The sequence below is a fragment of the Brachypodium distachyon genome, chromosome 2 (genome assembly GCF_000005505.3).
Source record: "Brachypodium distachyon strain Bd21 chromosome 2, Brachypodium_distachyon_v3.0, whole genome shotgun sequence".
Lineage (NCBI taxonomy): Eukaryota > Viridiplantae > Streptophyta > Magnoliopsida > Poales > Poaceae > Brachypodium > Brachypodium distachyon.
The window spans coordinates 36,350,041-36,626,162 of NC_016132.3; the positions used below are offsets into that span (position 1 = coordinate 36,350,041).

Here is a 276,122-nt window from a genome sequence, read left to right on the forward strand (position 1 = left end):
GTCATGCCGAAATTTTCTTGTTTTACAGCATAGGTCATGCTGAATTTTTCCATTTTTTTATATTACTTTTATAAGTGTTGGATATGAACCTCAGGCTCGCGTTGAAGCGGGGGCATCTTCCTCGGGCTCGGAAATTGCCATGAGCGAGGAGCAGCTGTTCCTTGAAGGAGCTGAGGAGCAGCTGCTCCTTGAAGGAGCAGCTAACGAGGAAGAAGCTCAGGCTACGGAGGCGACTACTCAGTCGAAGTCCAAGCGGGGGGCGAACAAGGTGCCGACGGAGTCGTGGGTCGTCACCAAGCTGAACAAAGAAAACTACCCGGAGGAACCGGTGGAGGCCGTAGAAAGATTCTCCAACACATGCAACGCCATCGTACGGGTACGCACTCGGATCTATCAAAGATGGAGCGACGTCCCGGAAGCTGTGAAGCAGGACTGTTACGAGGCGGCATGGAAGCGGTTCGTGCCTGCCAATGATGAGATCAGGAGACGGTTGGAGTGGCGGATGCACCAAGTCATGAGGAAGGGCCAGAGCACGTGGCAATATAACTACCGGAAGCTCATCGGCAAAGACTGGAAGATAGAGGTGAACAAGCACTGGAAGGGGATCTCGGAGGAGGACTGGGAGAGGTTTAAGGAGTGGGTCAGCTCAGATGAATTCAAGGCCAGCCAAAAATGGTACAAGGAGCTTCGTGAGAAAAGGCCCTTCGACCACCGCCTCGGCAGTCGTGGACGCCTCGGAAAGGAGACGGTGTGGGCGAAGGAGGACGCCGCATTGGACCGAGCCGGTATACAGCCGAGGGTCCCAACTTTGCTTCGCGGTGAGCGCTCCACCAAATGGATGCGGTCGTCCATGACCGCAAATCAGTGGGCGGGCCTAGAGCCTATGTCAGAGAAGCAAGAGGCTGCACTCGTAAGGCCTCGTCCTGACATCTTCTTTTATCGGTTGGGCTTCTTCTACTCACATATAACATTAACACCGAGCATGTTGTTTTTTGTATAGAGGGTGCAATGGCAGAGTGGGAGTCGGATGGCTCCCACTCGTCTATCAACCAACAGTGGGATGATGCCATCAGCTACGCTCTGCAACGAAATGAGCACGGGGGCCATATGCGAGGTGTCGGTTCCGGGCCTTTCGCAGGCAGATGGCGAAAGAGCAAGGTTCCCGCAAACGCAGAAGGACGTCCAGTAAAGAACAGAGCTCAGAGGACCTAGATGAGAAGATCCGGGTGTTGGCGAGGGAGGAGCTCAGGAAGTTGATGCGGCTTGCAAGGGACCAGCGTGACGTCAACAACTTCATCGATCATGGTGTTTTCCCGGAGGCGCCCATCCAACCAACCCCACCCGCATCGGATCCGTCCCCACGAGGGAATGAGAGCACCTCATGCTCCGGCACCGAGTGCCAGCTTGACCTGCTTGGGCCACCCGACAAGAACCTCACGGTAAACGTCTTCGCCCGCTACGAAAAATTGAGAAATACCACTATCATGCTCCAATCCATTAATGATGTTGCCATGTTTGTCATGCGCAGAAGGGCGTCAAATGCCGGCTACACATGCCGACGGTGGGGAACCCTCTGGGGGCGCGCGGATTGCTGATGCCGCGTACGGCCGTGGTGCACCACGTGACCCTGCGAGACGACATGGTCAGGGTGCAGGTGGACTCCGTGCTCAGGGGCTTCGAGGACGAACGGGTCCCTTATCCTCCGCATGAAGAGGCGACGACCCTAAGGGATTGCGTCAGCTCCTACCTCATCTGGCCTAGGAGGTTGCTGGTCCTCGCTACGGAGCCGCTCTAGCTCCGTCCCCCCGACTCGGTCCGTCTCCACCCGCCCGGCGCATCACGTCTCCATCGCCGCTTGGCGCCTCACCCGGTCCTTTCGACTACGAGCCCGCGGAACGAGACTTCTCACCTGCGGTGGAGTGCAGCGATGACAATGCAAGCCAAAATCCTCCGTCGCCGCCCAAACCCGAAGCCCCGAAGCCATCCGCACCAAGACCCGTCCCTCGGAGAGCCGTAGCACAATCGGGCCCGTTGGAGAGCCGTCCAAGTGCCCCTGCTGGGATGCAGGTCCCCCAGAAACCGGACAGTTCCGATTTCCTGAGACGCAGGAAAAACAAAAGGGAGACAGGCGGCAAGGCAAGCAAGGGCTCCTCCAAGGAGGCGAAAGAGTCGTCTTCTACAGGAAGACAACCAAAGACCGTGCCGCAGATAGAAGCGATTTGGGAAGAGCGGCCAGACATTTTGAAGATGCCCACCCACCCCCGTGTTGGAGATAGATTGCTTGATGGGTCTTATTTCGTGGACAGGCGATTCTCCCAATTTTTGTTGTTCCACCCCGGACAACCGATGGTGACCCAGGATGACCTGTATTGCCTGCCACGGGAGATGCAAGAGCTCCATGATAAATACATGAATGTGACATCATCAAGCGCAGACCTCCAGAATCTGGAAATCAGGGTTCGAGTGCCAAAGCATTATGGCTTCTTCGACTCCAATACGGGGGAAATCCAGAAGGAAAACGACGTTACCTTCGGCATTGACTTCCTCGACTTGTTTCACCTCTTCAACCGCAAGTGCCTCGACAGCGCCATATTAAGACTGTGGTGTGTACACTACACGAGAGAGGCCTATAGGGTGAAGCAATATGGGATGGCCGTCACCGACCCCCTACTCTTCAACACCACTTTGCTTGGTCCAGACCCATGGTTGGCCGAAAGTAGAAGGTTGGCGATTGAATACCTCACTCAATTCATCTTGAAGCACAGAGACCTCCATTTCGTATTGATATTGTACCATCTACAGTAATTTGTTTTCAATTCGCGTGAATACATAAATCTTTTTCCGTCGAAAGACTTGCTTGTTATATTATTTGGCTAATACAATGTGCTCTTTTTGTGAAACAGCGGCCATTGGGTGACAATCGCCATCTGCCTCGATATGGGAGAGGTCACATATTTTGATCCACTAAGATGCAAGGGGAATGAACCACAACGCGACTTTGGGCCCATCAAATATGTCCTCGACTCAGCCTATCGCTACGCGGTGAAATGGTACGGGATGACTGGCTTCAGCCGCAATCTTGACGCTCCCCTCAGGTACAATTTCAACTTCCCCTGCGAGCAATAGCCTGAAGGATCCGTCTACTGCGGTTACTACTGCGCGCACACTATTCAGCAGATGATCAACGACTTCAAGTCGAAGGGGAAGAAGACCTTCGAAGAAGTGAGGAATTGGTTTCTGGCCAACGCCGAGTTACGGCACAACTCTGAAATTCTCGTGTACGAGATCCAGAAGGACATCGGCGAAATCCTCAACAAGGAGGTCCTCAAATCGAGCGGGGATTACTACGGCGGCGGGATTGTCGCCAAAAGTGGCTGAATTGCGTGGAATACTTTTATTTGTGGCTCATTTTTTAAAACACTTTGTATACACATGCATGTGACTTGAATGTTTAACTCGTGTGGAACTTTGTAATATATTTGCTGCTATTTCTGTTCCTTTGGTGTTGTATATTGTGCTGCTGTTATTATCTGTGCTGTGATGTATTCCTGCTATTTCTGTGCTATAGGAATATTTATTTTTACAAATAACTCATTTATTTTTTTTCGGGAAAAAATAGTACCAGTGGCGGTTAAGAACCACATCCACTGAACACATAGCAGTGGCGGTTAGGCAGGACCGCCACTGGACAAAGTTCTAGTGGCGGTGGCCATAGACCGCCACTGGAAAATGTCCAGTGACAGGTACTTCGCCCGCCACTGATGTACTCCACGCACTTTTCAGGTGGTGCCGGAGGGATTTACAGTGGCGGTTTGTGGGTATTCGGTGACGCATAATTGGTGGCGGGCGTGATCACCGCCACCAACCTCATTTTTTGACTGCCACTGGAGGGGTTTTCTGGAGTAGTGTTTAAATCGTCTCTCGCAAAAACAATGTGCATACCCATGTTTGAATTCATGGCTCCGCCCATGATGGCAAGCATACCTTTATGACTCTTGCAGCATAATGCTCCCAGAATATGTGTCTACTTCAGCAACGAGACAAGGCACTTCTGCACCTTCCGATCCACTCAAAGGCAGTTCTGAATGTGTTCCTTTTATTTTTCTTCTTGACACAGAAGTCTTGGGGAATGACGTTTGATATCATGTTCAGAGTTGTGCCGGTGGGCATTTAACACCTTCACCTTCTCCTTGTTTACTTGATGTTGGGGGAAGCCGTCCTTCAGTCCACATTCTTCATCTTCTCCAACTCAAGCAGAGCATTGTAGTACTATTGTGCAATACAGGCAGCCTCTGCAGGCGGCGGTCACATCAAAACTTATATCATTCTTTAGTTCATGTACTAGTAAAAATACATATATAAAGAAAAATTATAACGGTGGAATATGTCACGAAAAAACCACCTTATAGTGAAAACTTCATGAAAACCATTGTCAAAATTTTAATAAATACCCAAAAAAGTGATTATAAGCTATCGAAGTTTTATATATATGGAAAATTTCAAGTTCAAACTTATTGTACTTCCAAATTTGCCCAAATATGGATGTATCTATGTCTAAAAAGCGTTTCGATACATGTACTATTTCGACAAGTAATATGAGTCGGAGGGAGTAGTAAATTAAAATCCCTGATATGCGCTAGGGCACGAATCCTGTGTGGCGAAAATCAAGTAAACATTTGTCGACTTCGCTCAACATGCCAGCAAAGTTTGCACACGTGTACACATGACATCGGTCAAAGGAAGTCAACAAATGAAACCTTCATGCCATAGTCAAATTGGTGGAAGGACGTAAATAAGATAAACATAATGAGAGGGGGCTAGGAGAAAGAACCCAAGGCATGTGAGAATAAGTCATATGGTCCACCGTGGACCATGTACCATCCCCTCATGACCTAGTCCAACATAATCATAGACTAATAGTTTATCATTTTGCCCTCACTTTCTTTTTTTCTTAAGGGTCGCCATGGTCTTTTGTCATGTACCGCAAGTCTATATAAATCCTGCAAAGAGGTCATGTGTAATTCACTCTCAATATGAAGAAACTTAAGAGGAGAGAGCTAGAAGCCTCGACAGGGCTCTTGTCTAAGACGCCACATGAAGGTGTTCCTTTGCTAACGGTTGCTCCTCCAGTGATGGTAGAGCGACCTCCGGTGCCTGAAGCTCTTCCTGTGGTGGAAGTGCAGCAACCACAAGCTCCTCCGCCCATGACCTTGGATGGCGAGCCCCGCTATGGAAGTTTCCTCTTTGAAGTGGTTGACGCGATGGACGTTGCCGGCGACGGTAGCGGTCTTCCTACTCCAGCAGAACTTTGTGAAGTTTTCATCAAGGCTGGGATACTTGTCCCGCAGCTGCAGCCACCCTCCGATCCCTAGTAGATCAGTCATTCTAGACGCTGCTGCATATGCACGGCGGTCGATCGAGTTATTACATGCTTTAGTTTACTTTGTTTTTCTATTGGAGTCTTAGGTTGATTCGGTGTTCCTCGTGTCGAGCTGGTGTACACCTGTTACTTTCTATACATGAGCTAGCAAATAATTTCAGCAATAAATTGTTATTTGGTCTGTTTCTTTTCTTATAAACGTGTCCATTGTATGCCAGAATGGTTCTATGAATCTTGCAATGTCATTAATGGAGAACAATACAATGTCCAGCTAGTAAATTCATTTCTGTCATTCATTTTAATTAACTCCCTACTTTTGACTCAAACATGTGTTCCATGTGTAGCGACAGCTCGACAACCGGGCTGTGGCTGCACATGTCGTTATAGGTGGGAGAAGTGTATGACAACCGTTTGATCACAACCGGGCTCACTCCGGTGGAGCCTCGAAGGGGTTACCTCCATGCCAGCTCTACAACAGGCAGAGTTTAATTACCTGTGTGGTCCCACAGGCCTCCTGTCATTGGGGCCCTCGTTAGGGAGCACTTCCTTGCATGGTTAGAATGCCCGAAAAAATATGAGGCCAAGGTATCCCACTCCTGGGAACACTACAAAGCCGTGCCGGACTTTGCTGACAGCAACGACGTGGTGTTTGCCATCGGTGTGGAGCAAGTGAAGGGCGAATGATTGGCATTGCAAGTCTCTTTCACCCCGCTCATTGGAGAAGACGGCAATTGGGAAGCCGATGTGGCGGAGCGGAGGGATTGTTGGTCCAGAAGCGAAAATCGGTGAAGATGTAGACATGGAGGAGGATCGATGCTTTCGGCAATCGATTTATCTGATGTTTGATATTAAAGAACACGCTCCTCGATGGCGCTTCTTGGCGTGCTATGTACTATGCTCAATGGAGGCTGAATGTGGCCCTCATGTTCAAGAAATTTGGCGAGGTCTGGCAGCTGCGAACCGGATTGAGCTGTACTCCTCTTAAGAACTTTTTTTACATTCACCTGAAGGAGATTTTAATTTCTTGTCAAGAATCCCCATATCATTATTATGACACAAAATGCATGTATCAGGTGCCGCATGCTTGGACCTTTGGTTGTCCCCGAGCAAAAACTGAGTTTGACACACATGACCTTAAATTTAATTATGAAGTGAAGATCGATAACGAAGAAATACAGGCATTCGAGTATCATATCATAAATTCATTCATTCGGATATTAGCAGTGGGTACGTACTCTCTAGGCCACTAAGCTCAGTCACAAATGAAGCCACTCGATCGCACCATAGCATAAGTTAAACACGTCTCGTGTTATTCTAATCAAAGGATCACTATTGTAAAAAAAAGAGCAATGTAAAGAAAACAAACCGGGTTTTGAACAATCTTAGGGGGAGGCACATCTTAAGTAGATCGATAGGGAAAGCCTCAGGACATACTCAGAAGTCAGGGTAACGCTCACATTGACACGAAAGTGAGTGATCACTCGGCCCACTCGGGAGCATCAACCGACATATGAGGAGGAGGTGGAGGGACAGAGAGCATATATACCTTTTGGCTCTTGCAACACAATACTCCGTGAGTATGTAATTCTTGAGACGCCTGTCCATAGAGAGAAGGCCTTTATGAACCTTTCACCCCAAAGTCCACTCAAAGGCATGCACTTCCGAATGTGCTCCCTGAATGTGTGTTCATGGCATAGAAGTCATGGGGATTGAGGTTGATCTCACTTTCATTCTTGCGGCGGTGGGCATTGAACACCTTCACCTTCTCTATTTGTCCACCGGCTATTGGGGAAGCACTCGATGAACTGCTTCATCTTATCAGACTACTGCGCGTAGAGCATTGTAATATTGTGCATATAAGAAGCCTTTTCCGGCGACAGTGGCACCGTTGGCTTCTCGTCGCCAGGGCGGTATAGAAGATCAACTGGGAAATCCTCATGACTAACTCAGAAAGTTAAGCTATAACACAAAGCAGTTAAAACTCCATGAAAGCCTTTGTAAAAGGTTTAAAAAAGTCTCAAAGAAAATTCATGTGTCAAGGAAGTGATGTTTTATATATGTGGAAAATTTCGTGTTTAAACTAAATTTCGTTTAGCAGCTATCTAAACAAATTCAGCCTGAACATTGGTAGCTTCTTCACTGCTTGGTACTTTTCAATTGCAATATTTTATTTTGATACTAATTTGTGTATACATATATACTCCATCCGTACACAAATAAGTGTACTTCTAGGTTTGTCTTAAGTGGAAGATATCAAAGTTTGACCAATTCAATTGGTATTTTTTTATTTTCATATTAATTTGTGTATATATATGTTTGAAGAAACACATTAACACACACAATTAGGTGCAATAAAGACTATCCCAGAGATAAGAATTCTTGTCTATGAGTCCCTAGCTACCTTTTCCTCAGACCAAAGAATGTATCTAGCCAACCTTCTTCCTACTTCCATCTCCACACATCCTCCAGATGTCTTTCCATCGACTCCAGTGCCTTCTCGTGGGAGGGATAAGCTCCAATTAATGGATCGATCGTGAACTATATTCAGAGGAAGAGAAACCCTAAGAAACGCCACACGGGTCTTGTTAACAAGGTGGCAATCTCATTGTCCGCTGCGACATGGTGGCATGCATCATTATGTACCACCTCAACAGGCAGGGAGAAGCCACTGGTGTGGAGGGAGAAGCCGCTGGTGTGGCCGAGAATGTAGTAGGGAAGCTTGCTGTAGTTGGACAGGTACAAGAGGTGTATAGCGACCTCAAACGTCAGCTGAAGGTGTTGTATGACCATCACGATAGCTGTGGTAGTGAGAAGAACATAAATAATCTCGCGTTCATAGTTCTTCTGCAAAGAAAATACATAAAGTTTCTTATGTCTTAAACACACATAATAACGTTGTCAATAAGTTACGTGCACTTATTAAGCCAATAAATGGATTAAACATGCAACAGAAGGGTTTGAACATCTTCGTTTTTGTTTCTTCGAGTTGAGAATATTGAGCATCCTCAGGTTTTTTTAGGAGATTTTTTTTTAGGGAAATTGTTTGAGGAGATCAGGAGATTGAACAACCTCAGGTTTTTTTTATTTGAACATCCTCAGGTGGAATTACACGGAGGCAGAGCCAGGCCAGAGCCCCAGGCAGCCCAGGCTACGGCCTGGGTCGTATGGAGTTTTTTTAGCCCATGCAAACCGTATCATATTTGGGCTTTGGCCTTGACCGCAGCCCACTTAAAACCTCCCTTTCGCTCAAAGAAAACCTTAAACTCGCCCGGGGCGTCGCCAATTCCTGGCTCTGTCAAGCACATATCAAGAGGATCAACAAGGGAAGCCTCAGTACATGCTCAGAAGGTAACGCTACATTGACACGAAAGTAGTGAAAACTTAATGAAAACCATTGTAAAAAGTTTAAAGAAATTCTCAAAAAAAAATTGATGAGTTAAGGCCCAGCAGGTGTGAGTTATGCTCATAATCCTGTCGCACTTATCCCTTCAGTTTCTTTTGCTTAGCACAATAATAAGAGGCCACGCAGCGTGAGTGTGTTCACGATTTGGCAGTATTATTTGAGGCTTCCCCTCAACTCTAGTTTCCTTTCGGTTGGATGTAAGCGGCCCGCTCCATGAAGGCAGTGTAATAAAAAGTTTGAACTTGAAAGGTCATTTGTTCAATGCGACGCCAAACTACCGTGTGTTCTTGGTGGCTCTACAGCGCACCGGGTGCGTTTGTGAAAACCATAACATTGAGTTTATAGCCTTCATGACTACAAGTTGTATCAGAGCGGTAAGCGACAAAATCTTGCTTCAATTTCTGGCAGCTCTAAAGCTCCATATAGATGCAAGGCTTCATCTACAATACCTTGGCCGTGAGCTGGTGGTGCAGCATTAACTCCTATACCGTATTTTTCATACAAAACTATAATAAAAGACCACACAGACTGCATTCTGTCTCAAAATCATAATACCGTATATCTAAATATAAATATTTGATCCCAGTGTCCTTATAAAAATATCTTGTTCGGTCCTTAATTTTATGTATTTTAATATGAATACTTCTCCGTGTCCATGTATATTTTTATAGAAAATATAGTTCCTCACAATTATATAAGCTAGCCATGTGGCCAGTACACTTATGAGGGCAACATCTTACTAATACAAGTGGCATGCACACTTATGCGGGCAACAACTTAGTAACAAGTGTCTCGCACACTTATATATGTATATGAAACTAACTTATGCACAAAACACACGAGCTTTTGAGCAACCAGAACATCATATGAAGTTGTAATATTCTTATTTTGATACTAATTTTTATTTACATGTACCCAAAGAAACACATTAGCTAACACCAATTCTGGTGCACTTAACAGTATCCCAAAGAATAAGAATTCTTGGCTATAGCGGCACACCAGCTGCGGCAGATGCTGCACATGTTGAGGAAGCTGGCGATGTCGTCAGCATCGACGATGAGACGGCCGCCGATGAGCTTGATGAGGTAGGCAGACCAGTCGTGCGCCCTTGTATGACGTGGGTCATCGGTGCCCGGCATTGCAGATAGGATCGATGAGAATGGTGCTTTGGACTAGATCTGCTAGTACTTACGGAACTAGGGATGAGGATGAGGATGGTGCTTCTACGGTTGGGGATGGAAAATTAGGGTGCTTATATGGCGGGTGTTTTGCGGGACAGGGACGAAGGGCGCTCGGGCACTTATGGCAACTCCAGCGGCCCGACGCAACTTGTGTCTGTTTTTAATCCTTTTTGTTTCGTTTGGGTAGCGGAGTGCGCGCAACGGGACGACCAATTTTCGTTAGATAGATTCATAATTTACATAAACTTAAACTAGAAACTTAATCTAAACATAGATTTAGAACTAGTACTAATATGCTAGAGCTGGCCTTGGGGGGGAGTTTGGGAAGCTTTGCTGTTGTGCTCGCGCTCAGGCCGTCGAAGGCTGGAAACAAATAGTATGTGTCACGAAGAGATAAGAGAGTATAGATGGAAAGGACGAAGAACATGCAGACAGGGTAGGGTCTACCACTTTTTGCTAATCAAATGGCAGGGTTTAGGGAAAGCTGTAAACACAAAAAAGAGACAGATGGCAAGTATGTTCAGTTCAACCACACAACTAGCCATTGATTGTTACACCAGACGGTTTCAGTCATGTCTGACGGTTTTAGGGTGCCATTGATTGTTACACCAGACGGTTTCAGTCATGTCTGACGGTTTTAGGGTGCCTGTCAGTCTCGCCGGGCCAGCAAAGAGCTGACAGAGCGAGAGAAAAGTACAGAGGGAGGGGCAGATCAACTCAACGCAAGGCTTTCACTACTACAAAACGGTCTATATCTCACGGCACATCAGTAACGGGTCCGGCGCGACCGTTACTGATGAACAAAACGGGATCTGCCCGTCCCCGCCCAGCCATACCATCATTTCTCGCGAGAGACATCAGTGGAGGTCGAATAAGAGATGACCGTTACCGATGAACCATGCATCGGTAACGGTCGACCTAACATGACCGCCACCGATGTGTGGTACATATCAGTAACGGTCGCTCTCGGTCGACCGTTACTGATGTGTGGTACATCAGTAACGGGTCGAGTTAAAGCGACCGTTACTGATGTACCCCCTATTATCAGTAACGGTCTCCCAAGTCCCGACCACCACTGATGAGGGTTGCGGTTTAAATACGCAGAACAGAGCCGCAACTGGTCGCGCTGCGCGTTGTAACAAACCAGCTGCGGCCCTTCTTCCCCGGCGATGGCGAAGCCCTGCCCAAAGCGGTCGCCATGGCCGCCGGCGAGCCCGGGTAGCCACTCCTCCTCCTCTCTCCCCCGGCCGGCGGCGCCCATCTCCATGGCCGGCAGCAGCCCATCTCCGATGAGATCCAATCTTCAAGCCCGAAGCTTCCCTCTCCCTCCTGATCTATCTCACCGGCCTCCATTTTCTCTCTGAAGTTTCTCAATTTCAAATTTTTGAGCTCCGGCCGCCGGACAAAATGCGGCCTCGTCGTCGTCGCCCGGAGCTTCCCTCTCCCTTGCGAGCTCTCTCTCCCTCCCGATCTTTCTTGCCGGCCTCCAATTTCTCTCCGATTGTCTCTAATTTCAAATTTTTAGTTAGCCCCGGTTAACTAACACCTTAATCCCCTTGTTAATGATTAGGCTAACTATTTTACTTTGTGTTTTCTTGTGTATTGTGTTGTAGATCGAAGGACCGTTCTTGGTGTACGCCACGGAAAGAACCAATGCTCGATAGATAATCGAATGGACAGTCTTTTTTGGAGTCGCGAAAGGTGATATGGAACGAAAAGGACTTGTGATGATGTGTTGTCCATGTCGCAAATGTGGAAACACATGCATGATGAAGCCTGAAGATGTTCAGATGCACGTGCTGGCATCGGGTTTTGTGGAAGGTTATTCTCGCTTGACTTGTCACGGGGAGGATGCGGTTGATGTCGGTAGCGGTAGCGAAGATGATGATGTCCTGCGGTATGATCTGGCGAATGATTCCGAGGAAGAAACAAGGGTCGATGAGGAGGCTAATGTGGAAGGTGAAGGAGCTCCACGCGGCATGATTGCCGAAACGCTAGATGATTCATACCTACGGGACCAGCTAGAGGACCCCGAAGATGAGGCAGAGTCTGCTCAGTTCAAAAAATTGTTGGAGGACGCAAACACACCCTTGTATGATGGAGCTGGCGAAGAAAACAATGTGCTCGAAGTAACGTTCGAACTTTGAGGCTGAAGGCAGCATCATATTGGTCAGACAAGGGCTTCACGGACTTGTTGAGTTACCTTGCTTTGGTTTTTCCACAGCCAAACAAGTTGCCCAAGAGCACATACGAGGCGGAGAAGATTACATGCCCGCTTGGATTAGATTGTGTGAAACATCATTCATGTCCAAACGACTGCATGGTATACATTGGAGAGTACGAGAACCATGAGAGCTGCCACATATGCGGTGCATCGGAATACAAGAAGAAAAAACGCCAGAGCTGGCGAAGACGATGGGGAAGAAGTGATGAACGGCAGGCCGGCAAAGACTGTCTGGTATCTTACGACAGGTGGCCAAGTTGAGCGTTGGATGCAGAACGTTAAGGACGCAAGGTATCTCGTCCATCATGATCCGGCGCAGGCTGCATTCGATCCTGACGGGCACTACCATGTGGAGGAAGCTGGGGTCCTACAAAAGGTGATGGGAGCGAGAGCGAGAAAATACCACAAAAAACCTACCTCAGAAGCACTACTGCGAGGAGTCAAGTTATGACTTACCGAAGGAAAAAAACGCCTAGTAGTAACATTGTAATGTACTTGTACTGAATTTGAATGCAAACTTTGTACTAAGTGAAATTATGTGTGATCGATGTACTTTTGTGTATGCATGTGATGAATTTTTTGAATTTAATTTAGCACAATACTAGACAAATGCATGAATTTATTCATCAAACTTTAAATACATGAATTCCATGATGTGGTGTACAAATACTAGACAAGACATGATGTGGTGTACAAATACTAGACAAATGCATGAATTTATTCATCAAACTTGAAATACTAGTAAGTATAATCATCAGTAACGGTCGGCCTGTTATTCGCCCGTTACTGATGAGTGCATATACTCATCAGTAATGGTCCCGCTGCTGTGCGACCGTTACTGATGAGTGGTCGGGCATTGCTCATAAGAGCTTATCAGTGGCGGTCGCATTCTAGCGTGCCCGTTACTGATGATTGAAGGCACATCAGTAATGGTCGGCTCCCTTACCCGCCTGTTACTGATGTATGTAGGGTATATAAGAGAACACGCCGAAACGGTCGGGTCTCATTCTCGCCTGCACGTGCTCCCCTAACCCGAGAGACCAGCAGTGGGCGCCTCCCTAACCCTAGCGGATTTTCGCGCCGCCGTCACCGTTGACCCCGCGTGCTGCCCCGAGCCCGTCGCCGACCACCTCATCCTCGCCTCCGCGCCGTCTTCCTCCTCAACCCCGAGCCCGTGCCTCCCCGTCCTCGCCCAGAGCCTGCCGCCGACGGCCTCGTCGTCCTCGCCCGATGCCGCCGTCTCCCTCGCCCACATCCTCCCCGTCCTCGCCTCCGCGCCGTCTTCCTCCTCCCCCCCGAGCCGGTGCCATCGTCTCCCTCCTCTGGCCGCCGTCCCCGAGCCCGCGCCTTCATCCCTGAGCCCGCCGCGCCATCGTCTCCCTCCTCCCGTGGCCGCCGCATCGTCTTCCTCTTCCCCGCCGTCGACCCTGCGCCACCGAGCCGTCTTCCTCAACCCACAGGAGCGCGCTCCCTCTGCCTCCCTCTCACTGTTGTTAGGTTTAGGGTTAGTGTTAGAGTACTTTAGGGTTAGGGTTCATGCTACATACTGTTAGGGTTAGGGTTAGTGTTAGAGTAATTTAGGGTTAGGTTAACTGAATAAGATGAATACCGCTGCTGCTTAACTACTGCTGCTGCTTAACTGCTGTTGTTGCTGAATACTGCTGCTGCTTAACTGTTGCTGCTTAACTGCTCCTGCTGCTTAATTGCTGTTGTTGCTGCTTAACATATTTGCTTACAGTTGATGTTAGTTACTGTTATTTGCTTAAGATCATGCCTAATACTGTCATATTTTGAACATACTGTCAAATATTGTTATTTGCTTAATGTCATATATACATGTTGCTGGTCAGACAATGTCATAAAAGAACATGCTGGTGCTGATTAACTGAATTTTTTAGCAATGTGAAGTGTTCATTATTAGATTATTAGATGATGTCATATATACATGTTGTTTTATACGCTATTTTGGAGAATTGAGTAATGAATTGTGGGGCTGACCTTCGTGTCGAGTCATTGGAGAAGGGGCCGGCCATCGTGCCGAGGGGGTACATATGTGGGTGGGTTTTTTATGCAGGTTTCGAGCTCCTAGTAGACAAAATTTGCTAGTTTTTTTAGCATAGGTCATGCCGAAATCTTCGGCCGATATATATTTGATGGTGATGGCATAGGTACGAAATGGGCAAGAGTAGCCATAAATCAGTTCTTGAGGACGTAGCTTTTGAGGAGGTAGATCGTGTCGATGAAGAGTCTTCATCGGGAGAGAAAATTGCCAGCACTAGCGGCGATCCTAGCTCTGGCAAAGGTAGCTCTCGTTCAGAAAAGCAAGACAACGAGTGACGGGTGGAAGAGAGTAACCCGCAGCCAACTGCTTCTACGGCTAAGAAGCCAAGGAAGAAGATGCCGATGGGGAGTCACAACTTGAAGGAGTTTTGCTACGTGGTCACCCGGCACTCTGACAGAGGCCGCCCGGAGTCGCCTGAGAGGGCACAGAAGGCCTTCACAACCACCTGTGGAGCCGTCGCACGCAAATATTGCAAGATCACCGACGAGTGAAGTGACATCTCCGAAGTCATTAGAAACACGTGCATCGCGGACGTTGCAAGGAGGTTCCAAGTTACTGACGAGTGGCATGAGCGATTCCTAGTGTCCATCAACATAGCAGTGCGGAATGGTCTTGCTACTTGGAAATATACGGCTAGAAAGTGGATGGACAAACCCTATGAGATCATCAAGATGAAATGGCCGTCGATAACTGATGAGGCCGAATGGGAAAAATTCAAGAAGGAATCGTCTAACCCTGCCTTCATTGCGAAGAGTGAACGTATGAGGGTGTTGCACGCAAGGAAGCCCTTGAACCACAGGCTAGGGAGTGCAGGGAAAGAGGGGAAGAGGAGGTATGGCGCAAGCAGGACCGAATGCTCGAGGCGACAAGCAGGGTGCCTCCAGTGCATAACATGCTGGAGGATAAACGTGCTAGAGAATATGTACGTCAGCACATGACACTAGAGGAGTGGGCGGGCATTGAGCCAATGCAGCCGCCTGTTAAAAATTTTACGGTAAGGGCTCACGTGCATTAATTTGTTTTCGGCGTTAATTATGACACTCATGATCCATATAGACTCACGTCATGTCTTATATGATAACAGGAAAATGCCGAAAAATGGGAGGAGAGCAAGAGGTCAGAAACATCCGCCGACTCCTTGCAGAGCAAGAGGTGGGAGTCGGCTGTGACCGCCGACTTGCAAAAGGCGGAGCACACGGGCCGTGTTCTAGGGGAAGGCGAAAGGGCCTGGTGAGATGATTATTTCCCGCCTGCTCCGAAGCGAAGCAGGGTCCAAAAAAAGCTCCCCGCTTCTGCTGAAATAATAGAACAAGCTAAGGCGGAGGCGTGAGAGAAGGCATCTATGGTGTGTCAAGAGGTGTCAAGAGAATATGCAGTGCAAGCCGTCCATCATTTGGTGTCGGCATTGGCCAAAGACCACCCCGCCCTTGACGCCCTACTCAGGGGAGGAGTGAACGGTTTGAGGAACCTCCTTCCTCCTCTTCCTCCACTTCCCCCGTGAAAGAGCACCTCGCTGAAGAGCAGCGCCGCCTCCGACACACGTATGGAAGGCGATGACACATACACCCTAGGTTACAGCCTGGCTCCTAGCATTAACAACCCCCCGCTAGCCAACCGGACCCAAGCGAGGGCATCCGGGATAACGATCCGGGTCCGAGCGACAACATCCTTGTAAGCATACTTTTCAAACTGTTTTTCACTCCTTACCTTCATGAATAAAGATCTTACACATATATGCCTTCTTCTTGTTACGCGTAGGCACCAGTGAAGTATCGTATTCACGTAGACAAAGCCTGGGAAGCCTGTAGGTGCCATTGGCCGCCTGATGCCCAGACAATCACCGCCACTGGTGCACGGCATTCTTATGAACGACACACAAGTGAGTGTGATGGTGGACTCCGTCGTCGAGGAGCATCGTGATTATGCTATCCCGCTACCTCCGGAGGAAGGCGTGGATATCCTAGGCGGTTGTCCAAACTACCGCATTATGTGGCCTAGGAGCTTGGTATCTCTCTACAACCAGCGTCGGCCCTCTATGACTCCATCTCCCTCCACCCACAAAGGTACTTCTCAATTGCTACTCGGCCTTTTCCCTAGGATATTGCCTCCTGTCGATGTCGACGGAGATGAAGAGCGGGCAATGTCGATGCCTCCACAGCTTAAAGATAGCCAGACCACAGGGTCGGCACAGGCTGGAAGCGGCCCTCCTACCTTCTCTCTCTTGGGTGCCGCTGAGTCCATGGATGGCCACAAAATCGATGACAAGTACAAGGCAGTGGAGCAAAAGGCATGGGACAATAAGAGGAGGCATAAAAAGAGGGTACGTGGCAGCAAGACCATCAAGGACTCCTCGAATGTCAATCAAGATGAGATGCACTATGTGCCTGACATAACTGGAGTCTGGGAAGACAATAGGCCTGACATTCTCATGAAGAACCCCCGTCAAGGCCAGAGATTCGAAGACGGATTCTATTTCGTGGCTAGGGAGTTTGTCCGGGTGCTTATTTAATATCCTGGAAGACCGATACTCACCGAAGATTCCCTGCGTGCCGTGTCCAGAGAGATGCAAGAGCTTCATCAGTTCTACATGCAGGCATCAGCTGGTTCTCAACAGCATGCCCAACAAATTAATGTTCGAATCCCACGAGACTATGGCTTCTTTGACCAAGAAACCGGGAGCATTCAGAAACGTCCTATCACCTTTGGTGTGGAGTTTAACGAACTGTTCCACATCTTCAACCGTCAAAAGCTTGATATCAACCTCTTAAGGCTGTGGTCTGCCTACCAAATAAGGGAAATGCGGCGAATGAAGATAAAAAAAGTAGCCATTCTAGACCCCACGGTGTTCAACTACGGTGACATCGGTCTTGAGCCAGAAAAGGATCCCTCAAGAACCCTGGCGTCTAAATACTTGGTGGCATGTCTGGAGAAATACGCGGACCACGATTACCTCCTCTTCGTCCTTAATTTGGAGTAAGTTGAATTTTATATATGGAACCGTTTGTTTTTTCTAATTCAGTCTTTCTTATACACCCTTAGATACTAAAGTTTGTTTCTTTTGAAAACAGAAACCATTGGGTGACAATTCTCATTTGTTTGCCTTGGTCCGTGGTGTACTATTTCGATTCACTACTTCCGAAGAAGGGTGTTCGAGGTCGTTACTGGAAACCCATCAAATCACTCATTAACACTGCCTGAAAAGTTGTGACCAAGAGAAAACTAGCTGGTAAAGGTTATAAAGACGAGCCTCACCACAACCACAGGTTCCCTTGCCAGCAACAGCTGGCCGGCAGTGTGCACTGTGGTTACTACTGCTGTCACATCCTTATGGAGAATGCCAGCATGTTCAAGCCTAAGTGGAAGGGGTCAGTCGCGGCGATGGAAGAGTACTGGCGGCGCCGAATGACAATGAGACACCGACCTAAATGGGTTGTGTATAACATTCAAAGGGAGTTCGCCCATCTCATCAACAATGAGGTCATCAAGCCTAGTGGGGACTTCTACGAACGCGTGGAACAAGTGGTGACTAGGGTTCACCCACAACAATAGGTTCAAACTTGATTTTGCTATGAGATTTTGACACTTTGTAATCAATGTCGTGAAGTGAGATACATTTGTATTATTTATATGCTTTAAATGATGCGGCTTTATATACATTTGTATGCTTTAAATGATGTGGTTGTGTATTTTTCTGTGCTGTGATGTGCTGTGTATTCAAATATATATTTTTCTGTGTATTTTCTGTGGTTTTAATTGTTATTTTAATTACTGAAAATGTATCGGTGTCGGTCGCTCGCCCGACACTGATGTGGCAAAGCGACCGTTACTGATGTACCAATCATCAGTGACGGGCGCGGAAACGTGACCGTCACTGGTGATGGTCTTCATCAGTCACGGTCGGATCGTGCCGCCCACCACTGATGATGATACATCATTAACGGTCGCTCCAACCGTTACTGATGTATGCGACCGTTACTGATGATACCCATCATTACTGACAGGAAGTTAGTAACGACCGCCCCGACCGTTACTTATGTTGTTTTTCGACCGTTATGATAAGCCTTTCTGTAGCAGTGCTCACAAACTGAATTACACCAGGGCAGAACAGGCACAGAGGCGAGACGCGGCGGGAAGCGGTGAGCCGGGGGCGGAGGAACAGGCACAGAGGAGAGCGCGAGTCCGGGTGTCGCCGTATCGAGCGATCCATAAGAAAATCTGGACTTTCCTAGGCGCGAAGCAATCCCAATTGACGTCTGCCGCGGCCCGCGGGGACGGGCCCGTGTGACCAAGCAACCTAGTCCCTATCCCGTTTCCCGTGTGCCTCCCTTGCTGTCAACACAAAATCCAACAATGTATCGATACGATGATAGCTAGGCGCGCGGCCGGAGAAACCTATGCAAACACTTGACTATACAAAGTTACAAACCACCGCATTATTTCGATATCAGGAGCCATGGCGCATGTCGGGGGCATGCTCGCCGCTGCCATCCTCAAGGTGTTGGTCCAGCAGATCGGGTCCGCGATCGGAAGCCAGATCGCGCTGCATATGAACTTGAGAAAGGACCTGGCGAAGATGAAGATGACGCTCGAGTCCGTCGAGGCCGTGCTCGAGGACGCCGACAGGAGATCCATCACGGATAAGCCGACGCGTCTGTGGCTGAAGCGGCTCAAGGACGCCATGTATGCCATCTCCGACATGATTGATGAGTTCGAAGCCATCGCCCAGCCGTCTAAGCAGAAGGTACGTGTCCGTGAGAAAAAGATTTTGAAACCCTCTTGAGAAAAGGATTTCAAACTTACCTTCCCGGACCACGATCCATTTGGTTAGGCCCACTATCACTCTTATCAGTTCACAAAACAACAGGTTGAAAATCCAGGCCCAAGAGTCTTCTTCCCAAGTAGAGTCTTTTTCTTCCTATCAAATAAAATTGAGCGCAGACACTGCTTTGGGTCCATTTGGTAGACTTTTAGAATAGTTTTTCATGAAAAACTGAAACAGAATCAGAAAAGGTAAAAGTAAAACCACATGATGACACATCTCAGCCTGGACACACGGGCCGACATTTTGGGCTCGGGCTCGGCCGGCCACATGAAAAGCCCGAGCCTTGCCAGCCTTTTGGGATCGTTCGACCTCTGAGCCGACCCAGGATCTGCCCGAGCTGCTCGGTGAGCCCAAAGCTCGAACCAGGCCCAGCAAATGGCAGCCCATTCCATCACCAAAAAGGCCCACTGAACACGGACCGGAAGGCAGCCATTTCTCTTCAGTATGGGCCGCCGCCGCCACCCGCTGCCTCCTCCCCAGCCGCAGACCACCATGCTCATGCTCGCCGCAGCTCTGCTTCCGCGGCTACGCTGCCTACTACCTCCGGCCGCTGGCCGGCGCGCTGCCGCTCCCCTGCTTCCACGCCGCAGCCGCCGCTCTCCCCCCCCCCCCCCCCGCCGGCCGCTGGCCACGTGATAGCGCTTCGATGGAGGCCGACCTCCTCTCCTCGATGGTACGGCCGGCGCATCTTCTTCCTCGGCTCTGGCCACCGGCGGCGACCTCTGGCTGTTGGGGAAAAATAGGTAGCCACATGGCAGTGGTTAGGCTCGTCGGGGCCTTGCCGAAAGCTCGGGCCGAGCTTGGTTTTCGGACTCGACAGCTTCCCGAGCTCGGCTCGAGAACGACGAGCTTTTGGCGGCCGGCTCGGCTCGCGTCCATCCTGAATGACAATTGACACACCACGGTCAGTCTGAAGCTTTTTTAGTTTTTTTTCCAGGGGAAAAGCACCTCTAGGAGATAGTCCGAAAGCTTCCGAAAACACCACGCACTGTCTATTATCCTCTGATGCTTTGCATTACGTAGAATTATTATAATGTTGTATGAGAAGTCTACTTATATCCTACAAAAAGAAATTAAGTTTTATCTACTCCCTCCGTCCAACAAAAGATGTCTCAAATTTGTCAAAATTTGAATGTATGTAGACATGACTTGACTTAGTGTATAGATGCATTCAAATTTAGTCAAAATTGAGACATCCTTTGTTGGATGGAGGAAGTATATAAATCCACGTCAGTTAATTCGGGACGGAGGAAGTAATAAAAATAGGAGGACATGGCTCGCGATGCTTTGGTATGACCAAATTTTCGCATTGGCTGAATGCATTTGTAATGTGGTACAGAGTATTCCCTCCGTTCCATAATTCTTGCCGAATATTACATGTATCCAGACGCTTTTTAGGAATAGATACATCTATTTTTGGGCAAATTTGAGACAAGAATTATGAAAAGGAGGGAGTAATAGATATTGCCGGTCATTTGGCACTGTACTAACAAACCTATTGAACTATCATGCAGTTCTCCCTCAGAAAGTATCTCCCAATTGGTCCTAGGACAACAATGGCTAAAAAGATGGAGAAGATGAGAGTCGACCTGGAGGTGATCACAGATCAACACAAGAAATTCAAACTAATGGCGGACACTAATGCCAATGAGCTGAAAGTGGTTGATATACGGGAAACATCATCAATGATGGAAGCCCAGATCATCATTGGGAGGACTGCAGAGAGAGAGAAACTATTGGCTTCTTTATCTGAGAGCGTGACTGGAGAGATGACAATTCTTCCAATATATGGCATAGGAGGTCTTGGCAAGACAACCTTAGCAAAAATGATTTACAATAGTAACCAATTCAAAGAATACTCTCAGGTGTGGGTTTACGTGTCCCAGACATTTGATTTGAAGAAAATTGGCAATTCCGTAATATCACAACTATCAGAGAAGGAGAGTCAGTACACCGGAGCGCAGATGATACAGAGTTCCCTATCAAAGCTACTAGCTGATAAGAAAATTCTCATTGTTTTGGATGACCTGTGGGAGGATATGGAATCTCATTTGGATAATCTCAAGGCTATGCTAAGGGTGGGGAAGGGCAGTAAGGTGGTTGTTATAGTAACCACACGTGACGAGCACATTGCAAAGAAAATGTCTACCATTGAACCACACAAATTAGCACCATTGACAGATGACATGTGTTGGTCTATAATAAAGCAAAAGAGTGACTTTGAATCTAGAGATGACAACAAAGAGTTGGAACAAATTGGAATGGAGATTGCAATGAAATGTAAAGGTGTGGCTTTAGCAGCTCAATCACTTGGACATATGTTGCATTCTGTGACGTTTGGTGAATGGGAGTCAGTCAGAAATAGTCATATCTGGGATGTATCTACTTCGGAAGAGGCACCTTCAACACATGTGCTTGCATCGCTGAGCTTAAGCTACAGTGTTATGCCTCCGTATTTGAAGCTATGCTTTTCCTATTGTGCAATTTTCCCGAAAGGTTGCAAGATAGTAAAAGATGACCTAATTCACCAATGGGTTTCTCTTGGTTTCGTTGAGCCACCAGATGTGTTCTCCTCCTGGCTGCTCGGTGAGAGATATATTAGGCAGCTTTTGGGGTTGTCCTTCCTTCAAAATTCAAAGTCGCCATCGGTGAGCTTGTTCATACCATATAAAATTGAACAGTTCTACTACATATACTATCACTACCTCAAAAACCCCTTTTACCGACAAGCACAAAAACCGCTCCACTGATCATTTGAGTGCCCATCGGTATCTATTTGTGCATGCCCCACCCGTCAGTGGAGGTGTGACTGCACCGACGGGCTTTGTGGCACGCCTGTTAGTGGAAAGTCGTCCGGCGGGCTGTGAAGGTGTTGTGGCACCATTTCCACTAAAGGACACCGACCATCGCCCGTCAGTGGTAGCTGTATCCATTTACATGCAGTTTCTTCATTTTGACAAAAAAAAATACATTGACAGACCCATACATATTGTACATGTGAATTTCTAAAGAGCCGAAGCAACCTTCTGAACTTTCCAAGTATCTTAACTCCATGCCCTTTTCAATATATCCAAATATTACAAAGTAGTAGTAGTAGTAGTAGTTGGATGGGTTCAAAGGGAGCATGAGAAATGGAACGTTTCCATCAATTTCTTCTTGCCCGGTGTTACAACATCGCCACCGTTCTGACATTTCGGTAACACTGGATAAAACACGTTTTCTTTTACTCAAAAGAGTTTCTTTTATAGTGCTACAAAATGTCACAATAGTGACCAGTGGACGGGTGGCATGTGCACATCTGATTACGGCTCGCACTATAGAACTCCTGTGCTAGAATTCAAATTCTGACGTCTTTTTCTTGTCTGGTGTCACCAAAATCAGATGGCCGCTCTGAACATCACATTTTGCAAGAAGAAAAAAACGGGGGGGGGGGGGGGGGGGGGTGGCGCTTTGGGTTAGGTTTTGGGATTTATAGAATTTTGGCACATACACCGCTGGTGGGCACAGAGAAGACCCTTGACGGGCAAGCAGCTCATACCCTTCAATGATGTCCAAAAACCAAAGACTTGGGTCACACCACCACTGACAACGCTCCTCAGTTGAAGTGATCATGGTCGCCCTCCGATAAACTTTTGTTGTTCCATGCCACTGACGGGCGCAAACTCACCCATCTGTGGTTACCATGCAGAGAAGAAGGTTAAGTTTTAGATAGTGAATCATACAAGGCACTCGCACAACTTGTGTGGGTTAGTCTGGAATATTGTATAATGTATACCACATATCACTGGATTTTATATGGTGTTATATACGAAATGATTGGAGTACAAAAATCTGACACTGCTTTTGTTGCAGACTACTGAAGTGTATCTTGAAGATAATAAATTGTTAACTATGCACGACTTGGTGCATGATCTAGCAAGATCGGTCCTGGCTGACGAATTTTTTGTCTCTAGCAAACAAGCTAACGCTAAGGGAAGCTTATGCCACTTTGCATTGATCAGTGACTGTAGCAAGGCCTTGGAGTCATCCAAGATAAGGGCACTCCGTTTTGTTGACTGTGGTGAAACTGTCCTTCAGAATGCTGCATTTTCATCAGCTAAGTCCCTGCGTGTCTTGGACTTAAGAGAGTGTGTCATACATAGAATTCCAGACTCTATTGGTCAACTGAAGCAACTGAGGTATCTTAATGCTCCAAGAGTCCAGCATGCAACAATTCCCGATAGTATCACCAAGCTCTTGAAATTAACTTACCTCAAGCTCAATAAATCTCCTACAGTCTTGGCACTACCAGAGTCAATTGGAGATATTGAAGGTCTGATGTACCTTGATTTGTCCGGCTGTTCAGGAATTGAAAAACTTCCAGCTTCATTAGGGAGGCTAAAAAAATTGGTGCATCTGGATTTGTCAAATTGCACTCGTGTTGGAGGTGTATCTGTGTTCTTAGAGAACTTAACAGAACTGCAATATTTGAACTTATCACACTGCCCAAATATTGGACCGCTGTCAGAAGCTCTAGGTGGCCTATCTGAACTGCAATATTTAAATTTATCATTCAGCTCATATCTTGTAGGTTGCCAAGAAGCAGAAGTTTTGGGCACCTTCAGCAAACTCGAGTATTTGAACTTATCTTCAAGGTACTGCAAGCTCCAAAAGCTCCCTGAAGCTTTGGGCAGATGTGTTAAACTCAAGTATTTAAACTTAAGAGGTTTGATTTGTATGGAAGAATTGCCAGTGTCATTCAGGAATCTCAATAATTTAGTGCATCTTGATTTAAAAGACTGTCGAAGGGTTATTGTTTTACCAGAAACTTTGGGTGGCCTTACCAAACTCCAATATTTGAATTTATCATGGGCAAGTAATAATTATGAAAGGTCTCTCATTGGGCTTCCAAATGTCATGGGTAATCTCACCGAACTCAGGTATTTAAATTTATCGGGGTTCTTGAACTCTGTGTTTGAAACTGACTGGAACGGTGAAATTGACAGTTTCATGGACCGTATCAGCACCCTTTCCAATCTAGAGCATTTGGACTTGTCTGGAAACTCCAGTATTCGCAGTATACCGGCAAGTTTTTGTAACCTCAGGAAGGTGCATACAATGGATTTCTCATACTGCTTTGGTCTTTATAAGTTACCAGAATGTATAGGTACAATGGATAGCTTGACTCTATATTTAAAGGGCTGTCCTTTGAGCGACCAACCTCATCTCAGTGGCAGTTTAGTAACATTACCATGCTTTGTAGTGCATGCTGGTGAAGGTGAATCTAGCAGCAATCTTGTCCTGCTACAACACATAAATCCTGAAGAGCTTGAGATAACTGAACTTGAAAATGTGAAGTCCCCAGAAGAGGCACATTGTATAAATTTGACAGGAAAGCAAAGTATGGAGGAGCTGGAATTGCGGTGGACAGAAGATGCTCAGAGATTTGTGGATGACAAAATGTTGCTGGAAAAACTAGTGCCACCAAGCACTGTAAAGAAGTTTATGATACAAGGTTATAATAACGTCAGCCTTCCAGCCTGGTTAATGGATATTACACATTACCTCCCTTATCTTTTCAGATTGGAGATGTGTGACATGCCCAATTGCAATGTCCTACCTCCAGTCAGCCAGCTACGAAACCTGGTATGGCTGGTTCTCAGTGGTATGGAAAGTCTGGAAGACTGGAATACGTCATACTCTAGTGGCGAGGAGCACGTGATTGATAAATTGGAAATACATAATTGCCCCAAGTTGCGGATGGATTTGGCACAACCTAGAGCTATTTGTTTGAAGATATCAAAAAGTGATAATGTGCTGTCATCATGGGGAGAATATATGACACACACTGGTGCTTCCTCCTCTTATTCTTCAGTGACTACTGAACTTGTAGTTTCATGTTGCAAGGTACCTCTGTATAATTGGAGTTTGCTTCATCACCTCACTGGCCTTACGGATTTATCGATCAGCTGTTGCAGTGATCTGACAAGCTCACCAGAGATCATCCAACATCTCTGCTCTGTTGAATCACTATTACTAGAAGATAATGATCAGGATGAACTGCCGGAATGGTTGGGTGAGCTCACCTCTCTTCAGAAACTGGAAATTAAAAAATACACAGGGCTAATTGAATTGCACGAGAACATGAGGCAACTCAAAAAGCTACAGACGCTAAAAGTGTGCAATTGCAACAGCATGGTATCACTGCCGCTTTGGTTAGGAGAATTAATCTCTTTGAAGGAACTTACGTTCTGGAGTTGTTATTGCATCAGGTCTTTGCCTGAAAGCTTACAACAACTCACCAACCTCCAGGAACTATATATCTTTTGTTGCTTTGAACTAGAGCACCTGGTTGAATCGGAGGAGAACCAGAAGGAGTTTACAGACATGAAAGAAAGGGTATGTATCCTTCCCACTTCTCTCACGAAACTTCAGATCATGGGATGTGAAGGCATCAGCTCTTTGCCGGAGGGCATACAACAACTCACCAACCTCCAGGAGCTACACATTATTAACTGCTGTGAATTAGTGAAGTGGTGTAGATCAGAGGAAAATGAGATGAAGCTTGCTCACATAGAAAAAAAGGTACGTAACTATGTTTCCGTCCATGCTATCTACTGTAGTAATGGATAAAAATATGTATCAACTATTTTTTTAATGGATGAAATATGTATCAAGTACTGGAAAGAGGATAAGAGAGCTTCTTTGGCACAGTCCTGCCACGAATTGAAGCTGGAAACCCTAGAAAGCATTACTCCCCTCCTCAGCTTCCTCAATATGTATCCACTCTAGATGCCTTTTTTTTACTATAGACCATCATATTGTACTTGTAGCTGATAAAAAGTACTACCTCCGTCCAGGTTTAAGAGGCCTGCGCGTGAAATATGTGTTATACTATTGCATACCATTAGATTCATAATCGATCGAATTTTTTAATGAAATACTTTTTGTCATATAACTTATATTTCAATAGTTAAATTGGTAATCTAGGAACATGCACATATTTTGATATGGGACGGTGGGAGAAAAGGTCGCGACCCGACCCCCGTCCGTCTCCCTTGAGGCGACCGGGGGAACCCAACCCTAGCCGCCACCAAATCCCTTCCCTCCCGATCCCCTTTGCCGCCGCGGCCTCCGGCCTGGCCGCGGTGGCAGCGCCTCCCTGCTGCTGCCGAAGGTGGTGGTCGGGGCGGGAGTTTCTCCTCCGCGGCGTGCGGCGTTCGGCGTGCGGCCTCCATGGCGGGCGGGGAAGCTTCGTGGCGCGGGGGCGCTGTCCGGCGTGCCGTCGGCTCCTATGCTTGGCGGGAGTACCAGGTGGTCGGGGCGGCGGTGTTCGTCCGGATCTGGGGCCTGGCGCCCGGATCCGGCAGTTGGCTGCGTCCCGAGTGGCGGCGAGCGTCTTGCTAGCCGGCTTGGGGTCTGGGGTGGCGCCCCCCAGTGGTGGTTTGTTGCTCTTCTCTCGCCTGTGTTCGTCGTGTGGCTTCGGCTGCCGTCTCTCTTGGCGTCTCTGTTTGCTTCCGCCTGCCATGGTTTGATGGGGACGGGTGAAAGCTCAGGCCGGCGGTCGCCGGCTCCGACAATGATGACGCCTGTGGGCGCCGTAGCCCTCCTTGGAGGCATTGTTGTGGCCCCTCGCTCAGATCCGGGTGAAAACCCTAGGTCCTTTGGACCGGACAGCGGTGGCACATCTGTGTCGCATGCTCCTTGGAGACGTTGTCTTGGATCTGTGTTTCCCTTGCGGGTCGGTTGGCTTCCAGTGGATGGCGGGCAGCGGCTTCTTTCGGCTCCCTCCTCGGTCATCGTCGATCTTATGTTTCGTGCTTTGTGATGAGCTTCGTGTTCCTAGTGTTGCCTCGGCTGCTCGGTGCCTTTCGACGGTGTGAATGGCCAGCTTCTGACCGCGATCCTCGGGGTTGTCCTGCGGTTGTCAAGGTTCGTGTGCGGGGAAGTCTCGACTTTGCAATGCCCTTCGACAATGGTCTCGGCGGAGTGAGGTCCTTCGACATTGCCGCTACACTCATTGGCCTGTTGCTCTCTTGGCCGCAGGATGACAGCTAAGTTGGCGTGGATGTTTGTGTGTGTTGCAATGTCTCGGTATTGTGTGGCCTTTCGATGGCATTAGGAGTGTTCCTCTTGCGATGCATGTGTTCCTTGTTGTGGCGATGATCGTCGTGTAAGCCTTTTCAGTTGCTTTCTTTTCTCTTTATTTGCGCGGTTCGCGTATTGTATTTCCCAACTCTTAATTAATTGAATCGGCGCTGCCGTTTTCGTCAAAAAAAACATGCACATGCCTTTTAAACCCGGATGGAGATAGTACCTTCTACTTTTGCAATAGATAAATAATATGCCTGCGTATTAAGAGCTCCAGAAGAATTTTGGAGTTAAACTTTAGTTTTAAAAAACTATTAAATGGTTGGCCCAACAGAAGTTCAAAGCTTTTAGTTGCACTATTAGAACTACTGCACTTTCTAGTTCCCTATATATAGTTCAGTGGTTTATAGTTGCACCAGTTTCTGCCAATCTAGTACTCCCTCCAATCCATAGCAAGTGTCAAGAATTTAGTACAACTTTTTATGGATCGGAGGGAGTAATTAATTCTTCTTAATGATTTAGGTCATCTACGTCGCTACTTTCCATCCCAAAAATCCTTCCGTCTTCTGTCGGCTACATTAAGGAGAGCCAAAACAGTTGCCAGTTGGCACCACATTTTTCTTGTGTATAATGCTTGCCATTCATATGAACATGAATCCAAGCTAATGAAAGTGTTTACATTATTCATTTTCAGGTGATTATTTAGTAGTGGGCCAGATGATATACTGCTACACCAGTCACCAGGTTGCGAAACCAAGGCCTGAAGCAACTTGCAACATTTTTGCTCATAAACATTGTATTCTGAATGTTTGTTTTGTTCATGCGTTAAATACAAGTTATACACGTACCTGCAAAAAAAAATACAAGTTATACACGGTCCTATTGCTTGGTTTCGGTTAGGTTCACATTTTCTGAATGAAATACTGTGATTGTAATTTGTCAGGGACTAACATTTATGACAAACCAGCATGTTCTCATGTTTCTATGTGGACAATTGTGTCGTTCAGTTAACCAGGTTGGATTCTTCGTTGTGTTAATTGTGATGCTGATGCATCATCTGGCGGGACAAAGGTATTAGTATCGATGGATTAATACCGGAGAACTTGGCGTCTTGAACGATATGCGAGCATATGTCGAATTCAAGCCGCAGGATCGATCTAACAAGAAGTAACTGCAGGCTGTTGTGCCGTGTCCAGCGTCAGATATATACTCCCTCCCTCCGTTCCGAAATACTTATCGCTGTTTTATCCGGAATACCTCGGTAGTCGGTAGAGTGAAGGCGCCCTCGGTAGTCGGTAGAGTGAAGGCGCGGTTTTGGGTGCCGCTCGCCGCCAGAGGATGCGGAACGGCAGTGCTCAGACCGTGCCGCTGCTGCAGTTTATTCTTTATTGTAGCTTCATCTGTGGGTTAGTTTGTCATCTGCTGGCTTAATTTTGCATGCCTAGATCAGCCGAGCTCCACAGACTCTTGTTGGAAGTTGATTTGATCTTTGCAGCAGGCGCTCCAGGTTCAGACATCGGAGGAGTTCGTCTTGATCCTCTGCAGGAAGGAGCCCCACGACATTCTGTGCTCCAGATCCAGGAGTTCCCCTTTATCCTCTGCGAACGGGTGGTTGCGACGTTTTGTTTTCTCGAATTATTTTTCGGATGGAATTAATCGATCGCTCTGTATTAACAGGTCGCCGTCCAGTATACACATATGAACTGCCTGGAACTATACTCTACTCTGCCCTATAGACGTGTTGAACTGAACTCAAACGGAAATTGCTGGGAAGGGCCTAGTGTCAAACCTAACACACAATGTTTACGAAATAGTGTATTTGGATGACGAAATTGTGGACTTTTCAACTGCTCCATCCGACAAGAATTTACGATCGGAGTGAACTAAAACCACGACAAGAATTTAGGATAGGAGGAAATACAGTTATGCAAACCCAAGTTGAACTTAGAAAATTAAAGAAAAACTGACGCGTTCCTATAACCACCAACCTTTTTCTTTTGACAGCACCGATAACCACCAACTTGTCTGTTATGGAAAAAAGAATAATTACTCCATCCGTAAATAAGTGACTTAGATTTGTATAGATTTCGAAGGGAGTACATAAAGCCAAGTCACAAAGAGGCCGTGTATGTACACACGAGAACAAGTGGCGCATTTTTTTATGTATAATCAAAATTAAGTGATGTATTTATTTTTGAAAAGAAAGACAAAACCTCCCGGTCTCGGCATTTCTGGATGCACACAACCATATTTTCATCGGTATGGCATTATGCATATGCAGGATTAATCTTTGAACCGAGCGCGGTGTTGAGGTGTTCTATGCTCAGCCATTTGTCACACCAGTGCACAAACGGCAAGGCGTTTTCGGACGCAATTTTTTGTGGAGAAAAGGTGGGGCAAGCCTTAGCCTTTACATCAATGGACGCAAACAGTTGTCACATTATTAAAAATACTAGTTAAATGTCCGTGCTCTGCTACGAAATTAAGAATTTGTATTATGCATGAGTTGTTTAAATATGTGTCACATATTTTAAAAAAATTCTAATAAATATGAATTTTGTCAAATACTATTTTTTAAAACAACAATTATCTTGATAGTCATAAAAACCAATCAAGTATAGTCAAAAGATCATGATATGTATAGAACGAGTGGCAATTAGATAATTTCATAGCGATTAAGGAGTAATCTTGTTAGAGTGAACTCGCGACCACCAATTCAAATCTTTATAAGTATAAAGATATAGTCTTGTATAAAAATGTATTTTTTTCAGAATCCATTGTACAAGTCAAAACTACCAATCGACCACTTGCTCATACACCACAAAACATGTTACTAGCACACCATCTAAACTGGTTGAACGAATTCGGTTCGACCATCTCTAGTCGATGTACACTACTCATAATCCTTAAAATCCTACCCATCAGAGTGCTGTAGGGACTACGTTTGAATCCAATGTTTCTTACTCTCTCAAATTCATACTAATTGTCACTGATTTAGTACAAATTGTTTATTCGTCACACGGTGTCCCAGCAATTATTCGATGAGGGGCCAACAAGTTGCATGCACCCGTTAAAATTAATCAGCTACTCCCTCCGACCCATATTATTTGTCTCAAATTTGCCGAAATATGAATGTATCTATGTTTTGAAAAACGTTGAGATACGTGTCATATTTCGACAAATAACATAGGTTGGAGGAGTACTATTTTATCCGTCTATTTAATCCCACGAGCCATACGACAAGGCCCCGCGCAATATTCTTTTTTTCAGTAAAAGCGACATCTGGTACTCGCAAATGCCGCGCCCTTGCCTCAAAAGAAAAATTGCCGCGTCCTTGACTTCTCCGTGGACTGGCAGGACCGGCCGGCAGGTGGGGTGGGGGCGCAATTGCCAGGGGAAAGCACTTTCGGCTGCTGCTGCTGGAGTGGTTTAATTTAAAGTCGCCCCGGAAATCCAGCGCCATCTTTACAGGGGGGGGGAGCAAGAGTTGCGAGAGCCATGGCGGGGCTGGCGATCGGGAGCTTGCTTGCCGCTCCCATCCTCAAGGTGTTGGTGGGCCAGATCGGGTCTGCAATCGGGGGCCACATCACGCAGCAGAAGAACTTCGATAAAGACCTGAGGAGAATGAAGGCGGCGCTGGAGTCCGTGGAGAGCGTGCTGGAGGACGCCGAGAGGCGGTCTATCACGGATAAATTGACGCGTCTGTGGCTCAAGGAGCTGAAGGTCGCCATGTATGCGATCTCTGACATGATCGAGGAGTTCGAAATCGACACCAACGCCGCGGAGCCGTCTGTTCCCTACTTCTGTAGGAACTTTTAGGGAACGACGAGCAGGGATTCTTCCTCCTCCTGCCCGAACAGCAGCCGCGCGCCGCCCTCCTCCAGTCGCCTCGCGCGCGGCGCCGCCCTTCCTCCAGCACCGCCCACCCCATTGCTGCTCTGCCTCCTCGCGGGCCAGCCGGGCCGACGGGCTTTTTGATAAAGCCCGGCCCGTTGGCCAGCTATACTCGACGGCGAGAAGATGCCGCGGTGGCTAGGCGAGATCTGGGCTGGAGGGGGGCTGCGCCGTGGCCCGGAGGAGGCGACGGCAGCAAAAGCTAGACGGGATCTTTGCTGGAGGGGGCAGGTAGGTGGGGGGGGGGGGGGGTGGCTGGCGGACCTTGCGGACGGAGGCGTGCCCGTGGCCGCCGCGGAAGGCCGGCGGCGGCTTGGGAGAAGTACCTAGACAAAATGAGCGAACAAGTGTCGCCGTGTGGCTTGTTGTCCTCCGTCCCAAAAACAAGTGTTGCTTTAATTTTTCAAAATGAATGAATCTACACAATGAAACGTGTCCACGTACATATATGTACCGAGACAAAATTGTGACACTTATTTTGGGACGGAGGTATACTCCCTCCATTCCTAAATCTTGTCGTTGTCTTACTTCAAATTTGTACTAAAACAATGACAATAATTTAAAAACGGAGGGAATAGTAGTTTATTATACAATAATTATACATGTTAGATTTGAAAATGCCCTAATTGTTAGATTTAGGAAGTTTCGATTAGATTTTAAGGGACCTGGCCATTACCACCAACCGTGGATTAAGAGAGATGTAGCACGGAGTAGTAAAGATTACTATCCATTTCATCATAGTAACATGTATAATTGTATACTAACTAATCTATCATGCAGTTCTCGCTGAAAAAGTATCTGCCAGGTCTGAAAGTTGTTCCCAAGACTATATTGGCTAATAAGATGAAGACGATGAGAAAGGATCTCGAGAATATCACAGGCCAACACAAAAATTTCAATTTATTGGTAGGCACTAATGCCAATGAGCTGAAAGTTCCTGATGAACGGGAAACATCATCAAACATGGACGACAATCAAATATTTGGTAGGACTGAAGAGAGAGACACGATTTTGGCTTCCTTATTGGAGAGCATGAATGAAGACAATCAATAATTTGCTTCTTTATTGGAGGCCTTGGCAAGACAACCTTGGCACAAATGATTTACAGTAGTTCCCAGTTCAAAGACTACTCTCATGTGTGGGTTTATGTGTCTCAGATATTTGATTTGAAGAAAATTGGGAATTCTGTAATTACACAACTATTAGACAAGGATGAGAGAAAATCTTTCATTCCGTACACTGAAAGGCAGATGATAGAAAATTCCCTTGCAGAGATATTTGCTGCTCGTAAGAAGATTCTTATTGTTTTAGATGACCTATGGGAGGACAAGCAAATTGAACTGGGCAAACTGAAGGATATGCTAAAGCTTGGGAACGGCAGCAAGGTGGTTGTTATAGTAACCACACGAAATGAGAGCATTGCATTGGAAGTTTGTACCATTCAACCACAGAAATTAGCAGTACTGAGTCCTGGTATCTGCTGGTCTATAATAAAACACAAGAGTGACTTTGGATGTAGAGATGATAAAGAAGAGTTGGAGCAGATAGGGATGGACATTGCAACTAAGTGTGGTGGTGTGGCTTTAGCAGCTCAATCACTTGGATATGTGCTGAAATCTATGATGCCTCGTCAATGGGAGTCAATTAGAGACAGCGATATCTGGTCTGTATATGCTTTGGGAGACCCATCTTTAACACAATCAGAAGATCAATCTTTGAAATATGTGCTTGCATCCTTGAGGTTAAGCTACAGTGTGATGCCTTCTCATTTGAAGCTATGCTTTGCCTATTGTGCAATCTTTCCAAAAGGTCACAAGATAATTAAAGATGACCTAATCCGATAGTGGATTTCTCTTGCTTTCATCGAGCCAACGAATATGTTCTACTCTTGGGAGCTTGGCGAGAGATACATAAGGCAGCTGTTGGGGTTGTCTTTCTTTCAAGATTCAGAGTCACCATTGGTAAGTTTGTGCATATCGATCTTATACAATCGAACTGTTTTGTTGCTTTGTTCGGAATATTCTAAGGGAACTCACCTGACGCACGCTAGGCTGTATTTGTAATAGCATTGTAGAGTGCAGTTTAATTACATATACTCGTTCCAAACTAATATTTTATAAAATTAGTTTCATGGCTGAGCATAAAACGTATTCTCTCTGATCCATAAAAAATGTCGTTCATTATGTACTAAGTTACTACAATTTTGTATTAAGTGAGAGACATTTTTTATGAATCGGAGGGAGTACCTAAACACACACATTTGATCCACAACCTGGCCGGTATACCCTAACTCTACAATATTGTACCGGTGCTTTTTTTATGGTACGCTACTAAATGTAAAAGTATGCATGCTATAATATTATAGAAGCGATGGCTATTATCCAGTTTGTACCCACCAAGTGTATCCTTAATTAACGTGAAGGATCCTCTTTAAGTTTTTACTATTTTGTACCCACCAAGTGTATCCTTAATTAACGTGAAGGATTGCCTAGGTCTTTTGGTTGCGTTGCGTTGCTAGTGCATGATCCTTAACGGTTTTGAGATACTTGAGGAAATGATCTTATGATATGGTTAGAGACACTATTTGATACACGCTTTATGTTGTGTACAGACATTCTTAACAAGTTTGAAACATTTAATAAACTACTTATAATAAATTTATTATGAATATTAGCAAGAACTATATCATGTTTAGATGGTTAGATGAAGGTGTAATTTTCCTTAAAGTTTTGAGTTATAGGATTGGTTTTAACAATATTTTTTCAATGCATATTTTCTAGTACATGAATATAGAGACACAATGCAATGTCTTTATAGTACTGAATGCAGAGAAAGTACATGTCTAAAACATTAAATACATTTTATAAATCTCATCACACATAGCGACACTTCATGTAGTGGCAGTTTTGTGACACTTTTGAAAGTTTGCCTACAGTGTGCTATTCCTTTTGTAGTGCAGTGTATGACCATTTGAAAGCTTATGACAACAAACCATCTCATTTACATGCGTATGATCTATTTTTATGGTTCACAAAAAGGTCATACTTTTGCATGCATACACAAGAGCCCTAAAATCCATCTAAATATATATGCTTAACTGAAAATTTAAAAAAATTAGGATGGTGTGCCGCTCAATGTCGAGGACAACGTGGTTCAGAGGCCACAAACCATTGAGACAATTAGTGGCAAATGAAAGGAGTCGAGCCACACAATTTTGTGACTTGGTCGATACTCTAATATACTATGCGTCTTCCAATTTTAATATGCAATAAAAGTTTAACACAAAATATGATTCTGATATTAAAAAAAAGCCTGACAGTGCTAAATGATTTTGTGTTCAGGCTGCTGGATTGCCCCTTGAAAATGCTACGTTGGGGGAAGCTGCTGCCGCTATGCATTGCTCCATGATTGTAGCAAGCCATTGGAGCCATCCAAGATAAGGGCACTCCGTTTTATGGATTGTGGTGAAACTGAACTTAATAGTGCTGCATTTTCATCTGCCAAGTCCCTGCGTGTCTTGGACTTGAGCGAGTGCTCCATACATAAGTTGCCAGATTCTATTGGTCAACTGAAGCAGCTGAGATATCTTAATGCTCCGAGAGTCCAGCATGCAACAATTCCTGATAGTATCACCAAGCTCTTGAAATTAATTTACCTCAAGCTTAATGAATCTCCTACAATCTTGGCACTGCCAGAGTCAATTGGAGATATTGAAGGTCTGATGTACCTTGATTTGTCAGGTTGTTCAGGAATTGAAACACTGCCAGAATCATTCGGGAGGCTAAAAAAATTGGTGCGTCTGGATTTGTCAAATTGCTCTCGTATTGGAGGTGTATCTGTGTTCTTAGAGAACTTCACAGAACTGCAATATTTGAACTTATCACACTGCCCAAATATTGGGCCGCTGTCAGAAGCTCTAGGTGGCCTATCTGAACTGCAATACCTGAACATATCATTCAGCTCGTATCTTGTAGGTCGCCAAGAAGCAGAAGTTTTGGGAACCTTCAGCAAACTCGAGTATTTGAACTTATCTTCAGAAGACTGTGATCTTCAAAAGCTCCCTGAATCTTTGGGCGGATGTGTTAAACTCAAGTATTTAAACTTAACAGGCTGTCGTCATATGAAAGAATTGCCAGCATCATTTGGGAATCTCAATAACTTAGTGCATCTTGATTTAACAAACTGTGGAGAGGTCAATGGTGTACCGGAAGCTTTGGGTGGCCTGACCAAACTCCAATATTTGAATTTATCATGGGTAGGTCCTGGTGAAAAACAGTCTCTCGTTGGGCTTCCAAATGTCATCGGCAATCTCACTGAAATCCGATATTTAAATTTATCGGGGTGCATGCATTGTATCATTGAAGCTGACGGGAACAGTGATACAAGAGACCAAATTGACAGTTTCATGGACCGTATCAGCACGCTTTCCAATCTAGAGCATTTGTACTTGTCTAGAAACATTTGTATTGGCAGTATACCTGCAAGTTTTTGTAACCTCAGGAAGGTGCATACAATGGATTTCTCGTCCTGCTATGATCTTCGCGAGATACCAGAATATATAGGTACAATGGATAGCTTGAAGACTCTATATTTAAATGGCTGTTATTCTCTCAATCACTCTAATCTCTGCGGCAGATCAGTACCAGGATTTGTGGTGCATACTGGTGATGGTGAATCTGACACCAACCTAGTCTTGCTACAATACAGGGATCCTCAAGAGCTGAGCTAACTGGACTTGAAAATGTGAAGTCCCCAGAAGAGGCACATCGTATAAATTTGAAGGGAAAGCAAAGCATGAAGGAGTTGGAATTGAATTGGAGATTTGTTGATGATAAAATGTTGCTGGAAAAACTAGTGCCACCAAGCACTGTAGATAAGTTTAAGATACAAGGTTATAATAACGTCAGGCTTCCATCCTGGTTAATGAATATTACACATCACCTCCCTAATCTTGTCAGATTGGAGATGTGTGACATGCCCAATTGCAATGTCCTACCACCAGTAAGCCAGCTACCAAACCTGAATCGGCTGGTCCTCAGAGGTATGGAAAGTCTGGAAGAGTGGAATACATCATACTCTAGTGGTCAGGAGTACGTGCTTGGGTATTTGCAAATAGAAGATTGCCCTGAGTTGAGGATAAAATCCTTTCCGCCTAGAGCTGAACGGTGGAGGATAATAAGGAGCGGCAATGTGCTGTCGTGCTGGGAAAAGTGTGCCGTGTCACCCACTGGTACTTCCTCGGTAACTACTCATCTGACAGTTGAAAAGAGCAAGGTACCTCTGTATAATTGAAGTTTGCTTCACCACCTCGCTGGCCTCACTGGTTTATGGCTCAGCTATTGCAGTGATCTGACCGGCTCACCAGAGATCATCCAACACCTCTCCTCTGTCGAAACACTATCACTAGAAGCCAATGATCAGGATGACCTGCCGGAATGGTTGGGTGAGCTCACCTCTCTTCAGAAACTGGAAATGCACGAGAACATGAGGCAACTCAAAAAGCTACAGACACTCCAAGTGTCCGATTGCAACAGCATGGCATCACTGCCCCGCTGGTTAGGAGGATTAACCTCTCTGAAGAAACTCGATATCTCGGATTGTCAAGGCCTCAGGTCTTTGCCTGACAGCATACAAAAACTCAACAACCTCCAGGAACTAAATCTCTATGATTGCTCTCAAATAGAGCACCTGGTTGAATCAGAGGAGAACAAGATGGAGCATACTGACATGAAAGAAAGGGTATGTGTCCTGCCCACTTCTCTCAAGAAAATTGAGATACACGAATGTCATGGCATAAGGTCGCTGCCGGATGGCATACAACAACTAACCAACCTCCAGAAGCTATCCATTGTTAACTGCCGTGAATTAGTGAAGTGGTGTGAATCGGAGGAAAATAAGATGAAGGTCGGTCACCTCCGGCTCCAGGAGCTATACGTAGGTTTGCATCCTTCCAATCTTATTTTCGAATGGTTACTTTTATGTTTTCGTGATATTATTACTTTATTCTCCTTTTGAATGGTCGCACGCTCATCCTCCGGACTGAAGCGTTATGCTTTTGAGAGAACCGCACAAAAGTGCACATATTTTTCAAACGGGCACGTCGGGTCGGGTTTACGCCGACGTGACACGTGACAACTGGGGCCACCTGTAAGGAATCCTGTCAAACAGGACTTTGGGCTATTTGAGAAGACTGCCTGAAAGTGTGTGGGTCTGTGGACAAATTAGAAAAAACTGGGGCTTGGAGTTGGTGAAACGCCTGCCCCAAAAAATTGTGGTTTGTGAAATTTACTCTATAATTTTACTATAAACCATCATATTGTAGTTGTAGGATTGTAGATAAAAGTTAAATTCTACTGCTTGGAAATCTCTTGTGTAATGCAATAGTTAAATAATATTCCTCGGCAGAGAAACTTAGGTATTAGGAGCTCCAGAAGAATTTTCGGGTGGAATTTTACTTTCAAAAATATATATTAAATGGTTGGTGCAACAGAAGTCCAGAACTTTGCCAACACGGTTCATTTTGCATGTATATTGGTCGGACTGCTAGCCAGATAGTACATCCTGCATACCAGGTTGCAGTATCAGGGGCCTGAATCAGTTTGCAGGGTGTTGTCATGTATGATTGAGATCCATGGGATCGAAGGAGGATCATCAGGAGAAAAAGAGATTGTAATTTATGGTAACTAGTTTGCAAAGTCCAATTGTAATTTTGCTTCTCAGTCATTCCAACATGAATCTAGCAACGTACTCCTGCTTGATGCACCTCGCCTGCTCTTTTCTGCAGCAGGAATGCTCATCAGGGAGTTACAAGTACATTCCTGCAGGTTTGGTTGTGAACATTGGATTCACCATCTTCTGTTACTGGTTTAGCAAAGCTCGGTATACTGTAATCAATGAGAGAACTCTAGTCCGAACTCTACGGCTTGGTTGTGAACATTGGATTTCGGTTTTTTTTATTTATTAACACGCTATCCTGACTCCTTCTGCGTGTTCTAAAAAAAAGCAGTGAGCTCGGAGAAACATTTGGGGAATCCTTATGTCATCATGCTTGTATGTGTATTGTTTTTCACATTGAATTAAGTCGACGAAGGCAATTTTCAGCAGTGATCTGATTCTTGTTTGTGTTGATCATAATACAGAAATCTCTTGAGTTTGTGAGATAAAAGTAGCATGAGTTGATTCTAATAAAACTTGCAGAGATGAAATGGTAAACTCCTCCGAGCAACACAGTATATGCCTGACATCACATTCCTATGTGCATGTACTCTTCTTGCCTGCATTATTAGCAGGGAGGGCACAAAGGAGATGATCATGTCCGAATCAAACTGAAAGGAGATACTGGCACCAGCTCCAGGCTGTTAGTGTCTTGGGCATCAGATTCTACCTCATCCCAAATGGATTCTTCCACTAACATCCCAAGCACTCCACCTTGCAAAACAACAAACTGACCATCTCCCTGCACTGCAGGTACAATACAAGTAATGATACATCTGCAACCTACAAGTACAATCCCTTATGTATGTATGTACTATTATTATTCCACCGTGCACAAAAGCCTTAGGTTGATTTGATCTTCGCAGACAGACATGGGAGGCGCAGCTTCGAGGCTCGCCACGCCGATCAAGCAACGACGAGTGGAGAAGGACCTGGACAACAAGGTGGTGGAGGCCCTGAGGGAGAGGGCCAGGGCGAGGAAGAAGACATTCAAGTCGGTGAACAGCATCACCATGCGCCTGCCCCGTTTCAAGGACGGCCTCAGGGACATCAGGGACGTCTTCGATCACTACGGTAATGTAAAACTAATTCGAATTCCCTGTTTCGCGTGTTTTTACGGCTGAATAGACTGGTGCAAAAATTGATTTTGGACTGCAGATGTGGACTCGAACGGGACGATCGACAACGAGGAGCTGAGGAGCTGCATGAGCAAGCTCCAGGTGCAGATGTCGGAGAAGGAGGTTGACGATGTTCATAGATACTGCGATGTCAACAGCAGGAAAGGGATCCAGTTCCAGGAGTTTGTCGTCCTCCTCTGCCTCATGTACCTGCTCTTCGGCCCAGGTGTCACACGCCAGGTTACAGAAAGGATTGTCTTCTTCTTCCTCTTCCTCTGTATACCTGCATTAAATTTTCTTGATCATTTACTGAAGCTGTTTGGTGCCAGGTTTCGGAGTTTGAGTCGGCGAAGCTCAACTACGTCTTCGACGAGCTCATCGACGCCTTCTTGTTCTTCAACAAGGATGGGGATGGCAAGATGAGGAGGAAAGATGTCACACAGAGGATGAACGAGGCTTCTCACCAGGAGAGGACCCCTAGCCACATAACTACGCAGCTATTCAGTCAGTACTCTTGTCAACCTACCAAGTAAACTTTCTTTGTTCCAGACAAACTTCAGCAAGTGTCTAACAAGTGTTCATGTGCCTTGTTGCAGAGGAGATGGACCTGAACAAGAATGGCAGCGTGAACCTGAAGGAGTTCCTCTTCTCCATGATCAGATGGGCAGGGATAGAAACCGAGGATGAGGGCAGCAATGAGACTTCTCCTTAAATGCTTTTGTTTTCATTCATATCAACAGTTTGTCGAAATGTAACAAACCGCCAGTTGCAAGTTAACACAGGTTTTGTGATAAGGTCCATTTGTAATTTTATTCAGCGGCAAGCTCACAAAGGTTCAGTAAACAGGTTTACTTGTAATTATGCTCAAATGATCAGGGCTGGATGCAACAGAGAATAAACTACTGTCTAAGAAATTGCACCTCAAAGTATGTATATTCACCATCAACTTTCTGAAACATTCTGAGAAATTAGATCATAAACTCTAAGAAATCATTCTGAGAAAGAATGATTTTTCTTCATGTTTTTTCTCAGAGGAACAAAATTGAGACCCAAAAAGACATAAAAAGGGCAGCAAGTTGCCACCTTAAAATGGTAAACAAATTACATCAAAACTCCAGCAGCATTATCAAGCGCTTTCTTTGCGATCTTGAATCTGCCAGGCAATTCCTTCCCAGTGTCCTTGGCGATCACATGCTGTTTGATGAAGAGCACAATCCCATCTCTCAAGATTTCAAGCTCTGGAATCCCAGCGATACGGGTAAAGACGTTCCACACAAGCGCATCATCTGTCTGCATCAAGGTCTCGAACAGCATCTGGAAATGCATGATCCGTTTTGGAGTCATCTCTACTGGGTTTGCCAGGTTGACGACCTTCAGCGTCGCGAGTGACAGTGAGAAATTCACCAGCATCTCTGCGGCTAATTTTGCAAGGTTCATGGATCGATTCAACATTTCAACTCCATTGTATCTAACTCCTTGTATCGATCCCGGTGCCAGTACTGCAATGGCACCATCATAAAATAGGAAAAGCACAGATGTTAGATTCAAACTCTAAGGTATCAATTCACCTTCATGTATACATGTTTCATCTATTAAGTTCCTATGTTAAGAAAAAGAAATCTACTTGCCCTGAAGGAGTAAATCAATCACTTGTAAGGCAAAACAATTTTACTCTTAGATGTCGAAAATTATAAAATACACAATGTTTAGATCTGCAAACTTAACTTGTGATTTTTATCATGGTTGCATATCTTGGAAGCGAGAACCATGTAATACATATTGAAAGTCTTCTCTTGCAGACAACAGTCAACGATGATCCTCATAATTTGCTGATCCTGCACGCAATCGAAAAAAAAGAAGGAAATTAATATATTGACAGATATACACACAGAAAACCGAACTATACAGAAAAATAATGCATACCTGCTTCCCGGAAAAGTCCAGCCACAGGATCTTGTCAAAACCATCCACGTAGTCTTCAGCACTCATTATGACCCAAAGAATTGCTCTGTATATGTGTTCATCGGCTGGGCAGCTGCAAGCTGAACCAGTTTTTGTGACTCTACAACCTCCTTGCTGATAACTGCTGCAACATCTTCAACATTGCCTGCTGTGGATGAAACATCCCCGGACAACCACCACTGCCCTTTCTGCTCAGGGTCCAAAAGCTTACTACACTTTAGCCCGCTCAAGAGGATATCTTCTGACTTTAGCTGCAGGCAAGTGAAAAGGAACAAACTATTAACTGAACAGGAAAAGTTTTCTGAACTCATCACATTTCTATAATTTCAGATGTGGGGAAATGAAGTTCTGGTACAGACCTTTTGAAGCCACTTTTTCATACGTGTATGGTACTATGGTGTGAAGGATCCTCTTTTGGCCTCCTTTTGTTGTTCTTAATGTCAGATATTGTGTCAAGCATAAATTCCACCTGTATGGCATGTTAATATCAGATAGTGAACTCAAAAGTCAGAACTATGCACGTATTACTTCTTAAACAGGTGCATTAAAGATTAGACAAGGGAACTCACTCTTTTACTATTGTATATCTGCTTTTCCATCTTCTTGGCCAGCTGAGCACAATTTTAACTGACTTACAGAGTTCTGAATACTGGTAGAAATCTTTCATTGTACCTGGGTCATCACCCCGCAGCTTCATTCCACAGCCTTCCATAGAGATAAAACATATATCAAGGCTCACCTAGGAACAAAATAACATTGGACGGTGCTCTAACAGAGTAACATCTATAATGCTTCAGTAAGTGCGTTGTCTATAATATGGAGTGCCCGGTAATTTTTGTTATGGAGAAAGACATTATAAATGTGACATACACTGTACGATGGTTAACACATTTGAGACATCCAACTCTGTCAAGTGCTTGCTCAGCACTGAGAGCACATCATACATAAGATCACTGCAACAGTAAACAAGACTATCAGAGCTTATCTTGACATGTTTCGATGAAAAACATACTCCCTCCATTCCTAAATGTAAGAAGTCCTAGCTTTGTCCCAAGTCTAAGTCAAAGTTCTTAAAGTTTGACCAAGTTTATACAAAAATCTACCAACATTTATGACTCCACATTAGTTTTATTAGATCCATCATGATATATATTTTCATAGTATACCTATTTCATATTCTCGAGGTTGGTAGATTTTTCTATCAATTTGGTCAAACTTTAGGAACTTTGACTTAGGACAAAGCTAAGACTTGTTACATTTACGAACGGAGGGAGTAATGAATTGTTCCCTTCAAACTGCAGACCTTGCAATGACATCAAATATGCACAAATAAGAGAACAGTAAAGTAAGATTTCTCACAGACGGCCCATTGTCTTTGGAGTACTCATCATGTCATGAAGGGGGGAAATATATCAACTAATACAAAAACTGCAATTGATAAATATAAATAACAAAAAACAACTGCAATCGATAGACATGATTTGAGTATCCTTAAACAAAGCAGATACAGAGCAAAGCAAAAGAGATATAAATATAATAATGTACACAGAGACAAGTAACAGTTATTTTTTTATCTTAATAAGAAGAGTCATACCTCAAAAGACCTGGCAAGAGAAGAAAGGATTCTAGCACTGAAGTCCATAACAACCAAGCATGTCATACCAGCAATAAAGGCTGCAAAAACAGCAGCATACCTACACAAATAAAAGAAAAGATTTCATTACTTTGATAGTAAGGCATCCATCAGCCACCAACCTCCAACTTCAAACAGAGCACCATAACAAGAAAAAACATTGGCTTGATCTATAAAGGAATCTGTCTTTATGATATGCCTAACAAAGTTAGGGAAATATTGACAGGTTTCATGTTTAAAGGATGTCAAATAAGTACCATTACCAAACTAAAGTAATACAGAATGGGCAAAAAGCATGAAACAAAATATTATTCCTGGGCAAGCAGAACCTTGAAATGCACTAAAGTGGAAACAAAAAAAATTCATTCTCCTGGAATTTGGACTTGGACTTGCAGTTAACCTCAGGTTCCCTCCTCTTCTTAGGTTCTGAAACAAAAAATTCAATAACAACCCTGAAGCTACAAAGACAACACTTTTATTTTTGTCCCAACTCTTCTTTTCTTGTTTGGTTAGCTAATCTGGTGCTGAACCCAAGAGAGAAACCGCAGCATCTGTTTCTCCGATCTCGCTTCTTTTCGCTTCTCCTTGCGAGACTTTTGCTCCTCTTTTCGGGAGGGGAAAAAAACAACCCACAGAACAGATAGCACTGTAAATTCAGCACAGAACATGGCGGGCTTCGGTACAGGTTAGAGTTTTGTGATGCCAGGAAGAACTTTACCGGGCATTATCTACTCCAATCTGATTCCCTGATAAATATAGAGCCACGAAAGGTCACTACTTCGCTCTGTTTCTAGCCCTCCTCGATCCTCGCTGGTAAATAGAACCACGAAAGGTCACTACTTAACTAGGTTCTCTACCAGATTAGTAGATTACTCTTCTGGGTTGTGTCTTACCACGCCGGCGTCCTGTTACCGGAGGCGGTAGAGACGAGCTGCTTAAACGAAGTGAGGTCCCCTAGGCGTCGTTTGCATTGTAGCAGGGAAAGATCGAGGACTCGGGGTCAGGCTCAAAACAGATAGAGAAGAAGGCAGCGGCGGCGGAGGTCGAAGTCGCCTCGGTGGAGGCGCCGGTGAGGTAGGTCGCGACGACGGAGCTCGAGAGGGAGATCACGGCGGCGGCGGAAACCCTGCTCCGCAAAGGGTTCCACTTTGCAGATAAGACCCTGAATAAACACTCCCTCTCAATTCCCACCCACGCCCTGCTCAAGACAACAATTACGATCCGACCGTTGGTCCTCCTCCGGACGGTCAGAATTCCACCCATCCTCGCAGCGGGCGCGCGTTTCGGCTCTTTTCCCGGCTCTCGGCCTCTTTCTGCTTCCTTCCCCGAAATCGGCGCCTAAACCCCCACTCTCCCGTTCCGCCCCCGAATTCCCCCTCCCGGCGAGGGAAAAAGCTCGTATTTTTGTCGCCGGATTCCCCGTCCTCCTCTCCCCCAACCACCGGAGAAGCGCCGCCACTCGTGGATTTGGCGCCCCCCGCAGATCTCCGGCGCACCCTGGGTATGGAGGCAGTTGGTTCTTTCTTTGTTGGTTCTCTGATTCTTTTCCCCATTATGTGTTTCTTGTTTTTTTCCTTTTCTTTTTATTTTCATTTGGGTGCTGATTGAATTCGTTGAGGGTTGGTGTGTTGATTGGTGTGGGATGTGTGTGTGCAGGTCGGTCGGTTGTGTGGTGATGGTCGGCGGGGAAGGGGAGGAGACCCAGGTCGTGGACGACGAAGGAACGCCGCCGTTGGGTGAGTGCCCCTGGCTATTTTTTTTGTTTGCTCTTCTTTTTCTTTTTGTTGTAAATGTGCTGAGTTTGGTGCGCGTGGGATGGTTATGTGTTTACGATTAGGGTCTCCTGTTAGCGACAGTGATGCGACGCGGAGCGGGGGCGAGGAGGATGCCAACGGTGATACGGCGCGGAGCGGGGGCGGGGAGGACGACAATGGTGATACGACATGGAGCGAGGGCGAGGAGGATGACAACGGCGTGCTGTATGGTGAGACGCAGGCGCTGGATGATGATGAGACCCAGGCAGTTGATGATGAATTAGAGGAGGAGGAGGAGGAGGAGGTGGCTGGTGATTGGGCGGAGACGCAGGTGGTGGAAGATTCTGAGGATGACATCGATGCTGCTGAGCAGATGGTGACTCAGGCGGTGGAGGAATGTGGGGAGGATGGCGATATTGTCGGTGAGAAGGTGAAAACACAGGTGGTGGCAAAATGTGAGGAAGAGGAAGATGGTGACGGCATGAGGGGTGATGCTGGTGACTGGGCAAGGACCCAGTTGGTTGAAGAATGTGAGGTGGAGGATGGTGGGAACGGCGACTGGGTGGATACCCAGTTGGTTGATGAATGTCAGGAAGAGGAGAGAGTGAGTGACAGCGGTGATGAGGATGTCGTTGACTGGGGGAGGACCCAGTTGGTTGAAGACTCTGATGAAGAGATAGGCGATGATGGTGATGATGAGTTGAGCGAGGGCACTCAAGAGGCAAGTGACGATGATGGCCTGCTGAATGATGAGACAGATGTGAAGGCGCATGGTGATACCAAGAATTCGGGAGATTCTGACGCTTCCACAAATGACGAGGGTGACACAGGTTAGTTATCGCTGGCTAAGTATGCCTTTTCTAGTTGTATACTCCATGTTGTTTCATTCTAATGTAAATATTCATTTAGATCATTCTAGAAAGTGTTTGTTGTATCTTGCAGCAAGTGTTATGCAGTTTTCACTGGTTATTCATGAGATGTGTAAAGTCGGCAGTCATAGGGACTGTTTATGCTCTTTGATCGTAAATGATTTCAATACTTTGTATTTCATAACCATGTAGCACACAATACAGAAAATTTGGAGAAATGATGAATCCAGATTGTTCCTTATATTGTGGTGTGCTAGTCAGTTTGACACTTAATAATCCTTTAACTTTAAGGCTTGTAAACCATTATTTATATTTTTGAAATTTTCAGTTCATTATAGATATCTTTATATACAGAGTCAGTATTCTATCTTATCATATTTTCCACATAATATTAGATACTCAAGATATCCCTTGGCTATCAGATATGTTTTCCCGGATTGTAACACGAATCTTTTTCATGCTTTGATGTAAGTGTAACCTTAGTTGAATCAGGATTTTTTTGTGGCATATGCTGAAGCCTAAATTTTGTTTTCTAATGCATGAACACGTCGTCTTGCCACAGCTCAGGATACACGACAACATTCAACCAGTGGAACAAATCTTCTGACAAAAATAGTAGACAACTCTACCTCGTGTAGTGCTTCCCTTGGTGATCACCCAGGTCTTGGGATTGATGACGAATCTTATGGTTATGTACAGAGCCATGATAAAGATGGAAGTAAAAGGAAAGGCAGGTGTTCAACAGCGAAGAAGCTTTTTGCTGACGCAACGCCCAAAAATAATGAAAGCAAGACCAGTTGTTTTGCTGGATTAAGCTATCTTGGATCACAGGAGCCTGGTGATCTATCTCAAGCAAATGCTTTGGAAGTTGTGGAGGGGTTGATATCAATTAATGGTGGTGTATCATCTCAAGAACCAACACCAAAGAAATTAGAAAAAGCAAAGCCTCCTGTTTCACTTAAGATGGGAACTCTAAAATTGGCTGAGAAGGTTGACCGCTGTAGAAGTTCCAATGGAAAGCCAGAAATTTTTGCATGGGTTGATAGTCTTGAGGATGATGGGGGAGGCGATTTTTTCTGTAAAAATAAGGATATTTTGTTGCACAAACCAGCTGCTAGAGGGAAATCAAAATATCCCAGGGCAAGGAAGTGCTCCACAAAAATTGCACCTGCTGAAAATAAAATAACAAATTCCAAACTTTGTGGTAGGATTGAAACTTTACCTTCGTCAGATTCAAGATTACTCAAAAGTGATGTGAAGAAGAGTAAGCGGGCTTCTGGAAACAGGGGTAAGAAAAACCTTTTGAAGGACTTGGAGGATCAATCAAATGCCAAACCTATGGAAGGACAGCAGCAAAAGGTCAGTGTAGCTGATTCAAGATTACTCAGGAGTGATGTGAAGAAGAGTAAGCGGGCTTCTGGAAACAGGAGTAAGAAAAACCTTTTGAAGGACTTGGATGATCAATCAAATGCCAAACCTATGGAAGGACATCAGCAAAAGGTCAGTGTAGCTTTGAATGATGTAGGTCAAGATACTCAAATGGCTGTTGAAGCTATAGAGGCACTGGCACAAAGTTCACCTGCTAAACTGTCAGTTGAAGGTGAACCTCCTGTGAACAGAGATACAGGAGTTGGATCTAAAATGGCAAAAATTCACTCAAAGAATGGTCCTCAAAAGAGAAGCAGCAGCATCCAGGAAGGTGTCATGACACGTTCTAAAAGAATGAAAGTAACTACTGACCTGAACCCCAGGCCTCAGAAGGGAAGAAGTAGAGGAACGAAAATGCAAGAAAATGCCGAAGATCATGGAACAAAGACAAAACATAAGCCAGAAAAGTCAGTACCACAGAAGAATAAAGTCCCAAATATAGTTGATGGAAGTAAGTATGGTGGCACGCCTATTGCCCATCGCACAAGGCACACTAGAAATAACATCTCTGAATATTCAGAGTTATGTTCTAATAAGCACTTGAAGAGGAGCATGAATTTGACAGCTGACAACTCCAGAGTTGGAGAAGTACGAAACAGTCATATTGCATATGAACCTGAGCAACCGACAGTTAGTGAAAGAACTACGGAATATGGTTTGAATTCTGTTGAAAAAGAAAGCACCGAGCATACATGTGCAAATAATGCTCAGAATCTTCAGAAGTGCAGAGCGCCCTCTTCTCACCCCAAACAGAGAAGAACACCTACAGCAATGGTACAGGCAATAGCTCCTGCAGTTACCCAAACTACCACAGATCATGAAATACAACCAGAGGTGGCAAGGCCATCCAAGAAAAGACGGGTTTTCGTTACGAGTTCTGAATTACTGAAGTATGCAAGGAGGGAACCTTCCAATGGCAGATCAACTTCTGTGCTGTCTAGTATTATCGCAAAATCGTCAGCTTCTTCTCCTATACTAAGTTCTTCTGTAAGAGTTACTAGCAAAACTTCTGGTTTTAGTAGCTCTGATCAGCCGCAGAAGGAACCATCTGATGTTGAGGATGCAAGCAGATCACCAAAAAATAACTTCCCAGTTCAGAGTAGTGCCCTAAAAACACCTTCGAAAGTGCTTAATAAACTGTCACCTACTTTCAGTCCTCTGAATCCATCAAAAGCTTCAAGCAGGAGCTTGTCAAAACCTTCTGTTGCCAGAGAGCTGCTGGAGTTAGATCCTAAAAATGCGCTACCAAATCGACAGCGAAAAGATTCTAGGAGGAAAGATATGTCCAGTTGCAGTATTTTATTCAGTCATCATTTGAATGAGGATGTGATCAAGCGTCAGAAGAAGGTAAATAAATTTCTTTGTTGGTACATTCTAGTCATTAATTATTTGAAATGAGTTATATTTGTAGTGGTCTATGTTGTAGATCTTGGCACGCTTGGGAGTCTGTGAAGCATTTGCCATTTCAGATGCAACACATTTTGTGGCGGATAGTTTTTTCCGCACAATGAATATGCTAGAGGCAATAACTCTAGGCAAACTGGTAGTTACATCAATGTGGCTAGAAAGTTGTGGACAAGCAGGCAGTTTTGTTGATGATAAGAAGTATATTCTGAGGGATGCCAAAAAGGAAAGAGAGATTGGTTTCAGCATGCCCATATCACTGGCGTCAGCTTGCAAGCATCCATTGCTGTTGGTAAAGTGGATTGTATATTATTTATTTTTGGCTCAGTCTGTGCTAGGTCATCTTCTAATTATATTTATTAGTAACACTTGCAGGGGAAAAGAGTGTTTGTGACACCAAATGTGAAGCCAAGTCGACAGGTGATAACTAGCTTGGTTTCAGCATCTTCTGGGCAGGTTATTGTTATATATTCTTTTCGAAATATAGTTTCTGTTATTGTTTGTTTAAATTGCATGTGCACATTGACCGGATGATACATAAGATCAGGTGTATAGGATGCATAACCATTTCCTAGCAGTTTCTGTGGCAATGTAATTTGAAGCTAATAAACCAAGGGAACATGTATTTGTTCGTGGATAAAGCCCTCAAAATCTATTAGCTGGCTATCAGGCTAAATGGTTAACCCTTTTTCATGTAATGAAACTATTGGTTATAGGTTTTCCATGTGTGTCATGACCTACTTATGTTCGTGCCACTCACGGGTTCAGGACATTGTGCAACACAGTAGGTTACTTATTTAGGCACTCTGATGTTCTTTACTCCGTACTTGTTTTTGTATTTCTAGTATGCTTCCATAATTTCCTTGGGACCTACCTTCGCATGACCACACATACTGCTGCTTAAAATAGAGTTATTGTGCCACAAAGTCAGCTTTTTGTAGAAAGATGCAGTTTCATCCCTTATTTCTGGATTACTGTGGTGGACTGGTGGGACACTTATTTGTGCATTTACTGTTCTCCTTGCAAGTACTACCTCCATTCCTAAATATTAAGCATTTGTGTTGTTTGTTCTTTCTTTACATTTTGTGCAGCCATTAGAGAGGATCGGAAGATCCATAAGGAAGGAAAAGGAAGCACCAGATGACCTACTGGTCATCTCATGCGAAGAGGATTATGAATCATGCGTGCCGCTCCTAGAGAAAGGTTGGTATTAGTTACATCTTACATTGTCATTAAAGTATATGTACAGCCAGCTAACATAGTACACAATAAACCAATAGGCGGCAAAGTGTTCGACTCGGAGCTTCTTCTGAACGGTATAGTCATCCAGAAGCTGGAATACGAGAGGTTTGACGTCAAAAAACCTGATCCTAAGCTTGCTTCAAACATTTCTTTGATTCCCTCCATAGACTAATGCAGTTCCTTGTTGATGCACGTCAGGCACCGCCTTTTCTCTGACTGTGTCAAGCAGACCCGTTCAACAAGGTGGTTGAAACACGCCGTCCAAGGCCGGTTTGTGCCTGTATCGAAGAGTTGATACCAGTGTAAGTTATGGTGCTGCACAAGATGCCTGTTTTATCTCCATCCTTGAGTCTAGCAGACCATGTAACTCTAGCTCAGTTGTAGTTAAAAATCTGTATAATCTGTAGGTGTTTATATGTGTTCAGCTTTCTTCCATTTCTGAACCTGTGTTTACCTGTCTCTTTTTGGCCGGCTTGCTGCCCATCTTGAGTTATGGCCAGTTCTTAATGGTGCCCTTGTGCTGCTATTCGTTGTGTTGTGATGCTAATAGTTACTTTCAAATATGAATGTATTTGTACGAGGTCATGGTCATGTGAAAATACTTATATGAATGAGCATAAAAGGTAAACGTAACAGGGTTCCTATAAAAAAATCGTGGGTACAATACACTATTAACAAAATAAAGTATTGGAGTGTTTCATGGTCGTCTGAATGTCTCGATACATATTTGGAAGAAATAAAATGCACCATAAAAGGAATAAAGTATTGACAGGCAGTTTATTGCCTTCACAGCGACTGTTAAACCCATAAATTTTTGGAGGCAGCAACGTTCTCTTAAACCCTGTTTTTTTAGAATACGTTCTCTTTAACTGTGTTGGATATGGTTTGGGACGTGCTTTCGGCCCATGGGCTTCGGTCCACTCGATATCGTCCATCTCAATACTAACTGTTAAACCCTCTTCCCTTTCGCCTCGTTCGTTTTCCTCCCTCACTGGACGCAGCGCCACCACCTCTCCCCCACAGCCATCGCCATGGGCCTCCTCAAGAACTCCCTCCTGCTCCAAGGTTTCTTCCTCCTCTCCCAAGTTCCCGTCTCACTCGGACGCCAATTCCGGGGAATCTAACCTCTGGATCTGGCCGTGCAGGGCAGCTGCGCCATGCTACGGCGGCGGCGGCGGGGGTGGGGCGGCGCGGCGTGGCGACGTCGACGGAGGAGTACATGCGCCGCAACTACGCCAACAATGTCTCCGAGTACAACACCGTCATCGGGTCCCTCGTCCAGCAGCGCAGGCACGTTTCGGGGTCCTAGAATACCGATGTTTCGGTTTATTGCACACCACCTGTTCGACGCAGTGCCGAACAACATCATTTCTTATTAGGAATTGTTTCGTTAAGTTGTTATTGTTGCCTGCATGACGTGGTGTTCTCACATCATTCACATGGCAACCTAAATCGTTGTTTTTCGAGTCTGAACCAATGTGCTCACGTTGTTTTAGGCCCTACCTGCTTCGTGATGCTTACGATGACATGATACTAGACGGGGTGCAGCCCGTGCGGGACACATTCCACAACCTCATAGTTGGTACCATGAAAGGCAGCCGGATGCAAGACGCTTTCTACTTCCGTGATCAGATGAGAGAAATGGGCTTGCAGCCAGATGTTAGACCACTCTCTTCTGGAAATCTGGGGCAATGCCCTTTTTCTTTTGAGGGACGAATTAAGCTGATAGCTTGATTTTTTTGTAGGTCAACCTTTACAATTTCTTGATATCTACTTGTGGGAAGTGCCAGAACTCAGATGCAGCGATATTGGTTGGTTATTTTCCTATGTACAATTGAGTTTTTGTCGTTATGGTGCCACTCCAATCTTTTGGGTCTTTTCCTCTGTCGTCTGTGCCCACTAATGCTTCAATTCTTGCTACCTGTAATGAAGCTTTTAGAAGAAATGAAAGCACATGGCGTGAAGTTGAAAGGGGAAACCTACATTTGTCTGTTGAATGCGCTTGCAGCCACAGGGCGTACTGATCAAGTGTAAGGAATCCTTCTCATCAAATTTATATTCGCAAATTATAGAAGAATGCAACATTTAATACTGAAAGGAAATTACACATTCCATGACACATATTGGGGTATGACTGTTCTTACCATGACGTTGTGACTCATCAACTGGGCACTATGAGCAAATACACCAAGGTCTTAACAGATTGTACATAATTTGCTCCCCTGTTTTCGTAGTTTCTTTACTAAAGCTCCATCCAAACTACTAGATACAGAAATAGTAACTACTAGTCTTACGAATTTGAAGACTGGAATACGTACTACGTGCTGGTACAAGGTATATCCATGGTGATACAACCAGGTTTATAAGAGCCTCAGGAGTGCATGGTCATAGAGTAGGATTGTGAGTTTTCTTAGCTCATCATTTGGATACATTATCAAAAGGCATTGATTTCCTATGCTGCTTACTCACCCTGTGGCACGTTTCTCTGTAGGATTATATTATGGTTAGTAAGAATGTTTTTCTTATTTAGTTTTATTCCCCAAAGTCAACTCTTTCCAGCATATCCATGCAGGAGTATTTTTCTGTGTTTAGCGAAACTCTAATGTGTTTTTTTACCAGTTATGCAATAGTTCGTGATATGACTGCCGCTGGTCTTGGATTAAATAAGTTTTGTTATGCTGGACTGATAACTGCATTCAAGAACAAGACACCAACCAGTGAGGATACTACAGCAAAAGTATGTTTGCATTTTAAGAATTTAAAGGGTTGCACTTAATATCGCTCTACTAATTTTTTTTTCCTTTACTTTGCAATTTTGAGCAGATTCTCGAGTTTGTCCAGCAGTCAAAAGGTTGGCAATATGTTGAAAGAGTAGCAAATGACAGCGCTGAGAATATAATGATGAATGTGTCAGAGGAAGAGCTATACAACCTGCCAACAGCAGAATATGCACACAGACGGGGATTTATCTTTAAGCAGTTGACAATTTATCATGTTGCTGTCCATGCTTGTGCAGACTTGCGGAGCAAAGAGGTGTGCTATCTTGCATAACCAATATCTGGTTACTGCTCAGCAGCGTTGACAGTTTGTATGAGCATAACTGTGTTATCTTTCATATCCTAGGGTAGCTCATGTCACAAAATTTGTGCTCTACCTAATAATTAGTTTCACAACTTTGCAGACGTTGGAAGCACTTCTTGACATGCTCACTAAAGATGGATTTACTAATGATGCCTTCATTGTGATGCATGCTGTTAGGTAATCTGCAACTGTGCATGCTAAACAGTATTGGTCTAATGATGCATTGCATGGTTATGAGGAACTTTTATGATTAATTGCTTCCAAGGTGCTCAGTTTTGAAGTACGCCCCATTCAGAACTCATATGGGTAGACTATGAAAGAACCTTCATCTTGGGCATAATTCGCTGATATATCTCTGTTGTTTGAACTTTTATGCCTGCGTGTTATACTTGCTGAAAGAAAGCCTCTTGATTTTATCTTATCGAGTGAACAAACTTATGAAGTGGACATCAGAAATCACATTACTTACACATGTTAATGGGAACTATAGGTAGTATTTTGAGATGTCATACTATCCATTTTGGCATGCCTGCGGTTCTATTTTTGCAACCCCCCTTGTTGTCTCTTAACATGTTGCCAACCTATCAACTTCTGTATCTAGTTGTTAATTTATCGTTCTTTAATTGAAAAGGTGTTATCTTCGATGCGGAGATATTGATTCCGCTGTTAAGATGTTTGAAGAGTTCTCAAGCTCAAAACCCACACCTGCAGAGTTGTATGTGGTGAGTGTCCTGTTGAAGTGACAACTTAAGATTTACTATTGTGGTTGATAGCAACATAGATTTACCCGCAAAAAAAAAGATAGCAACATAGATTTGAATTCTATCACAAAAAAAATTATCTTACTAATGGACATGTTTAACTGTACACATAGGCCTTGTGCTTCTTTTTTCTGGAGTATTTGTAGTGAAACTTTAATTTTGGATTTGCGATACCTATGTCAATTGTTCCTTTTTTAGCTAGTGCAGGATTTGCTAACTCTTATTATTCAAAGGCTCCACAACAACAGTAGGTCTACAGCCAGAAGTGAAATACATGTCACAGAAAATGAGTTCAACTATTTTAATAGTGGATCCAGATTGCAGTGGTGATCGTTGGATTTCGCGGATCAACAGTTATACTTCACGAAAAGATAGAAATTAAGCTTGAAGTTTGAACTTGGTACAATATGATCATGCCTCTATGCCGAACAAAAATTAGGAACACCCAAAACTGAGCATGCAAGGGAAATAATGGTTCGTACTAAATAATATAGATAATTTTACCATAGTGGAGAGCTTACTAAGAACATACATAAAATTCAGGTAACAATAATATATTCTTTTTCAGTTAGGAATCTATGTACCTCTCATTCCACACCTTGTGTTCTCAATTTCTCATATATATTTTCTATATTCTATGCATCAATGACATGTAGAAGCTTGCGGAGGGAGCTATGATTGGGTATACTCCAAGAGGAATGCAACTTGCTCAAGAAACCTTGGTAATTTAGTTCTTCTGGTTGTATTTCATAGTTTGATTAACTCAGGAGTTCCAGAGTTTTACATTTTATAATAATTTTCAGGAGAAAATGACTAAAAGAAATCTCTTCTTGAATCCCAAGATGGGAACTGATCTTCTACTTGCAGCCTCTGGTGAAAAGGTAAGCATCACAGCTACTGCTTTCCAGTACCGAACTCATAGAAGTACTAACATAGACATATGAAGTATGCACATAGTTTGACTACTAATGTCACCTTTTCTAAGTAAATCCAAACTGCACCTATAAATGACTGTTGAAATTCTTTGGGTTTGTTTAGACTGGTGGATATACAACTGCAAACTATATCTGGGATCTTCTGCAAGCCCGCAAGATCATTCCAGCACTTCCTGCGGTCGAAGCATACCACAAGGGATTGAAGGTAAGCTTCAAATTTTTAATCCTGTCACTGGGTATATTTTCGTCACATCGCATTGAAGATTTTTTTTATTTTTAGTTTACAATTCTGAAACTGTTTGATGCAATTGGACTGATCAGTTTATGTGGTGGCGACAGAATATAATTTTGCTGTTCTGAATAAGACTTACTTCCATACGGAGCTTGCTTGCCTGAACTAAAATAAATACTTTGAACAATGTTGGGAATCTAATGCAATGGTTTTTTCTTATTCTAATTATGTTTCATGCTCCATCTATTTCCAATGCAGGAACGAGAAATTCCTTCCGATGATCCACGGCTTCTGAACGTTGCACACACTTTGGACAACCTGCAACTCCGGTTTGGGCCAAGGAGAAATACTCAGTAACACACAGCAAAGTGCTCTAATCGCCAAACCGATGCAGGTTGGGAACTTGTTTTGGTGAGGTTGCTGGCTGCATCAATTTGTCCAGAACTCCATAAACCCAAAATAACTCTTTTAGGATGTCACAACTCAAGGACCCATGGAGCATGCCTATCTGATGTTCAAGGCTAGAGAGGAATGGCAGGGATCAATGTATACTACCTGGAACAGAAATGGATTTTTTTTCAGAACACATGGAAGCAACATTTTCACCTGCCATGCCAAAAATCTCATTCTTGACTTCTATCTTATTTCAGTCTGTCCTTGTTACCCCCCACCCCCCCCCCCCCCCCCCCACATTGTTGTAAGGCTTTTTTAATCAAACTTTGTGATTGAGAGTTTGTAACATGTTGCCATTCAAATGTGACATTGTTTAGCTATCAGCAGTACATTTGTGAGTCCTTGGTGTTTGTATGCGAAGCAGCCAGTTCTGCAGTTTCGCTGCCAAGTGCCTGCTGTTGATGCATGGTGTGTGTTTAATCGTGGTTCATGATGTGGCTATCACACAGTTGTTATCCCTGCTGTACAACCATGTACTGACTCAAACCTCCTAAGTTGTTGAGACGATTATGATTAAAGCAAATCTAGCTCAATCAAAATATAAGGGAGTTTAATTATCCTTAACGGCGGACTACCAGATAAAACTGCTGATACACCAGAAAAGTACATTACAGTTCACAACCCTAATTTTAAATTACAAATATTGCTACAGTACAGAGATCAAACACTGTTGCCAGATACAAATAAATACGACGTCTAGCTAGGAACAACATCAAATCAGGATCTGTTCGTAATGGCATTATGCTACAGATTAAAATCGACCTGAACCTAGTGCCAACAGGGGCTTCAAGTCTTCAAAACGCTAAAGAAAAGGTCATATGCAAGGCCTCAGGCACACACACCTACTACTAGATCGGGCCTACGCCCAGGTTCCGAGAGAGCCAGGCTCATTGCCGTGCACCCTGAAGCGATAGATACATGTCAGCTCTGAATTCCCATGGTTTGAGGAGAAGTCAAGCCGAACCGTGTTGATGACCCGTGCATCAGCGGTGGTTCTGTCTAGTTGGAAAGTCTGGGCATTGCTCTTCTGAAGGTCATAAGAGAACTCTCCTAGATTTACCGTCGTGCGTGGTTGCTTATCTGAATCATCTTCTGGTCCTTGGTACCAGCCACTGACCTGGAAATCCTTAGGAGCGCTAGATCGGTCGTAGGCCACACTCTGCACAGAAAAGTCATGATCAGTATAAGATAGTACTCCGTACAAAAGACTGAAGCAGAAGGCTGATTCAATTGAGTAACGGTGTAGGTTCAAAAAAGATCACAAATCAAACAAACAAAATGGTCTAAAGCTGATTATCTCCTAATAGTTATCTTCATGTAACACAAATCATAACCTTGTCTAACCCTCCTTAAAAAATACTCTCAAGTCCATAAACGCATTCTCGTTCATCCTAAATTGTGACATTCAGATCATCCGATGACTCATTGGACAGTCTTTGGTGCGCAAACTTCTACAGGAGTGGCAGGAGTCAATGCTACAGATGGAGTGAACACATACAAAGCATCAGGGGAAAAGCCAGCATGTGTCGAGCAAAATGTTTCTGCCATTTGTTTACCATATGGATTAACAGGCTGGCTTAGCAACCGGCCATTTCTGTAGTACATGATTATTTGGTGTGTCATGACTCATTAGAGGGGGTGAACAATTGAAAACGTGGATTGTAAAGGAATGTAATACACTAAATGAGTGACCAATCTTATCCATTGAGTAGACACAAGGCAGCAGTTGCTACAGCCATTTGCACCCTCTTTTGGGAGTATACTTAAAAAAAAGTGTATCATGAAACAGACCAACCACAACAAAGCCTAATAGTGGGGACGAAAAGATAAGTAAAATAGAATAATCCAATACTATTAATAAATAAAGCTATATGTAAACATATTGTGTTATTGAAGTTGAAAGTTTCTAATAGACAAGTAGTGGCATGGCATAGAAAGTGGAGCTGATTGTTGTGAGCACATAACACAGAAAACCATATGGACAACAGTATGGGTTGGACAGACAGATGTCAAAATGTAAAAACAAACTAGCAGACAATTGTGGTGATATGATAAATAAACCTACCTGGTCGACATGCTCTAGAGTGACTGCCTCAGGAATAATTCCTGTCCGGAGTTTGATTTCCACAAATCCACTACTACCTTCCAGTGCAAAACATTCTCCTGGCTGCCCAAAACTCGGCTCCAGCATTTTGTGAGCTTCACTACGACGTGGAAGAATGCTCTTAGCCTTCTTAAAAGGTTCCGAGTGCTTAACCACTTTACCCCCACCGGATCCTAATGCATAATCCACCATACCAAGGCCATCTGCTGCATGCCTGGTAATCTCCATCTCCACTATCTCCTTGGCAATTATTCTTACGTCATCCAAGCTTATGTCACTGTTAGCACCCTTCTTTTTCTTCACCTGACTCACAATCTCATTGAATTCTTTCCTAGAGACAAAACCCATGTCTCTCAATTCAGCAAGTGACTTATCCAATATGTCAGTCTTGCCCTCCAATGTCTTCATCTTGGCCTCTAACTTATTACCCTTGTCTTCAAATTGCTTTCCGGCATCCGTTTTTGCTTTGCCAATCTCATTTCCTAGCTTCTTATCTAAAATGTCCAGCTGTACCTGAAGCATCTTGGTTGTCTTCTTGAACCCCTCCACCTTGGATAGCCTGCTCTCCAAATCAAGAGCTGTGAATGATAAATCTCCATTTTGCCATCTCCAGAACACCTGCCCCATCCAAGCAATAGCCGAAATAAGAAGGCAAAGCTTCATGAGCACACTTAAGGCAATTTCCCACTTGGCTTTTTCTTGCTTAGTAGCACTTTTCTTTCGATGTTCAGCAGTGGTTGCAGAAGCAAATGCATCTTTTCTTCCCTCGCTCGAATATTTTGGCTTTTCAATAACTGACTCTCCACGGATCGTATGACCAATATCCTTCTTGCCAGTGATCTTATCATCTGAGACCCCATTAACTCCACGTTCAGTAAGAAGCTCAGCTGTGGCTATCTTCTTTGCAACAACAGCTGTTCGCCGCCTAACATCTTGGCTGGAATGTGAATCCACACTCAGTGCATGGTTTCCATTTGTATTTGTGGTCGGTATTGCAGCAGTTGAAGCAGACATCGTTGTCCCTTAAACTACATAGAACATAGCTACATGATAAACTGGAAACAATAGTGCAAATGGAATTGAAGGTAAAAGAAAATCAGTGCTATTACACGAAAAAACTTGGCAATTCAGCTGTGAAGAGTCACATGAAGAATACAGTCAAAGAGTTTATCTTACAACAAGTCACTCAATATATTTTCTTTCTTGGTAACTAATTGTGCAGAACAATCAATGGATAACCTAACTGCAGCTTAAGTGTGCATATGGTTAACCTAAAACAGAAGGTTCTATTCACATCCATACGATAAACTGTAAAAGTTAACAACTTTGCCTTATTTTATTTTATTTGCAAATCCAGCAATTAACGATGTGCAAGAGCCAATCAGACGTAGGAAAAGAATACCTGTCAGCTAATCGCAAAGTACAGGCAGCATATATAATTAGAGCAACAGAATGAAAGAATTCATACTTTTACTTAACCAGTAGTGTCATTTATCATCACAGATCACAAAAGATGAAGCCAAGCGCAGGCAGGGGCGGAGCTAGAGCGGCCAGTAGTTTGGCAAAAAAAAAAGAATAATAATTGTCTAACTCCCTCCAAAGCCCATTCATCCAGCGAAGCATGCAAAAAGAAAAGGCACAACCGGCCGGTTGCCACTCCACATTTCCCCAATCGGAAAATCAGTCAGAGGGCAGCACCGAACTAGTCTCGGGGTTCTGTATACTCCGGTGACCGCCGCTGCGGCGCAAACAACCGCGCGCGTGGGTGGCGGTGCAGGTGCGGATCCAGAAATTGCGGAGGTTAGTGGTGATTCAACTAATCGCTGGATGCAAACAGCCTCGCACGTACCTGCCGACGGAGTTGAGACAGCAGGAACGCGACGTCGCCGACGAGGAACGGAGGAAGAAAGGAACGTCGACGGCGGCGACGCGCCTGAGATGCGGGGGCGGGGGGGATCGACCCGCGTCGGCGGTGACCCTAGGGCACGGCACGGCGACGGCTGTATACAGAGAGAGAGATGTGTGCTTTTGGTAATGACTGAAGTCGGTTAAGCGTCGTTTCTCAAGTAATCATACGCAACTGATGCATTCGCCCCCAAACTGGCTCGTGATGAACGAACTATTTTTATATACTGGATCAAACATATGGAACTTTGGATATTTTTTCAACTCGTGTTGTGATTTTCCGGTGCCACCGATAATTATACGTAGCTGATGTATTTTAAACTGCCTTGATGTAAAAAAAAAAACCCGAGAAACTGGCTCAGGAAGAACCATTCATAAATCAATATTGTTGACCAACAATTGTGGCACAAAAGCAATATGAACCGTTCGTTTATAGGTCCCACATGAAGTTTTATACTCTCTACATCCTTTGTTGGACGGAGAGAGTACTAAAATTGACAACAATTTGGCACAAAAGCAATATCGTTGGATTGCTAGAAAATCATTAATTAATGGTATGACTTTTATTTACATATATAAAATATTATTTGTATAATTGTTGGTCAAAGTTTAGCATAAAATTTCGCATGATTGTAAAACCCGACGGAGGAAGTTATATCTTGCCGGGTGATAAAAAAATACGAAGCCTAACTTAATAAGGCTAGCGAGGGTTTTTTTCTAGATTCCAAACTAAACAGGGGAAAGCTAACCATTTCTTTATTTAGTGATTAGATTTGTCCTAAGTGTTAAACTTCTACTCTCTCCGTCCCATATTAAGTGACTTCTATTACATGTATCTAGACGTTTTTTAGGCATAGGCACATCCATGTTTGGAAAACTTTGAGTCACTTAATATGGGACGGAGGGACAACGTGTGTAGTTATTGTAGGTATAAATACGCAATCATAATATTAGGTCAAAATTCATTTATCTTTTTTTTTGCACTTTTTCGTCAACTTGATCCCTAGCAGCGAGAAATTAAGAGGTAAGTCGAGGATTCTTGGTCTCCTCCTGGAAGATGGCCTCAGAGGCAAGATTCTCGGCTTAGGGATCACGGGGACTTCGTCGGAGTTGGGCGATGTTGGCAGCGTTCTCCACTGTGGTCGGTAGAGAGGCTCCTTGGTGGACGCGTGGGATTTTTCACCCGTTGAGCTGGCAACTCCATAGGACGCCCAGGACACGTGGTGTTTGGTCCCGCCGGTCAAGTTACATGTGTCCCATAAGGACTTCTTTGTACTTTATTTATCTTTTAAGATCCTACAAGTAATTCGAGTTGTAGTGTTCTTCAATGTCTAGCTCACGCACAACTATCAATAATTGTCTACCTAGTATAATGGATATGTTGTATTTCATCCCACAAAAAAGTTTTGCGCCATCCCTGATTCGACTTAGGCATTTCGTTTCTTTGAATTGTGGCCACCTCACCTCACGAACCAGGTGTTCACTAAAAAAAAACTTTGCCTCGAGGATGATTTATTCGTTACTCCCTCCGTTCCTAAATACTTGTCGTGGTTTTAGTGCAAATTTGCACTTGTCGTGGTTTTAGGAACGGAGGGAGTACTTCTTTGACACGTGGTCTGATGTCCAACTCAGACAACAATATATTCTTCTTATAGTCCTAAAAGAAGCCTCCAACACACCAGCTCTAAGAAAAGTTGCCCTCTTCGTAGCAAAAATTTTGGTGTGCCAACAAAAGCGTGCGATTGTGGCCATGGCATCGGATCACGCGGAGTTGCAAGGCTGTACAATGAAAAAGATTAGAAAAAATGAGATGCAAAAGGCTTACACTGAGAGGCTGCTTAGACCCTTTTTTTCTCTACGAATTGATTTTTCAACCATGCGAGCTTCCACCTTGATATGTTTTAGCAGTACATATCCAAGAGAGTTTCCCAGAGTAAATATATATAGAGTATAATTTTTTTACTCTATTTGTAGCGCACAAAGATCTTAGTTGTGCATTTGTGAGCTACCTCGGGTTTCCACGGAGCTATTGAACGAAACCGACTTCTAGCCCTCGACAACAATTTTGTTCTAACATCCATGACAATTCAAAGAAAAAGTGACATTTTCATCTTCTTCGAGCATTTGTTTCTTGAACATGCACCGATCGGATGATGCTAACATTTTACATTCCGCAAAGATGCAAGAAGGGGAGCCATGTTTCATTGCGGTAATTTGTGACTTGTGAGAGCTTTGTGGCGTCACAAATTTGTCGCACACAATCCACTCACTTATTTTCACCTCTTGTTTTTTTTTCAATCATGTATACCTAGGATTTTCGGCGCATGTCGTTTTCATAGCTACGAAAAGAGCAAAAGGCACTCACAATGCATGAACATCATATAGAAACCCAACAATTATAGAAAACCAATCAACTACAATTCAATCCCATTAATTTCCCGTGACGGATAATTCAGAAATCTTCCAATTAAATTCCAAAAACCATCTCCCCACAAAAAATAAATCCAAAAACCCTCAATTAATGATAAACCAATCGTGCTAATTCAAAATTTCCCATATATAAAACGATAGGTTTTCATAACGAGGCAAAAAAAGTAAACCCATTCCTATTCTCTCACCTTTCCATGTCTAATCGGCATCAGCGATGATCCTTGTCACTTATGGACGGTACTAACTCACTCACTCACTCTTATCTACTCTACCTCGGCAACCAACATCATCCGATAAAAAAATAACGAAGAGTACTAGTCGGCTACGTCGTGGCCGTCCGATGATGAGCCGCGGACGGTCGATCCCGGCCCCTTCAGCTTCCACGCTACACGCTCTTTTTTCCTTTTCCGTTCCGTTCCGTTACAGTTTACGCAACAACAGCCTTCTTTCGTTTCCTTGCGAGGCTCGGACTTGGACTTGTCTCCAATTTCCCACCCGAGAGGCCGAGACGAGACCCGGCTCCTCCTTCCTCCTCTGTCTCTGGTCGCCGCAGCCAGGGGAGACCAGGCCGCGCGAGCTTCCCCCGCCGTGGAGGGAGAGACGAGCCCGAGCCCGTGCCCGAGCCACCCGCCCCCGTCTCCTTCCCCGCGTCGCGCATTGGGATCTCGCCGTCCCAGCTCTGCGCGGCCGCTCAAACCCTAGCCGGCCCCGGGGGGAAAGAGGGGAGTCCCGGACGACGACGGCGGCGGCGGGGATCGGCACGGTACGGAACTCTCTTCCTGCTCCGCTTCCCCTATGAGAGCCGGTCGGCCGATTCTCGTCGCGGATTGTTTTGGTTATGTATAGCTAGAACGGGCCGCAGGATTAATTGATTGATTGATTGATTTGTTGCTTGTTGGTGTTGCGAATTTGGTGCACGGATACGTGTCGGGTCTGAGAGGGATTCCGGGCGATGATTAATGAGTGTGGGGGCTTCCATGGCCTGCCCCGCAGCAGAAACAGAAACGCACTCTGCCGTTGCTGTTTCTGCTGGGGGCTGGGTGTCTGTTACGGAATAACTTGTTTCCTTTGTGTGCGTTTTAGTTGTATAGATATGGATCGTAGACAGACAGTCCTTCCCTTTTTGTTTGCTTGGTCTCACTCGCAGAAACTGAACGAGGATAGCCACAGGGACATTCCTTTCCTGATGTCTCGTGCTGTGGTTGCACCAGTGACTATCCTGGGTGAGGTGAACAGTATATGTATGGTAGGTGAAGTAAATAGATCTGGCTGTTGCGGGGAACCGCTGAAATCGAGCCATTGGGTTTGAGATCATTAGCATGGCCCAGGAATGTTTTGGTTGGTTTAATTATACTTTCCATTCATGATGTTACATGCTGAATGTATGAGGCTATATCCAGTGCAATAACGCTTATATAGATGCCTAAAGAAAGAGAAAAGAGCAAGCGTCCACACAAGCACCATGCTCTCCAATGGGAACTACGATTTTAGGGTTGCTTTGATAACCAAAGACACTAATTACTCACTTATGCGCCGGATTCTAAGTTAAGTATTGATGCCATCATTTGGGTTGGAAATGAATCCCAAACAAGCTAAATGGCTTGGATTTTGGCCTTAGCGCCCATTTTTAAGCACCCTATCGGAGATGGCCTTATCTCCCCGACAAATGTTGCCACTTTCACACAATTATCGTCCATTAACAATCCTTTTCTTTGGCATTCGTTCCCAAAATTGAGTAGGTGATTACGTGCGAATAATCAACATTCATGCTGATTGGGAGCAAGTTCAGTTAATGTACATTGATGGCCTAGAAATATATGTCGCTGTATTTAAAAAATCTTGCTTCTGTCTGAGACAGAGGGGTTCGTGAATCCCCTCATTTGTTTCTTCTTTTAAATGTGTATACTTGGGTATATAGCCAACATAATTTTTTCTAACTAAAGCCCTTTCAGGCCCAGTCCAAATCGGTACTTAGCATAGGTATGTAGTTAGAAATCCCTCTTCCTCAAACCTTAGCCAAAAGGTTGAGTTACAGAAGTTCAATTTGGGAAGGCACCACCCCGTTGCCTGCCCGGCCCCACCCCAGCCATCACCTCCTCTTGATGCTGCATCTTCTGGACGCCTTAGATGCCGCCTCTCCTGGTGCTATTCGCTAGTTAATCTCTGTGATCCTGTAGTATAATTCAAGTGTTAAGTTGTTTAGTTCTTGGTCATTAAGCTCTGTTATTATGGAACTTGATTTGCCAACTTGATATGTCTCATTCTAGTGAAGTACTCCCTCCGATCCTAAATTGTTGTCGAAATATTACATGTATCTAGACGTCTTTTAAGAGTAGATACATCCATATTTGGGCATTTGAGACAAGAATTTAGGATCGGAGGGAGTAGTTAAGCTAGCTGACATAGTTAATCTTTTATATTCATTGATCCCTGGAATGCTACTTTCGTGCAGTAAGGCTAAGGAATGAACTAAGGATATTAAACGTCTTTTTTAGGTAATGGCACCTAGAGGCACACATTATGATGCACATGCCAGCCATTTTCTAATCCTATAATATTTTATCTGTATCCACATGTAGTTTATCAAAGTGGTTCGTCTTTCCACTCTTGTAGTTTATCAAAGTGCTACGAAGTAGTAAAACTTATTGCCCGCTTGAGATGTCGGTAACAATATTTTTTTTCACATCGTTGGTACAGTTATGGTTCTAATCGTGTGTAAAAATGTTCACTTTGCAATGGCACATGGGCATGGACCATACATTTGCTCCTTTTCAAGCCTTACAATCTTACCGATTACTGCGTTTGTTGTCCCCTTCACTCTGTCCACCACTGATAAATCAGATTGGCACTTGCTTGTCTTTTTGTGCTTGCGTTTAGCATTCTATTCTGCAGTGAAGTTAGTGAGAGGTTACATAAAAAAATGTGCACCCTTTTGTATACAATGTTTATTTATGTAGACTAATAATGAAATTTTATCTTCATAGTCGCCGAACAACCCCAGGGAATTCGAGGGGGTTACCTGTTGAACTTTGCGTTTGTTGTTCCCTTCACTCTGTCCACCATTGATAATTCTTCTTTTAATTGATTCACCTGAAAGCCCCTTAACCATGGTTCTATTTGTATGAACATTTTAGTCCTATGTAGAATTATTGAGATCACTTCTTGAATGCAAGAAAGGGAAGTCCGATAGTAGCACTAAAGGCCGTCTATATTGTGAACCCTTTTTTATGATGGGGACAGTTATCCTATTGGTTTTGTTTTAAGGATTCCTCCCGACTTGATATTTTTGTCCAGATTTCTTTTGATCATGTATTTCACATGGATCCCCACCTTTGTTGGTTATATGCCATTTACTGTTGAATGCTGAATTTATCCTTCTGGCTAGTTTATTTTTGCTGAAAAAAGTTGTCATATTTCATTTCAGCTTCATTGTGCTTGGTGGATGAGGACATTGCAATACAGTGGGCGGAGGCCCAATTAGGACCCACAAGTTGTCCAGTGAAGATTAGAAATTGCTGCCCTAGAAGAAACCCATGCTAGTGAGGGAAACCAAAAAAGAAAGCTGGCTTGTTTAACTGAAGTGAAGACATGTCCAAATCTACTACTGCTAAGGCTAGCAGGCACGTTGAATTGAAGAAACAATCTGCAGCCATATTAACAATAGCAAATGGCCACGCTTGTAAGAAGGAAGCAATTAACGGTGACGACCTTGGTCATGATGCGAAATTCACTAGTACTTGGGTCTGCAGAAATTTGTCTTGTAAAGCTATTGTAACATCTGAAGATTCTTTCTGCAAGAGGTGCTCATGTTGTATCTGCCATCAGTTTGATGACAATAAAGATCCTAGTCTATGGTTGGTTTGTGCATCCGAAAATGATGACAGGAACTGCTGCGGTTCTTCTTGCCATATTGAGTGTGCATTCCAACACAAGAAGGTCGGATGCTTTGACCTTGGGAAAATTATTCATCTTGATGGGAGTTATTCTTGTGCTTCATGTGGAAAGGTTTCCGGAATACTTAGGTAAGTTCAGTGCTCAATTAGTTCTGCAAATGTTGTTTTGTCTGGTTCTGTTCATTCATTTCCTATTTTTGCTAATCATTGCATCCTTGGCATCAAGGACTAAAATTAAGTTGCTTTCTAATACATAGCCATATAGTTTTTGTTGAACTATCTGATTATGCGCAGTTCAAATAGCCAGTAACTAATATAGAAACATTATGCAGTTTCTTTCTTTGATAGGTTTCGGGTTTTCTTAATGGAAACTGATAATGATTTTTCTCAGTTAGAATGTATCTGCACCCAAAAAAAAAGATAGTCTAGATTTTACCATTATTTATTGTGAACGGGTACCATTCAACTCAACTAGGATTTGGAGAAGTCCATTTATCTGTATCGTTATTGGTCCTGGGCTGGTTATCCAGCATATATGACATCTTTGCTCTAGAAGCAATCATATAATGTTGGTCCCAATGATAGAATGCTCATGCTTGACAAATATCCTGAAGGTGTCTTTTCTTCTCCTGTAAATCAACTTACAGCATGAATTTCGGACAAGCTGTAGCATGCACAATACTCTATCCCCAATATCTTTGTTAAGTTACATATTTATGTGTTACTTTCTTCAAATTGACCAAATATTCTACTTTGGGCCAGACACAGGCTCTTTAAACTGAATATATTAGTTTTGTTTGTTGGTGTCACCATCCCTTGCAGACAGTATTCACTTATCACATCATTGTGAATTTGAAGCTTGTTATGTTTCTTATGATTTTTGATGGACTTCTATAGTTGACATGAATGTTACTATCTGGCAGTTATTGGAGAAGGCAACTGGTGATTGCAGAAGTGGCTCGACGAGTAGATATTCTCTGCCATCGTATCTATGTGAGTTATCGGCTATTAGAGGGAACAAGCCATTTTAAAGAATTGCATGACATTATTGAAGAGGCAAAAGGGAAACTGGAACGTGAGGTTGGTCCACTTGATGGAATGTCAGCAAAGATGGCTCGTGGTATTGTAAGCAGGTTATGTGGTGGTAGTGATGTGCAGAAACTTTGCACTTTAGCGATTCAGAAAGCTGATGAGTGGTTAAGTTCTCCAGATTTGCATCTTCAAGGTAATGATCTTCTTGCATAAATATGTGGTTCTATACTGCCATGATACCTATTATGGTAAATCTGCAATACACTGACACACTTCTTTATTTGTCAGATTCCTTGCCTTCTGCGTGCAGATTCAGATTCATAGACATTACATCTTCTTCCCTTGTTATCATCTTAAAAGAAACTACATTAGCATCGTCTGACACCATCAAAGGTTATAAGCTATGGTACTGGAAGAGCAGAGAGCAACCAAGCATAGAAGAGCCTGTAATTTTGTCCAAAGATCAAAGAAAAATACTTGTTTTCAACCTTGCCACATGCACAGAATATTCCTTCAGAATTATATCATTCACAGATGATGGGATTCTTGGGCATTCTGAATCTAAATGTTATACTGGGAGCAATGAGTTATTGACCAAACGTGTGTCACAAAATGCAACGGCAACATGCTCTCAGGCAGAGAGAAGAGGTAGGAGCCTGGCTTCTAAGTCAACTGGATTCAAGATCCGAGATGTTGGGAAGATCTTGCGGAAAGCTTGGGCTGAAGAAGGCTATTTTGAGGATATGTACGGAGATTCATGCGACAGAAGTGCCACAGAAGCAGAGCAGCCAGAGAACAGTGAAAGGGACCAGTTGTTAGCTGGTGCTTGTCGCAGACTTCAGTTCAATGCATTTTCTGTCCCTGATTTAAATGTTGAGGCACCCATGCCCATGGACACGGACTCTTCCCCTGAGAAGTGCTATGATTTGAATAACAGACTCTTAAAATCAGATGAGAGTGGTGGCTCTGAGGCTTGCGCAGCAGTCAGGAGTGCAGAACCACCTGCTGTTGAATCCCGGCGTGGGGGCAAGGCAAAGCAACTCCATGGTGCGCATGATGAGAGTTGTGAGCAGGATGGGGTTTCAGCTATCTGCCGTGAGAAACAACTTCTTAAAAGTCCCATGGAGTTGGATGAGGACTACGAGTACTGTGTGAATGTGATACGGTGGCTGGAGACCCAGGGACACATAGAGACTGATTTCAGGATGAAGTTCTTAACTTGGCTGAGTCTAAGATCTACAGAGAATGAGCATAGGGTGGTGGCCACATTCATCAAAACACTAATCAAAGAACCAAGTAGCCTGGCCGAGCAGCTTATTGATTCTTTTGGAGAAACGGTAAACTGCAAGAGACAAAAAGTAGGTCCTTGCAAGCAGCTATGGCATTAGGACGGAGGATAGCAATTGAAGATTTCTCTAACTCGTTTATAATCTATAGTTTCTGAGATCAAGTGCAGTGAAATCTGGCTGGTTTGATTGCCCAGAATGAGAATGGGTTTTAGGTTTATGAACTTATAATCATATGGAATCGACTCAGTCCGCCAGATTATAACTCCATTCCATACTAGACCAGAGTGTGCACAGTTGTTTTATTATTCATCATTTGAGCCTATGGAAATAGGATATTGGGTTTACTTAGAGATTCTCATGTGGTTATTCTACCTAGGAGGAGAATTATTTTAGGCAGAAAATTGGGGGTGTTGCATTTAAAGAATTCTTTTTCCACAAGGATGTAGTGGAAAATTTTATTCTATTTCCTTTTTGGTTTAGTACTTTCCGTCAAGAGTCCTGGGACAATCTTATATGGTGTCATGTTATGTACTGTAATATGGTTTACCTCCGCTCGGTCCTGCAGCATGGATATAACCTTTTTGGTGCTACATGTTGGTTCAAGCTGGCTTTACATCTTGAAACATGCATAGGGGTTCTCTTCTGAAGCCCCTGGATCTGACTTGCGCGACGATGCTTTCTTGGGCACGGCTGGAGTTCTTTCTTTCCTAGGTAAAGGTGCTCGGCAGGGTTTTGCAGGTCTTAGGTCCTGTTTGTTTGGGCTGCAGATTACTGAGAGGCAGCTGGAGCGAGCGTAAATATTGCAGGTCTTAAATTGTGTTTACCTTTCACAATTTGTTTACGTGTTTCCCAGTTATTGAGAGGCGCCTGAATTGCTTGGCGCTTGTAAATGAAACGAGGACAATGTAAATCAAGTACTCCCTCCGTCTCATATTAAGTGACTTTCTATTACATGTATCTAGACGCTTTTTAGGTACAGATACATCCATATTTGGACAAATTCGAGTCACTTAATATGGGACGGAGGGAGTATGTATTAATGAAGTTTGATGGAACAATTGATCTGTATCCATATATCCTCGAAAAGATAGATCATCGAACGCCCATTAACCAGAAATTATTAAATGTTGAGTGCCATCACCAAGATGCAATTTAAAGATTTCCATTAAGAAAATGTGGCTGTGCTATATGTATATATATTGTCTTCTCCGAGCAACATGCCAGCAAGGGATCACACAATTCTGAGCTTAGTTGAAGGAACACACATCCTTATACCAATGGGTTGTAGTTATGTTGTCATGTCAATTTTACTGGTCTTCTCATTTGCACATTGCTGCCTCACTTTGGTTGAATCAACAGATGTAGGTGATATTCTGGAGATGAATATGTGCCGGTTGATGACTAGCTATGCTAACCAGCCCATTTTTTTTTTCTGCAGAACACTACTATTTCAATACTCAAACCTTTCTTGTTCGCCCGGAGAGCAAAAATTCAGGGTGGAGTCCAAAGCAGCACTATTTCTGATGTACTCTCTCTTTCTCTCTCCCTCGCTCCCTCTGCATTTTCACGGGCTAGATTTGGACCGTGTTTGTTGATTCCTTCAGACCGTTAGTGGTATACACTCAAGAAATCACTAAGTTTCCTTGAGACCCTTCTGACTATTCACTAATTTGAGCAATAACTTTCTCTACACCAGTATGCAATGTGGCACACAGAGCCAGGAAAATTCTACGGTCTTCCAGCTGAAATGAGTATATGGGGTTCTCAAAATCGACAATACTCTCAAGACTCCGGAGCAGCCATACAGATGTATTGTCAAGAAGGAGGACACTACCGCTTAATCGAAACCGGATTTCACGTACAAACATATCACCCATTCCGGTAAACTCAAATTCTATTCAAGAAACCGATAATTTTAAACTTTGGTTGGCTTGCAGGTTTCTCCCTCTTTGTACCATAACAGAGATGTTCGCTTCTTTAACGGTAAGCATAAACCATGCCATTTTAATAAAATACACAATGTTCCTACAATATTTGGCAAAATGTTGTTTTAACATTTGGAGGCACTATCAGACTTAGCACAGGTCTTTGTATATCCATAATAATACATTTTTCCTTTTTTATCATTGCTCAGAAGGACACCAAATCAAAGGGCTGTTACAACTTGGAGTGCAAGGGATTTGTTCCTGCAACTAGAGCTGCACTCGTGCCTGGCCAAGCCATTGCCCCTCCATCAAGTTATGGCCAAGCCGACCGCTACGTAAGGCTTAGCCTAAATGAGGTGTGACTCCTTTGTCCCTGAGACTATTGCACCTCTACAAGATTGCATTTGAACATATATATACATGGCTAATGAACATGCTGCTATTTTTTTTATAGGAAAAACAGTAGAAAAATCACATATTACTGTATTCATTTCTTCATTACATTTCTGAAGTGCAGCAAATTCTAAGATAAAAGGCTGTACCGGAATATCACTCATTCCTGGTGTATGTCAGAACCTTGGTTGACAATCACATCGCAACCCCTTGTTCAAAATTCTCAACGACAGTTGTAGAGATTTCGTTCGATGTAAATATTTCTTGCTTACTATATCTAGTTTCTTAACTAGTACTCTCTTGCATGAAAATTTTATGGTGTATATATGGCCATCATACCTCTGTGATTGTATATAGGATCCGAAGTCCGGAGATTTGATTGTGTACCGGCATGATTTAGATGCTCCCTCATTCTTGGGACATTTTCCAAGGGAACTTTGCCCCGGAACTTCACGAATGCTAGCACTCTTCCCATCGCCGTCTTAGCGCTTGATTTTTCTAGATCTCCACCATAGCCTCCAAGCGCCCTGGCCGCCGAAATTGATGGCGCGCAAGAGGCGTCAGCGAGCAGGGGCTCGTCGGCCCTAGCCGGGGAATCAGCGGCGAGCAGGGGGCTCGGACCTGGACGCCGGAAATAGACGGCGCACACGGCCCTAGCCGCCGGAATCGACGGCGAGCAGGTCCCTGGCCAGGGGAATACGCTTTTGACGCGGAGGGGCGACGCGCGCTGGTCCGGCTCGAGCAGCTTCGTGGAGGGGCGGCCGGGCAACGCGAGCAGGCAGAGAGCGGGCGCCAGGCGGGCTGCGGGACGCGGCGGTGTCGTCTGCAGGCACGGCAAGGGAAAAAAAGGGAAAAAGAAAAGGAAAGCTGATAGGCGCGGGGCGTGATGTTTTACGGCGCGGGGCGCCCATACCGTCACCCCAGTTCTTAAGAAACTATATTGTACTCCGTACTTGCTCAGTTCCGGTTTATGGGTCTGATCTCCCTGATTTTTCAATTTCAATTTAAGGCATCCGCAATAATAGAGTTGACTCTACAAGTCATCTAGAGTCAATGATAAAATAGCACATGCAATGGTTTGTGTCTTTAATCAGACTCTATATGATTTGTTAGCATTAAACGTGATGTTGTACAATACTTTCTCCGATCCTAAATTGTTGTCGAAATATTACATGTATCTAGACACTTTTTAATAATAGATACATCCATATTTAGGACAAATTTGAGTCAAGAATTTAGGATCAGAGTGAGTAGTTAAAAAAGTTGACTCTTAATTAACTCTTAGCTGACTCTTGGTTGAAGAGTCAGCTCTCTTCTCTCTCCTAGTTCACTTTCCTTACACAAACCAATTTTACATAAGAATCGGCTAACAGTCAGCCTTTGCGGATGCCCTTATCTGGCCGATCTCTGGATTCATCTCGTACGAAACAAGGTTTACTTCAAAAAACAGCCATGACCATTGATTACGGGAAGAGAAAATGTCACACGGCCATAACTTTCCGTTTGAATCTCTCCTCATTCTTCACCCTATGTAGCGCCTTCCCAATTAAATCGGGTGCCGTGCAAACCGAGAAATACACACAAGCAGTAATTGCTTCGGCTTGTGAGTGGATGATCCCAATTTAATGCGAGTTTCCTTTTAGCCTGCCGTAGATGATGCTACTAAATGAAAATTGCCTTGGTTACGATGATTTGAGGGATCAACCTGATATAGCGAAACGAAGGGAGTAATAGATTACAACAATGGAGAATCAAGATCAACAACGGCGACAATCCAACTACAACGATATGGTTCCTTGACACCCAGCTCAAACTTCCCTCCATGAATATGAACTTTTGTCCAGCGATCACCACCATGGCTGCTCGCTGTTACAGTAAATGTCACCTTCTATCCAGCCTTAGAAAACATTAACTTCTTCGGCGAGACACGTATAGCAAGGAACTTGGGATAATACAACTTCAGTGTGTACGTTGAATCTACTGGCCCCACATTTGTCATTGTTCAATTCAATGTGAATGGCATTGACCTAAGCGACACCGTCATGCTTGGGTAGTTGAGTTGTGTTTCAAATATCTTGGGAAGCTTCGTGCAATAAAACATTAGGTTACTCACAATGAGTGAGTAGCCTTGATCACCAAGGAGTAGTCAGCTCCCCTAGATTTTTAGGTATAGGGGCCATTGCCCCCCCCCCCCTCCCTCACAATTTTCTTTACTTGTTCAAATTAAGCAATCTACAAGAGTTTCATAAGCACGAGAATGGAGTGATTAGTATATTCATGGAACAGAATATTGAGTTACTCACTATGAGTACTCACCAATGAGAAAACAAATGTAGCTGGCATATTCAGTAATGCTAAGGTCATACGCAAGTCATTGAGATGGCCGACGCCTATGGCATGCATGGTTGCCCTTTCATGCTTCTCGTCCAAGATTAAGCCATCAGTATTGTCTATGGTGTCGGATGTAGTAAAAATAGCTGACTTGATGTCAGCAACGGACCAGTTGGGATGAGAGCTCTTCACAAGTGTGGCGATGGCACTGACATGTGGAGTCGACATAGACGTCCCACACTTAATATTCAATGTTCCAGCACAAATTATGTTGAGTGGTGGCCATGCAGCAAATATGTTGACCCCCGGTGCTAAAATATCTGGTTTTAGCATGCCAGGCATAAACCCTCTATGACCGCGGGATGAGAATGCCACTACAGTGGGAGATGGACGGACACCAAATAAAGTGTTTTTGTAGATGAAACTGGCACTCGCTTTGCTCGTTTTGTGATATTGCTGCCATTTTTCACGTCACACACAATATTAGGACCATAATCCTCGAGAAGGGTCGTGAGGCCAAAACGATTTCTATTAATTAGCACTACGCTGGCCGCTCCGACACTCATGATGCCGTTGATGTAGACTTACTGATCGACCCTTTATTCATTGATATAGTGTTATGGCAGATCACAATTTTGCCAGCCACATTTCTTCCGGGCGATAATTAATTTGCAGTGTTTGTCTGAATAAAGAGGAAATGACTTGGAAACGACTTGGAACTTCCTCGTTAATGTGATTGTCTTTTCCAAGCTGTAGAACAACCTCAAAGCTTCGGTCAGCCGAGCCGGCTGCGACCGTAAGAGGATGTGAATGGCATTGACATGAGCAGCACCGTTATGGTTGGGTAGTTGAGTTGTGCTTCAAATATCTTGGGAACCTTCGTGTAATAGAACATTAGGTTTACTCACAATGAGTGACAAACCTTGATCACCAAGTAGCAGCCAGCATATCCAGCCAAATTCAGTAATGCTAAGGTCATACACAAGCCGATTGACATGGTTGTCACCTATGACTTAATATGGAATAGTCTAGCACCAATGACACCATAGTCCCTCACACATCCAATGTACAAGGAACGGGGGCATTGCCCCCATAGATTTTGAGGTATGGGGGCCATTGCCCCCCCCTCCCTCCCTCGCAATTTTTTTTAGTTGTTCAAACTAAGGAATCTACCAGAGTTCCATAAGCACGAGAATGGAGTCATTAGTATATTTGTGGAATGGAATATTGGGTTACTCACAACGAGTGCCAAGCCTTGATCACCAAGGAGAGAACAAATAAGCCAGCATATTCAGTAATGCTAAGGTCATACACAAGTTGATTGACATGGGCGCCGCATATGGCATACATGGTTGCGCTTTGATGCTTCTCGTCCAAGATAGGACCACCAATATAGTGTATGATGTCGGATATACTCGTGTTTATGGTGTCGGATGTAGTAAAAATAGATGACTTGATGACAGCAACGGACCTGTTGGGATGAGAGCTCTTCACAAGTGCGGTGATGCCACTGACATGTGAAGTCGACGTAGACATCCCAGACTTAATATTGAATGTTCCAGCATCAAGCATGGTGAGTAGTGGCCATGCAACAACTATGTTGATCTCCGGTTGTAATATATTTGGCTTTAGCATGCCAGGTCTGAACTTGCTGTGACCGCGGGATGAGAATGCCGCTACATTGGGAGATGGAAGGACACCAAATAAAATGTTTTTTAGATGAAACTGGCACTCGCTTTGCTCGTTTTGTGATATTGCTGCCATATTTCACATCACCTGCACAACATTAGGACCATAATTCTTGAGAAGGGTCGTGAAGCCAAAAAGATTTCTATTAATTAATACTACGCCGGCCGCTCCGTCACTGATGTCAGACTTACTGATCGACCCTTTATTCATTGTTATAGTGTTATGGCTGATCACAATTTTGCCAGCCACATTTCTTCCGGACAATGATTAATTTGCAGTGTTTGTCTGAATAAAGAGGAAACGACTTGGAACTTAAGCTCGGAATCTGGTTGAAAAATTCCCCGTTAATGTGATTGCCATTTCCAAGCTGTAGAACAGCCTCAAAGTTTCGGTATACCGAGCCGGCTGCGACCTTAAATAGCCATTGTGCATAATTGGTAAGAAATTTTCTAGGTCTGTTATAAGTGTGGTTCAAACCATAAATGGAAACATACCCATGACGACATTGCCCCTCACACATCCAATGTACCAGGAACGGGTTCGCATTGTCCCCCTAGATTTTAAGATATGGGGGGCATTGCCCCCCTTCCCTCATAATTTTCTTTACTTTCTCAAATTAAGCAATCTGCAAGAGAGTTCATAAGTTCATAGCACTTGATGATTGATATCTAAATGAAAGCTCATTGAATGCATGCATGCATACAACAGCGCGGCTACAAAAACACGTTCTTGCCGCGTGCATTGCACAGAAAGAGCTGAACATGGAGAAAGAACTTGACATCCCCACGTCATCGACCGCCGCGACGGAGCAGCGGTAATATCGAATATGATCACCGACACCGAGATACACGGTTAAACTCCCGCAACTCCGCATGTTGGTGAGAGTCATGCCGTCTATAACCTCACTTTGGTCTCCCGCCTCCTAGTGCAAGACTTAAGTAAAATGGTTGTATAATACCTTACAAGTAAAATTATTTTCCTTAATATTTACACTAAGTCATGTCTATATACATTCAAATTTTGACAAACTTGAGACATATTTTGTTGGACGGATGGAGTATATGGTTTTCTTTGTTTGAGTCACAAGACGTAGCGTTGGAGTATAAGGCTATTCCCCAAAATAAATTTAATAAAATATTGTATCACACACACTAGAACCTAAAAAGAAAGGCTAATCGTAACAATTTCAATACACGTGGCGCCGCACCAGCCTACTAGTACCAGACCGCCAGGGAAAGACTTGTGAAATTCAGTGCGAGCAAAATAGACTCGTTTTTGAAATGCCGGCATTTCGGTAATTCACGGAGGGAGTATATTTAGTCCCGAAATGGTAGTTTGTTGGGTTGGTTAATTCACGAGATTAGGCAAAGTGGGGTTGATTGTCCTCTCGTGAATTAATTCACCAGGTGTTAATGCTAGTTTGTTGGGTTGGTTGATTCACCAGGTGAACACCCTTCCTTGTTTCCTCCTCGTGTCTCGTTTGATTGTCCTCTCCTCGTCCCCGATCTTCCTCCGATTCCCTTCTGCCATCCGAGAGAATCGTTTCCCGTTCCTGCGCTGCCGCCTGCGGATTGACTCCATAGCGCGCTGCTCGTCCACGAATCGCTGCAGCCCCGGAGCTGCGCACACCACCTGTTCGACCAAACGCCCCGGAGCCCCAATGGCGGGGCCGCCGTCCAGCAAACGTCAGCGCACGGCGGACCCTGCTCTCGCCACCTCAAGGATTGAAGGCCTCACCACCGACCTCCTCCTCCGCGTCATGTCCAACCTGGACGCGCGCCTCGCCGTGCAAATCTGCGTCCTGTTCCCGTGCTTTCGCGACCTCTGGAGGTCCCTCCCCTGCATCAACGCGACCTGCGAGGAGTTCGAGGATGATGAGGGCATCGTCAACGAGGTGTCCTTCAAGGCCTTCATCAACCGTTTCCTGGCGCGCCGCGAGTCCGTCGGCATCGACAGGTTCCGGCTCTGCTACAGCATCGTGGGGGGGCCCGGCACAGACCTCGAAGCCTGCTACGTCGACGCCAACGATTGGATCCGCCATGCGTTGGAGCACGACGCCCGGATCGTCGAACTCGAGAATCACTCCGAACCGTTGGAGCTCGATCCCGACGTGTTCACTTCCAAGTGCCTGGAAACACTGCACATCGGCAATGCTACTCTGGTCGAGGGCTTCTTTGAGCAACTCGAACATGGGTGCCCTGGATTGAAGGATCTCGTCCTAACCAACTGCATGATTACGGACCATGAGATTTCCTCTCCGACTCTCGAGCTCTTGACCGTCCAAGAGGAACTTGGCTTTGTACATGATGATCGCCTGGTTAGTATTTCTGCTCCAAGCCTCAAGTTCTTCACCTTCGCTAAAAATGATGGCGTCAGGCTACCTTCCTTGATCAACATGGCATCACTAGAGAAGGCATGGATATTAATTCCCGACGACATCGAGGATGTTAATGCTTCTGATATCAAACAGTTTCTCAAGGGCCTTTCTGGTGTCACAAGATTGACATTCTATTATGGTCATAGAAAGGTAAGCTTCTTGATTTTGACTTGAGTATTCCTCATGCATGTATTGTATCCTATTTTAGTGCATCCTATTCGTCTTAGATACCAAATGGTGATACCTAAGCATGTTTATTCTGTGTGTTGAATGTTGAACTGAAGATCGTTCATGTCTGCATGATTTACGCTGTCAGGTGTCCACCCAATGAAATCTAATTCATACACTCAGTTATAAACTCATCTAGTTGGAACTAAGGTATTTCTTTGTCATTATGTTAGCACAATAGCCTGGTAATTGCCATTTCTTCAAATATACGTAGTATATGTGAAAATTAAAAAGCACCTTGGCAAGTTTGACCGAGTCAGAAAAAAAAAAGCATTCTACATCTTAGAATCAGTGTTATGCTGCATCCTTATCTTTTAAGTTTTTGTGCAGCTTACAATGGAAAAGGATTACCAATGGTGTCCAAAGTTCAGCAATCTTACAGACCTGATTCTTGAAGGATGGTGTGTGCATGAGGACTTCTATGCATTGATAGTCTTCCTACAGAACTCACCTAACCTGAAGAAGCTAACTCTGGAACTAGACAAAGTACGTGACTCCTTTTCCGCTTCTATGTTTATCCCTGGACGAATGTTTATACATGTGCCGTGTAGATCAAACTGTTGTGTTTGTCTTGCTAGCCGCGACTGCACCAGGGGAAATTATGTGCAATAGTTGGCGAACTAGAAGAAAGATCGTTTACTTGTGACCAGCTTGAGATTGTGAATATCATATGCTCGGAGAAGGCCCTGCTCGCCAAGGTGAAGCAGTTCTTGCTTGATGGAGGCGTAGAACTTGAGAAGATCCATGATTGCCGCAATTAGATCTGTTGAAAGTCAAAGCATATGCCTTCTCTCCGATTCAAGTGCATGCAGTTGAAATGTCAGAGGATCGCTCGTTCACTTGTTATGGCAGGCAAATGTTCCTGTTGGATCTACTTTCATTGGTTCCAGTTCGGTTGGGAGCAACAGGATAGCTTTGCTTCTTGTTTTTTGTCTTTTTGTCATGCCTAGGATTACCGGTGCATTGATAAATCTGACAGAATATGTTTTTGTTGCTGAACGCAAGCCGAAAGACAGATCATGTCATTGAAACGCGGCACTAATTGTTGTTAAGAATCCTAAACGTGGTAGAGTAATATGTGGTGTTCTGTAATGTTTGATTGATATAACTCGGTTATCATTTGCTTATCAACGGATTTGTGTTGCTACCGATTTCTGTGTGTGAAATTCTAGTAGTACTAGTTTTGTTTTATTCAAATATCGCAGTATTTTCATGTTAACCAATTAAAGCACCTGCACAGAGTCTTTTCTTAATTTCTGGAATTTGAATTTGGTTTGGAAACAAACATGTGTACCTCTCCAGAGAGGCTGCGTATCTTTATATATTTGATCAGGATTTAGTACAAAGTTGTCCAGATTTAGTATTACTCCCTCCGATCCATATTACCTGTCGCGGATTTAGTCCAAAGTTGCACTAAATCAACGACAAGTAATATGGATCAGAGGGAGTATAAAAGATTGTGATGTAGTTTCTTCCAAATTCACAACAGCCAATTACTTCGTAGCAAATAAGTACACCAAATTCGTTTTCCAGATACACAAGGGGAAAACGAAAACTTGAGAACCGGACTAAATCGGAGACAGGTAATATGGATTGGAGTGAGTATAAAAGATTGTGACGTAGATTCTTCCAAATTCACAACAGCGAATTACTTGGTAGCAAATAAGCAGTCCAAATTCGTTTTCCAGATATACAATGATAAAAACGAAAACTTGAGAAGCAAGCCAGAGTCGGACTGGAATCCCAAGCATATATGCGTCGTAGTACTAAATTAAAGGCATCGTAGCGGTGATCAGGAAAAACAAGGGCGGCAGAATCAGATATACACTCCAGCGCAGCGCACACGGCGATGGATCGTTGCCTGCAGTCTACGGCCGTGTTGTTGGAGATCCTGCAGCGCTTGCCGACGAGCTCCCTCCGGCGAGCCCGCCTGGTGTGCCGCTTGTGGCGCGACGTGGTCACGGAACGGACGGCGGAGATGCAGAGCCGCCCGAAGCCCCTTATCTGGGACGCTTCCTGGGGAGCCGCCTACGTCATCCACGACCTATCTTCTCCATCCTGCGCAAGGGAGTTCTGGAGGATGAAGGGGAATAATAATCATAAGGATCGCCGCTCCTCCTCCTCGTGGTACTGCAAAGACGTGCGGCTCGTGGGCACCTGCAACGGCCTGCTCTGCCTGTGCGACAACCTTGGGGTCAGCCCCGGAGGCGACGTCACGCTGGTCAACCCGGTCAGCGGCGAGACGACGCTTGCCGTCCCGCCGCTGCCGTGCGCCGGGCCGTCGGTCGGAACTAGCCGCCGCGCCGTCGAGAGGTGGGACCGGGCGTACAGCTTCGCCCTGGCCACCGCCGTCGGCCGCCGCCAAATGCAACCTGGCCACCGGCATCGTCAGCGTCGATGGCATGACGTATTGGGTAACCGCGGGCGGAGCGGCGATGGTCGTGTCGTTTGACCTCGACACCGAGCGCTTTGCCTCCACAGTCACGCCGCTGCCCTCGTTTCCGGCTAGATGCTATCACTACCACCTGACGGCTTGGCCTCCTTCCTTGCGGGCGCTCGAATGACGTGTGGGTTCTAGAGGAGGGACGTCAGTGGAGTCGTCGGTACATTGTTGAGGGACAATATGTCCCTCAGCCGATCTTCGTGTACGGCGGGTATATCCTAACAAAGCGCGGGGCGTCGTTTTTAGCGCATCACTCCGTCCTTGGGCTGGAGGCTGCCGTTGAACATGAAAGTAAAAAACTGAAGTCACAGCAGCGCAATTTGTAAATCTGAGAGTAGCTATTTTTAATTTGATGAACATGAATGATGAACGGCAAAGTGGTGCCGGCCATGTAGGTCCTGAATCGCCATCGCCGACGTGAATGCTTGTCGAAATTAATCTTGTCCTCGCAAGAATGCCTTACTCACAGGTTCCATGGCTTCTCTCCCCCACACACCCGTCATATATTAGTCTAAAAAAACATCGGTCATAAGTTTTTTTATTTCCTTGCAAAAGTTATTTTTAGAATAATAAAAACATCGGTCATATATGCGTGAATCTAGGGGTGGGCATGTTAGAACGGAAACTGGAAAACCAAACCAAACCGAATCCTTATAGACCGAACTGTTAGTCTATTTGGGTCTTGGGTATCGGGTTCGTTTCTTATTTTCTTATTCAGGTTTTGGGTTCGGCGTTGGACCGTATAGACTGAAATTTTTGTAAAATCCATACGTACGTGAGAAATTGAGCCTAGTTCATTATTATGTATTGTTGTATACATTTTCAAATCGTTGTTATTGACCAATTGTGTATTTTATTATGTGTTGTTGCTATGTTTTGTCGTGATTGGTTCATTAATTTGTTACATTTCATCTGCTGCTCATGTAATAAAAATGATGGGCAATAAAGGTCTTTATATATATATATATCCAATAGACTGAACCGAATTAAATGATCAATTCGGATTTGGTTCTTGTATTCTCTCCCAAAATACCCAAACACCGAAAATACCGAATCGAAAAGACGGATTGCCCAGGAACAGGTTTTTTTTTAGCGCAACTGCCCAGGAACAGGTGGATCTATCATTGCAGCTGCATCCCCATCAGACTGGGTGCCATGCCCTTGAGCCCAAATCATCTCGTCCCGTGACGGCCCAAGCCCGTCATCCTTCTCTTGCGCTCCAGCCAGATGGGCTCGCTGGGTTCGAATCAGGACAGCAAAACAGATTACGGGTCCAAAACCAGTTCAATAAACATTCTCCATAAAAGAACTTGCAGCTCTAAAAAAAAAACTTGCAAGAAGTTGCAGTCAGACGGCGATGGCGTCCTCGCCGCTGGAAGTGGACAACCTCCTGTCGGACATCCTCTCCCGCCTCCCCTCGGAGCCATCCTCCCTCCTCCGCGCGTCCCTCGTCTGCGACCGCTGGCGCCGCCTCGTCACCGACCCTCAATTCCTCCGCCGCCGGTGGGGCCGCCTCACATCGGCGTCTTCTTCCTCCCCAACGACAACAACCACACCTACAACTCGCCGCCTTCCTTGAAGCCCATCCTCGACTCCATCCCGCCCGGCGGCGACCCCCGCTTCGCCCTGCAATACGAGGCCGGCGACTACGGCTACGACGACGACGCCTGGCACTTCCGCGGCTGCCGCCACAGCCTCCTGCTCCTCCTCGTCTGCAGCCGCCGGAAACCTAGCTACCGCCAGGCCCTCGTCTGGGACCCCGTATCGGAAGACGAACCCTGCTTCCTCTACCTGCCGCCGGGGTTCGACGGAATTGCGTCAATCGCCCTGCAAGGGGCCGTGCTCTGCGCCGAGGCCGGCGAGCGACACGTGCACGGGGGATGCCACTCGAGCCCCTTGAAGGTCGTCCTCGCGTCGTCCGCCGGCGCCGGCAACGACCACCCGACACCGACGGCCTTGGCCTGCGTCTACTCGTCCGAGACCGACTCCTGGGCGATCTAATCACCACGCCGGTGCCGTCCGAGACCGCGGTCACCGTCGGCTCCCGGACCGTCCTGGTAGGGAATTCCGTCTACTGGTTCCTCTTCAGCGCGCGGGTCGGCATCCTCGAGTTTGATTTGGATACGGAGAGCCTTTCGGTGATCGAGGTGCCGTCGCGTGCCTACGCCGACCACCGCGGCCTCTACCTGAGCACGCTGGCGGAGGATGGTGGCCTGGGCTTCATCGCCATGTCAATGTCGGGCTTCACGGCTCAGTTGTGGGTCAGGACGACTGATGATTCTGGTGGTGCTGATGGGTGGGTTCAGGGACAAAAGATTGAACTGGATAGGCTTCTTTCGCCGGTGTTAGGACATGTCCGGGGGGGGAGTGGCGTTTGATGGCGACGATAATGTGATGTTTGTGTCTGCTGGTTGCAGTGTCTACATGGTCCATCTCTCCTCTATGCAGATTAAGAAGATCTTTGAAAACGACTCTTCTGCTGACTGTTCTGTTCACAGTATCCATCCATTCACGAGTAACTATCCTGCAGGTAATAGCATGCATGCCTAAACATTGAAAGCATAACAATTTGATACAGTATTTAAATTTCCATGATATCTAATTGTTTTAAATCCGTTTAAATTTGCATGCCTGATGAACTCCAACGCATATGGTTGTTGTTTTTGACAGTATATATATTGTTCTGAATACTGAACATACTAATTGTTGTCAATTGCCTTATGTGTTACTTGCAGTTGCAGACGAAGAAACTGTAACAGCAGAAGAGTCGCAAGGGTCAAACATATCAAAGGAGGCGCAGCAGTAGTATCTTCTTTCTTTCTGACAAAACAGAGTCGGATGCCAGTGTTTCCTGCCAGTTGGTACCAATAGAGGAAAAGTCAGTCAGCACTCAGCAGAGTCCAGCTGGTTAGGTGTCTTCAAATTAAATTAAAGAGCAAAAATTAATAGTTTGTCTCTGTAGCCTAAATTTGAACGTGCCATGTTGGCATTTTTTAATTAGACAAAGTGGTGACATGTCAGTTTAATTAATATTGATTGCATATTTGGTTGGCAATTTGGGATCATAATGTAATGAGCGGCATAACCATCATGTCTTTACATAAGTGCAACTTTTGCGCTTTAGCAAAGTGAGTAGGCGAAATTGTGTGAAATCACACCGTTTTGCAATTTATCTAGTGAACATTTATGTGGCTAATATATCTGCTACTCCCTCTGCTTCATAGTAATTGGCACGGATTAATGGAGGGGGTATATACTTGGTCCACTCCACTGCCTGAAACTGTTTGTTTGCGCCTTAATGGGTCTACAAATTGGATTGCAAAAGGCCGTAGAGATGATACATTTATTTGGTGTATGCATGGATGAGAGTTTGAGATCATCAGATGAGAGCCTCAAGTGTTGGAGACAGTGCAGAGCGGGTGTGGAGGCTGGTCTTGACCCTGTAGTGCTGCTGCTTGCCTGCCGGAGCAGCTCCTCCCACCATGGCCGGGGACGATTGGCTGGAGCACCGATATTCATTATGCAGCTAATAGAAGAAGTTGAGGTGAACGGTAAAAGCTACAAAGAAAAGAAAAAAGAGAACCGATATTCAACGTAGTTGGGTGACAGGAACCGGTAAAAGCTAAAAAAGAAAGAAAAAAGAGAACCGCCGCCGCTGCATTGCACGGCGAGCCCGCCATTGCCGAGCTCGCCGATGGGCTCCACCGCAACGCCAGCAGCCGTCAGGCTCCGCCACGGTTCTCGTTCTCCTCGGCCACGACTACGGCTGCAGCTGCCGGTAGGGCTCGTCCTCCTTCGTTCAGCCCGACCCCCTCAACGCCGTCCACATCCTCCTCCGGCTCGCCGCCGCAATCCTCCGGCAAACAAACAGAAGTAGCAGCAACAGCTGCCGACGCTATTCCTCTCTGATCGTTTCATGAATCAGCCAGTGTTGCTGCCAGTGTGTTTCCTGTGAACTCTTAAATCTGTTGTTTATGGCTATCAGAGGATGTTAGTCAATAGTGGTATTTTGTAGTGGAAAACTGAGTTGCAGCGGTACATTTTTGAATAGCCTTGTTATTGTTATTTATAGTGAAAGATGACATCTAGTTTTTTTATGACAATCCAGCGACGTTATCGGCGAAAATGACTGTTAAATGGCTCGAGAGAATTCCACCATGCATCTCAGCTCTCCGTCTGGCACCCAACGGTTGTTGTTGGAATTTTTCAGATCTGCACAGAACACCCGTTTTCACCTGATGCTTCCCCATCAGTTATCGATTCTCCTTTTTTTTTTTAAATTTATCGATCCAACATCTAAAAAAAGAAAAAGAAAAAAAAGTATAGATCCAAAGCGCCGCCGCCGATCCAGGCTCCAGGACTCCCTCGCCGGCGCCCCCGATGGGAGACGACGACGTGCTCTGGGAAATCTTCGCCCGCCTCCCTCCGCAGCCTTCCTTCCTCCTCCGCGCATCCCTCGTCTGCCAGCGCTGGCGCCGCCTCGCCACCGACCACGACTTCCTCCGCCGCCGATGGCCCCCCATCATCGGCGTCTTCATCCCCAACCACTACACCAAGCCCCCCTCCTTCAAGTGCATCCTTGACCCGCCGGACTCCATCCCGCCCGAGCGCTTCGCCCTGCGGTACGAGAGCGAAGCCGGCTACGAAGACGACGACATCTGGTACTTCCTTGGCTGCCGCCACGGCTGCCTGCTCCTCCTCCTCTGCAGCAGGGCCGACCCCAGCTACCGCCTGGTCCTTGTCTGGGACCCCGTGATAGAAGAACAGCGTTTCCTATATCTGCCGCCGCACTTCGACAACCATGTGTCTCCGTCCGTGCAAGGAGCGGTGCTCTGTGCTTCAGCCGACGAGCGCCACGTGCACGGAGACTGCCACTCGAGCCCCTTCAAGGTTGTCCTCGCGTGCGCCGACATCCATAACGCGCGAGCCTTGGCCTGTGTCTACTCGTCGGAGACGGACTCATGGGGCGATCTCATCACCAGTTCCGTTCGAGACCCCGTTCACCATCGGCTCTCGGACCATCCAGGTCGGGAATTCCGTCTACTGGTTCCTTTTCGGCACCCAGATTGGCATCGTTGAGTTTGATGTGGATACAGAGAGACTTTCTGTGATCGCATGACTATGCCAACCATGGCGGCCTTTACCTTAGCACTCTGGCGGAGGGCGGTGCCGGTGGCCTTGGCTTCATCGACTTTTCAAACCTCACCTTCACAGCTCAATTATGGGTCAGGAAGACTGATGCTGTTGGTGCTGCCGAGTGGATTCTGGGAAAACAATTGATCTGGACAAGCTTCTTTCACCGATACAGGGCTCTCTACACATCCCTGAGTGGAAATGGGGTTTAATGGCAATGATAATGTGATGTTTGTATCAGCTGGTAGCAGTGTCTTCATGGTTCATCTCAGCTCTATGCAGTTTAAGAAAATCTATGAAAGCAACTCTTCCACTGACCGTATGGTTAGCTGTATCTATCCATTCACAAGTTCCTATCCTGCAGGTACTAGCATGCCTAAGCATTTCAAGGATAACAATTGATGATATTTAAAATTCCCTGATATCAGTAGTTTTAAATTTGGATGCTTGATGAACTCCAGTGCATATGGTTGTTGATATTATTGTTCAGAATATTGCGCATACTAATTGTTGTCAATTGCCATATTTGTTACTTGCAGTTGCAAACAAAGAAACAGTACCAGCAGCACAGTAGCAAGGATCAAAAGGACTAAGGAGGCACAGCAGTTTCTTTCTTGATGAACCAGGCACAACAGTATCCTGGCCAGAGAGGCGAGCGCATGAAGCAGTATCAGAGCTAGCTTCTGCATGTGAAAACAGAGTTGGGTTCCAGTCTGCCTGGGAGTTGGTAATCAATAGATGTAGAAGTCAGTCAGCAGAGTCCAGCCGGTTAGATGTCTTTAAATTTAGAGTATCTATCTGGACACTCAGTTAAGTAGTTTGTATCAGGAAAGGTCCAGGTTAGTATAGTCTATTGGAGTGGCATGCAAAATTTGAGATTAAGCAATGCATGAATATGGCATAGTTCTCAAGACTGAATTCCAGCTCTGGTTTCTAGATTTAATTTTCATCCCAACTGTATCCCTTCACCAAATCCTGTTCTTATTCTAGTTGTCCCTGTCCAACCTCTACCAGAATGATATTTATCCCATATTATGAGTATTCATATAAAACTTCATAGGTCAAATCTTTGCAGTATGAGATTTGCAACAATCGGAAATTGTCAATTGTTAACAACAATATGATTATTATCGTTTTTAGCATTTGTTTAAGAACCAAGAGTTGCTGCTAGTGACGAGTTTGATTGTACCACAAATGGATGCATTCATTGTATTCTGCTGAGTTTGTACCACAAATGGATACATTCATTTTATTCTGACGAGTTTGTTGCCTCAAATGGATAAACTCATTGTATTCTGGAAGTCGAGACCACATTTTTGTTAGTTTGTTATATTGAGCATATTTTAATTTCTCGGCTGTATGTGCCCTAGAAAACTGAAGCTAATTCTCCGTGACATGTTTTAACTTATAAGCTAAAATAAATAGTCTGGGTGTTCATGCTCTTCATTATTATGAGGTAGTGAGTTGTGAGCGTACTGTTCTGAGAAATATCCATTCTCTCTGACAGTAGATGTTGTTTGTTTATCTCTTCTAAATATTACTTATAGCTCTTTGTCTTACGCTTGCACTTTCTTGTCTAAATTTATCATTCCTTCTCCCGTTCCCTCTTCAATTGAATTCCCATGGGTTGATTGGACTTCTTTTACTTGTGGACAGGTAAAATGTTGAACCAAACATAAGTAATTGCATAGTTAGTTGACCGTGTTTGGAATTTAGGGTTATGGGCATATAGTGAGCAGCATAATGATTGTTCCTTTATTTGAGTGCAACGTTTGCGCTTTAGCAAAGTGAGAGGGCGAAATGACTAACTCTGACAAGTTTTTTGCAATTTTAGGAACTCAAGTTCCAATTGTGAGAACCTAGCTGGTACTACTTCACTGCAAGTTCAAGCAACCATGTTGCAATTTATCTCCTTAATATTATGTGGTTAATATACCTGCTACTTCGTCTACTCCATTGTCTGAAACTGTCTGTTTGCACCTTCATGATCCACAAATTCTGTAGCACATGGTCTAAATAGACAACTCTTAGCTCTTAACTGTGATATTTCAACATAAATGCAGGAGTCTACTCAAAGCAGAACAACCGATACTGGTTAATTCTGAATGACAAAAGATGTAACATCATCGAAGGATCGTTTCATGAATCATCCAATTTTCTTGGGCTGGGGTTTGGAAACATGATTCTGACCTAGTTCTAGTTGTGAAGTTACTGCTGTTTGCACCATGAGCTTGCTGTGACTCTATGCGGAAGTAGCTTATTTCTTTGGTGCATTCTGGCCACACCCGAATCGACCGCTTGTTGTCGTTGTCGAGGTCGACGAGCACCTGGAGGCCACCAATGGCATCCTGGAGGAGCACGGCGAGGAAGCAGGGGTCGGAGTGTGCAGTGGTGCCCAGGGTGAGCTTCGGCTCTGGGCTCAGCGGGTAGTAGCGGCCGGCCAAGCTGAGTGCCTCCAGGCACATGACGTCCTGCTCCCGGTATACACCTTCTTCTTCTTGCAGCATTTCATTTACGCTTTTTTCTCACTTTAATGATCTTTCATTGAACCATTGTATTTTACTTATTAAGATTTGGTGACTGAATATATGTATTGGTGGTTTCCCTGGCACCCTTGTACACCTTGAAAGAGCAAACTGTATGTATATGCTGTGAATAAATCGGTGTGACATGCTAACAAATTCTGCATTGCCTTTTAATTTCTTCTGAATCCAAACACACTGGATGTGGCAAAAGGCAAGAAAAGCATCACCATCAGTTAAGACTAAAGCACTTCAATGTTTAATTTAGTAATTTATTACTCCCTCCGATCCATATTAATTGTCTCAGATTTGCCCAAATATGGATGTATCTATGTCTAAAAAGTGTCTAGATGCATGTAATATTTCGACAACTAATATGGATCGGAGGGAGTATAAATTTCTCCTGAGATGAGATTGATCAGCCTTCTAACAATAACACATAAAATTTGTTTATTAGTGGTTAGCTGATTTACATCTTGGAACTGGTAGGATGTTGAACCTGCTCCAAACATGCAGTTTTTTGTTGAAGTTGCTCCAAACATGCAGTTTTTTGTTTTCCTATTTTTATTTGAATATAAAGTGCAGATTTTGTTGTTGCTGAGCACTTGTTCTGCAGTTAAACATCACATTAACAGTGCTAAATGGTACTTCAGGAACAGATCGAGGGTTTGTCGGAAGATATTCAACCTTTGCTATCTGAGGTCCGTGATAGTAATCTACTAAAGGATGTGGAAAGTATAGCTAAGGGTCTTGCCGATGCATCTGATAAGGTACTGATAGAACAATTTCCATTTGTCATCTAAAGACATTCATGAGTCTCTTGCATGTAGTTATTCGGGACTCTGTAATCAAGAATTAGGCAAAACTGTGCAAATGAACTCAATCCTTGTTTATAATTTTGAAAAATCATCATAATGCATTTACCAGTTAATATGAAAATTTCTAAAGGTTCCTGAACATACATCCAGTTTAGCTGGGAATGAACTTGTTTTTACATGATACAACTGATGGCCCCGATAATGGTCAATTTTATTTTCTGTTTTCTTTTCACATAGCACCTGGTGTATAATCTACCACACACTATCTGTGGCATGGGTCGAGCTACTACCGTGATGCGATTTTGTGCTAAATGTTCTCATTTCACTTTCAGACGGATGAAGTCATCCATGCTTACTGCTGAGAACACTGATCTCATCAAGCAGTCTATTTTTACCCTTATATATACGCTGAAGAATATTGAGGTTTGACCTTTGATAAATATTCAACATAGCTTACATATATCAAACTTGTCCAACTGTCTCATAAGATCTTTGTCTGTTTGTGTGCATCGTTCATAGTACCAGCTCGGGTGTCTCCGGGTTCACCGGTGACGAGGTGACGACGAGGAGCTTCAAGCTTCTATAAAATCTCTTAGCAGATTATTGTGAGTTTGTCATGTCCTTGTCCTGCATATAATAGTGGAGGCTTTTGCTGACTGTCAACGGGATTTTGCACGAGAACCCAGTGGGGGCTCCACCTCACCACAGGACGCAACAGGGTAGTAGGATGATTAATCCCTTCTGATTCTAACACACAGCTCATGAATTGATCATATTATATGCAGAAAATCTACAAGGATAAGTTTCTACCCATGATTTATTTTTGTTCATGAATTTTGACAGGTTACAAACATCGACAGGCCTAATTATTCTCCTGTATGTTTCTTTGCACACAGAGAGCAGCGATCATCTCCTCCAGGGCATTCCATGACGACCCTCCCTCTGCCATGGCATCCTTAGCAAGCGCCGACAGCTCCGCAGCCTTCTTTGCCGCTTCGATCCCCGCCTCACCCAGCATGAGCTCCCTGACCAATTCCGAGATCTCCTCGCCAGTGACCGGACCACGCAGCGTCCCATCGCTCGTCCTCACCGACCGGACCGCGATCCTGAGGTCATCAACCACAAGCTTGGCATGGAAAGGCTGGTCAGAGTTCATGGGCCAAGCCGCCATCGGCACCCCGGCTGTGACGCCCTCCAGAATGGAGTTCCAGCCGCAGTGAGTCAGGAAGCCCTGCACGCTCGGATGCCGCAGGATCTCCGGCTGGTCCACCCACTCTCTCACCACCAGCCCCCTCCCTTTGGTACGCTCCTTGAACCCTGCTCCTAGATCAATGTCCTCAGGCCTCACGGGCCAGATGAAACCCACACCGGCCCGCTCCAGCCCATCTGCGAGTGCCCTCAGCTGCGGCTCTGGTTTCGCCGACATCGTCCCCAGCGCGATGTACAGAATGGCATGGCCAGACGCCTGTTTGCTGTCCAGCCACTCCATCCACGGCGGACGTGGGCCGCCGCCGTTGGTGGTCTTTGGCGACAAGCAGCAGAGCGGGCCGACGGGCCAGGCCTTGGGCCCAAGGTGCTGGTTGTTCCAGAAGTCGATGTAGGAGCCTTCGAGGACATGGGAGGAGTTGACGATCAGGCCATGGCTTCCGTTTATGGTCTCGAGGACCTTGCTGCCCAGCTCCACCATGGCCGGGTCATCGCCCAGCGGCGCAATGAGGTCTTCGAACGTGAACCTGATATGAGGGAACTCCGGCACCGCCCACGACGTCGGGTTGCCATGGTTATCCATTTCCCCTGGCCGTAGCGAGGCGAAGGGGTTGTGGCGGGGGACGAGCTCCTCCTGCATCACGTGCATGAACATGGAGGTGGCGAAGAAGGAGACCCTGGGCACGCCGATCCTGGCTGCCGACGCGTTGGCCCAGTGCAGGAACGGGTCGGCGATGAGGAGGCTGACCGGAGACGTGTCCTGGGCGGCCTGCAGGGCAGCGTCTAGCTGTGGCTGGAGCAACGACACGGCATGGACGAAGGGGACAATGGAGGTCACCGAGGTGAGCCCCCCGGCGCTCTCGACGCCTCGCGGGACGCCATGGGCGCCATCGGCTGGGAACTCGAGCTCCACGACCACGACGGCCGAGTCGTCGTCGTCGTCGTCCGGCCCGACCAAGGCAGACAACCCTGCCCGGACGAAGGCGGCGTTGCTGCCGCGGGTTGTGAAGAAAGTGACGGTGGCCAGGCGGCGGCAGCGGCAGCGGTGCGCAAGCTGGATGTAGGGGATGGTGTGGCCTTTGGCCAGGAAAGGGAAGAGTGCTACGTGCGGAAGGACGCTTGAGCCCATGCTAACTTGCTGACGGGTAGATGGGCAGTATGACTGACGGGTGAGCAGCCAAGCAGAATTTATAAGCGCTTTCGCCAATACCTCGAAGTAGGCATGCGTTTGAAGAACGCAACGATACAGAAGGGGGAGTCTCTGGATTGTAGGTAATGGTTGTCAACTTCATGAAGATTCCATCCCTGTTCATCCCCTGCACTGCCTACTGTCCTCCTCCATAGGCAGCTCATGTACTCTCACTCTCGGTGGTTGGTATGGTGATCTGGTGTTGTCACATGTCGATGTTGTCTATCTCAACTGCAACCAAGCCGGAAAATATTTTAATTAAACATGCTAGCTTCGTACACCTATAGTAGCCCATGGCATGTGCTCTGTACAATTAGCATCGTTTACTCTAAACTGTAACCAAAGTGAAACCTCAGCCGAAGAGTACAGGAGGTATGGGTTTTAGAAATATTCATCTATTCAATATTGGTATGTTGGGGAAGCAGGGTGGAGATTACTGACTAAACCAAATTCCCTTTATGCTCGTATTCTGGCTGGTAAATATTATCATAATTCAAATTTTATGAATGCAAGGAAGAAGAAAATAGTTCTCAAGTGTGGCAGGCAATTTTAAAAGGGAGGAAAGTTTTGGAGCTGGGACTAATTAGAAGAATTGGGGATGGAAAATCTACCAATGTATAGCAGGACCGGTGGATACCAAGTATTTCAGGATGCAAACCAATTAGCAAGAAGACCAGTGCAACCGCAAGGTATGCCTCTGATCTCCTAAATTCAGAAGGAACTGCTTACAAAAATTAAATGAAAATTTCAATTCGTTAGAAGCACTAGAATTTCTTAAGGTTCCCATTGGTAAGCTTCGAGAAGATTTGTGGGTATGGAGTGGAGAAAAGCATGGACTCTATTCAGTAAAATCAGCTTATAAAATGCTACTGTATCAGCTAGTGGAAGATATGAGGATCACTACAGAAGAGGCATTGCTGAAAATTCAGAAACTGAAGGAAATAAAATTTGGGTCAAACTATGGAAACTCGCGGTTCCCCCAAAAGTTAGAACTTTTTGGTGGCGAGTCATTCATGGTTTTATCCCAGTTCGCGAAGAACTGCATCGAAGGCATATTGAAAAGCAAGGTAATTGTTTAGAGTGTGGTGCAAAAGAAGATACAATATACCATGCTCTAATAGAATGCCCCTGTGGGAAAGCTTTTTGGTCTGCTCGTAATGATCGTCTACATGGCAAATCTCAGGTTAAAATTCCACAAGCATGTAGATGGGTTCATGATTCTGTAGCAGACCTTATTGCCAGCTCCCGTTGTGCTAGGGTGTTAAGATGCAGATCAAGACCCGCTGGCAACGCCCACAAGAAGGCTTCCACAAGGTGAATGGATGCGGCCTATGATATCAATACCATGGAAGCAAAATCAGGAGTTGTAATTAGAGATCATAACGGAAGGATATTGGCGGCAAGCAACACATGTCATAGTCTTATTCCTGATGCTTTAACTGCTGAAGCCTATGCTTAGCTTGTAGAGATGGAGCAAAATTAATCAGACACGTAAGTATCAATCAAGCAATAATGGAATCTGATTCGCTGGAGCTTGTTTCACCTTGGAAATCAAGAAACATCAATAGAGCTTGTATTTTACCTGTTTTGAAACAGATCCAAGGGCTTAGTTGAAGGGTGTAGCTATTTTGATATCATGCATGTGAAAGAGAGAAGCAAATTCAGCTGCTCGCAACATAGCTAGTTTGCATCTGCTTCTGTTCCGGACTGTGCCTGGTTATCTCAGATGCCGGATTTCATCCTTCAATGTACTGAACAAGATTGTAATGCTTGTGTTAATTAATGAAGCTTTTGGATGACTCTCAAAAAAAAAGAAGTGAAAGCTCCTCTCCGTGAATTAGACGTGACTCCAGCTTTTGTTTCATGTTATTAAGGTGATAACGATTTGATAATTAAAGTTCTGTCTCTGTGATGAACATATGGCCACTATGGACACACACATCACACCTATCGTTAACACGGCAACAATGGGAGCGATACACCGAACAGTGAATCTATGACTAATAACAAAAAAGTAAGCAACCTGCTTCTGAAGCAGTTAACAACATAGAATAATCTGTGACACCGAAATGTCGAAATTTCCAGCGACTACAGTTCATTAGAACACCCTACAGAGTACAATGATGAGTAGAATAAAACAAATAGCCTTGAACTTTCTGCTTTGAGGCTCCTCTTCTGCAAGTCTGTTCTTCACGGTGGAGCGTTCGTCCTCACATTTCTTATCATCTCAAAGCACAAGAGTCGATCTTCTTTGATCTTGAGCAGATTTGTGACAGCATCCGAATCCCCTTGAACACTAAAAGCTTACGGGTCAGGTTCGTAGTGTGGTACAGTCTACAGAACCATCTCCTCCACGTACTGGTTTAGGAGATCCTCCCAAATCCACAAATAGCATCCTTCCTGTGATGTTTGAAAATGTTCTTAACTACTTCCTCCGTTTCATAATTTTTGTCGAAATATTACACGTATCTAGACTTATTTCAAAAATAGATACATCCATTTTTGGGTAAATTTAAGACAAGAATTATGAAACGGAGGAAGAGGTCCTTATTTTTTTTTAAAGATGCCAAGTTAGTCATAAAACTTTCAAAATGCACATCTGGGTTCTAATAGTTTCATCAGTTGTTCATCTGAGGCCCTAATGTTGTTTGTGCGTGTTTGATGTGTTTACGTCGCCAACCACGTGGATTGGGCCCACCTGTCGGATACCCTTCGATGAGAAATATTTCAGACAACCCCCACCCTCGTTCTCCTTTCCTTCCCATGGGCCCTCCCTCAACCATGTTGGCTGGCGGAGGTAACAGTGGCTCGGCCGGTGGTAGTGCTGATGACTCGACCGGTGGGGGAGATGGTGCCGGTGAGTTTGTCAATATGATGTGGTCACTCATCGGTGGTGTTCATTAATTGCACATTTTTTTGATCATGCTTGATTGCTACTTATTTCATTGCACATATTTTGGGTGTTGTTATGTAAAACTAGACAACGTTGTTGGTGAAATTCATTTGCAAATGCTAAATTTGGTACCGTGCGTTGGGCAGCACAGATCCAATAAAGCCGTCCTGAATTTACGAGATATGATCTTTCCAACGCGGTAGTTTTTAGTTATACCTTATACTCCCTCCGTCTCAAAATAAGTGATTTATTTTGGGACGGAGGTAGCATGATTTCCAAGGACAGGATTTTTACGGGGACGTGCTAGGGACCATCTAAAAAAGCTACTATCACCGTCGCCCTACATTTTGGAAGAAAAATAATCACCTGGATGGCTAGCATAGTAGATTATTTTCGATGTGGGAAATGGGCGGAGTATCTATCGGTCGTTCATCGATTTGTTTGTACGGTGCGTGTTGTGTAGGCTTCCGGATTCGCGCAGCGCCATTTCCCTTCCCTGCTTGTTTGTGCTTGCCCACTGTTCGTCCAATTGCCTCCAAGGACCCACACGCTCTCCGCTACCCCACCAAGGGACCAGAGGACACGCGGGGGGCAGCCATGGCCACCAAGCCCTTCCGTGCTCCCCCTCGGCATCTTCCCTGGCCTCGGCGGTCGCGGTTCAGGAGGTACCACTACCAGGCCGTGTTCGAGTTCGGCCAGGCTTGCGGGATCTGCGTCGGCACCCCGGTGAGGATCCGCGGGCGCGGGGTGACGGTGGGCAATGTTGTCAGCCTGTCAGGGTCGACTCTTCTCTGAACCGCATCGACGCCGTCGTCGAGGTATGCTTATCCTCTTCAGCAACAGTTCCTCCATTTCTAGAGGCAAACCAAATCTGTCATGTAAGTTTGCTTTTGTGACGTGTAAAAACGGTATGTAAGAATAGACACAAACTACTAGCGATAATGCTGCTTTAGTCTGCACTCTGAAGCTATGATTAGTAGTTCTTGACAGCTTAACACACGAATGACATCATGATAATTCCATCCAATTGGATCTACAGACCATAGTCTTCAACATGCTGGCACCTGGAAACTTAGTTATATATATATATATATATATATATATATATATATATATATATATATATGATCCGCTTCCCACACCCTCAGTTGGTCCACTCGATCCAGATTGCAGCAAAGAAGGACTAATTCTCGTCGACAGAGAGAGGGTGAAAGGGCATGAAGGGTAAGCTTGGATGCCCTGGTTGGAATATGTACCCGTCTGGCGAGAGGTATGCAGGAAATAGGTGTTGATAAAGGCTATAAATTGGTTGAAAAGGTTGTACATGTAATGGAGAAAGCACGACCTCTTATTTCAAAGGTATATACCATTTCTTGTATGCTCTTTTTAACATTCATGATCTGTCACTGAACCATTGTTTTTTACTCCCTCCAATCCATAATAAGTGTCATTGATTACTAAACCAGCGACACTTATAATGGATCGGAGGGAGTACTTATTAAGATTTTTTAATATATGTATTAGTTTTTTTTTTCCTGGCAACTTTCTAGATCTCGACAGAGCAAACTGTATTTATATGTTGAGTATAAGTTTGTGTGGTATGCAAACAGATTCTGCAATCTTTTAATTGCTTCTGAATCACACACCGGGAGTGGCAAAAGGCAAGAAAATCACGGCCTACTTTTAAGACTTTTATGATAGTTTCTGCCGAGATGAGATTGATCAGCCTTCTAAAGTTAACACATAAAATATGTTCACATTAGTGGATTAGCTGATTTACATCTTGGAACCGCAAGAATTTTAAATGCTCCAAACATGCACCTTTTACCTTACCTCTGTTTATTGAACATAAAGTGGAGATTCTGTTGTTGTTCAACACTTGTTCTGCAGTTAACCATCACATTTCAGAATGTTAAATAATACCTATGGAACATATTGAAGGTTTATCTGAAGAAATTCAACCTTCGCTATCTTAGGTCCATGATAGTAATCTACTGAAGGATGTGGAAATTATAGCTAAGGGTCTTGCTGATGCATCTGATGATTTAAGGTACCGATAAAACAATTTGGCCAAATGCCATCTGAAGACTATAATTCATGCCTCTCTTGCACATAGTAGTTATCCACTTATCCTGGATCTGTAATCAAGAACTAGGCAGAACTGTACAAATTTGTTGCAAGTGAACTCATCCTTGATCAGTATCGAAAAATTCGTCTAATATACTGAACATTTACTGTGAATTAGAGCTCTCGGGTTCCTGAACATAAGTCCAGTTTAGCTAGAGATAAACTCTTTTTACACAATGCAACTGGTTTCCTCAATTATGGTCCATTTTATTTACCAGTTACTGTGAAAATTTAGAGACCTCAGGTTCCTGAACATAGGTCCAGTTTAGCTGAAGATAAACTTGTTTTTACATAATACAACTGGTGTCCCCGCTGATGGTCAATTTTTTTTTCTGTTTTCTTTTCACATAGCACCTGGTGTATAATCAACAACACTTTATATGTGACAAGGGTCGAGCTAATATCGTGATTCGATTTTGTACTAAATATTCTCATGTATCACTTGCAGATGGCTGAAGTCATCCGTGCTTACTGTTGAGAATACTGATCTCATCAAGAAGTCCATTTTTACCATTATATATACGCTGAAGAATATAGAGGTTTGACCTTTTTTGATAAATAAACGTAGCTTGCATTTCTCAAACTTGTCCAGCTTTCTCACAAGATGTTTGTTTGTGTGCGTTGTTCAGAGTATCAGCTCGGATGTCTCTGGTTTCACCGGTGACGAGGCAACGACGAGGAACATCAAGCTTCTGATAAAGTCTCTGAGAAGACTATTGTGAGTCTGTGATGTTCTTGTCCTGCTTATATAGTGGAGGCTAATGCTGACGGTCAACGGGAATGCACGAGAACCTGGTGGGGGCTCCACCTCACCACAGGACGCAACAGAGTGGTAGGATGATTAATCTTCCAATGTTTTTCTTAAATGTTGTACATTCTTTCTGATTTTAACACACAGCTCATGGATTGATCATATTATTTGCGAAAAATTTACAAGGATAAGTTCCTACCCATGATTTATTTTTGTTCATGAATTTTGGCAGGTTACAAACATCCACTACAGGCCTAACTATTCTCCTGGTTTTTGGCACACAGCACAGCGATCATCTCCTCCATGGCTTTCCAAGACGACCCTCCCTCCGCCATGGCTTCCTTAGCAAGCGCCGACAGCTCCGCAGCCTTCTTCGCCGCTTCGATCCCCGCTTCACCTAGCATGAGCTCCCTGACCAGTTCCGAGATCTCCTGGCCGGTGACCGGACCACGCAGCGTCCCATTGCTCGTCCTCACCGACCGGACCGCGATCCTGAGGTCATCGACCAGAAGCTTGGCGTGGAAAGGCTGGTCAGAGTTCATGGGCCAAGCTGCCAGCGGCACCCCGGCCGTGGCGCCCTCCAAAATGGAGTTCCAGCCGCAGTGAGTCAGGAAGCCTCTCACGCTGGGATGCCGCAGGATCTCCGGCTGGTCCACCCACTCTCTCACCACCAGCCCCCTCCCTTTGGTACGCTCCTCGAACCCTGCTCCTAGATCAATGTCCTTGAGCCTCACGGGCCAGATGAAGCCCATGCCGGCCCACTCCAGCCCGTCTGCGAGTGCCCTCAGCTGCGCTTCGGGGATCGCCGACATCGTCCCCAGCGCAATGTACAGAAGGGCATGGCCGGACTCCTGCTTGCTGTCCAGCCACTCGATCCATGGCGGACGCGGGCTGGCGCCGTTGGTGGGCTGATCCGGCGAGAGGCAGCAGAGCGGGCCGACGGCCCAGGCCCTGGGCCCGAGGTGCTGGTTCCAGAAGTCGATGTAGGCGCCTTCGAGGCCATGGAAGCTGTTGATGATGAGGCCATGGCTTCCGTTTACGGTCTCCTGGACCTTGCCGCCCAGCTCCACCATGGCCGCGGCAGAAGATGGGCCGTCGCCACAGGGAGCTATGAGGTCCTCAAACGTGAACCTGATGTGAGGGAACTCCGGCACCGCCCATCGTCGCCGGGTTGCCATCTTTATCCATTCCCCCTCGCTGTAGCGAGGCAAAGGGGTTGTGACGGGGGACAAGCTCCTGCATGACGTGCATGAACGTGGAGGTGCCGAAGAAGGAGACCTTGGGGATGCCGATCCTGGCCGCCGACGCGTTGGCCCAGTGCAGGAACGGGTCGGCGACGAGGAGGCTGACTGGAGCCGCCGTGGCCTGGGCGGCCTGCAAGGTGGCGTCTAGCTGCGGCTGGAGCAGCGACGCGGCGTGGACGAAGGCGGCGAGGGTGCCCGCAGAGGTGAGCCGCTCGGCGCTCTCGGCGCCCCGCGGGATGCCTTGGGCGTCGGCTGGGAATTCGAGCTCCACGACCACAACAGGCGCCGGGCCGTCATCGTTCTCGGTCGAGGCGGAGAGCGCTGCCCGTACGAAGGCGGCGTTGCTGCCGCGGGTCGTGAAGAAAGTGACGGTGGCCAGGCGGCGGCGGCGGAGGTGGCGCGCGAGCTGGATGTAGGGTATGGTGTGGCCTTTGGCCAGGAAAGGGAACAAAGCTATGTGCGGAAGGGCACTCCTCCCAGAAATGGAGTCGGAACTCATGCTGTTGCTAATAGCAGAGAGCTTTTTCGTGTGTGTGTGTGCGCATGACAGATGACGGGTGAGCAGCCAAGAAGAATTTATAGTTGAAGATAGAAAGAGCTCTCGCCAATAATGGAACAAACAGAGTACTCCGATTCTAAATAGTTGCCGAAATATTACATGTAAATAGACGTTTTTTAAAAATAGATGCATTCATATTTGGGCAAATTTGAGTCAAGAATTTAGTACCAGAGCGAGGAAGTACGGTATAATACTACTGTTTTCGTAAGTACCATGTAAAAACCTTTTTTCCTGTTGATCGCATTGAATCGTACAATAATTGGGCGTCGATCGCATTGAATCGGGTCATGACTGAATTGTGACCCGGAGTGGTATGTGTCGGTTGATGGGTATGCATAACAACTTGAACCAAGGACAAGAATGTCGTGATGTACAATCAATTGATTGATTGAGATTGCTAAACACGTGCTCTACACGCGGTAGCTAAAACAATGGTATCAAAATGAAAAGGCAATCCTTTTTCTATTTTCTCAGTGTAAAATGGTGGGATCAAAATCCTAATTGACATTACATGGTATTTTCAATGTATTTGGTCGACTCTCGTGTAGATATATATATAGAGAGAGAGTACAAGCAGAATAGATAGACTAATACCAAACAAGTTGGTGTAGGTTAAAACATTCCTATATCTATCTTCTTATCTCTAACTTCAGCACGATTGTATCTCTAACAGAATAAAGGAGAGACAGGGGAGGGCACCGGAAGAGGACGACAAGCACCGTCCTAGATGACGGAGGATCATACTTATCAGAGACGAAGTTGATAATGACAAAGTAGAGAAAACGATAGAACAGACGATTACAAATCCAGTTGCAAGAGTCCATCATGCTCACGGTGTTCACCCAATGCCTCCGTGGAAACTCGCTTACTCGCACTCTTTACCTCCTACGAACTTCACCATGTCGCTAGTGCCGTCCGCGGTGCGGCGGCAGCCAGACGGACGAGACACTTAAAAGCCTGGTGCCGCTTTACTCAAAGCGGGACGAAAAAGAAGAGGCAAATTCGCCTAGCTAGGGGCCCCAGAGTGGTTCTGCGCTGCCAAATTTGGGTGCAGCTACATATGGAAATGATCTAAACGAAGGAATAGGAGAGCACGAATGCTCGATCGTGTCGAAGAAAAGTCCCAATAGATGTATTACATGATTACATCATGTACAGTAGCAGATACCAAAATGCCAGACAAGTATTCTCGACCCTGAATCAATGTCAATGCCATGAGTTCAACAGAATTATTATTTTCCGAGCAATATGGTTGTAAAATACATTCTGAAACATGGATCGGACTCGCAGATATTGTCAACAACACAAGATGACAAAATCAAGTCCTAAGATGAATGGTCCCAGCGTTATGAGTAAGCATCTCACAATGAATGAAATGAATTTGTGCCTCAAGGGGATACAACAAGCAGCCTTTCAGCTATATCTATGTGCAAGCTTTTGTTTACAGCAAATGTGCTCTTCTTATAAATGATGATCCCAGAAAAAGAAATTAAAATGTCCAGAACTTCCAGGTCCCTTTGACCGATGAAATTACCAAACACACACACTCTCTCTCTGGCATGGAACATCAAATACCTTGTCATCCTATTATGGTCACATGGCTGTTGTGCAGCAAGTAGAATGCTTCGAGGATGTGTGCCTGCAATACTACTGTCAAAGACGCATTTCGAGATGCAAACAACTTATGAGCTCGGCATGATTTCAAACGGACTCAGAGAAGCACTGCCTGAACAGCTGAAATGGATGCTCTCGCAAAAACCAAGCCTGTTACCCTTGTTCCAGCAGTCCCTCGATGGATGGGTATAACCGATAGAAGCCATGATCAATATTTGAGAGTTTTTTTGTTTCTCAGTCACTGTCCCAGTCCTCATCAGTATTTTTCTTGATTTGGCCAGGCTTGCCACCATGCTTCCAGTTGTCGTCAGTATCCTCCTCACTGCCACTATGGTAATTAGGAAAAATCACCTTTGGGTCTCTCGAGTTTGTCCCTTCCTTGTAATCTGATCCCCATACCTCATCGTCTTCGGTGTCTGAATGATCATCCCCACTGTCATCAGAAACACTAACTGAATTCTTTAAAGTCCGACTGGAATTTCTGGAGGCCCCAGGCATATAATTCTGCCGATGAGTGGATCTGCTCCTCTCATGTCTCATGCTTTCAAATCGTCGAGGATGTTCATCAGGTGTATCTCTCGCGTTATCAAAGCCAACCACACCATCCCTGCCATCATCAGAGTCCCAGTCCTCGCCTGACGCCTCACTTTCATCATCCGACCTCCTGGAATCTGTTGTCCTTTTAATGTTTTTGCTACCTCTCCTGTATCTTCCCTGACTTCTATCCTCACGATCTGAGTTGTCATATCTTCTACTGAAACCGCTGTGGTTGTCAACATCCTCACCTGACGCCTCTATCTCACTATCATCATCCCATCTCCTGGAATCTGAGGTCCATTTATTGTGGTTGTTGTTATCTCTCCTGTATCTCCCCTGGTTTCTATCATCAGCATCTGAGTTGTCATAGCTTCTATTGAAACCCCTCCGATCACCCATCTCTTCTCTGTACCGATATTGCAGCCTTGAAGTTTCTTCTTTCTCTGCTGCCTCCTCTTCCTCCCATTGCTTCTCTGCTGCACTTTCTATTTCTGCAATGAAGTGGTCAAGCTCCTCCTGCTCGCTATCCTCAGATTGCTGATCATGTGGTTCTTTTATTTCAGTAGTACCAGCAGTAGGTTGTGCATCCCCACGGAAGACATAGGGAGTACCTTGCTGCTCATCTATGGCTCGGAAGAATGTTGAGGCAACTCGCTGGATGCTGGCCATGGCAACTGGGTCCTCTGGGTTGATACCTTTGCGACGAAGTTGTGTCTCTATTTTCTTGATATTTAGTTTCTGCGATTCAAGAGCCTGCTCATATCTAGCCTTGAATAAAGCCTGCAATAAGGATCATGGTAAGCTCCATTACCCGTATTACAAAGCCAACAATATAAACAAAACTATTCAGTTATAAATCCACAAAAAATGGCCATAACCTCAGAGAATAATATTTTATTTGGGTTGAACCATCAGCTTAACGAATCGGGGTTAATCCAAAGGAATTTTCAAATTATATATGTATGATATGCAAAACCCAGAGAATAACAAAAGATGCAGAAGGAGCAAGAAAATGCTAAATGAGAACTACAAATAAGTTGACTGCAAGGCACTGACCTTCCTTTTGGTAAGTGTGTTAAAAGGTATGAGGTTCTTTGGTTGACGGTAGTTTCTTCCTCGAAACATGATAATTGTTTTGGTATTGTGAATGTTAACCACTATGCCACCACTTAATCTTGTCAGCATAGCTGCCATTTCCTTAATTTTTTCCTTCGGGAAGTTGTCACAGCAAACTTGTACTGTCTCATGGAATTTCCAATGCATATGCATGTTTTGAACAACACCTCCAAAAACTCCACGAACTCCAACAGGGACATAATTTCTATTTCTGAATCCAATCTTCTTGTAAGCCTGTAGTTGTTCAGCTGTTAACAGCTCTGGATCATGGCGAGGAGCTGGTAGGTCTGGTAGCTCATACTTCTTGAGCTTTTGTAGAAGTAAAGCAACTTTTTTCTTGGCCTGGATAAAAGTAACCAGATATAATGTGGTAAGCCAGCAAATCACTATATCAAAAATGATTCTCTGGTTCAAATAAAATCAAGATTAGAAGACAAGTTTAGTAAAGAGAAACACTCCAAAGATTATAGATGATGTACTTGACTAGATCTCCACAGGGAGTAATAGAATGATTTCTTCGCAAAAAAAGAGTAATAGAATGATGAGGTGAAAAATACTTTATCCCTCATCATGTGGGACTGTGCAGAACAAGCACAGAAAAAGAATGACAAAGATGTGTAAAAATCAAATTTCCAATGATAGATCTGGAAAATGTAACTACTTTGAGCAAGTGTCTGATTTCAGAAACTAGATAATCATTTGTTGTAATTCTAAGAACAATAAGTCTATGTCCGAAATTTCAAAAGCAATGTAAGGACTTTTTAGGTTCTAATGTGACTTTTTCATTGCGAGCAGCAATGGTCTAATGTACTCCCTCTGTTCCTAAATACTTGTCGTGGTTTTAGTGCAAGTATTTAGGAACGGAGGGAGTACATACATATTCAGGACAAATTTAACAATGTGGGAATTTATCATGGGAAGCGGCGTGCTTCAGTTTTCAAGGCGAGTTAGCTCGTGCGTTTCGATTATAGCTAAGCTAGACTATAGTATCTATTTCAAAATCCCAGCTACTAGGGAAGGAAATGGATTTGAGAATCAGCGGAGACAACCAAATCCCTTCAGTTCAGCAAAGTAAAAACCCCGCAATCTAATTGTACCATCTTCTTTCTTTGATTCATCATTATGTTAGCAAGTGCCACAATGCAAATGATTTTGTCACCTTACCATTAGCAGTGAAAACACAACCCCCAATCTCTCTCCAAAAATACACTAAGCCAGTCCCACCATATAAAACTACAACAACTGATACCACATATTTTGTTTAGACATCTTCCTGTCAAAAACAGATGGAATGCAATGCAATGCTACGTGACCATAATCAAAAGCGGGTTACAGCGAGATGCCGCAAGCACCGGCAATATCATTTCGCCAGCGCCGCAGAGTGGGGGGAAGGAAGGGACGGGGAAATGGAGCTTGGCTTACCCTCCGCATGCTGTGGATGAGCCTCTCGTCGTCGGTCATGAGCTTCTTCCTGAGCTTGACGGCGCGGCGCAGCTCCCGCTGCGTGCGGCCGGTCTCCCTGGCCATCCGCTTCTCCACCTTGCTCCGCATGCTCCTCCCCTTGGTCGTCGACATCAGCCGCCGGCATACCCCTCCTCCGCCGCCCTCTACCGCCGGCACCAACGCGCCTGATACCGACGCCGCCTCACCCGCTCCTCCCCTCGCTGCGAACCCCTCGGGGGGGCTAATCGACGGGACACCGCACCACCGGTGGAGCGACGACGAGGAGGCTGCCGCCCGCGGGAGGCTTCGGCGGAGGCTCTGCAGAGCCCACATAATCCGGCTGGCAGCGCCGCGACGCGACGCGCCTCCCCCGCCGCCGGTGGTTTTGGGGAGCTTCGGAAAGGCGGCGGCGGCGAGGTGGGCGGAAGAGGAGGAGGAAGGTTTAGGAAAGCGGCGGCGAGGGCGATAAACCCTGGGTTGGGTTGGGCCGGGCTGGGTTCCGGCTGGAGTTGCAGGCAGCTTCTGCCGTCCGTTGGATGTACTGTGTACCGACGTGGAGGAAGATCCACCGTCGGCTGGCCATAGTTGGGAGCATTATACAGTTTAGCCCTTAAGAGCGTCCCGATTGACTACTTGACCCCTCAAACTAATACAGTACTCCCTAACATCTAGACCTGCTTGGCTTGGATGAGTGATTTTTTTTTGTTTTTTGAGAATCAGCTTGGACGAGTGATAATACCTACCGCTACCATGGCTACGGTGAGGCACGCCTACGAGTAAGAATCTGGACAAGGTACGGGTACGCTCAGTTTTTGTTACCTCAACTCTATAACAGATTACTTTCAGACTGCTCAACGTTTTTACAACATGAACTGTAGAATGTTGGTTTACAAATTAACACCAAACAGGAGCTGCTCCGGCAGCACCACAGGGTCAAGAGTCAAGACCGGCCTCCACGGCCGCTCTGCACTCCAACACTTCAGGCTCTCAATGGCAAAATTAGTGGTATCTCTGCCATACAGTAACTGATGGGATGCAAAATTAGCGCTATGCCAGCCTTCCCTTCTCTTTCCTAGTAGATGAGATGAGCAGAGCTGGAGCAATACAAGTATCAACATATCTCTCCAGTCTCCACCAGAGTGAACCTTTTTCCGTGCACCGTCTTAAGGACATAATCGTAGCACTACACTACTTGTCGCCGACCAAAATCACCCACTCCTCAAATTGGATGGGCTGCACACTGCCATCTGTTAATTAGAGCCAATAGAACAGACAATAATCTAACACAGTTGTGAGAAAGCACACAGGCAAAGCACCATATTGTTCGCAAACTGCAGGCTAGTGCTCTAATCTGTAATTCAGATGCCAAACATCATTCCATTAATGCGATTTTTTGTAATGTGAAAAGCACCCTGCCTTGTACAAGTAATAGTAAGAAAAATTCACGTCTAGATTCCGAGTTTCCGAATTCCATACTACACAGTTTCTGCAAGTGCACTTGACTGATGCATATCTGTTTCGTACTCCAGGAGAACTGCTGCCCGAGGTCACAACGCACCAATGAAATAAGCTACTTCCGCATCGAGCCGTTCTTGGTAACTGAGCAGCAAAGTATCTCATGAGTTACCAGCGCAAAGTCACAACAAGCAAATTTCAGCAAGTTCATGGCGCAAATAGCAGTAACTTCACAATTAAACTCTAGCTCAGAATTATGTCCTCAAAGCCCACCAAAGATGATCGGACGATTCATGAAACAATCCTGGCATGATGTTACGTTTTTTCTCGTTCAGAATTAACCAGCATTGGTTGTTCTGCATGAGCAGATTCCTCCATCTACGATGCAATGTCGCAGTTAAGAGCTAAGAGTTGTCTATTTGGACCATGTGCAGTACAATTTGTAGACCATGAAGGTGCAAACACAGTCTCAGACAATGGAGTAGACGGAATAGCAGGTATATAAACCACATAATATTCAGGAGATAAATTGCAACATGGTGGCTTGAACTTGTAGCGAAGTAGTACCACCTAGGTTCTCACAATTGGAACTGGAGTTCCTAAAATTGCAAAAACTTGTCAGTGTCAGTCATTTCAGCTTCTGACTTTGCCAAAGCGCTAACGTTGCACTCAAATAAAGGAATGGTGATTATGCTGCTCACGTATGACCATGACCCAAAATTTCCAACATGGTCAACCAAGTGTGCAACCAATACTGATTAAACTGACATGTCAATGTCACCACTTTATCTAATTAAAGTAATGGCATATTCAAATTGGCAGTGACCTAAGTGACACAATTTGCAATAAAACAGCCAAGCATGTGGCTTGGTTTCAAGATTAGGGACAAAAACAATTACCAGGTCTAGGGACCACGAGAAAACACTTCAATGAGTTTTAGGGGCCTATGATATAATTTAATCCAAATTCAGGCTACAGAGACAAAAGCACTACCCTTCTTTAGCGAGAGAGTATACTTTGGAACTAAGACTGAGGCACAGAAGTATCCAAAGTAATATTGATCTCCCATTTCCCGTCACAAGCTTTGAGAGATGCGATGGAGCGATGCAACTTCAATCAAGATGCCCCTCAACTAGAGTGAACATTTTCCGTGCACTGTATTCAGGACAGAATTGTGACATTACACTGCTCGTCGCCCAACCCAGTCATTCCCGTCTACATTTCACAAAATATGGAATCAATCATAGAGAGCAGCCCTTGGGACGGGAGGGGTTGCTGGCACAGGGGCACACCGCCATCTGTTAATTAGGTCCAATAGAACAGACCATAAGCTAAACACATATGAGAAAGCACACAGGCAAGCACCATATTGTTCGGAAACTGCACACTAGTGCTCTTAACTACACCCAGTGTTGCCTAACTGTGAAATAGATGCATCTCACTGAGCAATCGATCAGGTCAGCAATTCTACAAGAATCTACAGCGAGTCAGTAAGGAAAGTTAATGCTAGAACGAAGAAAAAATGGTAGGGAGTGACAAAGGAGGCAGCTGACAGGAGGGAAATTAGGAACAAGGCATAATGCAACTTGATATATATGATGTATATTTCCAATTATATAGACTAGAAAGAGTTAACAGCGAATAAGATGAAAAAAAAAACAGTAGATGTATCTCAGCAGACCTAATAGAACAATTACCTTATGTTTGGTTCAACATTTTATCTAGCAATGCCCCTGTCCACAAGTAAAAGAAGTCCAGTAAACCAATGGGAATTCAATCAAAGAGGGAAAGGGAGAAGGAAGGAGAAACTTAGACAAGAAAGTGCAAACCGTGAGACGAAACAACAGCAATAGGCAATATTTAGAAGAGATAACAAAACAACATCTACTGCCAGAGAGAATGGATATTTCTCAGAATTGTATGCTCACAAGTCACTACCTCATAATAATGAAGAGCATGAACACTCGGACTATTTATTTTAGCTTAGGTTAAAACATTTCATGGAGAATTAGTATCGGTTTTCTAGGGCACATATAGCCGAGATATTAAAATATGCTCAATACAACAAAATCACAAAAATGTGGTCACGACTTCCAGAATACAATGAATTTATCCATTTGAGGTACAAACGAATTCATCAGCATACAATGAATGCATCCATTTGTGGTACAGACGAACTCGTCAGAACACGACTAATGCATCCATTTGTGGTACAAACGAACTCGTCACTAGCAGCAACTCTTTGTTCTTAAACACATGGTACAAACGATAATAATCATATTGTCGTTAAACGACTGACAATTTCCAATCATTGCAAATCTCATAATGGAAAGATTTGTACCATGGCAAGCTATATACGAATACTCAGAATATGGGATAATATCAGTCTGGTAAAGATTGGACAGGGACAAGTTGAATAAGAACAGGATTAGGTGAAGAAAGGATCCAGTCGGGATGAAAATTAAATCTAGAAACCAGAGCTGGAATTCAGTCTTGAGAAGTATGCATATTCATGCATTGATTAATCTCAAAATTTGCATGCCACTCCTATAGACTATACTAACCCGAACCTTTCCTAATACAAACTAACTGAGTGTCCAAATAGATACCCTCTAAATTTAAAGACACCTAACTGGCTGCACTCTGCTGACCGACTTCTACCTCTATGGCTCTATTGATTACCAACTCCCAGGCAGACTAGAATCCAACTCTGTTTTCACATGCAGAAGCCAGCTCTGATACTGCTTCATGGGCTCGTCTATGGCCAGGATACTGCTCTGCTGTGCCTCCTTATTCCATTGATATGTCTGACCCTTGCGACTGTGCTGCTGGTACTGTTTCTTTGTTTGCAACTGCAAGAAGGCAATTGACAACAATTAGTATGTGCAATATCCTTTACAATAAATCAACAATCATATGCACTGGAGTTCATCAAGCATCCAAATTAAAAACGATTAATATCAGGGGATTTTAGATATCATCAAATTGTTAAGCTTGCAATGCTTAGGCATGCTAGTACCTGCAGGATAGGAACTCTTGAATGGATACATATAGCGAACCATACAGTCAGTGGAAGAGTTGCTTTCAAAGATTTTCTTAAACTGCATAGAGCTGAGATGGACCATGAAGACACTGCTACCAGCTGACACAAACATCACATTATCATCGCCATTGAACCCAATTTCCATGTGGGGATGTGTAGACAGCCCTGGTATCGGTGAAAAAAGCTTGTCCAGATCAATTGTTTTTCCCAGAATCCACTCAGCAGCACCAACAGCATCAGTCTTCCTGACCCATAATTGAGCTGTGAAGGTGAGGTTTGAAAAGACGATGAAGCCAAGGCCACCGGCACCGCCCTCTGCCAGCGTGCTAAGGTAGAGGCCACGATGGTTGGCATAGGCACGCGATGGCACCTCTATCACAGAAAGTTTCTCTGTATCCACATCAAACTCAAGGATGCGAACCTGGGTGCCGAAAAGGAACCAGTAGACGGAATTCCCGACCATGATGGTCCGAGAGCCAATTGAAAACATGCGCTTGAACGGAACTGGCGTGGTGATGAGATCGCCCCATGCGTCCGTCTCTGACGAGTAGACGCAGGCCAAGGCTCGCGCGCCATCATCGTCGGCGACCACCAGGACAACCTTGAAGGGGCTGGAGTGGCAGTCTCCGTGCACGTGGCCCTTGTCGGCTGCAGCACAGAGCACCGCTCCTTGCACGGACGGAGACAATCGGTTGTCGAAATGGCCGTAGTTATCGAACTCGAAGTGCGGCGGCAGATATAGGAACCGCTCTTCTTCTATCACGGGGTCCCAGACAAGGACCTGGCGGTAGCTGGGGTCGGCCCTGCTGCAGACGAGGAGGAGCAGGCGGCCGTGGCGGCAGCCACGGAAGTACCAGATGTCGTCGTCTTCGTAGCCGGGTTCGTCGTTCTCGTACCGCAGGGCGAAGTGCTCGGGCGGGATGGATTCCGGCGGGTCAAGGCACTTGAAGGAGGGGGGCTTGGAGTGGTGGTTGGGGATGAAGACGCCGATGATGGGGGGGCATCGGCGGCGGAGGAAGTCGTGGTCGGTGGCGAGGCGGCGCCAGCGCTGGCAGACGAGGGATGCGCGGAGGAGGAAGGAAGGCTGCGGGGGGAGGCGGGCGAAGATTTCCCAGTGGACGTCGTCGTCTCCCATCGGGGACGCCGGCTACGGAGTCGTGGAGACTTGATCGGAGGGGAAACCCTAGAATCCTCTGCTGGTCTGCTCCGAGCACCTCTGGCGGTTTCCCCACCCTCAGGCCTCAGGGCGTGTCCACCCATCTCCATCTCCAGATTTGTTAAAATGTGGGCCCAGAGCCCAGACCATAAAAACGATTCAGCTAACTTTCACCAATATTGTCAAGAAAAAACTTTCGCCAATCTACGGTGAATTGTGCCAGTATGATGGGGGACACGCCCCTAGGATGGAGTTTCTTTTTTTAAGAAAGAACTGCCTAATGAGTAGAACGAAAAGGTTCGGCTAGTTGAAATTTCTAGTGGCGGTTAGCAGTCAACTTGCCACTTGGTCGTGGATTGGGTTCGATTAGGACCACATGCGAACAATTTATAAAGATTTAGAGTCCAAAAATGCACTTTGATAAAATTATTGATGAATTATGACTCATTGACACACCCTGAATAGTTTTAGAACCTGCGGTGCATTTTACTTTTTTTTTTAGAAATGTTGGATCGACACTTGGATATACACATCTTTTTTAGACCCGTTGGTGATCTTTTTATGTTTTTTAACTCGTTTTAAATGGGTTTGTTCCAACCTCTCGTCCTCACAGTGTATTCCACATGCAATAGTTCAGGATAAAAGTGCGATTTCGCACTTAATAATACTCCCTCCGTTTCATAATTCTTATCTCAAATTTGACCAAAAATATATGTATCTATTTTCTAAAAGTGTCTAAATACATGTAATATTTCGACAATAAATATGGAACGGAGGGAGTAGTTTATACTTGATATATCAGCTACTCCCTCCGATCCTAAATTGTTGTCGAAATATTACTCGTATCTAGACACTTTTTAATAATAGATATATCCATATTTGAGCAAATTTGAGACACTAATTTAGAATCGGAGGGAGTAATATATATGTTACGATATCGAAATCATCATCTTTCTTACCCGATTTGCAAAAACCTGCGTGCTCCTTTCCAATCCCATGCATGCGTTTCTCACCCGATTACTAACAACATTCAAATGATCCTTCAAACAAAATTTGCGTCAAAAACCAGCATTCAAATGGACATTTCAGTCCCATATGGAATATGTAAGAAACAAAGAAAAATGAAGGAACACTTTACACGAAGGAAAAAAATTCATATTCTACTGGTACTACCATTTGGAACACAAAATCACCGGATTTTGCAGGATAGGGATCCGGTTCCTTTGCTTTTGGAGGAATTTCATAGGATTCCAAACATTCACCGGGACCTCTTTTTACTGCTCCCTCGCGCATGTCAAGGCACTAGCGTGATTAGAAATACTCACTCCATCTCATATTAAGTGACTCAATTTGTCCAGATATAAATGTATTATGTCTAAAAAGCGTCTAGATATATGTAATAGAGAATCACTTAATATGGGACGGATGAAGTAGTAATTAGAAGCTCGGATACTCAATCAACAACATGTACGAGGCACTAGGTGGAGAAAAGGCGTCTCCCTTATTCATGTACCATGTACCATCACTCGGTCAATATTTGGTTCGAAGGAAGAAAAAGCGCAGTAGACAAACAATCAACACGGTAGATTTTACTAACAACTTGTTTGGCATCCATCGTTCCATTTCATTTGAGAGAAATGAAATGAAATCTAATTTTTGATAGGATTTCATTTGGTTGAATTTGAATTCTAAATTCAAAAATCATGTTTGTCTACCACATGTATTTGTAGAGTGAGAGGCAATTCTAGAGAAATGATGGTTTTTAGAAAGGAACTAGGGTGGCTATAGTGTGATTCCATTGAGTATTCCGTGCCAACCAAAGAAGTTTCTTTCTAGAATTCAAAATGAATTCCATAATTCTAGAATCAAATGATGGGTGCCAAAGGAATTGTAATATAATACTTATTCTTGTTGATGCATTGACTTTTCAAAAATAAGTTAGCTCATTTCTCAGATTCCAACAGTTTTTTTTCCTGTGTTCCAAACGGTCTTTCTTGTAATTTTTTTGTGTTTCATGTTCCTTTGTTTTCTATATACTCCCTCCGTCCAACAGAAGATGTCTCAAGTTTGTCAAAATTTGGACGTATGTAGACATGACTTAGTGTATAGATTCATTCAAGTTTAGTCAAATTTGTGACATCCTTTGTTGGACGGAGGAAGTATATTCATTTCATATTCTTGTGTTCTTTTCTATTTCTGTGTTTCTGATTCCTAACGGGGCCTCAGCGGTTTTTACAGAGGTAATTGCTGTAGACCTGTAACTGGCAACAAAACTGACAAGGGAACAAAAGTCACCATGAACCCAAAAGTTCACGATGACACCTATAACAATTGGAAAGGCAGAAACAGGTTAATATCTTTACCTGCAGCAGCTCAGAGCATCAGGTCCATCGAGAACTGAAGTTTATTTACAATGTTCTAGTGCAGTGAGATCAGTCACGTACTTTATGGGTCTCATTAAGTTCATGACACCAAATCATTGAACATTTCTTCTTTGTGCATGGAATCAACATGAGCATCAATCCATATCTCTGGGAGAATCACCGCAGTTACAACAGTACGAAACAACCGAGAGATCACTTTACACGCCGTACATTATTTATTCTATCTTGACTCTTCAGAGGATCTATAAGATGAAGGTTTGCTCATTTGTTGCTGAGTAGCCCTCAAGCCAGGTCGTGTGGATGTGTGTCAATTCCAAGCCCTCTGGAGCCTCAGGCTGCGAGTTCAAGCAGATAAGGAATTCAGCATGTGCTGTGTGCAAAAGATTCTGTACAACTGCAGGATGCCCAAGGATTTTGGCAGGAATATGAGAACCTACCTTCATATTCAGCAGAAGAGTTGTGCGGCAGCAATATCGCACATCACCTGTATGATAAAAGAATTAATATCGAGACGCAATTTAATGGGAGAACACAAACTGGTTAAATGCAGGGTACCCAAGGATTATGGGAAGGGGAAAAACAACATGAAAATGTGGAATTTGGCACATAGTAGAATTAAATGAACAAAATGATAACTGCTGGCATGTTATAACTGTATAACTAAATTATCATGTGAAGAGTTCTTATGATGTACCTTCCGTTTCCCACTTGACAAACCTCACCAACCAGTTACTTGTGCCAATTGGTGATGTAACAAGTCGGTCCACCCATGCTCGGAACTTCTTTCGTTGTTTGTCACCATAGCATGAACTCAGTACATCAATGGATGCATGAATTGACCGTTCCCTTCCACAAGGATGAATCAGTGTACCATTTTGGTGCTAAGAAAAATAAGAAAGGTAATTACAGTGTACCATTCTAAAGTTTGCTCAAGAAATAATATGATGCAGCAACAGGTAACTTGACCAAAGAATTGTTTTCGAAATAAATGACATAATAGAAGAGAAAAGGATATGAAGAAACGTGAAACGGGTTAATCTAATAATTTAACAACGGAAATGTACTTACAGTAATGTTTTTTAAGTACTGCATAACTGATGGAGACTTTTGGACCTCACCCCTCCGCCACTTCTCGTAGAGAACATAGAACTTCACCACTACATCTGCAGGCTTGATGGTGTCTACCTTTGGATACGGGAATTCAAGATCTCTTGCAGAAATATTAGGTCCTAGTTTGAAGTGCCCAATAGCTTGAATGATACCGGAAGCACATCTTTCTGTTGCATGAATCATCTTAGAATTATCCTTGCCTTTCTCTTCATACCACTGAAGGAGCTCCTCTTGGGCATTGCTAACCTGAACATGGTTTCAGAATTCTGTAATGTGTTTATAGGAGTTATCATTATTACCAATGAAATTTACAGAAACACATAAAAGCAGCTTCTTGTACACTGACCATGACACCATGGGCAGATGGAACACTAAATAAATCTGCATCATTGCCAGAGTCACCACACACAAGAACATTGTTTGGTGGCTTCCCACAAGAATTGAACTTCTCGAGCAAATATACAAGAGCTTGCCCTTTCCCGGCACCTCGTGGTAATACATCCAGGGCCTCCCCGCTACTATAGATTATCTTCACATCTAGCTTATCATAGAAAGAAAGCAGTAAAGTCAAAACAAAAGACAGATAAGTAATACTCTGTGAAAAAATGAGAGAAAGAAAAGGTCACCAAGGCATGTCTCGCCTTACCCCAAACTGCTCCAATTTCTGAGGGAGAGAATTAATCACTTCCTGAGCACCCTGCGTGTCGACAAAAAAACTGACCTTATGGGGACCCTGATTCCTCTCTGGCTGCATGCACACGAACACAAAGCTCTTAGTCCAGCTATTAAACATTGAAACGAGCTACGGGATAGCAATCAAGAAACCCATTGTACATGCCTGTGGCTTCAGCTGAGGGTACTTAGCAGTCTCCATAGCAACAACATTCCTGTCCCATTTGTTATCCAGAAATTCCTCCCATTCAGAATCGGGAGTCATCTCCTCACCATATGCTATCACAGTGCCCACAGACATGATAGTGATGTCCGGTGTGAGCAAAGGCTTCTCTTTCCTGATTCCCCTGTAGCTGACAGGCGATCTTCCGGTCGAGAACACCAGCAGAGAATCTTGGGAGTACTCGGACTCCCAGAGCGCCTCGAACCGAAGCAAGGCCGAGTTCTCTGGGTCACAATGATCAACCTGCAGGTCTCAGACAAAGAACAGTCAGTCTATGTTGGTTCTTGAATTTCACTATGCTGACATATCAAACCGAGACACACACCATCGTCTGATCAAGATCCGAAACGATCATAAGACGCGCAGAACCGTCGAGCCTATCCATTCTTCCTCACGGCACGGCTTGCGAAGAAGTTCCTGCAGAGATTGTTAAAAAAAACATGATGCCTCCGCCTGCATACTACTACTACTTCTCTGAACAAGCAGGGCAGACTCCACAATGTGCAATTTATATTTTCAACTATTTTTTGGATACAAGATAATAGTAATACTCTCTGCATTACTGATGTTTTTTTACAGGTTAGATTGATGCCCGTATGAAATGGAAGCCAGCATAACAGGCACGGCTGGCGTCAGGGCTAGGCAAGCATTCGTTCCCCGCAGGGAAATACACAGGATAAATCAACAAGAGAACCATGCTAGATTATGCCGATCCGCTAACCAAACGAGCGCACCTCAAATGGTCGAACACGTTGAATGCATGATGATTTCATTCGGGAGGGGGGAAGAGAAACGTACAAGGTGACGAGGCGGGTCGCGGACGCGAGTGCGTAGGGTGTAGGGCAGGTTCCTCGTACCTCTCGGCGGCGTGGAGAACGGCGGCGGCGGCAGTGCGGAGGAGGAGGAAGAGTTGGACGCGCGGCGCTGAGCTGGACGGGCAGGGAGAGGATGAGTACGAGTAGTGCCTTTGGAGCAGAGGAGATAGCTACAACGAAGCTTCCGTTTTCCTCGCAAAGAAAGAGAAGAACAAAACGATGCTTCCGTTTTCCGCCCCGCAAAAAAAAGAGAAGAAAAACGAAGCTTCCTTCTGACAGAGCACTTGGAACAACGACTTTGGGGTGATGAGATGGGTGATAAAATTTCTTATTCTCAAGAAGATATGTATGTAGGTCGACCATTCAAGATGTTCATAACCAATTTTGACTTACAGATAAAACTTCATCGGAAATTCCGGATGATTAGCCGGAAGTTCCACATGTTTCTGGAAGAGTAATAGAGAACACACGGAGGTTCACCCGGAAGATCCGGTGCTTGGAACCGAAGTTAAAAACAGAAAGAAATAAGCATTAATATCTATTCGGATGGAAAAGTCGTAAACATGAAAGTTCTTCTTTTTTCGAGACAAACAACTTTGATTTTAGAGTCGTCGCGATCCGAGGTCCTTTACTACCTCAAAACTGGATCGGAAGGTGCAGCCAGATTTTGGACCGAACAGTTTTGGAAAGTTCGGATCCAACCGTCCGATTTAGACTCAAATTAGGTTTTTTGACGTGGATCCAAGTCCGTTTCTTGCACGGAAAGTCCAGCCGCCCTTTATATATACATGAGGGGTGACGGCCGATTGAAACAACACACAATCGCAAAAACCAATCTACAAACCTATCCCATCCTATTTTCTGCTTCTCGTTCATCGTCGTTCTTCAAACCGGAGAGTTTCAATCCACGAAGTCCTATGGGCAGGTGAACTGACCTAGGGCAGCCCATTGTCGCCGTGCATCCAGACGGGGTCCCTCCCGGGCGTGTGGGGTCTCGGGTTTCAAAAGATATCGCCGGCTGTCTTGCGTATCGCGCTTCTGGCAAGGCTCTCCGGCGAAGTGTCTTGTGTATCGTGCTCGACGCTGGAGGTACACGTGACGTGTTCGTGTGCGAACAATAAGACCGTCTTTTTTAATGTTTTTCACGTCAGTTTATTTGAAACAATGCTTATGCTTAATAGTAACATTATAAAATAAATATGAAATAAGATAGAAATCCATTGAAAAAAGTCTTGATTTTTATAAAAAGATAATCTCTTAATTAAGAGAATGCTCGTATTTTTTATTTCTCTCTCTTCTTACGAGGCTTGTTAAGAGAAATCTAATATCGCTCTATTGATATGACTTCAACTACGACAAAAAAGAAAGATGAAAAACGATCCATGATATGCTCGATATGGAACTGTTTTCGCCATTGTTCACAATCAGTTAAAATTATGATTATTAGACTCGAACAAAACACGCGAATCGCCGGCTCATCAGGACACTTACAATGAAATGACCCCAGTCTTAAATTTTGGACCACTTGTACAAACGAATAAGCCGCTGGAAGAACAAGAAAAAACAAGAAATATTGAAGAACACAAAAGGCATCATACTCACATGGAAATATAGAAGTTGCCAAGAGACATATGATGGGGCACAATGTAAAAACTCATGGGCTCTCCTTTCAAGCGGTTGTGAGCCATCAATTTTAAGTCATGCCATGCTTTTCCCAAACCCTAACGCTTTCTACGCACCACAACCAGCAAGCATCGATCAGTGGAATCTCTAATCATCTAAGTGTATTTTATGAAAACTCCCTCGTGATTACAGGGTCTGTTTTTTTTTCATAAAACATGTTTCATATTTCATGTGATCCGTTTGTTTGGGATCTAATGGATAAAAAAATCAAATTTTGACTGAATAGATGTTTTTATCTGATTCATTCTGTAGAAGTCAGTTTTTTTAGGGGAATCAAAATACTCCTACAGCCCGTTTGGTAACCATCGTTTCATTTCATTTGGTAGAAAGAAAATGAAATCCAATTTTTCAGAGGATTTCATTTGGTTGAATTTGAATTCCTTGTTCGAAAATCATGTTTATCTAGCACATGAATTTGTAGAGTGAGAGACAATTTCAGAAAAATGGTGGTTTTTGAAAATGAATTGGGGTTAGTTATACGGCAATTCCATGAAATTTGAGATTGAACTCTTGTGACCAATTCCGTGCCAACCAAACAAGTTTATTTCTGATCTACAACCAAATGAGCTGCTACAGTTTTTTTTTTCCGGAAGGTAATAATCATTTGCGTATGCATATGGCCAGGGCTGGCACAGTCAAGGGCTCAAGGCCGGCCTGCGGTTTTCTAAGGCCTACTAAAAAAACCTTAACTCCAGGCAGCCCATCTTCCTCCTCAGCCCGCGGAATTCCACCGAACACCTACCGAGCTCCACAGCTCCACTCCCCGCGGCGGCGGCACAGGCACCGGCGACTACCCCCAACCTCGCGGCGGCTCCTCCTGCTCGCCGCCACGATGAAGTTCGATCTGGAGGGCCTGACGGTGCACTTCCCGTACGCGGCGATCTACCCGGAGCAGCACGCGTACATGGGCGACCTCAAGCGCGCCCTGGACGCCCGCGGCCACGCACTGCTGGAGATGCCGACGGGCACGGGCAAGACGGCGGCGCTCATCTCCCTCATCACCTCCTACTCCCTCACCAACCCCTCCCGCCCGCTCCGCCTCCTCTACTGCACCCGCACCGTCCACGAGATGGAGAAGACCCTCGCCGAGCTCCGCCTCCTCTTCTCCCACCTCCCGCCCGCCGCCGCGCGCTCCCTCCTCGCGCTCGGCCTCTCCTCCCGCAAGAACCTCTGCGTCCACCCCCAGGCCTCCGCCTCCGCCGCCCGCGACTCCGTGGACACCGCCTGCCGCCGCCTCACCGCGTCCTGGGTCCGCGACAAGGCCGCCTCCGACCCGGACTCCACCCCGCTCTGCGATTTCTTCGAGTCCTTCGACCGTGCCGCGGCCGCCGGGGACCTTGCCTCTTACATGCCCCCAGGGGTCTACACGCTCGCCGACCTCCGCTCGCTCGGCCGCGAGCGCCGGATTTGCCCTTACTACCTCGCCAGGCAGATGGTCAAGTACGCCAATGTGGTGGTCTACAGTTACCAGTACCTGCTTGATCCCAAGGTCGCCAGCATCGTGTCCCGGGAGATGCAGAAGGAGTGTGTCGTTGTGTTCGACGAGGCGCACAACATCGATAACGTCTGCATTGAGGCGCTGAGTGTCAGCATACGCAAGCAGACGCTTGAAGGCGCAGAGAGAAATCTGCGGCGCATCTCGCAAGAGATTGATAGGTACTGAGCATCGAAGAAATAAAAATTTGATCTTTTTAGGATTATCAGTGTTTTTTCTTAAACCATCAAACTCTATGATGAGTATAATAGGTCAAGGTTGCTCACTAACTGCTTTATTTGGTAGGAAGGTTCAAGGCCACTGATGCCAATAGGCTTCGTGCTGAATACAATAGGCTGGTGGATGGATTGGCGCAGAGGGGGAATCTGCCAAGTGAGTTTTTTTTTGTCTCACTATCCCCTCTGCTTGCTCTGTTAATTATGGACTTGCCTGGACAATTTACAATTATATGTTTCTTGTGATGAAGTATCGGATGCTTGGCTCGCGAATCCATCCTTGCCTGATGACATTCTAAAGGAGGCTGTGCCCGGAAATATCAGGAGGGCTGAGCATTTTCTTGCTGTATTAAAGAGGCTTGTGAGATTCTTAGATGGACGCCTTGAAACAGAGAATGTTGAGAATGAAATGCCTGTTTCCTTTGTTGCTTCCATCCATTCCCAGGCTGGAATTGACCAAAGAATGCTGAGGTTTTGTTATGACCGCTTACAGTCTCTATTGCTTACCTTAGAGATAACCGATACAGATGAATTCATGCACATTCAGACCATTTGTGACTTCGCCACATTGATTGGAACTTACACACGGGGTTTTTCTATAATTATAGAACCCTATGATGATAGAATGCCTGAAATTCGTGATCCTGTCATTCAGGTACCCAGTCTATTCTATAGGACTGTAATGTTATTGTGACCAAAACTGCGTTGTTTTTGTACTGATGAGGTTGCATGTGTTGCAGCTGAGTTGTCATGACGCTTCACTCGCGATACAGCCAGTCTTTGATCGTTTCCAAACTGTGGTCATCACTTCTGGAACTCTCAGCCCAATCGATCTGTACCCTCGTCTTTTGAATTTTAATCCTGTTATAAGCAGGAGCTTCACAATGTCCTTAACAAGGGATTGCATATGTCCCATGGTATTGACAAGAGGAAGGTATGAAGTGAATCCATTTGAACTTCAGATTCCAAATTTCAAGCATCATGCGTGAAAATATACTGAAATCTAATGCAACTAATCTATTTTTACATTGGAAAATACACATCTTAGATGTTTTTCGTCCTAGGTAGAATAACACAAGGTTTGGGGCTAAGTTCATGCAACAAGTTTAAATCCTCGAATTCTTGTTTTACTGTGATGTTGTAAATCTGGGTGTGTAACTCCAATTGTTCATCATTATCAGTGATCAGCTCCCTGTGAGTACGAAGTTTGATATGCGTAGTGATCCTGGTGTTGTGAGAAATTATGGGCGCCTCTTGCTAGAAATGGCTTCTGCAGTTCCAGATGGCATCGTCTGTTTCTTTGTCAGTTACTCCTATATGGATGGCATTGTCAACAACTGGAATGAAATGGGAATTTTACAGGTTATTTTCATCACCATTACATCATTTTAGTATGGATTAGTCTAGACTTTCGATTAAAATAAAATGCCTTAATAGATTGTGATGTCACCATGTGCAAATCGCCAATTTGAGCAATCAACCATCCCAATTGGACAACCAACCAAGCTGTTCTGCAGCACTGCCAATTACAATAATATATTTAGTGGTGTTTAATCCTCGTAATGTTATGTTATGTTTTCATTTTATGATGTTTAAAGTTCTCTGTGTACCTTTATATTGCTAAACAGTGAATGGTCCATTGAGCTGGGTTGACACTAAAGAGTATTAACTACTCGTGTGACCATTCATGTTTTATTATTGCCAACACACATCTGGTGTTGACTGTTGAATAGGATATTGTCCTTCTTCCCCTATTGGGTTATTACTTATTCCCGTCAAAGCATATTGTCCTTCTTCCTCTTGTCTGATTCTGTGTTGTATCTTGTTCTCAAGATATAAAATATAATTTCATTAGTTCCCTCAGAATGAACGTCTTTTGATGTTATTTTACAGGACATTATGCAGCATAAGTTGGTATTCATCGAAACACCAGATGTTGTTGAGACAACATTGGCCCTTGATAATTACAGAAAAGCATGCGACTGTGGAAGAGGTGCTGTCTTCTTCTCAGTTGCCAGGTTGGTTCTTTTAATTTAGTTTTTGGTCTGAACCACCCTTCTGAATTCACTATTATATCAGTATATACAGCTGAACAAATGACAGGATTGCTTGAAACCAACATATAGTTCAGTTTTGTCTCTTCACGTGGTAGATTGCTGTGATGGTGGCAACTATATTAATGCTTTATTCGATCAGTAGTGTTCTCTATATCCAACTATATCAAAACCCGCCAAGGAAATATTAGAAAGTATCAAAGCAGTATGATGTATTCATGTATCAACCAAAACAATGGAATGGCCTTGGTAGTAGGGGTGGTAAGTGTTAACTCATGAAGATGCATGTCAACACTTTCAGTTTGTTACCAAGTCAACAACCAGACCACAGATCAAGCAAATTATGACCATTCGATGAAACAGTCAACAATAATTGTGTTGATGTGTAGTGTATATAGGAGGGATTCTTGTAAGCCTGTAAGTTTGCATCAAAGGAATGGGCTTTAGTAGTATAAAACTCAATCCACAATTAATGTTTTCATTATTAGCTCATATTCTTGTGATGATGCAATAAACATTACTCAGTTGGCACCATGAGCTACTATATCATATTGTATATGCTTCAACATGGTTGCTGTGTCAATTCTATTTAATATTGAATATTCAGTAATCATGACTTTATAAGATATACACAAATGAAGATATATTATCATAACAATGATTCACTCTTGCTAACAATATGCTCAATTCAGGGGTAAAGTTGCTGAAGGTATTGATTTTGATCGACACTATGGCAGACTTGTCATCATGTTTGGTGTTCCTTTCCAGTACACACTCAGCAAGTGAGTACCCACTGTTTGCTTTTTCACGTTTAGATTTTATTTTCTGCACCCCTTCATCTTGTTCCCTAAGGGCATGTACATTGGCCTTAATTTTGCGATGCCACATAGGATAAATGCTGACTTGGAAGTGAGAAAAAAAAGCGATTGCCTTGTCTTAATTAAGAAATGATCTCTTCATGAAAAAGATAAGGCAACTTTCCATCGTACTAGATTTCTTCTTTCCATCACTCATTTTATTAATTAATTTTATTCACGTGAGCATTAATTGCAAGGGATAGCACTGAGATAACCCATTGTACAACATGCTTCATTGTCTTCTCTAAATGACTTGGAGCGCAATAGAGAAGACATTCTTCTCTACCATTGTGCATGCCCTAAGCTGCACTACTTCATTCAATTCCTTTGATTGATTTGTCAAATGCATGCATGCAATTATAAAGCTATATCTACCGAGTGATGTCCCGATGTTCTAGCCTGTGAAAGTTACTTTCTTACACAAGTAAGTACAGCCTTCTTTCGTATGTGTCCTCCTTGCAGGATTTTACGTGCTAGGTTGGAATATCTAAGAGAAACTTTTCAGATAAAGGAGGGTGACTTCCTGACATTTGATGCCTTGGTACTAATCCTACTTCTGCCATGAGGGAGAAGGACCTGCTGATTTTTAGCTTTATATTCTAGAAACATCTACTAACAAGGTTTTTTCAACATTTCCAAATTATGTGAATGTCAGAGGCAAGCTGCTCAATGTGTTGGCCGCGTGATTCGTTCAAAAGCAGATTATGGAATGATGATATTTGCTGACAAGAGGTACTTGATACTGCCATTACTTAAAAGATTCAGAATGTTAGCTTAGAAGATGATCAAGAAAGTTGATATATTATTAGCTGCCATATGGGTTGACAAGGAAAGCTCAAATCTCACGCCATCTAGATTTGCCGAGCGGTTCCTAATCTGCATATTGCTGAAAAAATTAGTTTGAAGTTTGTCGCATTGAAGATGTGGTGGACTAGTGGTCAGGTGGCAGCAAAGCTGCTTAGTTTCTGCTTCAGTGAAACACCCTTGGGAGTTGTATATGCTGTGCGAAAGTGGGCTTTCCAACTAAAATGTTCTTTTAATCAATATGTTATGGCAACTAGATACTTGTTATGATCATTGCTTGATTTAATACTAAGGTGATCTGGGCTTGGGTAAACCATATACCAAAGAGCCAGGGCTCTCATAAATATGTCTTGCAGAGCTGTTTTAGTTATTTTGGGCCCAAGGTCTTCTTTAGGTTCATCATTCCATCCCATCAGCACGGCAATTATAATTCTGTAATGCACAAAGAAATCGTTCGGTCTATCTCCATACATTGCTGGGTCATGATTCCCGTCCTAAATTCCATGCCATTTGTGACTTGCAGATACAGTCGACATGATAAACGGTCTAAACTGCCCGGGTGGATACTGTCACACTTGCACGATGCACACCTAAATCTGAGCACCGATATGGCTCTGCATACAGCCCGGGAGGTATGTTTCCTAACATTGCTTTACATGATTAGCACTTTGTAGTCATACAGCCCCAGAGCTTAATTAAATCATTCTGAAAATGCTTGTCATGCACCTAAGCAACTTATATCAACACTGGAACTTTAATTGTATCAATGTTCATGGACTTTGTTTTGAACTCGTCATGTTTTCGTGAAGGATGTTTTGGTGTTTGTTAGACTTGCTATTTGTATTGTGGTTCAAACATTAATTTTGCAATCTGTTGTAAAAAGTTCCTCCGGAGGATGGCGCAGCCTTATGACAAGACGGGCAGCGGTGGGAAGAAGACACTCTTGACCGAGGAGGACTTGCAGGATATGGCTCGGGACGCCATGGAGATGTGAAGCCTAGGGAAAGACAGCAGATGAGAGTTGTCCGTGCTCTGCAGCGCACTGTAACTGATGACAAGTCGCTAATGTACAAACTTTTTCTGTTTCGGGTACCTGTATGATCAAATTCAAGCAAGAATGAATACAAAATTTTGCTGCGTTGACGCGAACTCTTTTGATCAAACTTCACTGCAGTACCTGAATCGCCAACTCCAGCCATATAGTACTCCCTGGCTTTCCAGCATTGCATAGTTTTCCTTATCTGAAAATTCTGAAAATGATTCACGCTATTTACTCAACATGTATCTACTATCTTTCAAAATTTCAATTGGCTCATAGTTTGAACAAAAACAGATCTAGTTCTGAATTTGATTATTTTATTTTCCTTTTGTTTATTGGTCTGTGGTTTGAATTTGGATCTAAAATTTCAGTGTGGGATAACCACATTTTGTGCACCCTTCCTAATCTGAACAAGTACCCTCTCCATTCCGAAACAAATTCGTCATCGTTTGGAAACAGATCCATCATTTGGATAAAGAGCTAATATTGTAATGAAGAACATTTGCTCACCATCAGGATCCAACAAACATAACCTCAGGAAAAGATGAAAGAAATCTGGGGAGCTGTACTGGATGCAGGCCGCTCCAGGAGTCCAGGGCTTTTACAGCTGACAGACATGTGCATCGACAATGAGGAGGAGCTGCTAATTTGAGACTGCTCTGTTCCTCCTACCCAGAGCTGATGAGCAGATATTAGTTGCTAGTTGCTCTTGCTGATGCAAGCTGGGTGGTGATGGAACTGACAGTGAAAAACCATGAAGGTAGAACAGTGGCTCATCAGATTACAAGTATATTGGCACAGTTTTGAACTAGATCTAGTTCAAAGCCGCGCCAATCTTTATGGGACGGAAGATGTACCCCTGAATCGACTTCTCTTGGCCAGACAAGTTACGTACATAGCATCGGCATTTACGAGATGATAAACAAGTCAAAGAACACCGTAAAAGTTCCTTCATTCAAGAGACCAGATCCCTATTATCAGATGGATCACAACTCTATGCGCGCGATGAATTGTGACACGATAGGCAAATGGGGTCATCGTTTAGTTTGGAGCAGTACATTTAGATAAAATTGAATTTGGGATATGGCTATGTCGTATAAGCTGGAATAGCTCAGTTGGCCAGAGCGTGTGGCTGTTAACCACAAGGTCGGAGGTTCAAGCCCTCCTTCTAGCGATTTAATTTTGTTTTCACGGATCTTGTTTTCTGGTATCACATGCATGCAAGTCAGGGCGAAACATCTTGGGCGCCATCGTCTTAAAACTTTTCTTTTGCGTGTCAGGTAATCCATCACAAGCTTACAAGCATCACTTGAATAGAAGGAAGAGAGAAACATAATTTGTTATGCAGACAGAACGATTAACCATACGATCTAAAAGCGGGCTATTAGGTTAAGTTAATGGTCTTGAGAATTTGGAAGAGTAAAAGTAGATAAATAGAGTTACCTGAACAACCTTTTTTTTTATGACATAGTTGTCTGAACAACTACAGTACTTGGATGAGTAAATTTTAGTTTCTTTTTGCTCTAAGAGGTTTGGAACTGCTCAATGGCGACGCGGAAGACCTAACTTGAATTGAGTGAAACTAGATATTCCCTCCGCCCAGAAATAAGAGAAACGGATTCATACAAAAAAATATATTGTATAAGAATCTATACAAATCGAAGTCACTTATTTCCGGACGGAGGGAGTACAATATATCTGAATTGGTACAGTTTTTCAATGTCACTTAGATCCAAGCAAACCAAACCAATATAAATTTTACCAGACAGACCGATATTTAGCACTACCTCTGGTCCTAAATATAAGAAGTCCTAACTTTATCCTGAGTCAAACCTCTTAAAGTTTGATCAAGTTTGTTAAAAACTATACTAAACTTTACAATATGAAATGAACATGCTATGAAAATACGTATCACGATGGATTTAATAAAAGTTTGATCAAAGTTTAAATAGTTTGACTAGGACAAAACTATAAATTCTCACGCTTCTTCCAAATATGGTCTACAGGGTTTCTCCCTTAATGCCACACTATTAAACGTACAGTTGCAACGACTACAAAACTAAAAAAAAATATAAAACTAGGAAAACATCAAAATAACAAATGACAGAAACACCGCTGTAAAAAAGTGATTGAATACAATCATTCGCCCACGTTTTAGCAATGGGGAATTCCGGTTTTTTTTTCATTCTGGACTTAAAACATTTTCCTATGATATTCCTGATATAATCTGCAGAGGTGCAAAAACAAACCTACGCTCCAAACCAAATACTCCCTCCGCTCAAGTTTGTCCAAATATAGATGTATCTATTCTTAAAAACGTCAAGATACATGTAACATTTCGTCAACAATTTAGGATCGGAGGTATTACCAACCAAGCAGTAACTAAAACGACTTTAATCTATTGAGCACATGCCTATAACAATAAATTTAATCAATCACTACACAATTCCACTTACAAGCATCACGCTCCGGCCAGTCTACCTCGGTAACTTTAACCTGTATGTATAACTGCGCTATGCAAAGCAGCGTCCTACACTGCGACAAACACGGTATGAAAAACAAACATTACAAGCACTGAGGATGAACAATCTAGCCATGTACAGCACTACAGTTACAGGCAATCCGCGACAAGTTACATGGGTACACATGCTCCTGCTTTCCAAATATTATCTGACGGCATTCCACTGGCCCCCTTTGAGTAATGAAGCACAACCACAGGGAGCAATGCAACTTCAGCTATGACCAGAACTGTTATGTATGTAGCTTCTAATGAGGAGCTGAGGTTAGATCAACGGCACTGAACATTGATGAGTCACAATAAACTGAACTACCAGGAATATCTCGACAATTTGGGAGCCCCACGATCTTCTATTGGTTTTCTGTCATGAGGTATAATGTATGTACCTTGCAGCTGAGAAAAAAATTCTGACGACAAACATACAGGGTCAAGAAGATGGAGGTGGTTCGGCTATGTATCATATGTAAGCAAGAGAGTTCCTGTCACTGGCAGAATGCGGCCGTCCTCTGGTTGGTGTAGGTGGCCGTTGTATGTTAAGTTCCTGCATATGATTAGAATTTCACCGCCATTGTGAGTTAACTTGAGAGAAGAATAACAGGACTTGTGCGTTGTGACAATTTATGAACTTTCATAGTACGAAAAAATGAAGTTGATCCATGCTTTGCCCCATTAGAGAAATGAAAATAGTAAAAAAAACTCATGCCGACCTGCATCCATGTGGCGTCCATGGCACGCTCAGGGGAGGACTCGGGAGAATTAATAGGTGGTGGAAGTGGATGAATTAACTTTGGGACAATAACTAGTCCCCTCCCCACCACAAGTATGGCGCCAGCATTGTTTGCAGTCCCTGGTACATGCATGATCTTAGAAAGATTATGTTGCACAGATAATAACATTAGCAAGAGGATACATACCACAATAATTAGTTGCTGAGAACAAAGTGATCAACTGTCCATGGGCAAAGCGTTCAAAGCCATCCATAACACATTCATGAGCTCTTATGATTAATTGCAATTTGTTTCGCTTACAGAATTCTGTCACTCGATCAGGCTGGAAGTTGGCAAAAAGTAATATTAAGACAGAATGGCTAATATTTTATCTGAAATGTTTGACACTACACAAACTGAAAAACAAATATGAAGTATCCTATAGTAACTGAAGCATCATTAAATCATACCCCAAATGTTACTAAGCCAGGCCCTCGTGCATTCGGTCTCAAACCCTCTACACTATCGTTCTCTGTAGGATCAGACCTGCATTTACACAAGTAGAAAGTATTAATTAATCATGATATGGACTAAATAGAAAAAGAAGAGCAAAAGGAAAAGAAAACATGGCAACCAAATACCATAAAAGGTCCATGAGGATTATAGATCCGACATCCATGGTGATAGGCCTTTCAATTTTCTCAATTTGCTCCACACTGTTTATTGACCTTCCGATGCCGCCATGCATACAGATTATTTTCTTCTCTATCATGGCAGCCAGCGGGAGATAATTAAACAGTTGATTGAATCTAGTCCAAGCCCATATACCGTCACTTTCACCCTACACAAAGAGTTAAGTCAACTCATGTGTCCAATATTTCAATTCAGAACAATATATGCAGCACCATGATAACTGTACCATTCTCTCAATGCATTCCAGGCGGAAGCCGAAAAGGGCGTTGATGTCAGCAGCCTCATGATTTCCTCTAATCAAGTGGATATTTTCAGGGTATTCTATCTGCAAAATTTGTTTCCAGTGGCTCAGAACTAGCTTTCAGAGAGGTGTTTTAACAGCAGCAAAGAACTTTTGTACCAGAAACCATTACTCACTTTAAGAGCAAGAAGCAGCGTTATTGTTTCCAAGCTGTGCTGACCTCGGTCAACATAGTCTCCCAAGAAGAGATAGTCAATATAGCTGATTAAAAATAAAAGCAAGAGTGTTACATAAAGAAAAGAACACGACTTGAAAATCTAAAGTAGAACATGAAGATGAAGTATACAAAAAATAGATTCTCTCAAAACTTGAGAGTCTAGTTTCAACTGTGCTTTCAGGAGCAACTTACGTTATGTCACCAGCAGTAGATGGATAACCATATTCATCAAAAAGGCGCATTAGGTCGCCAAACTGCCCATGAAGATCACCAAATACTTTAACTGGTGCTTTTAGTTGTAAAACAGTTGGTTCCTGCATAAAGATCTGCTCAGCAGCATAGCATAGCTCGCCAACTTCATACGAATCCAGAAAAAAGGTTCTATCAGCAGGAGCATTCCAATTCCTTGGCCTAAGTAAGAGCGAAATGACCTGCAACAAAAGCGCGTAAGGAAAATAGCTCCTACAAAGTTGGAGAAATTAAAGAAGGGACCATACCTTCTTATGCAAACCTTGTGGAGACCTTTGTCTATTTAGTGCTCTCCTCGATTGATATGATTGTTCATTGTTGGGATGCATTCTTCTGCTTTCATTCTCAAATTGATCTAGTGAAAGCTGTCGGACTAAACATCCTAAATCTCCTACTGCTTCTTTAGCAACTACAACCTTCAAGATAGAAGATCAGGAATTCAGGGTCATTAAACTGCAGTAACTTCATTGAAATCGACAAAACACAGAGCTTAAATGACATAAAACAGCGGCATTTGCCAACTAATAAAAATCACACATAAAACGTTAGGTAAGACAAGACACCCATGCAAGATATTTCTACAGTATAAGGTTGAAGAAAAAAAGTCCCACGCGGCAATCAGTATAGGAAATTAGAAGAGCACATTAGCAGAGATTACAGAATCTTAGTAGATTATAGAGGACATATCACCAACATACAGTGTTGAATTAATTTCTCTTCGAGGTAAATTCCTACTCAAAGTCTAATTGAAGCAACCCGCAAAAAAAAGTCTAATTGAAGCAAGTTCTGTTCACAAAATTACTCAAGCACCCTACCATATTTTGCAAGTAGAGTGATAAACTTCAAAACAATTTGAGAATTTCATTTGGATTTCTCAAAAGCAAAATGGTAACGAAAGGATTCATTTTCACCGTTATTGATTATGTGTGGATGTTTTTTGTCGTTATTCAGTTTAAGAAAGCAAATGGGGAGAAAATTCATCCAAACACATACCGCTCTAGAATGCAATTTCACATCTGGTTCCAGGGAGCCTCCATCATCTAAATCATCCGCCATTGGTGAAGTTTCACTCAGAGGGGACTCAGACCCTATTCCCTCCGAAAGACTGTCTTCTGAAGATGCTGCAGATGCTTCCTTTGCAGCTCGCCACACAGCACTGACAGCTTCAGCTTCGGCAGCTGAGGCCTCTGTCAACATGTCAATTGACTTCTTCTCCGTGCTGAAATTCATGGGCAAATTATTTAGCTTTCACAACAAAACACAAGAACTCTACAAACACTAAAGAAGACGAGTAAGAAACCTGAAGCCAGAAGCTGTCTCATGACTGTTATTTGTATATTGCTGGAAGGACGGAGAGTGAGAACTATAATTATGATTTCTATTTTGATTTTCTGACCTTGGGACTCTATCAGTTTCCGATTGGAAAGGTGCATTCTCAGCAATAAGAAAATCGTCAAGGAGGATATCTGTTCAAACAAGAACACGCGTGAGATTTCAGCTGCACAAATTTGATGATACATCTATCATCACAAATTCAGTTGGAATAATTCAATCCGGCACAAAAATGTAACAATACAAAGTTACAAACTAAGAGAAATAAGTACTAAGATATTTGCTCATCTGCTCAACCAATCTGTTAAAAGTTATCATGTACGTGCTATACATATGAGATCCTATCATTGCCTAATATTAGGATCTTGGTACGATAATGCTGAAGTAGTTCAGATAAATATTCGAACTTCTGTAGTTACCTGACATTTTATGTATGTTTATCTGTCTACAGTAACATATGGTGACAAATCTAGTCAATTAAAAAACAAACATCAACGCGATAATGCTATCTAGTGGCAAAAGGTAAATATAACTACATCGATCATGTGTTTCCTAAAAAGAAAAACGACAACGACAAAAAAAAGCACAGCAATGAAATCGAATATTAGTTACCTCCCCTAAGACCACCATAAATGTATATCTGAGAACCAACAGAAGCAGCTGCATGACGACAACGACGAAGTAGATCTGAAGAAGCATCATGCTCGTTGGAAGACTTCAACGTGCGAGAGGTCACGATGCCATTTCTATCCAGCCAAACTCCAGCAGCAGTGTCCAGAACTTCAGAAAGTGTTGGCATAATGAGTCTAAGAGAGTAAATAGACGTATCTGAATGTAATGGGAGTAAAAGGAATGTACACTCACCTGCGATTGCACCCTCTCCTTCAATAGCTCTCCCTCCTTTAAGGACACCTCCAGTAACATGCAACCGAGCACCAACGAAGACCTACAAACTTGAGACAATCAGAAGAAGATGGGCAAACTAATATACTTGCATAAATCACAGCAATATGCTAACATTTTCAAGAACACGCGATTGTTAAGATCGATGAATTCTGTCAGAAGAGAATTATCCATATCAGCTGGCAATGATTCTTCATCAACACCAAAATAAACTGAGCAATTGCACTTCCTAACTAACTTACGGCTGCATGTTGATATCTTGCGGAAGGAGATATCCCTGGAGCTAGGGTCCACTCCCACTGGCCATTGGTATGCATTAGTAGTCCATAAGCATCAGAGAGTGGCTGCAAATGATTGTACATCAAATCAATCTCAATATACAGAAAAAGCAAAATCCTGTAAATAGTAGCAACACGCAAAGAGACTGGAGAGAGAGAGAGAGAGTACTTCCAATACATTTTTCCCTACTTGAATCGGATGCTTGCAGTTGCTCATCCTTATACAGCGGGCGGAGTGATAGAGAAGTTAACCTTGTTTTCAAAACTAATCGATATTCCAGATAACTAATGTTCCTAATCCTTATTGGTTATTATTCTACGTAACTAATCATATGCTTACAAAATAAGATAACCTGATTGAAAAGATAAAGCCTTCCTAATCGTAGCATTTAGGGCCCGCTGCCTTGATGCATTGCAGTACCACAAGCGAACAATGCATGTTAACATTGTGTGGCTATATTGTGCCCATTCCAAGGCAAGGACAGAAAAACATCATTCTACTAGCATGACTGGTTTTTTCCATAACAAACAGTGGTCAGTGTCATTTAGCAATCAAAGTCCCTTACCATGTTATTTCTCTAATTTTACTTCTTTGCAACATTAATAAATTACCTTATAAATGATTCCCCCCTCCAACTTTGAAAAGAGATCATTGTGGAGTGGTTCCACAATTGCATGAATTGTAACTTGTAAATGTTTAGGGGCATCCTAGGGATATAAATTCATCACTAACCAATGAAAGGGTGATTTCAAAATTGTGTGAGAGTATTACATAAAGCTTTACCAGTGATCTTCAGTTTTACCAATATATATGCACATGATTATCTCACGTAAGAATACCAGAGCTAAACAATAAAAGATATTACTCTGTTCCATAATTCTTGTCTCAAATTTGCTAAAAAATGGATGTATCTATTCCTAAAAAGTGTCTAGATACATGTAAGATTTCGACAAGAATTATGGAACGGAGGGAGTAACATATATGGTAAATTTGTTAGCGGTGATAAAAGCAGAGATTGTACCGTTCCAGAAGCATCCCTTCCACCACAAAGTAAAAGCATTCCATCGGAGCGTGCACTGGCAGTAGCATACCTATTGTGATTCAAAACCAACTGGAAGTAAGACAGTTGCTCATTAATACAAACGGTTGAATTTCAAGGAAGTTAGTTGCAGTGCCTAAGAGATCGCAATTCGTAAGTGCCATTTATTATCACATTTAAAGCTTGTGGCATTTAGGTGCTACATTTTGTATAGGCCCTATTTAGTGCAACTGTAACTTTCCTCTGTAAGTGCCATGCTGTTTGTTTAGAGGGAGATCAGCGTTGTAGTTAAGTATCGAGCCTCAAAAAATAGAAGGCTTCCTTGTGTGGGGACAGCTTTAATTACTGTTGCCGTGCCCCCACGGCAGCTGCGTCACCTAGGCTTCGCACCCAATTCTTCCATAGGACAGGTTAATTACCGTCACCGTGTCCCCAAAGGCAGCTTCAGCGCCTAGGCTTGGCGGCCAAGTCTTCCACGGGCTTCATTGAGGTATTTATTTTTAAAACTAACAGGATACCTTGTAAATAGAAGGTACACCCTTAGGTAGGTCTACCTCATCGTACCAGGAATTCAGGAGTACCTTGAAACTCGAGACTGATTGCAAGGCATCTCTATCCTCTGTAATAGAGAGCTATGTTTGCTTGTTAGAACAAGAGACAAATAAGTTCTCTTCTGCCCTTCTCTCTAGTTGGCACACAAGGTGCCAACATCTGATCATTGGCAAGGTTATCAACCTCATCCACAATCCACCAAACCTACAACCTGAAATCCTCCTCAGGGCTCAGGCCATAAGAATTATTAACCCCATGGTAGTGGCCCAGTCGACTACCAAACTGACTTCAGACTAAGTGGCAGAAGGCCCACATGTTTTAGAATAAAATAAAATAGCAAAAAAGTAATATATATGCGAGTACGCCACAGTGAATAGTGAATTGATTCTCCAACTCTCTGAAGTGCATGGATCGACTTACATTCTCGCCGAAGGTCTGTCGCCTTCAGGGTTCAGTTTCTGCCACTTGTATGGTTTCTGCGCCGTGTCTAAAGCCCAAGCATCCGATAAGACCCGCTTTCCTGTACCAAAAGATGTGTGATTTGACAAGCCCAATAAAAATGTTGCCAGTCAAAATAAAACAGCTTTCCATAAAATAGTAAGACATCATAAAGTAATATTCCTCCGATCCTAAATTCTTGTCGTAGATTTAGTACAAATTTGATCTAAAACCACGACAAGGATAGGATCGGAGGGGGTAGTATTTATTGCACATATACAATTCAGTAAATTTTGCATCTAAGAGCTAACCATCATTTCCCGAGACTGACACAAGGTAACGCTGAGCTACCAGATCCATGCAATGACCGTAGCGAGGACCAGGACCAGCCCCTTGAACAACGACCCTGCATCGAACGGCAGAAATGGAAGCATCACATCCCCATCCAATGATCAACCCTTAAAAAAAAGAAAGCGCAGCCACAACCAAACAAGAAAGTATGCTTGTGTTTACCTGTGCCATTTAAACTTGTCGTTTGTCAAGTCAAGCACATAGAGATCGTCCGTCGAATGCCCCGCTGGTCCAATCCCGCCCTACACAAACATTACACCACTCATAGCTGAACTAAAAGTCAGGTGGCGCCAAATTGAAATACAAAGATCCTCATACCTGGAAAACAACCATCGTGCCCACAGCAGCTGCAGAATGCGCAGCCCTCGGTGACGGAGGATCTCCAGCTGGATGCATCCTGCAGCCCCATAGAATTTAATTAAACCTTATGAAGCCGTACCGATAGCTTAACGGACAATGTCAGGCAGAGTAACCGACTGTACGGAAAACATACAATCCTAAACAATTGTGAGTTGCCTGAAACACAATATAGAGGGTTCACCACGTTTAACCCAAACAAGACACTTGTACAACCCATAAATAGACAGCATCTACAATATCGGCCTTGGAAAAGCTCCAAAGTAGAGGAGGACTCCAAATCGAGATGAATTTCCGCCCTCAAAGGAAGCAGCAGGGGCGAAATCTAAGTTGGGGCGGCGGCGGCCTCACCTGGTCCACCTCCGCTTCTCCACATCGTACGAGTGCACCGAGTTCGTCACCCCGGCAAGCCCTGCAGTCCAGACCCAAAAAAAAGCACACGCCATTAGAACGCCCCGACCGAAAACGAGCACACACCATACGAAACGGACGGAGGGAGAAAAAAAAATGCTCAAGCATACGCGGGGGAGCGAGAGAGGGAGGGGGCACCGAACTGATCCCTGGGAGGCCGGAGGAGGCGCCGGCCTCGATGGCCGTGGCGCCGCCGAAGAGGATGAGGCGCGGGCCGTGTCCCTTCGTTGGCGCGATGAAGGTGAGCGAGTGCCCGCAGCGGTACCCCGGCGCGTCGTCCCCGGCGCCCTCCCATCCCTCCACCTCCCTGTACGCCGGCGCGGGCACCACCCACGCCCCCTTCCCCGCCGTCCCCATCCGCCTAAACCCTAGCTTCTCCCCCACCCTCCGCCCCAACTCGCAGCCGCGCCGCCGACGCAGGCACAGCCGCCGCAGCCCCGGGATCCGAGAAGCAGCAGGCGGGGACGACTGAGGAGAAGAAGAGAGAGTGGAGCTAGAGAGAGGAGGGAGAGAAGAAGAGGAAGGGGGTACTACTACTACTGGGATTCGCGATGGACGCGGAGGAGACGACGACAGCGGGGGTGAAGGGGAACCCTCCGAGGCCGTGGGGTCCGGGTGGTGGTGGGAAGGGGTTAATACGGTGGAGCCCGGCTGTCGGTGACCGGGGGCGGACGGCATGTGGGTGTCGCGGGGAGTCAAATGGAGGCTTCGTCATCTACTACAGCGCAGAGGGGAGCGAGGACACAACGGAGGGAGGGAGGGAGGGTTATAAATGGTGGAGCCACGGCCGCCAGTTCAGTGAGTGGGCGCCACCGTACGTCTGGGCTGGCTGCCTGGCTGGCTTTATAACTGGTTGCCTTTTCTGATGGGTACGTTTCACAACGCAAAGGTTACCTCCTTTTCGGGGTGTCAAGAGAAAAAAGAAACGGTTTTCTCCTTTCCTGAATATGCGCAAGGAGGAAGGGAGGTTTTTGGGGGTGTGTAGGTTCTAGGACACTCCGGAATCGGCGGCGGCGGTGGTGACCACGGCGGAGGCCGTAGAGATTGATACAGGTGGTGTGAGATGGGGGGACTGGATGGTCGGCGACGGTTGTCGGTGAAATAGGGGCAAAAAGCCCGAGTTTGAGACGGTGATGGTGGCGAGGAAGCAGAAGAAGATGAATGAATGGATGTTTTGTGAAAGCCTTTTCGAAAATGTTACTATGCGTGCAATCGTGAGACGGCCTCGTTGCTTTCATGTTTGATACCATTTGCGTGCATGAGGCCCCTATTGTTGGCCGTGGTCACTAGATGTACAATACCTAGGTTGTAGTCATTGTTCGGCGAGACTATGAGTAGATTTATACGTTGGAAAGGTAAGAAGAAATAAGACTACTGATACAATACTCTTTGGCATGATGAGTTAGCCAGTTGTGGTGGAGATATTAATGTAGTAGGTAACTAGGTTTGGGTGGCATTCGAGGGAAGGTAATGTATGTTTGGACTTGTTTTGACGTCGATGATCGCATGCTAGATTCAGTGAAATTCATGGGCATATCTACACTTCTTGATGACCTGCATCACATGGTGCTAGGATGACATATAGTTTTTGGGTCATTGATCTGCGATCCTTTGAAGTGTATGGCAAGGAATAAGGAAGGCTTTCATGTTGCGGTAGTCGATGAGAGAGGTGAGGTGGTGCAAGATGGCGGAAGTGTGCTTGACTATGAAAGGATATCAGTGAGGACGAAGAATGCACCAAGATGGCCATGCAAATTTGGTAGAGCACGACTAATCACGTGGGGTCAATGCACGACGATCTAGTCATGATTCTAGTGCGACGATGTCAACTAATTATCCTTCTCGTGGTCCACGGTTTGTGGATTCTAATGTGATTTGTTGGATCGCACTAAAATATACCCCAAACTATCGTATGAATAGCAACACTCAAAAGCTATTCGTATATTGTTGAAGAAGATTATTTTTGTACATGACCACAAAAACATATACATTTGAGTTGTAGTAGCATCGTAGCAACATGGGAGAAAGAAGGGTACGGTATGGAAACACCAATGACTTTGCCATCTGGATCCAATGGACAATCTGGCAATGGAAACATCCGTGTATTAGATTATTATAAGCTTGGGTGGTATTCGAATGAACGTAAAGATTACATCTTAAGCTAAGCGGAGATTTTTGACGATCGACTTGCATCGCATGGTACTAGCTAGGAATGCTTTCAGATATCCAATTTATGCTGATTTTATTTGATGAGTGACCATAGATTTATCGTGGAACGATGATATAATGTGGAAATATGATGCATGGTTCATTTGCTGATTCCGCTTTAGTTTAGCCATGAATTACGTACATATGGACCACCTTCTCTCGAAGGCTTCACATATCATCATATTACCTAGAACGTTCATTTCGCTACTTCGTAAAAAAATGTATTACTTCCTCGCTTGTTCCTCCTTTGCGTATTAGCTCTTTCTATTACTTACATGAACCGTCATTTGTTGTTATGTATCATTCGTTATCCTGATCGGAGTACTACATTCCCGATGATCTGGTGCTTAAAGGTGTTATCTGTTGTAACAACAAAGGGATATCCAAGCAGCTAGATGACTAATGATACATTAAAAAGAGGATCATTGTAACATGACAAATGGTAAAATTGAGAGGAATCCTTTGTTACTTTAGGATGAAAGATGGCATTTTTCGTATAGTTATTTCTTATTAGAAAAAATGACATGTAATTTGCAAAATATATTCACGAGATTCGCCCCGTAATAACCAGTCTCGAGATATACAAGAGATAACTCGATGTTATCAATTGTCATATGCACACAACTTTGCGTGAAACAAATTTGTATGCCTGCATTTCACTTTTTTAGTATGTAACCACGTCAAGCTAATTAAATAAGTTTTTTTAGGAAATTTGTGAGCTTAGAATGTCTATTAGGAAGTACACTATGACCACCATAATTGCCACTAGGACAAATTCTAAGTTTCAAGTGTTATTTTTTGAACATGATTGAAAATCAATTAGATAACCTTTTTATGTTTGTTTTTCATAATTGGATTAGAGGGAAAGGTTGGGACTTTTTCCTCATCTCTTGGATTTGATCATTATGAACCAACATTTGGATGGGTTTCAAATAGCCACCACTTCTGTATGTAGAGATACTTTTGTTTGTTTGTAATACAAGAAAATTCTTGTGTTCAAAATGTTGTGCCCTATTGCTAACAAAATGTATTAATTTCCATGCGAGCCGTTGACTTGACACTTTACTATACATTGAGTAATTGACATGGGAAGTTAAACACTAATCCTGAATCTTCCAGATCAATACAACACGAGAGATTCACATAACACTAGCAAACAATTCGTCATGACTCGCGAATGAGATGTAGTTTAGGTTTATGAAATTATGCTAATATAAAAAGGTGGTGTAAGGAATATTTGGTACGGTGTTATTAGACAATAATATACATTAATACACGCTTACTAGGGATACAACTTAGATCGTGAGCTGTTTAATTAGGTCGAACGCCAGATGGTTTGCTTCCTTGTAATATGAATGGATAAGCTGTACCACTAGGGAATAATTTAGTAGGGTGTTATTGGAAGATTAAAATATGCAACTAATGCATGGTTATCATGGATTCAACTCTACTCTTGATTGTTTAACCGCGAAAATGGTTTGGGTTCCTCGTGGTATAAAAAGATAAGTTGCAAAGAATAAGAATAATAAGTAAGATGTTACAATTAAAGAACTAAATGTCCAATTAGAGTATATATTTTGGCAATGTTCAATTTAAATTTATTTGGGGATAGCAGCCATAGGACTGCCCATTGCATCCAATGGCTAGGAATGTCCGGATCAATGAAGTCAACGACTCCAAACATGGGGGTGAGAAGCCTCATGGGTAACCCAGTGCTGATGTTCTAATAAAAAAAGGAGCTTATTTGGTCCATCGAAAAAGCACATGAATAAGAAAAATACATGATTTCAATGTATGTCCACTTGATTCTTACATGATTGTAATTTATTTCCAAGAGACGGGAATAGATGAAAATTTTCTAAAAGCGCAAATGTACCTCTGGAGAAATTTATATATAGCATTTTTTTAACTGAATGTCTATAGCATTTATTTAATCCTAAAAAGTGAACCCTCCAAATTTCTGCGGTGAAATAGCCCAAGGGGCTTCCGTCCATTGCATAGGAACGTCTAGAGCCCAAAACCAAAAAGGGTTCACTACGCACGGACAGGAGCGTCGGCCCATTTTGTCAGCCCTGCCGTACACGTCTCAGGCCCAGGAACATCCCACCACAAACACGATCCCTGGCCCAGCCCATGCCCGACCCGGTCCAACCCAACCCATCGATATTATCCAGACGGAATCCAAAGAAGGGGCGAAGGAAAAAGAAAACCTAGAATTCCCCACCACAGGAGCCTCGGCGCCCTGGCTGACACACACTGCAGCCTCGGCCTTCCCCGATCCATCGAAGCCGAAGAAGGAACGAGCTCTCTCCCAAATTCCCATCTGACAAAGTGAAAAGAAAAACACGCGCCCCCGGTTCGTAAACCCAAAGCGCGAGAGCGGCCGCGTATCGTTGCCGCGCTCCGATTTGAACCGGTGGTCCGTCCGCCAATCCTCGCCTCGCCGCCCCCTCCGTGAGGCGGCGCGTGGCGGAAACCCTAGCCATGGCGGCGTCCGTGGACGCGGCGCCTCCTCCTCCTCCTCCTGCTCCCCCGGCCCCCGCGGCGGAGGACACCGGCGGCGGCGGCGGCGGTGGAGGCGACGACGCGGAGCAGGCCAGGACGCTCATCGGCGCGCTCAACCTGCTGTCGCGCAACCTCCCGCTTCCCCCCGCCGTGCTGCGCGCCGTCTCGGATATCTACCACGGCGCCAAAGACGCGGACGCGGGGGAGGGTGAGGAGGATGAGGAGGGAGGGGGCCAGGAGCTGGCGGTGGTCGCGGATGGAGGCGGCGAGGGGGGACCTTCGGGCGCCGGCGGCACAGTGGAGGTGGGGAATTCTTCAGTCTGTGTGCCGCTTCCCCTCCGCTTCGGTTGGATGCTCTGGAATGGCTCGATTAGTGCTGTGATGGATGGGGTTTTGGTCTGTTGCGGGATTTGCTTAGGGTTTGTGGGATCGGCGAGATTTAGCTAGGGTTTCCCAATAATTGTTGGAGTCTGAGCGTGATTAATACTGGGGATCGGGGGTTCCACTTGGAACAGATGCTTGGGTGTGCAATTGGGAGTGTTAATTTTCGTTGTTTTTTTCCAGGGGAAGATGGTGACTCATGTGACTTAGTAAATGTCTCTGTGGCTGGTTACGCTCTAGGTTCGCATGATGGAATGGTTAGGACAGATTCACCTTATTATTCTGGTGCTTCAAGGGTGGCGCTAGGATATACTGGCTAGTGGGCTTGAGGGATATTTGGTGATTTTTTCCGCGAAAGATATTTGGTGATTAGGTGTTGTATTTTTGTTTGAATGCTAGTTTTTTTGGTGGTGCGGTGGAATCATAAACGAATAGCTTCGCTTTAAAATGCAGTATTTATCTAGGTCTTCCATGAGAAAAAAAATCTTTGCCAGGTGGAACAATTTGTGTATATGCGCCATAATAAGCACCATTGTGAGTTTTTTTTTGTCATGGATGTGACATGTGAGCTAGGTCTGAAACAGGCCAGTTTCTCCCTTGGGTTGTTCTGTTTTTGTTGTGTGCATGCCTTCATGGAACTGTTGCATTGGAAACAGCTACAATTTTGGCCAATAACAAGGGGTGCTTTACCTGAGAATTGGATGGAGAAGTGAGACATATTGTTTTTTCTTCTTCTTCTGAATGCGCCAGGGGTGCACCATTTTCATTAATAAGAAAGTGCTAAGAAACCGCGAACCACCACAATTTATAAATATTTAATACGAGCACTGCACCCACCAATGGCGAGGTGAGGAAAAGAAAAACACGAGCTCAGCCAGCGTGCGAGTATGTCCAGTGCGTGAGAGTGTGTGCTTGCCTTGATTTGTATGTTCAAGTTGTTTGCTCATGGGATTGTCATTAGTAATGTACTATTTGTATAGTATTTGCTAGTGATAATTGGGCTGAGGTACTCCTGCCCTGTTTTGAGAATTTTCTCCTTTTGCAACCCTGATCTTTTTTCTGCAGAAAAAAAAATGCTTCTCTTTTTTGCAACTATTCATTTCGTATGTCCTCCCTTTTTCCATTGCCACCTGGTCACCGTTTGACGGCATCAAGAAAATTTCTAGGATATTGGAGCAAGCTAAAAAACCACCGGAAGTACCAGAAAATCATAGGAAGTTCGTACGAAATGAAAAAAGGAACAAGATGATCCAGAGAGTTTCATGTATACTGTGAAAATTTCACCATATTTCAGAATGAGGATTTTTTTAATCTCCATAAACTTCTGCGTGCACTACTACTTCTTCCTAGTTCATAACTTTGTGAAAATTGAAGTTTATGTAAAGTGATCTGTGATTTTTTTCCTTGATTGTCTTGCATTTCTTGAGGCTGTAATGAAGTATCTATTTATTTTTCTTGGTGGTTGTATGGCTTGGACCGCATGGCAATGGTAAAAGAGAAAACCATAATAATAAAAGAGTGATTAAATAGAAAAAAAATGTGTTTTTGGATGGTTGAAGAGAAATAGTAGTAGAACTGGCAGAGATAGAATTCTATCTTTGTTTTTCCAACGAGGTTTAGTGCTTGCCAATACTATTTCCACTGCCCTCTTCCTCTGCATTTTCACTGAGTAAATCTTCTACCTTACAGGAGGGCGCCTTGATTCAAGAGTTTGAAGATGCTATATTTACGAACCAAATGACGCACATGTCTTGCTCAAAATTGAATGCTCTAAAAGAAGAACGCTTCAATACCTCCATCCAGCATCGGTTAGCTGAACTCGAAGGTTATACATGAACTACTTCAATGTCTTGTTACCTGATTGTTTCTGTTTGTTCCATTTTCTGTAGAAAGTCATATTGCTGTAAGCTTTTAGCTTTACTATATATTGTGTTTATATCTTTTGTATCTCCTGAGAGTTATTCTGGCCTTCCGTATATAGCATTATAAAGGTCATTTGTCTGGTCTTGGTTCTACACCTTCTCCTTTTGTTTTCACTTTGGAGCTTTGCTAAGTTTGGGTTATAAAAAAAGTTGGCTCTGCAATTCACCTTCTTTTTTTTTAAAGATGCAAACTGGGTGTTGTTGCGAGTACGTCCAGTGCGTGAGAGTGTGTGCTTGCCTGCGTACAAGTTAGGCTTGCAAAACTTGGCCTAATGGGCTCCTGTGTCCCATGCCGTATCGTAGTGTATCCTTTAATTTTTTATATATTTTAAATCAGAAATTTTTGGATACTCGGGGATATGCGTATCTGGACAATCCAGCACGTGGATATGGCTGAGCCAGCTGTATCGGTGCTACTGAGCTCCAGATTGCATGTATTGCTTGCACAAATGGGATGCTTTCTATTTCTTGCCAAATAAGCATGTCTTAAACACAATTTATATGTACTCGCAAGTGCTTTGGGTGCTGCATTTTAGAGTAGTGATCAGCTTCTCTAAAATTTGTTTAGTTGTTTAATCAGTTACGTTACACCACTGGTTATCTTTTTTTTTTGTTATGTGCCAGGTTTACCATCTACTAGGGGTGAAGATTTGCAAATGAAGTGTTTGCTTGAATTGTATGGGCTAAAGGTAAATGGATGTCTTTGGAACCAATGGTTACTTTCCAGGCATTGCTTTGTTCTGTGTTATATATGCTTAGTTGCTTACACTGTGGCCTTTTATCATTTTCTAGATGCATGTTACAAGCTGAAATATGTTGGTTGTATATCACAGCCTTATCCCATTATTTTATTGAACAACTTCAAACATTATTGACATGCTTGGATAGCCTCAACTTGCGAAGGCAATATGTTCGCAAACCCGTGTTTTGGCAATGTTAACATTTGCTAATTTTGGGAGGAAATAGTAATGATTGGTTTGCTAGCAATTACAAGACCCACATGTTGGCAATGCCAAAATTTGGTAAAGATATGCTGGCTGCCAATTATTTTGGAAGCAAACAGATTGGATGCCAATTTTATGGGCACCCCAATTGCCAAATTTTGTTCTCACATGATATGCTCAAACACAGACACATAGGGGTCCATGCTATCTTCTAATGTGAATTTCCTTGTTGATCAAGGCACACAAATCTTTCAAATAATTGAGTAGTTTGGTACAGAGGACATCTATAGCTTTTAATACTTAACAAACCCATTTTAGGAATTAGTAGTGTAAGATGGCAAGTAGTTGCGCGCTATATCTTGTTTGTAAAAAAATAAGTAATTAGGAAATAGTTACCAGATTTGCTGGAACGAGCTTCAGATCCTGATCGACCAATCTGGGTTCGAAATCGCTCCAAATCTTGGAGTCTGCACCCTGATTCTACGATCTCAAACCGAACCCAAAAACCGAATCTCTTCCTGGTGCATAGGACCAACCATGTGAGGGCAGCTACGGTGACGGGTACATGTCGGCCAGCCTATCATCGTCATGCATCAGCAGCTTTTCTGGTAAAGACGATCCGTCACCGTCAAGCATCAGCAGTTTCCCCCGTGCGCTGTGCGGTCACATGCGGATGATAGGTTCCTCCCCTCCATCTACCTGGAGCATGAGCAGGATGGGAATGCCGGGCGAGGGAAATCTGGGAGGCGGCTGCGTCTTGCGATAGAGGAGAGCTAGAAGGAGAGGAGCCAGCGGAGCAAGCTGGGATGCGGCGGCGGCGGCGGCTTTAGGGCAGAGGGGAGCTCGATCTGGAGAAAAGCTGGGAGCGGGTAATGGGCTTGTTTGGGCTGGGCCAACCAACACATCTTCTCTGTTTCTATCTTCCCTTTGTTTTATTGATCTGGGATCTTCTTTGGCTCCTTTGCTGGCGAACCCTACACTTGCATCTGGATCTAGAAACATTGGGTTCACAAACCCATGAATCGGAGATGTGTAACCCCTGGCGAACCCGATTCGTATGTTGTAGCGAATTGCGAACCGCGAATCGGAATCGAGCGAATAGCGAATCAGGTAACTATGATTTGGACTAGACGCAGTAGTATGAACTATCAACTGCGGATTATTTTAGCTATCTTCTTTTGTATTTCGTAAACACCATTTTGATTTAAGAATTACATATGAACTGAATCTTGGCGAGCATTAGGCATTTGTAGGTCCATTTTTAGAAATATAATACAGGCAGTGAGTTACCGCATCGATGATCACTGATTGATTGTATACTTATGCAGTTACTAGAGTTACAGAAGAAAGTGCGGTCCGATATCTGTGCTGAATACTGGTTACAGAAGAAGTGTGCATATCCTGAGAGACAATTGTATGACTGGGGCATGATGCGGATACGATATCCTTTTGCCATGTATGGAATAGGGGATGGTTTTTCAATGGATAGTGATGATATTCATCGCAAAAAGAGATTTGCCGAGGTCTTGTATCACATGTATTTTTGGCAATGAGATTTAATAATTTGTATACAGCTGAAATCATGATTTTTCATTTTTGGTATTTGTGAACTTCAGAGGATCTCAAAACTTGAGGAGGAGGAAAAGAACCAGGCCGAGAACAGGAAGAGGAAATTTTTTGCAGAAATTCTTAACGCTGCTAGGGAATATCAGTTGCAAACATCTGCTACTTACAAACGAAGAAAGCAACGTAATGATGGTGTTCTGGTATGGTGTGATACATTTCCATCTTATTTTGTGTCTTGTGTGGGACCTTTAGCTCACCATACTTGTTATCCTTTGTTTTGAAAACTAGTATCCGCTAATACTCATTTATTTCATGACGTTGAGTTGAAACATGTCTGCCTCCCTTGCAGCTAAATGCTTTTTAGCGGAGCTCTAAAGTTTATCATGTATCTAGTGGCTATCTCAAATCGTCTTGCCTCACTAAACTATGCCATGCCTCTGAATAACATTTTTTATGCTGCTTGCAATCGTATGACATTTCGCTGAATAGTATTTTTATGCTGCCTGCAATCATGAAGGGTGAAGGTTTCAGTAGCATGTATGAAATCATTAGAACAGAAATGAAATGTTTTATATGGATGATGGGGTGTATCGTGCATGCTGTAATGCTCGAGAGAGATCATACTTTCCGTGTGGATGGTTATAGAGCCCTATGAGAAGATGCTTATCGCCTCCTTTGCTACATTTTTAGAACATGGTTACATTTTTCTAGTGTATTACATTTACATTTCCCAGGTCAGACTATGCATTTATTCTTGTCTATACCCCTTTTTGATTTGTTAGTTTACTAAATGCAGGCATGGCATGTTCGGGCACGCCAACGTATCACTCGGCTTGAAAAAAGTAGATTGCAAGTTTTGAAAGCAGGTGATCAAGAAGCTTATATGCGGATGGTTGAGGAGAGCAAGAATGAACGCCTGAAAATGCTCCTTGATAAGACAAATGAGCTTCTTGAAGGAATTGGGAAAGCTGTACAGCGTCAAAAAGATGCTGAGCATGTTAGTCGGCCTGAAGTGTCAAAAGACTCAGAATCTGATGAATTCCCTGGGGAGTCTCCTTCAGACGATGATGCAGATACTCATGGTCCTGCAGATAATAGTAAATTTAATGCTGGCCGTAGGCTTGATTCTACTGTCCATTCCATTGAAGAGAAGGTAGACCAAAGCTTCAGTCTTCAGCCATATATATTACTAATTTGTTATTTGTAGCAAGGCGATTATGATTTTGATGATATAAATCTGTATGCTAACTTTTCTGGCTGCACTAATGTTATGCTTCCCTTGAATCCCTGATGATGGTAGATAGTATTATTGTACAAGAGACAGTGTGGGAGCTGTATTACTAGATACATGCTTATTTAAATAAATTCTACGTGAATCCTTGATTCTGTAGGACCAGCTGCTGAGCCTTATTCTCATGTAACGTGCAGATTTTGCTAAATGAAGCTTATTTTGCATTAATTGATGCTGGTTTATACCTGGTTTTAGTTTCGAATTTTACTCGTGACTTGGTACAATTACTAATTCTCTGCAACTTGGGGGCAACTAATGTTTCTTTCTGCTCTTTTGAATTTACAGGTGACAGAGCAACCGTCAGCTCTTGTAGGCGGGGAACTAAGACCATATCAAATAGAAGGCCTCCAATGGATGCTCTCTTTATTCAACAATAATTTGAATGGTATTCTGGCTGATGAAATGGGTCTGGGGAAAACAATTCAGACTATAGCTTTGATCGCTTATCTATTGGAAAAGAAGGAGGTCCCAGGGCCACACTTAATAGTAGCTCCAAAAGCAGTACTACCAAATTGGTCTAATGAATTCAAACAATGGGCTCCGAGGTACTGTTTCACTGAAATTTGCATGATCAAAATTTCTGTGCATACTTTCTGTCCTACAATGAATTAAAGTAACCTAAATCCAACATGCTTGTGGTTTGCAGCATTGGTACAATTCTGTATGACGGTCGTCCAGATGAGAGGAAATCTCTAAGGGAGACAAATTTTGGGGGTCAATTTAATGTTTTGCTCACACACTATGACTTGATACTAAAAGATAAGAAGTTTCTGAAGAAGGTTCACTGGAATTATTTGATAGTTGATGAAGGACATCGTTTGAAAAATCATGAATGTGCTCTTGCTCGCACACTAGTTTCCGGGTACACACTTTGGTCTTGAGTTACTTTTTTTTACTGTAATGAAACTTCTGGAGTTCTGGTATGTGATCATTGGCAACTTCTATCGGTGGATGGCTCTGGTGGGCAGTAATTCCTTCGTGACTCACTGGCATATAAAACTAGCAAGTATCTGTTGTGGAGTAGCCATGGTAGGAAGAAGATAGAGTTTGAGTCTATTAGAGATGAAGTCTTGTTTGAGAAAGAGTAATGTACCTGTTTGAGTTGTAGCTCATGTCCAGTCTGCCCTATAAAAGGCAGGGCCTGCACTCTTTCGAGGAAGCAAGAAATAAGCCTCCAGTCTTCCAATTGCTAATCCTTACCCCTCTAGTTTCTCTATCCAAATCTTTGGTACTCTTCTTTCCAGATCAAGGGTACAACCTAGTTTCCACTGTCTTGGCCTCCGGCCAGTCATCCAAACAATCTATCTTGCCAAGTTATCACATTCCTCAAAGAATAATTTGGAGGGTTTATTTTTTTCTCAACATTTCATTGATTATAGAATGATGATGATACCTGAAAAATATGGGGTTGGTAGAGTATTTGACCTTTTGTTGCCTGATAAGTTGTTTTTGTCATCTTCATGTTCAGTTCTGTATTTGAAGTAAAACATCCAGGGATCCCTTTCCCAGCTACATAACTCATGAACCTGAACCTATTCGTGAATTAGCACAATTGTAAACTTCAATTTCTGAAAATTCATGGTACTATATAACATGTTAATTCATGTACTTGTAGACAAATTTGTGAAAAAAATATATCCATGATTCCATGTGTACTGAACAAAAGTTAATAGACCATGGTTTTTCTGTATAGTACTCCCTCCTTTCCATATTACTCCGTATAATGCATCTGGTTATTGTCCTAAGTCAATCTTTTTAAAGTTTGATCAAGTTTATAGGAAAAGATATCAACATCTACAATACCAAACCAGTACTGATAGATCAACCATGAAATATATTTCATAATGCATTTATCTGGTATTATGGATGCTGATAATTTTATCAATTAATGTGGTCAAACTATGAAACTTTGACTTTGGACAAAACCATACGCCTTATAACATGGAAAGGATATATATATTTTTTGTTTATGATTTTTGTACATGAACACAAACAAAACAATGTTTGGTCAGTCTAAAATGGAAGATCAGTTATATTTCCTCTGGCTACCAGCTTTTATCCTTCTACGTTGAGCAAAGGGAGTGACACGGTTAACTGTAGAAAGAAGCTTGATGGCATCTGGCCAAACATCCGGATTTTGTCCGTACATACTATTTTTCCTTGCATACTGTAACTATTGTCATTGTTTGCATGTGATAATTGATAAAGTGCAATTCTCTATACCTATTTTTCACCTAATATTTTTGACTCATCTGGGAATAAATTTGACTTGGGACAAAACCATCATACTGTCATCACACTTCAATCATGCCAATAAATTTCACCTTTTTTTTTGTAAGGGTGGAACTTTTGAGAATGTAATTGATATGATCAAGATACCTATTTTTCCATTATATTTCATTATCTGTTAGCTTCATGGCTACTTTGCCTACTCACATTATTTCAATTTCTTGTAGAAGCTCATTGTTTCTTCATCCTTTTAGCTATTGCTGTTAACCTTTTTGTTCGTCCTTAATGATTGAAGTGTTTAATTTGTCTGGATCGTTGAAAAATCTGATGTATAGATTGCTGATACTTTCTGTAGATATCTGATCCGCCGCAGACTACTTTTGACTGGTACTCCAATCCAAAATAGCCTACAAGAGCTGTGGTCGTTGCTTAACTTCATTCTACCTAATATTTTTAACTCATCTGGGAATTTTGAGGAATGGTTTAATGCACCTTTTGCATGTGATGTTAGCCTTAACGACGAGGAACAGCTATTGATCATACATCGTTTGCATCAAGTGAGTAATGCTGCCCTATTCGCCCCTAGTCATTCAGTGATTTTAACGAGCTTGAATGTTGATATCTGTACATCCACTTGGCATGCACGCCTTTTTGGTCCAATGGAGCCAATTATTGTGTTTGCAGCATGCAAAGCAGTGTGACACTTGAGACACTGTCTATTTATGACATTTGGGAATTCTATATTTGTTTATCGCACTCTTGGTTCGTGTGCAGGTTTTGCGTCCATTTTTGCTCAGGAGAAAGAAAGATGAAGTGGAAAAGTATCTCCCTTCGAAAACACAAGTAATACTGAAGTGTGACTTTTCTGCTTGGCAAAAAGCATACTATGAGCAAGTCACAAGCAAGGGAAGGGTTGCCCTTGGATCCGGTAAGTTGTAGTACCAATCCTTTCCCTCATATCGGAAGTACTTCTGACCGAATAAAGTTAAATGTTTTGACTGATTCTTGGTGGATGGAAAAGTGCATAAATGTACAAACTTTTGCTAAAATGTTGATGCAAACTTGGTTCATTTTATTTTGGTGGCATATTCAATATGTAGTCTCGTCCTTGTGCCTGCATTGCATGTTCAAGAAAAAAATAATAAACCGATGGGTGGAAAGAGCCCCAGCTATATACTACTATATTTTTAAGTGGAAGATAGGATTCTAACCGGGTGCTTGGTGACTCAACCATGTGTGTCCACCATTTAGTCACAAGGGATTCCTGCCTTTATTGCATCTTCGTTTTCATTATTTTTTTTCCTTGAAAAACAGCACTCTCAATTGTTATATATGTGTGTTGTGCAGGGCTCAAATCGAAGGCCTTGCAAAACCTATCAATGCAGCTAAGGAAGTGTTGCAATCATCCTTACCTATTTGTTGAGAATTATAACATGTATCAGCGGGAGGAAATTGTTAGAGCATCAGGGAAGTTTGAATTGCTTGACAGGCTTCTTCCAAAACTGCGTAAAGCTGGTCACAGGGTCCTCCTCTTTTCTCAGATGACAAAATTGCTTAACGTTCTAGAAGTATATTTGCAAATGCACAGTTTCAAGTACATGAGGCTTGATGGATCCACAAAAACTGAAGAACGGGGGAAATTATTGGCAGATTTTAATAAAAAGGACTCAGAATACTTCATTTTTCTTCTTAGCACACGGGCTGGAGGCCTTGGATTGAACTTGCAGACAGCAGACACTGTTATTATTTTTGATAGTGATTGGAACCCTCAGATGGACCAGCAGGCTGAAGACCGTGCTCATCGTATAGGACAGAAAAATGAAGTGCGTGTATTTGTTCTTGTTAGCGTTGGGTCAATTGAAGAAGAGATCTTGGACCGTGCAAAACAAAAGATGGGTATTGATGCAAAAGTTATCCAGGCTGGGTTATTCAACACAACATCCACAGGTTTGTATGCAATTGCTGGCTGTACTTTCCCTGCAGCTCTTTTTTTTTTTTTGCCTGTGGATGTATTTGAATTTGGATCTCACAAAATACCATGTTATTCTCTTGTGCAGCACAGGACAGGCGAGCATTGCTACAAGAGATCTTGAAGAGAGGGACTAGCACACTTGGAACTGATATCCCTAGTGAGCGTGAGATAAATCGCCTGGCTGCTCGGACTGAGGATGAGTTCTGGTTGTTTGAGAAGATGGATGAAGAGAGGCGGCGGCGAGAAAACTATAAATCCAGGCTCATGCAGGGAACCGAGGTTCCAGAATGGGTGTTTGCTAATAATGAAACCTTAGCTGAGAAGCTCCTCGCAGAAGAAGCTAAGAATCCTGTGATAAATACCAAGAGACGTAGGAAGGAAGTTATCTATTCAGACTCTTTTGTTGATCCATGGATGAAACCTGAGGATGGAAGTGAAGACAATCCAAAGATGACTCCAAGAGCAAAGCGGAGTGCTTATATATCCGACATACAAGAAGTCGATATACAGGAGAGGACGAAAAGGCTAAAATCTGTGGAAGTCAGTGCCGACGGTTCAAGCAACCCAACCTGGACACCAGATAAAGGAAGAGCTGGAGTTTCTTCCTACAGCAGGGACGAGAACGAAGATGATGGTGACGACGAAGTTACCACCAGTGGTCTGCATCAGGCAGGCGGCTTCACATGGAATACCCTGAGGAGGAAAAGGTCAAGCCACTTCACCCATTCCTCGTCAGACCCAAAAGGGCGCTCAGCCTTCTAACTCCATCCAACAGCAGTGCTGCTCCAACTTGTTCGAAGCCGTTCCTTGAGGAAGGAGTGCGTGCTCCTTGAGAGACAACATAACATGGTTATTTTATTCCCATTTAGAAGCACAATCTATGGTCATCAACTTTAGGAGTACTATAGTGATGTTTCCTGTATGTACTTGTTGGCGTCAATCTATATCCTCTAGAACCCGCAAATCAAATGTTTAGGGATGTGTTGAAAAGTTTGTGTTGAAATGTTTAGGGATTGTTGACGTCAACCAATACGCATCCGGTCCGGTAGCGGCACGACAACAGGGCATGAAATTCGTGCCGGGTTCCAGTTCGTTCCGTCAATTACGAGACGAGAGCAAACAGACAAGGCAAACCAGCTACATATATAGAGCAAACAGATCTGGCAGGGCAGGGCAGCTGCAGTAGATCCCGTCGACCCGCCTACATATAAGGCAAACCAGCTCGCTTAGCTAGTCGATTCTATCAGGGAAGAACAAGATTCCAGACAGACAACCGCTATCTTGTACTACGGTAGATCGATCGGTCGTGCCGGACGATCAAGATGGACGGCGGCGGATCAGTCGTCTCGCCATTGCCGGTGCTCGTGCACGACCTCGGAACCCTTAGCCACGACTCTTCCCAGACGCAGTACAGCATCTCCACCCAATCCCTAACTACGGCGAACATCGCCGAGCTGCGAGACCACCGGTGCCTCGAAACCCCACAGGGCTGGATCCTCGCTCTACACCCAGCCTCCCTGGAAACCTTCCTATGGCGCCCCCAGGACGGCCACAGGATCGAGTTGCCGCCATTGAAGGGGGAGGAGTTCCCAGAACACTGCAAGTGCCTGCTCTCCGACACGCCCGGCGCGGCATCCGGCTGCTCCGTCGTGGTCTTTGATCTCGACGAGAGCCAGATGTGGGCGTGCAAGATCGGGGAGAGGAAGTGGGACAGCTACAGCTACAGCCTCACCATGTTTCTCGCCGGCGGCGTCCCCCGGGAGAAGAACATCGCCAAGTGCCAACTCACTTGGCGATATGGAACAAGATCAGCTCTTTTGTTGAGTCATATCGCCAACTCACTATGGTGGTTCCAGGGGATGGAGAGTCTACTTCTTTCTGGAAGGATTGTTGGTTGAGGGATGCTCCCTTTGCTGACATGTTCCCAGCAATCTTCTCACATGCTGTTAGGAAAAACATTTCGGTTGCTGACTGTTATCGGAATGTCTATTGGGATATTTCTCACCGTCACCTTACTTCGGACAGGACAGGCGCGGAGCTCTCTGTTCTAACTCAGATTATTGCAGGATGGGAGCCGATGGAGGGTGTTGCTGACAAAAGAGTGTGCAAAATGAATCGATCGAAATCCTTCTCTGTGCGGAGTTTGTATCACCTTTCAAACTTTGGGGGCGTCCTTGATCAAGCTTGTGCTGCAATCTGGAAATGCTCTGCTCCTAATAAAAATAAAATCTTTGCTTGGTTATGGGTTAAGGGCAGAATTAAAGTCAGATCGGTACTTATGAAGCAGCAAATTCTTGCTTCGGATGAATGTCCGTTCGGTTGCAGCACAAGCGAATCGGCGCTGCATCTTGCTGTGCTATGCCCCAGGTCGGCTACAATTTTTCAATTGCTTGGTCTGAATGTGTCTAATTTTCAGAAGATGAGCGATCTATTCACGATTGGGAAGATTTCTTGTTTGCCTGATAAGAAGAATGCCTGGGATTTGGTATTGATCGCGATCCCGTGGAATATCTGGATAGCTAGAAATCGGAAGGTGTTCGACGATCACAATATTCATCCAGTCGTGGTCGCGAGACAATGCCGTGGAACGTTAAAGCTATGGTCCTGCCGTTTGAAGAACAATGAAAAACAGGCGGTTGACCACTGGATTGAAGATTGGCGTGATTAAATACCAACTTTTTTTTTCTTTCTCCTTTGCTTTCTTGTGTTTGCTCTGTCCTGCCTTGTAATTATTTTCACTTTTGCCTGTTTCAGACGCTTTTTAACTTTGAGCCTCTGGCTCCTTTTAATCAAAATTCAGGTAGGGGTCTTCCCTCCCGACTTCGTTCAAAAAAAAAAAAGTGTCACGGCATGGCCGCCGTCGGCGGCAAGGTTTACTTCGAGATATCAGCGCACGATCTGGGGGTGATCGAGTTTGATAGTAACCCCGAGTCGTCGTCGTCGTCGTCGACGGTGGCAGAACTCGGCGGCATTGATGTCGACATGGTCGAGCTGCCGTCTCACATGCCCATGGCCTCCACCTACCTCGTCGAGTCGGCCGGCGAGCTCTTCCTCGTCGTCGTCTTCTTCGACGGCGAGAACTTCCATGAGGTCGCCGAGGTCAGGGTGTACAGGATGGACTTCTCGAAGCCGGCGTGGTGTGAGGTGGATAGGATTGGGGATGATCGTGTGTTCCTTCTTGGGGGAGACAGGATCGGGATCTCCAACTTTGGGGCCTCCTGCTCCGCTTATGGCGGCCTGAAAGGAAATTGTGTGTATTTCCTGAATCACTTGGCCACCGCTGAGAATTTCCTTCATGTGTTCGACCTCCAGGACGGGACTCAGCAGGTGCAACGGCCATTCAGGGACATGGGTTTCACGTTGCCGCCGCGGCCGCCCTTCTGGTTGCTGCCTGCAGAATCTATGTAATCCATGATAGGCGATACATTTTAAATTTGGACTTGTAATGGGAGATTGCTGTTTAGTTTTTATATTCCAATATGCAGTGTAATTCAATTCAGCAGATAATTTTCTTCCTTTCTATTTCTACATGGTTTTCATCGTGTTGATACCCTTTCCCACTTCTTACCTTCAGTTTTAATATTCCAATGTGCAGCATAACATTTGGGTATCATAGCGTGTGGGCAGATGATCGACCTGACTTTGTTGTATCGCTGAGAACTAAACAGTTCTCTAATGAATCACCTTGAGTTTCAAAAAGAAAACACCAGCTGTTGTATTGGCTGGGAGTGACAGAAAAACCACAATAGAAACACTGTTTGCCTTCGACCGCAACACAGTGAGTGCCAAATGTAGGCATTGAAGCAATACTATAATGCAAATCATCGTCACAACTCAACAAGCATATGCTCCATGGTATCATCATCAGGCCATCAGACGAACCAAGATAGTAACAAAACATTATCTTTAAAAAAAAACATCATCACGCTAACAAATCTGCCCTAGCCTACAGAGATCGAATCCAAGATCGCCTACAGGATCATTTCGATTGCGTCAAATAAACCCAGCAAAGAAAAATGGTGGAAGCCTGTCATTGTCAAGCCTGAGTATATACCAGTAAAAACTGGATACTTGTTCTTCTAACTTGTCTGTGACCCATGTTTCTTTCCAGCATCACGTATATGAAACATAAGCTGCAAAGAAAATCACCAACAATGAGGAAAAGATCCCTTTTCCAATGTTTAAAAAGATTGTTAGGAGATAGCTAGTCACCTTGACGCCGACGTAGAATGTAGTGAATATTAAAGCAAGGGCTGGCAGGGCTGCAGCAAGGAAGCATGTATCAGCTAGAGTTTGTATAAACTTCACTCACTGAAATTTTGTTACAAGTAATGGATGTGAACATTCGACTAACCGTCCTTCTGGGCCATCTGCGAGATCAGAATCTTAATGCCCGAGGGCCCTACAACGTAGCCGACAAGGTTTGCCACCTGTATGTATGCAACATGTTAGGAGCAGCACTTTGCTTACAACCAAGGTAATAATCTGACTAATCCAGTGTTCAGCTAAGAAGGGGAAAACTTGAAAGTACTCTACAGCTACATGAATTATTCGATTTACAAGTCCTTTTCTTGGCCATTTGCTGTTGATTATTTTGTATTCTACAGCTATGCCACAAAAAGGAAATAACATGATACATTTAGTCATGCACTAAGATGTATAATCAGACAAGTACCATAAGGCAGCTGATTGTCACCGCGCCAGCAATTGCACTGAGCTCACGTTGAATGAACAGTCCAAGGGCACTTTTTGCCTGCAGAATTTTTATTATTTTGGAAATATTACTTACTAACAATGTAAAATTGCCATTGGACGTCTAGCAAGAATGAAACTTGATGCAGAAAATAAACGCTATAATATGCAAATTACCTGGAAGTTGTTGGATAAAGATTTGATCAATATTTCAGGGACAAAAAATAAGCATGTTAACCAAGCCCATGAAATAAGTTTCCTGTTTATCAGGGCACAACCAAACGGATGATGTAAGTCACAGAGTTCACAACCCCTATATTTGGAAATCTTAAGGAGATTGATTGTAGTTTATATAGAAACTACCATTCCAGGTCATGCCAGACTGCTACGAATGTGAATACAATCCAAATACTAAGTAGCTTTCTTCGAGACCCACCAAGAGGTATGTACAAGTACCTGCAACAAGTGAGATAGATAAGCGGAAGTTGCACTTTGAGATAGATAAGCAAATGCACCTCTGTAGAGACATATAACAATTCTAGAGCTCCATCTATGGGTCATGGGGTTCAATAATCATGTGATGAGCAATAGCCATATTCAAACTTTTATGTACTTTTACTTAAGTAGTAGACAAGATTCTTAATCCTTATATAGATCCCATTACCATATGTACTTTTATTCAAGCACAATGTTGCTATGAATGACGAGAAAATAGACTGAAAAAATGCTAGCAAGACGTAGTTCAGTAACATCCAGGACATAGGCGACCACTCTTGGTAGCACAGAAAAGTTCCATATTACTTAAACCACCTACTTTTACACAGACCTGACCAACCATCTGTTAAAAGAAGCATGCCAGCTTTTCCAGAAACTCTCCAGGTCATGACAATTATTTATACACCTAGGCATGTTTTCAGGTGTCTCCACTCCTCCTACCTGAAATAAAATGCTGTGTGTTAAATCTTATTTTTAGATCACCTGAGTTTCAGCACAAAAAAGAAGAACATTTCAAGCAAAAAGGACATAGTGAAGCAATTTTATCACGACATACAGCAAACTGGCCATTAGCACTACAAGAGGAAGAACGCAAGACTGCACAATGGAATGTTGGAACATATTGAGTACACAATTTCAATGTCGTATTACCAGTGACCAGAACCTGAAGTAGCGCCAAATAAGGAAGAATTTCAACCACATAAAGTTTAAGACCTGCATAGGAGCTCCAGCGTGTTAGCAAAGAATAGACACATCAGAAATTGTGGAAGTGGATAATCAGGTGATGTAGTGGTGTCACTACGCAAACAACTTTGAAAATGAAAATTCAATGTTGGTACACCTATTCAAATTACTCCTGTTCAAATTCTGATTCAGGATCCAGGAAAGGGCCTAGAAAGGCCCACCTTGGAAAAGGTAGGACGCATCAGGAAAGACTGGCCTTGAAAAGGGAGAACCTATCTGAAAATCTCATTGTTCTGAATACAGTCAATAGACAAACGAGAATGGATTTTGCACATTAAAGCGGTCGGTGCTTTGAGAAGTTCTCAAAACAACTTATAGAAAATATGATCAAATATATTCTGCACAAAAAAATACAAAACGTTCAACTTATTATTGATTTAGTGCAATAGCAACGATTTGATTTCTTGTACATGACAAATTTGATCATATTTTGCATGTTTTTTTAGCAGGTTCACAAGTTCAACATCAAATCTATGAACCTTTTGAGATTTTGTAAAGTGCACAGGTACCTAAACCCTAAACCAAGCACCCACCCTTTGCATGCACATTTGCTTTTCCCTAAATATTATCTAAATTATTGTTTTACTTTGCCTGGATTTTTCACGCTTCTCGCCGGATCTGAGCTCAGATAAATCATGTTGGGCGTGACTCGTCTGCCCATGAACATTCAGATAGGTTTGTGGTAAATGGCAACTTAAATGCAGGCCACTCAAGTAATGAGGAGTTCATTAAAAACAGAAAAAATGAGCACAAGTGAAAATATCAAACGTTACACGCTCACTGTAATAAGTGATGAATATCAATTGCAACATGTATATAATCTTACCCCATAACTAATGATGAAGATCTCAAATGGTGTCAACTGCCGCCATAATCGGCTGTCATCAGAGTACTTAATTCAAATTTCAGAAAACTAATGATAATCATAGGAAAAGATCAATAATATGTATAAACAGAAGTACCTGACTACAAAGGCGTTGTAGTGAAAAAAGTGTGTCATGGCTTCCATTAGAAGGAAATTTAGGATCCACCTCAGTCCATAACAACATATCTGCCCAACTGAATAGTTTTTCTGAGGTACATCTAACTGCAAGGTCGCTACATAAAGAACAGGTTAGTATATGTAACTGGGGGATTTCTGAAGTACCAAATATTGAACAAACTATTTGAAACACAGTGCAAATTCTTCTATCGAGTTCTGCAACACAGTTTGTAAAGTCGCTCAGCACAATCTGAAATCACTTAAAATCAGCGTGGAAAGATATTTCTCAAAATAAAAGCGAAATGAGACCTGAACTCAGATACAAACTGGACAAGACAAATTCCCATTGACGATTCATTGTTGATTTTTAAGATTCATTCAACTCTCAATTGCAAATGTATTTCACATTTCTTCTGAAGCTGAATTTTCAAATGAGCAGACATGACATGCTATACAATAACCTAGATTCCTACTGAATAAGAATTCATAAGAGGCAAGACTGATGGTCTGTGATAAGGATTATACATATCTTTATCCTGAATGGTACAAATTATTATGTATTATTTTGACTCTGTACACAAAGAATCTAGTGCGACAAACTATATTTCTTTTATAAAGCATAATTCACAGTCAAATATCATTCATCAAAGCACTTCTTCTGCTGTTTTCAGCTTGAAATTTAAATGAGACAAATCAGCTGCAACAAAAGAACTACCTAGAGAAAAGACCAACCTGAGCTGCAAACGCATTGTAGCTTACAACAGGTCCAGCAATATAGAGGGGAGCGTATGTCAAGTAGCATAAATATGTTAGGAATGTGTATTTTTCAATACTTAGCCCTTTCTCCTGCCAGGAACAATGCAAAATCTTATCACCAGATACAAAGAATAAATATTAGCTCACTCTGTGTAGGTGTGGCTTATATAATATACTCCCTCTGTCCCAAAATAACTGTCGTGCATTTGTACAAGATCTTATACAAATTCACGACACTTATTTTGGGATGGAGGGAGTAGAAGAGTAGACCATGAGAAAAGACACAGTAATGGCAAGACCTGCTTTACAGGTACCGAGAAGGTTTATATTTCATCTGCCAGTAGACAACAGATCAACCTCATGCCAACAGAATATTAACCATTCATTCTTGCTAGGAAATTATCAACATCTCTAAATAAAATTACTAGTTTCATTCTTTCATGTGTCATCTATCAGTGCCACACTGCACATCAGTTGGATAACAATAGCTGAACTGGTACGACATAAACTGGAGTAGTGAAGTACCTGCAAAGCAAAGTAGCATGTCTTGCCAGAATAGCAAACTTCACATTTCTGCATGTGTTTCTTTACCAAGAGCAAATCATGTCAACATAATCCAGTATATGTCAAGATAGTGTTCTTTGCAAAAGGAAGATGATGGCATGCCGGGAATATAAATATGTTCCAAGTATGGCCAAAAACAAAATAAAGGGGCATAGGCATCCAAGAGAGCCGTGGATAAATATCATTTGGTTTGTAGCGCATATGTTTATGTCAGATAGTTCTACAGTAATTCCTTGTACATTTAAGTAATCAGTTTTGCTACTGCAATAACAATGTACAGTAATATTGCCCTCGACTTGTTGTGTTTCTGCCTATCTCTATGTATCTCAAAGCATCTGATGTATGCAACACTTACATTTACATAGTGTGAAACACTTAAATATGCATAGCGTGAAACATGAAATTAAGATGTTCAACATAGTACCTTGTGATCAAAATGAGAAGAACAAAGCGTCCAGCAGTAATCACATCCGAAGCTAATCATCCGTAATACAACTGTCACATGAGATGGAAAAGGGCATAAACACAACAAATCAGACAATAATAAATACATCAACAGTCTAGAGAAATTAGAAGACACAGAAGAAGTACAAAAGATCATCATGAACACTACGGTGAACTATATATCTGAAGGAACTGTAGTGATAGCCGGATAAAGCCTACTGCAACTTGAAAGCTGGAACAAGCATAATGTAATCAGGACAGTGAGGTAGTCCAGTTCTATACTATTTGATCCCCCAAAAGCAAGCATAAGTAAACCGTGTCAATTGAGTTGACAAAGCAAAGTACCATGTACTTCGGTAACTTCAGTTTACTGCCTCATGGTTCTATTATGACATTCATAAAATTTTGGGAATCTGTTCCTACAAAGAATTATAATTTAGCACAGTTCATGTGATAATAATCTACGGGTTAACACGTCCGACATCATGTCTTTAGATGAGATCTACATGCACTATTTTTATGCACTTTCGCAATTAAACACACACAAAATGCTCCTGAATATAAGTCTTCTATGACCTCCTAATAATTTCAAGAGAAAGTAGTTCTACATTTCTATACAGTAAGCATCAACAGAAGAATCTATCAACATATTCTGACATGACATGAGAAACGTACCAAAATTGAAGCATATGTGCCATCGGAATGTACCCCGATAGTTATCAAGAAAAGCCAGTTTTTCCCTGTTTGTATAAATATAATATCATCAAAAACTAAATGCTAAGGAGTCTTACTAAGAGAAAGTGCAAGATGCAGTATAGCAGCATAAAAATCTCACCCGAACAATGAGAATGAGTAGCCTTCATAGACTCGGTTAAGTATAAGAATACCTAAGTTGAAGCACCATATGAGGCCAGTGCAATACTTATATCGAGCAAATAACTACAAAACAAAAATTGGCTAATTTTGTTAACATCAGGAGATCAAATGACTTGATACTTCAGAAAGTAAATGATAAATGTTATTTCCATGTTGGTTCCGACCATTCTTAATGTAGACTAGTTGACTCATCAAATACTCATTGATCAAAATTACAAAAGAAAAGACAAAATAAATTTGGACGCTGCAGCCCATATGATTGATTTCAAGTTTTCAACTGATGAATGATGATGCCACTTACTGGTAAATGATATAGACTCACATAACAGATCAGGCATCAGCTTCACTTCCTTTTCACCATGTTCAATCTCTTGACTATTCAATCCTTGGTTGTTGTAACTGTTCTGGTTAATATGTTTATGTTTGCGAATGAAACATGACTAAAGACATACACTGCCGTGCCAAACAAGTATTGTTCCTAGACACGGTTTCTACAAAACGTTGACAACTCAAGACACAAATTGTGCCTTTTACTTACAATGGTTCACGAGGATTTCAGTTAGTGAAATTAGTAGCAGACCAGATTCCTCTATGTATATTTGTTTCATAAAGTACTACCATTATACAGACAACAGAAGAAAATAAATATAAGACGACAATCAGAACATTAATTTTGATCAAACATGTCAGAACTGACCTTCACTATGGCGTAATTAATCCATGCTATTACAAGAATGAAACCAACACTGCCACATACGTAAATAAGTTAGATATACCATAAAGAAAAAGAAGAAAACCAAGATTGGTTGGTCCCCTACCAAGCACCATGTAGATAGCACAAATAGCTCAGTGACAGTATAAGCCACGACAAAGAGGCACCTCTGCCCTTCAAGCTATAGCCATAGCGCAACCCATTCGCCACAATCATAAATGCACCCATTACAACAGTAAGAACAGGCAAGTTCCCACGAAAATTCCTCCATTGCGCATCAGACAAGTCCTGCAAACATCAGACAAGGAAATCAGACCGGCAGCTCATAACCCTTGAGGTAAACTAGAAGTCTGGCAAATAAAAAAAAAACAGGCGGGCAAAACTTTGCACACGTTCAGATGGCCAGCGAGTGATCCTGCTCGTAGGCCGTACAGTCTCCCGGAGTAATCTGCGGGTCAAGAAAGAAAGTGATGCCACAAACAGCACTGAGATATTAATGGAAGAGTCGGCGAAAGGGGGAGAATGTTGGGTACCATGGGAGAGGCGGAGCGACCTCCGGATCAGGTCGGCGTAGAACACCAGCGCGTAGACGCACAGCACGGCGAGCTCCAGCCGCTTCCACGGGATGCCGCCGCTCATCGTGGAACGACTGAGAGAAAGGGCAAACCCGGGCGGGGCCCGCGGGTGGCGGTCGGGGGAGGAGAGAAGCTACCGCGAAATGGGGCCGCGAGGCGACGCGGCGGCTCTCGCTGGCCAGCTCCCTCCGGTGGGGGTGGTGGTCGCCGGCGGGGGAGGAGATGGGAAGGGGGTTCGTGCTCGCCGTTGGATCTACTTCAGGACAAAACCACCTCTCGTCAACACTCAACACCCAGGAAAGCGTATTCCATATATCCGCTTTCACAGAAGAAACACGGATTCTCAGTAGACTACGTTTCCGTCAGCCAAGTCACGACAGCAGAAGCAGCCACGCGTCCGGCTCCTCGCCCGCGCGCTCCCTCCCGCGGAGCCCGCGCGCACACGTCAGCGGGGACACCACCCACGCGCCGGGGCCCACGCGTCAGTGAAACCAGAAGCGCGGAACACGGTGGATCGAGATTTGCAGAAAAGCCCTCCCCATTTCTCCGAGATCCCAACCGGATCCCTCCCTGACAATGTCCCGAATTCCCGATTCACCACCAGTGACCAGTCTCCTTCCCTCTTCCGCTTCCTCTTCTCCGCCCGCTGCTCCGCTGAAACCCCAATCCGTCTATCCATCCCCGGGCACTACTGCTTCCGCGATTCCCCGCTCAGCTCGTGTGATTGAACGAGGCGCAGCAGCTCTTTGCAAATCGTTCTGTATTTTTGCTCTCTCGATTTGTTTGGTTCGTTGTTGCTGCCTGGGAGAGAGGTTTCAGGGTAGAGCAAAACCCTGCCTTGCTAGCCTCGGGAACGCCGCCTAATCAGGCTAAACCTTTTGAATTCTGTGAGGGGTCTTGTTGATTTTACCTCAATTTGATCTGCTCCCTGAAACTTGGTGTATTCGCGGGCGCGAATTCTGCTACCAGGCCGGTGTTGACAAGCAAATTCTTATGTTGTTTTGGTAGGTGTTGACGCTGGGGGATTAATAATGGCAGCGCCATCCAGGTTGCGGGGGAGGCGGCTGCTGGGCAGGGAGGTGGAGCGTGAGCACGAGCCGTTCACCATCGATGAGGACGTGTCCCATCTCACCAGGATCCGATCGGAGCCGTGTCCCCGCACTCGCGCTGCCATGCACCGTGCCGGCCGGAAGAAGAGGGCCGTCTCGGCTTTCGAGATGCTGTCGGCGAGGGAGTCCGGCCGCTCGGGGGGCGGCGGGTTCTCTCAGGCCGACCGCGCTTACGCCGCCGGGAAACACCTCCCGGCGAAAGGCCCGTGGTGCGTGGAAGACATGGATAGCGAGGCGTACGTCTCGCAGTTCTCTAGCGATGGCTCGTTGCTCGTCGCTGGGTTTCGGGTAGGTGATTTTGCTTCTTCTCAAAGTGTGTATGTAAAAGGACTCGTGGGAGTTTCTTAGTTTTGTTCATGAAACTTGCCGATAGAGAAGTTGTATAATTGTTGGCTAATGTTTCTCTGTAACGTAAATTTGATGATAAGGGAAGCCGCATCAGAGTTTACGATGTCGACAAAGGGTGGAAGGTTCATAAGAATATAAGCTGCAGAAGTATGCGGTGGACCGTTTCAGATATTGCTCTCTCGCCTGACCAGCGATACCTTGTAAGTCTGTTTTGCATCGATTTCTATCTTGTTGGATCTAAAATTATTTTGCCTGCTAGTTCGTTCCGGCACATATATAAAATTAGTGCTAACTAAGATTGTTTGGAGGAGACACTGATTCTGTTGACTGCTGCTGGTAACTATTTTTTTGTTCTCGAACACACGTGTAAACGCATGTCATTTTGTATTAGAAGAGTGCCGTGCAACAAACTACAAAGCCAAAGCTAACGGCAACCAAACACCAACACCTAAGCTAGCCAAGGCCTAGAGCTAACCAAAAGACCAAGCCAAAACCGAAGGCAAAGGAACAAGAACAAAGAAAGAAATAGAGAAAAAACTGCTGCTATGCCTATTCTACAGCCACTGGAGCTACTGGCCATGGGGGGCTGCTGGTAACTGTAGTACTGACATTTATTTGCTCTGAGGGTTTAGTTCCTATGCAACAATCCTACTGTTAAAACAAAAGGTTTCTATGCAACAATCCATTTCCAGTTGTTTTTGGTTAGGTCATTGTGCAACATAGTTATATAGTGCATCTAGCTATTACATGTTTTAGATTTATCAAAAATGTGTTGGAATTAGGATGAATTTCGCTTTTTAAGGGAATGATTAATTTCCTCAAAAGATTGTCTTATCTTAAGGAATCTTTTCTCTGCTATTTATTCTACAACATCAATTTGTCATCTCAACTACGGATCTTCAGAATGTGTTACATGACAAGCAGTGTTCAGAATGGCCTGCCTTCCTGAATGGTGATCCATAGCCATTCATTTTTATAACTGTCAAGCCAGCTCTATCTGTAGTTATCATCCTTAGGATATTTTCCTTCTCACTTCATAGAAGTTACTACACCTCTAGTTATACGGAAGTAATGTGAAAATGAACTGAATAAGGGCCAGCTTACATTGATTTGTTCTACTGTGAAATTTAGTTTGTTAGCGGAGTCTTTACACGGAATCATTTTGTTGTTATGACTTCGAAAGAATGCGTTCAATTCCTTACAATCTCCAAAAATAAAAAGCCTCTGAAATGCCACCACAATGCCAAACAGGGCCAGTTACAGTTGCTTCTAATATTTTATTAGTAGAATTTTCTTAATTAGTCGATTTCAAGGTCTGTTAGTTTGGTTACCATTTTTAAGTTCAATATTAAATCAAATTTACACGCAATACTCACTCTTGTTTTCTGGAAAATGATCCCTTGTGGTGTGTGCTCTGAGTTCTTTTTTACGGTAATTGGTTGCTGAATTTAATCAAGTTGTATTATACACTTTTTTTTTCATTTTTACTTAATTCCCTTCAATCCTTCACAGGCCTATTCCAGTTTGTCGCCTATTGTTCACATTGTAAATGTGCAGAGTGCTGGAAGGGATTCGGATGCTAATGTCACTGTATGCTCTATACTCTGAAACTATGAGCTGTATGCTCGTGTCGTATTCATAAAACGCCTCTGTTGTTCTTGTAGTCGATGTTTCAGAATTCTTATTTTTCTGCAGGAAATTCACGAAGGTTTGGAGTTCTGTGATGACGACGAATACTCTTTTGGGATATTCTCTGTAAAGTTTTCAAAAGATGGTCGAGAAGTTGTTGTTGGGAATAATGATAGCTCAATATATGTCTATGATCTTGGAGCCAATAAAGTATCAGTCCGCATCCGTGCTCATGAGGTATAGGATCCAATTTGCGATGTGTGTTTTGTTTCAACTTTCAACCACTTATCTGACTGTTTTATTTTCTTTTGTTCCTTCTACATCATGTTGTCTCAAATTAGAACAATTGATTGTCTCAAATTAAATCACGATCACCTAATTTTTTGAAAAAAAAAAGCTATATCTCAGGGCTTGCATCGCAAAACTTTATCAGATACCTTGAGATTTTTGTGACATTCTTTTGAGAAGTTTCAAGTGGGCCCATGGTTTTGTATTGATGAAACACTTTGGGGGAAACATAAGAAAACAAGGCGAAACAACAGCTTTTGCAGATGAGTTCTCATTCTTCTGTCAGATCATATCAACATATCAAAAGGATGGTAATGTATTCCAGGTTTGAGGTAGTCTGGTTATGGGAATATGGAACGTGTACGGATCTCTGAGACTAACCACCGGATCAACATGCCATGTTGCCATTAACATCAGTACATTGTGTTAAAAACATAATATTTTAATACCTTTCATAAGAACACTTGCGAAAAATCAAGATCAGATAGATGTGAATGATGTACCTGATGGTGTACATGCTAGAACCATCCTCATGCGGAACAGTATAAGTTAGATTATAGAATGGCTGGAGGCGTTAGATTTGGACCAGCAACTACTCTAGGTGTTGTGTTAGAAAAAAATGCAATACTTTGTTTTCTGCGATCTCATGTTTTTCTCCATTGGTTCTGTAAGGCTGATGTCAACACGGTGACCTTCGCTGATGAAAGCGGTAATGTGTTATACTCTGGAAGTGATGATAATCACTGTAAGGTTAGTAGTCTTGTTAATTTCTCTAGATTGCTGTTTTACTTCTGTCTGTTGGGGTCTTACTTCAATATGACCATCTAGTTTATCTAACAGAGAACAGAATAGCATAGACTTTGTATATAATAAATATAACTGCCTAACTGGAATTAATACAAAAGGCATAAGATGGCTCTAAAAATGGAAGAATGGAGTCAGAGTGCATATTGTTTAGATTCTGCTAAATCAAGTGACGTGCCTCTTAGAACAATCCTTTATATATTCGTCATCCTTTTATCCAGTCTTGCATTAGCCTGACTATACTCATAACCCTTAGGTGTGGGACAGGCGTTGCCTTGTAAGAGAAAAACCAGCAGGTGTATTGACAGGTCACTTAGATGGAATTACATGTATTGATAGCCGTGGCGATGGGCGTTATTTAATCTCGAACTGCAAGGATCAGACTATTAAACTTTGGGATGTTAGGAAGATGTCCTCCACCGTAGAAGGGTAATGTTTTTTGTTTTACAGCCATGCATTCTATTAAGAATGTTTTTCCCAATTTTGTATATTGTTCAATTAGCTACCTTTTTTTGCAGACGTCCACCAAGATTATATGATTGGGACTACAGATGGATGTCATTCCCATCAAATGCCAGATACTATAAGCATCCAAATGATCAGTCTCTGGCCACATACAGGGGTCATTCAGTTCTGCGGACACTTATCCGCTGTTACTTCTCACCAGTGCACAGGTTAGGAATGAATAATTTAGCAAGACTTGTAATATTACTGGAAACGTTATTAGCACATCAAGCTGGATTGTCGGGTTTACCTATGATATGGACTTCATTTCTTCGAGAAAACGAAAAAGCATTGTGTCTCGATGCAATAATAGAAATGAAAGAGACATCTTACAAGCCTATGTGTTTGCCTGAGAAACAAAAATCCATGATGGGCTTGAGTTTGGATTGTTGGATTTATCTCATTCTTCCCTTCCCTTGACATAAATGAGAATTGAGCAATAACTCAGTTATGGTCATTGTGGGGTGACCTTGCCAACCATTGTTTGACTCCTTTCTGGAGCGAATTCTAGCATTTCATTATTTCCTCTACCTTGATTAAACTAGATGATACCCCGCACGTTGTTGCGGAAATTTATAGTTAACACAAAGAGTATTTTGAAAAATATAATGAAATTGTACATTTTTCACTTAGTGGGGATAGCTTGATGGAAGTAACATGCATGCATGTGCAAAATATGAGTTCTCTACTAAATAGGTGTGAACATATTAATTATATGATGATGTGGCATGCTTGCATGTTTAGAGAAATCTAGTAGTGGGTTGCTTCTACTTAGATATAGAAGATTCCACAGGGCCTCTCCCCTATTTATTAGTTTTTTCTATCTCGTTACATAAATGGTTAATGACACACTACAATGCCCCTTGCTGTTGTTGGCTGTTCCTCTTTGTCCATCAAGCTGGCATTGCACTCCAGCTACTGTTGATGCTGTGAGGTCAACATGGCATGTTTGGTAGTCTTGACTTTGGTACTTACGCCTTCAAAGCACTCACTTGTAAGTTGCGAGGGATCTTGGACAGCAAGAAGTTGTGCATGATAGCATAGGCTGATCACAGGGTCTTCTCAGCTAACTTGGGTCCAATTCATAGTGATGAGCAGTTCCGGTTGTGCTATACTTGAGACCATTCTGAGCTAAGTTTATTTTGCAACGTTGATGCTCTACTAGCTCTCCTAGAAATGTTGATTGTCATGTGAAACACCTGGTTGACAAGTATTTTAGTTATGTCATTTCAAGGTTCCAGGCAACCTTGGTAGCTAAAGTTTATAGCCACTTGATGGTGAACTTATGAAGATGCCACTGTATTGTCCATAATGCATTAAAATTAACATCGATGGTGTGCAAATACACGTCACTCTCATGCGCTTCTTGTGGTTTTCTTTTTCACACTAATCTGGTTTTCTTTTTCATGTTGCGTTATTTGTTGCAGCACGGGTCAGAGGTACATATACACGGGATCCAGTGACGAGTCTGTCTATATCTATGATGTGGTATGTATATCCAATCTTCTCATATTTTACAGCTTATAGCCTGTCTAACTACAGTGCTTGCAGACATTCAGATACTTGGCTACCTGTAAAGTTCATCTCTGATACCTTATTCTGTACCTGCTGCTGTTACAGGTTACCGGGGAGGTCATCAAAAAGCTCTCATGGCACGGATCAATTATCAGAGACTGCACTTGGCATCCTTACCGCCCGACGCTCGTCAGCTCTTCCTGGGACGGCTATCTGGCCAGGTGGGAGGCATCAGGCGACAATGAGGACCCCTCGATGCTCACGCTCGACGAGCAGAGGACTAGCCCTTACCACCAAATGTATGGGATGTCCTTTGCTATGTAAAGAAGTTGCTGAGGAAACCTGGCATGATCTGAAGAGACGCAGCAGCTGGTTCGTGGTTTGTGCTGAGCTCCAGGTTAAGCATTCATGTCAGGCAATGCTGTTCCGAAAATGCAGGGACAGAAAGAAAAAATTGTTGAGAGTAGCTTGGTAAATTTGTGTATGGTCAATCAGATAAGTTGATGTCATGCATGTACATGTGTATTACTTTGCTGCCATATGGCGATGTGCAGATGGTTGTCATGAAGACTTACTGGAGTTGGCTATGCTCAGTTGCGCCTTTCCTTCTATTCAATAAATCCCAAGCGTCAAAAGAAAGATTCACAGTCCAAATGCATGAACCTTACTATACATGTTTGGTTAGATAGATACCTAAGTACAGGCAAATTGTTCTCAATAGTGCGGCAAACAAAATGGAAAATATAGATGTGACAAGGTTTCGCAAAAATAGTCAGTGACATGTAGACCATAGTAAACCACAGTTGTGGCAACGAACAAACTAGATGCATAAGAAATAGACTACGTGCGAAGTGATTAGAACCCAACACGCTTTAGGTTTAGACGGTACTGTAATCTGATATTAGGAAAAAAATTGTGAGCCAAATACCTTGTCAGTACAGTGCATGACCCCTGAATAACAAATCTTGCACATCACTGATGAGCTATTTACTACAGAAGTAATACTATTGCATCAAAGTTTTCAGACATGTACACAGTTTTCACGTTCAATTCATCCATTAATTAGATCCAAGGATGTCATCGGCATTTGGACACAAACTCTAGCCAGATCAAACTTCTTCCACTAAATTTTCTGATCTTCCGTAGTTCCATAGGAGAGGCAGTTCACCTCTTATCCAACCAAGCACAACTATAAGCCCTGGTATGAAAAATGGAATAAGCATCAATCGCGCTAATTGCAGTGGTATAGAAAGGGATCAAGGATGAAACCAGGATGGGGCACCAAAGACACGCATATATACTTACCTAGTGTGCATGGAACTAGGTACAGCAACGCTGGTTGACCGTGCCCATCCATCAAGAAAAGCGCAAGATATGTAAGGAAAAGGCCTGCATGAGCAAAAGTGTGTAGATTTCAATTCTCTATTAAAAGAGTAAATTACACTACAGACAACTAATGAAACATAGTCCACAAAAAAAAATTCTTTCACTTAACCACGACTTTCAGAGTATAAATATACAACACCATACCCAATCCTGCCCAATTTTGTCTCTGATCCATGTGACCGTACTACGGAGAACTGGTCGACATGGCAGATGTAACATGGTCACCATCCACCACGGTTTCCCTCTGTTCTACCGGGAGCCTTTTCTGGTCCTCATCTAAACAGAGCGGCCATCTATGCTTTTGATCGAGCTCGAAGTAGGCGGCAAAACAAAATGCAGCAATGACTTGGGGATGGGTAAAATGGAGCCATGTAATTGGTGCTGCTCCAGGTGGTGGTGCAATCCGGTTCGCCCAGAGATGCGCATGCGAGGCAGTTACTGGATAGGCTTGTGTGGCTACTACACGCCACATGGGAGCTTACGTGTGTGTTGACGTGTCAGTTTGCTAAGTCAGTTGTGGTTATGTAAAAAAATATCTGGTATGAGTGAGATGTGACATACTGCCATAGTAATTGTGATTACGTACAAAAATTATAAAACTGTGGTTTCACGTTGCACTTGCTTCAAATGTCGGTACTAGGTCACAGGAGGAGAGAATGGATGACTTAGACGGGCTTTTATGCTCAAGTGGGGTTGTGGGGGACTCTGGGTAATTATTATCTAGGCGGACTCATAGAAATTCTCGCACCTTGGGGTTACGACGATGGCAGTCATAGCCTGACAACAGTAGGGTTGGTCCACAGCAACTATTATTGCAAAAAATCTACACAAATTATTGCCTACACTAGTTCAAAATAGTTCCGGACACTATGGCCATCAAGATCCATCTTTCTTCTGGTACCCAGATATAGTTCACAGTTAAATAACTGTTCAAGATAATTACATAACTGAACAATGAACACGAGCAATACAACAGAAGACACGACATTGAATGCTAACATCTAACTGATCAACTCAAATATAATAGAGAACAAGATGAATCAAGCACTTACCAACAGCATATCCTACATTCCTAACTGATCAACACAAATAAAATAGACAACAGGATGAATGGAGCACTTACCAACAGCATATCCTACGGTCAGCCACAGAAAATATCCATTTAAGACACCTTTTTTACCTGCCCTGTCAAACCTGCATAGGTTATCAAAGTGATGTATTGTTTAGAAAGGACGAAGACAAAATCAAATTCAACAAATGAATAAAGATTACACAACCAAGTGTTAACAGGTAATGACCACCTCCCCCCTCCATTACAAAAGTCGACATCTCGCCATGGTGTAGAATTCCTCAAATTTTCATTGTTGTTTAAAAGCAATACAGGGACTGTGTGTGGGTATTATAGCAGGTGTCGCAGTGTAGAAGAACGCTGCGTATGGAGTATTATTATACTCGATGATCTGATCATTTCCACTAACATTGATGGTTTTGGACAGGAATGTTGCCGAGTGCGGATACAGCATGCTTGCAGCCAAACAAAACAGCTACAACCTACTCACCCAAGACATGCCTCCGAACAATAGTTTTTGAAACAAGACCTTGTCATCAAGATGGTAGTGCAGTTGGTGCGTTGGTTCAACCGGTGGATCCACTGGTCAGACCATGGTTATATAGAAGCAAACTAGGAGTATGCAAACACAACAACCATCAAGGAGTGTTAATTAGGTGTAGTGGAGTAAAGCTCCAGTAGAACAGGTCAAGAACCATAACACCTCTAATTTTTGGCCAAATATTAGCACATACACCACCCGAGCATGTGGGGTGGTTGGAACGTATCTGGTCCAACCATGAATTTGATGCCGATCCGTTTTCTTGAACAGAATTAATACTGAACCACCGGTCTGTCGTGGTTTTTTAAACTATACTCCAAACCAGTCAGGAGTATAATATTTAGGAGGTTCTTATTGTGTAAGAAAAGGTGAAGGGTCCAAGTTATGTTAGGAGTTCTTATATTCTGCTACCGAAGGTCAAGGACACGAACATGTATCAATGTTGAGACAAGCAATCCTGTGTCTTAAGAACCAATTCTTATATTGTGCAAGAACCAATCTATTATCTCCGAAATATTCTCTCATCTCAATCTATCTTCAGGTCAGCACGGTGCTTATCCTGAATCAAGGTTCAAAACAAATAGTATGTGTCTTAAGATCTTCATTGCGTTTAGCATGAAAGGAAATCTATTTAAGTATGTTTCTTCCATGTCTACCCATTATTGAACTAACGAAGTAAAGGATCAAAAGAAAAGCCATAACATTACAAAGAGTACCTGTAGCTGAACGCAACGAGCAATCCGGGAAAAATAATGTCACCAAAGCCTAGCATGTCATAGCCACCCCATGGATCAAAGAAACGAGGTATCCTTAGGAGCATCGGAATTGTTTCCCCTGAGTTGTCACCACGTGCAACCTGCAAGTTTTAATGAAATGATAAGTAACAAAAACTCAATCACAAGTCACAACACACAAAGTAATAAAATTAGGCTACTAAGATGGGCATTTTGTAGACAATCTTACGATCGTAAAATTCTAAACCACACAAAGAACATGTTCTAGACATGTTACTGAATTTTCAAGTGTGTGACTTTCCTCCAAAATACATCAATATTTCATATGGATCATCAGAGGACCAAATTAGATCATAACACTGAACATTTAACTCCATAGTTTGGAGCATGAGCAAACAATGCAATATCTCATCATGCTTAACTACAAAGTCTGTAACGTGTAAAGTCATGAGCTGATGACTAATAGGTTCTAACTACAAAGTGCATCAACGCACTCCGGTGCAGCACGGAGACACTCTCGATCCTTCTTCCCTTGGATCACTAGTCATGACATGTCCGTGCTTGAACTTCTTTTTACCAAAGGTGAAGTGCAAAGGGCAATGGTGCAAGCGGTCTGGTCTGGTCCGTTGCTTCCCATGAAAACAGAAGTCCCAGTAGGATCTGACCTATGCCCTAAGGTCGCAGAGCGTCTTCTCCAAAGGTCTCCTTCTACTCCCGATCGCCGCCTCAGGGAGGATGCCACCGGTCCGTGCCGCAAGATCTTTAAGCGCCGCTGCAGCAACCACCTGTGACCGATCAAGCGGTAGCAATGGCACTCTCCGGCACAAATCCTCACACACACAGGATGGAGCGCTCTCCAAACCCTGAGCACCTTGACCATCTCCAGTGCCGTTACCTTCTACAGCAGCAACTCGTCCCCTCCACCAGCTTCTGCACCCTCCGCCTGTCCCTCCAGACCACCTTCGCAAGTTCCATAATCGGTCTTCAAGTGACCCGGCCGGGGATTCAAATGGCAAGCCAAGGACAACAAGATGCCTAAAGCGAAGGAGAAGAACGAAGTGGGTGGTGGCTGCCTCCTCAGACCATCAGGTGGGTGAAGACTGAAGAGTGACAATTAGCAAGAAAGAGGAGCTGAGTTGCACCTTTGATTACTAGTTGCAACCAATTAAAGTTTTGCTAAGTGACCAGGTCCTAGTCTTATTAGTTTGCTACCAAGTTGCATTTACACCAAAATGATTTGTAAACCAAGAGGTTAAAGATTGGCGTATGACAATGTATTATGTGTTTAATTGGAGAATGTACCAATTTAAGATAAATCATAGATCAGTATTTCATGACCAGTTGAATTTTGCAACCGGTAAGTGCAAGTTTTTCGTTAATAAAGGCAAATTTGGTACTCCCTAAGATCCATATTAATTGTTGCTGATTTAGGAAAATTAATATGGATCGGTGGGAGTATAAAACTTGCAATGCTTGCAGTTGAGATAGCTATGGTTTTTTTTTAATATGGATTTTTTATATATAACTAGAACAATCTTCATATATCTAAACCTGCACACTGTAATCTATTGTACAAAGTAATGTATTAAAGCATAACTGACAGCAAGTCTTGATATAAAGGTAAGAGGTCGAGACTATACTTACTGCAATCATGACACTCTCATGGAATAAAAGAGGTGAAATGAAGACCCAGAAGATGTCATACACAAATGCAGCACTAAGAAGAGCTGATGCAACCTGCAAAGATACATCCTTAGATACTTCTCATACATGTAATTGATGACAATCAAAGGATTAGTGCCAATAGAAATAACAATACCCTGATATTTGGTAAGCGCGCCATCTGAAGCACAGTTATCATCAAGCAGATACCCTGGGAGAAATACATAGAATGCATGGTGAATAATATGTACGAGTATTTCATTTTGCAAAGGTCCAAGCCAGCAAGCCTTTTAAACATTGCATGCCAAGAATTTTAACATCCCAGGTATCAAACTATCAAAAGAGGTCGGTAAAAAAAATTAGTTCTCTTGTTTAGAGTTTAGACAAACTATTCAAGAACTTAAAATGTGACTCTCGAACAACATGCATGCCTTATCAATACAATATCAAGCTTAGAAACTGCATGTCAATCAAGCAAATAGATAGAGGGTGTGAAACGTAGATGACCTTGTCAACATTTTGCTTCGAACTTTCATTGCTGGCCCATCAATGGTTGAATCAAACAAACATGTGAAAATAAACGTCACAGCGGCACTTTACGGTCTAATGGGTTCATTCCATAACTAATATATGCATTCATATCAGATAAATCATTATTCAACCCATCGCCAATGGCACTCTAACCAGTGATGGATGTAGCTTAAACCAAAAGGATTAACTGAGATTTTGACACCATAGGTTTTTGCAAAAATAAGATCCCAGTTCCTAAATCTATTTCCGCACATAAAATCCAACATCTGATTAATTTTTTCAAGGGAACCTCACTGCAATGTGCAAATTACAAAATGAAATCACATTTAGCTGATCCCACTAGGAAAATGGGACCACATCCGCACTGAATTCGGACATGCCAACATGCTAGTTTCAAGTAATTATGTTTTGAACTCTGGAACTTAAGAAAACCAGTTCTATATCATGCTATCATGTGAACTTTGACTTGATCCGTGGCAACATTACAACAGGATGTGTAACTGCATGCTTTCACTTGCTACTAAACCAAAATGTACAAGAACTACAACTACAGGGGTGTTTCATTAAGGAATTTTGTATTTACTTTAAATTTGAGCTAAATACCAAAAGTTCGCAAAAAAAATACCTCTCATCTAAGCAGCACCTAGAGGTAAAAAACATAGCAACAGCACAAAAGAATTTTATAGATTCATCTTACGAGGATGTCTTGGCCTATCCAAGCAAACGAAGAATGCCGATAAACAGCCCACAGAATAGCAAAGACCGTACAGAATGGTACTATTCCAGTAGACAAGGCCAAGACCTCCCCGAAACATGGGAGTTGCACACTCTTTTGTCCACAATCCTTGAAAACCCTGTAAATGTGGCACAGACAATGAGACAAATAAAACAAAGAGCATTGACAAGATTGCTTAATAAAAAATTCATAAGTTACCTAGAGATAAGAGTCACCAAGCAAACATGCATACCCTGCAAGACACAGTCCACAATCAACCTCAGAACTGAATACCTCTCAGAAACATGCTAAACTAAATAAACACTTCAATAGCCAACACCGCAACAAGTATGTGTATAAATAATCACGCCCTATGATCAAAAGAGCGAGAACATACGAAAAAATACCTCAATACCACCAATGCAGAATAACACAATTAGCAGCCAGATGAACCAAGATGACATGAAGTAGAACAAGAGGAGAAGGAAAACTGAAGCTACTATAATAAAGACAACAGCTCCCTTGGCACTGATTTCAAAGATTTCTTTGTCTTCTCTGGAGTTTGTTCCAGAATTAGGTCCATCCTGTTTAGTATGAAATGAAGAAATTGTTAGTAAAATATATAACCAAGTGGAGAACTAGCCACAAACAAGATAAAACATAAATTAGAAGAATAATTCATAAGTAGAAACATGCCACAGAACAAGATAGGGTTTTTGTATAAATGCAAAAATGCTGTAAAGTTAGGGTAAAAAATCTCTAGATAGCATAAAATCAAATATCAAGCTTATATTTACATAGTCTTATTGATGACTCATGGTTAGTGGTACAGCACTGTTCCTGAGTTAGAGCAACTTTACCAGATTTAGTAAAAAATGTTGCTGATTGTAACCTTATAAATGTTGAATGCATTCTCTATGAGTATAAAAAGATATAGCATGAAGTGTCATATAGTTTGGATAGGTACAAAAGTCAGAACCTTCCGCGTCAGCTGATTATAACGCTCATCAACCTGCTCGCATGCAACAAATTCACTCCAGAGTGAGGAGCAGACTATGGTTCCTACAGCCATTATCCACAAGAAGCATGCTGAAAGGTCCACAACTGGACGATTTGGCGAATATAGCTGCACCTCAACTACAGCAAAAGAACATTCTCTTATTATCATGCATAGTCTGGCTTATCATAAATTGATTCACAAGAATACATGATTTAGATGAGTCATTCAAGAAAACACAATTTACATAGGAATCACAATTCACGGTGGTACAAAGGTGATTATTAAGTAAATGAGCATTGTATGAGAAAATTGTAGAAGTTCTGTGACCAAGCCAAAGACAGTCCTTCAGTAAGAAGTTAGTCACAAGAATTTACAATTTACAAGCATGGATTCACAAGCACACAAGAGCATCCAGTGTGTGAAGATCTCTACCAGCGCCAGGAAATGACACATCACACAAGCACCAAGGATCTAAGGTTGCATTTTCTCTCCAGTATTTAGCACATATTTTCATGGGGCCCACAACCAAATAAAATATCATCTTTCTCTCATCCCGATCACTCACCGTCCCCTATTTCACTTATTTGAGCCATGAATTAGGGCAAACAAAAAGATACTTTAGTGTGTTAATAATATCATTAAGTATAATTTTCTTCATAAATTTAGGTTCAAATTTAATGCAATAGTCTGAATCTTAGGTGTTCCATGCTTTAAGCTTCAATTGCCACATTAAAAAAACTTGTTTATAGCAGGGTTAAACAAATGGATGGATTATTGTCTGCAAAATTGCAAATGAACTATTGTTACGAGTATAAGCAGAAATAAGAGATTAGAGATATTTAACTAACCAATCTCTACCACTGAAGCGATATAGAAGAAATGAAGACATTACTGAAGTTTACCACATACAGAAAATTATGGGAATTTACTTACCAATTGCTCCCTGATCCAAGAAATCCTTCAGATTCTTTCCTGCTGACTGTGGTATCATTACAACCGGTATTGTCACATCAATTGAAGTGTCATTCTCACTGCAAACCATCTTGTAAAGTTCTGAAAACATGAAGTTAACCAAACGAATTATTGTCTGCAAAAGAATCTGGCATGCCTACCCAAGATATTAATGTGCTTCAACAAGACATCAATAATAAATTTCACGTTTGCTTAAAAACATGTACATATTTCAGGTTGCCTTTTTTATACCTTCACTGTCATTTATAACTAGTAAACCAGCTGCCCCACCAGCCTGTGCATTGTTTGCTTTAGCTGTGAAAGCACATTCTCCACGTGTCGCTAAAGCAATAGAATTTGTTACCTGCAGCAGCAAGGATTAGTTTATATGATGCTTTTAGAAATCTTCGTTACCAAGCGGAGTCAAAATCAAACCTTTGATGTCAAATTGGAACAGCAGTCAAGAGGATTTGCGAGCATGGAAAACGTTTTCTGAGCTTCATGAACATTTCTAGGCAAGGAAGCTCCAAATCTTGCGCTTAGTCCAACAACAGTTGTACCTTCAGTTCCATTCACCCAATTCTTCACCTTAACCTGGAGAAAAATCTGGACCATGAGAAAGAATGGAGCACTAGGGTCTAGGGGCAATAGTAATTTGCTTCCAGTTAAAAGTTTGGGTCAATCAGTACAAAATCTAAGTTTTCGTTTAGTTCTTAACTTTTGTTACGGCACCTATAGGTTATAGTGTCCAATAGTTCAACTGACATGGGTTGTAGGCTAGGGATGGCAGGCTGCCCTTGTATCCAGAACTTCTACAGCATGTTTTGCAGAATTGCCAAGACCTGTGAGATTTTGGTTCTCCTCTGAGATTTTGGAGTAGATAAGTTCTGCTAAAACCAAACGGGAGTTTTGTGTTATTGGGTTAGAATTGGAGGGAACTAGAGAAGTCTCCTAAGGTGCAATGGTGGGGACACATAGTTGTGAACCTCATCCAACCAGGCTCGATGACTAATCCACTTAAACCAAAAAGTTAAGGAGACATCTTCACCTGGTCTCTTTAAAAAAACTAATTAGAGGGCAGCTGCTTTTCATCTAATCTAATCTAATCCTGGTACTTCTTTCTTACCATTCCTCGGCTCGTGCGGGTTCAGAAGGCTGATCTCATTACAGGATCCTTCTGGGGAGAAACGTACAGCTCAGGGCCAGTCCTGGCATAACAGGGGCCCAGGGCAAAACCACGTTGTGGGGCTTTTGTTACTATTGTTTTAGTTTATGGATTTTGCAGACTAGTCTATATACTCATCTACTCGCGTGCACGACGTGTTGATCCTAGAGGTCAAACCCCGATCGATGGCTAGGTAAAAACACATTGGTGATAGATCTATCCACCAGTAATAGTTCATAGACGACATACGCCTAGACAATGACACAAATATCAGGGCAACATTATATTCTTGGACAATAATACAAAGATCAGAGCAAAAAGGAGTTGGTTGTGGTTCAACCACGCCTCTCATAAAAAATCAAACTATCAAATCGAAACACAAAAAGGCTCAGGCTTAACACACTGCTTAAACATCTCATAGAAAATTACTACTCCCTCCGATCCATATTAATTGTCGAAATATTACATGTATCTAGACGCTTTTTAAGCATAGATACATCCATATTTGGACAAATTTGAGACAATTAATATGGATCGGAGGGAGTAACAAAAATAGGGAATGCCATGTGTTGCAGGGAATGCCAATGGCTTTGGAGCCAAAGACCGGTTTGTGGGCCGACCGCAGATACATAGCCGTGATATTAGCTTCTACTTAGATGAGTAGTAGGCCAATAATGGTAACTTAATGCTACCGCCCTTTGGTCTGCAACATATATATTTGTTTTATTTCCCCAATGTGAAGATCATTGAGTGCCAAAGAGACAGCTGCTAGTTTGTGTTCGGCCTCTATCAATTAGTCTGTGCGGTGAATGCTGATAGTCTACTAAAGGAATTAAACTTGATTTTTTTATTAAATATATCTGCATTTGTACGCACCTACCACGTACGCAGAACAATGCATGCATGCACTGGCAGGCAGGGCCCCTGTCGCTCCGGAGCCCCAGACGGGGCCCCTGTTTGCCCGTGCCCAGGGTCGGGCCTGGTACAGCTGTAGGTCCAAGCCCACGGCAGGGTGACTGTTACCACATCAACGCATGAGGATAAGGTGGCACACGGCGACCTTGGGCCAAGAAAGTCCAAATCCTATCTTAGAAAGTAATCTATAATTCTATATCAAGTAGGAAGTTATCTTCTCTTTCCATATTGCTCGCATCCTATGTGCTTTCCAGCTCGTGCACCCTCTCTACTATATAGAGAAAATTGCACCAACCTTGAGAGTTCAGAGTATCTACCATCACAGCCGGGGACGAGTCACGTTATCCCCTATGCTCTAACCCCTAGTTCCAACCGCTACCTCACCCTCCTCCAACATACCAGGGAACTATAACAGACCGCGTGTTGGTTTCTCTTTTAATCAGAGGATTCAATCCACACTAGTTGTTAGGTTGCTTCTTTCTTGATGTGCCGCTGTCGTTTCAAACTGCGATATGCCTGCAGCTCTTTCTAGTATTTGCATCTACTAAGGATTGTAACAACCGAGAAAGTTTTTAGGTTGCTCCTGATCAGATTGGGTTGATTTGTTCATTGCTGTTATAACAGAGTAAATATACAAAAAAAATTGCTGCCGCGTATAAGTCGTTTGCTATTAATCATAGTACAAAACAAAAGAAATTGCTGCTAAGTTCACAATAGGGTTCACTTATGTTAACGCTGACATTTGTGTTGTGCTGAACTGAAACGGTAGGAGCTATTGCTGTTGTTGCTTGCCTACCGTGAAAGGTTGGGTGCAGATGGGCATCAAGCCATCAAGCAGAGATTACCTAGCCTCCAAACTTCTTACCTTGAACAGCGAACTTCAAATCCTGGCTCCGCCATCATTACACCCCTAATTTTACTAGCCTACAGCTCGATTACTTCCACGCTGTTTACCCAGCAGAAACTTACTCACGAATCACGACCCCCAGCGTCAACGAGATCTCATCCCCCAAAGCTAAAACGTGTAGCACCTCTATAAAGTAAAACCAACCCTAGAGAGACGTATCACCACGAGCACCGAAATGCGGAACTGGTGAATAGAGTGAATGTGGGAGGTCAGATTGGCTCGTTGTTACCAGCTGGAACTTGTTGGAGCAGCCGGGCGACGGCGGGGCTCCAGCGGCGTCGTCGCTGGAGGCGTCATCGGCCGCTGCGCCTGCGGCGAAGAGCAGGAGGAGGGCTAGGGCGGCGGCGGGTAGGAGCCTGCGGCGGATCGCCATGGTCGTCGCCCGTTGGCGGCTCGTCGGGAGCCTTGGCGTCGACCGGACGGCGAGAGAGGGGGCCGACGCGGTGGGGTCGCAGTGGAGTACGGCCGGGGGATTAGAATGAGGGAGATTATAAAAGAGTTCTTAAAAGAAATGGTACTCCGTATTAATTTTCTTAGATGTAAGAAAAAAAGATTATGAGAAGACAGAGGTAGTATTTGCTTGCGTAAAGGTCAATTTTACCAAGTCTAGTTTTCATGGGTTTTCTTGCTCTTCTTTCATTCCACTTCTTCATTTTATCCTCCCGTCAATGATTCGTCCGTCACTCCATTGAATTCAATTCCGGTATTGTTTCTATGATTTCTCATCGTGATTTTCGACAACTGCTGATGTAATCGAAGGAGTGGCTGCTACAACATCTCTTGGTTCTTTGAATTCTATAAAAAAAAAGAGGTTATTCAACTTCATCAAGCTTCAAGCGATCAAAAGAGTTTAGGGTAGAACAAAATTGCATTGCTACAAGGATACGGCATGTCAGACTAACCATGTCACAAAATGTTTTATCCAAAGTTGAATTTAATGCTTGGCAAACAAAATTATGTATATCATCTCAGGTGCTACTGCACCCAATTTGCCAGAACGCCATCTTTATCTAATACTTGCATCATAAAACCTACCTGATAGCGTTCTTTTGGCAAGTTGGAAGTACTCATGTGGTTTCCGCCAGCTTCCATTGGTCCTCTTTTAGCGAAACCTCGATATAAGCACAGGCGCCGCCGTGCTCGGCACATGTGTGCTTTGCCGCCATGTGAAGCTATGTGTAGTCGCATGCTCGTTTCATCCGATGTTGATGAGTCAATTACAACAGGACACGGATATCACATTTGATCCACGGATATCCATGGATATCCGGTATTTATTAAAATAAATAAATTACTGATATGTTGGTCCATTAGTTAACTATACAAGTCATATGTAAATAGTCCCCTTCCCACTCAACCCTAAACCTAACTCCCTCCTCTCCCTCAGTCCCACACTCCTGGCTAACCACTCCTGAACTGCTATTTGTTGTTGTTCAATGCTGCTGATGTATATGATGATGAATATATTGTTTATGAATTATGATGTATATTGCATGAATATGGATAATCCATGGATACCCGGATACCCGGTGGATATGTATGTGGATATTGTTTTGCATCCATGGATATTTTCGTGGATGGATAATTGGTTTGGCGATGGATATGTATATGTATATGAATATGGATTTGGTTAACCCGTCCAGACCCGCCCCGTTGCCATCCTAAAACAACAACACTCTATTATGATACACTCAACTGTTATGCGCCTTAGGAAAATGTTATTACAAATGGGACAGATAAATAGTTCCAACAATGACTTACATGTCAGTTGATACACCTAGTAGCACCTTTTCTATTCTAGAATTTGCAACATATGTTAAGATTTCCTTTATAATTTGTTGCCAAAAAAAAACAATTATAACAAACTAGTGAAGGTTCGTTCATGTAGACTAAATGGTCAGTGTATGAAAATAAAATGGCACAGTTCCCTTTTTGTGCAACTGAAATATGCAAGCTCTTTTACAATGTATAATAACAAAGCAAATTTTTGTTGATGTTATATTTATTCCAGGTTCACGATTGTCAATTCTTCGTGCTGGTCGTTTTCTGTCCCCTGGGCAGTTTTGGAATCACCGCAGAGCAAAAAGTACAATTCATTATTACATCATATAGCAGTGGAAGGAAAAGATTTGCCTTTCATAACTTGTTAAAACATTTCATATCCATCCTTATTGATCATTGCAGAATTTATGCAGTATGTTTTGAAGTTGGAGGAGCCCACACTCCATACGCGGTTATCCTCCATATGCCTTGGACCTACGGAAGTTGGCGTGTCCCTCTGGACCGTCGGCCTGTAATCGATCTTTGCCGGCAACCTAGCCACGTTGCTTCTCATCTGCAAGACCTGGAAAAATCATTTCCTTCTTCGCCTGCTCCACCCTCCCCTGAAATTTATATACGTTTTGAAGTTGTTCAGATCTCCAAATCACAATAAAAGTTGTACAACCACGTTTGTAAAAAAGAAAAACGGGCTCACGTACATGCTTCCCTATCGGATCACAAACGGTGGAGCCGTTGTACCAATGTTGATGAAATACTACATGAGTTTGTTGTTCTCACCGCCCATTTGCGATGGGAACAGGCGGCTGGAGGTTTTGCGGCTGCATTTATCCCTAAGCCCGCCGCTGACCATGAAAAATCCCTGGATGGACATATTACTTGCGGCGCCTTCGTCGTCGTCTTCCATAACAGACGACGAGCCCTCGTGGCATGCGTTGCTTGTGATAGGGGCACGCTTGCCACGTTGCCTGACGCGCCGGTTTCGATCGCCCACAGTTCCCGCGCCACTGTTTGTATAATGCACATGTTAATTATGTTTCTTGAGAACGATTAGACAGCCCACATGTACATCATCAAACACGAATATCGATGGTGTATAGATATACCGCCGTTAATTGGCGCGGCACACAGAATGGCAGAGAGCACTCAAAATCGAAACGCATTGGACGCTGCTGCTTCCCAACATCGGCCGCCGGGTAGAGTCGAATTGGTGTTAGAGCCACTGCAGCAGTTACCGAATAATCTCAAAGGAAAAAACGCGGATTCGGTGTACCCAATCAGGTTTTTCGGTTTTGCAAAAAACGCGGCCAGAGCAGAAACCGAAAACAAGGTATGCAGTATCTGTTTTGTCCCGGTCTGCACAAAACCGAAACATGTGCGGAATCATTAAAATCGACGGTTGGACGTCGGACAGATATAGTTCTCCAAATTTCGCAACAAAGTAGAAAGATACACATCAAATATTGTTGGCTCCGACTGCGCAATCAACGCCATGAGTGGCTCCGGCTGCAGCAGCCTCGGCAGTTGCCGCTGCCGCCTCGGCGGCAGCTTTGCGGCGACGCTGCACGATCTCATTTCTTTGCAGCTCCCACCACTCCCTTGCGAGTGGATCAAGCCCACTCAGATTCATAAGAATGATCTTGTTCTCCTCCGCAAGCACAATCGCAGCTGTCTTTTCCTCCTCAATTTTGGCCTTGCGCGTCGATATTGATCCTTTGGAGTTCCACCTCACGAATAGCTTGCAACTTTTGCATTTTTTGTTCATGCTTCTTCTCGGCACTGATCTTTTTGAGGTCCAATTTTGGCGGACGAAGCGATCTCCTTGGATCAATTCATCGAACTTGTCATTCAAACTTGAGGTCTTGGCTGTCTTCTTCGGCTTCTCTTTCTCCTTCTTCCATCCATCCGGCCTCTTGCTGCCCACCGTTCGATGCATCATTTTCTTCATCATCCAATTGGACGAATGCTCCTTTCTTCAGTGCTACTTCTTAGTCCCTCAATCGTCATTTCTCACTGTACTCCAACGCCTTCCAACGATGGTGGAGTGTAAATGGCCTCCTCTTGGAACCCGGCATGGCTTTATACCTTATCGCCGCAATTTTGTCCTACAAAGCAAAGATTAGCAACAATGCACAATTCAACCAAGTAGAGAAAGCAATTTCTTGGCCGACAAATCCGCATAGGAATTGGGAAGCGAATTATAATCGAAGCTACAAGAACGAAAGAGAAAGCAATTTCATCGATTCACCCTACATTTCGCCGGAAAAGAGACCGAGGGCTGAAAAAATTACCTGTCTATCGTATCGTCGAACAGTTGCGGGACGACCAACTGTTGGGTCGAAAGCCCAGCCGCCATCTTTCTCTTCAGCCCGGCCGTCATCTTCACCCGCCCGCCGTTCGCCTCAAGCATGACGGAGGGAGCGGCCGCATGCACAGTGGCAGAGGCTTGATGACGACGGATGGTGCCCTTGCGGTCGAGCCTTGTCCTTGCCCCGTCTAGTTTTCCTGCCTTTTCCGTTTGGAAGCAGCCAACACAGGGTTGTCACAGCATCGCGGCAACACGCGCCACCAACCCAACCCCAAAGCTGTGGCGCGGAGGCCTGGACTGGTCTATTCCAGGGAGACGGAAAGCCTGGACTTTACAGATGATCAACAACAGACCAGACAGAAAGCCTGCTGAGAGGCTGTTGGGAGGCGGCGTACCGTCTCGTCACAGCATCGCGGCCGCCGCCGTCGCCTCTCTGACCTCTCCGCCTGCTCGGCTTTGCTTCTCTGAGAGTGTTTCGTGCGGGCTGGGCTGGGCTGGGCCTCGTGCGAGCATGGACCAGATCCGGTGGCCCTGGGCCCTCCCCTCCCGGCTCCGCTGGTCGGCTGCTTCCACATCTCCGTCGCCACCGCCGACAACATGCTCTACGGAATGTCGGCTAACCACGACGACATGAACCGGCAGCACTCGTTCGAGGCCATGTCCAGAACGCCGCCGTCGGCCATGGACGAGGAGGAGGACTACGAGCACCAACGACGTCCACCATGGTCCTGGACCTGGAGAAGCGTGCCCTCGCCGCCGCCGTTCGGCGCGGACGACACGGTGACCGCCTACGCGCTGCACCCGGACGGGCGCACCGTCTTCATGTCCGCCCACAGACGGCGGTGCCCGCGCCTCCCCACGGGCACCGTCTCCTTCAACACCGAGCTCCGCCGCTGGAAATGGCACGGGGAATGGGCGCTGCCCTTCCACGGCCGAGGCCACTACGCCGCCGACCTCGACGCCTGGGTCGGCCTTGGTGACGATGGACGCGTCTGTTCCTGCCAAATCGTCTCCCGCACCGCCCCCGCCACGAGCGAGCCGCCGGAGTGGAAGACGGTCGTCAAGGACGACAAACTGTTGTTGAACGAGGTCCCGGAGAGGCGCATGTCGGTGTCAAGGCCCAGTCTCGCCGACATGGGTGACGAAGCCGGATTTTGCCTCGCCGAGTTCGTCGTGCGCCGGGGAGTGGATTTGAAGCACGCGCTTCGCGACGCCGATGGCTGTGTGCTCCGTATGAGTACGTTCCGCCTTAGGTATGATCACAAGGGAGAGCTGCACACCGCAGGACTCCGCACCAACTCTTTTATAGTGTCTAAGCATCTCTGGACAGTATCTCCTCTGGTGTTCTGGATGTAAAGAGCTGTAATTTGGTTTGTTACTTTTATTAGTTATTATATATGCAAACTCTTATGTTTCAGCTGGTTAATCTGGATGTAAATTTGGCTATTTATGTACTTTTGCTCCTTGCAATTCTGGATGGATGATGATGATGTTGCGGACCTGCCGGATGCCGGTCTTAGACGGTGAGGAACATGGTGCAAACTGCTTGTAAATCCCTCTGTACTAGTGCCAGCTGGTTAATTTGGTATAACTGCATTCGACCTTAAGTATGATCATAAACTAGTTACTGTATTGCACAAATCTCAAAGATTAACTAGGTACAAGCACAAAATCCGCACTCAGTGTATTATTGCACCTATCTATCAGCCTGTCTGTACTATCTTCACAAGACATTTTTTTTGAGGGATCTTCACAAGACAGATTAATCACACACAACACCGCTAGTGCTCATTTCTGGACTATTTGGAAAATACTTCGTAACAAACCTTGCAGTAAAAAAAATTGTTTTCAGAATAAGAAAAGGGTCTAGCAGCTTTCATATCAGATTAAGAGCATTATAGCAGCAGCCACCATTAATAATAACTGAGGAAGCCAAAATGGTGCATCTCCAGGCAACCAACCTGGTACTGGCATGATTGTTCCAAAAAACTTCAATCGTACTAACATTTGCTGCCACAAACCAGCATTATTAACAAGGAATCAGTTACAGCATGTTATGCTCGTTTCCAGAAAATTGAACAGCTCAATTCTAATAGCCTAATTTGTACAAGTTAATCCTCTCACTTTACACAAATTTGTACAGCAGAGTTAGATGACTCACGTATCCACTAGATGTACTCCCTTCTTAAAGCCTGACTACAACATGCTCGATAGCAAGGCTCACACTAATTCCTAAGATTCAGATGACTGAGGTACCCGCCTAGATGCAACGCCCTCTGCAGATCAGACAATAAGCCTGGGAAGTCAATGATTATAAATGATAGGAAAAATCTGAGGAATCTCTTTGCCTTGTGCTGGAAAGTATTGCGGACGAGCCTCAATAAACCTTTGATGTTGTCTTCATATTCATTGAGGGGAAATGACTCCGCGAGATAAGAACACGTCAGGGGCTTGGACTGCCCTAGCTGCAAGTATGGCAACCTCCCTAAATTGCTCCATCTCATCCTTCCCCCAAACTTATCTTGGCTTGCCCCTTTCACCTCTCAAACTGCATAGTTCGGCGTTCGCTCCACTTATTGACAAATGCGGTTCCTACCTTTCCGGCTGGCGCGCTTGCTTGCTCTCAAAAGGTGGTCGCCTGACCTTGGTTTCCTCGGTCCTCGACTGCCTCCCTACATACTGCATGTCAGCCTTTGACCTAAACATGCTGACCACCGAGTGCTTTGACAAGGAACGTCGTGCTTTCTTTTGGACTCAAGACGATACGTGCTCTGGATCTCAATGTTTGGTGGCATGGGACTCAATTTCAAAACCTAAAAATATTGGTGGTTTAGGCGTCAAAAACCTGCAGACACAAAACACATGTTTGTTGTTGAAATTTGCTTTCAGATTTTTACATTCCACAGATCTGCCATGGGTTCAGTGGGTTATTAGAGATACCTCCTGTGAGTTAGAAGCTGCATCTAATGCCACCTCCCTCCTTAAAGTGATTATAAAGAACTACCTCCCAATTCTTAGAGCAATTACTTCTGTCAATGTGGGTAATGGGAAATCCTCCTTCTGGTTAGATAGATGGATTCTTCACGAGCCTTTGTCTGTTCTATACCCAGCTATTTTTTCCCATAGTACTGCTCCCTTCCAAAGAGTTAATGTTGCGCTTAATGAAGGTCTAAATTTACCCTTGCGGAATAGACTCACAGTGGCTGCTGCTTCTGAGCTTCAGTCCATATCCACTCTGTTGCAGGATTTTTGTCTCTCTCAGGTACCTGACGCCCGGACTCTCATTGATGGAAAGCCCTTCTCCACCAAGAATGCCTACCGCATCCTCTGCCCCGGTGCGCTGGACATTGATGCGTCTATCATCTTGTCAAGCCACGTTCCAATTAAAGTCAAGATCTTCGGTTGGCTGCTGTACAAGGATCGTCTTAACACACGAAGAAACCTGTTCCGCAAGAACATTATTTCAGATGAGGCTTGCCCGAGATGTTCTGCCAGCACTGAATCATGCCATCATCTTTTCTTCGGTTGCTCTACTAGCCTTCAAGTTTGGACTGCTATTGGTGCCACGCTCGTGGCTTCCTCATCACGATGGTCTGTCATTCCGCCTCCTGATCTGCCGTCCTCCATTTGGCATGGAATGCTGCTGTCCATTCTTTGGATGATTTGGGATTCTAGAAATAGTGTTGTTTTCCGTGGTCAGTTTTTGCCGCCTAATGTAATTTTAAAGAACATCATAGATGTCTCGTCCCTTTGGGCTCATCGGCTAAAGAAAGCCATCATAGATGTCTTGGCGGAATTACCTGTCCTCGCGACTCACGAATATGTAAAACTTCTCTTTGAGTTATGAAATTCAGGTGGGGAGAGTCCCCCCCCCCGCTGATTCCTCACAAAAAAATAGTGGCCAAGTGAATTTAGAAGATCAGCCCAACCATCACTCCCTTCAATAGTACGAAATTGCTGGTACATTGAGACAAATGTGCCATAGCCTTGAAATGCCTCCATCAAATGGATGTGGTTAGCTAGAAGATTACGGTGACATGCCTTAATACCCCGTGAGACTATCCTCAGCCACTCGTGTAAATCATCAGGAACTGCCTGTTTTAAAAAGACCTCGTCTTGTACCATTTTCACAAACTGCCAGTAATCAAGGTCTCCGTTACTATCAGAGAAACTGAGTATCGCACCATCTGCTAGATTGGTAACTTTGATTGTATCATCAGCAAATATCATAAAATTCCTCAATGTGAAGCAACCACCCAAGGAAAACCCGTCTTCATGCAGTTTAGCAAGCTGAGAATAACACCTCAAAATAACCACTTTTGTTGTCAGTTTTGCAAGTTTCAAAGTCAGAGAGCATCCAGGAACTTGCGTCAGCTCATGCAGTCTAAATCTCAGTGAATAGTCGTACAAACATTCAACCTCTTCCGATTCATAAGCACAGTGCATGTATCTATGGAAAACAAGCCTTCTTTTGACACCACTTCTAAGGTTGTTTCCGGAATTGAATTCCGATTGCTTGCAGATTGTAGAGACACATTTCCTGTGAGAAAAAACAACACAAGTGAGCTTCAAGTGAGACATGGAAGTAACACATAGACCAAAAAACTAAAAATGAGATCGCCAGAAGCAAGTAACCATGGAAAACCAGGAAGCACTTGGACTAAAAATAAAATTGCATGTGCCAAATCTCAAATGCACATCATCTTGTCACAATTTTATGTTTAATTAGGTCGTCAAATCCCAAAACACAAAATCATGCATCCACAGAACAGAAGGTAGGTACGGCACATCTGCCAAAAGAAATGATCAACAGCACTCAGTTTCAGCCTATAGTACAAAGAAGAAAGCAACAAGTACCGTTAAAAAAAATAGCACTGTTTTTCAGTTCCATGTAAAGGTCGTAGACTTAAAATTATGGTTTCTGGAGCAGTGTTTTCCAGTTGTATGTTAAGGTCACTTGGTTGCAAGTTCAAAATGTGATAAACCAGATGTGCTGCTAGTTTGTACTTCCCATTGTGGTACTTTTTTTCTTCTTGCATTGAGATGAAAGGGCATTTTGTTTGAAGAATGGCAAGCTGCCATCATTATTCAGAGATGTTAGTCACACATGATAGGTCTTGGATCTAAAATAAGAAATAAAAAAGGGATTGTATATGTGACACAAAGTCCTTCGCAGAAACTTATGAGCTAAAACAATATCGCAAATGGCGCTTTGCACCCATGTGATCCTCTCCAAGAGGATTATGTTGTGAAGATTACTAGGATGCTGTTATGCTATTTTCAGTTATGCACAAGGATAAAAGACACTCTTCCAGAAAAACAATGGTGTGTACATGGAAGCACTCTATTCCGTCTAGTCCCTTTTCCAAGTGAAAGCATCAGTTCGAGCACACAGAAGGTTGCTTACCTGATGATTGATGTTGAAGAACTTCTCTGAGGAGTTGAGTATTTTCTACCAAGCAATTAGTACAACAATTTTCCCTATGGAAGTATGGAAATTGTTGCCTGATCATTACAGCCTTTTCCTTGGATGAAAATACTCAACTCCCTATGAACGTTTTGCCTATGGAAGTATGGAAATTGTTGCCTGATCATTACAGCCTTTTCCTTCTATAGGCAACAATTTCCATACTTCCATACATTTGGAGATCCAGTCTGCATTAGCAACTTCTTTTAAGTCATTTTCCCAAATGAGCCGAGCCCCTGCTGGAATGTTCCCTGCAAAACGTTCCAAATTAACAACATTATATTACTAGCGAATTGTGAAGTCACATCGCGTTGATTTAATTTAACTTTTGTGCAGAAAAATGGAAATTTAAAACAGGATATAACATACCTGGGTAGAAATGTTTTTGTCGATGAAAAGGGAAGAAGCCCCCCACATGAACTTGCTCATATAATATGCGCTGTCCTATGAATTCTAGCTAAGGTCGATGTACTGTTTTGCCACTGTCATAGGACCTGTGGACTCATTTGGTCTTCGACGAATTTTGTTTCCAAGGCATTGTTTCCTTGGCCATGTTCGATGCTACACTACATTACTCATGGTAGACCAGTACTGTAAGGAGTAAAAAAGGCAATGAATAATTCCTCATGGATCATTGGTCCTGCCTGCAGCAGTTTTGACTATCATGTTCACATATGCAGCGTGTGTGTACTTGGAAGCTGCAGACTTTTAGAGAAAGGGAAATTCTGAATTTTCAGCTTGTCTATTTCTTAGTGTTCATACAGCAATACTACATGGGCCTCATATGAACTGATGCTAGAGCAGCCTTTTGTTATATAATATATATACTACACACTTAACTGATGGCTCATGTGAAAGAGAATTGGATGAGAAGTTCTAGAGTAGCACGGACATACAGCGGCACAAGTATGATCTCTCGAGAAATATAGATGTTAAATTGTTAATACTTAATAGAAACAATACATACCATGACAGCAATGTGAGTCGAGCTGCTGTACTCTGCAGGATTGCAAGGTACACCTCCAAGCACTTCCACCATATGTTCATAGTCTTGTAGATTCTACATAAAAAAAATACTACAGCTTATCAAAATTTAATTGGAAATACCTAAGTTTCATCCTTGTCTAGACATAATTAAAAAAAAACTGTACGCACATGATGAAAATAAGTAGACAGAGAAGTAAATTGTGTCAGTTTTGAGCTTGGATCTATTAGGTTTTTACGACTTATCAAGGAGTAGAACTACATAATGATATGCTGACAGGAGACAGCTAACCAAGCAGTCCTGGCCTCCTGGGTACATGTTGGACACCGAACAGTTCAAACAAGCAAGGATGCATTGTTGCATACATGCGGCACATGCTAGATAACTGTTATTTAAAAATAAACCTGCCAGTCAACACACACACACACACAACATAGTTCAAGTGCACTGCATGTAGACTTCAATATAGCTGTACCTAATAGATTTATATAAATCGGTACAAATTCTAGCATATATGTAACTCTTATAAAAACACAATCTACAATGTAAGGATGGACAGAGCTCTATGGTCCTGCATTCCATTTTCACCATGTTGGGTCTTGAATATCTCCACAGGCATACTATGTCCTACTAATGTGAAATGTTGATATACCAGATATCATTATCAACAAGCAGGCCCGTATCGGAGCATGTGCAGGTGGTGCCACTACACAGGGCCTCCACACACACAGGGCGCCCGATTACTCAAGAACGGCCCTGTCAAGAAGCAGGGGATTCCTGTCTTGATGAATGTTCAAGATACTACAGTACAACAAAAGAGAATTTGCCACGTAATGAATATGCATAGCAACCTAATCGCCAATTGATAAGTAGGCAAATGCCAAGCAAGAAGCAGGCTATGATATCAGTAGTGGAAAAGGAGAGTACAATCATAAATTTTATGGAGAAAGATTAACTTAGGTAAATTACCTGGTCCTCAGCAATTGAGTAATCGAGCAGCAGGATCTTTATGCCTGCAAAGGGCTTGTTCCCTCCCTTTTGATCTCTTGCATCGCCCGTGGGGCCTGACACGAATCTGCTCTCGTTCCCGTGCTCTCCGCCGCGGCGGTTGATTCTTGCCGGTTCGTCTCCAGTTCTTGGGCCTCCGCAGTTGCTGCTTCGGCCTTGGCCTCGCTCACCGCTATGGGTGCCTCCGCCGCCTCCCGCCCTCGAATCACCGCTACCGCCGGCGTGGTGGCCACCCCCTCCTGAGCCTCCTCCGACGATCTCGTGTCGATCACCACCGGGCTCGCGTCGGAGCCGTCTCCCGCCGCCGACGTCGGCCTCACGACTGCCGGGATCGCGTCGGAACAGTGTATCGCCGTCGCCGCAGGGCTCGTGACCTCCTAGTCGCACGTGGAGGACGCCCATGGCGGGGGATTTTGGGGTTTGGGAGGAGGCGGGGGGAAATTTGGAGGGGGGAGACGGGCGGGATTTTCCGGGGGGAGAAACGGGAAAGAAACGTTGTTTGCTTTGTGATTCGGAAATTCTAATCGCTGTGCCCGAGCCCGACCGACTAGCGTTCTGGGAGAGATATTGCGAGTCCGTTTCTTTCCCTAGAAAAATGTTGGCACGGAGTACATTCTTTTGATTGATTTCCCGCTGCGATTTCTGTACCCTGAAAAAAGAATAGGACGATGTTGCCTAATTTCTAATTTTTAAGAAAAAACTTAATTGATGTTTGGGAACCGTTAGATTATTATCTGAACGGCATCCTATCCTCCTCTTTCAATAGTTCGTTCCGAACTTTAAACCACAAACCGTATCCAATGGATGAAACATCAACTTATGTCTAACTAAAAATCAGACAATTTAGATATAACAAAACCATCCTACTCCTTCTCTTATATTCCCTCCGTCACATATTAAATGACTTTCTATTAAATGTATCTAGACGCTTTTTAGGAATAGATACATCCATATTTTACAAATTTGAGTCACTTAATATGAAACCGAGGTAGTATAAAATTATCAACATATACGGTGTCAAACGAATATACTATGAAAATATGTTACACGATGAATTCACTTGGCAAATGTTTTTTTTATAAAGATGGTCGAACTTTACAGAGTTTGACAGTACGTCTATACTTTGAAACCTCCAGTTTTACCGTTAAGAAAAGAAAAAAAAAACCTTGCTCTTCTCTTGTCGGATCCCTAAAACTACAAAGGGCCTGCCCCTGCATACATGTCATTGACTAAATCTTCTTCTTCTTCTTTTTTTGCTCTTTTTCATCTTCTCCGTGCCGCGTCGGCACAGCTCCCACCACCCGATTTTATGCATGCCAAAAAAGAAGAATCGATCGTAGCTGAACAACAACGGCGGCAACAACCACCGCCTGCAGCAGTACTGTTTCGGGCTGGGCTGGGCGGCTGGTGCTGATCAATTCAGTGCTCGCTGCAATTACGACCTATTTCTTCACCTCGTTCGCTCCTACGGCTTGGGTGGTTAAGAAGATGGACAAAATTAGGCGGAACTTCTTTTGGTCCGGTGAAGAGAACGCACATGGAGGAAAATGCTTAGTCAACTGGAAAAGTGTCTGCACTCCGAAGAATATGGGGGGAGGGGGGGGGGGGGGGGGGGCGGGGGGGCTAGGAATTAAAGATTTGATGGCCTTCAGCCGTGCGCTCAGATTGAGATGGCTCTGGAATAATTGGCAAATTGATGAACGGCCATGGAAAGGAATGCAAATGCCTTGCGATCAGACTGACAAAGACCTGTTTGCTGCTTGCACAACCATTCAGATTAGAGATGGATTGAAAGATTCCTTTTGGAAGGATAGATGGATGTATGCTCACGGCCTTATATTATACATGGACTGCTGCAAGTCAAATCCAGCTTGTCGATCTCCCAGATTTGATCTCTTGGAATGCCTTACCTAACCAGTGCTATTCAGCGAGCTCTGAATACAAGATACAATTTCTTGAAAGGATTGAAAGATCTGATTTGAATTTTATTTGGAAGATAAAGGCAGAGGAAAAGATTAGACTATTCTTATGGCTTCTTATCCAGAACCGGCTATGGACTGCAGATCGACGAAGGAAAAGGGGTTGGCCGCATGATGACAGCTGCTGCTTCTGCGACCAAACGTTGGAATCGACTTTTCACATTGCTCTGGACTGCCCCTTTACAAAAAAAAAACATTTGGTTTCTTATGAAGCAAACAAGTGCAACAGCCTACGTGATTGCTAGGGAGGCTCCTTCCCTAAAGAGATGGTGGAGCAAAATCATCAAGATTGGGAGGCAAAATGGGAAGCACAAGGATCTAACTGTGGCCGTATACACTATCTGGAACATTTGGAAAGAAACGTACGGTTCGGATCGGAGGTGGAAGTCCCTCGGGCCACTTAAAAGTACTTTTGCGGAAAAAAACCTGACTATTCCTCCCGGTGCACGTAGCCAACCTGGCAACGAAACGTCGTTCCGATCAGAATACCGATCGGTAGATCAGCCATGGATCGTCGTCCTCAGTGCGTCGGCACCGCCCCTCCGCCAGCCGTCTTCCCTCCCTCTCCGACGGCCTCGACAGCGCTGCGCCCTCTTCCACGTCCTCCATCTGTCATAATACCTTTTTCTTGCTTCCAAAGGAGCCTCCAAACGAATCGTGGCTGTCACACAAGAGTGGGTAACAATACGGACACTGCTAACATAGCAGACTTTAATATGACTTGGACAGTAGCACTAACCAAGTTTTGAACAAACTGACTAAACTGTAGCACGGCACGGCTAAGGTTAGAAACCAACCAAACATGCCACCAGGCCCAGTTTTAACTAAGGTGATAATATTATACTTGCTCTCAGAAGTCGGAACACAGTGATCTGTTACAATGGAGAAAGAAATAGTACATAGTTTGATATTCCAAAACTCGCTTCAAGAGTATTTTGGACGGGCATTTCTAACGGGACTAGATGTAGAAAACAAAAATTCAAAAATACAATGGGACTGAATTCGACCAAAACTTGGAAGAATATTGGTTTTCCATAGGCTTGTTGGCGCTGACCCTTCGATTCTTCAACAACCATCTTTTGTCTTAAAAACTCTTCCTCGATATTGTTCAAGGCTGCCGCTCCGATTGCCATGTTCTTCGACATAATGCATCTAGCGACGACGGCGCTTGCTGCTTATGGATAAACAAATGTGTCATGACAAAGATGTTGCTCCACATTTCTAGATAAGTAGCTTATTGTATCCTAAATCATTTATTATTCTCCAGAGAAAGTTGTAACTAAAGCTTTATAATCAGCAAAGCTATTTAGTATAGGCTTATTCACAAATACATCGGAACACTGACTGTAAATTGCAACCAAGACAAACAAAGAGATGCGAACCTTATTTTCTTGCTTGGTGCAAGTATTCCACGTTTTTCAATGCTCTTAAAGCGATCCCTAGCTAAATTAGAGCACCCCTGCACATAACAGATATATACAATTAGCAACTTGCTCCTGCAGAATTCTTGACAACAACAAGACAAGAACTTTTACCTTCAGCTTTCTAAGAGAACCACTGATCTCCTCTGTCAACATAACTTGGACGGGAGCTGGTTCAAACCTGTCATATTCAGATTCTGGTTACTTGTGGAAAAATAATGTTCATCCTCAAATTTATGTAAAATATCTCAACACAGCAAATACTCCAACATCAAAATACGCCGTAAAAATAAGTTGTAACATCGTTATCCAAATTTTGTAAAGTGTCAAGCAGGAAGTATAGTACTCCCTCCTTCCCAGAAAAAACGTCGTATTAGGTTTCAGATTTTTTTCCCCAGATTAAATGTCGCGCTAGCGCTGGCTAAAAAAAGCATCGGCTTTCACCTACGCATTAATTCCCCGGCCAGAAAAAACCCACGCAGCCTGAGGTGGGTTGCATGCTGCTAATTAAGGCCTATGGGCGCTGATTTCGCGTGCCTGCAGCTGGAGCTTTGCGCGGGCCAAGAAAGGAAGGATAAATGAGTGGCGTGATTCATGGAAACAACGCATTTTCAGACACGCATTTACTCCTATTTTCTAGTGTTTTACGTTTTAAACTACTCCTTGGTATTAGAGAATTTCCTAAAACGACACTTAAACTGGGAAGGAGGGAGTACGTAGTAGATAAACAGCTCAATGTCGTAGATATCATGTTATGATAAACCTCAAAACTGATTGGAAAACTATTTTTTTGTTGTCACAAGACGCAGAAGGCAATGCTAGATGCATAGAAACAGAATAGTTCTCAAAAGGAAACTTTCTTCAATGAAAACTGCATCACCTTCAAAAAGATGATAAATGAACTACTAACTTGACTGCACCTGCAATCTACTCTGACAGCAGTACATGTAAACAAGCAAAATAAGATTTGCAAAAAAACTCAAGAATGTTACCAAAGTATATTCGGGATATAGGAATCAGAGGTCAAAAGATATGCGCCAACTAAATTCGTGTTAGAAATGTACTTGTGTCTTCCCAGACGACGTGGGGCTGACTTTAGTCTTTCCTCCTTCGCCATATTTCGCCTTATGCGCACTTTCTCCTTTTCCTCATCCTCTTTAGCTATCTCGGCCATTATATTTGGCAACCTGTAAAAATAGCAAAATAATGTAATCAAACATGGATAATGCAGAGACAATTCTCAAGAGCTTGATGATAAAAGGATGTGAAACCTGCCTGTCTATTTCCTTTGAAAGAATTTCTAGTTTCTTTGCATCTGCTTCTGTTCTTAACCTCTCTTTACGACGAGCCCTCTTGTTCAGTTCTACTCTTGTAACTCTTTTTGTCTTGGTCTTCCTGAAAAAGGACAAACAAAATTACACCATTAAACAAAATACCATCCGCAAAGATGAATTGGCTACAACATTGACTGATAACATTTTGCAAATCAACACTGAACACTTCAAATTCAAAGGTCAAAGCAGAGTGTATTTCAAGAAGCCTAAAATCCCTCCAAACACTGCAGTTAACATAGCCATCTTTAGAAATGCTGAAAACTTGTATTCTTCTATTACTACAGAGCAGGTGTCCAAAACAGAGTGTATTTCCCACGCCTTCTCTATTACTTTGTTAACAGTATCAATGGAAGAATAACAAAACCAAGCACCACCAAACTCTCTGTAAAACCAATTCACTTCGTAGATTATGTAAGCATTTAAGGGAAAAACTTTGTGGCGGTGTGAAACTAAGCTTCAACCATTGTTGACATGTAGAAACCACAAAAACCTTGACAATAAAAATATCATGTACTGAAGTCATGATTATTATAGACTTTCGATAACATAGTCAAATTTAACCTCTGCCCAGCCACATCATCAGCATCCTGGTCTCCATTGCCTTCTGCAGCATCTCCATCATCAGCAGCATCAAGAAAAAATTTCTGCATGCCAGATGAACGAGAAATTATGTAAAGTCACAAGCATACAACCCATGAAAACAGCACAAAACCGTACTATATCATTCCAAGACTAAGTCAAATAGCAGACAAGTAATCAGAAATGGCTTCGATAAAATGCAGGTACAAATCCAACATGTTTACAGGTAATATGGTTTACAAAATATAGCTTCAAGAAAATGTTCTGTTGAAGATGTTCATCTTCAGTTGATTTCAGCACTTATAGCTCGAGGATTAAAATAATCTAATCCAAATACACATGCAGTAACAGAATTCACATTGAATTGCATTTTGTGACAGGTAACCTGGAGGACTAGAAGGCAAGAGGTATGCACTACTCGGCCATATATATGGATAGAGGGTCTGTTTGGTTGGTGCCCAAATTTACCCTGCCAAACTTTTGGCAGCCTTATGATATTTTTGGCCTTTGCTTGGTTGGCTTATGGACCGACTCACATTCCCTTCACAGGTTTTGCAAAAATGTTGAACAAAGAACGAATCTCTAGCCAAATGGTTGCAAAAATTTGGTAGGGCATGAATTGGCATAAACAAAAGAGTAAAATACACCACTAGTCCATGAACTCGGCAAAAATGAACACTTTAGTCAACGAACTCGGAAAACGCACACTTAAACCCCTAAACTGGGACTCCTGTGTCACTTTAGTCCAAAAACAGTTCGGCGAGGCTTAAACACGCCATGTGGCCACCACGTCGGCTTCGGCCAGGACCGCGGGCTGCTACTCGATTTTCTTAGGATTTTTTTTTTGCAAAATCACCATGCCCGAGCCGCAGCGAGAGGCAAGGCAGCCGCGCCCAGACAAGGAGCCTGGGGCCCTGAGAACCACGTCGTTGCCGCAGCCGCCTCGCCTAAGGTTGCTATCAAGTCCACAACGCTCAATTTTGACGAGATGACGCCGGTGAAGTGGTCGCCGAAGCCGGCGTGGCGGCCATGTAGGGTGTTTTAAGCCTCGCCGAACTGTTTTTGGACTAAAGTGACACAGTAGTCCCAGTTTAGGGGTTTAAGTGTGCGTTTTTTGAGTTCGTGGACTAAAGTGTTCATTTTTGCCGAGTTCATGGACTAGTGGTGTATTTTACTCTAAACAAAACTTACCCCCGATAACTTTTCATGAGATATATAGCACCTCTAGACACTAGAACGAAGCATTTCTTATACTTGGTTCAAGGTAGACTTTCCAGAATGCAACAGTCATCATCTATGCTCTTTAAAACATTTAAATTAATAATGCATACCTAAGTCCACAAGGAAGCAGTTTACCAATGCATCCAATGTGAGGAAGTATTTAAAAGCATACATAGTGCTTCTAATAGAAGGCTGGGATATTGTAAATAATTCAATCACCTAATTGAGGGGCTCTGTGTAATACAACTAAGCATGTATCAGTGGTCATACAACTTACATCTTCTTCAGTAACTGCTTCACCAATAACTGTAAGTGGCACTGGTTTGGGGCCCAGCTCTTTCGTGTAGATTTTAGTCATCTCATTTGCAACGGCTTGAGCAAGAGAATCCTACAACACCCATACAAACAACATGAGCAGAAGAATAAAAAAAGATTAAATGAGCGAAGACATTGAACGTCAATTATATTAAGCTCGTAGCTTATCTTCAAACACGTACTTGATGGTCTTCTTTATCAGGATTAAAGGAACATCCTGGAGGCTCGACTTCAACAGCAGGAAACACAGATGTAGTAGATCTCTGCAAGTAGTTATCCATAACATCAACAAACTTTAAAAAAGCCATGGAATAAAAAGTTTGGCCAGAAAATTATTTGTAAAATTGCAAAAATATGACTGCAGGCATTACAAATAAATAATTACATTTTTTTTCAGCCTTTGCATCCCCTTTTTAGACTTAGCAAACCCTGCATCTCCACCCCAGATGTCAAGGATCTTTTCAGCTGAATCATCTTCCTGTATAACAGGTAAATCCAGCAGTTAGCAAGCTGGGTCTCAAAAAGAAAGGAAGTTGCATCTTTTTTTTTCTCACAAACAGTTGATACCATGGGAACAACTTTATCCTCCCGTGACTCCTGCAATTCCTCCTTCTTTGCCTTCTTCTTCAACTTCTTCCTATCCTTCTTTGAAACCAAAGAAGATGGGATTGTCTGTACATATGGGTTCCGCTTCAAAATACTCTCGTGATAAAGAACCTTCTCCCTGTTTTTCTCAATCTTCCTCTTGACAGGAATATCTATAACAAGTAGACAGAAGTTTAGAGCCACACCACAAAATGCATTAAGACAACAACCGCTGTAAGTCGGCAACTTACACTTACACAGAAACAAAAATAGCAATACAGGAAAACTCATTCGTCCTGTATATGTAGTATCTTTATGATTCAATGCACCAAAAATTACATGCAGAGTTTAAGCCCCAATATGGGACTAGCGTGACAATTCCATCAATGATCATGAAGCACCTAGTGGCTTGACATCGAAAGGGGTAGCTAAAACAAGCGCGTCTCAAATAGGAATGATAACACAACACTATCAGAACATCAAAACTATATGGCAAGCGATTTTCATGGCACCACGTCTTAAATAAATACACAAACTTTAGCCTCGAATTGGAAACTGCTACCGTAAACCTAGTCTGGAGCTGGACCAACAATCCTAAACAATCCTAGAGGATCCCCGCTGAGAAATCTAACTACGCAGAGGACGAGAGGGGTCTAACCTTTGGAGGTCGGTTCGGAGACGACGGCCGCGGAGGAAGTGGACGCGGAGGCGGGCTTGTCGACGAAGAAGAGGGAGTCGGAAGGGAGCGAGGGGATGGCGGCGGCGCCGGCGTGGGCGTCGCGCGTCTGCTTCTCGAAGAACTCGTCGATGTCATCGGTGCGGATGTTGGCGCGCCACGCCTTCTTCCCCTTCCGCGAGCCCTTCGCCGCCTTGCCCATGGCCGCCGGTCGCTCGCTTGCTGGCCCGCGCCGCCGCCTGGAAGCGAGAAGGGGTTTTGGGAGGTACCGGGGAAGTTTTAGGGTTTCTGGCTTTCGTCCTGTTGGGTTACTTGCAGCTGGTCTACCGCCAGGTGGGGCCTGCTGAGAAGGGTGGTCTTTTTTTGGATGGTGAGAACTCTTTTTTTCTTTGGATGGTGAGAACTGAGAAGGGTTGTTGATGCAAAATTGTTGTTGCCTTTTCACGGAAGAAGAACGGAAAGAAAATGAAACATTACTCATTGTTTTTCATAGAACATCGCCCAAGGTTTTTATTTCATCGAACGATAACATATCCGATTGAACATGCTCAATCAGAAAACAAGGATATTAGCGAAATAGCAATCTAAAAATACGAAGAGACGAGATCCAAGACTTTCGTCTCTCGCATAATCCACACAGGGTCCTTTTGTCCCAGGTGTTCACAACCACCTGGCAGTCCGCCTCAACCGCCTACTAGAACCTGTTGATCGACAGCGGCGTCTGTATTAAGCTTCATCCAGCCCGGTTTAGAACAATATAATTCATAGCTGTAAAAAAAATAGAAGGATATAATTCATAGACCGTAAAACTTATGGTTTAAACACCATATTCCAATTATGGTAGGAAAATATTCCTAAAGTTGAACCCATGGTTTAAACACCATATTCCAATTATGGTACCGAAAAAAGTAGCATTACAATATGTATCTTGTCTTCTCCTAAAGTTGTACCCAAGGTTTAAATTTCAACCAAATTTCAGTGAAATTTTTTAAATTTTGGTAATCTCAGCGGGCATCAAAATAGTTACGTACTATCTTGGGTACAATGTTTTAAGTAGCATAGGCACCAACGACAAACATACAAGGAAAATGGGCCGCATGCCAATTTTGTGCCGGGTGGGAACAGCCCATTCCGATCCACCCGGGATATCAAGAATGCGGTTAATTTCGCCAAATTGGCCTGGGAACCTGGCCAATCCCAGCTAAACCAAAAAAACCCAATTTTCACAAAAGGTCCGTTCACCAAAAGAAAATATCCATTCACTAAATCAGTTGTCGCAACTAACACATTCTCAGACGTACAATCTCAGAAATTATGCTTTTTGTTCATTCAGAATACTTGATGGTTCATATTACAGATCATATATCAATAGTGAGTAGTCCTCAAATGTTTTATCAGAAACATAAAATCGTTCAATAATTCAATACTACAACTGACTGAACTACTAGCAGCAGGAACATACTATGAAGTCGTTTAGCTTACAAGTTACAACATTAGATAGTGTACAATGAGCTCTTTCACCCTTCATCAGACACCAGCTGGAGAACAAATTGAGAAACACCATCAGTCAGGTCAGTAACTGTCCATTTGTTTCAGGCCCCAGAGTATCCAGTTTCCACTATACTTTTTCGAACAGTTGAACTGAATTTACCGAATTGTAGGTAATCTTCTGTACCAGATTATTCAGGGATTGAGCTAACAGCAAAGTGGGAACAACTGGATTGTCGTGAGGACTTAGGAGTGCAGTCTTATGTTCTTTCAGATATCTAAACCGGACAAATAATATAAGTCTGTACAGATGACATGTTTGAACGTGGACATAGATTTCCGAGTGAGTAACCCCTGCTGACGTCATGACAAGGGTTTTTTCTGGTATGTTGCAATAGTCTACCAGTGCCCGTTGCGACCATCAACGGTAGCAGGTAGTTTATTTGCTACATATGGCTTTGGTGGCCCACCTTGGTTTGTATCGATCCTTTCAGCTTCACCTGTTTCGCTCTTGCAGGTGTTGTTTCTTCTGGGGTATGAGCTGCCCGAAGTTACACCGTTTGGAGCGATTCCCGGGCTTCTGACAACCCTTCGCTGTTCATATTGCTCAGTACCAGATGTTGAACAGTTACCATAGCGTAGCACTGAACCAACCACTTTCCCAGGCCTTGCGGCAGCAGCAGCAGCACCTGTAAGATGGACGTGATGCTTCAAGTTAGTCTGAATCACCAGGTTGCACAGATCCAGTTGAGAACATAGTCATATAATTGTTTTGCTCATTAAAGTCAGTTTTGGAAGCTCCAGATGCTTACCATGGGGAATTCTGTTTGCCCCAACTGAAGCAGAATCTTTCTGTGCCTTTTGTGTATTATCTCTGATTGCGCACCTAGAAAGATCATCAGTGATGTTGGCAGCATTTTGTGGCCGGTTATCCGAATAGATAACAGACGGTCTGTCAACAAACAAAAACAGATTGTCAAACCGCACATTCAATTGTGGATATTTTAAAAAGCCAAGGATGATATCTTACCTTGGTAATGAATTGTGTTGCCTCTCAGGCGGAGCTGCTGTTGATCCCTTGGCATAATGCTCCTCAAGGAATGTAAATTGCTTTTTAAAATGATCTACTGCACTGTAATCAGAGTAGAATAATCAATGTTAGATGGATGAATCCATAGCTTATTTAGTGCCTGCCTGACTACACAAATAAAAGCACATAAAAACAAGTAATCACTGCCTAATACTCAATCCGTTCCATAATTCTTGTCTCAAATTTGCCCAAATATGGATGTATCTATTCCTAAAAAGTTTCTACATACATGTAATATTTCGACAAGAAATATGGAACGGAGGGAGTACACATCAAATTAAAACAATTATCACATGCTTTATTTATCAATTATCAGCATTAACATCAACAGGATGATGCTTAAAAGAAAACCATAACAACAGCTAGTTCTGTGTGAATCATGTTTAATTTACCATGAACCTGCACGTACATTTATGATTAAAAGAAGATTTTTCAGAGTTATTCAGACAGACCTAGCTTGGCAGCTATGAATAAACTGAAATTGGTGTGTGAATTAAACCAGGCACTACACAAATTAAGGGTGCTAACATAATAGAAGTCGACTTCACACCTTGGGTACATGAAACCAGTTGGCTCAGCCCCCTCAAGGAATTCCCTCAGCATGTTTGGATGATATTCTAGAATTTCTCTGTATATTAGTTCCCTTATGTCATCCTTTGTAATTCTTCGCCTTTCAAACTCAAATTCCAGCTTCGTAATGGGCTGTGCGGAAGGCTCTCTATCCACACTAGCTATGTTCTTGAAATAAGGATCAGCAAGGGCCTGACAACATGTATGACAGATTAGCTGTTGGTATTTAAGGTTACAGGAAGAGAAAAACGTAAGAAAAGATTGCTGACGGAAATGGAATTAAAACTACCTCTTCAGCACTTGGCCGATCTTTTGGATCAAACGCTAGCATTCTCTCTAACAAATTTAATGCAAGTGGGTCTGCATTCGGAAACTTCTGTGTAAATGGTACAGTCTTTTTCCGCCTCATACTGCTCAAGTAGCGCCGGGCCTTCTCATTTCGAATCTGTAGCATAAGTGCATATATATATAGCTACAAAAGTCAGAAGATTTTATTGAAAATAACACACTTCTATGCCAAACCATACTGACCCTAGCTATTGTCTCTGCAGAAGGTGTCCCCAGGAGATCTGTAATTATATCAAGTTGATGCACCACATTTTTCCCAGGGAAAAGAGGTTTTCCAGTTAGTAGTTCTGCAAATATACAGCCGATACTCCATATATCTATCGCTGGTGTATACTGCAAATATAGAAGAACATAACGTTAAATGGCGCTCAAAGTATTCAAAAATATATAAGTAATCAATCCTAGACATGAGGGGCTTGAATTACAAGTGGAGATTTCCTTCTCCCTTTGGCTACTAAATCATTTAGTTTGTGGAAAGAAATTAAATAAAATAGTCCCTGAAGACAGAATGTCATTAATGCACTAAGGTTACCATGAACATAACAGATTTGTTAATACATGAAATAGAATCATTTGAACAGTTAGTGGCCCTAAGCAGCATGCTGCAAACAAGAAAAGCACAGACTGTGCTAGGAGTTGGAATTTGTCCTAAATATTACTTTATCAACCATGCTGTCTGACAAGCATTGTTGCCCATAGCCATAACTATATATATGAACATAATCTATGTAGGAAAAGAACTACGAAGTAAATGTCAGGGGGAGGTTATACTTTGTTTTGCTGTCACAAAGTTGCAGCATCCTTAAAAGCCTTAAAACAGTAAACGAAGTAAATCAGATTATTTGAACAAGGGGAAATTTAATTGAAAATAGATGTGGACATCACGATTCATATAAAACTGAACATATTCAGACCTTGGAGAAAAAGGATCCGCACAGTTCAGGTGCTCGGTACCACCTTGTTGCAATATAGTCCTACAATTAGCAGGATAAGTAATTAGCTGCTGCTACAAATAGACTGGCTAAAAAAAGAGAGCATGGTGGGGGGAATTAAATACCGTCCAAAATATGGCAGTTGGAGTATCACTTATAGCTACCCTTGCAAGGCCAAAATCACATATTTTGAGCTTACAATCCGCATTTGCCAAGATATTCTTTGGTTTGAGATCTCGATGAAATACATTTGCTGCAAGAAGCTATTGGAAGACGAATCAGTCACAACATGGGTATCAGTGCCACAAACATGATTGGCTGACAAATGGTAATCACACAGATGGAGAATATTTAGTGATTTAGTGAAGACAAATTAAAGTTTGCAAGTCTGCCTCATATCTTATTGCCCATCAACTCATACTGCCACATTTGTGTTCTTAGCCTTTTGTATAGCAAACTGCAAAGTATTGGCAATTTGTTTGTCCCAGTCAACTTTTTTGAATAAGTTTTGAACAAAAGGGACTTGACCTAATTGATATTTACATGGAGAGAGATGGCCACATAAGTGGTTCATTTTTTATTATTGAAACAAAACCATATTTCTTAGCATCGCAAAGAAGAGGATTGGAAAATAACTACTTTATAACAAACAGGTTATTCACAAAAAATGTTCAAAAGAAGTTCCTTAGCCACAAACAGGTGCTTCGCAAGAATAATGTGCCTATATAGTAGCTAACCTTTACAACAAATACAGCATGGATAGCATCTTCACCAAGGAATAGTTTTATTACGAGAATTGCAAGAAGCTCAGAAGCATGGTCGGTTTACAGCTACGAATTTCATATCAGTTACTAGGTGATTAAACTAAACCGCAACTCAGGCTGTTCCATGCTAGCACACATTCAACACATCACAAAAAGGCTCTACATTTTCAAATATTTTTCAGAGCATTATCTGAGCACTATAGTGAACTGTCTCCCCTGTATCGAGGCAATCCACAAGTCCATATGGTTCTCTTGATTATAGGGTTTGTGGAACATACCATATAGTTAACTTCTTTTTTTAAAATCACATATGCCGAAACAGCCATAACATGATAGTCAGTTAGAGCAACTAGAACAGTAAGTTCTGAATTTGGAATTTCATTGTTACCTCCTGGCATATGGTAACTTCTATGGTGATATGGCAGTGGCCATTATTCATGGCTGTTGTACTTACTAGTAAATGGAGCTTGACAGCAAGCTGTTGAAATGTGCAAAAGAAGTATCTTTCATGTGAAAATAAATCAGTTACCTGTATGTATGTACTTCAATCCCCGGAGCAGCTGATACAAGAAAAACTGATAATGTTCTGGAGTCAAGTCATCATTAGCCTTTATAACTTGGTGCAAATCAGACTCCATGAGTTCAAAAACAACATATATATCCTTGAACTCTCTCCTTGACGGAGGAAGTAATATATGTTTTATTTCCACAATATCCGGATGCCTCAGGAGTCTAAGCAACTTGATCTCGCGGAGTATCCGTGTCGCATCAGACACATGTTCAAAGATGTCATTTATCTTCTTGATAGCAACTTTGTCACCCGTGTGAGTATCCAGAGCTGAGCAAACCACACCGTAACTTCCTTTTCCTATGACCTCTTCTATCTTGTATCTATTTCCCTCACCATACTCAGTGAAAAAATCCATCTCGGATGTCTGCGTCACACAAAGAGAATACAAGTCAGCTTAAAGAATGCAGATTTGGGTTCTTTAGTATTAACATCTTGAGCCAGTGACACTCAAAAGTGAAGGTTAGGGTCACAATTTTTTGGATCACAAAGAACATCCCCTTTATATGGAACTACTAGTAAGCGAAAATGACTAGTACATTAGATACTAAGGTCTGTAGAGAATGTCCACAGTTCAAACCACTATGGTCTAAACTCTTAAGAAATATCAAGCAATAAATTTTATCTGAAGCTTTGCCTGTAAGCAAAAAAGCAGCACCAGAACCACGTGATGCAGCGGTGTCTAGGGCACCATACTTCCGTTCTCCAACAATAAGATAACCTCGCGCAACTGATGAAATTGGAATGACATGGAGCATACATTTATGCCTAAAGCTACACACATGCGTTTTCAACCAACTTGCAGGCAGGGCAAAGATGATTCATGGCGCAAATTGAGATAAGCTCCACAGAAAACTCTCCAGCTAGGAAACTGTTAGGGGACAGTAAATCCGTTCCCATCGAACATCAATTGGCGAAGCCCACAAAACCAGTAGCCGGCGAATCTGTAGCGCGGCCAAGAACTACGAATCGGATAGATCCAACAGGTCGCCAAATCTTACAACGGGGAACAACCCTACCGACTGAACAGCCCAGTTTCGCGACGCGGCACAACAGAAAAGCTCCGAATTCACCAAGATCTCGAACCAAGAACACTACCAATCTATTCCAAGAAAAAGAAAGAAAAAAAAACTCTAGTAGTAACTCCCAGCGCAGCACTAGAGCGAATCGACGAAAGCGGCCGACGGGAAGCGCGACCTTCTTTCTCTGCCCCTGCTGCATCCTCCCGGCGGCAGATCTCCCGGCAACGGAAGAGGCCGGGAACTTCGCGGAAGAGGGGAAGGGGGGAGTGGCAAGAAAGGCGGGATCTTTGAGCCCGCCGCCTCGATCCAGCAAGAAAGGTGCGGGAGGAAAGTAGTGGGGAGGGAGGGAGGGAGGGAGAGAGCTCACTTGCTGCTGACGCGCAGGACGAGGGGAAAGGCCGCGGCCGCGGAGTCCAGGTCCAGCTGCGATCCAAGCAAAGCTCGAGGAGAGAGAAAGGGGGAGAGGGGCGGTGGTGGTAGCTGAGGAGTCGGGAAAAAGGAAGAGAAGAAGGCAAACCGCTGGCCTCTGCCGTCAGAATTTATATCCGGCTCTGTTTCGTTCTTTCTTTTCTTTATCTTTATCCTTTATCATACGGATTTATTTTGTTGTTATTGGGAGGATTAATATTTTTGTTGTTTTTAAAGGGAAGTTGAAGGAAATCTCTTGTGGCTTTGTTTGGTCTGGAGGCGGGCGGCCGATAGAATAGGAAGGGGGAAGTTGGGCGACATGATGAGGCTATCCTGGCGTTAATTTCCCGTTTTGGGTGATCCGTTTTTTGTTTGGCATCTGGGAGCCTAACTACAGTGGATGAAACGTAAGGTCTGTTTGATTTATACTCCTCCGTCCACTTTTAGGGCGTATCTGAGAATTCGAGGCCCTGGTGCGAACTGTAAAATGAGGCCCTAAAATTATGGTTGTGCGAAAAACTCATGAACACGGAATTATCTTGGATTGCTGCGATGTGGATTTCTCGATTGCAGCGGAAGATGACGGGGGCAGGCCAGCGACGAAATCACGAAAAAATTAGTTAATCAATTAATCGATAAGCCATGCTGATCTGGAGATAGGTGGATTGTTAAGATGTGTCGCTGGCCAAACGTGACGAACACGTACAAGAGAAGCAAAGCTTCTGCCCTTTGCATTTCTCCTTGTGGGTCTTCTTTTTCTATTTAATGGGCCTTGAAATTTGCCTTTATAACTAACCAGTGGAAATGCCCGTGCGCTGCCACGGCTCAATGCACACGTCGATCCTGTGCATTAATAAATCATTCAAATTCTGCACCACATTTTCACATTCTAATAAGAAAAGATTCAATACAAAAATTCAAAACATAGAGCAAATTTGTATACATCCAAAAGTCTGGAACCCATAGAAAGAAGATGCTAATTCCAAGCATGCAGTCGAACTATCAGTAAATGCTAATTTCCAATCACAACATGCACATGGTAATCATTCGGTGCATGTTAGAACACAAATCTATCTATTATCCATAGCAGCCACCATCAATCAGGTTGGGAGTACATCCCAATTAGCTATCGAATTATCCGTCGATTAGTGCAAAGCACCACAACAAACAAAAACAACAAGGACTCGCCGGATGGTTGAGCTATGGCCGGCCACCTACTGGATCTCATGCGTGGATGGCGGACAACGGCCACTTTCTGGATCACGCGTTGGGACTGCGGACGGCGGTCGTTGGGTGGATCTCGCGTGGGGTCGGTATGCTTGGAGTGGCCAGGCCGCGAACTGCAGCGAGAAAAGCAGTGATGTCCAGGCGAAGGAAGGAGCAGGAGGTTGGGAGAGAGAAGGGAGGCGGGTGGGATGTGGGGGGTAGCTAGAGAGAAAGGGGGCTGCGGCGGCGGGGGCGATGGAGCAGGTTGGGTGGGGCGTCAGGAGGGAATCGAGCAGGTTGGGAGCTGGGGGCATCCGGGTCGAGAGAAATAACGAGCGGTGGCATAATGGCCATAATTTTGATGACATGACGCACGGCGACGGTCGTACCATCACCACCAACTCCAATTTAATATATAGTACAGTGCCCGTGCGTTGCCACGGTCACTCAAAGTGCGTTTGGTTTGCCGTCAAGCAAAAGTGGATAGGGATACCCATAAATGGCGTGTATAAAGATTTTTTTGTTTGGTTGTCTAACATGGATGAGCCAGGTTGCTGTTTGGTTTCTAATTAACCTGGATGAGCTGGATTGTGGTAACATTTGTGTGCCAAAATGAGATTACCTCCTCAATATAATGATAATGGATAAAATTCTCCAAGATTTAATACAACATTGATTTGCGTATATGACACAGCAACATAACTCACCATTATTACCAACATAAACAAAAGAGAAGAGAAGGGGGAGGGGTCAGTACAAACAGAGAAAGATAGAGACAGAGACAGGGAGGGACGGAGAACGATAGAGAAAGGGAAGTGGAGGGAGGCACACGCGGTCGGTGCAGGACCAGCTGCTAGACGATGGGGTGCACCGAGGAAACGCCTCCTGCGGGTCTACAAGCACCGCCCCCCTCACCCAGCTCCTCTGTTGGTCGCCTCGTGCGCGAGGGAGCAGCGCCAACGGCGGGAGGGAGCGGCGCCGGTGGAGCAGACGGGAGACACGTCCGCGGCGGGACATAGTGTCGCACGCGCGGCAAAGCAGAGCAGCGCCAAAGTAGGGGGGAGAAGTGCCGGCGGCGGGCGGAGGGAAGGCAGGAGGAGAGGGAGGGGGACGACGGCCATAAGAGGTCGGGAGGAAGAGGAGTAGAGGCGCAGCGGTATTGAGGTCGGGGAAAGATCTAGGAAAGGAGACGCATATTTGCAGAATAGCCCATATAATTTGGACCGCGGGTTGAATTAACATTAAGAAAAACTTAAAGGGGCAAATTACAAAATTCACGGACGGACGACGACGAAGGAAGCGTTCCTCTCTTTATTATTTGGGTAGATTAAGGATAGCTAATTAGTAGTATTAACATTAGATTTGGAGGCCCCGAACAGTTGCCCACCCTGCACTTGCCACTGTACGGCCCTAGTGACTTTCTATTATTGGTAAAAAAATTACTTTTTATTACATGTATCTAGACCTTTTTTAGACATAGATACATCCATATTTGAACAAATTTGAGTCACTTAATATGGGACGGAGAGAGTACTAGGTCAGGGTATAATAAACGTGTAAGGTGACAATGGCTTTTAGTCGGCAACCCTGATGCAAGATATGAAAAGAGGATGCGTCTATGATAATTGGGGGTACTATGTAAGATAAATGATTCTCCCGATCCAAGACACTTATTATGGATCTGAAGGAGTACAATACTTTGTCGTGTGCTAAAAACGGGACGATGCTAGTTTACCATCGAGTTTTTTTAGAGAAACGGAATATTAGAAATAGTAACCAACCATCCAAACACTTCACCAAGTTAATGTTGGTGAGAAAGTTCAAGTATCGACCATATCTGCTCCGGCCATTTTGGTTCTTATCTCTAAATTATTTAAGGGCGAAGGAGAGGGGACATGTGGGTATGAGGAACCGATGGCAGAAACCTAAAGAAGATTTGGTGTGGGTTATGCTATTGATACTAGGGCCGGTGGGACGGCGCCATTGTACGTGATGATCGGGGATCTTTGTGACAGCCTCAAATCGCAGGTTTCAGATGTTATAACTTTGTTTGAAGTCAAAAAACTAAGGTTTGATCTTAAAAAAAAATAAAGTTTGACCAAGTCTATAAAAACACACACACTTAACATAGTACATCATCAAATAAATATAATACTTTCTCCGGCTGGAATTACTTGTCGCAGATTTAGTGGAGTACAACAATTCCGGACGGAGGGAGTACAAAGATATGTATCATAACGGATTTCACCAAATTAATTTGGAATTATAAATGTTTGTATTTTCTATAAACTTGGTTATTTTTTTAAATTTTTTTTGACTTAGGATAGAACATACTAACATCTCGTATTCATGGACGGGGGAAGCACCAAATTGCGATGTCGACATCCATCTAGAAGTCCTTGAGTATAAGCGAAGCAACCAAAGTGAGAAAGTCGGTGATAGTAGCATGGCTAGCAACGGAAAACAACTGAGGAAACCAACAACGCAACCTTAAAAAAACATATAGTATCACCCTAGTCATTGTACACGCGCGTGGTAATGTAAGACAGACAAAGAATTAGTACCACAAGAAGAAGAAGAAAAAGATGCTCCATTTTAATTAGTAACATCCGTCCGCATCTCTGAAAGTTAAGTGTGGTTACATTGGAAGCCTCAGCCTCCTATCTGAAAGTATAAAGGCAAAGCGCGTTTCCATTTCGGTGGCAAATACCAGGTGAAAATTAACTAAAGTTTAGCGTAACTGTATCAAATTGTACGTGGAAGCGGACTTTCAATCTTGTAGTAGAAAAATACGTCCGAATTGCATGGAATTACTTGTATCCGTTGGCGACCGAGTTTGAACTTTGAATGCACCCCGGGACACTAATAAAAAAAGTTGCATATGTGACGAGTCATCAGTGAAGGGTTTTCGTGCCCGTCACTGATGACCATCATCAGTAACGGGCTTATCACGTTTGTCACTGATGACACACCACCAGTGACGGGCGCGTGCTTGTCTGCCACTGATAACCCCTCATCAGTGACGGACAAGCCACGCCCGCCACTGATGACCACTCATCAGTGCCGGACGTCCCACATCCGTCACTGATGACTCCTCATCACTAACGGGCACGAGGGCCGTCACTGATGACCACTCATCAACAACGGGCGCGGGAGGCCCGTCACTAATGACTCAACGTGAAAAATAACAAAATTCACACTAACACACATTAGTGGCGGTCTTTTCATCTAGTCCCGCTGCTGACTCGTGGAGACCTTTGGAGATTGAAATAATCATAACTAATTCATAAAAAATCAGAAAAATGTGTTTTTTTTTGCTAAAGTCTTATTTTTTTTGCTTAACATAATGGAACAATAATATCATATTTTAGCATTTAAAAAATAAACTATGTAGTACAAACTTGTCATTTTCCACACTTGAGTTTATGGTTTTATGCCAAATGAGAGAAGTTTTGTCCATTTCTATGCCATTATTCATGATAATGTATCCATTTTTTTTGCATAATGTGCATCTTGTTATGACAAACTATATTGCCAAAGAGGTTTACAAGTTTTTGGTTATAAAAATGATTTTTCATTTTCCAAATGCAAAAATGAGGTATTTTGTGAAGCAAGTACAATTAATATGCTTCAAAATGAAAGTAGCTAATTTTTCACACAAAGTAGACCATATGTATATACTTATAAACCAGTTTGAAGATATTAAATACTTATATCTCATACTGAAAAAGGAAAAGAAACAAAATTTTATACCCATCACTAGCGGGTCTTTCTGCCCTGACCGTCACTGATGGAAAAAAAGCACAATCTGTGTGCTGCGTTCTGATTGGTTGAGGCAGTGAAGGCATGGATCGCTGACGTGGCACCTCCCCATCCACTCCTTCCCTTCTCTCTCCTATCTCTCACGCACGCACCAATCTCCCCATCTCCTCTGGCTCTCCCCGTCCTCCCTCTTCCTCTTTCCTCTCCTCTCTTCTCCCCCAATCTACCTCTTCTTTCCTCTCCTCCGCTTGCAGGACGGGCAGAGGCCGCCGCCGCCAAGATGGAGGCGCCTCCATCTCCAGACCCGCACCCCACCCGACTCCCAGCCCCGGCCACCCGCGACAAGGAGCTGGCGCCGCCCTCATTGCCGCCGCCCGCGGCCCCGGCTGCCGCCGCCCTCACCCCATCCGCTGCTCGCGACCCCGGCCGCCACAGCCCCCCCCCATCCGACGGCGACGAGGACTGCGAGGAGGAGCTGGGCGCAACCCTCCTTGCCGCCGCCGCCCCCGACCCTGGCCGCCGCATCCCCGCCGCCAGTGAGTCTCTTCCTCTCTCTCCCCCCTCCCTCTCCCCCTCTCTCTCCCTCTCTCCGATTTCTCTCTCTCACTCACCCTCTGATTATTCTCTAGCTCTTCCCGCAGACATGGAGAGGAGGAGGAGCCGGCCGCCGCCCCGCAGGTTCCCTATCTCCCTCTCGGTTTCCCTCTCTTTCTTCTCTCACTCTTGCAGGACGTCGGTGTCGAGGAGCAGGTGCCGACAAGGCGGCGCGGCCACTGTAGCAGGTGTGCGGGCTCCAGGGGCACCAAGCATCCACCACTGCTGCCGAGGAGGGCCCTCCTCCGTCCATCTCCAGCCGCCGCCGCCTGCGTGTGCGGTGAGGTCGATGGATTGCTCTGTGGATTTGGGGCTGGCCGCGTTTTTTTTATTTTCTCCAAATCCTTATCAGTGTCGGGCATTTGGCATGAAGTTAATAACCACCTCATTACTGGCAGGAAGTTAGTCACGGACGTTCTGCCCGCCATGTCATTTTTGGCACGTTACTGATGTGATGTTTTCTAGTTGTGGGAAAAAGGAGAAGAAGGAAGCAACAAGACCTGAACCAGATACAACACTGAATGATGGTAGCAGACAAGTGCATCGGCAGATGGTTCGCGACTCTCATGGTGCAACTGAAGCTTTGCCTGCGTGGCCTTTATTATGAGCACCCACGAGGCAAGCAATGGCATGACCCCGGATCCAAGTCAAAACTGATTCGGCGGCTCGGCGCTCTTGGTAGGGGATCGAGGGAGTGAGCCATGACTTTGTGGTTAATGGTGATGTTTTCTGAATGTGATTGAGTCCTTTCGTAAAAATGGACTCTACGATATTCACTATCCCACCGTCTCATACTGAGTGATTCAAATTTGTTCACATATAAAAGTATCCATATACTAAAGGAAGTGTCTATTTCTCAGTCAACTGGTCGCCTAAGAAATAGCAAAACCGTATACTAAAATACGTTTAGATACATGTAATATTTCGACACTTAATATGGGATGGAGAGAGTATATTTCTATCTCAGTATTGTCAGAGAGTTTTCTAATACGTCTGTGACATGCTTTTGCGCCGCATGGTGCGAATTTTGGACCCGACTCACCCCCACATGGCTTACTTATCTTTTTTTTTTTTTACCTTTGTCACGCCCCAGGCCATCGACCTCCGAGGCACGGGTGGAGCTACTTGAGCCCTCTTGCACATGAACCAGGGTCCAAAACTATTTTTAGTAATGAGTAAGCCTTGTGATTGTCTAGTGCAACAGGCTGTGTCAAGCAAGGTGCACCGGGGCATTGAAATTTTCCGAATCAAAAGGAAAAAACGGTCGTGCGGCCTCATGGCCCATTTACCGTTGTCCTTCTCTTTTGTTATCTCTGCATCCATCTCTAGTTTGGAGGTAGCATGAATCTCGTTTAGTCTAGCCCGCTTCTATTTTTCTACCTGGACTGTGCGGGCATCTGGCCTGTATGTACTCAACAACAAGGCCTCTAGGCCTCTAGGATGATTGGCCGTGTAGTTCCGCTCGACCTCTTCGTTTCCCTCCCCGTCTATCATTTAGTCGAGGATGCGCGATCGAACGCTAGTGAAGCCTCCGTCCAGTTGATCAAGTAGAGCAGCTCTATCGGCCACTGGCTCAATTGCTCTAGGGATGCCTCGGTTCCCTAGTTCTCTGGTTCGACGAGGATATATTAGTGACACCTCTAAATTTGCCATTAATTTCTTCATTTTGGCTAGTGCTTGATTGTCACTCTTTTTTAGCATACATTATGTCATTCACTATGTCAAATACTCCCTCCCTTCCATAATTCTTGTCGAAATCTTACATGTATCTAGACATTTTTTAAGAACAAATACATCCATTTTTGGACAAATTTGAGACAAGAATTATGTAAAGGAGGGAGTAATACATATTTAGGAATTGTTGTACACGCTATTATTGGTATTTCTTTATTAAAATTGCATATTATATCAGCGCGTCGACGTCAAAGTATGTTTTTCACTAGCTCAGCCCCATGCTCCGAGGGTTCATTCTTCGTCGGCCCCGTGCGTCGACATATTATCGTGTGCTCTTCTAGTCCTTTGCTTGTCGGTACAAGAGTTTCTGAAAGCTGTTTCACTTCATGTTGTACAAAACGGACTTTGCTAATGCGCGACCGTACACGCGTTTCGTCAGGGCGCGCGTACACCAAGACCAAATATGGAGAGTAGTAGACTGGTGCATGTCACAGCATGCATTGTTAATGCATTAGCAAAATTTGAAACTTTAAAAAGTTATAGGTCTCAAACCGTATACTCGATTTCGGATCCGTTTACACAGTTCATTTGTTTCGACGATATCTTCAAAACTAGATCCCATATTGTTATGTTTTAAAAAAAAATCCGTGTCAAAAGTTACCAACCAATAATATATAAAGTTATCACTCTTGATAGTAACAAGTTACCACGTGATAACTTCTTACAAAAAAGAAGTGATTACTTATGTGTTAAAGTTACCATCTAATAACATATGAAGTTACCATCCCTATTAGTAACAAGTTATCACATGACAAATGGTTACTGATGCATTAAAGTTACCAACCAGATAAAATAGAAAGTTATCGTTCCTGTTACTACAAGTTGCCACATGAAAACTTTATACAAAATAGGATGGTTGCTTACTTATGTGTTGAAGTTACCATCCAATAATATATGAAGTTGCCGTCCCGTTAGTAAGAAGTTAGCGCATGACAACTTCATAAGAAATATGATGGTTACTTATGCATTAAAATTACCACCCAACAATTTATGAAATTGCCACTCTGTTAGTACCAAGTTATCACATGCTAACTGTGGTAAGTTCTTTCAGAGTATGATGATAACTTGTGCATTATCGCTTGGTAACACGAAAGATAAAAAAAATCGTCGAAAAATATTCGAGTGGGATCCAGTTTTAAAGCTCTCGTCGATACGAAGCCAACGGCGAAAATGGATTGTTAATCGTACAAACGGTTCAAGATATAAAATATTTTAAGTCTCAAAAATAGTTAGTGCAAAATGTATACATGCACCCATGCATCCAAGACAAAATCTCATCAACTGATAAGTATAGAATGCATGCTTACATGCATGACTAATTAGCATCGCACGTGGTCTGCAGGCAGCCGTCAGCCGCATCCAAAGCAACGCTGGCAGTGCGATGCGCACTGTTCACACGAAATGACAAGTGCGCAAAATCAACTTCACGTTGAAAGCTACTCCACCAATGAAAACCGTGCGCGCGAGTGAACGAAATAAAGAACGTTAGCTATTATGATTTATGATTTAGGTTTACAAAAGAGCAAACAAAAGCAAACATGTGGTCGTAGCGTGAATCCACGGTGGATCCGCACATGCACCAGGCAAAAATAAATATCGGCAATAACGACAAGTCAAGTCGACACCACCAGCAAAGCCGCCGCGCCCACAAAAATTTCCCGTGGTCGTCTTGGCTTCGCAACTCTCTCCTCTGCGGTCCGTCGCCTTCGCGAATCCTCCGAGGTCGGGAATCTTCCTCCTCCGCCACAGCCCACACACGAGAGACGAGACCTTACCCACTCGCCCGCGGCCGACCAACCCCGGCCCCGAGAAATCCCCCCGATTTCGATTTCTCACCAGCTCTTCTCTGCCTCCGCGGCAGAAATTGCCGTCCTTTTTCCCCTGGCCGCCGGTAAACTCCGCCCAGATTTTATCCCCTTCCTCTTCCCCTTCCCACCGCCACTTCTTCCACCCGTTGCTGCTCACAGTTTTATCCGCGAGCGCGAGCGCGAGCGATGGTGGGCGACTTGTCGCTCCTCGCCGTCGCCTCCGCCTCCCCCGTCCTCCGCGCCCCATCCAAGGTACGCCCACGACGCGCTCATCCATTCCCCCGCGCGCGGTTTAGCTTGTTGTTTGTTGCGTCCAATTGCTGGGTCGCGATTGGTGGCCTGATTGCGTGTGCTGTGGTGTGGCGCGCAGGAGCTCCATGGCGTACTGCCGTTCCAGGGGAGAGGAGCCGCTTCGGCGGCTGCGCCGGTGTCGTCGGCATCGCAGCTCTCCCCGCAGCAGCACATCCTCGAGGGCGCCTACCAGGCGCAGCAGCAGCCCGTGCACATGATGGTGCCTGGCCTAGCTCAGGCCGCCGGCGCAGCCTACCAGGCCTTCGACATGGCCGCGCTCATCGACGTGCAAGGTTTGGCTTTCCTACAACCCGTGCTCGCGACGAAACCTCATGGTTAATGGTTTCTGTTTGTCTCGTTTTTTGATCATCGGATGCACTCAGCGGACAGCTCGGGAGGGCCGATTTGCTAATGAGTTTCAGCGTTTACATGTTCACAGCTTCAAATTGTGATCCTAGGACTCACCAGTTAGGCCCTCTCTCTCTTGCAAAAGGAAACCTGATGTTTCCCCTCTGTAAACAACTACTGAAGGCAACAAAATGTAAAGAGTTCATTTGATACAGCCAAGAAACATGAGCCTTGGCTTGGCATATGCAGCCTTAGCTTGGCGTATGCAAAAGTGATTAGGAAAACATTCCTTTACACATCAACCGATTTGTCTGTGTTGCAATCGGAAGGTTGTCTATTGAACTTGCACCATCATTTTTCTAGTAGGATGTCTGTTTGTGCCGCGGTGCATCACTTGGTTTAATTCCATGCTTATTGTGTACTCTAAATAAGCGCTTTATCCTTTGACTCATGATCTACTCCATTTGTACAGTCCAGTTTTACATGTGCCGTTCAAAAATCAAAATTACTTCTCACTCTCCGACAACTCTAATGTTGATCTATTTGATGAAACAGATTCCCACCCTGACTCGGTTCAGCTTAGCCTTGGGATTGCTGAGCAATGCTCAAGACAGGAGAAAATTCTCAAGTTTCTAATGTCAGGGTCTGATGTGAAAGAACTTGATGCGTCTATACTGGCTGAACTTATGGGACCACAGACCCTACCAATTAACATGAGTACTCAACCGTATATCCCTGATGACAAGTTATCTATCTACGAATTTGGATTGGAGGAGCCCCAGCAGTATCTACCAGAAAATCAACTTATTATCCCTGATCCTCTTTTGGAGTTTGCTCAGTCCAATGGTTCTGCCCTTACTATAGATGAAAATGGTCGGGTTGTCTTCCCTGGCAATGGAGATGAGATGAGAGACTTACTTTCGGTTTTCTTAGAGTTCAACGTAACTAAACGAGAATCAAGTGGTTGCAAGGCTGCATATTTAGTTCCATACTTCCACAGGTAATAACGGGAAGCAGCATGCTCCGTGTCAACCTTTTCTCTTCTTTATCCTACTCATTTACCAAGGTTTAGTTTGAATGATATGCAAAGTCCTCACATCAAGATAGGGGAACCATGGATATATGTTCAATTTGCATTGCATGTACTCATTATCATTTTGTTTTGTCCATATTGGTGTATTCATGTTAAGAAATGTTCTAGAGCACATAATGCTGCTAAGATTTTTTTAAATGCATAATATGCTGGTGACTGCTGCTGTATGAGTTGGTCTAATTTTATCTAGCAAAAAGGTAGTATAGCATTTTTAGTTCTGTATGAGTTGGTTTAATTCTGCATGAATCCTGATGCATGTAGCCCATGTTCTTCCGTCACGGTTGCCATTTTTTTTAAAATCTCTGCCATTTTCATATGCAGGAAAAGGGGACGTAGCCAATCCAATTCAGCAAGCATGGCAGTCGATGCTTCAAAAAGGTAGTGTAGCCTTCTTATTTCTGTATTACTTCATGTTCTCCTGGCATACAGATTATGGTAACTTATATGCTTATGTTTGAGTACAGCTATGTTTATCCCTCGTCCTGCTGGTTACCATAACATATACCTGCCTGATGTTTACTACTATAATCACTTGCACCATAGACTAGGTATAAAGACTGACGGTTTTTGTATTTCTTTAAACCCAACGTACTCCTGGTTGTAGTTACTCCCACGTTGAATATTCTACCATCTGGTAATATATATTCTACTTTATCATTTTTAATATATTCATATACTATTTCTAAGGTACTTGAACAACATGAACATTTTGCAAGTTGGTACATAGTTTTTACTATGTTTTAGAAAATACCTTCATATTTGTACATAGTGCATATTCTACCTAAAAAGTAGAATATATATACTACGTTCTACATACTATGTATATTCTATATACCACATACTACATTCTCCAAATTGCGCTATATTCTACCTAATTTGTATCCACTAGTGAGGTTTTGCTTCATATATCAAATGTTGTGGTCGCTATTCCTGTGGTATGACGATAGATATTTTTTGTACCACAGCTGTCCAATTTATTGACATTGTTTTTGGGCTGACCATTGTATGAAACACTTTCTTGCAAGGTGAAAATTAAGCCTTAAATCTGACATATTTAGACTGAATTGCTGAAATATGCACACTAGAGTTATTAAACGTTGAACTTTGTACTTTATAAAAAAACCCGTTGAACTTTGTACTGTAGTAGGATATATTGCGGATTACACCTGTTCTTAATACAATATCGAAGATAATTGCCCGTATTAATATGGTTGCCTTAAAATACTCAGCACGGCGAATGTGAAGGCAAAATCTCCGTTGAAGAAGAAACAGAAGGGGAAAAACACCAATGAACGTGACATGTATCAGAATAATTATTTCCATGCTAGTGAAGCAATTTTGTCGATCCTTCTGGACAAGGACAAAAGCAGCTCTACAATTCTCTCACTGAAAAAAGCAGGCCCTGAGATTAGTGAACTGTTGACACAATGCTCTATTGGCATTGCTGGAACTGGTTTGGCTGTTCTACTGTCAGTTGTGTGCAAGATTGCTACTGGTGGGAGGACTCCTTTCGCCACTACCCGCCTGCTAAACACCAGTGTCGGGCTTGGACTCTTCTGGCTCTCTTCTGCTGTAAATGGATTGCGGGACTTAATCACCAGCATATTTAGAGGCCCAAGTGACACAAACTTGGAGGATGAAGTTGCAGTCAAAATACAAAGAAGCACAAATGATATTCTCTTCAGAGCTGTAACTCTCTTGGCAATCACTGCGTTGAAGTTTGCATGAGTTCTTACACTGCTCTATCTTAGTCGCCGCACCTGCGATGTATGATTCACCTTTTTGGTTCAGGAGTACAGCACCAGTGCTTCTGTAGGATTAAGTGCCAAACACCGTCATCATGATTCATGATGATATGATCATGTAGAAAATGTGCAACGTTGTAAATTGTACAGAATTTTGCTGGCAGATTGGTGTATATGGAAGATAAAATTTGCGTATTCTGAACGTTTAGTAATGTAGCAACCAATATACTTCATATTCCTGGCTTTGCTGCTCCACCAATATTCCTGGTCCATTTATTTGATGGATGCTGCCAATCTTGGGGAAAGTTAAAAGGTTTCAAGTAGTACTAAATTTTGCACTACGTTTGAAATCAATTTACATTTTAGACATGGACACAACCTCTGCTTTTTTTTGTACGAGCATGCTAGTATTTTCTTTTCCAGATACACAATTACAGGAAGTTCATGATGAATTATTACTTCCATTCGACAAGTTACAATTATATTTTTGTATATTGGCAATAGAAGTTAGACCGCATGCTTTCTAGAACGTCAATATGAACAGATGCATCAGGACAAAGTACAAAGGAACATAGAGGGAGCCCTTCACTGTAAACATGAAACAATAAAAACATTTTGTTTGGCATTCCAATAAAATCGACGTCACTAAGATCAAAGTTGGATGATAATTTCAGAAATTATGCTCATCAGCATCTTATGATAACGATGTAATCTCGAGAAGCTGTACACTCGATCTTTCATATGAGAGCATGTAAGGGAGAAAACTCGAAGGAGCCGCAGCACCAGTAATGTTGACAACAGACAACTTGGCATCGGCAGCCGCCTTGGCAAAGCAATTGAAAGTGTCAGCATTCCGAATAACTGTGGCCATATAGGCAAGAGGACCTCGAGTTGCGCCATTCCAAGGTACTTCATTAACGGGTTCTTCGTCGCGACCAACATTGACGGTTTCGCATCGCCCATCTTCTCTTCCGAGTAGCGTAGAAAGTACTCGAACGAGGTGTGGCACGCAGGATGGATTGTATATAATGTCTGCTCCAAGACTGGCAACGGAGAGAGGTTAGATGATAAGCTGAAGAATGAACAGGGACATATTTCGTTATATACTTTGGAAGTAAGCTACTCATTCTGTTACAGGAACTCTAAAATTCCGTATCCATAGAGCAGTGCTTAAATTTGAAATTAGTTTGAGAAACTGATGGCTTAACAAAATAACCAAATGAAAAATCAACGTGCAACACTGTCGTGGTGGTGTCACGGCAAATGTCATAAGATGGCTTGACTTGGGGCTTCTTTTGCTCCCCCTTCTTGACCCCTGTTGGTTCCCAGTCTTCTGACGTTGGCTAGAGCCGGCATCAGGTTGATCTTGGATAGCGGCGACATGGGCTGGCCCATATCGGTAATTCGGCATGTCGTCCCTTCTCTTTTTCCGGTGATCTTGATGATCGTTCCTCCGGAATGCCCCGGCAGGATTGTATGTTGGCTACTCCCTTTGCGGTTCTGCCGGCATCATCGATGGCTGAGTCGGATCACCGAGCGCATACATGTCGGCGATCTTGATCATTTCAGACAGAGTTGCCGGCATTTCTTTTTGCAGCTTCTGCCACAACATGTTGTCGTGTCGACATCCTTGGGCAAACCACGCTATGGCCTGCGACTCCACTATCCCTTCACAGGAATTGCGGAGGTTGTTCCATCTTGTCAGGTAATCCCGGTCAGTCTCGTTGTCTCTTTGCTTGCACATGGACAACTGCTGAGGGCGGTTTGGCCTCTTGTAAGTACTCGTGAAATTACTGACGAAAGCTTCTTCAAAGTCTATCCAGCAATTTATGCTGCCTTCCGGCAGATTGTTCAGCCATATCCTTGCTGGCCCTACCAGCATCTGCGGTACGTAACGTACCGCCCATCGGTGATTGCCACCTGCCACATGCACCGCCGTAACATAGTCTTCTAGCCAATCTTCCGGCTTTGTACTGCCATCATATGTTCTCGTACCCTTGCACAGCTGAAAACCGTAAGCTGGTGTCTCCCTCATGATCCTGTGCGCGAAACAACGCATTCCTGGTGGGCCTTGTTCTTCCAGAAGCTCCGACAGATAGATTTTGTCGAGCTGATGTCGGGCGTCCAGCGGCGACACTTGTCTGTTCCCAACTCGGGCTCCGAGCGGACCGAGATTATCACGCTCTCGCCCCATGGCCGAGTACCCGTCATCATAACGATTTTGCCGGCAATCTTTGCCTTGATACAGGGGGTTGCGCCCGACACCCTGCTGACCTGCAACAGTATTGGGTGTCGGACCCCGAGGTTGGTGTCCATGACCAGCCGAGTGACGTTCTTGCTGATCTCGGCGATTGTTGCCGAGACGCAGGCCACTCTGGCTGTCTTCAACTCTCCTGACCACTTGCTTCTCGGCCGGAACCGGGTCATAATACTCTAGGCGCTTATCTCGGCCTGAGTTGACACTCTTTTCCCGTTTGCCACTTGGCGAAGACGCTTGTTTGTCAGCCCGACAATCGGCGCCCACTGCCGAGTGAACGACTTGAGACACGCCGGGCTTGCCGTGCAATCTCATGTACGCCTCATTCTGCTCGTTGGCTGTGTGGAGCAATTCCTTCACGCGCAACTGCTGCTGCCGGAGTGCCTCTTTCGTGAGATTCGGCAACTCTTCGGCTGCAGCCTCAGCAGCCCTGAGATTCTTGGCAGGGTGTTATATTTTGGCCTCAGCGCCGAGGCAAAACTCGCCGACGCTGCGGGCACCCCTCTGCCATCTCTGGCTATCTCGGCATTCAAGTTCCTGCCACGGTTACGCACCTCCCCAACTCGGCTAGGGTTAGTCAATGCGGTAGAATTGAGACCATGGGCTTTGTTATACTCATGGAGCGAAATATCAAGTTCTTGCCGAGCGCAAGCCACATCGATGGCCTCCTTCAGCAGCTTTTGGCGCTCCAACTCCAACTCCGCCTGCAGCTGGGCCGGGTTAGCGTTTGACGCCATCGGCGCGGTCAGCCGTTCGATGGAGGCCTGGAGCTGAGTCGGCTTTTGGCGGCAGAGCCGACGTGTCGGCTTGAGCAACGACGTTGTCTGGCTTCTCCAAGGGGAATTTCTCCGTTCTGCCAGATTTGCTTGGGACCGCGCCGCTTTCCACAGCGCCTTTGCCAGCATCGACGCCGTGAGCCGTCACCATGACCTCCACACGATCAGCGGGGCAGTCGACATGCTGGCCGCGAACCGTGCAGACGGTGGTGGGATCTTTGGCCACCACCACCTGCTCTAGGTACCTGCAAGGACTGTCAATAGTGACATAAACCTCATGCATGCCGAAGTTGATGAAGCGGCCTGCGCAGGGAAGCGGCGTGTTTTTGTCGATGAAGCCCAGAGAGCCGAATCTGTGGACCAAACTGGAGACCACGCGCTCTCCGGTGACGAGGAAACTTCCCGTCCAGATGAAAACTCCAGCCAGTGCCGCTGCTGACCCCGCCAGGCACACAGCTTTGTTCCCTCCGGGTGGCACCGCAGGGGACAAGACAACTTTACTTTCCCTGGCACACCGCAACAAGTACTGCTGTCACCTGCCGGCTCCCGTCAGAGATTCTCTTTCGGTGCTTCCTTTGCGCAGTCGCCTGCCACCGCAACGTAAACGGCGACTGCTTTCTCGTGATGAAGATAGCGCTGCTGTACTTTGCGCCGTGCGGTCAAGATAATACCGTTGAGACATCTCGGCGCTGGCCGAGATCAGGGTGCTCGTCCTTATCCTGCAAGCTCATAAGATAAGATAGTCATGCCGGCATACTCCCGGTATGCCGGCTTAGTATTAGTTTGGCTCAACGGTGCCGGCATACACGGCCATGCCGGCTTTGCCTTCGTCATCTCGGCTAAAGCGTGTCGTCATGACCCTACCCGGGGTCATCCCCCCGACAAACACTACAACATGTAGAAGATACAAAAGGAATATACAATACTCACACTAGATCTGTACGGCAGTCCCATAAATCACTTTCAGACGCTTCTTCCCACGAAAGATATTTGCACTCTACCTGTGTGCCAGAATATAGTAAGATTAAAGTGTAATCTAAAATTGCGTTCGTCCGAAACTTAAAGGAAACATCTCATTCAATTCATTGGTCTATGAAGAAAGAATTCAGACTTGGAAAATAAATAAGGAATCAAATTATGGGTTTCCCCAAGAAAGAGAATGTTGCCACTCCTCTTGATTAACACGAGTTATGCATAAAACATGATTCATGCATACATTATCTAACAATATGTGTCTCAACTAGCGCTAGCTATGTTACGAACAGTTACTGGAGTTGCTCAAATCAATTTTCTTTTACAAACGAAATTGTACCAAAACCTATCTAAAATGTGTGACCATGAAAGCACAGAAGCTGATATTTATATGAGGAAGCGGACAAACCTTGTTCTTGCTTTCCTTTACCAGTTCAGAGTCCTCAGCGTATAAGTTATTCATTTCCATGTTTGCCTTCATGTTTATTAGTGTAGATGCATCACCATCAGTAAGAATAACCTGCATCATTACACACATTTTGCATTACATGTGTTTCTTTTCCAATGAATGTTTCACTTTGAAGAAGTTTATGAACTTTGCTGGAATGGAGTTAATGGCATAATTAACAATCATAGCTCCATAGATCATCAAATGATGTGAAATTCTAAGAGTTAAGTATTAAATATATTACTAGTATACTCACTTCACCAACTTTCCCCAGGAAAGACAAGTGAATGTTTATAACGATCACTTATTGCAGAAAGATAACCATTTACTCAGTGGTGTCATAAACTTTCATACCTTGGAAGCACCAACATAGTTAAGGCATACACCAACCAAACCAACACCAGAACCTAGCTGCTTTTCATGGAAACATAAGAGAGATATAATGCACAAATTTTACAAACGGAAACCAGCATCGCAGCCTATCTAATTGCTCAAGGAAAAAAATCAAGATAAATCTGCACAAAAAACATGGAATAAAAGAGTCGACTGATGAGAATGTGACCCACTTAACACATGTTCACAGACTATTTGGCACCGCAGGCGTATAACAACATACGCACAACCACAGCCCCACTTAGTAACTCAGAGCTATATGCTTGTATCAAATGCAAGAAAATATATTTAAACTGACAGTAGCTATCGACAAAGCAGGCACAAGTCGTTGTGATTTAAACTTGCTAATATTCTGCACAATATGCTTATCATTATCAGTGAATACTAGCTACATATCCTTGCGTTGTTCCGGATAAAGAAATTAGATTACCCTAGCATGGCTAGCCATTGTTATCATGCTTTGTGCCAGTCTTTGAAAGTTTTGCCAAAAAATTTGTGATGGTCCACATGCAAGAAAAATGGAGAAGATGGTGGATAGACCACTGCCACCAATTGACATCTTTATAGGAGTGAAGAAATCTACAATGTTTTATTTCATGCAGAAACTACAACTGCACGATTGTGAGGTTGAGTATGCAAGAGCTGAGCACATTCCTCAAATATGCTAGAGTTTGCATTGTTCATTCTTCCATTCCTCAGTCAATACTACAAATAAACAATTTACCTCAAAGCAACGTTTTTTGGAGAAAAGTTTTGGGAATGAAAGAATGAACTCAGATAAGAATAAACTCGATGGCCAAAGAGAGCACCTGAAATAATAAAGTACCCACTGACATGAATGAATAAATACAATATGCAAGTAGCTCAATAGAATATATGAACACGTGAATCTAAATACATAGTTCCATCGTACCCTGTATCACCTTCTAGCATGTTAGTAGAACATGATAGCCGAGCAACCAAGCTTACTTGATTTGAGGAAACATTGTTATCTACATAAACAAAATTATTACTAAACTGTTAGAATTAATTATGTGTGAGATACTGTTCAAAATGAAATAACTCACATGTAGGAGAGAGAAAGGATATCTCCTTGCAGATCTTGCCAGACATATTCAACGATGAATTATTCTGCGCACAAACCACAAAAAGACTTGAGTATATCATGCCAATAATTATTGATTATTGAGATGCATTACAAATGAAATCCACATACCGCTTTTGATGACATACACCGGGCAAATTCCTCATAGAGCCCATCAATCACAATATCTGACGATAACTCCGCCTCAGCTATAACTTTTTTAAGAATAATTTTCACATAAGTATAATCTTGAATCTGCCCGACCTGCGCAAGTACAGAATGTTTTAGAGCAGCATCTGCGAGAAAAATGCTGAGCAATAGCCAGGAAATATTGCAGAGCATTACTGTATTACATTCTTAACTAAATTGGACTTTAGTTCTTCTGTAATTTCATAAAACGTTTTGGAATATATATATTACGGTTACAGTCGGTAGCAAAAGGCATTTACATTAGTGCCAATACAACTCTCCAAAATAAAATTTTGAATGTGTGGCGTGACAGAACCTCCACCAGCTTTTCTGCATAAACCAAACATAGATATAAATAAGAGTAAATATCACTATGCCGTTCTGAAAAAGAAGAGAATAAAATTTACTAGGGATCATTTGAACTTATTGTTCATCTACTTTGCGTGGTCTTCATGTTTGTCGGCCAAGTTTTACTTCCACCGATCTCTGTTCTGTTGCTTGATTTGGGCACTACATAATTCTAGGCGGCAAAGATGTTGTGAAAGTTCGAGATTGTGTTGAAAATAAAATGAGTTTGTTTCTCATTGTTTGTTTTTATAGGGAAATAAACAAAATCCCCTCATTGTTTGTGTACTATTTTTACTAAATTTAGCCTGAGCTCTGGTCTGCTGCTGTTCCTATAAAAAAAGCCATAAAATTCGTAACAACAGATCGAGAATTCGCTGAAAGACAAGTCAGAAAAGCTTTCTCGCAAGCACTCGCGTGAACATCAAACTACACTAGTGTTAAGCTGAAGCGCGCGGCGGTTTGCGCTGCAGCAGTAGTCGCGGGGCGTACCTGGCGAGGGCGAGGATGCAGGCGGGGGGCTCCAAGGCGAGGAAGGCGAGCTTCAGGTGGAGGAGCGGCAGCTGCTCGGCGTCCTCGGAAGCCATGGACGCGCTTTTGGCGGCGGCGGGGCGTGCGTGACGCAATCGGGCCGCCACCCGTGGGGGATGGGAAAAGGGCTGCTGTCTGAGATTCAGTTCGCAGGTGGTGCAGGAGGCGATGGCGGCGGTTGACCCTTTTGCCCTTGCATCGACATCGTGTTTCAGACAAATTCTACTGGTACTCCGGGTACGGACTAGAGTAGGAGTAGGATTCAGAGTACAATATACTTAATACGGGCTAGTTAGTTTAGAAATTTGCGAGACGAAAACATTTTAGTGCCCATTTGATTCAAACAAAATTACGCTCCCTCCGTTCATAAATGTAAGATATTATGAAAATATATACCACGTTGGATTTAATAAAACTAATTTAAGTCGTGGATTCTCGTTGGGACACTTTTACTGACGAGTAGCAAACTGCGTTCAGTAATATTCTTTAGTGTCCACGGTGTTATGCTTCACACTTCCTGCACAAATTCAAGAATCTTGTAGTAAAATAATGGTATTCAGGCTTCACACCCACCACTACAGTTTTACTACACCTCGTCGCTATTGTAGCGTATTGAGGCACTGTGTAAGACTATGTTGTTTTACAAAAATAGATCTAATAATCGGAGAACTTTGCAATGAAGACATAGAGTTTGAAGAGAAATATATAGAGTGAATTCGATTTTTTACCTTTTAGTTTCACTTTTTTGACACAATTTACCCATTTAACAGAATTTGTACAAACTTATCCCATTTAAGCAAACTTGTGCGCATTTAACAAAATTTCTACAAACTTACCCCATTTAAGCGAACTTTTTGAAAAAAGTTCGCTTAAATGGGGTAAGTTTGTAGAAATTTTGTTAAATGGAGTAAATTGTGTCACAAAAGTGAAACCATAGGGTAAAAAAGAAATGAATTCACTCAAACATATAAGATTGGGATGTATAATGTGTGCACGGGCACATTCCTCCGCAAACTCAAGTAAGGCCTCCGTCGAAGAAATGCTTGAAGCAAGGTTTGGAGCGGAATTCTCAGGTGTGCAGGCTTGAGAGCATCTCCGATGGCATACCCATATATTGGGTACCAAATCCATTATGAGTAGGGGAGAGAATATTTGAGAATCCAAAATGTGTCGACTATTCCAGCATACACAAAAACAAATAGTCAAAAGAGCATATTCTCGTACCTTCTTCCTCTCTCTTATCCTTTTCTTTCCCCATCTTTCCCGTCTCCCCCTAATCAGCCCCTAATCAATCACAAAATTGAACCCCAAATCACTGATTCCGATGAAATTGAGACAACGACAAGGTGGTGTGTGGTCCAGGACGGAGCGGAGAGGTCGCCGGCCGCCGGAATTTGGCTCCCGTGGGCCGGCGGCGCGGGTCGGGCGAAGGTTGGGCGGCGGCCGCAGAAGCTCGTAGGCGCGGCGTGCGGGCGGGAGGGAGCGGTGCAGGAGGGTGCTCGGGCCGGGGCTCGGCCGGAATTTGGGGGCCAACAGCCGGCGGCACTGGTTGGGAGTCGAAGGCAGCCGGAATTTGGGGGCCAGGAGCCGGCCGGGCGGGCCGGGGACACGCTTCGGGGCAGCGTTGGGGTCAGGAGGCTAGAGGAGGGCGCAGCGGCGGTCGCCGGAGGCGCGGAGGAGGGGCACCCATGGCAGCGGTGCGCCCGAGCAATTGCTGTGCCTAGGGCTTCAACGCGGGCGCGGCTGGGCCAAGACGAACGATAGGAATGCCAGAGGGGCGCCGAGGGGGGCGGCCGAGCTGCCGGTGGTGGTTGGGAGGTCGCCGGCAGCCTCCATCTCGCCGGACGGGGCATGGGGGGCGATGCAGTCCGACGGCGAACGGTGCGGAAGAGCTCAGAAAGTTGGCAGTTGGCTTCACAAAAGACAGTTAAAATTAGGGTGTGTTTGGAACAACTACAACTCCACAGATTTGATGAAGCTGGTCATTCAGAATTGGTCATCCAAGTCTCTGTTGATCGCCTTACAGGCTTCCACGGTTCCACGCGCGCCGTCAGATCGCCAGTTTCCGGTTGGTTGGCTGTGTTGCAGTGTTGCTTCTCCAGAGATTCTAGAAGCTAGCAGTGGAGTGTATCATCGTCTTAGGCAGTTAGGCTCTTAGCTTAGCTATTAAGGCAGATTGCCCGCATATGCATAATCTGGTCGGTTCGAATGCGTTTGGCCATGCACGTATAATAATTGCATATGCATCACATTTCGTGTGTGCTTCGTGCGACTGACCGACCCGATCGACCCCCCCAAAGTCTTGGTCTCTGCTTGAGTCTGATGATCAACCGTCCATCCATCTGTAATTTTGTCTTCGAAGAATCCGAATCTGATTCTTTCTAATTCTGTGCATCGATATATGCAGCTGCCACCTGATCGACGTACGTATATACGTTATGTACACGTCTATATATAGAACGCAGCTCATACGTATTGGACGCTGCATGCAGCCCCCACATGCATATATGAAGACATCTTCTGATGTAAAAAGAACATTGACCAAATCAACACGGCCAATCAAGTCAACCACCAATCAATCACCTTTCGCCCCCTTCTTCCTTGGATTGCACGCCACATTGCTTGCTGCTTCACCCTATAAATACGGGAGCCCGTCGACCACCTTCGACCATCAATCATATATTCATATTCACTCAAACCCAAATCCCAAATCAAGCTTTGTTCGTCAACTCTGTCAGACATGTCGCTCGTCGGAGAAATCTCCGTGTACAGAGTGGAGAGGATCGAGCCGGCGGCGCAGCTGGACGGCGTCGATGCAGCCGCGGCGGAGTTCATTAAGAAGGTTCGAGATAGGCTGGCGGAGGAGCAGGCTGCTGCCGCTGCTGCGGCGGCGGCTGCAAAAGCAAGAGCAAGAGCAAGGCGCTAGTTACCTAGCTAGCTGGAGTATATGGGTTTTCGGTTAAATTCAGATTGAAATTGTTTTGTTTGTTGTTTGGAACACGCACGTTGTAAGATACTGGAGTACTAAGATGTACTGCTGCGTATGTAAATAAATTTACTAATTAATGCAGTACGAAGTAATATGGAGTATGTTCTAGGAGTCCTACTGTAAGTACAAGGGACGGCAAGAGCTGTATGATCGATCTTCTCGGTCTCACTGTGATGTGCAATTTTAAAATTAACCTATACTAGCTGTAAGCCTGTAATATGTGTGCTGATCGATCATCAAGGAGTAATTACATGCATGGTACCACCACTAGTAAATACTTATCACAAATGTTTGCAGTCATAGTCGATACACGGCACGGGCAGCGGCGGAGCCAGGATTTCCTAAAACTAGGGCCGTCACTCCAAATCGTTAGAATTAGAAAACAAGACCAAGACAAATCGTGAAATCAACAAAATTACCAAAAGAAAACGCTTCTGCGCCTCATCAGGCCGTGGCCCCTTCAGGCCGGAGCACGAGCACGTCATGGAGAGGCACGGACTGTTTGCCTAGCTTCCGTCTGTAACTCCAAAAATTAACTAAGGAGGAAAGAGTACTTTTAGTCGTTCGACTTATGTAAAATCGGACATTAATAAATGGCTACTCATTTCATCCAAAACGGTATTAGCGTCTTCATATCATGGTTCTCAACCTAAAAATGCCATGTCGGCCTGTCAAGTTTGCGTCACGTTTTCTTTTAGCCTCGAAGTCAAATTGTTTCCCAACGACAAAACTACGTCGGTATGGTATTTCGAGACCAAAATCATGACACATCAGACCTATATAATACCACATCACACGTGGACCATTGTTGTTCAATTTCAATAATTAAGAGATGAAAATTATACGGAAAAGATATAATTAAGACCATCAGACCTCATGTTCAATTTTTTTTTTCAAGAATGCACCCAGCGGGTACATCATCGATTAAAGAAGACTCATGTTCAGTTTCAACAATCTCAACAAGTGAAAGTCTCATTAATTAATCCGAAGTTGATGCATGCCTAGCTAGCTCCTTTTTCAAAAAGTAAACAACAAATTAACTAACTTTCTTTTACGCTCGTTTTGACTTTTGCGTACTCTTAACGTCGAAGGACATCAATTGTTGCTGCTATCATGGATGCAATGCATGGTCAAGTCTTGGATCGATTCTCTGCATGATGCTAAACGTGCTGCGGGCACTTGCGCTGTCATGCAGTACGGTCAAGTCTTTGAGATTTATTTTTTAGAAATATGTCTTTGAGATTTATTCAGTAGAAACTACCGTGAATGTAGGGTGGGGAGCCTTTATTCCCCACGGTGAGTTACTAAAACGAAAACCCCCCCCGAGAATGTACATGGGTCTGGCCCAGTAAATCAGTCATTCCAAGTTTCCAACACGCACGAGCAAAATTTTCATGTACTCCCTCGCTCTCATATTAAGTGACTTTTTATTACATGTATCTAAACGTTTTTAAACATATATACATTCATATTTAGGCAAATTTGAGTCAACGTGGAGGGAGTACTGAGTAATACGGATGCGCGTGAAGTGCTTCCAGACCGATGCTTCGGACCAGGCCGGACGCGTGAACATGGCATGCCGTTAATTTATCACGTGCGAGGATTCAACAAAGCCAAGAATCGGATCGAAGACGTCGTCGTCGCGAGACACTCACACCAGAGAGAGACCAAACTCTTTTGGACTTTCGAGCATGCATGCCACTTTCTATGCTTGTTCGGATTGGCAACTAAAAGCAGCACAAAATGCGCTTAATTTGGTCGGTTGGAATGCAACGTTTGGCGACTGACCGACCCGGCCCGACCAGTTAATAAGTCTTGGTCTCTGCTTGCGTCTGATGATGAACATCTTTTCTGTTGTCGTCGAAGAATCCGAATCTGATTCTTTTCTAATTTTGTGATCGATATGCATGGCCTGATCGATGATCGACGTGCGTACGTGTGCATATACACATACGTATATAAAGACTAATTCAAAGTTGTGTGGTGTATATTCGGTGTATTGTTCTAATTCGTACGTTGACGTGAACTACTGGAGTACTATACAATAATAATACAACCTTGACCGTTCTATACAAGTCAACACGGTACGTATTGGCCGCTGCATGCATGCAGCCCACATGCATATATTAAGACACCAGATCTAAAATTGCTAAAAAGAACATTGACCAAATTATCAAACTGATGAAAACATAGATACTGCTACTGGTACATACAAGCAGATCAGTATACGTACGTGCATGCATGTAGAAAGTTCCACCAGCCGGGCGCTAGTCAAGTCAACAACCAATAATCACTTGATCTTTCTTTTCTTCTTCCTTGGATTGCACGCCACATCGAGACCTTTAGCTACTCTATAAATAGGGCAGCCCGTGGATCACCTCGACCATAGATAGATCATTCACTCAACCCAAACTAAGCTTAGCTCAGCTCTATCTCATCAGACATGTCGCTTGTCCAAGAAATCCGCGTCCACAGAGTGGAGAGGATCGAGCCGGCGGTGGCGCAGCTGGGCGGCGTCGATGCGGCAGCGGCGGAGTTCATCGAGAAAGTCCGGCGGCGGCTGGCGGAGGAGGCTGCTGCTGCTGCGGCTGCAAGAGCAAGAGAAAGGCGCTAATTAACAAGTTACAGACAGTCTGTTAAATTGAGATTGAATTGGTTTTTGTTTGTTCTTTTGAATTCGAACGGATTTGGTGTGTAAGAGATTGATGTATGCGCATATGTATGATCGACCTTCTTCTCGAATCTCGATCGATCGGTCTCATTTGTGATGTGCAACTAAAGTGATCGACTAATATTTATACCGTTCGATCAACAACGAGTAATCAACTGTACTCACTTCGTCCTAAAACAAAGTGACTTGAATTTATGTAGATTCCCGGTATTTTCATGATCGTGTACTAAGCAAAAACATCTTGCATGCATGCACAGTGGATCTGCGACGCATGACACGTGGCGACACGGCATGCAAATTAAGGCAGGGACCGCGCGTGCCTTTTTCTTCTGTCTGTGACCCGGAGGTGATACATCATGCACGCAGACGCAGTGCATGCCTCTTCTTTCGAAAAGAAAGCAACAAACAAATTAACCGCTTTGTGTCTTTTTGACTCTTTGCGTACGCTTAACCCCGAAGGACATCAGTATTTCTGCGGCTATCATGGATGCGATGCAAATGCATGGTCAAGGACTCGATGTCGATGCCGCTATCATGGACATTAGCCAACCAGCTGGTTACACACCTCACATTAGCTAGTTTGTGTTTTTTCTTTACACTTGTTCAGATCGGAGGAAACTACGGAGTAAGAGCAGCACAACAATACGTGGTTTGCCAGCCCCTAGCTTTGTGGGCCGGGAGCTATTCTAGGCGTCCAAATGTGAAGTTGGCGGCAACTAATACCAAACTACTCTCTCCGATCCTAAATTGTTGTCGAAATATTACATGTATCTAAACGTCTTTTAAAAATAAATACATTCATGATTGGGTAAATTTGAGTCAAGAATTTATGTCAGAGGGAGTATTAAAAAAAATTCATTCAAGCGTACGTGGAAAGTGAAAATACTGACCTTTTATGCTTGCCAATTGGCAATTGCCAAAGGTCATCTTGGTTGCTCTCCGTTCTCGATCCAATTATGCTTGATCCAGTGTCTCCTAAAAATGACATTGTATATGCAAATATTGTAACAACCACGTATGCTTTAATTGCTATTTTCCTGGTCTGGTCTCTCACAGACGAATGTTACAATTAATTGAAGGCAGATCATAAATATATGAACTACTGTATCATTAGCTCGCGTGTAAACATACTAGTAGTACACAGCAGGGGTTTCCTCCCAAATGCTGCGTATAAATTAATCAGAACAACAGTGCGACTGCTGACAACAGACGTTTCCCCCATACCCGAGGCGTATTTCTCTCTTTATACTGCATTCCTCTTCCAGACGGAGGAGGCGTAAATCAAAGCGATACACTTTATTAAGAGTAAAATGAAAAGCGGAAGAGCCTGGATTGTTGGTTCCCTAAAAAAAACTCAAAGCAAAGTCGACAAAACCCTTGCCCTACGTTAATTCACGTTCATTGAAATGGCAATAAGATAATTTGACATTCAATCAAATTTAATGGAACAATTGTTTCTATCATGGAATCCATAATTGTCATATTTCTGAACGTGAGAATTCTGAGTCACTGAGTGTATTACTGACTTATCGTTGATTTCTTCAAAGGGTGCAAAGGCCGGTCCTTGCCCCTCCACCGGAGCTAGGCAAGGGGCGCTGCAGGATGGCCACCTTGTCCAAAGGGTGCAGAGGCCGGTCCTTGCCTCCATCGGAGCTAGGCACTGGGCGCTCCAGGATGGCCACCTTGCCCGGCATCAGCCTGTGCGTGAGCAGCCATACAGAGAACCTGCTAGCGCAGGAGGCGGACGAGCACGTCGTGGCAGTGGACGACACCTGGCCCCGGGTGATGAGAGGAGGGTATTAGCATGGTAGGCAGTGAAGCGGATGCGGGAGCTTGAGCGCGGGCACGAGCGGCTGCGAGGGAGGTGACGCAGGGAACAGGGAAGGAGGAGGCAGCGGTGGTTGCCGGAGAAGGCGGCAGCGGTAGGCGAGACGGAGGTGGAGGAGGCCATGGGTGGCGCTCTAGATCGGGTGGCCGGTGGGTGAACGGCGGCGGTGAAGCGCGTAGGAGGTCGGTGTGGATGAGGGGATGGGCGGCTGCGGGGCGTTGGGGCGGAGGCGAGCGCCCGACCGTAGAAGGTGGAGCGGCATCGTGGAAACCAGAGCGCCGCCGCAGCTATTGGGCCGGCAGATGGAGAGAGAGGGGAGGAGGGAAAACTTGCAGAAAAACCCAGATCCGTGCCACGGCGGGACAACGCCTTGGGTCCCAACCCAACAGGAGGCAGGGCGAGATGCGGGTCGGGGACTCGGGGATGAGTCCCGGTGCTATTCTTCAGCTTCCACGTTGCTGACGAGCCCCGCGTCACCACCGGCGAGCGCGAGATCGCCGCTAGCATGCCGCCCGACTCGCCGCCGCTACCGCCGCGCTTACCCAAAGCAGAGGACGAAGCCATATGCTCCCCGATCTAGACGATTCTGGACTCAATTACACATGCACCTCATCACTGTGTTGCATCGGCCATATTAAGCGGCGCGGCAGCGGCGTTGCAGGGCATTGGGAGCGGGCTCGCATAGCCCGGCATCACTGGCAAGGGGAGGCCCGCAGCAGCGACCTGCTGCCGCGTGCCGCTGCGTCCGGCCTGCCACCCGCCCCGAGTCGCCGCGTTCTGCCGAAGCGAGGCGATGGAGAGAAGAGAGATATACATGAGGAAAGAGAAGAGAGCGAGGGGAACGGTGCGATCGTGGCAGCGCTAGAAGTGGTGCGCGCGATCGGGCGGGCGGCACGAAACGATCCGACAGACTTTTCGCACTCGCGAGACGCGGACGACGACGAAGGAAGCTTTCCTCCCTTTACTATTTGATAGATATGATATGGTCTTTATGAATACCCAACCATCAATGTTTTTTTCATTCGAGCGTACGTGGAAAGTTAAAAAAAAATACGGAGTACTGATCTTTTATGCTTGCTGAAGGTCATGCATCTTGGTTACTCTTTGTTCTCGATCCAATTATGCTTGATCCATTGTCTCCTAAAACCGATACACTTTCTCCGTCGAACAAAAGATGTCTCAATTTTAAATAAATTTGAATGTATCTATGTATTAAGTCATGTATAAATACATTCAAATTTTAATAAACTTTAGACATCTTTTGTTGTACGGAAGGAGTACTCCGTATTCAAATATCGTAACAATCACGATTGCTGACAAGAGACATGTCCCATACGTAAGTTCGATATGCTTACTTACCGAGGCGTACTTTTCTCTTTATGCTGCATTCCGCTTCCAGACGGAGGAGGCGTAAATCCAAGCGATACACTTCATCATGAGTAAAACGAAAAGCGGAAGAGCATGGATTAATCCTGGCCATCAGTCCTAGTTTTTTTGGCCAGCTCGAGACACGCGAAAAAATCACGGCACATACAACGGCACGGCACGGGCCAAATCGTGCCGGGCCAGGCACGAAGCCCATCACGTGTCCGGCTTTTTTAGGATTCCGGCCCATGGACCGGCACGGGCAAGGCACATGAATAGGCGGGACGAGCACGGCAAGAGAACGACCCCGGGACGGCATGCCCGGCCTGAAATAGTTGGCACAGCACGGCATGAAGGCCTCGAAAAGTTCAGCACGAGGCACAAAATTTTCTGATTCTTTTATTTTTTCCTTCAAAAAAGATCGGAACAGACCAAAACACCCCGCCTTGGGCCTTCGTGCTTCCGTGCCGACGGGCAGGCACCAAACCAGTGCGTGCCAGGCTTTTTTCGCAGATCAGGCCGTGGGCCAGGCCCTGGATTGTTGGTTCCGTCCGTTGGGAAAACTCAAAGCGAAGTCGACAAAACCCTTGCCCTTCGGCGGCCCCCATTTGCGGCGGCGCAAAATTATCCGCCGGACATGAAGAAGAAGAAGGCGCCGACGGCGGCGGCGGCGCTACCCGCAGCCAAGAGGCGCGCCTCCGGTGAAACCGCCGGGCGCGGGCCACGGAAACGGGCACGGGACGCCGATCTCGTCACCCATGGCGACCTCATCAGCGATCTCCCTGATGCCATCCTCTGCACCATCATCTCCCTGCTCCCCGCCAAGGACGGCGCCCGCACGCAGGCGATCTCCCGCCGATGGCGGCCCCTCTGGAGATCCGCGCCTCTCAATCTCAACGCCAGCTACGATTTCTGCACCAAACGACATCAAGCGCTTCTCCATCGTCTCCAAAATCCTCTCCGACCACCCTGGCCCCGCCCGCCGCTTCCACTTCGCCGTCATCCGCCTCCAGAACGAAGAGGAAGCCAAGCAGATCGACAACTGGTTCCGCTCCCGAGCCCTTGCCAACCTTCAGGAGCTCGATTTCACTTTCGGTCCTTTGGAATTTATTTACGGTGTCTACAGATATTACCGGCTGCCATCGTCTGTTCTCCGTTTCGCGTCAACCCTTGTCATGGCCAGAATCACCTGCTGCGATTTCCCAAATGAGATTGCTCACTTTCCCCTCCTGAAGCAGCTCACACTACGACGTGTTTCCATCTCTGATATTGTGTTCCGCGGGATGATCTCTGCCTGCCATGTCCTTGAGACCCTACATCTCGAGGAAATTCACGATGCGTGTTGCCTCCGCATTACCTCGTCAACTCTGAGGAGCATTGGCACTTGTTGTTTGCGCAAAGGCGAATTGATCATTGAGGACGCCCCTCGTCTCGAGAGGCTGCTACTATCTGTTGCGGGCGATGAGACTATCCGGGTGATTAGGATTAGGGCACCTAAACTGGAGATATTGGGCGCTTTGTCGCCCTGCATCTCCGAAATCAAGATTGCAAATCTAGTCTTCCAGGTATAGCAAGCACCCTCTTTACTCTTGCTTTCGGCATCTGATGTGCACAATAATTTTTAGTGTCCTTTATTTTCTTCAGGGAATGATCCCAGCCAACTTGAAGACCCCGATACGCACGGTGAAAGTTTTGGCTCTCCGGGTTTCAATCCCTGATTTGAGTGCAGTTCTTGATGTCCTCAGATGTTTCCCCTGCCTGGAGAAGCTCTATGTCACTGTGAGTACTCGTGTTGTTTCTTACCTTTGAATGTTGAAATGATTATTTGATTCTCATGTAATCTAGTATAGTTGGCACTCACTTTGTCATACATCTCCCATTTTGTTTTACAGTGGAACAAATACTTAAAGATGAAGATGAAAAATCTGCGTCAGTATGATCCACTCGATCCAATCGAATGCCTTGAGACCCATCTCAAAAAAGTGGTGTTCAGATTTTATCAAGGCAATGAGGAAGATTCTGGCTTTGCCAAGTTCTTTATTTTGAACACGAAAGTGCTGAAGGAAATGATATTTGGAGTCCGTGAGAAGGTCAACAAGAAGTGGGTGGCTGCTCAGCACAGGCTGCTTAAAGTGAAAAATAGAGCTTCTCAGGACGCCCAATTCGAATTCAGATATGGTCCTTCTGAATGTTTTGATACCCATGATCTGTCAATTGCCGATCCCTTCACCGCTCTTATCTAGGTCGGTTAGATGCTCTTTCAAAATAAGCATATCTTTGATTTGTCCTTGGCCGATCATGCTCTTTCAAAATAAGCATATCTTTGATTTGTCCTTGGCCGATCCCATTGGCTGCTTGTTTGATCTGTAGATGAGGTCGGCATGCTCTTTAGTCCAACTCTCAATTTTTTTTGCCTGCAGTGTCTGTAGTTCCTTCGTACTGCCAAAATAATTTTTGCATGGGTATGTCAAGCAAAAATAATTTACTGCCAAACATTTTAACTTCAACTCAGCATCAAACGTAACTTACCTTGATTTTTTTGCCTGTAAAATGATTGTGGTTGCAAACCTTGTTTGTTCCAGTTCCAGTCATCATGGAATGCAATGCTTGTGGGGGAACGACGATCAGATTTCAGCCAGCAATTCATGCTTGTGTTGGATACGAAATTATCCTTTTCCAGACAAAAGTCTCCTATTATAAATGGACCATTGCACTAATAATTGGACCTAGAGTTGTTATTTGCACTGGTACTTTTAACTCGATCTGAAATCATGGTGACCCACGGAATGTGGTGATATCTGAATGTGAGACAATTTAACACAATTCAGAAGTAACATTAGCCGAGACTGCTCGGGTTTCAGGCAAATTCAAATGCCTGTTTTGGTTGTTTGATGCCGAACTGAAAACTGGAATCACTAAAATACAGGCAATTTCAATTATTTCAGTGGTGGCTGGAACTTGAGCCCAACTGAAACGAAGAACCCCTGACTCTGATAGGACATGGAAGTGGAACCATCTTCAGTCCTGAGCCGTGATCATCTATTGACTCATCTATAGAAAGCTTCCCTGGCCAGTATAACAGAAGCTCCTTCAAAAAACAGAAGCTACTTTTGAGGAAACCAAGATTGGGGCACCTAAGCTGAAGATAATGGGCCCTTTGTCACCCGGCAATCTCCGAAGTCAAGATTGCAAACCTAGTCTTCGCGGCTGTTCAACAAGTGTTGCTAGGAGTAGAAACTAGAGCTTTTCGATTCACTCAATTCGAATTCAGAAGTGGTTGTTCTTATTTTCGGAACCATTTGGATGCCCACGATTTGTCAATTGCCGTTCTCTTCGACCGCTTGTTGGTAGATGGGGTAGATGCTCTTTCAGAATAAGCACATGCATGATTTATTAATTTGCAAAACCCATCGACTGTCTTTTCGCAGACGAGGTTGATACCTGCATATTATATTATCTTTTTGTTATTCTGTTTAAACGGTTGATTCTTAAACATTTGGTTGCATTACATCCGACCTTTAAGTTCATTTTGGCTGCTCTATTTATAGTCTTAAGTTCCTTCGTTATTCCCAAGAGGGTATGTCCTGCAAAATGGTTTACTGCCGACAGGTGCAACTAGGAGCTAGTAAACTCAGCATCAAAATGGTTTGATATGCTTGGGATTCAGAAGGTATGAAGTGCCCAATATTCATGATTTTGAAAGGTAAAACTGATATTCCGTACTATTAATAATTAATATACGTGTTGGTCCATCAAAAATAAGAACTCTGCACTGTTGACCCAAAGACACACATTGATCCAATATTCCTAACAATCATTATTGTTATTTTCCTTGTCTGCTCTCACTAACAATATCACTAATTAACCGCCCGCTACTGTATTTTGTCCCCTTGAAATGATACTCATGCCCTTGGCAACAGGTATCCATCGAGATGAGTTGCATGATATTGTGCCCGCTATTTCAGCATGTATTTCTTATTTATGTTATGTCTTTGCCTTCCTCATTCTGTTTTTTAGATTTAGGTATCCTTTTGCTTCCATTTTGCCAGCCTTTTCCTGCTGGCTTTGCCTTCTGCCATTGCTTCCCAGACCTGCTATCTGAAAAAGGTTAAATACTTTGAGATCAGGAGTATAACATTGCAGTAAAGGTTCCATCATTCCACAATATATTCAATCTGAGTCTAAATTATCCAGTGTTTGGATGATTGATCTCATGTGTCTTATTTTATTCATCCAAATTGATGATGTCGAACAGTAACATGTCAGGACAAACTTAGGCAGACACATATGCAACAATAGGTTTCAGTGTTACTACTCAAAGGACCTAAAACACAGGTCCCACTTCCATGAGGATGAAACCAAGTTAGGTGTTAATCTATAAACTCTATAAAGTTGAAGTCCAGTAAGTGTAGTTAATTTAGCAAGCTGCACATGCAGCCTATCCACATCAGCATTTCCTCTAATTTCTAATTTCTAATATTCTATATTTAAGAGAGGGAACCCCACTGTCTATTTTCCTGGCTCCTTCTGCTTCCACGCACGTTCCTGCGATGTCGCGACGTCTTGTTCTCACGGCCCAGGCGCGTCCATTCTCGAGTTCCAGGCACATACGGTTCGAGGCTTCGCCAACGCCCAAGGAGTCTGGGCCAAGTTTCCAGCCCACCAAGTCACCGGAAACTGGCTTAAAGTGTTGCGCATGTGCAGGCAGCGGATTTTTTTTTTCCTGATTCCCATGTCAGCGGGATTTCGCTCGCCCTGCTCCTGCGATCGGCTCACGCCGCTGCCCTCCCAAGCACGCGCATGTTACCGGCCCGTTGGGCACCCCCGTCTCCTGCGCCGCTCCCCGCCTGCAATCGACTCGCCGCCTGTCCTCCCAAGCGTCTGTTCCTGGCCCGTTCGCTGCCCCTGACTCATTGTGTTTCTCACGGCCAATCATCTTCGCCATTTACGCCCGCTGTCAAATGAAACGTCGTCAACCACCATGGCATTCAATACAATCCACCATGCTGCCATTGCTGAAGAAGAAACGGCTCCATTTAACTCAGCCTCCTCCACCTTGGTGTTCAAGAATCTGCCTACACGCCCATCAAGTTCAACCACATGATGGTCTGCTCGCGTCTTCCTTTTCAGAACCGGCATCCTCAGAAGGTAGCCCGATTCTCCTGATTTTCAGACTCCTCTGATTCTTCATACCCTCAAGCTTTTGTTTTTTAATTTGTTAGATTGCTCTCCAGCGTGTGGAAGGTGTTCGACGTATTGTTTGCAAGGGCTGCTGCTGCAAATTTTGGTGCTCCATTGCTTCACAAGTCTTCTGGCGTAGCTAGACAACTCCTCAATCCGACTACCTGGGATGAACTGCATGCTCGAGTCCTCCGACGCCCTCAGTCCACCTCCCCAGGTTCTCCCTGCCATCCATCACACAGACGCCATCAGCTTCTGCTCTTAATTTTCAAAGGTGAAGCCCCTAATCTTCCTAGAATGTGATTTCCGCAGGATGAATTTGTCGCCCCCGTGCTGTCTTTAGGTCCATGCCACTTTCCTTTCCGACCTTAATCTGAAGATAAGGTGCCCCCATTTATTCAATCTTATAATTCGTGCATCTGGAGTAGTTAAGGTTTAATTGCATGTTAGATCTTGATGTAATTCCTATGTGAATAGACGTGTCGTGCAAGGTCCAACTTTGGGGAAGATCCTTGCTGGCTCCAGTTCTGTTGCACAATCACATTTCATTCTCCTGCCATCAGCTCCAGACTGCATGCTCACCGTGAAAACAATACAAGGTACTCCAATATTTCCATCTTATTGCACTTGCACACACTGATAAGTATCTCAGTTCACACTCAAATATGTAATTGTCCTCTCCCTGCTTTCTTTTCATATATGATTTCTTCATCTTACATATTCTGCTGAGTATCTCAGTTGGTACTTTTGAATACCAGGAGTTTCACATACATGGTCTTTACATGGTGATGGAGTTGTGAGGATTCCCTTCATGTTTGTGTTCACAATTACAAATTGGGATGCTGTTTTTATCTGATGACAATCATAGCTGAAACCAGAAGCCTCCCCGTCTCTTTAATACTCACAGGTATGTCTGTTCTATGACTACACACTTGGAAGAACACCTTATTAATTAGCATTCCCTTGCAAAATTGTTAGGTGAAATTCTAGCTACCTATCATTGGATTGAGTGCATCCGATTTGTTATTGTTCTACAGGCATGCTGTTTCAGAAATATGAAATGTCTGCTCCAACAGATCCCGATTTTACATTGTACAATGATTTTTTCTCTTCCTATAAAAGTTTAACTAATTAATTTCAGTAGTTGCTTTGCAAGACAGGCCATGCTCGCACATATCTGAAGTGGATTGAACATCATACGCACCATTGTTATGTTGATATTTTGAACGGTCTTTCTTCCATGTCAGGTCATTCTTTGGTAAAAAGTGCAGTTATTCAATATACAGTTTCATTTTCTCTCTTGAAAACAACCAAATTTTCAGATAAGACTAAATGTAGGTGATGCCAATGCAGCCCAATTAATTTGAAGACTTCACCTAACTTAGATTTGGCCATGTATTTTTACAACTAATTGCCGTATCATATGTGAATACTAAATGCAATTTAGTACATGTCAACATACCCTTGAGTTTACTCATTTATACAGAAAAAATCAATTTTTTGTTGGCTAATATTCCCGCAACAACGTGCGGGGTGTCATCCAGTATAATAATAAAGTGGCGACCTTTCCGCCCTTAGAAAAAAAGAGAAGGTAAATACATTCGTGGTCCAACTACTTAAGAGGTGGGAGAGCATTAGTCAAGTTTCTCGTAAAATGAGTTGGTTAGTTCTAAATTACTACTGGAAAAATATATAAAAGATCGTTGGGCCACGCGGGTTCGCCGTAATAATTATGTCCCATCCCTTCAGCTAATTTTGCTCTTAATACAAGATCATTTAAGTCTGGTTTCTTTGTTATTGGGATAGGTGAACTCTTTAGGATCCATCCCCCAAAGGAACCGGACATGAGAATTTATCGTCATCCGGCTCGAGCAATAAGACTGCGGAAGATCCATAATAATAATAGTTGAGAGGTGGGGAGCAAAAATGTCCAATATAGTCCCGAATTAAGATGTGACACCGTCTGGGAGGTCCGTCAGGCCCCGAATGAATCAGGGGCTTTCTTGGGTGCTAATTGTTCCAAAGTTGGGGGCCTTTTTGCTAAATTTGCCACAGGGTCCCCGACGGACGTCTCAGCCGCGACCCGCACCCCTGCTCTCCTCTCGTCGCGTAGCCGATTGAACGCGCCAATAGCCTCTCGCAGCGGCTAGAACCTTCCGTTGGCCCGATTCTGTGCTCGCACCCATGCCCGTGCAGCTACCCGCACCCCTGACGCCCCAGGCGCCGGCGTACCAATCCGAAATCGTCGGGACCGTCGTTGTTGGGGCTACCTCGTTTTTGGGCACCACGAGCTGAGGTAAGTGATTTCGTAGCCCGCCCCACTGTTGGATTCGTTCACGTGATTGGATTTAGGGTCAGAATCGGGCCGAATTGAGCCCTATTTGAGGACGATTCCGCCGATTGGAGCTCAAACTGAGGACGATTTGGCCGCCGTGGACAGGGATGGGGCGAAGTGGGTACATGGATGAGGGAGGAGCTTCCATGATGGACTGGCTCAGGGATTCGGTGGAGAGTAGCATCGATTCTTTAGAGAAGGTGAGCAATTTTGCATTAGCTGGCTGCAAATTGAGTTCGATTTCCTATTTGTTGGTGTGCCGAGTACTCGTCTGCTTACTGGTTGTGTACTGTTAAATTGTGTAGTGCAACTAGGGTTACTTTGACCCAGATTACTTGGTGGAGCGTGAGCATGATGATGATGATGAAGATGTTGAGCACAATCTGGGTACTGTGGGAGTGGTGCCTGAGAGTAGTGATGTGCGGAACCAAAAACTACTAGCTGATTTGGAAGCACAGTTGAACGAAGAGAAGGAGAAGAAGCAAAAATTACTAGCTGACATGCTTAAGCTTGAAACTGAGCTTGCTTTCCTGGACCAGGTGATAGAGGAGTTGGAAACGACGGTTTCGAAGGGCAGGAGCAGATAGAAGAGCTGAAAAGTGAACTGGCCGAAGCAGTCAAGATGAAGGCAGAAATTGGCCGAGTTAGAGATGTTGCCGTGGCATCTTGGAGTGTGGCCATCACTTTGGGTGTTGTTTTCATTTTTCTTGTGAAGATGTTGCCTTAGTTTCAAGTGGCGCAATAAGTCATACTCCTAAATTCGAAGTGACTATGTTGTAATATTTGTAATCTTACGTGAGACTTTGAATTTGTAAGTGACTGTTGTAATATTTTGTAATCTTAGGTGAGACTTTTAAATTCTAAGTGAGTGTTGTAATCGGCTATTAGTTAAGGTAACAGGAGAATAGATGCAACGATTTTAGCCTAAGAAATATCTACATAGAGTTGTTCATACATGCCATTGTCAGCATCAACATCAGAGATCCAAAATACACAGTTGGCTAATTTCCTTGTTACCCAAAAGCTAACTTGCTAATTTCTTCGCTGGTCCTGCCCTTCTTCCACAGTTAATCTGCCAATTTCCTAGTTACCCAAAAGCTAACTCTTGCGAACTTCCTTCTAATTTCCTAACTTAGATTCTCTAGCCCCTACGGCCTGACCTCCATCTTCATTGGGCGCCCCTTCTTAGTTGCCCCTACGGCCTCCGGGAGCCACAGAGGAGGACACCGACTGCCGCCACTCCGAAAAACCCAGCGCCAATCCCTGCGACAGCAACTGCATACAACACGTCGTAGTAGACCTGCAGCAGATTGCCAAGAAGGGCAACTTGCACCTGCCTCCCGTTGGCGCTCCCAACGACGACTACCGTCTCATCGTCGGCAACATCTTCGCCTGGCCACATGCCAGGCTGCACCAGAATGTTGGCTTGCTGAGCTGCAAGCGCGGCCGTAAGCCCGTGCCCGAGCTCTCCCCCAAGCTCCAGAGTGACATGTCCCCAGTTTGGCATGGCTACGATGACACGGTACAGAGGCGGCGTCGTGGCATGGCGCCCGCGCCTGCGGATGACGACGAAGGCGGCTCCTATTGCGGCAAGTGTGGTGATGGAGGGGGTCCCTTCGCCGGTGGCAAGACGTTGCACCCGGCCTCCGATGTTGAGCGGGGCTAGCGCTTGGGGATGGCCGGGTGCGTAGCTCCCCATTGGCGGCAGGGGTTGAGGAGGGGAGGGTAGGGAGCCGGGTAGGGGAGGCGGGAGAGGAGGGGAGCCGGGAGGGGAGTGGAGGCGGGGAGTGCCGGCGGGGAGGGGAGTGGAACCGAGAGGGGAGGCGGGGAGGGGAGGCGGGAGGGGAGCTGGGAGGGGAGTGGAGGCAGGAGGGGAGGCTGGGAGTGCCGGTGGGGAGGGGAGTGGAGCTGGGAGGGGAGGCGGGGAGTGCCGGTGGGGAGGGGAGTGGAGCTGGGAGGGGAGGCGGGGAGTGCCGGTGGGGAGGGGAGTGGAGCTGGGAGGGGAGGTGGTGTCGTAGCCCGGGGCTTAGACACCGGGGATGCAAGGCACCCCCTCTTTTGGTTCGGCAGTGGGCGTTAGGGATCGCTCTGGCGATCGCCGGCGAGGCCAATGTCAAACGTAAAGATGCACATGATCGTTTTTACCCAGATTCGGGCCACCCTGAGGTTTAAAACCCTACGTCCTGCTTCTGAGTTTGTATGAACCAATGAACTGGGGTTTACAAGTTGCCGGGGAAGTCCCCGGGCGCTCTCTCTCCTTTCCTGCTAAGTGCTACTTGCTATTTCCGGGCTAAAACTAGTAAGAACTAAACCAAACCGAACCTTGACCGTTGGTGATGGTCCTCCTTTTATACTCAAGGGGATACCACAGGTGCCTCGATGCATGGGTGACAAGTGTCGACCTTAGACCTTAGGCAGCTTGCCCTTGCTGCGTTGGCATGCATGCACGGTCCAAAGCACTGTACCCAGGGCGGTATGTGCCTTGGATTCACTGAGAGCCACTCACTGTGGGCTGACTTGACAAGGAACCACCCTTCTGTCGGAGCATTTAATGCTTGCTTGTGCCACACTCCTCGCCCTAACGAGTCCCGCGCACAGGTAGCTTGCCGGGGCGGCCACGTGGCGCAGACGCTTTGCCTGCTGGGTACCGGCCCTGTCGTAGGCGCCAGCGCCCGGGAACACCCTCCCGCCAAGTGACCTTCCCGGGGGGGGGGGGGGTGTTCTGACCAAGATTCCCTTGCCGCCTTCCGGGGTAACCCCCGCAACCCGGCTAGTCCCGCTGGGCCGGTGACTTCCCGGGCAGCTCGAGCGGTGCTACCCAGGGTGTTGTCCTTGCGAGAAGCACGTGGAACGACCCACGCGTTAGGCAGCGGTGGCACCCCGGGTGCCACTGGTGCGATAGTAGCCCCCGGGTGTGGGCCGGCAACGCCTGCTCCCGGGCGAACTCATCCTTGGTCGGTTGCAGGGCTACGCCCTTAATTGACGCGTGGGTCCCGAGCCGCTTCAGGTGCCCGTTTATGCGTTACTCCAAGGACTCCGCCGTTACGAGCAGAGTGGTGGGGGCGAGATTTCCGCCCTAACCTCCCCTTAATCGCGGGTGGTTAAGGCCACGTCCCGCATTCCCCCTCTTTAAGCGTAGTTATCCCCAGCGCACCTGTAGGGTGCGGATGCGACCGTTGCTTAGCGCCGGGGTGCTATAACACCCCACCGCTATGCCGAGGAGCAAACACTTAGCCCCCAGCCCTTCTTTCTCATCCCCATTCTTCCTTGCACCCTTGAATCCTGCTAGTCTCCACCCACATTCCCCATGGCGCCCATAGCCCCCAAGAGAGGGAAAGGCTCCAAGAGTTCTGCTGCCGAGAAAGGCGAGAAGGCTCCCAAGAAGCCTCTCTCGGAGAAGGACCAGAAGAAACGGGAGTTGAGGGCCACGCAGGCCTTCTTCAGGCCCGGCTACAATGGTAAGGGGCTTGACAAGATCCGGCACGCCGTCGCCTCCTGGTTCAACGAGTACGGCGAGACGCTCGTCTTCCTCGCCGGCGCCGACCACCAGGACAATGACTTCCGGGTGTTCGCGCGCTTCATCCTTGCCGGGCCGGTGCCTCCATACTCCCTCTTCCTCCACGCACTCATGGCAGCGTACTAGCTCCGGGTTGCGCAGCTCCACCCCACTTCCCTCTTCCTCCTCGCCGTCTTCCAATTCCTCTGCGAGGGGTTCATTGGGGTGATGCCGTCAGTGGCGTTGTTTCGCCACTACTTTTACCCGCGCGTCGAGCAATCAGAGGCGATGTCGTCGGGGGTGGTGTTCCATGCCCGCGACAAGATGAAGTTGGAGTTCATCCTGCGGACGGAGAAGAAGATCGAGAAGGAGTGGCCCGCGGACTGGTGCTGGGTTCGCGTGGAGGAACCCGATGAGTTCATCTACACGCCCACCAAGCTGCCGGTGAGCGACGACAGTTGGCGGGACCGCTACGGCCGCGACGCGGATCTCCTCCCCATCGTCGAGAGGATCAAGGCCCTGCGATTAGCGGGGCTCACTGATCTTGACGTGGCGCGCATCTACATCAGCCGGTGCCTCCTGGTTCAACGAGTACGGCGAGACGCTTGTCTTCCCCGCTAGCGTCGACCACCAGGACAACGACTTGAGGAGGCGGATGAGGGAGGTGGAGGCAAGTGAGGGTGGCTTTAGGGTTTGCTGGCAGGGAAGGCCGGAAATGGTTCGATTTGAGGATTGAGCGGGCTTTTTTTTGGGGAAGAAGACTACTCGTCGGGCCGGGTTAAAAAAAGCCCAGTAGGGGTAAAAGAAAAAAAATGCCCCCCCAAGCCCGGTAAGGCTTGAGGCCACGGGCGGTCATTTTTAACCAGCGGGACGGGAGATCGAACTCGGGTGGAGCCGAGGAGGGGAGGGAGGCAGGAACCATTGGGACAAGTTAAGTGATTCGAGAGAGTAGGGGTGCCAAACCATTTATACATAACGTTGTCGTCTAAATTTTGCCAATTTGAACAAATTTGAAAATTCCATGATGCAACTTTATCCAAATGGGTTGAAATTTTTTGCACACGCCACTTATGACTTATTACACGTGCTTGCTGAAAGGGAAACCTTGCCCCTTATGGGTCTTGATGAATGATGACAACATGGTTGAGGAACTAATGAATTACATTGAATGTTTCAGGTTTTAGTTCCTCAGAAGAGTTGGTTTAACCAGCATCGATGACCCCTAAAAATTGAAGTACAGGTACTGGCGTGAAGTATGAAGAACTCAGTGAAGAACGGTGAAGAACGTGAAGCATAGCATTCTTCATAGGTCTTTCCGTAACTTTTTCTTTCACTTGAGTATAGGAACGCCGTACTATTAAGGGGGGTTTGAAGTGTGGAGCTGATTTAGGTGAAACCTTATTCTTCTTGGTCAGCTTAGGCGAAAACCATTTTCTGTGTGTGTTTTTCGTCAGAGTGAAGAATGAAGCATTTCAGGCTTCACAGAAACTTCCGCGTGAAGTCTTCATTCTGAGTTCAAATGTGTTTGAAAATCTGTCGTTTTCGTGCTTGACCACCTAATCTAACCGTTGTGGGACAAAGTGATAACAGTGTGAGCTGGAGGCTCAAAGTTCACTTTATCCAACGGGTCACAATGGCTAGATCAGCCGTGGCCAAGGCTATATAAGACGACCCACCCCGAAGGAATTCGGTGGTGATTCTGAGTGAGTTGTTTTGAAGAACACCTGATAAAACCCTTAGAGCTGAACTGAGCCTAAAGAATGTGATCCTCTCTCTAGCCGAGCACTTGAAGCTTGTTACTCCTGGTGATTGGCATCATCTAGACGGCTAGGAGTCAGTGTTGAAGAGCAATCGAAGATTGTGATTTGCCATCAACGAGTCTGTGAAGGTCCGGAGATCACCTCAAGATCTACCACGAGTAACTGGGCGAGACTTCGGTCTTAACTCAGGAGAATTGGGTGAACTTGTGTGTCCGCGAGTCGTGTGTGACTCAGCCCCCTCAACGGAGACGTAGGATTGTGCCAACAATCTGAACTTCGGAAACAAATCCCTGTGTCTTCAGTCTTGGTGATTTCGTTCCTCAACTTTTACTCTGTGAAGTATAACCGATTCATTGTGTTCTGTCTTCATTGCTGCTGCTAAATCTGTTCGTGTTTCTTCTTTCCGCTGCAACTCTAAAATTGATGTGTAATCTAAATTGTTGAAGTACTGTGACTGTCTTCAGTCTTCATTTTGAAGAAAGAATTAAAACTGGTCACATTCACCCCCTCTCTGTGACATACTCGATCTTTCACTTGCATAATTTGAAATTTTCTGGACATCATTTACTATTTTTCGTTCATTACTTGAATATTTCGTAATTTTGGTTATAAATCGAAATATGAACTTTATGTCTCAAAAACTAGTGAACAAACGCTTACATAATGTCAAATTTGACACACTCAATGGTAGGAAACATGATTTGAATGCGTTTTGTTGATATATGTGTGTATTACGTTTGAAATCCAACTTTTGTGTTTCGGCCATTTTAAAAAAATGATAATAATATGAAATATAGATCAGAAAAATCTGAATTTTGGCATGGGTTCATATTTTGTCATTATGAAGTCACATAAAAAAATCAGAACATAATATGAATTTTGCATACTAGTTTGTGTGTAAGCTACCACATATGACTGAGGTGTTTTAGAAACTTGTACTGGGATGTTGGGGAAACCAACATTTTGTGAAAATTCCATCATGCAACTTTATCCAAATGGATTGAAATTTGATACAGAACCCACTTATGACTTATTAGACATGCCTGCAAAGTTTGGGAAAAAAATGTTTTGCTATTTTTTGAATTTTGAATACATTTAAATTTGATTTTTTGAACAAGTAATCGCACAATATCTTGGTTTTGGAACAAGTGGTGACTATTCTAAGCATGTAATACGATTAAGTATGTCATTTGGAGCAGAAAATATTTATAACTTGTTTTCAGATTTCAAAGTTTTAGGTACTTTTAAACCCGGTCAAACTTCGGCCAAATTTGGTCAAACTAAATTCGACTACCTAGAAAACTTTCAAATTTGACCAGTACGCGTAACTTTTCATTCTGAATCATTTGGTGCCAAATGCATTGATATGTTCAATTGAGATTTGAATGTTTTCGTAGGTTTTGATTTCAAAAAGCTATGAAATTTGGGCATCTCTCAGAGCTAAAAATGAATTGAAATCTTCACCAAATGATTTGAAATTTGGAGATCATGCAACTTTACATTTCCAATCCATTGGTGAAATTAGAATCCAATTTGGAGGAAGTCGAAATTTGAGCCTTCCTCCAAATTGGCTCATTTAGGTGGGCTAAGACCTCAATTTCGGGATGGTCAACAAAATTCAACTTTAACAAAATGAGTCCAAATTTTATCAGTGTGCGTAACTTTCATAGTAGAATCCATTTCTGCAATCAGAATAAAATCGGAGAAGGTTGAATATGAACGAAATTCTCAGGCATGACAAGTGCAGAATAAGACAGACAAGTTCAGAATAAGATCATATAGCAACAAGTGCAATCAGGTTCAGAACAAGACAGAAAAGTTCAGGACAAGTTCATAAATTACAACCAATGTTCATAAACCCAAGAGGGTAGCAAGCTTTCTCTTTCTCTGAATTGGCTTCTTTTTCGGTGTCGCCTGCTTCTTCCTCTCAGCTGGCTTCTTCCTTTGAACGGGCTTTCTCCTCTGAGCTGGCTGAACTGCCTTCTTCCTCTGAGCTGGCTTCTTCCTCTTCTTCGGTGGCTCATCAGCTTCAAGATAAGCGTCAATTTCAGGCCACTCATCAACAAAAGGAACATGCACATCTTTAGGAACAGAAAAGCAAAATTATCAACCTCGAGCCTCTCATCAACAAAAGGAACATGCTCAGCTTCAGGCCTCTCATCTGCAAAAGGAGCATCAGGAGCAACAGGATCAACAGGGTCAACAGGAGCATCAGGATCATCTGAACTGTCTCCCCCTGTCCACTCTTCTTCATAACTGCCATTTTCAACACCAGGTGTCTCTTCTCCCTTTTGTGCTGCTAAAGCTTCTTTCTTCTTCTTCCCACGCGCCCTGTCAAAACATGGCAGAAAATTATGGCATAAATTACAGCAAATAGCAAAACATGGTAGAAACATGGCAGAAATTATTACAGCAACATGTCATAAATTATTACAGCAAAACAGGGCAGATATTATTACAGCAAACAACAAATTACAGCAAATAGGAAAACATGGCAGAATTATGGCATAAATTATTACAACAAAACTTGGAGGCTTCGGCTTGCCGAATATGCAGTGCGATGACATTGCTCGATGCCCTAATACATGACACATGCTACACCTCTATTTACCCTTACTACCTTTCCCTCTCATTGCGGCTAATGGGTCCAAATCATCAAAATCTGGATCCCTTCCTTTTTCTTTGCCCCCTTTCCTTTGGCCTTTTGTTCCTTTCTTTCCCCCTCGCTCAAAAAAGCTTTTGAAGCGCTTATGTTTTGGCCTACCAGATTTCCTAGTGATGTCAGGGGCACAAAGATCATATCTAAGTTCAACTTCGGGCCATTGAAATTGATCAGTAAGATTTAGCACAAGTCCAGCATAAGCTGCCTTAAATCTCTCAACGGAGAAATACTCATGCAAATATTCCCCCATCATCAAGTGAGTTCTCTGTGCCGAAACCACAATAGCATGTGGGCATGGCTTTCTAGTTGCTTGCCATTCAAGACAGGTGCACTCATGCTTGTCAAGAGTGACAACATGCCTCCTGCCATTTGTAGTATCCCGAACTTCAGAATTGTGAAGACCAGCATTATCAACATGTAAATGATGTAGTTTTCTACTCCTGCATACCTGCTGTTGGACAACTAATGGAATCTTGTCACCATACAACATATTAGAAATAGTCCTTCTCTTATTAAAAAGATTCATTATCTTGATCCTTAGATTGTCCATTAGCTCATGAACAGTCAGATCTTTGATCTCTTTGATCCAATTGTTAAAACTTTCTGCAAGATGATTGTTGATATGATCCACCTTAATATCTGTGTTGAATCCACTTCTGTACCAAAACAATGAGTGGTATGTTTTCAGGTAATTAGCAAATTCAGCCCCAAATTTTGCATCTTCTTTAAAAATCTTCTCCATATGATATTTGTATGTGCTCTCGCTGTATGATCTTGCTGCTGGCCACATCGTGCCATAAACCTCTCCTTGAAATATCTTTATCAAATTTAGCCACATGTGGCCGAATCACTCTCTCTGCTCTGCATGGATAAATACCTTTTTCACAGCATTTGTCAGGCCTTTAGAAGCATCTGTGCATACTGCCAAAGGTTGCATTGTATGGCCCTATGCAATTGCTGCATGAACCAAGTCCAGTCAGCCTCTGTCTCTGACTGGAACAACCCCATAGCCACAGGAAACATCCAATTGTTTCCATCTAGAGCTACTGCGGCTGCCAGCTGCCCATTCCATTTTCCATTTAGTGCAGTGGCGTCTATGCTGAGGTATGGACGGCATCCTGCTTTAAAACCATCTACGCAATACTCCATAGCCATAAAAAACCTAGAAAAGTATACCTTGCCATCTTTTATGAAAGTGTTGATCTCTACTATACTCCCAGGTGACCGCTTCAACATCTCAGCTCTGAAGTTGAAGAACATCCTAAATGTATTCCCCCAATCACCATATAATTCCTTCATAGCTCTTTACTTCCCCTACCAGACTGTGCTATAACTCATTGTACATTTGTAATCCCTTTCCAACTCATTCTTCAGTATTTTAGCAGTTGTGTTAGGGTCTATACTCAAAATCTTCATGGCCTTCTCTGCAACCCATGCTTGTGAAGTCATTCTTGTGACTCTCTTTGATTGTGCCATACAAGTATGACCCTCCAAAGGGGTCATTCGATTCACCCTCACAGCAGCTCCATCGGGTAGCTTCCTACAAGACATATACCATGGACATGGCAACATATTCCCATCAAACCCCTTGCATCTCATGCAATACCTCTCTTGTGATGTCCATGCAGTCTTTGTCTGAAACTCATGTTGCACGGCGAATGTCTTGAAACACATTTTCAGTTCCTCCATAGTAGGAAACATCCTGTCCACATCAAAGACAGGATTATCTCTGTCATAAGCACAACGCAGCTCACCAGGAAATTCGTCACCTACGGGAATTGCATTCTCAACAGCCGTTGGTGGAGGCACAGGAAAGGAAGTAGGTGGGTTCTTATTCTTCGGCTTTCCATCTTTATCCTTGTCAACTGGAATCCCATACAGCTCGAACATATCATCCTCCTCGATGGCAATATCATCATAATCTGTTGCCTCTTCTAAATCAACTTTACTCCAATCAACAAATGTTCCTCCGCCCCTTCAACCGGCGCACTCAAATCTGCTGGAGTAGGTATCTGATTCGGACCAAAATCAACAACATTTTCTACAAGAACACTCTTTGTTCTAAATGCTAAATCGTTTATCTCCTCGGCAGCCTTCAATGGAACAAACCCTAACAGAGTCATCACTGGCCTCAATTAGCTCGGCATATATGGCCGCGACTGGCTTCGAGGGATCTTCTCGCCGCCCACCTTCAATCGCTTTAACAAGCTGCTGGGTTGTAACAATCCTGTCATATCTCTTCTTCGGCCCATAATAGCAAAGTTACACTTCTTGCCCTCTGCGCCAAGCCACCTTCTTCCCCAACTCCTCTATGAAATTCGGCACTGTGATGTCCGCTACACGTACTTTCAATTTAACCACGGAATCCAATCCAATCAGAACCTTGCTGCCGTCATCTAGCCTACCTTCACATGGACGGAATTTCACTGCCACTATCTCTTTACTGTCCCCGGGTTCAATCCTACACGAGAGCACAAATTCATCGATTACAGCAGCCCGCCAGGAAAATCCTACCGAAACGAATGAAATTCAGCCCGAAATTGAGGGTACATTGGCAAGAAATTACTTCAATTCTTCCTCTACCGGTGGTTCCATCTCTTCTCGTGCTCCGGCCGTGAACCCTAGAAAAGGGGATCGGAAGAAATTGGGGAAATAAAGCTCGGGAACTCAAATCGACATCAATGGAAGGCCGAAGGGGGACGATTCACTCACCGACGGTCACCTACGCCGGTTCGCCGCCGCCTTACCGCCTTACCGCCGCAGCCGCCTCACCGCCGCCGTAGGTTTCCTCTAGTTGGGGGTGGGGGAAGAGCTCGGCCAGGAAAGTGGGACCACTTCCTGTATCCAAAACTAGCACATGCCAAAAACCGACGTGGCAAGTTGTGGGACCCACCGTTGTCTTAAGTGTAACAACACATGTTACAATCTTTCCCGTTGACAGTTTTGGCATTTTGTCTACAATTGGCACCAACTCATGCAGTTCGTAACATCACTCTATCGATAGAACGGTCCTATTCGTGTTTGCCACGACATGCAAGGTCAGAATGAGCGATTGGCCCATAATCATGCCATGCCAATTTGCGCCACCCGACGAGCCAAAACCAAGCGGCTTTTATCCCGCGACGGTGACCTTTCCGCGGCGGCAGGGGCGGCGTCGTCTTCGTCTGTGACTTGCAGAGTGTCCCCTTGGCTATCTCCGGTTCACGCGCCTGCAGCACCGGCTCATCCGCCGCCATCAAAACGTCGAGGAATGGTGACATCACAGAGGACGGCGAAAGAGTCGTCTTCAAGGTAGCCCGACTCCTGGAGCTCCGCCCTCGTGATCAGCGGCCGCTTCTCGGTCCAATCCTGGCCCACACGGCTGAAAGTCACCGCTAATTAAGCACGTGGTCGCCGGGGCCGGGGCCTGCTTCTTCTGAGGACTCTGACGGGGAGGACGAGACCGTTGTTGGCGGCGGTCTTGGCGAGCTTGAGGCTGAGGTAGAGGCCGTGCTTGCCGCCGGCGTGGCCTTGCGCGGGCTGGATCCCGTTGGGGAGGAAGAGGATGGATCAGGTGTAGCCGGCGGCGGCGAAAGCGGTGGATTCGATCTTGGAGAAGTCGGAGAGATGCTTGGTTTGGGAGTAGGCGTTGATTGATTCTGAGGATGTGGGAGCCGCACTTGCCCACCGTCGTGATGCTGGACGCCGAGACAATGTTGCAGTTGTTCGTCGTCGACGTCGTCAACATCTGAGTCATGAGATAATCGAGATGGAGATTGACAACACGTACGTACGGCAGAGGGCATTGCGTAGTATATACTCTACATGAATATACCGTTTCCTAATCGGGCAAGGAGACAAGGGATCGATCGATCGGGGCTGGAACCTGGAAGGAAGATGGTAGCTGGATCGGACCGGTTTCCTCCGTGACCGTGGAGCCCGTGACCGCTTGTCTGATTTATGGCCAAATTGTCATATTTACGTTTGTTATGCTGCCCAATTTTTGTACTCCCTCCGTACAACAAAGGATGTCTCAAGTTTGTCAAAATTTGAATGCATATATACACTAAGTCCATCAAATTTCTAAAACGTGTGTCATCTTATTTTAGGAGCATGATTCAGCTCAAATGCTTCTGCCCATGAGCCTGCTGAAGATCAGGATGCGATGCTGGGGCTTTATTCCATGAGTCTCAAATAAGAGCACTTACTTTCTCATCGCAGCTCGTGAGTATGGAAAACTCTAGCGATTTACTTATCTGTTAAGGCTACAATTAATGAGAATGTTTTTTGGTATAGCAGGTGTAGCATCAACACTTGCTATTGATCATGAACATGCTATTTGAATGAAGACAGAGATTGATTGAAACAATTTTTATTCTGTGCAGTTTCGATTGGTTATTAATTCTGGTTTCATTTGAATATATTTCAATTATGGTCGATACGAATTGAATATGACAATCAGATTCAAAATTTGGTCCCACATTTTTCCCTAGAGCTAAGTTGACCTTAGGGACCGTAACTTTTCACCTTTCCTTAGAGCTAAATTTGGTCTCACAACTTTCCCTCGATTTCCATCACATAGGTAAAGAAATGTTTCCCTAGAGCTGTCGAAATTCCCTCAGGTAAAGCCTAGGGTTCTTTCCCTATAGCAGTCTATAGGTGAACCTTTTATCTAAGTTTTTCTTGTTTTCACCTGGAGCAATTGGTACTAGGAAAAACATTGGATTGTAGCAGTGACTTGATGTAGGTTATTCCAACAGTGGGTGACCTGATCCCATTGTCTATTCGGCCGAGAAGCTGCCTGGATCAACAGCTGTCCGAGCGCACAAAGACGACCACCCAGTCGATCAATAGTTAACCAAAAAATTAAATGGGGTAAAAATTTGAACAAGTTCCACCAAATGTGGTAAAATAAGAGAATTCACTATATAAAAAACAGGAATAATTCACTAAAGCCACAAACTGTAAGTTAAGATCCGACGTCAGTTTTTGGGTTGAAAATAAATCCCAAACAAGCTAAACGACGGAGACTTTGACTCTATCACCTACCCTATTGGACATGGCGTTATAATCTCTAGCATATCCTTCGTCCGCCCGTCGAAAGTGGTCATCCTTGGACAAATAATCGTCCCAAAAAGAAAAGTGCAAAAAAAAATGAAAACTCAAATAATTAGCATAACACGAACTATCATTAGCACGTGCGTAAACAAGCATACGTCAAGACTTCTTCCTCCCAAGCGTTCCGGATAAATTAATCACAACAACAATGTGACAGCGGACCATAGCCCATATGTGCTTGCAAATGATTCAAGTTTGATTTTTTTGTTTACTAGCCGAAATGCCCGTGCATTGCTGCAGGCCACCGCACTCCGCACGTATTTTCGACAATTCTTGACAGAAGATTCGATCAACGTCCACTGCAGCATGCCCACACGTCTGCATGCTTTTTTTCGCCCACGGATTCGAGCACGGCGACCACAATACTGACACTTACTCAGTAGTTGGAGTAGATGGTTCATTAGAAGGAAAAACTTCCACTTATTACTTAGTTTTGCTTGGATATTCGTTGTGATGTCTCGAGCCTTCCCGTCAACCACCGTGGCCCATGGAGGCCGACGAGTAATCTCCGAGAAATCAATGCAAGGGAAAGGAAGTCGTACACGAACACGAGGAACAAGAAAAAAACAAAATTTGCTAAGCTCATCGTCAGCTTGAGTGTGCATCTATAGGAGGTGGCGAAATCACTCAATGATCCTCACATGGAGACCCAGTCGCATATGGATTCTTGCAAGCTGAAACCCGTCTACTCATAACACTCGTTAGTCGTTAACATCTGCGATGCACAAAAAGCTGGTTCATGGCCACATCCATCTCTCTCCTCCTGTCTATGCCCAAATCGAATCAATTCCTCATATCCAAAAATCCAAGGCTCTCAAACACATCTGATTAGCATCCCCTAAATCCCCCTGGCTGCGCGTGCCGCGCTAGAGCGGGAAGGACGACGGGGGTCAATTGGTGGACCACGGCGAGGTCCAGCGAGGCTTCGCCATCTCTGTCTCTCTCATCAGAAAGCTTGATGATGGAGATACGGCAGTGGCCCTGAGACGAATTAATGGTTTGCGACGACGGCGGCTCACATTGTTGCAGAGGAAATAGAGGAACTCATGTGCACCTAGTCATCGGAGTGGAAGTATAGGACCTCCCGCCTAGGCACTCGTCGGAGAGCAAGACCTAGATCAGTTTTTCAGAGGTGATTTTGTTTTTATAGGCGCCTTCTCTCCAGTATGCAGCAGCGTGCGTGGATCGGGGAGAGAGATCACGGTGAGGAGGGGGGCGTCATCTCGGGGAGGACGGCGGTAGGGAAGAGCCCCGGGCGCCATCCAGATCGGGGGTGGCGGGGAGGAGCGGGAGCACCGGGAGAGATGGAGGGGATGGGCTCGGTACAGCGACAAAGAATCGTACGGCGGGGAACGAGAAAAAAAGACGCAATGTACAATTAGAACGAAGGGGCACGGGTGGGGGAGGGGAAGGTTTGACAGACGACGAAAACGCGTGGTGAAGGGAACGGTCCATACTTTTTAGATAGGTATATATAAAAACCAGATATTCCACTTTCAGACCGAGGAGGCGTAAACCCCAGGCCATACGCTTTTAAGCAGCAAAACCACAACAAACATAAGCCGACCAAACCCTTGCCCGGCGGTGCCCCCCCATGGCAGCAGTGCCCCCTATCATGGCATGAAGAAGAAGAAGAAGAAGAAGAAGAAGAAGAAGAAGAAGAAGAAGAAGAAGAAGAAGAAGGCGCTATCTGCATCCAAGAGGCGGGCACGGGACGGCGATCTCATCGCCCATGACGACCTCGTCACCCACGGAGACCTGATCAGCGACCTCCCTGATGCCATCCTCTGCATCATCATCTCTCTCCTCCCCACCAAGGACGGCGCCCGCACGCAGGTCCTCGCTCGCCGATGGCGGCTCCTCTGGCGTTCCGCTCCACTCAACCTCAAATCCATCGACATCTGCTTCAATGGGTTCAAGCTCTTCAACATCGTCTCCAGGATCCTCTCCGACCACCCTGGCCCCGCCTGCCGCTTCCACTTCGACCACATCCGCCTCCACAAATCCAAAAAGAGGTCCGCCGAGGAAGACACGCAGATCGAGAGCTGGTTCCGCTCTCGTGCCCTTGCCAACCTTGAGGAGCTCGATATCTTCTTCGTGCCCTTCGGATGGACAACACATGCTGGGACCGAGAAGCGTTTCCTGCTGCCATCATCCGTGTTCCATATCACGTCAGCTCTCGTCAGGGCCAGCTTCGGCTACTGCGATTTCCCAAACGAGGTTGCTCATGCAATCAAGTTTCCCCTCCTGAAGAGGCTCACCCTACACCATGTTTCCATCTCCGATAATGTGTTCAGCAGGATGCTCTCTGGCTGCCATGTCCAGGAGACCCTGCATCTCGAGGAAATGCGTGATGTGCCTTGCCTCCACATTACGTCGTCAACTCTTAGGAGCATCGGCACTAGTAATTTGGACAAATGTGAATTGATCATTCAGGACGCCCCTCGCCTTGAGAGGCTGCTACTATCTTGTCCAGGCGATGAGACTATCCGGGTAATTAGGGCACCTAAACTGGAGATATTGGGCCTTTTGTGGCCCGGCATCTCCGAAATCAAGATTGCCAACCTTGTCTTCCAGGTAGCAATAGCACCCTCTTGACTCTTGCTTTCGGCATTCTCATATATGCACAATAATTTTTTATGTCCTTTGTTTTCTTCAGGGAACGAACCCAGCCAGCTTGAAAAACCCAATTCGCACGGTGACAGTTTTGGCTCTCGAGTTTTCTCGCCCTAATTTGGATGCAGTTCTTGAAGTCCTGAGGTGCTTCCCTTCTTTGGAAAAGCTCTATGTCAACGTGAGTATTCATCTTTGCTTGCTTAACGTCAAAATGGATATTCGACTCTCATGTAATCTACTCTAGTTGACACTTACTTTGTCATACATCTCCCATTTTGTTTTACAGCGGGAAACATACATGCTACAGATGAAAAATGTGCATCCATATGACCCACTAGATCCAATCGAATGCCTTGAGAACCATCTGAAAAAACTGGTGTTTAGAGGTTATTAAGGCACTGAGGAAGATTCTGGCTTTGCCAAGTTCTCTGTTTTGAATGCTAAAGTTCTAAAGGAAATGACATTTGGAGTCGCTGAGAAGGTCAACGAGAAGTGGGTGGCTGATCAGCACATGCTTCTTGAAGTGGAAAATAGAGCCTCTCGAAACGCCCAATTCAAATTCAGATGTGGTCCTCGCAAATATTGTTCTACCAATGACCTGTTAGTTGTGGATCCCTTCGAACACAAATTTATAGGTCCGATAGATGCTCTTTCAAAGAGTACTCCTCTTTCAAAATAAGCATAGCTTTGATTTGTCCATCGCCAATCCCGTTGGCTGCTAGGTCTGTAGACGAGGTTGACATGCTGTTTAATCCAACTCTCCAATTTGGTTGGCTGCAGTATTTGTAGTTCGTTCGTAATTCGCAAGTATTTTCTCATGGGTGTGTCCAGCAAGGATATTTCACTACCAAATGTTGTAACTGGAGGCTATTAACTCATCATCAAACTTAACTTACCTTGTACCTTGTCTCCTGTAAAAATTGACTGGATGCAACATTGGTTGTTCCAGTTGCCGTCATCAATGGAATGAAATCCCTGTGGAGAATGTCAGATCAGATTTCAGTTAGAAGTTCATGCTTGTGTTGCAAACGAAATTATCGGGGTTTTTTCACACAGAAGTGTCTCCCATTTCGAATGGACCATTGCACTAATAATTGGACCAGAGTTGTCATTTGCTCTGCTACTTTTAACTCAATGTCAGGAATCCAGGTGATGCACAGAATCTGGCGATATCTGAATACGAGACATTTGAAGAGAACTCATAAATTGGTCAACATTGCCAAGACTGCTCAGGTTTCAGTCAAATTCAAATGACTTTCGGTTTTTTTATGCCAAACTGACAACTTGGGATCACTAAATACAGGCAATTTCAATTCTTGCGGTGGTGGCCGGAACTTGAGCATAACTGAAATAGATAACCCTGATTCGGTCTGGAACCATCTTCAGTCATTAGCCGTGATCATCTTTTGACCTGTCATCGGCCTGCGCAGCTGTATACAGAATAAAAAGTAACCAACTTTGACACCAGGAGCTTTATCTCACATCTCCTGTCCGCTACTGTAACTTCTTACACTAATGTTAAGCGCATTTTTAATAATGGTGTTTTCGACAATAATGCAGCAGGGAAATTACTTCATAGTATTCGCTAGGTATGCTTAAAAATGACACTTTCGACAATAATGTTTAGCGCATTTTTACACTAATGTTTAGCTTATTTTTAATCAAATGTATCTTGCATCCTTACATTGATATGTGTAAGGTACATTCGGACTTCTGTGCACCGAATTTTTCATAGTGTACTCCCCATTTTCTCTCGGTTGTGTGCTACACTTTTTGGAGTGTTGTGAACGACATTTTTACACTAATGTATTAGTAGTGATACATTAGAGTTGGAGTACTAAATAGTTGGAGTGAAACTATAGAAGTTAGAAGAATAAATAAATCGTGAAAAATATGCAAATCCCGTTCTAAAAAAAAAGGAAATATTAGTAGCGATACAAGAAAAAATTGTTTGAAAATTTGAAAAAGGGAAGAAAGGAAATAGGCCTCTAGTAAAACTAAATTAATTGTATTGAATAAATATATAGGGATGATTTGAATTGACGACCAACAATGCAGTTCTGCATGCAGATTTCTACTGGGCTTCAAATGCAGCTGAAATTCTGAACAAACGAACACTAATACTGCAGCCTCTTTAGATCATTTCCAACATAACTCTCAGACCTGACGTCTTCCTCCTTGCAGCTGACCATTGTTGCCGATGAGAGGCCTACACCAGTGTTTGAGAATGGAGGGGTCCAGGAGGCGATTCACATGAATGGAAGCTGCTTTTCTCAGCGCATCTTTACAGTAATGTTTAGCACATTTTTAAACTAATGTGTCTTGCATTCTTACATTAATATGTGTGATGTACATTTGGACTTCTGTGCACCGAAATTTTCAGAGCACACCATTTTCTCTTGGTTGTGTACTCACTTTTTGCAGTGTTGTGCACGATATTTTTAGACTAATGTATCCTACAAATTTTGTATTACATTTATGCTAAGTTGTTTACCGCAACTTTTGACAAGTTAAACCTCATGTCCACGAGCGCAAGTAACACCCCCCACAAGAACAACAAGAACCAACCGAAATATTGCTACCGTACCTAGAGGAATGGAGTTCGGAATGCAGAACTTTATCTCTATAGTGCTTCAAATGCAGTTAAAAATTTCTAACAAACGAACACTAATGCTGCAACCTCTTTAGATCATTTTCAACCATAGCTCTCAGACCTGCTGTCTTCCTCCTCGTAGCCGACCATCGCCGCTGATGAGACGCCTACATTGGTTTTTGAGAAATGGAGAGGTCCAGGAGGCGATTCGCCTGACTGGGAGCTGCTGTCCTCAGCGGTGATCCAAAGCCCTCGCATGCACAGATTGTATCGTTCATCGGCAGAGATCTCGGCAACCTTCGGTTGTGCTGACGGCACTTCTAAGCAAAGAAAATTGCTGAATCAGTATTTGTGTCAAATACAAACTTATTAAAGCCAATAAGTTCTAAAATTGTGTCAAGAGTGGTGAATTGTGTCTCACATTTAGATAACAACGATTATCTTTTGCTGAACTGCAGAGTGCAGTTCTGTATCCAATGGAACCCACCTGGATTTCCGAAACTGGGTTAAAATCCCAGCACAAATAAGAACTCCGGGGTCCAACTATTAGTGCAATGATCCATTCGTTATGGGAGACTTTTGTCTGAAAATCTGATCAATCCATTTGAAACTGGAACAAACAAGGTTTGCATCCACAATAATTTTAATCTGAACAAGGCTTGACATACCCATGCAAAAATACTTCGGAATTACGAAGGAACTACAGACACTACGGCCAACCAAATTTGAGAGTTGGACTAAAGAGGATGTCGACCTTGTCTACAGAACAAGCAGCCAATGGGATTGGCCATGGACAAATCAGAGATATGCTTATTTTCAAAGGGCATCTAGCCGGCCTACAAAAGAGTGATTGAAGGGATCAGCAATTGACAAATCATGGATATCCAAATATACGTGAGGACGATATCTGAATTCGAATTGGGCATCTCGAGAAGCTCTATTTTCCACGTCAAGCAGCATGTGCTGATTAGCCACCCACTTCTTTTTGACCTTCCCACGGACTCCAAATGTCATTTCCTTTAGCACTTTGGCGTTCAAAACAAAGAACCTCACTGCCTCCATAACTTCTCAACCCCAGCTTTTTAGATGGGTTTCAAGGCACTTGATTGGATCTAGTGGATCATACTGACACACATTTTGCATCTGTGTCTTTAAGTTTGTATCCCACTGTCAAACAAAAAAAGATATGTATGACAAAGTGAGTCCCAACTAGATTACATGAGAATTAAATATTCATTTTCACATTTAAAGCAATAAAAGATGAGTACTCACATCGACACACAGTTTTTCCAAGCAGGGGAAACATCTGAGGACATCAAACAGCGTTCAAATCAGGGCTAGAAAGCTCGAGAGCCAAAATTTTCAGTGTGTGTCTGGGTTTTCAAGCTGGCTGGGATAAGACCCTGAATAAAACAAAGGACATAAAAAATATTGTGCATATCAGAATGTCCAAAGAAAGAGTAAAGAGGGTGCTACCGTTACCTGGAAGACTTTTTTTTTGATGAAAAGGCAGTCGATTGCCATTCGATTAGGAAGAAAAGTTTAGTTTAATTACCTGGAAGATTAGGTTTGCAATCTTGATTTCGGAGATGCAGGGCGACAAAGGGCCCAATATCTTTAGTTTAGGTGCCCTAATTACCCGGATAGTCTCAGCACCTCCACGAGATAGCAGCAGCCTCTCAAGGCGAGGGGCGTCCTCAATGATGAATTCCTCTTTGCCCAAATAACGAGCAGAAAAGTCAATGCTCCTAAGAGTTGACGAGGTAATGTGGAAGCAACGCACATCACGAATTTCCTTGAGATCTAGGGTCTCCAGGACATGGCAGCCAGAGCATCCCATGGAACACATTATCGGAGATGGAAACATATCGTTGTAGAAGCGGATGGACCGGTAGTAGAAGCGGCGGAAGGGATTTTGGAGACAATGGAGAAGCGCTTGAATTCGTCGGGGCAGAGGTCGTAGTAGGCGTCGAGGTTGAGAGGCGCAGAGTGCCAGAGAGCGCGCCATCGGCGGGACAGGACCTGCGTGCGAGCGCCGTCCTCGGTGGGGAGGAGGGAGATGATGGTGCAGAGGATGGCATCAGGGAGTTCGCTGATGTGGTCGCCGTGAGTAACGAGATCATCATGGCCGATGAGATCGCCGTCGCGCGCCCGTTTCCGTGGCCTGCGCCCGGTGGTTCCACCGGATGCGCGACTCTTGGCTGCAGGCACCGCCGCCGCCGTCGGCGCCTTCTTCTTCATGTCCGGCGGCTGCCGAGGCGGATAGGATAATTTGGGGCCGAAGGTGGGGAATTTGGAGGGGTAGCCGCCGTGCAAGGGTTTGAGTTTTGCTCCTTAAAAGCGTATAAGCTGTGTTTACGCCTCCTCAGTCGGAAAGCTGAATATATGGATGAGACAAAACAGATCACGGGGCGAGCGCCATTGAGGATCAGTACCGATTCTTGAACTTAATTATTTTGAAAACAAACATGCAATATTCTACTAGGAAAAAACAGATCACGTAAGATTGAATTATCCTGAACTAATTAACTTTAGTACTGTACAAAATTATTTGATCAAATTAATCTTAGGAAATCATTTCTTTATTTTCATTTATGCTTTTATCTGGATCAACCATCACATATGAAATCTCAGGTTATTGTTTCAACCTCAGTAGAATATATGGATTTTTGTTCAAACGTTGAAACATTTTGGAGTGTGTATATTTAAGCCAATTTAAATATATCAGACCTTCAGCAAGGGAGCAGTTCAGATGGAAACACGGCCCAACGGACGCCTACCGCTACCCTAAATACAATGGGGGCATTTTTATATACTTTTGTGTATCAAAGTTTTTTTTTTTTTAGGAAACACAGTACATGCACGCACACCCTATCCCTATAAGCACCTCCGAGAAACTGGGCCGCTGGCAGATCATTCTGAGATTGACGAAGGCACCACAGGCGTCTCGTAGTTGACGGATACGTCACTCCCACTGAAAGCACAAAGCCGGTTAAAGTCTGGAATAAATCCAGAAAATGCGAGCACCCATGTCAAGTCTGAGATTTGAACCTGAATGGGCTGGTTCCACAACCACTTGAGCTAAACTCAGTTCTCTGTGTACCAAAGTATTGAATAATGTGTACTACACTTTTGTGTTTATTCTTATACTACTGTGTGCCATTTTACACTAATGTGTATTACATTTTCTCTAAGTTGTATTTTACACTTTTTTTGTGCACCGGTGCTTAATCCCAGCAGCGGACGCAGGAAAAAAATTTAGGTGTGGCTGAGTTTATGCAAGGAGAGAATTATGTACAATGCAACCTCACTAAATAGTAGATATATGTTACATTGTGTTCTAAAGTACAGTAGTAATTCAAAAATTAAAAGATTGGCATAAATTATGGATAATATAGTACGTATATTGAACTTTTTGCAGTTTTTTTTGTGTTGGCCGCCGGACCGTGCCATACCGGTCGGTCTGCCACTGCTTAATCCTAAAAGCACCTTTTGGCTTTTGTTTCAACTAGCTTGCATCACTCCGTTTTCTCAAAATCAGGTGCTTATATCTGGAATCTCACGCGCCGTTATTCTTCATGCATTGTTGTCGTACTTAAATGGAATGAAATCTCTCGCGCTTGTACAACATGGATACGTAATACCTGCCAAATTAACACGAATGGAATCACGTACATACATATCCAGAGACGCTCCAAAATTAAACAAAATCAACCTTGCCAACACTTTGAGTTAACCAAAAATATCTTTTAGTTTCTAATCTTGTATAGTAAGAAAATCGCATACATATATAAGCTATAGTCCTTGTGTTAGGATGAATATGTCTGGGCTTTTCGAGCAGCTAGCTGGAACACGCGTGCCTATATACTAGTAACACAAGATCTTAGACGATACCCGTTGTGATACCAATTTAAAACTAATAAATATGAGCTGTTGTACATGATTTCCTAGATTCTAAGTAAATTGTTATATGTTTACACATTTGTGTTCATCTTTGTCTTTGTTTCATGGAATCTTCAAAACCAGATCTAGTTATTTGATTTTGCTATGAAGATATTTTTTCTCTACTGCATTTTTACACCACTGTTTAATACAATTTTTCGAACAAATTTGGTAAGCTAATGTGTACTACGCTTTTTAGGTGTTTGTGTACCTGAGGTTTGAATAATGTGTAAATACACTTCTTTTTGTTTATTGTTACACTACCGTGTGTTGCATTTTACACTAATGTGAGTTACATTTTCTCTACGCTGCCTATTATATTTTAATTGTACCCTCCTTACGTGCACCAAGTACAGTCTTACACATAAATGATAGGTGGTGCGGTGTAACACACGACCTTTTTTTTTACAATTGGTGTAACACAATTGTTGTGGACACGGCTACGGCGAGCTCCAGCAGCGATGTCGAGTGGACCATCAGGTCTTCCTCGAGCACAATGCCGGGCGCCCTAAGAGCGAGCGAGTGCAAGCGCTGGCAGCGGCGGAGCAAGGCATTGACGTCGGTGACATTGCAGTTCGTGAGAGAAGCATCTCGAGCGAAGAGAAGTGCTCCTCATCGTCGTCAGTGGGATGAAGGGATATGAAGGAGACCATGTGTACCATGATGGACTTTGCGCGGATGGAAGCAGGGCAAGTTGATTTCGGCACACATGCTTGTTAGGCTAGATGGCACTGTGAAGATGAACTCCTCTGGCTCAAACCGTGCCGCGGCACGCAACAGCGAGTTGAGACGGGCGACAGTGTTGGTGCATTGCTCCGTTGTGATGGCCCGGGCTGCTCCAGGAGCGGATTTCTAGAAGGGAGACATTGGGGGAGAAGCGGCTAAGCACTTTTTTGAGCAATGGAAATGGGACGTCATGGCGCCACCGTCGAGAGAGGGGGCCGGTGCCTGCGGCTGTGGCAGCACAGCCCAGGCAGGCAAGAACCACGAGGATCAAGTCGTCCAGAAGGGTGCTGATGCGGTCGGCATGTGCGCCTAGCTCTGGCACAAACTCCATCTCAGCCTATTTGATTTGCAGGGTTTGAGAAAACACAACAATAGAAAAGGCATAAGAATTGAACGGAATGCTGTATTGAAATCGTACAGGAATTAAAAACATATAAATTTGTAACAGAAGCCGTTTGATTGCACCACGGGAAAAATACGGCAACTTATGTATATGCTAGCCACAGTTTCCATAGAAACAAAGAAATGTGTTTTGTATGACATAAAATTAGTATTGTTAGATTCGTTATCAAAAGTACTTCATGATACTTGTGGTTTCATAACATATAAACCATACTTTAATATAATAATTTGTGATCAGAGCCTTGTCTTATCAAAGGAACGAAGGGAGTAGTTCCTAGGTATTTTTGTGAAGTAGTTCCTAAGAAAAATACCCGCTGTCTCAAATCTGCAAGTAAAATGAGTAGTATAGGGGAAAAAATCCTTAGGAACAGAATCCTCCAAAATTACCAAAGAATTTTTTTGAAACAAATTAAAAATCCTTAGGAAAAGTTCCTCCAAAACCTCTGATATTTGATTAGTGACATGTCCCCTTTGCGTCAGACTAGATGTTTTTTACACGTCAGAAATAAGTGATTTTGTAGCACTGCTGGCTCATTCGGGTTGTAGGATTTCTAGAGGTTTGTACATGACTACGAACATTACGATTTTTTTCGTATGTGTAGCATCCGTTTCATAGGAACATAGAAGTTAGATTCCTAAGGATTATGCCCAAGTTGACCTAATTCCTTTCGGCATTGGGTGAGACTTCATGGAAACTCCTAAGGATTGAAGTGTGCATGACATCTGAATCCTCTACTTTTCATAATCACGTGATTTCAAAATCCTGTAAATCAAATAAGTCCTAAATGATGCAAATTCCTACCAATCAATTCAAAGAGAACGAACTCTATTTGAACTAAGCAATCCCCTCCTTGTCTTGATAATTATTAGTTCAAAAAGAAAATGTTGATGAGCGACAGATGAACTAAGCAATCCATCTGTCGCCATACCTCCTCCCCTGATCTATCGTCGTTGCGCCTCCAACTTCCCTGACCAGTCGTAGCTCCTCCTCCTCGCCCGCTCAGTCATTCCCACGCCTCTACCTTCCCCCGATCTGTCGCCATCCCGGTCTCCTATCCTTCTTTCGTCACGGCACGCACCGGATCCACAGCTCATCCCGGCCCAGTCTTCTCTCGTTGCCAAGATGCGGCACAAATCGACCCGCCGCCAGGGAAGAGTCAAAGCCGATTAATTTTACTTTTTATTCTGCAAATCAAAAGCTTAAAACTAAAGGGGTTGTCGGAATCATCCACCAACCCCTCAAGTTTGAAAACATATTTCCTAATATGATGCAAACTAGTTTTTTCAACAACTTTACGTACACAACCACAGACAAGTCAATCTCATTTGTGCAGCAGTCCTCGTCAACCGAATCCTCCCATGCTACGACAAGGCATGGCTCCATCTGTCGTCACCGAGTCGGGCGTCTCGTCTGGACTGTTAATGCCATGCACACCTAATGTTCTCAAGGGAATTGACTACAGGATCTCACCAGTGACGGCATGCCCATACACTATCCTGGTGATGGCGCGCCCGCAGGACGCAGTGGCGCAGGTGCTAGATGGCCTTGGCTGCCGGGGCCACGTCGTCCTGCATACCGTGCATGAGGACCGTCATCTCTCTCGTGGTGTGACCATTCGCACGCTCCCCTCCCGCGCGACACCAGCCTCCGTGTCACCCCATACCCCAATTGCATGGTGCCTCACGCACAAGATCGTCGGTGGCTGCCATTTATCCCATGCTAGTCTCCAAGGGGGGCAATGAGGTCAACAAGGCATTCTCTAGATGCCCTATATGCAGATCTCCTAGGACACCATGCGGCTTGTCCAGGAGTTCCTCGACAAGGCCGCCGCGTGCCGCCCGTGACAGATGATCGGGAATTCCTCAAAGTTTCCCTCCACTTCGGCCTCATACTTGTGCTGATCCATAGCTCGTCCAGGCCCGGTATTCTCTCATTGGTGAGAGGTGGCGCATATCGACACGCTACCAGGAGACAACACTGGTTAGTTTTACTTTTTTTGGAAACAAAATCTTAAAACTAAAGGGGTTGTAGGAATCGTTCGCCAACTCCCTCGACCCTCAAATTTTACAACATACGGAGTATTTCCTAATAAGATGCAATCTATTTTTTTTCAACAGTTTTATGTATACAACCGGTTGTTCTCCACGACAAAATGACATGACGTAGCCAGATAGAGTATGCTTGGTACCATAGAGCATTTCCCTCTACATCGTTCGTGAGACCGTGAACCAAAGAGACTTGTGAATGTTGAAGAGGCCGAGAGTGAAATAGTAAAGACATTTGCGGTGCCAAACCTGCGCCAAACAAGTTCATCTCATTTTTGAAGTGGTCCCCGTCCAAATCCTCCCTTGTTACGACAAGGCATGGCTCCATCCACCGTCACCGATTAGGCCATCTCGTCTTGATGGCCCAACACCGCACCAAAAGTTCTCTGAGGGCACCGACTACGGGAGCATGCTGGTGATGACACAATCATCCAACTCCAGGTGACGGTGTGCCGTGGGCCGCTGGCGCCGGGGCCAGGGGCGGATCTGTTCAGCCCTACCCTGATGCACATGCATCAGGGCAGAAAAAAAATTTCATGCTAATTATGGGTTTAATAAGGCTAATGCATCAGGTTAAACTAAATAAAATTTGTGCAATCTTCAAAAGATGGATCAGGGAGACATTTGTTCCAGCTCTGCCCCTGGCCGGGGCTGCACCATCCTGCACCCCGTGCATGCAACCATCGACGGGCTCTGCCTCCCTAGCAGCGGTAGCCTCTGTGTCACTCCGTACCCCGTTGCATGGTGCCTCTCTCACAAGATCGCCGTGGCTGCCATTTATCACATGCCAAGCTCCAAGGGAGCCGATGAAATCAATAACGCATTTTCTGGCTGCCCCATGCTCCTCTCCTGGGATACCATGCATGCGGCTTTTCCAAGAGTTCATCGATAAGTCCGCCGCGTGTGGCTCGGGGCAGATGGTCAAAAAATTCCTCGACGTGTTCCTCCGCAGCAGCCTCGGCCGCTTGTTGGTCCGCCTCTACATGCTTCCCACCTGGCCTACACGTCACTACAGAGTAAAGGCGGCAATGGAATGATTCCTGGACCCAAGCGCCGTTGTGCCCATTCAACCTCGCATCGAGCTGTGGACGACGCCATTGTATCTGAGCTTCTGCCATATGGTGGCCTTCGAAAGCCCCCGAAACGAAAGAGGCGACCCCGCACAAGGCTTTTTGGGGCAGGCTCGCGGCGGTGGTTTCCTTGCATGAGCATCTCTGCCCAAGGAGTGGGTGATGCCAGCTTCAACACCGTTGGGTTTGCCCAAAAATCAGTCACGTAAAGACGCACACGATCAGAAATTTATTTGGCCAGAGACACATGTCGTGCCTCTCTTTTTATTTCTTCTCAATATCTCAAATCCCACGTTACAAAAGCTGACCCTGGTGCATCTATATATACACTCAAAATCACCTAATCCTAATAAGACTAGGACTTAATGTGCAAAGCTAATTAGACTCGTACTAGTGGTACTACTCGAACTCAGGACAGACCAGTCCTAAACGGACTCATACAACAAGATTATTCTAACAAACACTGGGATCTGGCCATCGACTTGGCACACTGGTTGAGTTCAAGACATTCTTCTCGTCATTGTGCCACGAGATAGCGAGCGTGTGGCAGCAATCGGACAATTGTTCTTTTTTTTTTTGAGTCCGACGACAACAACCATAGAGCTGACCTTGATGACAATGTCGCTGCTAAGGTCGGTGGACAAGTTGATGGCGACGATACCACCATTGTCTTGGAGCAGCCTGCCGGGCGCGAGACGAGGGTATGGTGGACACACTCTTGGTACTGCTGGCCACAGTGCACTTATCGTGGTTTGGTCAGACCAGATGCCATCAACGACGGCTTTCGAGAGCAGGGCCGTGCAACTTGAGATTTTCCAAGGACAAGAGACCTGTAATACACATTAATGTAAAATTTTGTTTTGGTCTTTGTCTTTATTTCATGGAATCTGCAAAACAAGATCTAATTAATTGATTTTGGTTTGACAATATGTTTTCTCTACTGCAATTTTTCGAACAAATTTTTTACACTAATAATGTGTACTGCACTTCTATACATTTGTGTACCTATGTTTGACTAATGTGCAGTACATTTTTGTTCTTGAATCTTACACTACTATTTTTTGCATTTTTACATTGATGTGTATTACATTTTCTTATCCTCCGTACGCAAATAATGTGTACAAGACTTTCAGACTTTTGTGTACCTCTGTTTTGAATAATGTGTACCACACATTTTTTTGGTTGATTCTTCCACTTTTGTGTGTTGCATTTTACACTAATGTGCATTACATTTTCTCTAAGTTGCCTATTACATTTTTAATGTAAAAAACACTGCTAGCAACCTTTGTTGAACAGCCACCCAATTCTTGATGATCTTCTCATTGACTCCAAGTATCATTTGTTTCAGCACTTTTGCATTCAACACAAAGAACTTGGCAAAGCCAGCATCTTGCACCCCTAACATACGTTATTTTTCATGAATTGTGTCATATCTAAATCCAATGGAATGCACGCGCTTGTACAGCACGGATAGGTAATACCTGCCAAATTAACACGAATGACACATACGTATATATCCGGAGACGCTTCAAAATTAAACCAAATTAACCTAGCCAGCCTGCGATTTAACCAAAAAGATCTTTAAGTTTCTAATCTAGTAGGAAACACATACTTACTGCAATTTTTCAAACAATTTTTTTACGCTAATGTGTACAACACTTTCAGACTTATGTGTACCCAAGTTTTGAATGGTGTGTACTACACTTGTTTTTTTGTTGATTCTTGCACTATTGTGTGTTCCATTTTACACTAATGTGTATTACATTTTCTCTAAGTTGCCTATTACATTTTCTTACCCTCCATCCGCTGCTGCACCAAGCACACTCTTCCACATAAATGGCAGGTGGTCTGGACATGTACCTCTTTTTTTTACAATTTTTTTTTCAAAAATAAAAGCTTTTATTGATCTCAATGTTATATCGAGCGATACAATCACAGAGTATCACACCCCCGGCCTCTGCGTCGAAACGCACACAGCCAAAAAGCACCGAACAAACTTATTACATTGAAAGAAATATAATGACTCAAGCATCCTCAAGGCAGAGATTAGACCGCCACCCATGGTGGGTAAAAATGTCCCTGACAACTTGCTCCAGTTTGTTGCACGCCATCAAAGCCAGTTGACGATCCGCCGGCTTGAGGAGTATAGACCAAGTATGGAGCCAGTGCTTGGTGTGACACATACCTCCTACTCTTTCTTCCCCGTAGACTAGCTGATGAAACTACACATACGTCCTTGGTCGGGAGTAGGGAGATGCTGCTGCAGAGGATGGCATCCGGGAGGTGGCTGATGAGATCGCCGTTGCTGTTGACCCGTCTCCGTGGCCCGCACCCGGCGGCTTCAGCGGATGCTCGTCTCTTTGCCGCATCCTTCTCCGCCGGTGCCGCCTTCAAGTCTGGCGGCAGGAGAGGTGGCAAGTTTTGGGAGGAGGGTTTTGCCATCGCTGGTTCCAAGTTCCAACAACGGGTGAAGGGGGCCTCCTGGGCTGAGATAAGGCATGGTTCCCGGTGTTCCATATCCAACAACTGGCATTTGACCTCTAAAAAAACAATAACTGGCATTTGAATTTTACAGAAATTCAACCAATTTTTTGAACAATTTTTATTTTAAAAGTCAACTCGAGTTCAGATACCTACTTAGGTTTTTTTATTACTGAAAAGCAAAGACTACTAGCTTATGCATATACCCAAAAGACCAAAAGAGGCTGCCTTCGAATCAACACGAGCGATGCGTATTTATTTTAAATTCTTGTACATGAGTTCTTGTGGCATTCAACTTTTATTCTCGGTAGGATTCTAATGAAAAACACGCCCATAGCTCATAGGCCCATTATTGTGTAAGGGTTTCAATGCGGACTTTGATGGGGATCAAATGGCTGTTCATCTACCTTTATCCTTGGAAGCTCAGGCGGAAGCTCGTTTACTTATGTTTTCGCATATGAATCTCTTATCTCCCGCTACTGGGGATCCTGTTTGCGTACCAACCCAAGACATGCTTACGAACCAAGCCGGCTCTTCCCATTACCCTTCGCGAGCCAAGCTTTTTCCGTTGCCTGATCTTATCAAGATACGTACCTTGTGTTGTAGCTGTTTGAGACAATAATATGGGTTTTGTCAGCAGTATCCAAAACGATAACTTGACAAGCTATTCAAATTGATCGATACTAAATACTCCTTTTCACAACAAAATAGTGCGCAACCGTCGCTCCAGGGGGCGGCTCGGGCAGAACCCTAGCCGCCGGCGCCCCCAAACCTCCTTGATCTCTCTCTCTCTCCCTCGCCGTCGCCGGATGATGCCGGAGGGCAGAGCCCGTACGGCAGATGGCGGCGGCGGGTCTCTCGGCGGAGGCTTCAGGCGCGAGGCGGGTGGCGCAGGCGACGACGCGGAGCGGGGCGGTGCGAGGCGGGTGGCGCTGGAGGCGCGGCAGCGGGCGGCTGGAGCGGTGGTCGCTGTGGCTCCTTCGGGCACTGCAGCTAGTGCTGCCCTTCCACGGCACGTCGGGCGGTCTGGTGACAGATCAACGCAAGGGCCGCGGCGGCACAGAGGGCTCGAGGGGAGGCGCGGAGGCCGCGAGGGCGCGGGGGAGCGTGGCGGCGGTGGTTCGGGCTGCATCTGGGTCTGAAGAGGGGCCAGATCTGGGGCGCGTGCGGGCTCCGTGGTGGCTGGCTTCGGTGCAGTGGCTGCTGTTGACCTGCGGCGCTGGTTTGGGGGCAAGTGTTGGTGGCGCCGGTTGGGGCGCGCGAGGTGGCTGCAGGCCCGACGGAGCGAGGCAGCGGGGGCTTTCTCTTTGCGATGGCGGCGGGCTGGAGTGCAGGCCGCATCTGGGCAAGATGTGGAGATGCCGCTGCTGCTGCTCGGGCTTGATCTGAGTGGGCAGCGGCGTGTTGCGTGGATCTGCGGTTGTGGGCGAAGATGTGTGCAGTGTTGCAGCAGCGTGCTTCTGCCATGTAGCGATGTGGTCAGAGCCGAAGTATGGTGGAGCTTCTTCTGTGTCCATTTGTGGTGAAGTCTGAGTCGCCGGTATAAGGGCTGTGTCGATGACGATGCCACCGTGGTGGACGCGCTGAGTATTTCTTGCGGCATGACGGCGATGGTGCTTCGCGTTTGGTGGGATCAATGTGCGGCGATCTGTTTGGGTGTCGGTGTGTGGGACGACTGTTTGGCATAGACCGACGCGGGCTTCACGCGACTGTTGTGGTGAGGGCTTCGTCGATGGTCATTTGTGGTGAAGTCGGAGTCGCCAGCTCGGGGAGTGATGTGGGATGACGATGACACTTACGAACAATCTCGACGACGGTTTTTCTCCTCGACAGTTCGTGTGGAGTGCGTTTGGTAGCCAGGTTGGCTTGGTGTCCGAAGGACTGTCATCTGTAACGGATCTTGGGAGCGTTGTAACGGTTTTTGCCCGGTTTTCCGTCAATTAACCGGGAATCGAAGCTTCTTCTTAATTAATGAGATGAGGCAAAGCTTTTGTCTCCGTTTCGGAAAAAGAATTGATCAATACTCAGACAAGAAACTTCTGTTGCATACTGGTCAGGGATGTTTTCTATAGATAAGTGTGGCACTGGGTAAAGAGATGATCACGGCTTAGGACTGAAGATGGCTCCAGGTTCAATCAGGGTTATGTATTTCAGTTGGGAAACATAAGTGTACTTGGAAAACTCCAGCGGCCCGACGCAAATTGTGTTAGATGAGTAGGAGGGCGAGGGAGGAGGCGGCGGCGCAAGCAGACGGAGGAGAGCTGCGGGTCGTGCGTGGGGCGTGGAAGGACGCATGATGCGCCGGTTTTTTGCTCGAAGGTTGTTTTGCACGTGGGCGACGTACGAAGGCAGGTAACGCACGGACAACTGAGGATTAAGGAATAACTGTATATACGAGATTAGCATATGCGGCAAGCCGGCAACGAAAGTAATTATATCACTGGCCCTGCTCTTGTTGTTAGTTGAGTTTTTATATATGGAGGGGGATCTGTGGTTACAAAGCTGTTCTCGAAGAATGATATACAACTTTGTTACTTATCGGATCGTCATGCAACACCGCAGGATCAGGAAAGTAGAATTTTTTACATGCTTCAACAGTAGATCGAGCAGTGGTTGCTTTAAGAACAGTCCTTGCCAGCAACCAATCAGTGAGCCTAACGGGAAATGTCCGTGAGACGCCGTCAGCTGTGTCACCCCCATGTCATCAGACAGATCGATCGACCGCTCGTCAACTCTCGCTCGGACGACCCAGATTGTTGGAGCAACGCGCCGGGAGCAGAAAAAGCGCTCTCATTTCAGCTACTTATGATCAAATTTCAGTCACCATTTTTTTTTAAGGATGCAACGATCGATCCCCGTTCGATTAGAAGAATAGAATTGTCTCCGTTTATAAAGAAAACCGGGCCCGAAAACCGATACAATGCACGAATTATTGAAGAAAAGGCATGCGAAAAACTCTGACAAAGAGCATACACGGGACAAAGCCGAATAACGAGCTGCTCCTCCAACGACGCCGAACAGGGAACAACTCCTTGCGCCAGAAGAAGGTAGGCAGAACTGGGCTTCTTCGACGACCGGAGCCAGAAGAAGTCGCCCCGACAAGAACGGCTCGCGCATCGACAAGCCCGCGTAGCACGAAGTTGCCTCCCTGGCCAGGAATCATACCAGGCCCGCCTTAGCGAGCATACTCTGCCGCCAAACGAGGGCTCCAAAGGCAACGCCTCCAAAAAGAACACGACCTCCGAGGACGTCGCCGTTACCCAACCCGGAACCGAATCAGAGCTTTCGCTCGAGGCACCTCGTTTGCAAAGGGTAGGATGTGGCGGAGCTGCACGACGAAGCCTTCAAGAAGGAAAACGACGTATAAGGACGCCGTCGTCGCCGGCACCAACAACGTCGATGCAGGGCTTTTACCCACAGACGCCACAACTACCGCGGACAGTGGTCCCGAACAGAGGCCACCGTACCAAAGCAGCGCCGGAGAAGTTCGCCGAACGCCACGCGCCAAGACCACCACCGGGAACCGGCCAGGGCGCCGCAACTGCCCCACGCACCGGATTAGGCCACACTGCCCTCGGAACTGGCCACGCCGCTGCCGGCGGCCCAAGACCGACGCACAAGCGCCCTTCACGCGGCTGCCCAGATCCGGCGCCGCCCCGCCGCGTGCCGACGGTCGCGCCGCCCCGCCTTGCCGCACCCCGACAACCTCCACGCACCGTCGCGGACCCGCGACCACCACGCGCGGCCGCGCCTCCTTGCGTCGCACCTCCACTTGCCACCACGCCCGCCGTCGCCCAGATCCGGCCGACGAAGAGAAAACCGCCGTGCCGCCACCATCTTAGCCGACTCCTCCGGCAACGGCGAAGCGAGGGGAGCGAGGGAAGGAGAGGCTACGCCCAGCGGTGGCTAGGGTTTCCCCGCATCGCTATATACTCCCCCGTCCCATATTAAGTGACTTTCTATTACATGTATCTAAACACTTCTATACGTATCTAAAAAATATGGACCGTTCCCTTCACCATCGTCTGTCAAACTTCCAAAAAAATTTATGGCCCCCCCAAGATTGCATGTATATTAGGCCTACTAACACGGCTAGCCCGTTACCTGCACCGAATTGGACTGAAACTCCGCGAGGGAATCCATCGCTAGCGGGATCGTTACGAGAGTCGGGCAACAACTCCGAATCTGACTAGAAAAAGATCGCTCCACCGAAACACTACGGGAGTCGGAAGATGAGACCTGATCGGGCACTTATCGGGCAAGTAATCGAAGCCACGGCCGTCCCCTCTGTCTCCCAGGCGCGGCCACGGCTGGTCCCCTCTTTTGTTTCCCAGCTATGGCCGTCTCCTCCTAGGGCTAAATTACACGAGGAGATGGCGAATTGTTAGAAAAAGCTGATGAGATAGACTGCGAGAGAGAATGGTGGCGGCGTTTAGGGCACAGTAGAGAGAACGAAAAATGATGGCCGAGTGTAGAATGGGAGATGGGAGAAGCCGCCTCGATGCCTTTCTTCTGTGAGCGTGACTGAGCGAGAGACATGACCAAATTGGCCAGGTTGATGGGTCATCAAGTCATGGGCTACTAGGCCAATTTTGCAGTTGGTCTTTATTTGTGTTTTTACAGCAGGGTTCATCCGTTAATCCTTATTGCATCAAAGAGTCCACGTTTCATTAAAAAATATCAAAGAGTCACATATTATATAATAAATATAATATTTAATTAATTAAAATATTAACTGGCGACCCGGCCATCGGGTAACCAGGGGTATAAACCTATATCCATACCCTACCCCCCGAGCCATCGGGTATACCCATTGGCTTAAATGTCGACCCTTATACTACTTTTTTGGGTCGGATATCTGCGGGCGAGTTGCCACATTTAATATTTGCCAGCCATATAAGACAAACTCCAGCCGCCACATAGAGACAGGACTACAAGCAGACAGATAGGCGAGAGGCCAACGACGTCAAGTCGTCTGAACTGCCGACAAGCCAGATCCTTCAGAAAACCAACAAAATCAGAATAGGCATACTCAGCAAAATAATCACATGTTTATACGCATAAACGAACATCCAGCTGCCAAAACATAAATTTGTTGCCCCTTCTAACTCTTTGTTTTAACGGGTGAGCTGAGATAGTGGAGAGAACTAAAAAACTTAAGTGATTCCGTCTCAAAACTTTTTTGACCGGATGATGTTATATAATTTTCATAGGAAGTGTATTGTTTTATTTTGAGAGACTAGAGTATAGAGACACAATCTTCGAAAGAAATCTTTTTTAAAGAGATATTTGGTGATCGTTAAAGAAGAGCAAAGAGAGATTTTGATGCATGTTTTTGAACGTATCATTTTATTTTGTTTTTCCGTTGCAACGCACAGGCATTTCAGCTAGTTTTAGGTATAAATATATATTTATATTTGGACAAATTTGAGTCACTTAATATGAAACGGAGGAAGTATTAGTGAAATCCAACCAGTTTGAGTCTCAGGGAGTGTTGACCGTTCCTTAATTTTGTTTGAACGTGTCTCACAGTTTAGATATATCCCTCCCCGAGCGCCGCGGCCAAATCCTCCAAGAACCTCAGCCGATTCGCCGCCAGTGGCTCTGATATGTCAGAATCTAAGGCCCTAGCACACACACGAACACGGTGGATTAATTCTGAAGATTCTGTCGCTCTCTGAACTCATAGTCGTTCTCTACCGCGGCAGCTTCTGCGGCAGGAAAAACACACAGGGAAGACAACTTATTTCTTGGACTCGGCAACAACCTGCCGATCCTATTAGTCCGCCACAAGCCAAAAATTCGCTTTAGATCCCGAGCGACAGGTCGCTCGGTATCTCGCCCGCTCGCTCTGCATTGGGATCTTCCCGGCTAGGCCCCAAGTCTCTGTATACTCGCCAGCCCGTTCAGTATTCTATCCGTATTTCTCCTTCCCAACGGTCATCTGGCCCAATCCATTCACTGTTGGCACATCTTTTCTTCATGGACCAAATATCCAAGACTAGTCATAGTGGAAGTAACAAAAGTGGTAACTAAAGTGGCAACTAAGTAATTTTAGTGATATGTCATGTTATTAATGAGAAAAGAGAGTGTTGGGGTAATTAGATATGTTAGCGCATCTCCAATAGGAGATACTAAGCAGGTACTAGTCCTACGTGGCGGAGAGATGAAGAGAAAAGTTTAGTACTAGTTACTTGCAGAAGTAACAGCTTGTTCACGGGTATCAAGAATGAAAAGAGAATGACATGTGGGTCCATTAGAAAAAAGAAGATAATAAACAAAAGAAAGATGAGAGAGATGAAAATTAGTAACGGCTTGCCATTGAAGATACCCTTATCATCACATCACACTTCTCAAGATACAATGAGTATATAAAGCTAATAAAAAGGGCTTTTATGTTACGACAAATATGTTACTACCCACTATTGAAGTAGTAACATAGACTATTAACTAGATTATGTTACTTCCCACTATGACGGTTATGGACTGATGCATTTATTCATGTTCTCTGCCAACTGGACCAATACATTTATTCATGTTCTCAGCCGAAGTTTATTTTCAAATTCTCCCTCGTGCGGCCCAAGTGTTGACCCATGCGAACCCATGTTTGGCTCAAGTTCTGCTCTTCACCTGACCTAAAATAAATTTTCCCTAAAAAAAGCTGACCTAAAATATAAAAATTGAGTTGATACACTGACAATTTCTGAGTGATAAATTTTTATGTTTCTGGCAAACATTTTTAAGTTACTCCGTCTGTATTTACTTAAAAAGAACCACAAGGAGTTTTTTTACGTCAACACAAATTATGACACAGATTTTTGGCTAAACTACTCACACTAATTTTGCCTAGATCCAGATACATTTAAGTTGATCTAAATTTTGCATATGGCACAGATCTGGCTTCCGCTAATTTGAACACCTCAGATATGGTCCAACAAAAAAATTCACATGTCACAGATTTGGACTTTTACTAATTTGAACATTTCAGATATGGCCCAACTCTAAATATTAAATCACGAATTGCAGATTCGGACTTGTTCTAATTTTTGCATGCCCATGGCCGGAACAGAAACATCCAGTGTACGAACCCAAAAGATGGATTAATTTTTTCTGTCCAATGTCAACATCAGGGTACTAAACCAATTTCAATTTTTGCACAAACAGATTCCAAATTTTAAACCAAATCTGCAGAGCTTTCAGAATTTCACATGCACCAAAATTCAAATCTGCAGATTTTCACATGCACCAAATATGCAACTCTTTCAAATTCCGCAACAAATTTTCACATGCACCTGTATCCAAATCTCCAAATCTTCGAGCACCATCGCTATCCTCACGAGCGCAGGGGTGTTCAGGGCTTCCATCGTCTATTTCTTACTCCGGGGAAATGTTTCTGCATTCTCACAAGAAAAGATTCCAATACAAAAGTTCAAAACACACCGAAATGCACCAAAGTACAGACACACCAACCAGGAATGACAATAGACCGTGTCGCTTGCCGTAGAACAGACAGCCAATTAGCATTACACGCGGCTGTGGTACCAAATCGCGATTCACAAATCCCAGATTTAGTTAGCAATCAGATGACGCATTACTTTCTACATGCTGGAGTAGACGATAGGAGTAGCACGCGTGATGATTCTTGTCATTTGTTATGGTCCAGAGCGGATCTGTACTTGTACTCATTGAGCAGTGATAGAAAATAGGCAGACTAACATCCATTAACTTGATTGGCCGACGATTTAGGCTTATCCGAGGCTGAAATCTCACAAGTTCTCAGGCAAATAGTTCAGGAACAGCATTCCAATCAGCTCATTAAAGACTGAAAGCCTGGCCACACTTTATCATTGGCAAGAAACAGAGAACAAATTTCCCTCTGACAAGAATTTTAGGATTGGAGGAATACATATCATTTCTGGATCCTGTGGAAAGGAGTACAAAATTGAAAGGACATCAAGGGTTTAATTAGCACTGGTCAAGACTAAAAATTCGTATGGAACAAAAAAATCGGTTAAAGTTTGAGTGAACAAAAATCTATGATTATAAGCCTGGCTAACATTAATGTGTGAGGTTAATCTTTTAGTCCACAAACGGATCCACCTTTGAAGAACAGACACATCTAACATCCGGACTGATGGACGTAAAAAAAAAATCTCCCTCAACAGAGGATCTCACTTCTGAGTCGAAAGTACTCAGTATCCAACCAAACTGTACGAATCACACCATAAAATCGATTAGTAGAAAGAATCTCACGTTCTCGCAGACAAAAATACTGAGTCGGATTTGCATGGGCATGGAGAAGTAGTCACAAGAAAAAGAATCAGGTAAGGAATTATTCCGCCGGCTGGAGCTCAAGGCCATGGCTGCGCCGCTCGAGCACCGCGCGTGGCGTCAGGCCGCCGTCGACCGGCACGAAGTCGATGGAGAATGTGGCGCTATAGGCCATGGCCACAGCTGCCCGCCTTTTGCGTCGCCGGATCTGGAGGGGGCGGATCTCCCTGCCGGAGGACGAGCGCCGTCGGGTTCCAGAGCTGCTGCTCGAGGCGGCCGGAGAAGGTCTTCCGCTTGTCGCGCGCGCCGTCGACCTTCTGCAGGGACCCGGGAAAATCCCGTCGAAATCACGGCTGCGGCAGAGGAGGCGGTGGGGAAGAACCGGCGGCTCCGGCGAATCCTGTCCTTGGTGCCGCCGAGATCCCGGTGGCCGCAGCAGATCCCGGCCAAAGAGGAGGCGCAGGTGCGCGAGCCAGCACCGAGATCTGACCGGTGGTGCCCGACGGCGACGTGATGGGATGGGTCGCCAGGGTAGGCGAGGGACTTCGTCAGTTGGCGACTTGAAGGCTCACGGTGAGATCGAGGTTGTCCAACGCGCGGCCATTGCTTGGAGGCGAGCACCTACGCCTCGTCCTGTCGAAAGGCATCGAGATCTTGTACTTGCCGTCGAGAGGCATTCGAGGCCGCCGTGTCAACGGGCGGCGGTAGTCCATCCTCCTGCCTACCCCGCTGCCGTCCCTGCGAACGAACCTGCCCAGGCGACCTCGCGTCCATGGCCGCGAGACGAAGAACGCCGGGACGCGGAGAATGGCACGGCAGAGACGATGTGCCCGAGGTTGGGGCGGCTGCGGAGAGAAGCGGCAGCGTGCGGCCAGATCCAGTCTGGAGGGCGACGCTGACGTCGCGGCCGATATGCAGCGGCGGCGGCGGCGGCGGCGGCGGCGATGGGATCGGGGTGGGTGGGGGGACTGGGTCGGATATTATGCGTATTTCCAACTGATGGTCCATGTTTTATCTGTGCCAGTTTTGAATCCGGCCCACCAGCCCTGCGTTGCGTACGGTGGAACAAGATGGACAACCCAACGCGTCATGTGCCGGTTGTCAGGCGGCCCAGATGTGCCAAAGCTCGTGGCCCAGTATTTTGTACTGTAGGTGCGTACGTTCCATGGGCCAACTGACTCGGTATTCCTTGTTTTCAATCGTTCGCACTGAAAATTCAAACCGCGCCGAGGCCCACCGGCCCAGATCCCGAAACTCGATCGGTAGGACCTGATTCAGAGCTCCCTGTCGCCCGGGACTAAAAAGTTCATGTCCGCCACAAGCTAACTACTTCACGTGCAATCCCACGCAACAGCTCGAGGTGGACCAAGCATACAACGGAAAAGAAGACTTGGCCGCATCGTGAACAAGCACGATTCTGGCAGCTACTGAA

General features: G+C 44.4%; 27 protein-coding genes, 4 long non-coding RNA genes, 1 other non-coding gene and 6 pseudogenes across 60 annotated transcripts; 21 read left to right on the forward strand and 17 right to left on the reverse strand.

Moving 5' to 3' along the window:
* The first annotated feature begins 18,703 nt into the window (after nt 1-18,703).
* On the forward strand, nt 18,704-28,153 carry LOC100839905 (putative disease resistance protein RGA3). Of its 3 annotated transcripts, none has more exons than XM_024459183.1 (4): nt 18,704-18,997; nt 20,587-21,720; nt 22,925-25,635; nt 27,835-28,153. In XM_024459183.1, exons 1-4 carry the CDS (start codon nt 18,704-18,706, stop codon nt 28,040-28,042), a joined length of 4,347 nt encoding a protein of 1,448 aa, XP_024314951.1. In that variant the 3' UTR covers nt 28,043-28,153. The 3 variants fall into 3 exon arrangements, with proteins under 3 accessions (XP_024314951.1, XP_024314950.1, XP_014754554.1); XM_024459182.1 differs by lacking the exons at nt 18,704-18,997; nt 27,835-28,153 and adding exons at nt 19,551-19,976; nt 27,665-27,826 and having other exon boundaries at nt 22,925-25,636; XM_014899068.2 differs by lacking the exon at nt 18,704-18,997 and adding an exon at nt 19,552-19,976 and having other exon boundaries at nt 22,925-25,636; nt 27,837-27,982.
* A 2,468-nt stretch (nt 28,154-30,621) lies between these two features.
* On the forward strand, nt 30,622-34,542 carry LOC100840207 (annotated as a pseudogene).
* Nucleotides 34,491-37,051, forward strand: LOC112268571 (disease resistance protein TAO1-like). Its single transcript, XM_024458822.1, has 3 exons — nt 34,491-35,760; nt 36,039-36,138; nt 36,331-37,051. Exons 1-3 carry the CDS (start codon nt 34,491-34,493, stop codon nt 37,049-37,051), a joined length of 2,091 nt encoding a protein of 696 aa, XP_024314590.1.
* A 1,306-nt stretch (nt 37,052-38,357) lies between these two features.
* On the forward strand, nt 38,358-39,794 carry LOC100830733 (probable calcium-binding protein CML21). 4 transcript variants are annotated; one of them, XM_010233416.3, is made up of 5 exons: nt 38,358-38,503; nt 38,617-38,824; nt 38,909-39,108; nt 39,198-39,372; nt 39,465-39,794. In XM_010233416.3, exons 2-5 carry the CDS (start codon nt 38,623-38,625, stop codon nt 39,578-39,580), a joined length of 693 nt encoding a protein of 230 aa, XP_010231718.1. In that variant the 5' UTR covers nt 38,358-38,503; nt 38,617-38,622; the 3' UTR covers nt 39,581-39,794. The 4 variants fall into 4 exon arrangements, with proteins under 4 accessions (XP_010231718.1, XP_010231717.1, XP_010231716.1 ...); XM_010233415.3 differs by having other exon boundaries at nt 38,374-38,514; XM_010233414.3 differs by having other exon boundaries at nt 38,386-38,539.
* On the reverse strand, nt 39,783-42,535 carry LOC104582753 (nucleolar MIF4G domain-containing protein 1; the record flags this gene model as incomplete). The annotated part of the gene is given in 12 exon segments (XM_024458823.1): nt 39,783-40,311; nt 40,314-40,357; nt 40,562-40,703; nt 40,792-40,883; nt 40,886-41,081; nt 41,190-41,219; nt 41,222-41,310; nt 41,424-41,485; nt 41,487-41,535; nt 41,701-41,783; nt 42,134-42,213; nt 42,425-42,535. Coding segments are annotated over 12 exon segments (1,320 nt in total), but the record flags the coding sequence as incomplete, so codon positions are not given.
* An 848-nt stretch (nt 42,536-43,383) lies between these two features.
* LOC100831642 lies at nt 43,384-49,745 on the forward strand. 2 transcript variants are annotated; one of them, XM_003568905.4, is made up of 9 exons: nt 43,384-43,964; nt 44,120-44,199; nt 44,301-45,047; nt 45,649-47,861; nt 47,941-48,210; nt 48,294-48,374; nt 49,010-49,121; nt 49,199-49,265; nt 49,359-49,745. In XM_003568905.4, the coding sequence occupies exons 2-9, from the start codon at nt 44,139-44,141 to the stop codon at nt 49,453-49,455; spliced, it is 3,648 nt and encodes a 1,215-aa protein (XP_003568953.2). In that variant the 5' UTR covers nt 43,384-43,964; nt 44,120-44,138; the 3' UTR covers nt 49,456-49,745. The 2 variants fall into 2 exon arrangements, with proteins under 2 accessions (XP_003568953.2, XP_014754451.1); XM_014898965.2 differs by having other exon boundaries at nt 43,806-43,964; nt 44,314-45,047.
* A 320-nt stretch (nt 49,746-50,065) lies between these two features.
* LOC100831037 (pentatricopeptide repeat-containing protein At4g35850, mitochondrial) lies at nt 50,066-55,138 on the forward strand. 2 transcript variants are annotated; one of them, XM_010233419.3, is made up of 14 exons: nt 50,066-50,225; nt 50,306-50,450; nt 50,657-50,819; nt 50,906-50,971; nt 51,093-51,190; nt 51,780-51,897; nt 51,984-52,193; nt 52,342-52,418; nt 52,873-52,963; nt 53,659-53,724; nt 53,806-53,883; nt 54,041-54,142; nt 54,428-54,563; nt 54,642-55,138. In XM_010233419.3, the coding sequence occupies exons 1-13, from the start codon at nt 50,192-50,194 to the stop codon at nt 54,524-54,526; spliced, it is 1,347 nt and encodes a 448-aa protein (XP_010231721.1). In that variant the 5' UTR covers nt 50,066-50,191; the 3' UTR covers nt 54,527-54,563; nt 54,642-55,138. The 2 variants fall into 2 exon arrangements, with proteins under 2 accessions (XP_010231721.1, XP_010231720.1); XM_010233418.3 differs by having other exon boundaries at nt 54,428-54,806.
* Nucleotides 55,139-55,176: 38 nt separating this feature from the next.
* LOC100831344 (SUN domain-containing protein 2) lies at nt 55,177-58,802 on the reverse strand. Its single transcript, XM_003568904.4, has 3 exons — nt 58,576-58,802; nt 56,688-57,754; nt 55,177-55,781 (listed from the first exon to the last, which is right to left on the reverse strand). The coding sequence occupies exons 2-3, from the start codon at nt 57,738-57,740 to the stop codon at nt 55,482-55,484; spliced, it is 1,353 nt and encodes a 450-aa protein (XP_003568952.1). The 5' UTR covers nt 57,741-57,754; nt 58,576-58,802; the 3' UTR covers nt 55,177-55,481.
* A 2,724-nt stretch (nt 58,803-61,526) lies between these two features.
* LOC100831951 (VIN3-like protein 1) lies at nt 61,527-68,333 on the forward strand. The gene is made up of 4 exons (XM_014898967.2): nt 61,527-61,824; nt 64,486-65,083; nt 65,878-66,179; nt 66,275-68,333. Exons 2-4 carry the CDS (start codon nt 64,650-64,652, stop codon nt 67,372-67,374), a joined length of 1,836 nt encoding a protein of 611 aa, XP_014754453.1. The 5' UTR covers nt 61,527-61,824; nt 64,486-64,649; the 3' UTR covers nt 67,375-68,333.
* Nucleotides 68,334-71,328: 2,995 nt separating this feature from the next.
* LOC106866068 lies at nt 71,329-72,921 on the reverse strand (annotated as a pseudogene).
* A 150-nt stretch (nt 72,922-73,071) lies between these two features.
* Nucleotides 73,072-74,133, reverse strand: LOC106866069 (annotated as a pseudogene).
* A 714-nt stretch (nt 74,134-74,847) lies between these two features.
* LOC100841425 (putative FBD-associated F-box protein At5g38570) lies at nt 74,848-77,369 on the forward strand. Of its 3 annotated transcripts, XM_024459185.1 has the most exons (4): nt 74,849-75,930; nt 76,084-76,140; nt 76,549-76,704; nt 76,797-77,369. In XM_024459185.1, the coding sequence occupies exons 1-4, from the start codon at nt 75,274-75,276 to the stop codon at nt 76,977-76,979; spliced, it is 1,053 nt and encodes a 350-aa protein (XP_024314953.1). In that variant the 5' UTR covers nt 74,849-75,273; the 3' UTR covers nt 76,980-77,369. The 3 variants fall into 3 exon arrangements, with proteins under 3 accessions (XP_024314954.1, XP_024314953.1, XP_003566572.1); XM_024459186.1 differs by lacking the exon at nt 76,797-77,369 and adding an exon at nt 76,307-76,368 and having other exon boundaries at nt 74,848-76,140; nt 76,549-76,690; XM_003566524.4 differs by having other exon boundaries at nt 74,850-76,140.
* Nucleotides 77,370-79,888: 2,519 nt separating this feature from the next.
* On the forward strand, nt 79,889-81,781 carry LOC100841728 (annotated as a pseudogene).
* Nucleotides 81,782-83,007: 1,226 nt separating this feature from the next.
* LOC100842030 lies at nt 83,008-84,730 on the forward strand. The gene is made up of 2 exons (XM_024459187.1): nt 83,008-84,158; nt 84,334-84,730. Exon 1 carries the CDS (start codon nt 83,042-83,044, stop codon nt 83,738-83,740), a length of 699 nt encoding a protein of 232 aa, XP_024314955.1. The 5' UTR covers nt 83,008-83,041; the 3' UTR covers nt 83,741-84,158; nt 84,334-84,730.
* A 2,943-nt stretch (nt 84,731-87,673) lies between these two features.
* Nucleotides 87,674-91,153, reverse strand: LOC100842332 (UDP-glycosyltransferase 90A1). 2 transcript variants are annotated; one of them, XM_024459184.1, is made up of 3 exons: nt 90,761-90,899; nt 88,031-89,760; nt 87,674-87,739 (listed from the first exon to the last, which is right to left on the reverse strand). In XM_024459184.1, exons 2-3 carry the CDS (start codon nt 89,467-89,469, stop codon nt 87,727-87,729), a joined length of 1,452 nt encoding a protein of 483 aa, XP_024314952.1. In that variant the 5' UTR covers nt 89,470-89,760; nt 90,761-90,899; the 3' UTR covers nt 87,674-87,726. The 2 variants fall into 2 exon arrangements, with proteins under 2 accessions (XP_024314952.1, XP_003566573.1); XM_003566525.4 differs by lacking the exon at nt 87,674-87,739 and adding an exon at nt 91,112-91,153 and having other exon boundaries at nt 87,877-89,760; nt 90,761-90,858.
* Nucleotides 88,297-91,328, forward strand: LOC112270835. 2 transcript variants are annotated; one of them, XR_002963330.1, is made up of 4 exons: nt 88,297-88,435; nt 90,043-90,218; nt 90,408-90,596; nt 90,713-91,328. It is a non-coding gene; the product is annotated as an uncharacterized LOC112270835 (long non-coding RNA). The 2 variants fall into 2 exon arrangements; XR_002963329.1 differs by lacking the exon at nt 88,297-88,435 and having other exon boundaries at nt 89,756-90,218.
* A 1,379-nt stretch (nt 91,329-92,707) lies between these two features.
* LOC100842642 lies at nt 92,708-95,727 on the forward strand (annotated as a pseudogene).
* On the reverse strand, nt 95,435-97,323 carry LOC100832244 (annotated as a pseudogene).
* A 995-nt stretch (nt 97,324-98,318) lies between these two features.
* On the reverse strand, nt 98,319-102,282 carry LOC100832553 (CRM-domain containing factor CFM3, chloroplastic/mitochondrial). The gene is made up of 3 exons (XM_010233423.3): nt 101,793-102,282; nt 100,311-100,712; nt 98,319-100,034 (listed from the first exon to the last, which is right to left on the reverse strand). The coding sequence occupies exons 1-3, from the start codon at nt 102,144-102,146 to the stop codon at nt 98,952-98,954; spliced, it is 1,839 nt and encodes a 612-aa protein (XP_010231725.1). The 5' UTR covers nt 102,147-102,282; the 3' UTR covers nt 98,319-98,951.
* Nucleotides 99,912-103,813, forward strand: LOC112270836. Its single transcript, XR_002963331.1, has 3 exons — nt 99,912-100,051; nt 102,534-102,606; nt 103,343-103,813. It is a non-coding gene; the product is annotated as an uncharacterized LOC112270836 (long non-coding RNA).
* Nucleotides 103,814-105,591: 1,778 nt separating this feature from the next.
* LOC100843253 lies at nt 105,592-107,579 on the reverse strand. Its single transcript, XM_003566528.4, has 2 exons — nt 106,288-107,579; nt 105,592-106,120 (listed from the first exon to the last, which is right to left on the reverse strand). Exons 1-2 carry the CDS (start codon nt 107,444-107,446, stop codon nt 106,059-106,061), a joined length of 1,221 nt encoding a protein of 406 aa, XP_003566576.1. The 5' UTR covers nt 107,447-107,579; the 3' UTR covers nt 105,592-106,058.
* Nucleotides 107,580-109,805: 2,226 nt separating this feature from the next.
* On the reverse strand, nt 109,806-112,866 carry LOC100832864 (probable sucrose-phosphatase 3). Its single transcript, XM_003568908.4, has 9 exons — nt 112,655-112,866; nt 112,182-112,273; nt 111,800-112,099; nt 111,608-111,709; nt 111,308-111,502; nt 110,920-111,207; nt 110,546-110,732; nt 110,289-110,335; nt 109,806-110,186 (listed from the first exon to the last, which is right to left on the reverse strand). Exons 2-9 carry the CDS (start codon nt 112,239-112,241, stop codon nt 110,094-110,096), a joined length of 1,272 nt encoding a protein of 423 aa, XP_003568956.1. The 5' UTR covers nt 112,242-112,273; nt 112,655-112,866; the 3' UTR covers nt 109,806-110,093.
* Nucleotides 112,867-115,050: 2,184 nt separating this feature from the next.
* Nucleotides 115,051-120,958, forward strand: LOC100833387 (general transcription and DNA repair factor IIH helicase subunit XPD). 2 transcript variants are annotated; one of them, XM_003568910.4, is made up of 11 exons: nt 115,052-116,010; nt 116,139-116,221; nt 116,316-116,719; nt 116,805-116,998; nt 117,246-117,426; nt 117,958-118,082; nt 118,811-118,900; nt 119,438-119,516; nt 119,631-119,707; nt 120,303-120,411; nt 120,663-120,958. In XM_003568910.4, the coding sequence occupies exons 1-11, from the start codon at nt 115,187-115,189 to the stop codon at nt 120,771-120,773; spliced, it is 2,277 nt and encodes a 758-aa protein (XP_003568958.1). In that variant the 5' UTR covers nt 115,052-115,186; the 3' UTR covers nt 120,774-120,958. The 2 variants fall into 2 exon arrangements, with proteins under 2 accessions (XP_024315757.1, XP_003568958.1); XM_024459989.1 differs by lacking the exons at nt 119,438-119,516; nt 119,631-119,707; nt 120,303-120,411; nt 120,663-120,958 and adding an exon at nt 119,009-119,431 and having other exon boundaries at nt 115,051-116,010.
* A 960-nt stretch (nt 120,959-121,918) lies between these two features.
* On the forward strand, nt 121,919-121,992 carry TRNAN-GUU. The gene has a single exon. It is a non-coding gene; the product is annotated as a tRNA-Asn (tRNA).
* A 1,205-nt stretch (nt 121,993-123,197) lies between these two features.
* On the reverse strand, nt 123,198-131,742 carry LOC100833690 (serine/threonine-protein phosphatase BSL1 homolog). Of its 3 annotated transcripts, none has more exons than XM_010233425.3 (21): nt 131,216-131,742; nt 131,046-131,106; nt 130,656-130,734; nt 130,500-130,579; nt 130,298-130,392; nt 129,969-130,068; nt 128,979-129,048; nt 127,921-128,022; nt 127,640-127,721; nt 127,388-127,555; nt 126,840-126,909; nt 126,437-126,662; nt 125,692-125,859; nt 125,387-125,625; nt 125,154-125,238; nt 124,963-125,061; nt 124,685-124,884; nt 124,514-124,589; nt 124,251-124,386; nt 124,044-124,183; nt 123,198-123,877 (listed from the first exon to the last, which is right to left on the reverse strand). In XM_010233425.3, the coding sequence occupies exons 1-21, from the start codon at nt 131,460-131,462 to the stop codon at nt 123,794-123,796; spliced, it is 2,607 nt and encodes an 868-aa protein (XP_010231727.1). In that variant the 5' UTR covers nt 131,463-131,742; the 3' UTR covers nt 123,198-123,793. The 3 variants fall into 3 exon arrangements, with proteins under 3 accessions (XP_010231727.1, XP_010231726.1, XP_003568959.1); XM_010233424.3 differs by having other exon boundaries at nt 126,744-126,909; nt 131,216-131,739; XM_003568911.4 differs by having other exon boundaries at nt 126,744-126,909; nt 131,249-131,735.
* A 3,795-nt stretch (nt 131,743-135,537) lies between these two features.
* On the forward strand, nt 135,538-147,113 carry LOC100843552 (probable ATP-dependent DNA helicase CHR12). Its single transcript, XM_010233426.3, has 12 exons — nt 135,538-136,121; nt 137,889-138,024; nt 138,746-138,810; nt 140,394-140,588; nt 140,682-140,831; nt 141,428-141,784; nt 142,208-142,467; nt 142,569-142,784; nt 144,507-144,708; nt 144,926-145,079; nt 145,499-146,098; nt 146,209-147,113. Exons 1-12 carry the CDS (start codon nt 135,798-135,800, stop codon nt 146,883-146,885), a joined length of 3,336 nt encoding a protein of 1,111 aa, XP_010231728.1. The 5' UTR covers nt 135,538-135,797; the 3' UTR covers nt 146,886-147,113.
* A 2,802-nt stretch (nt 147,114-149,915) lies between these two features.
* On the reverse strand, nt 149,916-157,231 carry LOC100843862 (glycerol uptake protein 1). Its single transcript, XM_003566530.4, has 19 exons — nt 156,922-157,231; nt 156,781-156,836; nt 156,495-156,676; nt 156,374-156,422; nt 155,636-155,739; nt 155,476-155,540; nt 154,781-154,851; nt 154,318-154,377; nt 153,769-153,882; nt 153,017-153,141; nt 152,881-152,932; nt 151,962-152,024; nt 151,642-151,751; nt 151,179-151,271; nt 150,993-151,074; nt 150,799-150,876; nt 150,478-150,553; nt 150,336-150,385; nt 149,916-150,256 (listed from the first exon to the last, which is right to left on the reverse strand). Exons 1-19 carry the CDS (start codon nt 157,025-157,027, stop codon nt 150,203-150,205), a joined length of 1,590 nt encoding a protein of 529 aa, XP_003566578.1. The 5' UTR covers nt 157,028-157,231; the 3' UTR covers nt 149,916-150,202.
* A 283-nt stretch (nt 157,232-157,514) lies between these two features.
* Nucleotides 157,515-163,799, forward strand: LOC100844162 (LEC14B homolog). Of its 2 annotated transcripts, XM_003566531.4 has the most exons (10): nt 157,515-157,850; nt 157,972-158,360; nt 158,501-158,620; nt 159,933-160,010; nt 160,116-160,286; nt 161,010-161,087; nt 161,398-161,570; nt 161,660-161,815; nt 163,073-163,133; nt 163,266-163,799. In XM_003566531.4, exons 2-10 carry the CDS (start codon nt 157,995-157,997, stop codon nt 163,482-163,484), a joined length of 1,422 nt encoding a protein of 473 aa, XP_003566579.1. In that variant the 5' UTR covers nt 157,515-157,850; nt 157,972-157,994; the 3' UTR covers nt 163,485-163,799. The 2 variants fall into 2 exon arrangements, with proteins under 2 accessions (XP_003566579.1, XP_010231729.1); XM_010233427.3 differs by lacking the exon at nt 157,515-157,850 and having other exon boundaries at nt 158,224-158,360; nt 158,506-158,620.
* A 257-nt stretch (nt 163,800-164,056) lies between these two features.
* On the reverse strand, nt 164,057-175,207 carry LOC100834003 (signal peptide peptidase-like 2). Its single transcript, XM_003568912.4, has 14 exons — nt 174,966-175,207; nt 172,185-172,343; nt 172,002-172,113; nt 171,732-171,851; nt 170,778-170,935; nt 170,206-170,382; nt 170,018-170,052; nt 169,781-169,937; nt 168,710-168,763; nt 168,535-168,627; nt 166,873-167,012; nt 165,670-165,740; nt 164,466-164,549; nt 164,057-164,358 (listed from the first exon to the last, which is right to left on the reverse strand). The coding sequence occupies exons 1-14, from the start codon at nt 175,107-175,109 to the stop codon at nt 164,270-164,272; spliced, it is 1,593 nt and encodes a 530-aa protein (XP_003568960.1). The 5' UTR covers nt 175,110-175,207; the 3' UTR covers nt 164,057-164,269.
* A 5,592-nt stretch (nt 175,208-180,799) lies between these two features.
* On the reverse strand, nt 180,800-186,722 carry LOC104583233 (keratin, type I cytoskeletal 9). 4 transcript variants are annotated; one of them, XR_002964178.1, is made up of 4 exons: nt 186,245-186,722; nt 185,258-185,350; nt 184,231-184,881; nt 180,800-183,363 (listed from the first exon to the last, which is right to left on the reverse strand). XR_002964178.1 is itself a non-coding variant. In XM_024460335.1 (4 exons), exons 1-3 carry the CDS (start codon nt 186,683-186,685, stop codon nt 184,497-184,499), a joined length of 579 nt encoding a protein of 192 aa, XP_024316103.1. In that variant the 5' UTR covers nt 186,686-186,722; the 3' UTR covers nt 180,800-183,363; nt 184,231-184,496. The 4 variants fall into 4 exon arrangements, 1 of the variants encoding a protein (XP_024316103.1); XR_002964179.1 differs by having other exon boundaries at nt 184,231-184,541; nt 184,660-185,350; XR_002964180.1 differs by having other exon boundaries at nt 180,800-181,668; nt 181,764-183,363; nt 184,231-185,350; nt 186,245-186,721.
* A 2,357-nt stretch (nt 186,723-189,079) lies between these two features.
* On the reverse strand, nt 189,080-194,684 carry LOC100834313 (ribosome biogenesis protein NOP53). The gene is made up of 11 exons (XM_003568913.4): nt 194,376-194,684; nt 193,700-193,890; nt 193,518-193,610; nt 193,315-193,395; nt 193,095-193,205; nt 191,579-191,661; nt 190,959-191,078; nt 190,748-190,870; nt 189,798-189,864; nt 189,645-189,721; nt 189,080-189,433 (listed from the first exon to the last, which is right to left on the reverse strand). Exons 1-11 carry the CDS (start codon nt 194,593-194,595, stop codon nt 189,415-189,417), a joined length of 1,185 nt encoding a protein of 394 aa, XP_003568961.1. The 5' UTR covers nt 194,596-194,684; the 3' UTR covers nt 189,080-189,414.
* Nucleotides 194,685-195,691: 1,007 nt separating this feature from the next.
* LOC100834611 (mitogen-activated protein kinase 14) lies at nt 195,692-201,703 on the reverse strand. The gene is made up of 10 exons (XM_010233428.3): nt 201,543-201,703; nt 200,115-200,520; nt 198,947-199,074; nt 198,804-198,863; nt 198,073-198,222; nt 197,831-197,986; nt 197,522-197,733; nt 196,912-197,013; nt 196,694-196,833; nt 195,692-196,570 (listed from the first exon to the last, which is right to left on the reverse strand). The coding sequence occupies exons 2-10, from the start codon at nt 200,509-200,511 to the stop codon at nt 196,281-196,283; spliced, it is 1,635 nt and encodes a 544-aa protein (XP_010231730.1). The 5' UTR covers nt 200,512-200,520; nt 201,543-201,703; the 3' UTR covers nt 195,692-196,280.
* An 8,974-nt stretch (nt 201,704-210,677) lies between these two features.
* LOC100845071 lies at nt 210,678-214,397 on the forward strand. The gene is made up of 5 exons (XM_010233429.3): nt 210,678-210,939; nt 211,058-211,271; nt 211,882-212,326; nt 212,741-212,797; nt 213,649-214,397. Exons 1-5 carry the CDS (start codon nt 210,874-210,876, stop codon nt 214,145-214,147), a joined length of 1,281 nt encoding a protein of 426 aa, XP_010231731.1. The 5' UTR covers nt 210,678-210,873; the 3' UTR covers nt 214,148-214,397.
* Nucleotides 214,398-214,724: 327 nt separating this feature from the next.
* LOC100834914 (putative uncharacterized protein DDB_G0277003) lies at nt 214,725-221,971 on the reverse strand. 2 transcript variants are annotated; one of them, XM_003568915.4, is made up of 10 exons: nt 221,121-221,971; nt 220,544-220,613; nt 220,227-220,358; nt 220,078-220,141; nt 219,924-220,002; nt 219,735-219,819; nt 218,972-219,028; nt 218,579-218,689; nt 218,128-218,198; nt 214,725-215,207 (listed from the first exon to the last, which is right to left on the reverse strand). In XM_003568915.4, exons 1-10 carry the CDS (start codon nt 221,213-221,215, stop codon nt 214,859-214,861), a joined length of 1,113 nt encoding a protein of 370 aa, XP_003568963.1. In that variant the 5' UTR covers nt 221,216-221,971; the 3' UTR covers nt 214,725-214,858. The 2 variants fall into 2 exon arrangements, with proteins under 2 accessions (XP_003568963.1, XP_024315874.1); XM_024460106.1 differs by having other exon boundaries at nt 218,972-219,031.
* An 8,653-nt stretch (nt 221,972-230,624) lies between these two features.
* Nucleotides 230,625-233,479, forward strand: LOC100845380. 3 transcript variants are annotated; one of them, XM_024460104.1, is made up of 4 exons: nt 230,625-231,577; nt 231,657-231,791; nt 231,905-232,255; nt 232,939-233,479. In XM_024460104.1, the coding sequence occupies exons 1-3, from the start codon at nt 230,771-230,773 to the stop codon at nt 232,253-232,255; spliced, it is 1,293 nt and encodes a 430-aa protein (XP_024315872.1). In that variant the 5' UTR covers nt 230,625-230,770; the 3' UTR covers nt 232,939-233,479. The 3 variants fall into 3 exon arrangements, with proteins under 3 accessions (XP_024315872.1, XP_024315873.1, XP_024315871.1); XM_024460105.1 differs by having other exon boundaries at nt 232,958-233,479; XM_024460103.1 differs by lacking the exon at nt 232,939-233,479 and adding an exon at nt 232,595-232,732.
* Nucleotides 233,480-237,213: 3,734 nt separating this feature from the next.
* On the forward strand, nt 237,214-238,442 carry LOC104582756. Its single transcript, XR_730743.3, has 3 exons — nt 237,214-237,489; nt 237,634-237,728; nt 237,834-238,442. It is a non-coding gene; the product is annotated as an uncharacterized LOC104582756 (long non-coding RNA).
* Nucleotides 238,443-251,847: 13,405 nt separating this feature from the next.
* LOC100845986 lies at nt 251,848-253,553 on the forward strand. Its single transcript, XM_024458824.1, has 4 exons — nt 251,848-251,865; nt 252,464-253,120; nt 253,203-253,337; nt 253,446-253,553. Exons 1-4 carry the CDS (start codon nt 251,848-251,850, stop codon nt 253,551-253,553), a joined length of 918 nt encoding a protein of 305 aa, XP_024314592.1.
* A 2,207-nt stretch (nt 253,554-255,760) lies between these two features.
* On the reverse strand, nt 255,761-258,059 carry LOC104582757. Of its 8 annotated transcripts, none has more exons than XR_002963366.1 (5): nt 257,308-258,059; nt 257,025-257,155; nt 256,421-256,919; nt 256,174-256,343; nt 255,761-256,072 (listed from the first exon to the last, which is right to left on the reverse strand). It is a non-coding gene; the product is annotated as an uncharacterized LOC104582757 (long non-coding RNA). The 8 variants fall into 8 exon arrangements; XR_002963368.1 differs by having other exon boundaries at nt 256,174-256,335; nt 257,308-258,058; XR_002963367.1 differs by having other exon boundaries at nt 256,240-256,335; nt 257,308-258,057.
* Between the last annotated feature and the right edge of the window lie 18,063 nt (nt 258,060-276,122).

What these genes read in the sequence shown, in the direction of transcription:
- LOC112268571 (XM_024458822.1), top strand. Translation starts at nt 34,491, where the DNA reads ATGGATTGTGGTGAAACTGAACTTAATAGTGCTGCATTTTCATCTGCC. An exon ending in CAGGGATCCTCAAGAGCTGA is followed by an intron (nt 35,761 to 36,038) that starts GCTAACTGGACT and finishes TCCTACCACCAG; the next exon opens with TAAGCCAGCTACCAAACCTG. An exon ending in GGTCAGGAGTACGTGCTTGG is followed by an intron (nt 36,139 to 36,330) that starts GTATTTGCAAAT and finishes GTATAATTGAAG; the next exon opens with TTTGCTTCACCACCTCGCTG.
- LOC100833690 (XM_010233424.3), bottom strand. Translation starts at nt 131,462, where the DNA reads ATGGGGACGGCGGGGAAGGGGGCGTGGGTGGTGCCCGCGCCGGCGTAC. An exon ending in GACAAGTTTAAATGGCACAG is followed by an intron (nt 130,393 to 130,499) that starts GTAAACACAAGC and finishes CGTTCGATGCAG; the next exon opens with GGTCGTTGTTCAAGGGGCTG. An exon ending in CGCTGCTTCTTGCTCTTAAA is followed by an intron (nt 125,062 to 125,153) that starts GTGAGTAATGGT and finishes CAAATTTTGCAG; the next exon opens with ATAGAATACCCTGAAAATAT.
- LOC100834003 (XM_003568912.4), bottom strand. Translation starts at nt 175,109, where the DNA reads ATGGCGATCCGCCGCAGGCTCCTACCCGCCGCCGCCCTAGCCCTCCTC. An exon ending in AGTTATAAATGACAGTGAAG is followed by an intron (nt 171,852 to 172,001) that starts GTATAAAAAAGG and finishes TCATGTTTTCAG; the next exon opens with AACTTTACAAGATGGTTTGC. An exon ending in ATGAGAGTGTCATGATTGCA is followed by an intron (nt 167,013 to 168,534) that starts GTAAGTATAGTC and finishes TAAAACTTGCAG; the next exon opens with GTTGCACGTGGTGACAACTC.
- LOC100834313 (XM_003568913.4), bottom strand. Translation starts at nt 194,595, where the DNA reads ATGGGCAAGGCGGCGAAGGGCTCGCGGAAGGGGAAGAAGGCGTGGCGC. An exon ending in GATGATGTGGCTGGGCAGAG is followed by an intron (nt 191,079 to 191,578) that starts GTTAAATTTGAC and finishes GTCCTTTTTCAG; the next exon opens with GAAGACCAAGACAAAAAGAG. An exon ending in CTTTCAAAGGAAATAGACAG is followed by an intron (nt 190,871 to 190,958) that starts GCAGGTTTCACA and finishes CTATTTTTACAG; the next exon opens with GTTGCCAAATATAATGGCCG.
- LOC100833387 (XM_003568910.4), top strand. Translation starts at nt 115,187, where the DNA reads ATGAAGTTCGATCTGGAGGGCCTGACGGTGCACTTCCCGTACGCGGCG. An exon ending in TTCGTGATCCTGTCATTCAG is followed by an intron (nt 116,720 to 116,804) that starts GTACCCAGTCTA and finishes CATGTGTTGCAG; the next exon opens with CTGAGTTGTCATGACGCTTC. An exon ending in ATGGTATTGACAAGAGGAAG is followed by an intron (nt 116,999 to 117,245) that starts GTATGAAGTGAA and finishes CATCATTATCAG; the next exon opens with TGATCAGCTCCCTGTGAGTA.
- LOC100831642 (XM_003568905.4), top strand. Translation starts at nt 44,139, where the DNA reads ATGGTCGGCGGGGAAGGGGAGGAGACCCAGGTCGTGGACGACGAAGGA. An exon ending in GCAAGCATCCATTGCTGTTG is followed by an intron (nt 48,211 to 48,293) that starts GTAAAGTGGATT and finishes TAACACTTGCAG; the next exon opens with GGGAAAAGAGTGTTTGTGAC. An exon ending in TTTCAGCATCTTCTGGGCAG is followed by an intron (nt 48,375 to 49,009) that starts GTTATTGTTATA and finishes CATTTTGTGCAG; the next exon opens with CCATTAGAGAGGATCGGAAG.
- LOC100843862 (XM_003566530.4), bottom strand. Translation starts at nt 157,027, where the DNA reads ATGAGCGGCGGCATCCCGTGGAAGCGGCTGGAGCTCGCCGTGCTGTGC. An exon ending in CTTCTCATTTTGATCACAAG is followed by an intron (nt 154,378 to 154,780) that starts GTACTATGTTGA and finishes CTCTTGGTAAAG; the next exon opens with AAACACATGCAGAAATGTGA. An exon ending in CATTCTACGTCGGCGTCAAG is followed by an intron (nt 150,257 to 150,335) that starts GTGACTAGCTAT and finishes TTTTCTTTGCAG; the next exon opens with CTTATGTTTCATATACGTGA.
- LOC100831037 (XM_010233419.3), top strand. Translation starts at nt 50,192, where the DNA reads ATGGGCCTCCTCAAGAACTCCCTCCTGCTCCAAG. An exon ending in TCCCTCGTCCAGCAGCGCAG is followed by an intron (nt 50,451 to 50,656) that starts GCACGTTTCGGG and finishes ACGTTGTTTTAG; the next exon opens with GCCCTACCTGCTTCGTGATG. An exon ending in CAGACTTGCGGAGCAAAGAG is followed by an intron (nt 52,194 to 52,341) that starts GTGTGCTATCTT and finishes ACAACTTTGCAG; the next exon opens with ACGTTGGAAGCACTTCTTGA.
- LOC100831951 (XM_014898967.2), top strand. Translation starts at nt 64,650, where the DNA reads ATGTCCAAATCTACTACTGCTAAGGCTAGCAGGCACGTTGAATTGAAG. An exon ending in AAGGTTTCCGGAATACTTAG is followed by an intron (nt 65,084 to 65,877) that starts GTAAGTTCAGTG and finishes ACTATCTGGCAG; the next exon opens with TTATTGGAGAAGGCAACTGG. An exon ending in TCCAGATTTGCATCTTCAAG is followed by an intron (nt 66,180 to 66,274) that starts GTAATGATCTTC and finishes TTTATTTGTCAG; the next exon opens with ATTCCTTGCCTTCTGCGTGC.
- LOC100830733 (XM_003568902.4), top strand. Translation starts at nt 38,518, where the DNA reads ATGATACATCTGCAACCTACAAGTACAATCCCTTAT. An exon ending in GCCCAGGTGTCACACGCCAG is followed by an intron (nt 39,109 to 39,197) that starts GTTACAGAAAGG and finishes GTTTGGTGCCAG; the next exon opens with GTTTCGGAGTTTGAGTCGGC. An exon ending in CATAACTACGCAGCTATTCA is followed by an intron (nt 39,373 to 39,464) that starts GTCAGTACTCTT and finishes GCCTTGTTGCAG; the next exon opens with AGGAGATGGACCTGAACAAG.
- LOC100839905 (XM_024459183.1), top strand. Translation starts at nt 18,704, where the DNA reads ATGGCGCATGTCGGGGGCATGCTCGCCGCTGCCATCCTCAAGGTGTTG. An exon ending in CGTCTAAGCAGAAGGTACGT is followed by an intron (nt 18,998 to 20,586) that starts GTCCGTGAGAAA and finishes ACTATCATGCAG; the next exon opens with TTCTCCCTCAGAAAGTATCT. An exon ending in AAAATTCAAAGTCGCCATCG is followed by an intron (nt 21,721 to 22,924) that starts GTGAGCTTGTTC and finishes CTTTTGTTGCAG; the next exon opens with ACTACTGAAGTGTATCTTGA.
- LOC100845380 (XM_024460104.1), top strand. Translation starts at nt 230,771, where the DNA reads ATGGCGACCTCATCAGCGATCTCCCTGATGCCATCCTCTGCACCATCA. An exon ending in TTGCAAATCTAGTCTTCCAG is followed by an intron (nt 231,578 to 231,656) that starts GTATAGCAAGCA and finishes TATTTTCTTCAG; the next exon opens with GGAATGATCCCAGCCAACTT. An exon ending in TGGAGAAGCTCTATGTCACT is followed by an intron (nt 231,792 to 231,904) that starts GTGAGTACTCGT and finishes TTTGTTTTACAG; the next exon opens with TGGAACAAATACTTAAAGAT.
- LOC100843552 (XM_010233426.3), top strand. Translation starts at nt 135,798, where the DNA reads ATGGCGGCGTCCGTGGACGCGGCGCCTCCTCCTCCTCCTCCTGCTCCC. An exon ending in GCGCCGGCGGCACAGTGGAG is followed by an intron (nt 136,122 to 137,888) that starts GTGGGGAATTCT and finishes TCTACCTTACAG; the next exon opens with GAGGGCGCCTTGATTCAAGA. An exon ending in AACGTAATGATGGTGTTCTG is followed by an intron (nt 140,832 to 141,427) that starts GTATGGTGTGAT and finishes TACTAAATGCAG; the next exon opens with GCATGGCATGTTCGGGCACG.
- LOC100842332 (XM_003566525.4), bottom strand. Translation starts at nt 89,469, where the DNA reads ATGGGCTCAAGCGTCCTTCCGCACGTAGCACTCTTCCCTTTCCTGGCC.
- LOC100845986 (XM_024458824.1), top strand. An exon ending in TTGCCAACCTTGTCTTCCAG is followed by an intron (nt 253,121 to 253,202) that starts GTAGCAATAGCA and finishes TGTTTTCTTCAG; the next exon opens with GGAACGAACCCAGCCAGCTT. An exon ending in TGGAAAAGCTCTATGTCAAC is followed by an intron (nt 253,338 to 253,445) that starts GTGAGTATTCAT and finishes TTTGTTTTACAG; the next exon opens with CGGGAAACATACATGCTACA.
- LOC100834611 (XM_010233428.3), bottom strand. Translation starts at nt 200,511, where the DNA reads ATGGATTTTTTCACTGAGTATGGTGAGGGAAATAGATACAAGATAGAA. An exon ending in ATCGGCCAAGTGCTGAAGAG is followed by an intron (nt 197,734 to 197,830) that starts GTAGTTTTAATT and finishes ACATGTTGTCAG; the next exon opens with GCCCTTGCTGATCCTTATTT. An exon ending in GGCAAACAGAATTCCCCATG is followed by an intron (nt 196,571 to 196,693) that starts GTAAGCATCTGG and finishes TCCATCTTACAG; the next exon opens with GTGCTGCTGCTGCTGCCGCA.
- LOC100831344 (XM_003568904.4), bottom strand. Translation starts at nt 57,740, where the DNA reads ATGTCTGCTTCAACTGCTGCAATACCGACCACAAATACAAATGGAAAC. An exon ending in CTCTAGAGCATGTCGACCAG is followed by an intron (nt 55,782 to 56,687) that starts GTAGGTTTATTT and finishes TTTTCTGTGCAG; the next exon opens with AGTGTGGCCTACGACCGATC.
- LOC104583233 (XM_024460335.1), bottom strand. Translation starts at nt 186,685, where the DNA reads ATGGGCGTCCTCCACGTGCGACTAGGAGGTCACGAGCCCTGCGGCGAC. An exon ending in ACTCAATTGCTGAGGACCAG is followed by an intron (nt 185,351 to 186,244) that starts GTAATTTACCTA and finishes TTTTTTATGTAG; the next exon opens with AATCTACAAGACTATGAACA. An exon ending in CGACTCACATTGCTGTCATG is followed by an intron (nt 184,542 to 185,257) that starts GTATGTATTGTT and finishes AACGTTTTGCAG; the next exon opens with GGAACATTCCAGCAGGGGCT.
- LOC100834914 (XM_024460106.1), bottom strand. Translation starts at nt 221,215, where the DNA reads ATGGCTTCCGAGGACGCCGAGCAGCTGCCGCTCCTCCACCTGAAGCTC. An exon ending in CCAAAAAACGTTGCTTTGAG is followed by an intron (nt 219,032 to 219,734) that starts GTAAATTGTTTA and finishes TTCCATGAAAAG; the next exon opens with CAGCTAGGTTCTGGTGTTGG. An exon ending in ACTATGTTGGTGCTTCCAAG is followed by an intron (nt 218,690 to 218,971) that starts GTATGAAAGTTT and finishes GTAATGATGCAG; the next exon opens with GTTATTCTTACTGATGGTGA.
- LOC100832864 (XM_003568908.4), bottom strand. Translation starts at nt 112,241, where the DNA reads ATGGATAGGCTCGACGGTTCTGCGCGTCTTATGATCGTTTCGGATCTT. An exon ending in CGGATCTTGATCAGACGATG is followed by an intron (nt 112,100 to 112,181) that starts GTGTGTGTCTCG and finishes TGAGACCTGCAG; the next exon opens with GTTGATCATTGTGACCCAGA. An exon ending in AGAAATTGGAGCAGTTTGGG is followed by an intron (nt 111,503 to 111,607) that starts GTAAGGCGAGAC and finishes TTCTATGATAAG; the next exon opens with CTAGATGTGAAGATAATCTA.
- LOC100843253 (XM_003566528.4), bottom strand. Translation starts at nt 107,446, where the DNA reads ATGGGAGACGACGACGTCCACTGGGAAATCTTCGCCCGCCTCCCCCCG. An exon ending in CAAGAGTTCCTATCCTGCAG is followed by an intron (nt 106,121 to 106,287) that starts GTACTAGCATGC and finishes GCCTTCTTGCAG; the next exon opens with TTGCAAACAAAGAAACAGTA.
- LOC100842030 (XM_024459187.1), top strand. Translation starts at nt 83,042, where the DNA reads ATGGGAGACGACGACGTGCTCTGGGAAATCTTCGCCCGCCTCCCTCCG.
- LOC100841425 (XM_003566524.4), top strand. Translation starts at nt 75,274, where the DNA reads ATGGCGGGGCCGCCGTCCAGCAAACGTCAGCGCACGGCGGACCCTGCT. An exon ending in TCTATTATGGTCATAGAAAG is followed by an intron (nt 76,141 to 76,548) that starts GTAAGCTTCTTG and finishes GTTTTTGTGCAG; the next exon opens with CTTACAATGGAAAAGGATTA. An exon ending in TAACTCTGGAACTAGACAAA is followed by an intron (nt 76,705 to 76,796) that starts GTACGTGACTCC and finishes TTGTCTTGCTAG; the next exon opens with CCGCGACTGCACCAGGGGAA.
- LOC100832553 (XM_010233423.3), bottom strand. Translation starts at nt 102,146, where the DNA reads ATGTGGGCTCTGCAGAGCCTCCGCCGAAGCCTCCCGCGGGCGGCAGCC. An exon ending in TCATCCACAGCATGCGGAGG is followed by an intron (nt 100,713 to 101,792) that starts GTAAGCCAAGCT and finishes ACTTTTATCCAG; the next exon opens with GCCAAGAAAAAAGTTGCTTT. An exon ending in ACACACTTACCAAAAGGAAG is followed by an intron (nt 100,035 to 100,310) that starts GTCAGTGCCTTG and finishes TCCTTATTGCAG; the next exon opens with GCTTTATTCAAGGCTAGATA.
- LOC100845071 (XM_010233429.3), top strand. Translation starts at nt 210,874, where the DNA reads ATGGTGGGCGACTTGTCGCTCCTCGCCGTCGCCTCCGCCTCCCCCGTC. An exon ending in CGCGCTCATCGACGTGCAAG is followed by an intron (nt 211,272 to 211,881) that starts GTTTGGCTTTCC and finishes TTGATGAAACAG; the next exon opens with ATTCCCACCCTGACTCGGTT. An exon ending in GCAGTCGATGCTTCAAAAAG is followed by an intron (nt 212,798 to 213,648) that starts GTAGTGTAGCCT and finishes TAAAATACTCAG; the next exon opens with CACGGCGAATGTGAAGGCAA.
- LOC100844162 (XM_003566531.4), top strand. Translation starts at nt 157,995, where the DNA reads ATGGCAGCGCCATCCAGGTTGCGGGGGAGGCGGCTGCTGGGCAGGGAG. An exon ending in CGCCTGACCAGCGATACCTT is followed by an intron (nt 158,621 to 159,932) that starts GTAAGTCTGTTT and finishes AATCCTTCACAG; the next exon opens with GCCTATTCCAGTTTGTCGCC. An exon ending in ATGTCCTCCACCGTAGAAGG is followed by an intron (nt 161,571 to 161,659) that starts GTAATGTTTTTT and finishes CTTTTTTTGCAG; the next exon opens with ACGTCCACCAAGATTATATG.